The sequence below is a fragment of the Sceloporus occidentalis genome, unplaced genomic scaffold (genome assembly GCF_023333645.1).
Source record: "Sceloporus occidentalis isolate IW3139 unplaced genomic scaffold, rSceOcc1.0.p SCAF_205, whole genome shotgun sequence".
Classification (NCBI taxonomy): domain Eukaryota; kingdom Metazoa; phylum Chordata; class Lepidosauria; order Squamata; family Phrynosomatidae; genus Sceloporus; species Sceloporus occidentalis.
Genome location: NW_028317185.1, coordinates 520,218 through 762,500, shown reverse-complemented (window position 1 = coordinate 762,500; position 242,283 = coordinate 520,218). Strand labels below are relative to the sequence as shown.

Sequence of the window (242,283 nt, the reverse complement as noted above, 5' to 3'; positions counted from 1 at the left end):
CGGGCGAGGGGCCGAGGTTCCAGGGACCGCCTTTCTACTTGCCTTGATCTTCCGGAAGTCCACCGGCTTACGGATCAACTCGTAGTACTCCGGAAGCTCTTTCCGAGACGGCAGCTGGATGAAAACCTCGCTAAGCTGGCGGCCGGAGGTACTGATGACGGGAAAAGTGTTATTCCTACAGGCCAATCAGTCTGAAATATCCCAAAAATACACCCCTCACCCACGAGGCAGGACCCCTCACCTGTCTTTGTACTTGATAACAGCATCCACGATCTTCTTCATCTTCTTGGTCAGGTTTGGAGGGTTGGGGGACAGCTTTTCGGCCGGGGGACGCCCTCTCTTCTTCTGTTTTTTGCCTTCGTCGTCCCGTTCCCTGTTACGGGAACTTGTGGTCGGGGTTCCCACGCTCGGGTCCACATCCCTCTTCCTTTTGCGAGTCGTTTTCTTCTGACGGACTTCCTCTTCGATCTCTTCTAACGTTCCTTCTTCGATGGCCTGGCGGCGAGCATTAACTCAACATCAAGTTTTTGTTTTTTTAAGACGTCGCTCAAAATTACTATATTGGTTCTAGAAAATATAATCTTTAGTGGTCAACATATTTAACGCACCCAAGACCCGAGAAGCCCCTCATTTGTACTCTATACAAATTTACAGCAGAGGAGACCGCCGAGGTCTTCCAAACTGAATACTTCCACTGGGGGGGGGGGGGGGGGGGAAAACAAAAACCAAAAACACATCTTTTGGCCAGCTTAAGCAAGGAACCCAGACTTTAAAAAAAGCAAAGTCCAGAACGTACGATAGCAGCTCCGGCGCTGGGCAGTAAAAAACATATATATATATCTATATATCTATCTATAGTGACTAATGGGTATATACCTTGAGCCACTGTTTTTCCGTGAGGGAGTCGCTGTAATCCACCTCCTTGCGACTTCGGGACCCGCGTCCAAACATCTTCTCCTCTTCCTCTTCACAGGTTAAGCGCTCGACCTCCGCGTCATCTTTAATGATCCAGGAGGGCAGCTCATCCTCTTCCATCAACCGGGGCTTGCGTTTTGGGTTCCGTGCCTCCTCTCTCCGTCTGTCCAAGTCCATACGCTGTAGAGAATAACATTTTTAATAATTTTTTTTTTTACCGGTGCGCCTAATCGTTAAAAACACTGTTTTCAAGTAAACCCTAACAAATAACAGACGGCTTTAAAAGTTTTGTTTAGGTTTAGGGTTTCCAGTATATGGATTTACACCCGCTATAGAAAGGAAACGGGGCGAGTGGAAGCAGCCAGTCGTATGCATGCTTGTAGAATAGTGTTAACTACCGTTACTCACACTAAGTGGGGTCTATTCTGCTGGGTGCGCGACAATTCTTCTGCTCCGGAATCTGTATTTATATGCTTTTTAGGGAGTGCTTCACTTATCGGATTTTTGTGAAACGCAAAAGGCGTTTCAAAAATAAACAGGGCTGGAGCGTACCTTAGAGTGAAGCAGAAGAGGTGGAGATCGTTCCGAAGGGCTCACATGAAAAGAGAAATGCTACAAAGCCATTGTTTGACTCTATCTATCGATATATTCCTCCGAAACCCGATCCAGGATAGGAAATCTCGAATACCTCTGTGTGTCTAAGGCAGGTTCACGGTCCCTTCACTAAAATCACATCCTTCCCGCGAACTCCCCAGGACAGAGAATGAGTGTGTGTGTGATGTGGGATTGCACTCACCATGAACAGATCAAACTCTTCTTCGTTTCTGGCGATCATCTGGTTCACGGTTTCATCGTCCGGCACCTCGTCTTCCTCCTGCAGCAGGAAAAGGGAACGTTACCAGCTAAGCATCGCGCAGGGCTGGCCAAACATGCGCAAGTTGGCTCTTCATAACGAAAAGTCTTAACGGCAGCGGCAACTCCCAATTTAGTGAATAAACCCCCCTTTGTCTCCATTGAGATACTCTCACCACCGGCAGTGGCTCCCATTCACCCCACGCTTCTGCGCTCGGTACAAACCATAGCCAGGTGGTCCCCATTAGCATGACGTAAGCCGCCCACCTCGTCCTGCTCCTCGTGCTCAAGAATCGCCTGCAGGAACGCCTTTCTCTCGTGGCTGGAGGACTTCTGGTCAAACATCCCTGCCTGAATGACCTTCTGGTCCACGTTCAGTTTGTACTTGGCCGCCGCCAGGATCTTCTCCTCCACGCTGTTCACCGTGCACAGGCGCAGCACGCGCACCTCGTTCTGCTGCCCGATGCGGTGAGCGCGGTCCTGAGCCTGAAGATCCTGCGAGGAACAAACAAAAACGAGACAAAACCCAATTAGAAGACCTCTAAACTTAGCCACCAATATCCAAAACTCGCGAACAATCGCGATAAGCCTTACGTTTATTTTTATTAAAACGTATATTTTGTCGGTTTTCCCTGAAAAGGAGATTATAGAGCGAGATTTGGGTATGCCGAGTGAAAAGGCGTTGGTGTGAGCTCTGGAATACCTGGTGCGGGTTCCAGTCGCTATCGAATATGACGACGGTATCCGCAGATTGCAAGTTAAGGCCCAAACCACCGGCGCGGGTGCTGAGGAGGAAGATAAAATACTCCGACGCAGGCTCGTTGAACGTCTTCAGGAGCATCCCACGGTCCTCTGCTTTTGTGGTCCCTGCAGAAGATTATGGAAAACGTGAAACGTCGGTAAAGATGAAGCCACTTAACCCGAATGGCAGGGTATATTTGATCAAGCCTAAAGACTTTTCACTATGGAGTACTGCATAGGAACTGATGAACTCCGCACAACACCGTGGAATCCTGCCCGAAGTTACCGTAAATACAGACCGCGTTCGAGCCGCTCACTTACCATCCAACCTGAGGTATTTAAATCCACGATAAGCAAAATAATCTTCCATTATGGTCATGAGAGTGGTCATCTGGCAGAAGAGCAGGACCTTGTGGTTGGTGGCTCGTAACTTGGGAAGGATCCGGTCGAGAAGTTCAAATTTTCCCGACGCGCGGTAGAGATCCAGCCTGTGTAACATCATAGGAAAAAGCCAGAAAGGCTCGTGAGTCATCATGGGGCAAAAAGCACACTAGTTGGGCCAAATGGTTGTTAGAAGCCATTCATGACTTTTTCTAGGACCTTGGATAAATACAAAGAGCGGTCCGGAAACACAACCAAAAGCTTGGAAATTAATGAGGATAGGGCTCACATACCAAATGCTACATAGTAGCTACAACTTTGTACATAAAAAGTAACAAAAGTTTTACTGGTTCTTACGACTTCCAAACTTTTCAATCTTACGATATGCGGACAAAAGGGAAAACGTACATCGGAAACAGGTCAGGATAAAAAAATATATATATTTATTCTCACCCTTGTACGATGCCTCCACTGTGTCCCAAGTGTTCAGAGAAAGACTCCTGGAAAACAAAACGGGTCATTCAATAACCGAAAACCCACAGAAAAGAGATATCTGGACAGATAAACGCTGCAATTATCCATTTAAATGGGAAAACTTCCCCGAGCGCAAGACATTTTCCGTGCCAGGCAGCAAATCGGATCACTAGTCGACGGCATTAAAGAAAAAACACAAACTGTCGGCCAACCCAGCTGGGCACAAGAACCAAACTGATATAAAAAAACAAACAAAGGGGCAAAAATAGAAATGCAGAGACGTCAAAGCGTTCCGGGCTGTAGGGGAACGGAGGTAACCAATGCGAAGCGGACCGTACAGAATAGGGTGTTTAAACCCAAAACAAAGGCTCGGCGTACGGATCGTATACTCCTGCGAATAAAGCGTTTTCGGAGGATTACATACGTTTTGATCATACTTGTTAACTATGATCGTTGAGAACAAAATGCCATTTGTTTGCACAGACCATGGGGCTTTAGCATGCCTACACACGCGGGTTTGACCTTCTAAACCTAGATATTTGTACACTAAGGGGTCACCGCCAGGCTTTATAACCCCACTCACCTCTATGTGCTGGAACATGTATGGATGGTTGCAGATTTTCCTCAGCTGCATGATAGTGTTCATAAGGGTCTTCGTTCCACCTTTACCCTGTGGGAATAAATGACGGAAGAATTAACAGCACATCCACTACCCTTTAACTCCCCACCGTACTTGGATCAAGGTGCCCTCTGAGACAGAGAAGGCAACAGCACTTCCCAATCCGAGGTCAAAGCCTGAATGTCAAGTTTAAAAGCCGCTTATCAACTCAAATAGAGATTGTCATCAAAACAAAGTCATTATTTTTCTTTGCATTCATGCACTTCGATAAATCATTCCTTTTTTGTTTAGCTTGTACATTCCTTTACACCAGGTTGCCCTTTCCATAAAAACCTGCCACATTTAAAAAAAAAAAAAAAAAAAAGTAAAAGACCTTTTTATCCTTCTCTGAGCCGTCTGTAAGGAGGACCCCCTTGGCTTGCATGTGTCGGTACAAGACTCTCTGTAACGACGACATGTCGCATTTAATGACATATTCCACCTGCGGAACCAAGGAGAGGAAAGGTTGGCGCTCACAGACACATCGTACCGTATTCTTTAAGATATTAGATGCCTTGAACCGTAAGAAGCCTCAGCCATTCACTAAACGTTACCTTCTCCGGCAGCTGAGCCTCCACCTCCTTTTTAAGCCTTCGTAGGAGGAAAGGGCGCAGGACCTTATGGAGACGTCGAATGATCAGAATAGTTTCTTCTTCATTCAGATCCACCTGAAAGAGCAAACCCACAAAGTCACTTTTGTATACGGGAGAGACCCGGCTCAGATTTATAGCAGACCTTTTATCAGATCGACCGCCTTAGTAATCATTCTCAACATCTTCACCCTTTTAGCAGAGATGTTTTCAGCCCATGTACCTTCTCTCCGGTCATCGCGAAGGGGGCGTTGAACCACTGCTCGAAAGTGCTGCAGCTCTTGAAGATCGTCGGAAGCAGAAAGTTGAGCAGGGCCCACAGCTCGGGCAGCTTGTTCTGCAGCGGGGTCCCCGTCAGAAGCAGCCGTCGGGGAGCCACGTAGTGGGTGTTTAGGACTTGCGTGAGCTTGCAGTGATGGTTCTTCATACGATGGCCTTCATCTACGATCATGTATTTCCACCGGATCTGTAAAGGAAAGGGATAGAGCAGCACCAGATGAAATCTTTTGAGATGTTTTTTTAAAAAAAAAAATATCGTTCTGCTTTGTTTTCTTAAACAGTTCTAGTTGTTGCATGTTTTCAGGCAGCCGTATATTTGTATGTACGAGTTCACACTCTGTTATCTTAGTGCAATATACTACTGCCTGAACGGCTCAGTCATGATCACCCAAAGCCTGCCGCTGACTAATACAAGTCTATGGAGGAACAGGCTCCATTAGCATTGCCAGAAAGCATCAGCTCAGTGTGGGAAAGTTATCCGAAATATAAAATGACTGATAACAGCCTCCAGGTCGGCAGATAATAGAAGTTTATTGGCACATGAGGGGAGTTTGAAAAGTTTCAATGGGGCTTCCACTTTAAAAACGCGCTGCCTCTTAGCCAAGACATTACATATTCTATGTAGCAAGTTAACCAAACAGATCGGTCAGTTCGCTCCTTCCTCCAAAGATGTAATTACATAGAACAACATACAATAGAGAAGCTTCATCTTAATCACTCCGTGCCTGCTTTTGGATCACGTAAAGTGTCCCTGAACTGCGCATTTATCGGTTCTGGGAATGATGGGTCTCATGTTGCATTTAGTTATCAGCATAGAAGGTAAAACAACCCTTTTGACATAAAATAATTCCAGGGAGAACGGAGTCTCACGAGGAAACGTTACTTTACCTTGGCGAGGATATGCTTGTCCTTAATAATGTATTCATACGTAGTGAGCAGCACGTTGAACTTTCCACTGCGGAGCTGGGGCACGAAGGCTCGACGGGCCGCTGGAGAGCCCTGCAAGGAACAACGGTCCATATGTAGCAAAAGCATGATAGGCCAGGTACGGTTTAGACTTCGTGTTTATATACGACGCAAAAACCAAAAGGGAACTCCAAGAAGTCTAAGGGCGTCAAAACCAAAGTCCACAGACCACATATCAGCACTTTACCTTGTAAGAAACTTTCACCACCGATGGCCCCCATTTATCGAACTCATAAACCCAGTTGGAAAGAGTCCTGCGAGGGAAACATATCATACAAACCATGTCAATCTATAACACTCGCTTAACGATGAAATATAAGACTCGCGTATGCACGGGTAACTCATATTCCCCAAGGAAAGCAATTAAATTCTTCTTTGCTCAGATTAGCGGGAGGATAAATAAGCCTCTGAACGAAATCCAAATTTAAATGAAATCCATCCAATAACTAAAGGGTGGATGCAGAATTAAGAAATCTGTTTCTTTAAGCTCTCGGTACATACGGCAACATAACCATACCACCCCCTGGGCGTATACGGCACGGTAACTCACGAGAGCGGCACAATGATGAGGAAAGGCCCGTTGATCCGCTTGTGCTCCATGAGGTATGTGATCAGAGCAATGGTCTGAATGGTCTTTCCTAGACCCATTTCGTCTGCCAGGATGCCGTTCAGGTTGTTATTGTAAAGAGACACCAACCATTCCAAGCCTTGAATCTGAGCCCCCGAGAAAAAACAGAGAGGTAAGATTAGGACGCAAGACGTATAACAGACACGCAGCAGCAGGGGCCACACCGGGACCGGTAAAAAAACAAGATAAAAAAAACCCCACCTGGTAATGCTTCAGAATACCATTCACCAGCAAGGAGGACTGCTTCTCAACCTTCTCGCTCACGGCATGCGCCACGGCGTAGTACGACTGGAGACCTCTGGCCGCTGCCTGCGATATGCTATATTCATCATCTACATCCTGCCGGGCATTTCTAGACAGAAAAGGACGGAGTCATGCGCAGCCAGAGCCTTCACCATTGCATACACATCATACGGTTTGCCATTAAAACACAACCAGCTTTTTGTATGGTGCCAACTTCCCAATGTAGCTGCCCATTTGCGTTTGAACTAGAAGAGCCTGGGTGATACACCCCAAAGGTCATTAAAATGGATAATTTACGCAAATAATAAGCAGTGTGTGTGTAGCGCACAAGAGAATAAAATATTATGAGCCCGCTATACTTACTCAATAATTTCCCGAGCATACACTTCAGAGACCTCATCGCTGTCTGGGTCGGGAATCTTCTTCTCCTCCACCGCGGGGAGATTAGCAACCTGCGGCTGCTCTTCTTCTTCTTCCTGGTTCAGAAGACAGAAGGGTAAAGATACTTGCTGGAAGAGGTCTGTCTGGGGTCAAAAATGGGACAACAGGTTAAAATCACCGAACTTTGGAAGAATTGCCAGGAAAGCTTTGGTTTTGACTCTTACTTCACTACTCATTACGAAGGCAAGAGAGAAGTCAACTCGCAATATCTTATGGACAGAGAGAGCTCCAGCAGGAACGGCGGAGAAGACCGCGCATAATACATTGTTTAAAGAGATATCATCATCATCATCTCACTGCAAAAACTATACAGAATGTGTGAAGAAAAAAAAAGCCAGGGGCTATATATTGCCATAGCATTGCTTCTCAGAGCATACAAGAGTATTCAAGAGCCATTACTTATCCCTGTAACGCACACCCTGGTTAATTTGCCCACCGAGATGAATTGGCCATCAGCCTTGGGTGCAGGCTCTATTTAACATGACTGAAGGTCAGAGGGACTCACCTCCTCTTCCTCATCCGATTCACTCTCCTCGCTGTCGGATCTCGGAGCTACTTCATACCTATTAGGAGACAAAACGTTAGTCTACGAACTCATGCGGTTAATATCACAGCTCTCACACGTTTTGCCAACATTTTAAATAAGACAAACGCCTTAATAGATGAACACGGTATAAAAAGGTCAATCCCAGAAATTTCAGCTAAGGAGTAAAAAGATACTTATTTTAATGTTGCCGACACACGACGCGTTTGGTAAAAGCTCTACGAAGGGAGAAGGTACGGGCGAAGTGACTGCGGACGCTTACCCAGGGTTGACCTCCAGCCAGGTTTCTAGCTGCCCAGCCTTTGGCGCATCAGCACCTGTAAGAATCTTCCCACTCTCCACGTGGATGACCTTCACCGGAAGATCGCTCATCTGACTGGTCTCATCCAAAGGCTGAGGACAAAGAAGCGGATCGGAAGTCAGCGTCAATCTTAAGAAGCTCCATGCACCCTTAGGACGGACAACAACCGCCAGCTAAAGCTCACCTCTCCGTCCGGTCCGAGTGAAGGCTGCTGCCCGTCGGCATTGTCTGGCAACTAAAATAAAAATAACGCACTTATAATAAATTGTAAATTAGAGCTGGATATTCTAGAATTACATTGTACATAGGGGTGGCTTGCAATTTGTTTTTAGTAACAGTGGCATATTCTTGTGGTTTGACCTTTAAGCAGTGACAGAGCTTCACTGTGAAGTTCCTCAGTGTTAATCACCCTCACCTTTTTCTTTTTTCGTCTCTTCTTCTCCTTCAGAGCCTGAACGGCTTTGTGTTGCCTAACCAGCTCGGTCAGGTTGGCTACGTACTCGTCCGTCTGCTGCAAGAGGTACGCCAGACGCTTGTCTTTCTTTTGGTCGATGAGCTTCCTGTAGCCTTCCTCATCTTCCGCCTAAAGAAGGAACGAAGAAGAAAGGGGGGAAAAAATGAGAACGTCTCACGACGACAGAATAAAACGGATACAAAAGAGTTATAAACCCCATAATTCGGGAAATGACATGTTTCAGGAGTTTTTTTCCTCAAGTAAGAAGGTTAGATACAAGTTAACGGAGTCACCGATTGTCTTGCGTGGACTGACCATGAGCCTGCGCATTCTCTCCTTCTCAATCCTCTCATTCTCTTTCTTCTGTTCCCGTTCTGTGTTGGCGTGGTACGTGGCCACGGCCTTTGTCAGTTTCTGGATCTTTCCAGTGACCGAACGGTGGAATTCCTTGAAATCCTTGGCGTGCTGGAGAATGCTGTTTAGATATTCCTGAAAGACAGCGGAAGGGAAGGAGGGTTAGCGTAAATGCGTGTAGGTGGCCGTTTTTCTTTCAGGGAGAAGTTTGGTACAGGATGATTGTTTCCAAAGACAGTGGTAGAAGCAACTTTTGGCTTATATGATTCTATAAAAGCTCCACTAGGACTATAGGTCCCCCACACCCACTTCAGCAGCTTTCGGTTCTCCCCGGCAGCTCACCTGGTGCTTCTGGCGTCTCTTGCGTTCTTGCTCCACTTTCTGCTGCTTCTCCAGTTTCTCCGTGATCCGCGCCTCTCTCAAGGACTGCCGCTTGCTGCGCTTGTAGGCCTTGGCGTTCAGCGCAGTCTCCAGAGAGGTGTCTCGTCTCATGCAGACCACCACCTCCTGTCTCAGCTGCGGAACGACCATGCAAAGGAGATTAAACTCTCAGTCATACCAATGCTTAGAACCAGAAGATTTTGAGTGCCGACCATTACGGCAGCTCAGAGCTAAACAGATAACTTTCAGCCGTTTCCGAAAAAGGGGGGAAGGGGGGGGGGCACTCACTTGTCTCTGGAAGTTAAGAAGCCTCAGCGCTTTTAGCTCTATCGTGGCTTTGGTCCTCAGATCTCCAGCCAGAGACCCCGGCAGGTTCTCCAGTTCCTGGATCCGATGTGCAATTCTTGCCTGGAGCCTGAAAAGAGAAAACGGAAGGGTCTGTATAGCACACAGAGTAAAACACGAAAAGCAGGCGACCGGCTTTGCTATACCATGCCACGTCTGGTCGTGAAGAGGATCTCACCTGTATTCCCGTTCCTGCAGCACCTCCACGGGATCCAGTCCACGAGGTTTCTGAATGGGGGTTATTCGGTTGGCCTTGGAGTGGAACTGGACCATTGGAGGAGGCTGTGCTGGCTGGCCGGGGGACTGCGTCTGGGGCGGCATGACCGGAGACGCGGCGGGGGGCACGGCAGGCGGAGCAGGAGAGGGCCGACCCGTAGGCTGCGGAGGAATCAGCTTCTGGGGTGCGGTGGCTGGAGCCGCAGCGTTGGCCATGGGCACTTAAAATAGATACACAAAAGATAAGACACAGAACTCAAAAGCAACTTCATAGTCTCGCTGGAGTCGATAATAGTAATATTTAAAAGAGTTAACACAAAACACCCACGTGAAAAAGTAATTGCCCCCTAAACCTAATAACGGGTTGTGCCCCCCCTTTGCAGCAACAACTGCAAACATGTGAGATAACCGGCAATGAGTCTTTTACATCTCTGCGGAGGGATTCTGGCCGCTCTTCTTGGTAGAATTGTTTTAATTCAGCCACATTGGAGATTTCCGCGCATGAACTGCCGTTTTACGGTCAGACCCCAGCATCTCAATCAGATTCAAGTCAGGACTTTGACTCGGCCTCCGAAACCTTTTGTTTTCTTTCGAGTCGTGCCATTTCTGCACAGCGCCTTGGTTTTGTGGAATGATGAACAGAGGCGTGCGAGTCCTGCAGTTCTTTACGCGTTAGTCTTGGGTTGTTTTGTAGCCCCCTGGACGGGTCGTCGATGTGTATTTTGGAGGAATTCCGGAAGGTCGGCCGCTCCTGGGAAGTTCCAAGTTTTCTCCGTATGTAGAAAGCGGCTCTCATCGCGGGTTGCTGGAGTCCCAGAGCCTTAGAAGCGGCTTCGCGTTCCTTTCCAGAGCGATAGAAGTCAACGACTGCGTTTCTCCTCTTTTACTGAATTTCTTTAGACCGCGGCACCACGAGCTGCTTTTTGAGACCTTTTACCGACTTCACTTTGCTATTTAATTGATGTTTAGGTTCAGCAGGGCCGGCAGTAATTGTACCCGACTGTCTAATCACATTGAACCCAATCATCAATTACATTTGGCTAATTTTTTTATTTAGTAACTAAGGGGACAATTACTTTTTTTCCCCCGTAAAGGGCCGGGGATGGATAGCTTGTCTCCTGGTATACATTAAAAATGATTTAAAATGATTATTTAAAAACTGCATTTTGAGTTTATTTGGGTTATTTTTGTCTAAAACTAAAATTAGTTGGGATGATCCGAAACAATTAAATATGCAGGAAGAGAAGATATGAGGAAGGGGGCAAATACTTTTTCACAGCACTGTAAACGATGCCCCTTACCTTCAGGCCAGGGTTTAGCAGGAGCACCAGGAGGATGACCAGGCATACCAGGAGGAGCGCCAGACGGCCCCGGAGGAGGCATGGCAGGCCCGGCCATACCTAAAGAGGAGATTTACACGTTAAACCAAAACATAGATGATGTCACCAAAATCCCAATGAAGCGTACGCGTGTCTTTCATTCATTTTAGGCAGGTGGGTAATTGTTTTATCGTGCTTTATACAACGGTCACTGGCAGAAGCAGTAAGCTACACGTACCATGAGGTCGGTTGTAATTGGGTGGTGCGGGCCCGGGTCCTTGCCCTGGGGTGGGCACTGTTCCAGCCCCAGAAGCTGCGGGTGGAGGTAGCGTTGGCATCTGCTGCTGCATGCCCGGCATGGGTCTCTTGCCCTGCACAGCCATCTGAAGGTGATCGGGTAAGGGCTGACCTCGGGCCAGCATCTTGTAGGCCATGATCTGCGCCCGTAACTGATGCAGCTGATTCTGATTGAAGGGTGTAGGAGTGCGATTTGCCGGCTGCTGCTGCGGCTGCTGCTGCTGGGGGTCAGAATTCTCCATGTTCACCGGTCCTGATCCAGAAGGAAGCGGGGGTCCAGACGGAGGGCCATTCGAGGGGACAGGGCTCGGCACGTGCTCAGAGCTTCCGAGAGGCGATGGGTAACCTGGAAGATCGGATGAGAGACCTTATCACCCGAGAGCCACAAATTGCAGGTTCAGTAAAATATCACACCGGCCCACAGCTGCCTCCTTATATACAGAGTACGTACGATTTACACCTCATTCACTACAAGACGTACACCTTCCCATTTCAAGCTACGTGAAGAACTCTTCTTACCTTGTGAGTGTTGGTCCATGGGGCTTGGTGGTGGCCCCATTCCAGAGTGGCCCCCAGGTCTCATACCCATCCCCTTCATCTGATTGTAACGAGAGTCTTCAGACATAGCTTTGTCGTGCATGGAATCCATCGGCTGACAAAAGCAAACACATGAAAAGCATTTAGAGACGCTGTGTGGTACAGCGAGGCTGTCTGGGCATCTTGGTTCCCCACCTTCAGAGAATGTCTGAACGAGACAAAAAGCAAGTTCCGTACACAAAAGCAAACTTTATAGCCCAAGGGTTAAATGTGGAAGCCAAGCTTGTGCCCAGTACAACGTCACATTGCTGCAGTCCTCCTAACTAGAATACTAACCTTGTGCATCTGGTGCATGCTTTCAGGTGGGTAACCAGATGGTCCCTGTGGAGGGATGGGTGGTCCAGGGCTCGGTCCCATCATGCTGTGCGCAGATCCTGGTGAAGGCCCTGGGCTGGGACCAAGCATAGAACCAGGGGAAGGTCCCGGCCCGGGAGAGGGGACAGGGCGGGGGGTGCCCCCCATAGGAGGGTCTGGGGTGGACATAGCTTCGAAGGGGAAATCCGATCACTGCCAATCTGCGGGCAAAAAAAAAAAAAGACAGCATTTAGTTAGAACACAATCCCTGTCTGCTGACTTGTAACAGCTTTGGAGATCTTGGGGTGAAATAAGGATGAGGCAGATGCACCCAGTGGAGACCCCAAAAAGCAGACCCCATGCAAAGCAGTGGGGATCCCAGATCATTTCAATACCTTCCAAGCAACGGCCACACGAGTTTGGCATTAACGAGACAATCACATTAGACACGGGCCGCTGAGAAGTATATCGATGGGATACAGGAGCAAAACACGAGCAACGGAACACCGCCACTCATCAAGAACGAAGAACCGATCGCCACCTCCAATGCTACAGGTGGAGAACGTTTTACGTCGTATACCGTATACAACGGAGGATTTGAAATGTACGATGGTGGGTTAGAACGCAGCCCCGCTTTATAAAAGGGTCGGATATTAGACACAGCCCATGCCAGTACTGCCACGCGGTAACAACGCAGAAACAAAAGCTAGCAGATTATAAGTGGGACTGCTGGATTTAATTAACGAACGAGAAGCTGATTAATGGGCCCGCCACACTCTTAATGCGGAATTACACGCACTTTGATGTCTTATCTAAATTATAAGGCCAGCCCTGCTTAGTCGAGGCACCTTAGTGAATAAATTAAATTACAATTGGGGAAAAGTTTTAAAAAAAAAAAAAACAAAAAAAAAAAAACATGATGCCAGATGAAAAGCACAACGGGAGAAAGAAGAAAAAAATAAAAAAGCTTGAAAAGCAAAATGCATTAATTATTGATGTTTTTAAATCGACGGGCCGTCAGACGTACAGCGGAGCCGCGGATAAGAAAATAATTCAGCCGCTGAACCGAGAGGCATCACGGCTCAGAAACCGGCCCAGTCCTGCCGTCGACCGGATGAATGGGAGGAATTAAGGACATCGGGGTGGGGGCTCGCGTTGCTAAAATGCATATTACCAACACTTATTTTATATAGCGCCATCATATTCCACAGCGTTGTATATGGTGAGGCTACTTGAGGCATTTTTTTTGTTTGTGGGGGGGGGGGACAAAAAAAAAAAAAAAGACAGACAGATGGATATTATATGCCCAAAAAGATTGCTTGGCTCCTAAAATCGGCAGAGACTCGGAAACCGTCTACAAAGATTAAATCAAGCTTAAGGCCGAATTTATTCCCGAGAACCCCAACCATTTGATGCCAATCTGCTTTGAACATCACCACGCTGCTTGTAAGCGACATTCACGCCGAGTTACTAGTTGTGAACGCAGACGAAAGGCAACGGGCGATTACATGGGTGGCCAAAACGTACGTCTCCAAGTCGCTGGCAGGACCGGCGCGTTTCGGGGTTAATAAGCAACACTATTCCGAGCTGGTGCATTTTACAGCCTTCTATTGGCATACCCATTGTACAGCGCTGAGGCATATGACGGTGCTATACGAATCAATAATGCCAAGTGCACCTGAATTATTCACCACTCCACGGAGAGATATACAGACGCAGCGGCCGGCGGCGTGTCCTGGCGAGATCCGGGTGACCACGGACCAAGCTCGACAAACGTGGGGCTCGCCGGGACTGTCAAGAGTCAAACCGCAGCCATAACGACGGACGTCAGGGTGCGTATACAGTTTGTCTTACAAGGAGGTTCGAGAACGAGATGCACGGGGCCCCCAGCCGATGCACGGGGCCCCCAGCCGATGCACGGGGCCCCCAGCCGATGCACGGGGCCCCCAGCCGATGCACGGGGCCCCCAGCCGATGCACGGGGCCCCCAGCCAATGCACGGGGCCCCCAGCCAATGCACGGGGCCCCCAGCCAATGCACGGGGCCCCCAGCCAATGCACGGGGCCCCCAGCCAATGCACGGGGCCCCCAGCCAATGCACGGGGCCCCCAGCCAATGCACGGGGCCCCCAGCCAATGCACGGGGCCCCCAGCCAATGCACGGGGCCCCCAGCCAATGCACGGGGCCGACAGCCGATCCGGTTATTCGATACCCACAATTACACCGTACGTTGTATCGTTAGGAGATCGGTAGGGTAAGCAAAGACGGGCACGGCACACTAAATAGTACGCTCCAATCAATACAGCAAAACTGTTGCACGAATACACAGAGGACATTAACCTGGAGACAGGGCCAGTGTAATGTTATTGAACAAAGTACTTTATACGCCACAAAGCCTCTCAATAGAACAAATGCTTCTCACCTTAATCTACCGATTCTGCCCACGTCTGTGCGTTATCCATACGCCCATCAGTTGGCACTATAGATATTTTGCCCTTAGACACTCGGGCATCACATCGCTACGCACACAAAGCGTATCTGCATCCGTCACCTGGCCCAGCATTACACCTTAATCCAACCCCAGTGTACCCGACTGAAGGTCTCTACCTGTTGTCGGACTACGTATCCCATAATCCCCGCCAGCCGCAACATGGTTTTTGTAGCGTCATTAGCTTTATCCCTTTAACTTCTCAAAATATAGCAACGTTCTAATCTTGTTTGTGGACACCAGTCCATGCACTACCCTGGCGCCAACCATGCCACTTCCCCCGCCGGCACTACCCCGCTGGCACCAATCCTGCCCTTGAAAAAAAGTAGGTCCAACAGAAGACAATTTTCCAAGTCATGGCACAGAAATCCCATGTCTCCATGAGTATTATAGGATTCATTTAATGCTCCCCCCTGCAGAAAGCTGGGGAACATGAGGTTTGCAACTCGCGGGTCAAGAGCGGGATAACGCAAGATCCAACAACAAGAGACGATGGTTGGGCGATGGCACAAAATATGGCAAACCTGGGCAGAAAAAGGTAATAACCTGAAACACCGTTCTCTGATGCCATCACCGGCCAATGGATCTTCCAACCCAACCCCGCCGTAGCCAAGGATGTGACGCTGCGCCCCCCATTCAGCCACGGTGTATCAACCAGTGCCTCAGAGCAAGAGACACTTAAAAGCCTACAAAGATACCACCATTTGGGGCAGCTTCCGCTATGTTTACCCCATGGCTCCCCTGCCCATCACACAGCACTAGCTATCGCCTTTGGTTGCCCCAAGTAGCACACATCTTACCCCCTACGGACGTCCTTCCATTGGGGTCTTACCCGGACCCACAGGAAGCTGCTTTAATCTGTGAATGGCTGGCCCTCTATGGATCAGCTTTCATCACCATCATTCCACACCACAAGATCGCCAATTTGCCCCCTATTCATACAACAGCCCCCATTATCCAACAGGGGCCCCTTATGACTGAGCCCTCAGAAATCACACCATCCCCCACTGAGCCCCCGCCAAACAGTTCTGGGCTCACCACCCACTGTGTCCAAACCCAACCCCCCAAAACTTGCCCCCCCGTATGAAACTGCCCCCCACCTACCGGCCTAGTACCCCAATACCTTCCACTCCTCGCTGCTAGCAGGCCCCTTTGTCCCTTGCGCGCCTCCCACTACCCGCCCACTTCATTCAATGCATGCCCAGCCCCCCCCATATGAGACAACCTCACAGTAAAATGCCATACTCGGCGCCCACCTATACCCCGTACCTGACAATCTCTCCCCGCCTCCTGCGACCACCTCTGCCGGGTACTCCGCGAACAGAAACCCACAGTCTTTTCGCTCTACTAACCGGCTCACCCCTCCCCCAACACCATATATATCCCAAGCGCGCCGCGTGCTGCCTGACGTCATCACGTCGACTCGTACTTGCCCTATGGAGCAGAACAGGCCATGGGTTGCCATGGAGACTGCAGAGCGGAAAGATCCATGATAGAAAAGGGCACCTTCCTTGATCACGTGTTCCAGATGTTTTCCAAAATCTTTCCCATCGCGTTATTCCCACGTCTGGAATGTGTTATTTCTATTGGACCGAGGCGGCCGACCCTTCATCCTAAATAGTGGGAACTATAGGAAGGCAGGGTGGAGGAGGGACCAGCCTCATAGAAAGCGTAGAGATCGTTTCATTTGTATATGAATTCTGAAATATAGAAACGCAACTATTTGCAGGCGTTGGTGTTCTATATTATTAAATGGAAGTATTGTATTACCCCCTTAGAGGGGGGGCATTTATGGGAAATCCATTCTGCAGGGCTCATTTGCATTGATTATTGTGCGTGTGTAGCCAGCCTTTTCACCAGTGTAATTCTGGACAATAAAATAACTAAGCTGTATTATATATAACTGTGGATTTACTTAAGGAATGATAACATGGATCACGCTTCTGACATATATTGTTTACCCTGGACGATTTAGGCAGACTATCCCATGTGATATAGAGTGGGAAGGCAGACCACGTCCATGCCCACGAGAACGGCTGCCTAGTCAAAGCTAGAAGTCTTTCCGATGGACTGAAGGGTGTCTATGCCTGAACTTCATCATGGAACCCGCTACAGTGGTACTAGTTTAATTATAATCATAACTAAAAATAAGCATCAATGTCTAACTGGAAAAACACGTAATACCCGCGGTTTTATTAATTAGATTGTTGGTAAAAATATGGCAGTAAATATCTTCGATATCTCTTTTTTATTTGTTTAGCCAGGTTCTTCATGCCTCATCCAAAATGGCGTCGCTAACATCGCTTGCCGGTCACATGGTGCACAAAAGACAAAAGTGGCTTCGAAATGCCGAACTAGTGCAGTTGGAAAGTAGGCGTGGTCTCCCATTCATTCCTCTCAGCCAATCGACTACTGGGAAGCGCGTTTGCTGACGAGGCGAGGCTTGGAGCGCAAAAGCCCACTCTTGGCTACGGCAGGAAAATGGCGCATGCGCAGTGACCCATCCACTGCGGCGGATTTTGGCCACGTGACCGAGCCAATTGCCTCCAGGCAAATAAGAAATATTTATATAATTGGATTTTTTTTATTATTTGTAAGAGAAAAATGTTTAATTTTCCAATAAAAAAACAAAAGTATAAATTGGTTATTATTGAGTCTATCAATAATTTAATCCTCCACTATATTTTAATGTTTCTCAGCTGAGAAAGCATTAAAATATTATCATCACCATTTGTATTTTTTTTTATTCTAACCAATCTTTATAGTAAAATATGGCATAACTGTATTACTTAAAACTGTTTTAATGTTTGTGTATTTTTTTTTTTCACTTGAGCCGCAAGCTATCCTTATCACCCGTTATATCCCTGTATGTTCTTTACTAAAACAAAATCAAAATATATCATATTAAAAAGCATCTAATTGGTAGCAGAGCCTCTGCGGATGGCGAATTAGATATCTTTATTTCAAGTCTGAAGTAAGAGATGAAGTAATGAGTCTGAATGGCTGCAGACCTCAATACGTCTGCTTTTAAACATACACCCCACGATTATTTGTTATAATGGAAGCCACCAATTTAAGTACCAAAAAGTAAAAAAAAAGTGATAGTATTTGGCAAATGTAAATAGAGGTTGCCTTGTAGCGACACCCATCATATATATATATTAAAATGTTATCTATGACATCATAAGACATCATGCATTGGCGATCACACATAACAGAGCAATATACACTATATGGACAAAAGTATTGGGACACCTGACTGTTACACCAACGGGGACTTTGATGACATCACATTCTGAACACATAGACATTAATATGAAGTTGGTCCCCTTTGCAGATATAACGGCTCCCGCTCTTCTGGGAAGGTTTGCCACAAGATTTGGGAGGTTTCCGTGGGAATTTTTGCCATTCATCCAGTAGAGCGTCTGTGAGGTCAGACACTGATCTTGGGCGAGATGCCCAGCTCACAATCTCCGTTCATCCCAAAGGTGTTGGATGGGGTTGAGGTCGGGGCTCTGTGCGGCCGGTCAAGTTCTTCCTCCCCAAACTCATAAATGCGTACGTAGACACAAGAATATCAGTACAAATGAGAGTTTGGGGGTATGAAGACAACAACTGTTACATGTGGGGCATATGGTGCATAAATACCCAATTTGGTTATCCAAGATACCCTAAAAACTGCTTACGTTTTCTAGCTTGGACCAGCACAGGGGAAGCTGTACGTTGTATAAATCTGTATGAATTATTTTATAAATTGCTTCAGTTCCAGTTAGAATGTATAACTTCTATCACACTGAATCAAAGAAACGCTGGAGATGTAAAGGGAATGGAGGCAGAAAACAACATATTTGGTTGGAATGCAACAATCCGCCATAACCCTCCCCCTCCCTGATACTAAAACTCGAAAAGTTACGAATTTTTGGAGTTTATTTTAGAGTGGAAAGTTGGAAACTCATTACCCAAAAACTTTCTTTTCAATAGTAATCTACTTATATCGCCAAAAATAGAAAGAAAATGCTAATAATATTCTCCTACTGACAAAAATATGTTCATCCAGATTCTGGAAAGATATAGATCAACCAGCACAGCATCACAATATTAATTATTAAATAATATATGAACAAAACATGGAAAAAATATTTTTGGGGGGGAATGAAAACTCACACCCCAAAATATGTTTAGCCAGATTCTGGAAAGATATAGATAGACCAGCATGGCATAACATTATTAATCAAATAATAATTAAATAGCAACAAAATCTGGAAAAAAAAAAAGTATTTTCCGTATTGATCTACCTATATCAACATGGAATAACATTATTAAATATTGTACAGCGCTATGGAATTTGATGGCGCTATATAAAACAATAAATAATTATAAAAATTAAATAATATATCAACAAAATATGGGGAAAAATTTGTTTTGAAATGGAAACTCACGCCCCAAATCTTTATTTTTCATATTGATCTACTTACCGTATATTAGGGAAATTAGAAATTAAATTAATTAATAATGTATTAATATTCAGGGAAACTAGAAAAAATAGCTATAGATATTCTCCTAATCACAAGAATATGTTTAGCCAGATTCTGGAACGAAATAGATCGACCAGCACGGCATAACATTATTAATCACAAAATATATATATATAAAGTATTGGGGGAAAAATGGAAAAATCACACCTGAAAACTTATTTTCAATAATAATCTTCCTATATTAGAGAAACTAGAAATAAAATTAGCTATTAATATTCTCCTAACCACAAAAATATGTGGTTAGTAGAATATTAATATATATTAATATATATTAATAGGAGAATATTAATATATATTAATATATATTATATCTTCTGGAAAGATATAGATAGACATGCACGGCATAACATTATTAATCAAATAAAAATATCAACAAAATATGGGAAAAACTGTTTTTATTATTATCAGTAGAAATACTGTACAAAATATGGAATCCTTGGGTAAAAGTAGCAGATCCTTTCCTCCTCCATTTTTTTGTCTACTTTAGTTTACCTTCTTTTAATCTTAGGAAATATTATGATTAATTAAATGTTTATTAAGATAAACCGAGCTATGTAAAACACAAGGAAACATTATCTAATTTCACGAAGCATTCTAATGATTGTGATATCAGCAGATTATATTTGAATTTGTAATTTCTTATGAATTTTTATATATTGTCGATAAATTATATTGGTATATACGGAAAAAATGCATCTAATAAAATATATATATATATTTGTGTATATATATATATATATATATATATATATATATATTTGTGTATATATATATATATATATATATATATATATATATATATAAATTCCAAAATTAGTTACCAGATGTCCTGATGAAAGTCTGAAAATAAAAGACTGAAACGTTGACTTATAACACAGAGTTTTGAGAGATTTATTGAAACCAAGTCCCAGGAGTGCTGGTAACTAATTTTGGAATTTATATACATGACTGCTCCAGTTACCAGGCACCGGGCAGAGAAATTAAGGTTGGTGTGCAATTGTACACTTTGGACTTTATATATATATATATATATATATATATAAAACAACACATATATATATATTTATATATATATATATATAAATAAAACAACAACAAAAATCTCCACTTACTCATTAGGAATCAGTGGGAACCCTATAGCGTGTATGTACGGACAGGGGATAGTGACGTATAGTAAAATCATGGAAGATAACAAAATCACTCAAAGTATACGGCATACACAGACACCACACAAAATAAACTGGAATTTTGGTACACGTGCGCCACGTAGCTGTCAGAATAAGGGTCCCACAGGCACCGGCTGACCACGATAATGTCCTCTTGTTCCCTTTTTCCGAGGTTCACAATGCACAGCGCCTTATACCGAGCTGGCAGCACCCGTTTCACCAGCCCCTTCACCTCCTCGCTGATCTCCTTCGCCAGCGATGGAGCCAGCGCGGTGTCGTAAGCCATCTCCCCTATCTTCCCCGGCAGGTAGCCTTCCAAAATCTGTTTGATGGCTGTGACCTGGACCTTCTCAGAGGGCCGGGAGGCAAATGAAGGTGGCTGAGGGGTAGAAATAAACACTGAGAAGATGATGCCAATGTATTTTGCTTGTTGTTATGAAGACGTGAACCTAGTTTTTTTTTAAGTGGATAATTTTCCCCGAATCCTACGTTTTACTGTTCAGAAAACCCACATAATGATGTTTAAAGAATAAAATTATTATAAATGTATATAATATACTATAATATATTATATTTAGTGAAATACATGCCACATGCCAGTTAAACTGCTGTTGATTTCAATGGGAGCGCCTATTGCGCGGACAGGAAGTATACTTAAGTATGCTTCCTGTTTCAGTAGGAACACCCGCTGGGAGGAGGGAAACGAGACGGACGTCTTGTGTTCTACGTCCGGTAAAATGAGAGCGCGTGCATTACGTGCGGTAAAGTATAGCGAGCATAAATGGGGATTAAAGTATCCGCGAAGACTTTCTGTCACGCTCGCTTGGTCTGCTGACAGAGGTTGAGTGTAAAGCGAGTGGATTCTGTGACCCAGGAGTTGCAGGGATCACGCCTTCTGTATGCCTGTGGATTAGCCCTGTTTACCTCTCAGCGCGGCTCTGTGGTTACCCACACAAACATTAGGCTCATGGGTGGGACGTGATGTACGAAGGGCAGCGATGTTAGGGCAACTGCTGAGGAGGACAAATGCGCCGTATGTCATTGTCGCCGTATGTCATTGCACCGTATGTCATTGCTGGGCAGTACAGGGAGAAGCGCACTGACAGAGGGGCAGTACAGGGAGAAGCACACTGACAGAGGGGCAGTAGAGGGGGAAGTGCATTGTCAGAGGGGCAGCATAGAGACCCTTAGGCTGATCACTCGGCCTTGTGTTATTCAGGGTTACGGGGGACGTGTAAGTCCTGAGCGTGGTTGTGGGTTTTGGGGTCACTGCCTTTGAGTTTGTAGTAAATCCTGGCTGTTTTTACGCACCTGAGGCGTCACAATGTCTATCTTCTTTGTTCCTTTTAATGCCCTTCTTTCCTGAAACGGATGGGAATAAAATTATATGATACCATTCTGTTCCTTGGTTTTGTGGCAGGGGGACTGCCGAGGCTAGAATATGTTGCTGGCTGTTTTTTTTTCCTCCCAGCCATTTGTACGAGTTATCTGAGCTCAATCTACTAGACAAACGCCCTGACTTCTCATCATACTGCCTGTGGGAAACAATAGAATGGCCCAGTCTTAGCACCCAACTGGACACTCTGAATAATTGAAGTCTATTTAAGAAAGGACATTATTAGCATTGCCATAAAGCATCAGCTCAGTGTGGTTATATTACTGTATACAGCGCTGGGGGTATTACTGTATACAGCGCTGGGGGTTATTATTTATTACTGTATACAGCGCTGGGGGTATTACTGTATACAGCGCTGGGGGTATTACTGTATACAGCGCTGGGGGTATTACTGTATACAGCAGTGGGGGTTATTACTGTATACAGCACTGAGGGGTTATATTACTGTATACAGTGCTGGGGGTTATATTACTGTATACAGCCCTGGGGGTATTACTGTATACAGCGCTGGGGGTATTACTGTATACAGCACTGGGGGGGTTATTACTGTATGCAGTGCTGGGAGGTTATATTACTATATACAGCACTGGGGGTTATATTACTGTATACAGCGCTGGGGGTATTACTGTATACAGCGCTGGGGGGTTATATTACTGTATACAGCGCTGGTTACTAGGTACCCTTACTTAAAAATATATATATATAAATAAATACCTATCACCAACAAAAACAGTGGAGGTTCCCCTTTAATGATTGCAGAACTACATACTATTTCTATGAACATTTTACCTACAGGACAGGGAAGCATCCGCCACGTAGACTCCTGCAGTTCATACCTTTAGATTTTTGGTCATTCTCTGAGCTGCTAGAAGTCCCGTGAAACTCCAGGAGGCCTGATTACTGATCGACACGTTACCCAGCTGCAGCTTGGATTTCATCAATGGCTGGAAGTGGGGTACAGACAAACGGCAAGAAGGTCAGATACTCAGCATGCATATTATCAGCGTATAGATACTTGGTATTATTATACAGCGCGGGGCGTTCATTATCAGCGTATAGATACTCGGTATTATTATACAGCGCGGGGAGTCATTATCGGCGTATAGATACTCGGTATTATTATACAGCGCGGGGGGGCATTATCAGTGTATAGATACTCGGTATTATTATACAGCACGGGGGGTTCATTATCAGTGTATAGATACTCGGTATTATTATACAGCGCGGGGCGTTCATTATCAGTGTATAGATACTCGGTATTATTATACAGCGCGGGGTTCATTATCGGTGTATAGATACTCGGTATTATTATACAGCGCGGGGTTCATTATCAGTGTATAGATACTCGGTATTATTATACAGTGCGGGGGGTTCATTATCAGTGTATAGATACTCGGTATTATTATACAGCGCGGGGTTCATTATCAGTGTATAGATACTCGGTATTATTATACAGCGCGGGGCGTTCATTATCAGTGTATAGATACTCGGTATTATTATACAGCGCGGGGGGTTCATTATCAGTGTATAGATACTCGGTATTATTATACAGCGCGGGGTTCATTATCAGTGTATAGATACTCGGTATTATTATACAGCGTGGGGTTCATTATCAGTGTGTAGATACTCGGTATTATTATACAGCGCAGGGGCGCTCATTATCAGTGTATAGATACTCGGTATTATTATACAGCGCGGGGGGGTTCATTATCAGTGTATAGATACTCGGTATTATTATACAGCGCGGGGCGTTCATTATCGGTGTATAGATACTCGGTATTATTATACAGCGCGGGGCGTTCATTATCGGTGTATAGATACTCGCTATTATTATACAGCGCGGGGGTTCATTATCGGTGTATAGATACTCGGTATTATTATACAGCGCGGGGCGTTCATTATCGGTGTATAGATACTCGGTATTATTATACAGCGCGGGGTTCATTATCAGTGTATAGATACTCGGTATTATTATACAGCGCGGGGCATTCATTATCAGTGTGTAGATACTTGGTATTATTATACAGCGCGGGGCATTCATTATCAGTGTATAGATACTCGGTATCATTATACAGCGCGGCATGCATATTATCAGTGTATAGATACTCGGTATTATTATACAGCGCGGCATGCATATTATCAGTGTATAGATACTCTGTAATGAAGTCCTGAGTGACCACTAGGGAATTATTCGAAAAAAGGCGAGTTATAAAAGTTCCGTGAAGGAATGCAGGAATGGGATGTTCTAACCTAAAGAACTGATGAGTAAAAGTAGATGTAAAAAGGCTCCGAGGGCCATCGTGTTATGCAGATCTTGTGCGAATGGTTAACGCCACTAAGTGTTTCGCTGGAATGAAGTGGGCTCTTGCAGCAGGAGTTGTACATTATGAAGCCCCCACCCCAGAGAGCTCCCCCTGCTGTTGGCTTTGTATTTGTATTATTGGCACACAGATACATTTTCACCACTCTGCCCTGCAACATACCATCTTCTGTATGTCCTTGTCCACGGGTTCTCTAACGCTAGCCACGGAGGCTCTCTTCCCCTCCGCCTTTGATGCCATGGCCCTGGCTGGTCCGCTCTCTTTGGGATCGCTGCTGTATGTGGAGAGCAGCAGCGCTGTATACGGAGGGACAGGCTCCAGGTAAATATTTATTTCAACGGCTCAGCCTATTGAGCTTTGTGTATAGCCGGGGAACGAAAATGTTACGTGTCACTCGCAATGTGACAGCTAATCCCCTGGGTCAACACAAGGGACGAAGATTTGTGGCACCAACGTAGGCTTGCGCAATACGCAGGGGGAAATCCCGATTCACGAAGGGAAATATTAAGTTTCAACGATAACAAGTGTGTAATAACTTTGCCCATTATCTGGGTTGGCTCAGGCAGAGACCACGGGGGTTGTAGTCATTATTTACGCCGACAAAAGCTTTAAAAGGTACGGTTCCCTCTTAGCCTGCTGGATTTAATACTTTTATAAAATAAAATGTATTAAAGAAATTCAGCATTACCAACATTATTCCTAGCGCTGTTTGCTGCTCTTTTATTTTAGCGCAGCCTTCTTTAACCCTCTCATGACCGGGTTTTTTTTTTTATGATTTAAGGACCAGAATCTTTTCTTTTTTTGGTTAATCCATGATTCCCCTTTTTCCATATTTGATGAACCCGCACAAATTAAAATAAAAAGATTTAAAAAAAAAAATCCATAGTAAAATGGAAAAAAAAATCAATTTTTTTTTTTTTTTTTTGCTTAGAATTTCTTCTATGCTGCCCAACAATCACCCAATCCTGATTACAGTCGTACCCCACATACATATATTTTTTAATGTTCCAGATGGAACATGACATCCATGCTTTAGATATTATCCTACATTATATTTTTTTAATACTATTGGCTTAAGGATGATTTTTTGAATAATTTTTTTTTACTTATATCTGTAGGACTAAGGGACAAAAGTACATCTATTTTATTTCATTATTTTGCCTTTTTTTTTTTGGCACGGTTCCCCGCGCAGTATAGCGTGAGATCCATTTTTTTATGCCAGTGATGTCATGGTAACATCACTGGTCTTCCAAGAATTTTTTTTTTATTAGGGGAGGTTTTTTTTTTCCTCCCTCTGCTCCTCCTTATCTGTCTGCGCTGATCCCACCATGCTCTGCAAGCAGGGCTCCATAGTTCTGTATGGCTAATCGCAATATGTGTGGTAAGCCAGCAGGGGGAGCAGTTACACAAAATCAGTCAACAGGGGGGAGTTCTGGCTGCAAAAAAGTCAGGATATACTGGGCTTTTTTGGCACAGGTTTCAAGGACGTACCAGCGCGTCCTACAGGGACTGAACAATTTAATTATGGAAACGTCATTTGAGACCAAGGCAGACACTCATAGTTGTTTCCTAATAATTTCATTTTAAAAACATCTTTAAAGTTCGTGGGCTTTTTTCTACAATTAAACATTCGTTGGAAAGAAAAAAATGAGATGCACTGTTGTTTATTAGCTATGGTTTCCCAAAACATGATTTGCTTTGGCAAGCTTCCCTATTAGTCAATATATGCTGATCACACCTATCCAGTATACTTTGGCACACGCCAAATAGGTCCATACATAGTCCGTATTTGTTTTTTATTTATTTTTTGTATAAAGTCAGTAGTGTCCATTGTTCCAAGCAAAAGCAGCATTAGATGCTATTATGTGTTTGATATCTTTGCAACGAAATAAAGACCTTGAATGAATTTCTACATTTGAAGAGGAGCTACTTTAAGTACTACTATGCAGTTGTAAAATACTAATTTGGTGCTGTGTTATATATATATATATATATATATATATATATATATCCACATATATCCATATTAGAACCCCATTTTATGTATATGCTGTTAGACCAGCTCGGTTATTAGGACTGTGCCATTCTACTGTTTACCACAGGCTGTATGATACAGAGCCAGTTTGTTTGTCTAGTAGACTGCGCTAAAATAAAAGAGCGAGAACTCAGACGGCTGATCAGCAACAGCACATTTTTGAAAACAGTTTTAATCTTAACCTGCAAATTACAAGGCCTGGGGGGGCTATATACCTGCTTTGTTGTACCCTATTTATATGGCAGGTCTGGGGCATGTGTTATACATCACTAACACAAAAGGGGCAGGGGAGAGGGAGTTGCCTATATGCACAATGTATACAACCCGGAGCTTTAGAGTTTTTTTAAACGCCATAAAAATACATATAAAATAATTGAATGACCTGTCGTCCATGGCAAGGAAAGTGTTATTGGCGAAGCATAAACCGGGAGCTAAACAGAACAAAGCAATCCTGTCCAGACTTGACCAGGATAAAGAGCCTGAGATTATCAGAGATACCGTTATCTTCAAACCTCCGCAATTACCAGGTCGGACAACAGCAGGACTAAGACTTTTGTGTTTTGTGTATTTAAAATAATTAAAAAAAACGATAAAACAAGCCGCTAAAAACCCTTTAAGGGGATCTGTTGCTTTCACGGCTTTTAATAAAATTTATTAAAACTACTTAGAGCGTGTGCTTTTATTTTGCAATAAATAACTATTTGGATTTCTTATTTTTCTAAAGGGAAAACCTTCTTCTCACCCCTTCCTAACGACTGCCTGATACAATCATCAACTTACCTTTAGGTCCAGCTTCCACAGCACTGAGCGGCTCTCCTATTGAAAAGCGGAGCCCACTCTCTGCATGGAGTCTCTTCTCCTCTTAAAGTATATCTTAACGTGTGGATGCATTTAATGTTATTAATTTTCATTATCCTCTTAAAATAACACTGTATCGCCACTGCCCCCGTGCTCCTAGTTTGAACCATTCTAAACAATGTCAAATAAATAGTTTATATATAAAAATGGATTCTGGTGAAAAGTCTGGAACAATGTATGGTGACTAGACAACCTGTTTCATGCTCAAAGGCCTGGTGCTTATATCAAAGGGAACTGGAAGCACATAGTCATGGGCTCCTGAAACAAGATTGAACCTAAGCCTTGTCACTGGCTAGGCTTAGGTGTCCTGCAGAACACCAGGAACCGGGAGATTTAAATTCAAATCTAAAATAAATAAGAAGAAATGACACGAAGGGTATCTGGTCACTTCTGCAATCCCGGCTTTCAGCAGCGGAACCTATAAACAGCAATTTAGGACAAACTCAAAGCAGCAAAATAATCAATAAACCACATCAGCTACTTCCACAAAGTCATAGATATATTTTCTAGAATTCATGTATAATTTACATATGTGGCTAAACAAGTGCAAGGTCTTCCTATTCTAGTTTTCTGGATTGTCGCCTGGCATTAGAACTGGTTGATACTTGATTTGGAACAGTCTTTCGTTGTCCTGTGAGTGGAGATCATTATGCGAGATTGTTCTCATATGTTCAGGAAGGTGAACAAATTCATCTTCGTTCACATCATAGTCTTTCATCTTGGACTGCAAGAACCACCAGCGTCCAAAAAAGCCAACATCTAGAACCCGGCTGGGGAAATCGAACCAACGAGGTTGAAGGTGAGGGCAGTGTGCCGGGTAGAGGTCAACATCTGGGTCATAAGGCGCTTCATAGACAATAGAAAACAGAAGGAAGTTCAGATGACGCAGGCGGCCATGGTTTGTCAGGGTTATGAGCTTCTGCACGTGCTGGTCGGACTTTCCACTCCGTGTCCAGGGAGAAAGGAGGAGCAGAGAAGAAGAGGCTTCCAGAAGGGAGCACTGGAAGGAATCCTCCGATGGGGCCTTTGAAGAGCAAACTCCAAAGCCTGCTAAAAGGGAGATGTAAAAGGCAGCTTTCCCAGGACGTTCTTTGGCCCCTGTTACAATGTCTTTGCAGGCTTCTCCATAATCATGAATAAGGCCTTTAAACCACACAGCTGGTAAAGAGGGGAAAAAGAAAAGAATTACAAATCAGTATATTAAATACGAGTTGAGCTTCAACCTCTGAAACTTCAGAGTATACAGTTAATTGACTTAAACCGGAGAACATAAGAGGGTGTTGCAAAGGATTGTAGAACCCTGCCTGTTAACACACAACAAGAAGGGTTCTACAATCCTTTGCAACTACACATTATCCTAACAGCCTATCTACTCCACCACAGAGAAGACGACACTGCAGGAATCACCCGGTGACATCTTAGTAAGTATTTCAAACTGTGGATGGAGGGGCAGACCCCGTACCCCATACCCTTCCCCTGTCTGTATCAGCTTAGGGCAATAAAAGGGTGTATCTGCCCCTTGCAGTCACATATATACGATAAGGTGTGTTAAATTAAATACAACATGTTATATATATATATATATATATATATATAAAATTACATATTCAGTCAATGGTGCTCAACTCGACTTTTCAGAGCCACAACTATCATATACCAGCTTAAGCCGAGCCATCTCAATTAAAGCATCGTTATCTTTTTTCCCACCTGCAGCAGCAATTTTGTTTTCTTTTTACGGTAAAAATAGAGATGAGGAATTCACTACAGGATTAGTTATAGCTCGCTGGTGAGGAATCCGAAGCCAATTTGGAGTCAGGAAGTAACGTTCCCTCTTTTTTGAAGCACAAGTGGACATCGCTGTGCAGTTTTTGCCTTCTTCTGGGTTTAATCTGAAATGCTCGTGTATGTGTATAACCCACATTAATATTTATCAGGTAGAGATACACAGAAATCCTGGCCTGGTTGTGGCCTGCAGGGTCTAGGGATGAACTTTAGTAACTTATACCAGCATGAATCGGTAAGACTAGAAGCCTTAACGGGCAGCGGCCAAAACTAATACCCCATTATAGAACATTCCAAAGAGGACTGGGGCAGAAGCATTAAAGTGCAGCCCAGCCAGCAGCCACGATCGCAGCTTCATTTCAGTACCAGGTAGAACACCCTAAAGCTCTCAGCTGTGTTTTATCTATACATCGCTTTTTATAATGTATAGGTAAAACCACGCGCCCTTCAGAGTGCCATTGGTTCACTTCAAGCCCCACGTGTTCTCTTTTGCACCGGCACCTCTCACCCATTTTCCCGGTCCTGATCCGCCCCCACAGCCCGGGCTTTCTTGTCTCTACTACTGGGGGAGACCCGGCGGCTGTCCCGGAACACGACCTCCGGCACAACACCCTAACACAGCGAGCAGCCATGACTTTCCGCAACGATACAGCCACTTCCGGCTTTCACTACATCGTTAGCGCGCACGAATCATCCTCCGGCGGGAAATAGGGATTACCATCATAAAGTTCCTTTTAAATACTAAAAGTCAACCTAAAGAAATGGACAGCGAAATGTCCAATAAAGAATTTCTACAAATATAACCTAAACGTCTACAAAACAAATCAAACTCAATGGTCATGGCAGCATACACAATACACAACCTGACGCACGGATATTCCGGCGTTACCAGACACTGTTTCTAGACGGAACATTTTTGACGCGTCACTGATTATGGAAGGAACCATTGTGAAATTTGGCGCGGGGGGGGACTATCCATCTTGTTTTCCGTGTGTTGCTAATGCAGAGGCGTACAAACTGACAATCTCTAACTGTTCTCACAATTAATGATAAATCGGTTTATTTTTCCTGAAAAAGAACTCCGGTGAACAGAAGCCACGTTTCTCGAATAGTGAGCTCACACCTACTGCCGAGCAGTTGGTACCGGCCGGGTTGCGGTGACGCGGAAGCTCCACGGTGGTACCGGGGTCCGAGAGTGTGTGTGACGAAACTCAGCGTCCCGGGGAAGAAGAGGGATCCCCGACTGGTACCCTGGAGCCAGCCATGGCTTCCACGGACGAGCTCAAGTTCCAAGGTGCGAGAGTGACACGCGTGACTGTCCACAGTAACTGGCAGCGTTAAGTACACTCATGACTGACCCACTATCCACCTACCCGGGGTAGACGGAACACTCAAAACCGCCCACTCACCCTGCCCAGTCTGACACCGCACATTGACGGGTACTCTCTCCCCCTCCACCACCATACCAAATAGGACAGGTACTCTCTCCCCCTCCCCCAATACCATACCAAATAGGACAGGTACTCTCTCCCCCTCCCCCAATACCATACTAAATGGGACAGGTACTCTCTCCCCCTCCCCCAATACCATACTAAATGGGACAGGTACTCTCTCCCCCCTCCCCCAATACCATACTAAATGGGACAGGTACTCTCTCCCCCTCCACCACCATACCAAATGGGACAGGTACTCTCTCCCCCTCCCCCAACACCATACCAAATGGGACAGGTACTCTCTCCCCCAACACCATACTAAGTGGGACAGGTACTCTCTCCCCCTCCACCACCATACCAAAATGGGACATGTAACCCCCCCCTAATAGATTGTAAGCGTGTGAGAACCGGGCGCTCGTCCCTCTCTGTACCTCCTGTTTATTGATGTTGTTCGTTGACTTTCTACCTTGTTTATTTTAATGTCATTGTTTTGAATTCTTCCATCATTCTAATAGCGCTGCCGAACCTGTACAGGCGCTCTCCCCATAACACCTTCGACTTACATTACATTGTGAGTTGTGTGTGCGCAACATTCATGACCAGTACACAGGCCGAGCATGCGTGACAAAGTAATAACATGATGTGTGTAGAACACAGATGGAAGCCTCATTGTTGACACGCACGCACGCACACAGTGCCACAAGGGCAAACTCGATGTCATTCAGAGACTTGGATGTAATGTAAGGGACAGGCATATGGCTCCTGAGTCTAAGACAAGACTGACAACTTTATGTTTAAGTCTTTACAGCAGAGAGAGAATCAGACCAGAGACAGAATGGGTCTGATCTGCCGGCAGGTTCCATGCTCCAGTCTCTTGTCGTTGCAGAGTTTGATGAAGCGGCGGATCTTCTGGCTGCCGATCCAGACGCCAAAACGCAAAGTGTGAACGATGACATCCGGCCGCAGCACGCCACCCTGCACATGGAGGCAGACAGCGAGGACGAGGAGGGCAACACCGACCAGACAGAGGTGAGGAGCGGAGAGTTTATCGCTGCTCTTTTTACTCACTCATATTGTACGCAAGAAGTCTAACTACAGCCTCTTGCTGGCTCAGGATGGTGAGAGTTGTAACCCAGGAGTAGTTGCTGTACCTGCTGCCGGTGCCACCTGCTGTTTAATTTACGGTTTGTTCTTTACTTTTTCTCTCCTTCTTATGTCTTGTTTTTAGCTCCTCTCTTCCCAGAAGAAAGCGTCGAGTTTCTGGACCTTTCAGTATTACCAGGACTTTTTTGACGTAGACACGTATCAGGTAAACGGTGATCCTGGGAGGGGGTGCGGGGGCTACGCGCTTCGAGGGCGAGACTACCTTTCATTGAATGGGAAGCGCCCTTCACGTCGTTTTGTTTTCTAATCTTAGGTCCTCGACCGGATCAAAGCCTCGCTGGTGCCGCTCCCTGGTAAAAACTTTGTACGTCACCACTTAAGGAACAATCCCGACCTGTACGGTGAGTGCGGCGGCGGGGACCGGACAGCCCGACGCTCTGCGCTGTGTTCACATTAACGTTCTGTGACGTCTCATTAAAGGTGCTGTTCTGTTTAGAGGAAAAACAAACATTCATTTGATGATTTATGGTGATTTCATCAGTAACATCACAAGCATTCCCAGAAAGAATTGATCAAAGAATTTATGGGAAGTGCGGTAGAACAGCACCTTTAACTATGCTTTGTCAAGGGCCAACCCCATCATGCATCGATCAATAGGAGAGGGGAAGATTTTAATGTAGAATATGTGGGTGAATAAACTCTTCTGCCAGCTGTGCCTTCATCTCCTGTTATTAAACTACCCTTTGGCCCTCTTCAGGGCCATTTTGGATCTGTGCTACTCTGGTGATCACTGTGTCAGTCATGGGGAATTTGTCAACATTCATCCAGATATACGACCGTTCAGATTACGTCTACAGCCCGCAGTTCCACAAAGGTGAGCTTTTCCGAGTCAAGATCCACAATATTCTGCTAGGCTTACTATGAAGCTGGAACTCCCACCCGTGTCCCATAGCCCCCTCCTGTCTGTGTCACCCTGCAGTGGGAGGGACAGACTCCGTGCCCCATAGCCCCCTCCTGTCTGTGTCACCCTGCAGTGGGAGGGACAGACTCCGTGCCCCATAGCCCCCTCCTGTCTGTGGCACCCTGCGGTGGGAGGGACAGACTCCGTGCCCCATAGCCCCCTCCTGTCTGTGGCACCCTGCGGTGGGAGGGACAGACTCCGTGTCCCATAGCCACCTCCTGTCTGTCACCCTGCAGTGGGAGGGACAGACTTCGTGTCCCATAGCCCCCTCCTGTCTGTGGCACCCTGCAGTGGGAGGGACAGACTCCGTGCCCCATAGCCCCCTCCTGTCTGTGGCACCCTGCGGTGGGAGGGACAGACTCTGTGCCCCATAACCCCCTCCTGTCCGTCACCCATAGCTCCCTCTTCTTTACATAATAACCCCATACCGATCTCTTTCAGTGTCCGTGGCTGGTATAGTGATATACAGTTATGCCTGGCTGGTGCCCCTGGGCCTGTGGGGCTTTCTTCAGTGGCGGAAGGGTGTGAGCCAAACCGTGGGATCTTACAGCTTTATGGAGACCGTGTGCGTGTACGGATACTCTCTTGCCGTATACATCCCAATAACGGTGAGTATCCAGCTTGCTATAGATGAGTTACTTCTATAGCTACGCATTATAACCACCGTGTTAGGGTAACTAAGACACTGGTGGTGAAACCTATGATCTCAATGCCCAGGGACTGGACCTGGTCAGACACCGTCATGTGCACATCACATGCGCAGTAAGGGTCATTGGTTTCCAACACCTCTTCTTGTTGCTTCTACTGCCTATAAACTCTTTAAGTAAAATAACGGGTATTGCTGCTGTTTGCAGATCCTTTGCGTGGTTCCCAATGAATTATTCCGATGGATTTTGATTCTCGTGGCCGCGAGTCTCTCCGGCTTCGTCCTCCTCCTCGCCTTCTGGCCCCACATCAGCAAAGACAACAAAATAGCTTCGCTCGGCATGGTGATCGGGATGGTTTCTCTGCACGTGCTGCTGGCTGTAGGCTGCAAGGTACCGTGAAGCTTTTTCCTTAAGCCAATTCCTTAGTTCACTTTGTATGTGTTTTTTTTTTTTTTTTAATTCTTGGAATCTCTCATCACATTCAATGCCCACAAGTCCGTACGATCACAGAATATAATCGAAAGGCTGCATTTTCTGCCCTGCGCAATACATCCGGATTAAAACATTTCACGAGTAGGAGGAGGTATATCACCGCGGCTCACGCTGATCGCATTCATAACTTATTCCGCCCCTAGGCGCTCTCGCTCGGACCATTCTTTTACCCTGAAGACGCGGTAGGGTCTGTCCAGTAACGATCTGGGATGGTGCGGTGCCAACGGCTCCTGTGCTTTTTTGCAGGTGTGAAAGACGCTCCAGCGCTTTACTTATCGCTGCGGATAAATCCCTCTGCAAGTTCACGTTGCGCCCCCCCCCCCTTACAGACACAGAATCCACCTCTTTCCACAAACCCCAACTACTTGTTTTGCAGCGGTTGTGTTTGATCGATGACCACCCTGCGTCCATGTCGAATACTCACCCCCAGTAGGCTCCAGGTGGTGGTCCTATAAGAGCCCATGCGCAAAAAGCGCCCCCATTGATTTAACAAACGTCTGCTTTTATCCAACAGGTGTATTTCTTCAAGAAGTTCGAAGAGAAGGCAGCAGCGGATGTCGCGACGACGACACTTCAGAAAACCGCACACATCACCACCCACCACGCGTAACGACTGCGGTTACGACCCGAACGAAGCGGGATTTTAACACACGGCGGCAGCTCCGAGACCGCGCAAGCCTGTTCTAGGGCTCTTTAAAGGGACGTCTCACAGAGCGGCAGAAAACTTTAAACGGGAAATAATTTCGGCATGTTTAAGAAAACCAGGGTGGTTTGGTTTTTTGTGCTTATAGCGGAGATTTACTTATTGATCAGAACCAGACTAATATATTTAGCTAAATAAAAGATTTGTTTCTGCTCCAAAGGATCTGGAAATGTTTAATTTAACCCCTTCAGTCCTGAGGCAAGTTTGCCATCTTTGCGCTGTGTTGGTTCAGCGACTATTCTCTTTTCCTGTGAATAAGGAAACTACTTATTGTTTTCTTTCAATGAGAGATAGAGATTTCTTTTGGTACCATAGTTAGATGATTAGCTGAAAATTTAGAATGAGAAATTTAGTAAAAAATTTGACAAACTTTTTTTTTTTTTAAATATTTTCTCTCTTAATCTTCACAAACTTAGGTAAAGTGATGGAAAAACCCCTCCAAGTTTATCAATTCGGGTGTCCTGATCTCAGAAATACCCAGATTATATAGATTTTCCATACTTTCCCAGCACTTAAAGGGAACATACTTTAAAGGTGTACATTATTCGTAGAATTTTTATGCTTATGGCTTAACAGGATTGGGGTTGTGAACGAGGGCAGGAGGCTTATATGCAGTAGATGTTGTGTTAGGGCAATGAGATGTAAGGTTTTTTCCTTTATAGATTTTTTTTTTAAAACGGTAAAAGATCCTCTTAGGGAGCTCTTAAACATGTGAATGCCAGTGATGTCACAATGACATCACTTTTTTGTTTTGTGTTTCAGCATGTGAGAAAAGTGAGAGAGATGGTTTCTCACTCTCCTCCCCGCACCGATCACACTGTGATCTCTATGCAGGTCCCCACAGACTTGCAAAGAGATCACAGCGTCTGTGCCTCATCGAAGTGATCGGATATCCCAGCAGGGGCTATCCTGTCCTCCGATGAGGTCAGCAGTGATGCAACCCAGAAGGCGATGCTGGCTTCCGCTGTCAAGGGGGAGTCCAGGTTGTCAAACGAAGAGCAGGACGTACCGCTACGTCCATAGGGGACAGAAGGTATATTAAAAAAAAAAATATTTACAAAACGCCTTGTGTTAACCAAAAAGCCACTGCCTTCTTGCCCCCGTCCCCCAAATAACGGACAGGAGAATAAAATAAAAAAAGAGAATAACCCTCCCAACTTTATTGAAACACTACAGACAGAAGTGAGTACAGCAACTGCGTTTGCAATGGTTTCCTGCAGTTACCTCCGAAAATCCATCTTATTAACTACAGTCTACTGCCACACTCGGGACAGACAAACACAGACAAGACAGGCGGATATTGGGGTTCTGTGACAAGCATTTTAATACCCTAACGGAGGCAAACAAAAAAAAATGGGGGGGGGGGATCGTCAGGGTCAGAGGGTGTACAAAGTGTTCCAGAGCCATGTCTTCAATAACCCTTCTGGCACTGGGAGGGTTAAAGGTGAGCTCTAGTTACAAGTATACAACCTTTAAAAAAAATAAAGAATTTGGGACGGACGCTCGGGGTTAGTCTGACGCATGCGAGGATCGCTCTCGCCGCAAAAGGTCAGAGGTAGAAAGGGAAAAGGACACGGAGGGGGGGGTAACATAACGGAATCTGAGACAAACACACAGAATCTCGGGGGACAGACCGGCACAGCGGGGGGGGGGGGGGGCGGGGGGACAGGCGGGAAGGCCGCGTTCTGCTCCCCACCTGCAGCCGCCGACAGATGAGCAACGGGATTTGCCTTTTCGCTGATGAGCCTTTAAGAGATCTTCTACCTTTGCCTGTCCCAGAGCTCAAAAAAAATCCATCTTTACCGGGACAGCCGGGAACTCTCGCCTTCAAAAAAGAAAAACGGGGCCCAAAATGCCATTTAATAAAACGCCCCCGATCCGCCGCGCATTCCCTTAAAACCCACGAGGCGCGGCCCACAGGAAACATCAAGAACCCGGCTTTGTATTTCTATTCGCTTGGGGGAGAGCGTGTGTAACGGATCTTACCAATTACACACGTGTAGTGTGTCACTAACCTGCCACTAGCACTCTGTGTGTGAGTGTGAGCGATAGAGGGTTGCCCCCCCCCCACACTGAAGAGTCTATGCATTCAGAAAGTAACCGATGTGACGCTCGATACATTGTTCTAGTAGCGTTTAAGTGTATAAATACATCAAGAGGTTACATGAACATCTAAAACCACCGTATGCCAATTATCTTGTTTATTTTGTATACAGTAACCTTCCGGACCCCCCCCCCCCCCCCCCAAATCTATGTCGTTGTCGTCGTCCCACCCCAAGCAGCAGTAAAGTTTGGTTGCCAATTCATACTAGAATTTCATCAGCGCGGATCAGCCGCCTGCACGGAAACGCATTAAAAACGCAGATTTTCCCAGAACGTCAGGGAAGGCGAGAGCAGCCCGGGCCGTATCGGCCATAAACGGCGACCGTCCGAGAGTTACAGAAACAGAAGCCAGCGTAAGACGAACGTTATACGCCGCTCCGGCGAGTATCAAAAACAAAAAGCCTGGCGTCCGCCCCAGCTAGGGAAGGCTAGAGGGTACCTTAATTCCTTAAAACGCAGCACTTACTGCATGTAGAACATAATGAAGTCAATCAGACCCCCCACCTCGACCCCCTATGCAGTATCCTATTTAACCATAATACTAACGCACAGCAAATGCCCCTAGGGCCACAGAGTCCAATACGCTAATGGCGATGGTCTGAGAAAGCAATACATGATTCTGCAATTAATCAGAGACAGGCGGCACTGATTGAAGGATCCCCCCTCCCCCACTTTCTTCCATTTTTGACACAGTGAGGTTTTTTTAGTATTTTCTTTAAAAAAAAAATTGCACAAGTCCATTTTTTCAGAAAGCAAAGCATTTAGCTTTGTGTGATAGAAATGGTGGTGGTGGGGGGGTGAGGTAAGGAAGGATAAAAAGGGGGTATAGGGGGGCCGGTCAGAGCAGCAAAGGGAGGAAAAATGTCCGTGTAAAAGGTAAGGGGGGGGGGCGAATGGGAGTCTGCACCGTGGCAGGGTGATCTTTGGTGCAGGCGTCTGATGAAGACCCCGCAGCAATCGCAACGGAGGATAAAAAGTAATCACCGCTTTGTTTGGTATCCAGGTGCCGTCCGTTTGGAAAGAGGACGTGGGAGGTCAGAGCCGAGGGATGGGAAGGGGGGGAGAAACGGCCATCTTTAACTCCCATAATGCATTGTGTTGGTGGTGATTGACATGGGAGAGGCCATGGAGATAGCGGGACCACCCATGCTAAACTGGTTGCTGACTGGGTAGTGAGTGGAGTTGGTGGAGCCTGTTTGTCCTCCAGCTGAGCCTATAAGTGGAGAAAAAAGTGAAAAGTCATTGAACGAGGTCTTCATGGGTTCACAACATCTCCTTGCCTTGTACTGTACAGCCGGGAGTAACATTACTTTTTTTTTTTACATTTCTAGCAGTTTAGGGCATAAACCATACTTTGCGATACTTTCCACATCATGGGAAGCTGGAGAACATGCTGTGGGGGTCTTGAACTTCCAGCCCCTAAAGGGGTACCTTGGCTTGACGCAGAACATCGCCCCAGCCACCCCCTCCCAATGACCTGCACAGCCGTCTACCCCGCCGAGTGCCGTTTAGGCACAGTGGTCCATGCTGTATATGGGAAGATCTGACACCCCCCACCAGGTCCAAGGAGAGTAACGAGCCAGCGGAGCCGGATCATACCTCCCAACGGAAACTGCTCAGTCCAGACAAACAGCCCTTGATGAGAGAGAGAGCGACTGGAGCAAATGATATAACAAAACGGATAACCATAAAGGAAGGGGATATGGCGAGCACTCACCTTGTACAATCCCCGTACTCATGATAGATCCCATTCTCGAGTGGGTGTGATTAACGATTCCTGTGTTAGCTGTAAAGAGACGGAGGGCAGGCCGTTACAGGGAGTTCGCACACAGCTAGAGACGGCACACGAGCGCAACATGGCCTTTTAGTGACCATAAGCAGCAGGCTGTGGCAGCATTATATAATCATACATATATATTATATACACACAATTAAAACTACTACTTCAGGTTAATGTACTTGATTGGAAGAAATATGGATTTAATCAAGCCTAAATAAGTTTAGCTTCCTGCAAACTATATATTTCACCCCCCCCCCAATCTGAAAATATTTGCCAATTAAGCTTTTTGCGAGTAGCAAGATTATTGAATTTAGTGAATAAGATTACGCTATTACTGACGGATCCGAGTGTCTGCTCTTGGGGTTCTGGGTGCTGGGACGCAGCATGCAGCTCACCTAGAGGGATGAGGTTATTGTGGGTGATGCCTGAGCTTCCGGCCATAACACTGCTGAGATCATACGCCGCGGGCATTCCTGAAACAGAACCGAGGGATCGGGTCAGAGCACAGAACATGTGAGACAGAAACAACTCTAAAGCTCCTGGTACATCTACACGCTCTGAAACAGACGTTATATTCTCTGCTTTATCAGCGGTTTAAGTCCTGAACCATCCTCGGAGATGGCTTATTTTATAAAGACATGGTTTATAAGAGGTATAAGCCATTTTAACAAGTCTTTGGGAATTCATGCTGGTTTAGCGAGTCCTACTGACCATATTGTCCATCTGGTGATAAGCACGGGATCTGTGTGTATATCTGCTTGATACCCATTTGCTCCATGTACACGCACCGCGAGTATACTGGCTCATTATTTATCCCGTCACGTGCACGCACCTATACTAGCCTGCAAACGCAACAGCTTTGCCCAGATGCCTAGCGCCATCACTTACCTCCCATGCCCATTCCTGTGTTCATACCGTATGCCCCCGCTGTGCTCCACATGTTCTCAGAGGGAGAGGTGTAATGCGAGCCGGGAGGTGGGGACGGCGTGCTGCCCGTGTACCTGAAAAACATAGGAATGTTAAGGGTTAAGATGTGGCAGAATAAGCATAATGCGGATGATAGGGGGGACCTAAAGAAGGGGTTCTTCAGACGTTTAGGCTTACCTAAAGAAGGGGTTCTTCAGATCCAGCAGGTTACTTGATTTGGAACCCGTCTGTTCCACCTGAGCAACAATACTGATATCGTAACTCTGCCTGTAAAACAGAGAGGGTTTGACACAGGGTGAGAGACGGCACATTACGGAACAGATTAGTGAACGGTGAAGACATGTTTAGAATTTGGGAAGAATCACAGCAGAGAAACACAGAAGGAGAAACTGAAATGGGTGAAGAGGTGTTGCAGTGAGACTCGACAGAGGAGGATCCGGGAGCGCACGGACAGGGCTCGGGTGTAGGGACAGCAGGGTATGGATCGAGGCGCAGTGTCGTATCACACCTTTTATTAGCGATAAGCAGCACAGTCCCAGACAGGGTATCTCCAGCTTTGGTAAAGAGGGGAGACTGCAGGAGGCAACGGACCTGGTACCAGTGAGTGAGAGGCTCTGTCGGGGCCGTGGACAGCCAGACTGTCATCCTGAGAGTAGAGGAGAGAAGACGGTTTAACGGGGAGCGGTGTGTAGTAGGCCTTGTACAGCCTACTACACACCATAATAAAACACAGACACTGCAGCCACCACATGCACTTTTCATTTTGTGGTTAGCTATAGATTATATATTATATATATAAATAATCGTCAATCACACTCCCATCATGCCCAGGAAGCCAGTACATGCTGGAACCTGGGCATGATAGGAGTGCGATTACAGCCTCCCTATGCCCCCCCCATTTACACATCCATGCTATCACACACACACACTCGTTCACAAACATTGACTCATATACATTCCCTTAATCACACATACTCACTCATACACCCTCTCCCACCTTTCCTGAACTGAAGATCTCTCACTCGCAGACTTCCGCAGGGGCCCTGCTGCTTTCCTCTGTGCGAACAACTTCTCTTGACCCCCCAGGGGAAGAAGGAACGGAGCAGAGTCATGTGACATGCATTTACGTGACTCCACTGGGTTCCTGCTTCCCCTGGTCGGTACAAGAGAGACGCTGCTCGGACAGAGAAACATGCAGGTAAGCAGCAGGGCCACTGCGTACTATTATTTTAGGAGTTTAAAAATAAGGATAATGCCCTTTTCAGACGATATATTTCGCCCACTGTTATATCGGTGCATCCCTAATACAATGTACCCCAATGCCAAGCAAAGCACACAACCAACTCCCCACTCACATCGATCCGATGAAAGCCACATCAAACCAGAAGGCTAAACCGTGCACCAGGCCGGACTGAAGCATGTGGAAGGAGAAAGGGATCTCTATCCTGAGGAACAGAAAGAAGAGGATATGTCAGCATGCTTTCCATTGGCAGCAAACAGCCTAGAATGAAAATACATTGCATAGCGATGCAGAGCGTGAGTATGAGTGTACAGTTAGCTACCTGTGCAAATCGGCCTCTTTGGCATCCAAGAAATTTACGGTATACTTCACAGATTTGGCCATCAGGATTCGAATATCAAACGTGTCCTGTTAAGAAAGGGACATCTTAGTACATGGGGGGGGCAGTTATGCTATATATACTGTATGTCCTTTGTGAACCCAACATACCACTACAGGCTGTTTGAAATACTCGTCTACAGCTGCCCCACGGAGGGCAGAAAGGTCCACCCCGTGAAATGATGGCTGGTACCTGTGGAAACAAGAGAACTGATTTAAGCTCCAATAAACCAGGCTTATGGTATGGCTAAAATAAGGCCTGTGAGTGGCCTACGTTACCGAGAACGGACGGAGAGCTTGTACTCACCAGAAATTGGCTTTTGTAAACTGTTCCATGTATAGCTGCTCATCTGTGAAGGGGGCCAGGTGAACGTCCCCAATCGTGGGGAACATGTTACCTGCAGAACAAAGACAAACACTCATTCAGGACGGACAATCGCCATCAGAACAACCAAGGAAGGAATCAAAGCGTCCACGAAGGCGGTATACATGGAGAGAGAGAGAGAGATAGGAAAATGCTACCATGAACCAATTCTACTAAGCCAGATCAGTAGCATCTAAGCATAACCAAAGTTGTCCAAACAGCAACATGTAGGAAGAGGTCTAGCGTGCTTACATTTTACTGATGTGGCTTAATAAAACTGGATGACAAGCATCTGTGGTCTTCATGAGTATTCCACTGCAGATTATTTTTTTTGCTTCTTATCTCAACAAGGACGGAACACAATAATATCCTCCGGAGAACCCATCGTGTCTGGAGAGGCAGACTCAAATCATACCGCTCGGCTTGAGAAACTTCTTGGCGTGCAGGTAGCTCTCCAGCATCCTCTCGTTGAACAACATGTATCCCATGGGCTCAGAAATGATGATGTCCACCTGCTCCGGAAGAGTGACCTCCTCCACCTTCCCTGGGATGACCACGATGCGATCACTCAGATTATTGCTCTTCACCAATAGCTGCGGGGTACGAAGGTCAGAGGTCAGAACAAAAACAAAATGACAGGGGTTCACCTACACCTAAAACATGTATGTAGATGACCCTCACCTCAGCGTGCTGGGCCATGGAGCTCGCTTCCACAGCGTACACTTTCCGGGCGCCAGCCTGGACCGCGAAGAAGGAAAGGATTCCAGATCCGCAACCAACATCTAAGATGACCTAATAGTGCGTGGGGAAAAAGTCAAACTCCATGAAGCTGAAGACCGGTGAAGGACCTACTTCTGCACAGAGCATTTCGTTAGGTTCTCACCTTATCTTTGAAGTCTGTGTGATTCTGCAGGATGGCCCTCTGGTATGTGCCTGTCCTCACATAATCCTGCATCATGTTCTGTTGCTGTGACAGGTAACCATAAAACTGGGGGGCGAAAAAAACAAAACGGAAATTAGAAACGTGGACGGTGACCCCCCCCCCCCCCCCCGGCAGCCCATTCGCTGGTGCGCGGCAAAAATGAATACTTTCAACATTCTGCTACCTTTCGGTTACTGTTCTAATATTACTTTGTCCAGTTAAAAAATCCCAGCCCCTTATACTGTGCGGACCATCCGGTCACCTGGAAGTACTGCACAGCAGAGGATTCCTCCGTCCGCTCGCTGAAGACGCTCTTCTCCGTGCTTTGACATCGGCAGCCCTTGATTATGTTGTAAAACGAGCAGAAATCTTGGGGAGAAAGGAAATATTCATTATCTGCTCATAAGAATGTTCATGAGTTTACTTGGTGCGATTCTCCCCGCTATTCGCGCCGCTACCCTGGACTCCCGTCAGCGAAAAAGGAGACGGGGACGTGGATGTGGTTGGCCAAGGAGGAAGGGAGACACCGAGTGTGAGTGAGCCATGGAGTGAATGAGGGTGAGAGAATGAATTTCATCCAAACCAAAAGGGAACATTCACTGTCCGAAAACTAACGGACCGAAAAAGAAAGGAAAAATGTCTATATTTGGTCCGTGTGCACAAGTCTAGTAAACATTTAATACGATTTTATTGTATTCAGGCCCGTCATAACAAGTGCCAGGAAGGGTATTATTGTAGGCACCTACCTGCCGGGGTGGCAAACTGGACCAGGACGCTGTTGCATCCCAGAGTGACTATGAAAGACTGCTTGCCGACGCGGCTGCATTCCGTGTCCTTCGTAACGGTGCATTTAAATACGCAGACATTCTCTGCTGAGAACGAAACGAAGAAAAAAAACAGGAAAATGGTTAACGGACGGCACAATACTCCTAAACTATAAAATATAGCCAGCCCAAAACGCAAACGTCATGCAGGACATAGATAGGTTGTTGTCATAGAAACGAAGAAAGCTTCTTAAAAGGTTCCGTGCTTTGTGGGATTAAACCATTGGAGGAAATAAAACGGCGGATCTGCTACGGATAGTTTTCCCAGCATTCTAGAGCCGAGGATCAAGTGTCACAGCTCTAAAGGATAACGAATGGACCCCTAACCGCCTTAAGATTCATTGCCCCATAGGATCTGGTATTAATCGATATTACCGGAGATCCAGTCCAGAGCTCGACAATCCCCAGAAGCCGTTGATCTCTATAGGTGTAGCTCCTGGATTTGCCCAAAGTAGCCTAAAATAAACTCAACGTGTAACCGGTTTGTCATCAGGCTTCTCAGAACCGAAGATCTACAGGGTACTTTACGGCAAATAGTTACTGAGCTGCCATAAAGTCCACATGGCCCCTCTCCTTCGCTGAGCAGTTCAAAGCCACCCACCTGTGTATTCCAGCAAAGCCATTCGTTTCAATCCCAAAATTAAGTGGGGGACATGTGGGGAGGGGGGGGGGGGGTCATGAACCACAGACAAGGAAGGAAGATGGGTAAACAAACATTACCGGTATCCACAGAAAACTGGGTAGACTCGTATTTTTTCTCCTGTGACTGATAAAGCATGTTCGTTGAAACCCCCCCACACACGCGTGCAGTAAGGCTGCGAACACGCGCTCATGCATATACACAACAGCTACAAACATTACATCCATGACATTCTGACGAGAGGCTAGAATAACATTCTCGCACCCCGCCGGCTCACATCCCTCGCACCCTGCCTTCTGAATCCAAAGACGGCCTTTCATTCATACAGACAGCGACCAGCGGGGACGTTCACACCGCGCGCTACAGAGACTGCTTACGGAATTCAGATATTTATTATTGGGGACCCTGTGGACGCCCCCCCCCCCCTCTCCGATTATCACCAATCTCAGGCGCTTTAATTTCGCCATTTATGCCCCATTATTTATACCAAATATGAACAAGGTCAGAAAGTAGGATAGTAAAGTTTGATATTAGTCATGTACACGCGAAAAGACATCCAATAAGAGGCGCGAGTTACAGCGATATTAAGCAGATGCGTCCCTTACGAGCAAAAAAATACAAAAGAAAATCTCCGCCAATTCTTTCATTGAATAATCTTCTGCATCGTCACTTTAGACTTTAATCAGTCGTTGGTCTCGTCTTAGATTCAGGAGCCATATGTCTATCCCATACATGTTTAAATCCCCTCGCTTTATTACCCTCTACCACTTCTGCTGGTAAACCGCTCCACTTATCTACCACCTGCTCAGTAAAATAAAACTTCCCTACGTTACTTCTGACTCCTTTAGTTCTAAATAATAAAAAATAAACCTCTCTCCTGTACAATAAATAACAGCTGTATATGTTTGCTCTGGCTGGCAGGACTCGTAGGGTTAACACAGCCTTTAAGGGGACGTCCAACGGAAAAAGGTTTTTTTCTGTAAGCAATAAATATGATGTAAGAGTGGAATGTGACAGGACGAGCGCGGGCGGCTCGGCGCTTCTACATCATCGCTTAAAGCGATGTGACATTTATACTGAAAGCCTGCCGCGTGCGGACCCACCCGCCGAAATGTTATACGTTAGGAACAGGTACACGCTACACGCATATCACATGTACACAGCATGTCTTATGTCTACCACCTACTTGTGTGTGTGTGTGTGTGTGTGTATATATATACACACATATATATAAACACACTAACATGTACACAGAGTGTACGTAAGCACAAGGTACCTCCAGCAGCCGATGTCACGATCTGACCCCCGTCGCTACGTTAAAGAGCCCCAATGCTTGTGGTTAGGCTGCTAAGTTTCTAAAAAAAAATAAATGATCTTATCGCCATAGCAACAAAAGGAATTGTTCTACTGACCGGACCTCTTTATAGGTTGCTACGGTGACCGCTTGATCACAATAACCAAGTTCTATATCCTATTCTGGGAGTGAAGTAAATGATTGTTTTAGGGAAGAGGCTGAAGTTCTGGCGTCTCCCGAACGATTGTGCCAGCTGGGGATTCCTGAGATTTACGGGAAGGTAACGGGTCAGGAAACCAGCCAAAATTCACCCGAAATGTACACCTCGAATGCTGGTTTTAGCGTTACGGAACGCCAAATGCACGCGGTTAGAACGCATCCTCTTATTCACGATTTCAGGGAAAAGAAGGCGGGCTATCGGAGCTATCCAGGGACCGGAGTACGTCCCAGTACGTCCCAGTACGTCCCGCGGCAATGGCCTTTCAACTTAACTTGAAAACTTAGTAATTGGCTGGTTATTCTTAGTTAAGTATCTTCTTATACTGTTCTATATGCACATCTCCAAAAATAAACAAGAAATGGTTCAAAGGATACAAACATGATTATATTTCCTTTCACTTAACCCCGAAATTCACTCTTACACCCCAAAGCATCTGCGATTCCCCTATACACGCTATATATTATACACAGTGGACTTGTCCCTCCACCACATGTATGGATGTATAGTCATATTTACACACACACACACACACACACACACACACACACAAAGGGACGTCTTTAAATGACAAGTATTTATCGTTTTCATCCTGCGCGTTCAGGGCTTGGTTACCGAGTGATATCTGCCCCGGGTGCTGATCTCTGTGGGGCAGACACATCGCTCTATCGCTGATCACAAGGAGCTGCGATGAACACAAAGCCCAAATGAAGTGATTGTGCCGGAGACACAGAAGCTTACACTTCTCGGAAAATACAAACGTGTGGTGCAAAAAGTCAGGTTGCAGGGCGCCGGCACACTGTGAAAGCTGCACACAAACTCCCCACGAGCCCCCGCTTCATCCGAATACAGCGACTGGCAAAGATCACAAGTCTAAGTTCCTAGAAGTGTTACTGTTGTAAAGATCCATGTTCTGTACCCGCCCCCTGCCTGCCAGGCACCGTTCTTATTGGCTCCCAGAAAGGAGAGTCACACCTGGTTTTTGCGTACAACAAGCACTGTAAACAAACACTAACGTCCCCAGTCTGTCTGCCTTATTACTTCTACTGACATCCGTTCATCCGCGCTCCCCCCTCCGCGCCCCCGCCACAACAGCCCGCTCCCCCGTTATTCTTCCTGTCTCCCGATATGAACAACGCACTTATCCCATTCCTTTCACCCAAGTTACTCTCTTCCAGCAGACAATACCGCCCCCCCTGCACTACTCATCCCGCGATGCCGCCTCCCCCCACACTACTCATCCCGCGATGCCGCCTCCCCCCGCGCTACTCATCCCGCGATGCCGCCTCCCCCCGCGCTACTCATCCCGCGATGCCGCCTCCCCCCGCGCTACTCATCCCGCGATGCCGCCTCCCCCGCGCTACTCATCACGCGATGCCGCCGCCCCCCGCGCTACTCTCACCCCGCGATGCCGCCTCCCCCCACGCTACTCTCACCCCGCAGACAATGCCTTTTCCCCCCTTTACTCTCATCCAGCAGACAATGCCTTTTCCCCCCTTTACTCTCATCCAGCAGACAATGCCTCCTCTCCCCATTACTCTCATCCAGCAGACAATGCCTCCTCTCCCATTACTCTAATCCAGCAGATAATGCCTCCTCTCCCATTACTCTAATCCAGCAGACAATGCCTCCTCTCCCCTTTACTCTCATCCAGCAGACAATGCCTCCTCACCCCTTTCTCTCATCCAGCAGATAATGCCTCCTCTCCCATTACTCTAATCCATCAGACAATGCCTCCTCTCCCCTTTCTCTAATCCATCAGATAATGCCTCCTCTCCCATTACTCTAATCCAGCAGACAATGCCTCCTCTCCCATTACTCTAATCCAGCAGACAATGCCTCCTCTCCCATTACTCTCATCCAGCAGACAATGCCTCCTCTCCCATTACTCTCATCCAGCAGACAATGCCTCCTCTCCCATTACTCTCATCCAGCAGACAATGCCTCCTCTCCCATTACTCTCATCCAGCAGACAATGCCTCCTCTCCCATTACTCTAATCCAGCAGACAATGCCTCCTCTCCCATTACTCTAATCCAGCAGACAATGCCTCCTCTCCCATTACTCTAATCCAGCAGACAATGCCTCCACTCCCATTTACTCTCATCCAGCAGACAATGCCTCCACTCCCATTTACTCTCATCCAGCAGACAATGCCTCCACTCCCATTTACTCTCATCCAGCAGACAATGCCTCCACTCCCATTTACTCTCATCCAGCAGACAATGCCTCCACTCCCATTTACTCTCATCCAGCAGACAATGCCTCCACTCCCATTACTCTCATCCAGCAGACAATCCCTCCACTCAAATTACTCTCATCCAGCAGACAATGCCTCCTCTCCCATTACTCTAATCCAGCAGATAATGCCTCCTCTCCCATTACTCTAATCCAGCAGACAATGCCTCCTCTCCCCTTTCTCTCATCCAGCAGATAATGCCTCCTATCCCATTACTCTAATCCAGCAGACAATGCCTCCTCTCCCACTACTCTAATCCAGCAGACAATGCCTCCTCTCCCATTACTCTAATCCAGCAGACAATGCCTCCTCTCCCATTACTCTCATCCAGCAGACAATGCCTCCTCTCCCATTACTCTCATCCAGCAGACAATGCCTCCTCTCCCATTACTCTCATCCAGCAGATAATGCCTCCTCTCCCATTACTCTAATCCAGCAGACAATGCCTCCTCTCCCATTACTCTAATCCAGCAGACAATGCCTCCTCTCCCATTACTCTAATCCAGCAGACAATGCCTCCACTCCCATTTACTCTCATCCAGCAGACAATGCCTCCACTCCCATTTACTCTCATCCAGCAGACAATGCCTCCACTCCCATTTACTCTCATCCAGCAGACAATGCCTCCACTCCCATTACTCTCATCCAGCAGACAATCCCTCCACTCCCATTACTCTCATCCAGCAGACAATCCCTCCACTCCCATTACTCTCATCCAGAAGACAATGCCTCCACTCCCATTACTCTCATCCAGAAGACAATGCCTCCACTCCCATTACTCTCATCCAGAAGACAATGCCTCCACTCCCATTACTCTCATCCAGCAGACAATGCCTCTACTCCCATTACTCTAATCCAGCAGACAATGCCTCCACTCCCATTACTCTCATCCAGCAGGCAATGCCTCCACTCCCATTACTCTCATCCAGCAGGCAATGCCTCCACTCCCATTACTCTCATCCAGCAGGCAATGCCTCCACTCCCATTACTCTCATCCAGCAGGCAATGCCTCCACTCCCATTACTCTCATCCAGCAGACAATGCCTCCACTCCCATTACTCTCATCCAGCAGACAATGCCTCCACTCTCATCCAGCAGACAATGCCTCCACTCCCATTACTCTCATCCAGCAGACAATGCCTCCACTCCCATTACTCTCATCCAGCAGACAATGCCTCCACTCCCATTTCTCTCATCCAGCAGACAATGCCTCCACTCCCATTTCTCTCATCCAGCAGACAATGCCTCCACTCCCATTACTCTCATCCAGCAGACAATGCCTCCACTCCCATTACTCCAATCCAGCAGACAATGCCTCCACTCCCATTACTCTAATCCAGCAGACAATGCCCCCTCGTTTCTCTCATCCAGCAGACAATGCCTTCTCCCCTCCATTACTCTCATCCAGCAAACAATGGCTTTTCCCGATTGCGCCACTCCAGGACAATGCATTTACCCCTCAAGCCTTCCGCAGGCCGCCCACAAAGCTCGTCCCCCCGTTTCTCTCCACCCTCACACTCCACTATTGTAAGACTGATAGACTCCCCTCCCTGACGCCATAGCATCGCGCTGCCCTGACGCCCCCAGTGTAATGGAGAGCCCCCCGTCCTCCGCTCCCTCGCACATACCGTTATACAGCGCTATGTCGCCGCCTCGAACCTCCAGCCGCAGCTCTCTCTGCTCCGCATGCCGCTGAATTTCCCCATTCGCGTCCCCGATGCTGAGGAGCCGCACGCCGGGGAACACCGACACAGCCGCCATCTTTCCAGAGGCGGGCACAGCGGGCAGCATGAGGAATTATGGGAAAAAGGCGGAGTCCTGGAGGACAGGAAACAGCGACACCGTGCGGCCGGGAGGAGAATGCAGAGGATGACAGGAGCCCTAGAATACATCTTTGTGGATCCCGTCAGGTGAGATACTGCATGACGTCAGCGGATCACGTGCTCAGATACAGTGTATGACCATAAGTATTGGGACACCTAACCGTTACACCAACAGAGACTTTGGTGACATCACATTCTGAATACACGGGCATTAATATGAAGTTGGCCCCCACTTTGCAGATAACGGCTAGGAAGGATTTCCACCAGATTTTGGAGGTTTCTGTGGAATTTTTGCCCCTTCATCCAGTAGAGCGTCTGTGAGGTCAGGCGCTGATGTTGGACGAGATGCCCGGCTCGCAATATTCGTTCCGGTTCATCCCAAAGGTGTTGGATGGGGTTGAGGTCGGGGCTCTGTGCGGTCGGTCAGGTTCTTCCTCCCCAACCTCATCCATCCATGTCTTTACGGAGCTTGCTTTGTGCCCCGGCGCAGTCACGCTGGAATAGAAAAGGGTTTTCCACAAACTGTCCCCACAAAGCTGGAAGCGGAACATCGTCCAAAATGTCTCGGTACCCTGACCATTAACATTGGGGTGACCCTTTGACGAGTGCATTGCATCAAATGTATGCCTGGGACTGGCGAAGATGTATTTTTCAGTATTTACACAATCACTGGCTACATAAAACGGTCATGCTTCTATACGTGTTACACATCTGTTTTTTATTGTTTCTCAATGAGCAGGAGCTTCAAAAACGTATAAATTACTAAACATATATAATAAACCGCAAAGAAAACGACACATTCCTTAATATATATTCTTGAAAATAAAATACTAACAATAAATTATTAATATAATCCCTCTTCCCAGTGCCAACTTTGTCTTAAAAAACAGCTTCCCAGCGCCAACCTTGTCCCCCAACAACTTCCCATTGCAGCTGCCCAGTGCCAAGATTGTCCCAAAAGACAGCCTCCCAGTGCCACCCTTGTCCCCACCTCAGTTTGCCATTTTACCTGGCTGAGCCTCGCTCGGACCCCCCACACTCCCTGTCATCCTTTTGGTTTTGTGGCTCCCGCTACTTGCACCAGCGCCGCCATAAGGCTAGGTTTCCACTTGGGTTTTTGTCCTGCGTTTGTTTTCTTGATGAAAAACGCCAAGAAAACTGCCACTGCATTTTTCTGCGTTTTGGCGTTTTTTTCTGGAGTTTTTTCTGGCGTTTTAGCCTTTCTGTGGAAATTGCTTTTTTTGACCTTAGGCAGTTTTTCCAGCCTTTACAAGTTAGAAGTTTCACCCAGCTAAAAGGGATTCGGATAAATGGCAAGTATCTGCCCCCTGATGTCATTTACTTGGTAGAGTTCTACTTAAACGCCCCGGCGGACCCTTTTGTCTCTTTTCTGTGGTTTGTAAGGCCTGCTTTATTCCGAATGTCTGCTCCTCTAGGAAGATTGGCCCCAAATGATGGTGCAAATTGTTTGCTGTTGCTTTTGGCGCGCAGGATCCAGTTGATGCGTCGCGTATGTTTGTTTGTAATGGCATGTTTGTTCCAAATGGTGTAGAATTCAATATGAACTTTGTTTTGTGTGAAACTGTTTGTTTCCAGCCTATTTCTCGTAGTTCACACAGATACCGGGTCCATCCTCTGCATTGTAACTGTGGAAAAAACGCCATAAAAAACGCCAAGGCAATAAACCCACATGGGTTTTTCATGGCGTTTTTTCTCTCCCATAGACTTCTATTGGAGAAAAACGCCAAGATTTCCTTGCAAAAAACGCCAGAGCGTCAACATGCTGCGATTCTGAAAAACTGCCACAGAGCCCAAAAAAGCAGAAAAACGCCAAAGAGGACTGAAAAAACGCCAAACAAAAAAACGCCAAGTGGATATGGCATTCTGCGATTTCCTATTGAAGAACAGCTAACATCTGGCCGCAGCGTTTTTTCACTGGCGTTTTTATGGGCGTTTTTAGCAAAAAAAAAAACAAGTGGAAACCTAGCCTAAGGATGATTGAATGGGTGGGACTGTCTGCTCAATAATTTTCAACCAAAAGCCCCGCGCAAGATTGAGGGTCCCCGGGCCGTGAGACATAAAGTCCCATTGCGGGATTGTCCCGAGTAATCCAGGACATGTGATCACCCTAATTAACATTACCCTTCATCGGAAGTAAGGGGCACAAATCCGGAAAAACAGGCCCAGACCATTACCCCTCCTTCACCAAACATTACAGTCGGCGCTATGTATTCCATTAGGTAGAGTTCTCCTGGCATCCGCTAAACCATCAGACTTTCAGATCCAGAGAACACGTTTCCTCTGCTCCAGAGTCCAGTGGCGGTGAGCTTTACACCACTCCAGCTGCCTCTTGGCATTGTGCACAGTGATCTTCAGTTATTGTTTGCCTGCTTGGCCTCAGAAACCCAATATTATTATTACTGTATTACTGTAAACAGCGCTGGGGGTTATTTTACTGTATGCCACCCTGGGGTTTAGGCTTAAGGAGAAAAATATATATATTTTTCCATTTGACATGTTTTGCTCTTTTCTAAGACAAACTGCACCTTCAGAGGTATTTTTAAAGTGATTGATACAAGACAAGAACTGCCCCTTTAGCGAGTCCTAATGAAAAGTCATATTTTATTTTAATAAACAAATTATCACAATGCAGCATAAAAAAGGTTTATTATTTGAAGACAATTTTTAACATTAGAATTACAGAATAGTGCACCAGTTCCTCGTGTAACCACTAGAGGGTGATGGTGTACACACCAGTAGGTACTGGTGCTGCTAATGTGTTTTTCAATGGAAACCCTCACCTTCTGTTTTAATACTGGTATCACCTATTATTATATTATAATTTTCCAATGTTTTACCAGCTGTATATACGTCTTCCTTGATGTGTTTTGGAACTGTAATAATATCCCAATCTACTACACAAACACGTCTTTATCTTGCTGCATTGAAGTAAACAATAGAAAGCCTCAGTCTTAATCTTCTAGTGGGACTCTGGACTCCATATCCACATTCAATTCCAAGGGCAGTTTCAGACATACAGCCGAATAATAAAAAAAATAGATTTGGCAGAAAACATCCAGGGCTGAAAAAAAAGACACATGCACCAACAAACCTATAATAAAGCCACAAAAAGATCACAAAAATGATCCAGTAATAGTGTAAGTGCCCTAGTGCCTAACCTCGGGTATTGCAAGTAAAACCCATTAAAAAACCCACTTCTGGTGACCCAAAAGTAGTTCAAGGCACACAATCCCCCCCACTCAGCCCACCACTGACCGCACACTATATACCACAATATGCTTAATGTCCAAAGAAAAGTAGTATCGTAATAGATGGTGAGGTCACACGAGCAGGGCCCGCATAGCTTCTATAGCCCTGTTAATGTTTTTTTGCTAATTTTGTATACTGTCAATTTTAATGGTTTTGTCCTTTTTCACTCTCCCCATTGGATATCACCTTTAAGGTCACACAATTATCACCAGGAACGCCAGTAAAACCTGCACAGGTATTATTTCTGCTATGTGGACGTGGGGTGTCGGTGGTCATACAGTCACGCGTGAAAAGTGCCGAAAGGTTTTCCAGTCCTCCCCTCTCCAAGGGTGTCTCTGGATGCCATTTGGGATGGAGAGGTCTCGGTGTCTGAAGAATGCCTCTGATGAAAAGCAAAGAACGTCATTAGAGTCCATGCGGCAATATTAACAGGGGATAAACATCCAAAAGATTCCGTACAAACAATCATACACGATCGTCCTGCACAGAATGCATGATTTTTAAAGGGGGATTAAATGATGTAATGCTATTTAATCGCCAAGGTAACCGACAACCGACTTAGTATTTAAAGCAATTTATTTTGCATTGAGGACCTCCGGCCTTAGCCTGTCCTGGCGTTTCGTTGTCCCATTTATTGTGATGGCAATAGCCCAACGATACAGCGGGGTTCAATCTAGAATTGTAGAATTTGAGCACACTGACAGTGCCTGTGCATGCGCGGAAAGGTTCTCGAGATGCCTGGCAAGCAAAAAGGACCTTCTGGACCTACAGAGAAGAGGAGGACATAACTGCCGGCCTCGTTTAATGTCCCATACAGCCTCTCCAAAGAAGAGTGCGTAATAAATTACTTTATTATGCTTATTAATCCCTTATGCATCACTTTGTCAATGGGGACAACGTGGAGATTTAAAGGGACCTCAGCTATCATATGACGGCTGGAGTGTCCCTTTTTTGTGCTACTGGGGGTCTTCTGCGATTGGGGGAGATGACTGCCACGATGTAGCAAGAAGAGTGCGTTATAGCAGCATGAAAGGAGCAGCCTCACGTTTCCCATCTGTAGAAGGACTACAATTCCCACCAGCCGGGAGGCATCTGTTACATTATGAGATGCTGCTTGTTGTTCGGTGTTTGTGTCGGCTCTGGTTTATGTTCTTTTATAGTTACAACTGCAGAGAGTTTCCCGTGGCCAGAGCTTCTGTGACTATTATTCAACCAGAAGGGCGAAGGGAGGCTCAAGGCACCCCGCCATGTCCTTACCCACAGTTATCCCTTGTTTGTGGTGAGGGGGTTTCCATGGGTCGAGGGGTGATCAGGATATTGGCCCATCGAGTCTAAATTAAATTAGGAGCCATATGCCTATCCCTTCCATAATCAGTTATAGAAAATGTGCTATTGTTTTTATTAGAATGCGGCATTCTACTACACTTTCATTACTTACCACGTCGTATACAACATTATCGTATGACCAATCTATAACGAGAAGAGATTATCTTTAGTTTGCTAAATTAGGCATAGGGAGGCGTTTAAAAGGAGCAAGGAGTAATGCGTGTTCGTTTATGGAAATTGAGGTAGAAAATGCCCCTTTTGCCCCGACCTACTACAACCTTGCAGTGATTCGGGGGCATGAGACGTGATAGCATCAGAGGCACAGGAGGGGGATGGAGGGAGGAGAAGCTTATGGTTAAAAAACCTGCGTCCATGTTTCCGGGGATCCAAGCCGACTCTTTTTCCCTGTAAAATAAAAATGCAAAATGTTACACCTGTCTGGCGCTGTCATGCCATAAAAACACGCAATGCCTGAAGGGGGTCTATTCACTAAAGGGAGAGTTTCCAGGGGGAGTCTCCCAGATTAATTTATGCATTGTACAGGGCCAGCTCAGCCCCTCATAATGAATAGTGAAGTGAGGGAGTTGAACCCACAACTTCATTGCGTCCTTTCCTCCATATCTCTCTCTCTGAGACGCAGCACTCACAAGAGAGAATTTCCTCAATTCTTCACTTATTTAGAAGCATATCACATATGACACATATGAGTTTCATTATATACCCTGGAACTCACGTGTGAACCAGCGCTGGGGCTGTCTTGTAGTTAATGTAGTGCATATGTGCGTATGTATGTATGTGTGTATATATGTGTGTCTACATGTGTGTGTATGTATGTGTATGTGTGTGTATATGTGTGTGTATGTATGTATGTGTGTATGTATGTATGTATGTGTGTCTATATGTGTGTGTATGTCTGTGTGTGTATATGTGTGTGTATGTATGTATGTATGTATGTGTGTATGTATGTGTTTATGTATGTACATGTGTGTCTATATGTGTGTGTATGTATGTATGTATGTATGTATATGTGTGTCTATATGTGTGTGTATGTATGTATGTATGTATGTGTGTATGTATGTATATGTGTGTCTATATGTGTGTGTATGTATGTATGTGTGTATGTATGTATATGTGTGTCTATATGTGTGTGTATGTATGTATGTATGTATGTGTGTATGTATGTATATGTGTGTCTATATGTGTGTGTATGTATGTATGTATGTATGTATATGTGTGTCTATATGTGTGTGTATGTATGTATGTATGTATGTGTGTATGTATGTATATGTGTGTCTATATGTGTGTGTATGTATGTATGTGTGTATGTATGTATATGTGTGTCTATATGTGTGTGTATGTATGTATGTATGTATGTATGTGTGTATGTATGTATATGTGTGTCTATATGTGTGTGTATGTATGTATGTGTGTATGTATGTATATGTGTGTCTATATGTGTGTGTATGTATGTATGTATGTATGTGTGTATGTATGTATATGTGTGTCTATATGTGTGTGTATGTATGTATGTGTGTGTACCTGTGTGTGTGGTGGGGGTGTTTCTCCAAAATCCTTCCATGCATTTGCTGGGGGGGGGTCATTTACAGGGGACCCCCAGCTATCATATACCGTATTGGCTCGGATATAGGCTGCACCCTAAAAGTTAGGTGCTTTTTTAAAGAAAAAAATTTCTTAGTAAAAAAAAACCAAAACACTTAGTGGAACAGATATGCTGCCACTTTGCCCTCCCCAGATATGCTGCCGCTCTGCCCCCCCCCGAGATATGTTGCCCCTCTATCCCCCCCTGAGATATGCACTCTGCCCCCGAGATGTGCCCCCCCGAGATATCCTGCCACTCTATCCCCCCCCCTGAGATATGCTGCCACTCTATCCCCCCCCGAGATATGCTGCCACTCTGCCCCCAAGAGGTCCCCCCCCTAGACTTACCGGTGCAGACTCCCCGGGGTCTTGCAGGGCCGGCGGGGGACAGCTACGCAGTACGCGTACTCAACTTCCGGTGCTGGCACTTCCGCCGTGGGAAGTGCCGGCAAGGAAGATTGTTAGCTTACATTGCGCAGACGTTCACCAACTACGGCGATGCGAGCGTAAACAGCCCCCGCTGCCGGCACGTCTGCAGGATGTGCTTTAACCATCTCCTCCCCCCGTGGAAATTCCCGGCAAGGGAGATTGTTAAAGCACATCGAGCAGACGTGCCGGCAGCGGGGGCTGTTTACGCTCGCATCGCCGCTGCCGGTGAACGTCTGCGTGATGCGCTTAGACAACCAACCATTGAAAGTGCTGGCAGGGGAGGCTTTAAAGTGGGGGGAAAAAGTGTGGCCTATATTCGAGCCAATACGGTATGTTATGATATGTATATTTCTGGATAAGCCATCATTAATTAAATTTGGCAGCAGCTTCATAACCTGGGCAGCAGAGGGCGCCAAAGCCTTTGACGTTGGCATTAAATCTTCTTCTTGCCCCCTAGAATTCCCAGATGTAATAATAATAATAAATATTATCGTTATTGTTTTATATAGTGCCATCGTATTCCGTAGCGCTGTACAAATATCGGTCCATCGGTCCATAAGGTGATCTTGCAGAAATGAATACCAAGTGCCACCCCACTTAAGAGCATCTCTCAAAATCATTTGTCATACCTCTGCTCGTGCTTCTTCTTCTCTTTAACTGGAAAAATAGAACGAGGGATTATTGTCAGATGATTAAAATTAAAGGCAAAGGAGGAAACCTGTGCAGAAGAATGTCGTTACTTACAGAACTCACACTGCGACAGAACGACGGGCACAATCTGCGTTTACTGACCCATGACAAGTTTATATATTACAAGAAATCGAAACATTTAAATACTTAAAGGGATTTAACAAAGTACAGGAAGTTTAGAACAAGACGAGAGAGAAAACGTCGGATCCCTTTCCAGCCGTAGTACTCACATTTTCTCACGATGGCGACTGACGCTGTCACTAACAACACGAGGACCACGATGCCAGTCACGGCGCCGGCCATCACCACGATCCAGAATGGAACTGCGCGGGAGAACAGAAAGGACATCAGGACGTCTCTATGTAAAGGGGAAGGCCAAGAAATTTCCTCTTCTCCTTTTTTCGTTTATCTTTCTTCCCCTAAAGTTCTACCTAAACAGTAGGAAACATGAAACTAAAGTGAATTTCAGAAATAAAATACATTATTTGTAGAACATTCTTATGTGTAAATAGCCATCAGCAGGTCACAAAGATTTGGTAAAACACCACCCCTGTCCGCTAAAGCAAAAGTGTCTTTTTTTGGGCGGAATCGCATATGACCTAAGCCTACAGGAAGATTATATATATTTATATATATATATATATACTGTGTATATATATTAATATATTCTGAGGATGTAATTGAATATGATGATGTCATTACCTTGCAAAGTGGTCACTATATCGGGAGCAGGAGTGGTGGAAACAGGGACATCTGTAAAAAGTAAAACAGGAATGAATGTATTCCCATCGCAGCAGAAGTATCTGGAATAGCTGAGTAGATCACTTATACCCGAGATCTACCAGAGAAAGCAGCAAATCCCAGCAGATTCCCAGGTACGATTATATAGGGAGTAGTCTGCTAAGTGATGCCGCATTCCCTGACGTATGAGATTAAGTGGCCCGTTAACACGTGAGATTAGAACATACTTAGTATCCAGTTCTATGCAATGTAAATAGAATCGGTACATATGGAATTCAGCGGCGGGGGAGAGAAGCTGGGGAGGGTATGTTCTCCTCACCTATAACTGTAAGGTATTCCATGTTACTGATGTCTGATGTCTGAAATGCCTCTGACAGCCGGGCCTGGTAAGTGCAGACATAGTTCCCCGAGCTGGAGTCCGTGAGCCCATGGACGGTGAAGATGACAGCGCTGGTGGCCTCTGGAGCGTGTTGTGTTTGGAGGAGCTTCCCGCTGTCCCGCTTGTACAGGTAGAATATGCTCTCCTGGAAGCTGCCCGGCGCGGTGCACTGTAGGCCAGCAGATTGCCCTTTGTAGATGTCCCCTGGGGACAGCAGGGTAAGGCGTGGGGGAGGCAATCGTTCTGTAAAATACAAATGTAAGCAATAAATACCCCTCACCTTCCACAACTGTATCTCAGTACTCTGTATGGGACGCCATTCTCTTATTGTTTTCATAAATGGTGTGGGCTTGGTGGCCCTACCAGGACTATCCTCTTGGCTACGTAAGCAAATGAGATACCTTCTGTCAGACCGACACACACCAATGGATCATGAATACCCCTTCTGCCCGGTCTTTGATCCACCCATGAAAGAAGGTGGCGGATCTCCTGATATGACTGACTAAACATTCTCGGTCTCTTCTATAGCGGTGCTGGGAAGACATTTGTGTCCGTGTTCCATGACGTTACCGTCTGTGTCGTATCATATCCCTGAATATTATGTTTCTCCAGGTATCTATCCAGTTGCAGTTTAAACGTCTGTACAGACTCCGATAAAACTACCTCTGCAGGCAGAGAATTCCACATCCTTATTGTCCTTACTGTAAAAAACCCTTTCCTCGTCCTTAGTCTAAATCTCCTTTCTTCCAGTCTGAACGCATGACCACGTGTCCTATGCATAGTCCTGTTTATGAACAGATTTCCACACAATGGTTTCTATTGTCCCCGAATATATTTATATAATGCTATCATATCCCCTCTGAGGCGACGTTTTTCTAAACTAAACAGATTTAAATTTGTTAACCTTTCTTCATAACTATAGCGCTCCATTCCTTTTACTAATTTTGTGGCCCGCCTCTGCACCCTTTCTAGTGCTATGATATCCTTCTTTAGAATAGGTGCCCAAAATTGCACAGCATATTCAAGGTGCGGCGTTACCATTGATTTATACAGAGGCAAAATTATATCTCTATCCCGCGACTTGATGCCCCTTTTTATACACGACAATACCTTACTGGCCTTAGGAACCGCAGACTGACATTGCACATGGTTGCCTTGACCGGCTTGTTAATAGGGCCTCTCGAGCCCTCCCATAATAAACGTACATATATTTATGATCATAAATGGAGTATGGCGAGCATTTCACTGGAGCAGAACCATCATTCTACCAAATAAAGAAGGACGTAGCCTATTACTTTTGGCGATAATACCCCCTCCTTCTCACCTTGTTTAGTTCCAGCAATGTTCATTCCAATGAGACCTGAAACATAATCATAAAAAAGCTGCCCCAATTAGAACGTTACGTTGATTGACCCAATGACACCATTTTAATAATCGCATAAAGACTTTGATCCAAAGAGACAGCCGTCTCCAGCTTTTCTGGTACGTCTCGAAGAGATGGCATTGACAGTATCAGGATTCAGCGAGGGTATTAGTGCTTTGGTGTCTCAAGGACCTTCATTGAGTCCACTCCTGGAGCTTGACATGGGCACACGGGGCACCTCTAGGGCTATTTCACATACACAGCCAAAATCCCAGTAAGGCAAACCATGGATTTGGTCCATAGTGCCACTCTATGGGTGATGCTAAAAAAGAGGGGATTAATGCCACCCTGCTGGCTCATGGATGTGCCCCATCCATTTGTAACTATGGCCTAACTGCAGCTTGCTTCTCCCAGGGCCAGCCGGAGCTGCCGAGTGGTCTCTGTCCATTCCAGGGACTGGATTTTAAACCGGACCCTGTATGGGTTCCAACCAGCTGGCAGGGCTGGGCCTAAGCATGGAGACCCATGGACTGCACCCAATAACTCTATACCGCTACATGTGTGAAGACAGGGATGTCGGAAGGACACAGAGCCTAGCATCTGTAAAGCTCGACACAGAGCCTAGCATCTGTAAAGCTCGACACAAGGACACAGAGCCTAACATTCATAAAGCTTGATACAGGGGCACCATGCCTGGCACTGGTAAGCCCGGGACAGGGCCACGGGCAGACATGTAGCTTAGGCAAGGCATAGAGAACCAAATCCTGTCATCTGTAAGGCTTGAGACGAGGACACGAAGCCCGGCGGCTGTAAGGCTTGAGATGAGGACACAAAGCCCGGTGGCTGTAAGGCTTGAGACGAGGACACGAAGCCCGGCGGCTGTAAGGCTTGAGACGAGGACACGAAGCCCGGCGGCTGTAAGGCTTGAGACGAGGACACGAAGCCCGGCGGCTGTAAGGCTTGAGACGAGGACACGAAGCCCGGCGGCTGTAAGGCTTGAGACGAGGACACGAAGCCCGGCGGCTGTAAGGCTTGAGACGAGGACACGAAGCCCGGCGGCTGTAAGGCTTGAGACGAGGACACGAAGCCCGGCGGCTGTAAGGCTTGACACATTGACTTTGAGCCCGGGGGCCGAAGGGACACGATACGATCGGCATAACCCCGGACAGGGAATCTCTTACCCAGCAGTAGAACGAACAGTGTCGGCGCCATTCCCACCCCCCGCAGCATCTGATCGCTTCTTTCCAACTGAACATCTAGGAGGAGCCCTTCAGGAAACCACAGCCGAGTACACCGTCAGTGTCACAAGAGTGTGTTTCACAACGCCGAGCCAAAACAAAACAAAATGTAACGATCGCAGAGCAGGAAATCCGAGCTTTTCCAGTAATCATATTTTACATACTTTCCAGATAATATATCACAACACCCGGAGGGGTGCGATGCCCGGCGGGGGGACCCCCATTTCATCTTCTCGTGGCTACTTGCGAGCGGCCGTGTCTCCCACCCTGCTACGTCCAGGGCCGGCCCTGTCCATCCCCAACTCTTGCCCCAGCCCCTCATTTTGGCCGCCTGAAACGTTGGGGTGCATGACCAAAGCCAACAGGGTATTAACTAACTGCCCCATTAAGAGAAAGGAAATGCCCCATTACCGCCGCTGGGGACGTCTGGGAGAAAATACCAAAAAACTATTTTTTCTCTTGGGTTTCTGTCCAAATGCGATGCACTATTATTATGTCCTGCTTACTCCTTGTACAATGCTGCGGTATATGATGGCGCTATAAAAAAACACGTTGCCGGGCCCAGCCTGCGGTGTACCGTTCGGCCAGCAAAGTTTTATGCCCAGCAGGTTGACCACATCAGCCATGTTTTCCAAAACACATATTGCTGACCAGCGGCTGATGCGGTCACCCTAACGCTGGGGCAACCTGGGCATCATGTGGCATATCGGTGGGGTTTGGCTCTATAATCCATAAATCAAACCCCAAACAAGATATATATATATTGTATACAGTGAGACGGGGTCACTTATGGCACTTTTAGGACGCAGGCGCTATACTCGGGCTGTACCCTACAATCTTACAGGCTGCGGACACTCACTTAAAGGTGGGTGGGAAGCGCTAATGGCCCCACTCTCCGGGCATTTACGGTTTTAAAGCAAAATCTTAGGGTATTTGTATTAAATCACTTATTATATAAATTACAGCAGATCACACCCGTCAGCCCATCTAGTCGCCCGTTTTTTTCCTGCAGTAAAGACTCAAATTAATCAGTCGTTGGTCTCGTCAGATTCAGGAGCCGCATGTCTATCCCACGCATGTTTAAATCCCCTCACTGTATTACCCGCTACCACTTCTGCTGGGAGACTGTTCCACTTATCCACCACCCTCCCACTACAACTTTCTTTCATCTTAGTGGAACAGCACCTTTATTACATACCTCCCAGCATTTTAAAATGGTCAAAGAGGGCCCATTTTGTTTTTACGAGGTGTGGTTGGGGGCTTTTACAAGGTACTTTACCTTGTGAACTACGGATAGCTATCTGCATAACTTTATATACTAATTTGGGCCAGTTAGTGCATGGTGGGCTGATAAAGGGTTAATATTTGTAGTCTCGCGGTCAGCTCTTTTGATAAGCCGGATACTGTATTAATTATTCGCTTAACAGGAAACGCAGAATCAGCCAATTTTTTCTCTGAGGTTAAAATAACTTTTTTATTTTGTTTCATTAACCGCCGCGTAACTTTTCGACCAATGCATTAATTGCAAACATTTGCCATCAGGCACGCGGCGGGCAGCTACTTCGGGGGTCCTACGGTTCCAGGGACAGCATTGGTCCAGGTCAGCTTCTTTCCCTTACAAGGCTGGGGATGGTAGGCGGGAATTATGCTCAGATAACCAATGGGAAGGTGTATTCTCAAGTCTGATGTACGGGTTCGCCAATCAGGTGGCGATTAGGTAAATCACGGATTAACCTGGCGTTTACGTCAGCCAATCAGAAGGTGGGTTGTCTCTACGGAAGCGGGCACGGTTTATTTCGGTCTCTTAGCCTCTTCCATGGCCTATCTTCGTGGCCTGGTAGTGCTGCTGCTGCCCTTGGCAGTTTATTCGATCACACAGCCGCAGGACTCCGAGCTCACCTTCCTTCTACCGGCGGGGAGACAAGAATGCTTCTACCAGGGAGCCCTGTTCAATGGCAGCATGGAGGTGGAGTACCAGGTAAGGCAGACTGATCGCAAATCCCATCATGCTCGGCCAAAGTCCAGTCGTTCCCTGCGTCTGTATCTCTGCGTTATGACCTGTACTTCATGCATTGGTCTGTCTCTGTCATGTTTAGCTGAAAATGATACCTCAGCATGGAAAAAGAGTTAAAGTTACAGACGCTTTAGAGATCTCAGAGGTCTCTTCTTCAGATGGAATGTCTTATTGTGTTTGCCAAAGAGCATGCTTTCACTAAAGCATTCTGTAAATTGACAGTGCTGTATAAGCTCATAAACTAAAAAGGCTAGTTAGGGTCCCTGGGCAGAGCATGATGGGACTTGTAGTCTCAGCCATGGGATAGACCGTATACGTACCCCATGCACATTAAAATTCCTTATATTTGCTGCTACCACTTCTGCCGGGAGGCTGCTCCACCTCTTAGTAAAGTAAAGCCTCCTTAATCGTATGTACTCTCTGTCTCGGACAGGTAATAGGCGGGGCTGGACTCGACGTGGATTTTACCGTCACGTCTCCTTCGGGGGTCTTGCTCATCATGGAAAGGCGACGGTCTGACGGGGTCCACACGTGAGTGACCGTATTTATTCACTACTTGGAGTACCCTCCCCCTGCTGCACCCCTTCTTTCCCAGCCTCTCCGCTGAGCCCCCCCGTTCACCCCCTTCATCGTTTCTCTTTTCTCGCCCCAGCTTGGAGCCCACCGAGGCCGGCGACTACATGATCTGCTTCGATAACTCGTTCAGCACCATCTCCGAGAAGCTCGTCTTCTTCGAGATAATATTCGACGGGCAGCAGGGCGACGAGGAGCCCGATAACTGGGCAGACATGGTGGAGCCCGACGAGCTCCTGGACGTAAAGATAGAGGACATCAAGGTGGGTGAGAAAGTGTATGGCCCGCTGGTGACTCGTTATTATCTGTTATACAGCGCCGTCATATTCCATAGCGCTGTACAAAGGGTCATCTCAACTCAATTCATATGAATGAAAAGAAATTGATCGATCTATGTCTCTTAATACCCGTCGTCTTGGTAACCCTCGCGGCTCTCCTCCCCAGGAGTCCATCGAGAACATGAAGTCCAGGCTGGAGCGGAGCATGCAGATGCAGACCGTGCTCCGTGCCTTCGAGGCGCGAGACCGGAACCTGCAGGAGAGCAACCTGCAGCGGGTCAACTTCTGGTCGGCCGTCAACGTGGGAGTCCTGGTGACGGTGGCCTTCGTCCAGGTCTACATGCTGAAGAGCCTGTTTGACGACAAGCGCAAGGTTAGGACGTAATCCCGGAGGAAGGAGCCGGAGCGGAGTCTTCGAAGTCTTCCTCCCACGCACTAGCCGGCTCGGGCTACCACGGCTGGGGATCGACACGTCGTCCTGAAACTCACCCGCACAAAAAGGCACCCGGGATCGGAATCTGCACGGAGCCTGCTGGCCGAATGGCAACCGTTACAGCCTTCCCGCCAGCCACAGACATCCACCCGGTCACGACGGATACGGCCGCTTTAAACATCTCTGCTGAATAGAACGGAAGCAGCGTCTGCTCGGCGGTCAGACATTGGGACGGAGAGGCGCGGGCGGACGCACGGAATCCACAGAGTCCGTTTTATGCTCCCGACGTCGTTAAAACAAACGCCAAACGCAGCAAAAACCGTTCGTGGGGATTTCTCTTCTAATCTATTTCTATGCAACGATGAACTGAAGCACAAACTCTCCTCTCTCCACGAAGCCGCGCCGGCCGCTCTGTCCGTTGGCGGGAGATGCAGATTCTTAATCCCGTGTGCCTTTGTTTGAATATTACTGCCTCTTATGGAGCATCTAAACATTTGGTGCAAATCATAATTTAGTAATTTTCTATTACAAAAGCAAAAATGTATTTAGTTATTAAAATATCTACCCCCTCTTTGTTAAAATGGTATCTATACAATATATATATATTTTTTAATAGTACTATGCAATACGATTCAAACTATATATATATATATATATATATATATATATATATATATATATAATTTTTTATTTTTTTTTTCTTGGAAGGTGTGATTTATTTTTCTGTCTGGCCTTAGTGAAATTTATATATATTTTAATTGCAGAAGGATCTGGTTTTTTTTTTTTTTGTTTCCAGCCCTAGCTGGGGGGGGGATCTTCAGTGCCAATTGAACCCACTTTTAAATACCGTACTGTCTTAACCAATAGAAATTACGTGTTTTATTAAACTTTTTTTATATTTTCTTTGTACTTTTAGGAAGATATGGAGCTTTAGACAACCACATTGCTGCTATTTGCCAATTTTATACCTGTATAAAACGTCGTCGTGCCGGTTTAGCGCGCCTCTTAGTTGACAAACGGCGTCTGAAATGTTTACTTGTTTTTCTGTGCAGTAATTTTTTTAAAAAAAATTGTTTCATACAAAGTAGGATGGTACTTTATTATTAATATTGAGTCAATAAACCATTTTTAACCCAAAATGTAATATTTTGAATATCTTGGCTGTGTTGGAGATGAAAAATTAGCCTATGGCCTACTTAGTTAGTTTCCTTTAAATAAAAGAAATTTAGACCCCCCCCCCCGCATAACTGATTGTATTTAACTTCCATAAATCACAAAAGCCCCCAAAAATGCAGAATTTTCATATTTAACACTTTTTTTTTATTTAATCATTTTTGTTAATTGTAAGGCAAAAAACACCCCCAGGTGTAACAAAGTGTCCATTCAGATCATTAAAAATAAAAATGCGTAAAAACTTTGTTGCGATGCGTCCGATTAATTTCTGATGCAGTTCGTTTCATTCCTGTGTCCTTCCCTCCCCCCCAATGTTTTTAGTTAGGTTTTCTTTTTTTGTTAAAGGTCCCCCCCCCCATATATTTATATAAAGCTTGTTTAAAATTTTATTCAGATTACAGAAATTACCTAATTTATAACCATATTTTACAAAAAAAAGTACAGTTTGAACAAATCTCCAAATGTGTTTTGAAGAAAAAAAATCTTGAGCAATTCTGGTGCAGAGTTTAGAATAGGGAGCAGTCGCCATAGCAACGAGTGGACTGTTCATTAGTTACTACACCACCTTTTACAACTGTGTAATAGTTTCTTTTGTTTCGAGGAACCCATAGGAAGCGAGGATAACATCCAGCCATTGTTTAGTGTTACCTGGGAATTGGCGAATTAACCCCTTGTGGTGCGGATGCCAGTGAATTAACTGGTTCCACCTGCACACAGCGCTCGGTTTACCGCACCATGACTGGAACCATCGTAGGCTGTTTTTTTGTTTTTTTTTTTTGTTCTACATTTATTCGCTAAAACTGGGAAAATCAAACCACGAATGTGATTTAATGCAAAGATATTGTTATAGGTGGCGGAGGTTATGCTTCACCTGTACTTTAAAACACTAGCAGTATGCAAAACATCGTCCACATCTACAGTGATAGCTCCCAAAATATACATAATCCTCAATAATCCAGAATCTTTACAGCCCCCCCCCGCACTAATAATATCCATTGAGTTGCCAGTTTCTTTCCGTCTAGTCCAGTGTATTTCTCAAATCAATAAGAAGCATCCTCAAATTTGCAGCTTGTGATTGGCTACTGTAGCCACCATCATGGTATATTCTCCACCAATCCCAGTCCGATAACTCAAGCAAGACAAGGTTGATTCCAGTGCTTCCGCCAACCGATTAACGCCGCCCCCCCCCCACGCTCAGTAGACTATTGGGTGACACCGATATAACAACTCTGACCCAAAATCGATTAAATCTGGACGAGATCTCCCGTGGAAGGAATCAGCGTTTCCCGGGGTGGAGATGGTCTGGGTTTGGTCGGCGTTACTGGGAAAGGGACCAAAAGGAGGAAGATGGGTTCTCATCACCAAAGCGATGGTTTAGCGGGGGTGGTGGGGGGTGGTCTCCTAAAAATAAAAAGAGAGAATGAACAATAATGAAAAAAATATTTCAACATCGCTCAGTGAATATTTCTTTTATTATATTATTTTAAGATCCTTAAGCATGGAAGTACGCAGTAAAGCACTGGGGCATTTAGGGTGGGATTCAGCCCCTTTTTAATTCAAGACTATACATTAAAAACATATACGCAGCCTCCACTTATAGGTCACATTATTCCACAGGTTCTACTTTAGAACTTTTATCATCAAGTTGAAACTTCATGGGAGGGAACGCGGTGAATTACGACAAGATAAAACTGAAGAAGAGGATCTCGGGAAATAGTCACATAGTAGGGGAAAGAAGATAAGATAAGGATAAGAACCAGTCGGCCCGTCTAGTCTGCCCGTTTTTCCTGATGTAGAGACTCGGACACTTCTGATGAGAGGCTGTTCCGTTTATCTACCACCCTGAAAGCTAAGCCTCATCACCAGGGGCTGTTTGCCCTTCTTGGGTCTCTGGAGTCATGTCCTGGAGATCAGATCTGAGGATGCCCGGCGTGAGGTAGGCCCAGGGGGGTGTTAGAGAGAGCCATCATAAATACACCATGGATTTACGTAACACTTTAAGGCCAGCGGCCGTCAAAAGGCATGTACAGCGTGGGACCCCTCGGGTGCAGCTGGACGCTGCAGGATCCGTTCTCCCTCAGGAGCTGCAGTCCCAGAAGGCATTTGGCCCTATTGGGCCCCGACCCACCCGAAAGAAAAAGGGACACAGGAAACCAACGTAAACGGTGTTGTTTTTGCATTTTGGACAGGACTGGGGTCTCCAAAAAGAATCTATAGCCAGACTAGAATGTTGGTCTCCCTCATATCACTATCCATTGCGAGGGGCCCACACCAGTCATCTTCTCCTGTCAGAGAGGGTCGGAGCTGGCCGTGTATAATGTATAATTAAATGCTCACCCCGAAAGAGGATCATAATACCGATACAGGTTTAAAATGTCTATTGGTGCTGCTGATCACACTTTACTGACTGACGTCCAATAAAATGTCCTGTTCATATACAACATAATCTTTATTAATTACATCAAATATTTATCTTCAGGGCAGGAATGCTCCTAAGAGCCCGTCCCGTCGTCTGAATAGCAGACTTATTTAGCTATACATCCCAACAGTCCCAAATCAATCCCTAAGCTCTTACACTTTGCCTGATGTGCCTAAAAGCTACAATAATTATAAATTAAATCATGTAAATAAAATAAGTTATTCCTTTGAGTGTCTTCACTCGTATAAAGCTGTAAAGAGGTTACAAATGTTGAAGTGCCTGAAATTCGCTTCTTCCTCAATAAAATACCAGCGCAATTTCCCCCGCATTAGGCAACTCCATCCACGCAGTTACCCAGCATTAAGTTGGGCTAACAACCCTGCCGCTGGCTTATAATAAATGGAAGAAACCAGCACGCCTGCGTCACAATCCTGAAGGATAAAACATTTATTAAGAATTTAATCGTTTCGATGAATTCTATTAGATTCCGCGCCAGAATCTCTCACTGCTATCGTTCACGATCCCTTATTGCAACCGGGCCACGAAACCCGCTGGCGTTCTATAACCGGAACGCGGTAACGTCCGTCGTATTATACGAATCAAGAGACCAGGCCAAAGTTATAATAATTATGTTTTATATTTATTATCTTTTTTTATTTCCGTTTAAGGCGTCTTTTTATGTGTTTCTACGATCCAAACAATTCGAGAGAAATTTCAATCCAAAAGCTGGATGCGATGATAGGGCGATACATTGTTTGGTTAGGGTAATACCGGCAGCCGACGTACAGATGGTATTTTTTTGCCAGGGAATTTAAAAATATTCATTCACCTTAATTCACAGCCCTCAACGTGTAAAATGGTCACAGAGGGGCATCTTGGCCTGAGGGGATGCGATGAGAGGCATGATAGGTGTGGGCTTTACTGACACAATGTATTTTGTGATGTTTGTGTGTATAAGAAAGAGGGACATAAGCACAGGGACTGTCCTCCTTACACAGAGACACCTGGGAGGTATGCCTAATTTACCTTCTGGCTCCACTTAATCTCAGACTCAGAATTTCCTGGCACCAGAATTATTTTCTGTGGTTACTTTTTTGGGTTTTGGTTCTTACTTGATGTCAATTCACACCCAAAAAACATTTAAAATATATAAATTATATACATTTTCAATGCGATTTGGGTCCGTAACATCCTCCTGAGATATTCTTCACCAACTGTACTAATTGATCCTCTTGGACCTCCCTACAGCCTGTAGATTAGTTTCTGGAGAAGGGGATAATCTCTTGGATTCCAGTACCACCTCTGCCCTGACAACACTCTGATTCACTTTCCTCCTCCGACCTCTCTTCTCACACATCTTAAATACGGAGATAACTATTATTGCCCCCAACTTCTCCATCCGCAATTGGACATTTCCACCAAAGCATCACACTTGACTCTGCTCTCTCCTTCACATTCACTCGCTTGTGATATCCTCATCAGATTATCGCAAAACCCCCCAACTGCCCTTGCCTCCTGTGTTCTACTAATCCAATTAACCCCAAACATCTCTGCCCGGGGTAATCGTCTTATCCCAATCTTCATCCTCTGTCCCCCTGTGCCAGTCCCTTCACCGAGTCCCCATACCCTCCAGAATAAAATGTAACCTCCTAACTCTTACCTCCAGAGCCCAAAACTCTACGACCCCTATTGCTCTGCTCTTATCGCCACGTTTCACCCTCTTTGCTCTTCCCACAACTTGCTTCTCTCCTCTCCCCTCCGTCACTCTCTGTATCTATTCCGATACAATTTATCCCCCCGATATCTGCATTCTGAAAGAAACCATCTGCTCTTCCAGATCTCCAGCAGCCTTCACGCCAATCACAACATCCTTGCCCAAACAGACACTTGGCTTCTGTCTCGTTCCACCTTCCCCTCCTCCACACCGGCACGTTTTTACCTCCCCTCATGTTATTGTTAATTTAGATTATTCCCCCCCCTTCTGTAACTGTGCTTCGGAATCTCCTGGCACTCTCTAAATATAATGTAATAAGTAGGTATAAGCCTCATTAAACCGACCATTGTAGCTCCCAACGTTCCAAAGGACAATATCTGACCAAGAATGGACGTCGCAGTCACGTCTCGCGTCGCTACCTCCAGTACAGCTTGATGGCTTTACTTACACCAGAAATTCATTATCTTTGACATTCCGTGACATCAACAAGAATCCGACCTTTAGCGCCCACGGGGTAGGAAGAATAAAAAAACCGGGGGTCCAATCCCCAGCTACGAAGCAGACACAACGAAGCTGCGGTGAAGCTTCAAGGGCGTCTGCAAGCTGAGCAGCCAGCGGAGTCTCCATAGAGGTTCAGCGAGGCTTACTAGGAAGACCGCCATGTTTTTCTCCTCTAAGAACAGTTGGGTGGGCCCTTAATATTATAATGTTACGATACATGAAATCCAACCGTTCCAAGAAATCAGTAACTGCGTCGAGCCAACTAAGACGGATGTCAAACTTCTCCATGACCATGCGGGCAGCCAGAATCATCTACAGATCCTCAGCGTGTAAATGATCAATGGGTACCTTACTTGCCCAAAGATGAATTCAGCCATTCCTTAAATGCTTTCGTATTAAACTCGGTTGCCATCTCTACGGTCGGCGCGTTCCGGAGCCTTACAGCGCCATATTGTTTATGTTGTTGTTGTGACTCTCTTATCATAATACATAGGATCTTATACAGATGATGAGGCACCTCGTCTACATAACCGAAATCCTTCATTTCCTTCACTAAGTTTCTGCCTCTTATTTATATTTTTTCCGAAACAATATCTTTCTAACAAGTCGTTGCCGAGCCCCAAACTCAATGTTCTAAGTCGTGTAATGACAAGGTCTGCGTATGGCGAGCGATCTTGGATCCACCTCGTGCCGGCTTCTTCCCCGAGTTACGACTCCCAGCCTTACCGTTTAGCTCATTACTTTGCTTTACACGACGGGGTTATTTGACGGAAGAGGAGCAGACAGAAATAGCTTAGAAGAGAAGGCTGGAGGTCTCATAGGTTCAGCTCAGGAGCCTCCAACAGGCAGCTCGCCTTCATCGATAAATCCTTAATCCCTAAAACGCATCATTAACTCTCAAGCGCTCATTAACCATAAATAAGTCTAATAAGACGTTGGAGACCCCAGCTTGACTTGGTGAGCGGCTGTGTAGAATAATGACATTTTGCGAGTTACTTGGGCTCTAAAGGTGCCGTTCCACTGGGAATAATTGTCATGCAAAATTTAGCCTTCCTCTGAATTCTCCTGGAGATGCTTTATTGCCATATGACAAAAGCAGGCACCGATTGTTGCCACAGACACTGAAAACTATATTGGACTATATGTGTTTTAAGTGATAAAGTAAAAAGGAAGAAATTACAGATCTGCTAAGGTTTGTGTAATATGAGCGAGAGCCCCAGTGGAACAGCATCTTTACAGCAGAAAGAACGAGCGTGCAGCACGTGGAAAGTACTAAAGAGAAGCATTCACCCGAAAGTAACGGACACCCAGAAGTGAAACCAGCAGTCACCAGAAGAATAAAGTTCCCTTTATTTGTTTTAGTTTATTAATAAGGTACAGAGTTTGGGAGGCACTTTGCGCGATACAGGAGAGGCGATTCCCAGACAGGGTAAAAGCTTCAATCATTTCAGCTGCTCCTCTCCTCGTCCAAAGACAATCAAGAGACCGCAATCAACATCACTGCAGAGCATCACCCACTGCCTTTAAGTTCCATACGATCGCCGCAGTAGGAACCGGGCGTAGTTTTACAGCACCGCTACCGTTTTATATGTAATATGTTGCAGGTCCTCCAAGTTGTAGAAGAGCAGGACGGGTCAGGGGCGCAGTTGCTTGTTTGGCCACAAGGACAGTCACTGATCTGGTCCGATAAGGGCTATGGGAATAGGGGGATGGCTCTTCCCCTTACCAAATGCTGATGTGTCGTTGGGGGTCCCCGTGGGTAACTGGAAACATGCAGAGAAGCCCCCTGGAGCCTCTAGTTTATCCTGGTGGAACAGCTTTGTAGGGGGTATGAAACCCCCGGGGCCGCACTCGTTTAGGTGACCCATCGCCTAAAGCGCATTTAAAGGATTGAGGTCAATGGCACGACCAGTAACATTTCTGTAATTCAATAAGTCTCAATGATAAAATCACCACCTGTCCTCCGACTACCACAACCAACCAATCAGCTTTCCCAAAAGCGAGGGGCAACCGTACAGATGCCCCGGCACGCTGTTAAGAAGGCTGCTCCCACTCGCGTAAAAAATTAAAGGTACATTTTCTGATAAATGGGTGTTTAATGAAGTATAAATGCTGGGATTTAGCAAATTTAAAAAAGTCCTGATAAAGTGACTATAGTTTTGTGAACTCGGGAGCAGCGAGTGGCGGTATCTATGCCTTTATAAATGTACGCGTGACGTGGCCATTAAAACGCACACGCGGCCACCGACCATTTATTACCCAGCAGGACTTCTCAGGCAGACCCTCAAACAAATTCTGGGTGTTACTCGAGGAATCCAGCGTCTCATAATACATGGAAAGGTTGGCCAAGAAGCACAACCGAAACCAACAAGTTATTGAGAAACGGCGCTCGGACCCCGTTCTCTAACCCAGAGATATAACGGGAGTTATTAACTGGTCTTCCATGTCCCCGTACCCGGTTACTCCACTGCAAATACCGTCCCCTATCATCCTGCAACCGAGTATGGCTCCCTCCGAGGGCTTACAATTCTTAAAAGGAAGGTTGAGGAGATGAGGAAATTCCCGACAACCTACGAACGGGTCACGGGAATTATAGACCAAGAGCTGGAGACCAACTGGGTTGGTACATATCTCCTCCACCTCGTCGGTGGCATCCGATGGCGACGGGCGAGTGTTAAAAGGACGTCTGCGCTCTTCATCCCAACCAGGAGGACCATGCAACATTATTAACTCTGCGGGTTCCTGAAAAGCGCCGTACGACTTTGTCTTCGGTTCCACTAGCAAACCGCAACGTCCACCCCCTATCATCGGCATAAAGGCACTGATTAAGGAGAAAACCACTAAATCATGGATAGAGGTTTTTTTTGTTCATTGTTAAGTACATCGGAAAACGAATGCAAAGTCTTAAAGATCTCAAAAAAAACAAAATAAAAAACACTGTACATAATTCGATAGGAACAGAAGCGGGATAGTAAATTCTACACAGGTAGAAAGCACTTAAATACTAAAAGGCGGATAAATAGAGGCCCTGCATCTTGTATATTACATACAATTGAATGTTTTTTCTTGCGGAAATTACACATTTTTTTACTCCATTTTTCTTTAACCCTGCATTCTTTTTCTCGTCGGCTTCTGTCAACGTGACCTTTAATGGTATAGAAATAGACTTTAGTGCCGGATTATCTCGACTACATAAAAAAAAAAAAAAAAGAAATCAGTTTCTTCTTATAGGACAGTGGGGGGGGGGATCTGCCATTTCGATAACGCTGAAGAATTGGGAAGCAGCGGACATCCGAGTCGAACATTTATTATATATATATATATATATATATATATATATATATATATATATATATATATATATATATATATATATATATATATATATATATATATATATATATATATATATATATATATCGGCGGGGGGGGGTACGGGAGATCAGATCGGGGGAGCCCTTCTGCAGCTGAAATAATGGATGAAACGTAGCAAAATCTAAGAACAGATTTTTGTATTTTCTTTTTTGCAGAATTGCTTGTTTTTATACGTAACGGACAGTTTTGGATGCGCCATTACTGAATTAAAAGAAGGTAAGAAAGTCTAAGTTTCCTGCAATTTAAGCAAATTTCCGTCCCCTACTATGTCGTCGCTCTACAAAATGGCAGCTTCTTCGGTTCAGTCTAAAAACGTGCTTTTGTCCTCGGAGCGAACGTGCCCCGCGGTTAAACGGCTCTCTGTATTAATAATTATTCTCTCTTTTTTTTTTTTACGGGTTTGACGAATCAAAAAAGTCTATTTCTATGGAAGTGGTCAGGAGCGACGTGTGGCGCAGGGCATCGAGCCGGATGGACACTGTGTCTGTGAGAGGGGAGACAGGAGCGCGCCCCGTGTTTAATCCCGTCTCTCCCTCATCCCACACAGAAAACTGCAGAGCTGTGATCTCTAACGGCCCCCAGTGGCCCCTCTCCGCTCTTAGTCTAACAAAGAGGGCTCCGCCGGTCGGATTATGGTTGGCCTGTTTGGGGCGGCGGGAGGTCTCCGGCTGCAAAAACGAAGAGAGTGGGGGGTGAGACAGCTCAGGTGAAGTGGGCAAAGAAACGGGGTCATCCGCGAGCGCCGCGTACCAGGAGTCAAAGACGCTTAAAGCAATGGCTGGTATCCTACCGCTGATTTACAAAACACTTATTCGGGGCACTGCATTGATTAACAGTCTCATAAAGGCTTGGCAAAAAGCTGTAGCTCACCGGCCATTGCAGAAATACAAGTCACAAGTCACATGACGCCAGTCAGGCACATAGCATCGTGGGAGTCGTAGTTCAAGGCTATCTTAACTCCAATTAGAAATAGGCTACTCGTAGGTCTCACAATTATTAACTGAGACACTAATAATAAATAATAATAAATGGTTTTATAGCCTGCTGAATAAATTATCTGCGTCTTTACACCACTGGCGTCCTACAGCGCGGCAATGTTTCCTATCGGTAGGTTTATTCTCAGGATGACCGTCAGCGCTGTATGTATATTACTTCACAAAGTTTAAAAAGGTGCTTTTATACCAATGGCCTGTTTTCATGGATTGGGAAATTCCACCGATTACTATGCACCAGAGCTGCTTTTATATTATATAGATATTATATTTAAATATATGTATAAAACTCGGCTAAGCAATATACATACAGCATTGTTAGGCTGTTCTAAGAGTAAACGGACCGACTTGGAGATTTAAGCTTTATGGGAATTTTGATATAGGGCGACATGCGGGTTACTAAAGCAGCAGCAGGCGGTACAGTATAGAGACGAGGCGTTACAAAGGGGAAGATGCTGGATATAAGGGTAAAATTAAGCGGTGAAGATGGCACGATTAAACGGGATACAATGTCCATCCCAGCTGTACGGAGATGATGCGTTATTAAAGGGCAGCATGCGTATAACATAATTATAATATTTCCTAGCTGCGTAACGATAACGCGGGATAACGTGCAGATTATCGGCGCCCAGAATTAACTGGACCGTTACATGGCGGCACAGAAGTCCTTACCTGGGCACACCGGGGGGCACGCCGGGTGGAATGCGGGCAGGCCGAGATGGAATCTGTGGGGGTGCAGCGAAAGGGTCATTGTTAGCAGCAAAGGGCCCTTGGGGACCTGGGCGGGAGGGGATAGGTGGGGCCACGAAGCTGGAACCGCCGGCAGGCACTGGAATAAGCGGGGGGCCCGGAGTCGGACCCCGGACTGCAGGGGGGCGGCTGGGGGGGAGGATGGTGGAGACAGGCCTCCGTTGCATGTTTGGGCTGAAAAAGAAAGAAAAAGACCAAAACACCGCTAAATTAAAAATGAACAAAACCCATGTACAAGACAGAAGTTTTTTTTCCTTCTTCAAAAGGCAAATAAATAAAACATTACTTCCTATTTGATATAAAAACGATTAACCCTTCAATGGGGCCGATGACAGAAACTGCTAAAGCTTATGAAGAATTGCAGATCCGCTAAGGTTTATTTGCCTAATAGCAGCGAGAGCGAGGAATGGTTTTGTTTTAGCGGAGCACGTTGGCTTCTCGCACCCACCTGTGTCCGCTGCTGGAGTTGTGCAGCCAGCCGTCATCCACCGGCGGCGGCACCGGAGTGGTTATGGTGCTGGTGCTGATGTCCCCGATGATCTTCAGAGCCTCCTTCAGCGCGTGGTACATCCTCAGCATCTCATCGCGCCGCTGAGCCTGATCCGCGGACTCCTCCATCAGGCTGTTCTGATCGGAAGAGGAGTAGAGGTACGCCAGGAGCTCAGAGTGAATGAAATCTTTTGCCTGCGCATCAAAAATAAAAGTATCAAGAAATGTCCGAGGCATCCTTAACTGCTGCTTAATTAACCAGTTAGAGATTGTACCCAGATAGACAGATCTGTGAGAAAGTGGTCCAATGGCAAGATGCATATTATATATAAAACCCACCTCTGGGACACATTAACCAGGTGATCAGGACTGGTATTTGTATACAAAAACTTATAGAACAGCTCACTTTACTCACACAGATCCATCTTGAATATAAACGCTAATATCAATCATCTCTCGTGGGATGGCCAACGCACGTGCCATCTTCTGCTAAGACTACCTCCATTCCACAGGTCAACAAGGAGCTTACTTAGTGCCGTTCTCATCAAGGAAAGGTCAGGAGGTTCGCTAAGCCAAAGGCCAACTCACGTTATTGATCATCAGGTGCATTATGGTCTTTGGCATGAGGTCACGGATGGACTTGTTGATGATTGTCATGTAGGAATCCACAAGGTTTCGGATGGTCTCCACCTGCCTCTCCAGTTGGGGGTCCATGGAGAATGTGTTTTCCTGGACATCATCATCAGTCTAGGAGGGGGAAAAAAAAGGTTAATTCCGTTATATCTGTCTGATGGGGAGCTCAGAGACTGTGCCAGCATGCTGCAGATACACATTGATGCATTCCCCAAGCAGACCTGACCACTTCACCCCAAACGTACATAATATACACAGCCCTCGCACTCCGATAGATGATAAGGTGCCGATATACATGCATTACAGCAGGAGAGAAAGGCTTAACGCGTTTCGCGCCCAAGATGGGCTCTCTTACTCATCTCAGACGCGAAACGCGTTACGCCGTTTGTGTTCTCTCCATGGTCAAACAGAAGGAGGGTGAAGGTCTCCCCCATTTGATGGTCACCTGGTCTTTTTCGGGGTAGACTCCGGCCCGAAGGAATGATGCTTTCCAGCTGTCTACATCCTCCTGGGAGTCGCAGGCCAGCTCGATCTGCCGCAAATCTTTATACACGTTCCTGAAAGCAGCGGCAGGGAAGGTAGAGGTTAAAACACAAGTCGGGAGGCAACGAGAGGCAAGACCTCATCACACACCAATCTGATCACTCTACTCGGCCTAGAGAAACCCCAACGAAGAGAAATTAGTTTAACAAAAACATAATTTCAACCCCAAGCGCATTCATGGATTTCCTTCGGAGTGAAGAACTTATTGCAAATTTTTTGGGGACAATCCTGGCTGAGGGACTTTTTTTTTGGTCTTCTAGAAGGCTTGAAACTTGACCGACTGTGTGGTTTTGCCTCGTAAACCCTCTTCTACGACCTCTAATGTTAATATCGCATCTGTAAATTAAATCAAGCACAGCTTTCGCGTAAAAGGCCGTCGCTTCTCACTTCTCGTCAAGGACTCGTTCGGCGCTTTGCTGGAGGCCACTTTGGCAGAGAAAGAGTTAACCCCGTACCTTTTTTTTTAGGGAAATAAACACAGTCCTGCGCTCTTGTCCCTGTCACTCAAAGGGTTAAAACGAAACAATGATTTGCCTATCCTGGTTCTTCATGCCCCGCTAGATCCTCACCTCTGTTCTGTGTTGAAGATGCCAAAGATGTGTTTGTTGGACATGAAGCCCTTCTCCACGTCCCGTATCTTCAGGTTGTCTAGCGGCAGCATGTACTTCTTCTCTTTCTCCTGTAGGGGGCGATGACCGGTAGAGTTTAGCGGGATGAAGTCATGTACCGGAGGGGGGCGGGGGGGTTATGGCTACAGACACAGAGGCTTTGTTGTTATCTCCATCATTGTGACTCACAACCAGAACGAGACAGACTTAACGAGGAAACCCAACAAGGTAAAGGATCAGACATTCTAAAAATCACACAAAAAGCGGATATTTGCTTTATTGGCCTCGGAAAACAGTCTAGAAAAGTTATCCAGCGTTCGTCACACCCGGAGACATCAAGGCACAAAGCTTTTGAGGGTCTCCTTCTCTAGAACCGAAGAGCCCCTCTTAATGTGCCATAAGATCTTATAACGTTGCAGAAAAATGCCCACATTAATAATAAATAAATAATAATAATAATACATGAGAATGTATGCCGACCCACTATAATTTATTTCCTAAACTTGGGGTTTGGCGACTCTGGCGAACTACAATGCCTTTGATCCAGGGATGATGGGGTTGCTAGTCTTTCAAGTATATACAACTTATAAAGAATGAGGTCAACAAGCAGAGAAACAGAAACATAACGGGCATATTAGCGAAAAAGCCCCCGAATTCTTACAGTAGACAAAGTATTGCTGCATGTAACGGATGAAATAATGTATTGTAAATGCACAGGATTTTTTATTTTTTTTTGGGGGGGGATCAGACTCATTCACGACCGGATTCTTTGGGCTGCCGTGTTGGCATTTCCCGGCATCCGTGGACGGAGGGAGGGCAAAGGGTTAAAGAAAGAGTGCGAATCCTCGGGACAGGAAGGCAACATCTGGAACAGTTTAAGTGTCTGGGAGGATTTTTGGCCCGAGTCTGCTCTCCTTCCATACGGTGGGCGCTGGACGAGGAGCCCCCCAGGCCTCCTAACCCCTCCTCTCCCACTTCCTGCAAAGTCGCAAATGTGCCGCAGAAGCTCAGACGACTCGATGCCACGTCACCGCAGCCCAGAGACCCCCGGGCCGCGCGCGTGGCTGAGAAGAGAATACTCCCGAGAAGGGGCAGGAGGAGAGGACTCCAGGCGTGGAGGTAACGCACCGGGGGGCGCTCACATTAGGGATAAGGCAGCATTGAGGGCAGTGGATCCCAAAGCCGGACCCCGGGGCGCATCGACGGACCAGGCTTTTTTTTTTTTTTTGTAGTTACTAAACCCTGCCCCCCTGGTTGGGTGCCTTGAGATTTGGGTCGGGAACCACCGGTTTAGGGACGCGAGGGTCACAAAAAGCCACTGGGTAAGAATAAGAACACAGGGAAGGGTATTAGGGCACCATGATGGGGCATTGGTACGCCGGTGGCTTGGAGCACAGGGAGAAATTATAGACGTGATTGTGTTGGGGGCAGAAATTTAACTAAAAAAAAACCAGAATGCCTAGAAGGGGCATCGTTACAAATGATATGAGGGGGAAAATGAAAGAACAAAATTCCTAGCGTATAATTTTTTTCTTTTTTTTTTTTTTTTCTTTTGAAGTTTGGGGAGATTCATGAAAACTAAAAATGAGAAGATTTATGCTTTAAATAGATCTGTAAAGGAAGCCCGGGGTGACGGCGAAGATCCCACAAGGCGGTGAGCCGAGGAAGCTGGAGTCGCGATCCCACAAAGAAAACTCTGGAGGATTTCAAAGACGGCTGTCCCAGTTCCCCCAGTGTTCAGACTACGTGTTCGTTGAACAGAAGCCTGAACAGTAGTCTACACACTGGTTAAACTGGGACGGACAGCGACGGGGACAGACAGATCAACACGATCCAACAATGGTGTGTGTGTGTGTGTGTGTATGTGTATATATATATATATATATATATATATATATATATATATATATTGCGTGGCTATAGAGGGGGCTACGGTCACTAAGGTAAGGGGGAGGGGGAAACAAATTACAATGTTGGCACTCAAATGGGCTAAGTGTAAAAATGCGTGTGTAAAAGTGGCAAACTGTTCTATTTCAGCTAAATTCCTGTACATGCGAGTGCGAAGATCAATAATAAAATAAATAATAAAACACATAATAAAATACATACTTCTTCATCCTTGTACCAGGACAGCGACTCGGCCGTGAGGATAAACCAGTACTCCTTGGAGCCTCCTTTCATTATGCTGATGTTATTAATGGTTAGCCAGCCTCTTCGGATGACCTGTAAAGGGGGGAAAAGAGGGGCAGAAAGGTGGGAGATGGGGGGCGGGGGGGAGACAAGTGGAGGAACATCAAGGCAGGCCGGGTACTACCACATATACCCAAAATATACTTCAAATTATTTTTGTACACCAGAACCGAAAGGGAAGGCACAAGCAGAGCGCGGACACCTCGGCAAGTGTGAAACCCGCAAGAGAATTTGAGAGAACCGATTCAATTGACTATGAAACTCCGATTGGAGGGCATCCGGAGCGCAAAACCAGAGAGAAAACATATACCTTTTGGATTACCATGGCAACCAATTATTGCCCTGGATCTGAATGGGTCATTGAGAGTCAGTAGGGGGGGGGGGGGGGATCTTTAGAAATCAAAGAAATTCACGATACGAGTGACCAAATCGCAAACGCAGCCAGCGGGTAAGTCGCGCTATTCTAGTGAATCGTAGTACAGGACAGCGAGGAAAAGCCAAGGGTTAATGACGCCATGATCTGAACTCCGAGCACCGACAAGACAGTGTTCTAATTTCAGGGGAAGGAAACCACGCTTCGCACACATTCACAAATGAAATATTATATTATATTAATTTAACATTCTATAGTGAAATCCTCACTGGGATGCTTAAAATAAAATTGACTAAAAAAATCAAGTAAAGTCATAAAGCATCAGCTCAGTGCGGTGCCTAAGGTGGGAAAGTCACCCAAAATACCACATGACTGATATCAATGGCCGCCTCCAGGTCTGCAGATAAAGGGAGTTTATTGGAGCAAAACGAGAAAACCAGGTTTCTGTTGATGCCCTCGTTGGGGGTGATTACTGGATACAGCGCTGGAGGGGGGTATATTACTGTATACAGCGCTAGAGGGGGGTATATTACTGTATACAGCGCTAGAGGGGGGTTATTACTGTATACAGCGCTGGAGGGGGGGGGTTATTACTGTATACAGCGCTGTATTTAATGCTCAAAATGTGTATTTTCCATGGGACTACCTCTAACAGGCTAGGGGCGTACAGTTAACATTTTATCTAAGTGGAACAGCACCTTTAATAGGAACCCTCTCATGCAATTATATGGGAGCTGCCATCTTGCTAGAGCATCCCGGGGTTTAAAACGTCACCTCTGTCACAAGAACGGCTTTACAGAAGGCGCTCTCTGGTGCTGGAGGTTCATACGGGGACTGCTAAAAAAAACAGCGCGCAGAATACAGGAAGTAGGCTGCAACTTCCTGCTTGTGCCGCCGGCAGGTTTCCCAAGCAGCCTTGCGCAAGGGATCACGGTAAACAAGGTAACAAGGCTGAGAGGTAGACAAGGACCCTATAATGGAACTTTTATTTTTTATTTTTTCCCTAAAACGTAAAAAATTCATTGAACCAATAAGATGATTCTCTTACCTAGGAATACAAGTCTTAAGCAAATGTAAAAAAAAAAAATTCTTTTTTGGGGTTTTTTTTTTTTTTTTGTTTGAAGTTGGTTTCCTTTCTCTGACTAGCTACGGGGTTATTCACACAGTTAGAGGGTACTTACCAAAATCTCCCCCTGAATACAGAATAAGGAGCCGCAAGATTAGGCAGATATATAGATCGGAAACAGTTTGGGGGTAGGGATGGAAATTTATGACAAAAAAAAAAATAGTAAAGGGAGAAAATTAGGAGAGAGAGTGGGGGGGTAAAGAATAAACAGAGTAAGAGAAGCAAATGAGAAAGAAGGGAGAAAAATTACATGCAATTAATAAGACTGTTAATAATAAATTTCCCATTAACCCCCCGGGTGCCAGCAGGATAACAAAAGCATAAAGATGCACCCTTTTCTTTTAGCACCCCCCCCAAAAAATAAATAAAAAAAAGTAATTTCCAAATTATTCCCAATTCATGCCGATTTCTGTATTAATAATACGCACGTGCATGCTGTGCGAAAAACAGATCGTAGCTTTAACAACGCCTTAGAAAACGTATATAAGAGAAGATCAGTCACGGGAGAGACAGAGAGAGAGGGGGGAAGGTTAGCCTGTGGGCTGGAGGGACTTCTACCGACGCAGGCTTGAGGTATGACATGTATATCGCATCATATGCAATTAATAACATTAAAAGCAGATATTTAAGTAGAACAAGAAGGGCACCTAAACATTAACTATGACTGCGGCACCATGAATCTTAGTACAGAGAGGGGTCTTGAGTGAAGCGGGGGGGGGGGGGGCATCAGGTTGGTGATGGGCCTTCAGGGGCAACAGTGGCAGTAACATCCGGCGACCGCCACGAACAGCATACAAGGTACAACAGTGATGGCATCGGCCCTGGGGAGCTTTACCTGGTTAGGAATCGCCCTCTTTTTGTTAAGCTGGGTGCTCCTCTGTTGTGCGCTGGAAGAGAAGGAAGCAGAAATTGTTAAAAGACCAAACAAACACACACCTGTATACCGCACCCGGCACGAGAAAAGGAGCCACACGCATCGGTTCTGGGGTCTACTCTCTAAAATAACGCTACAGAGCCTGCATGTGCTCAGACAGCAGCTCCAATACTTAAAGTGGAGAATTTATGCGAGTTGCAGGCGAGGTCATGCAAACTGGGACGTTCTATTCAACTCCACACGCTAACTTTACCGCAACTCGCATACATTTTCAATTCAATGAAGGAAATTTTTTTTTAAAAAACCACAACAAAAGCAACCTTTTAATAAAACATTTAAAAAAAAAATGGGTCGGCAGTATTAATCAGAGCTAAACCAGGGAGTGCTCCCCCGCTCCAGCTGGGGGCTGAAATAACAAACCCTGGACCGATCTCTCCTTTCACCGCACCGTGCGGGTAGGAAGTCTTTACTCGCATATCGGGGTTTATTGACTAGAAGCCCGCAGGAGAGTTGCAGTTTGAAGTTGCCGATAACGCTATACATTGGTTGTGACACACACACAGTCGTTCTAACGCAACAAAGTCTACGGTGCGCGACGCGATACAAACGTGTGAATTCCCGCAGCGGTAGGCATCTGCTGGATACGCACCCTGGGATGAGTTGCTCGGTGAAACAGCTGAGATGTGGCAGAATGGGGGGAAGGAGGCGGTGATCGTGAGGACGCACAGAGAGAGAGAGAGGAGTGCGGGTCAGAAGAGACAGCGAGAAGAAAAACAGGAGAGAAGTTACCGAGAGAGGCGCAAACTGCGGAGAGGAACGACGGGGCGGCCCCCAGGGTGCACTGGTGTTAGGCGAGCAGGGTTACACACAAAACATGCAGTGGAACGAGGGACTCACAACAAGCCACACGGGGCAGTTATGCTGTATCAGAGACGGCCACCCCAACAGGGGCAATGAACACCACGGCAGTCAGAGAGCCAACCACCCCCCCCTTGGCCAAACATGGAAGAGCATGCAAAAAACGCACCTCCTTCAGACCCGCGCATGCTTACCACATCTATTTAAAAGGAAAGGGTCACTCTCTCTGCCTTGTCACTAAACTCAAGTGCTAAAACGTTAACCCGTGCCAAAGGGAGACACAACTAGAATATCCTTACAAACACTGCCTGGACCAATCGGCTGCCACCGGAGAGCGACATTAACGTTACCACCCAGATCTGGAAGACAGGAGCTTAAAGGGACAGTTTAATGCCCCTGGGCTTTCCCACTGCAGAAGAATGCATATTAAGCACTCTGCGGACCACAAAACGAAGCACTTATCTTGCACGCCGCTCCCTGCAGCGCTCCCGGAGCTGGCACTGGAGCGGACTGGCGGTAAGTATATCACGCGCAGGTACATGTGTCGGCCAAACGCATCCGCGCGAATTCTGCACAACACCCCCACATGGATTTACAAAAGCGACAGCCAGGACATTTAATGGCACCACGCAGCTTTTATGTGCTTTAAAGTGCATGTGATGGCTGGCGTGTCCCTTTAAGCGGCTGCACCTATGCTATACACGGGTAATTTATACGGGTTTATTTAGTAAACTGAGCTGTACGTTCGGCAGGATTTGGGAAACATCTACTTAATGCCGCAAACTGCACCTATGATTATTTCTCAGCTAGTTTAACAGCGTAACGAATTGCGACGTAAAGCCTTTCGGTACGCGCCGGCCCGTGGAAAGAGAATCTCAAGCTTCAAGCCGTATATAATTTTTTTTCCCCCAAATACACAAATATAACGATTAACTCTTTAATGTAGTGACAGAGTGCAGGGCTTTTAACTTATGTAGGCATGGCTTGGTGCATATGTAAGCCACATGGCATGCGACGTCAACCCCTTACTTTGTAAAGAAATACGTATCCGCTCCAGTTTAAAATACACAATGCGTAACACTACTATATAATAATACTACTATATAATAATATAATCGTAACATGTCCTCGTTCATAATCTTCACCAGAAATAATCGACTCAAAGACGGGCACCGATGGGCAGAGAGCCTGAAAGTGTTTGTGATTAAGCCTTTCTTAGGAAGAATAAAGCTAGATATCGTCAAAAGTTATTCACTTAACATTCTACAGAGTATCTTTTTGTTAACCCTTTACTTTTGCCATCTCATTAAAAAAAAGTGTATAGGTAAAGGACTCTGCCATAAAGCAGACGTCGCCAATACGATCACACGATCATAGACCTGACTTCCTACAACTGTTTATTTTATTATAGGTTAAACGTAAAAATAATAAGATATCCAGCATAACGTATTGAGCTTGAAGTCATGATTTGGCACACGGATACCAGACATGCCCAGAAACATCTCCATGCAAATCGCTCTAGTTGTGTTGAGTTCAGGATGCCGGTCGGACATCACCCAGCAATGCCGTTCACTCTGCGGCCGAAACGCAAAACTTACTTGGCAAACCCAATGAAATCCTCATGGTTTGTGTTGATGTAGGACAACTCGATGTCTATGAGCAGAAGGATCTGAGAAAACAAAAGACAAAGAGTCCGGTCAGGGGGCATTAAGCCGACGATGATAGAAACACCAAATACCTTATTCAGCCTTCCCCCCCCCCCCCCCTTACCTTGTATTTAGGATAGCCTTACTATCCCTTTACTGTATTAACCTCTATTACTTCCGCTGGAAGGTGGGTCCATATAGCTACCATCCACTACATCTAAAACATCTGATTAAACCAATTAAACCAGCGCAGCTTGCCGGCATTACCTGGTCTTTTGTTTTTCCTTCTCTCTCCCGAATGTACGTTGTAATTATTCGCTCGGTCTCTTCTCTGAGTCTTGGGTAAGAAGCAAGCTATATATATATATATAAAAAAAAAAAATAAATAAAATAGCACGATTATTTTTTTGCAGTTACAAATTAAACAGGAATTAAAAGAGGGAACACTTAACGCATTGACAAATGTTTCTGAGCGACGAATGCTGGGAATATGTTACCACGCCATCACCGGCCCATGGGACTGCCAGTCTACTACGGGCAAAGAACATGCGTTAACGCGAATCGAGAATGAGGAGAGACCGCGGAATCCATGACTTTGGAAGAAAACATAAATACAATTCTCTAAAAAGCAGTCTGTATAACTTCGATACAAAACAGGTAGGATGGAGAATCTGTAAACACATTGTGGAAAAAACCTGCAGCTGAGGGTCATAAATGTTACTCTCCAGGGTCTTAAGCACGGCCCTCTGGGGCAATAAACCCCCGGAACACCGAATTTCACTAAACTGTTTTTGTGCAGAAAATAATCCAAAAAATAAAACCTGGCTCCCAATTACAGCCCTCGCCGGCTATACTTAGTGGGCCTTTAGGCTGTCAGCCCAAGTCCACGAAGTAGATCTCCCTGCCAGACCCAGCTAAGCCAGGCTCAGGAAAAACTCTGCAGAGAAAACACTCAGATCCAGGCAGGTAATGCCACGCTTAGCCACGTAATGCCACGCTAAGCTCATGGATCCTCATCCTCGCCCTGGGAGCTCAGAGGAACTTCTCAACCTCCTGCCTCCACACTCTCTTCGGGTTTAAATGCCCAGCACCTGTACCGATACCTGTACCTTCATACAAATACCCTTTTAACGCACGCGAGGAATCAGGTAGTTGACGCTATTAACTACCTCTATACCAGACGCATTTTACAAACAGATCCCGGGTGGAAACAAGTGTAAAGGAACAAAAGAAAACTCTGTGAGTTCTGCTTGGCTTTTGCAGTTGCATTTAGCTTGGACACACAAGCGAATCCTGAGCTGGGGCGAATCTCCTAAGGGACATCTCTAAGTGAGGAGTTACAAGCAAAGAAGGAGTTAAAAAGCAAGAAGGAGGGTAAAGTATAAATCCTTGTGATTGCATATACTATATTTATATATATTTTGCGCCTTACTGTCTGTTTTTGCCAGTTATTGGAGCTATCCCCATTGCCAAGATGTCCTCCATGTTTGACAATGCGGTCAGGTGTACATCTTGCTCAATGTATGCAATCCTTGATCAGCGCTTCGAGGGTGCATATTGCTGTGCGAGATGTGTGCGGGTTGCTCATTTGGAAGCACAAATCCTGAGTCTAGAGGAGCAACTGGCAACACTGAGATCTATTGACAACTTGGAGAGGAGTCTGCTGCTCACTGAGCAAGCTCTCTCGGGGGTAGAGGTGGGGGAGGATAGCGGGATGGAGGTACAGGACAGTCAGGCAGCTAGCTGGGTTACAGTTAGAAGGCGGGGTAGGGGGAAAAGCGCCAGGGAGGCTAGTCCTGATCTAGCACACCCCAACAAGTTTGCCCGGTTGGCAGATGAGGGGGATGTTAGTTCAGAGTTAGCAGTACTGCAGCAAGTCACTGCCTCTGACCACCAGAGGGGTGTCTGCTCCAGTAAGGAGGGAAGGAGGAGCGCAGGGCAGGCCAGACAGGTGCTGGTAGTGGGGGACTCAATTATTAGGGGGACAGACAGGGCGATCTGTCACAAAGACCGGGATCGCCGAACAGCGTGTTGTCTGCCTGGCGCTCGAGTTCGGCACATCGCGGATCGGGTTGACAGATTACTGGGAGGGGCTGGAGAAGACCCAGCAGTCATGGTGCACATTGGCACCAATGACAAAGTGAGAGGGAGGCGGAGTGTCCTTAAAAATGATTTCAGGGACTTAGGTAGCAAGCTTAAGGCAAGGACCTCCAAGGTAGTATTTTCTGAAATATTACCTGTACCACGTGCCACACCAGAGAGGCAGCGGGAGATTAGGGAGCTAAACAAGTGGCTCAGAAGCTGGTGTAGGAAGGAGGGGTTTGGGTTCATGGAGAACTGGGCCGACTTCTCTGTCGGATACAGGCTCTACGGTAGGGACGGGCTGCACCTCAATGGGGAGGGTGCAGCTGTGCTTGGGGAGAAGATGGTCAGAAGGGTGGAGGAGTGTTTAAACTAGGGAAAGGGGGGGAGGGAAACTACAATATAGAAGGGGAAGATAGTGTAGATAGAGAGCTGGGGCTTATAAATGTACCTGGGGGTGGAGCAGAGGGAGGGGTTAGAATAGTTAATAGGGATAGGCTTCATAGGGAAAAAAACCATACACCTCTAAATTGTATGCTTACTAATGCCAGAAGTCTGACCAATAAAACTGACGAACTGGAGTTAATAATGTCTGAAGAAAATTATGACATAGTGGGTATAACAGAGACATGGTTGGATGATAGCTATGACTGGGCGGTTAACATACAGGGGTATAGTCTATTCAGGAAGGATCGGAAAAAACGAAAAGGGGGAGGAGTTTGCCTTTATGTAAAGTCCAGCCTAAAGGCCACACTGCGGGAGAATATATGTGAGGGAAATGATAATGTGGAGTCATTATGGGTAGAAATATATGGAAAGAAAAATAATAAAATACTGATCGGGGTTTGCTATAAGCCACCAAATATAATGGAAGCAGCAGAAGATCAATTATTAAAGCAAATAAACAAGGCAGCAAATCACAATGAGGTGGATATTATGGGGGACTTTAACTATCCCGACATAAACTGGGAAACCGAGACCTGTGAATCTCATAAAGGAAACCGGTTTCTGACTATAAGTAAGGATAATTATCTGTCCCAAATGGTACAGGACCCGACCAGAGGGGGCGCCCTACTGGACTTAATATTAACCAACAGACCTGACAGAGTAACTAATGTGCAGGTCAGGGGGCATCTAGGAAATAGTGATCACAATATGATGCATTATAACTTGTCCTTCAATAAGGGAACTCTTAGAGGAGCCACAAGAACTATGCACTTTAGGAGGGCAAAGTTTGATCAACTAAGAGAAGCCCTTAACACTGTAAATTGGGAAAATGTCCTCAAAAACAAGAGTACAGACGCTCAATGGGAGATTTTTAAGAATATCTTAAATTCTCACTGTGAAAGGTACATACCGTATGGGAATAAAAGATTCAGGAACAAGAGAAAACCAATGTGGATAAATAAAAATGTAAAGGGGGTAATAAATGGCAAAAAAAAGGCATTTAAGCTACTAAAACAGGAAGGCAGTGAGGAAGCACTAAAAAGCTATCGGGAAAAAAATAAAATATGTAAAAATCAGATAAAAGCAGCAAAATTGGAGACAGAAAGACTCATTGCCAAAGAGAGTAAAACAAACCCCAAAATGTTCTTTAACTATATAAATAGTAAAAAGGTTAACAATGAAAGCGTTGGCCCCTTAAAAAGTAATGAGGGAGAAGTTATAGACGGGGATCAGGAAAAAGCTAATCTATTAAATATATTCTTCTGTGCTGTATTCACAGAGGAAAATGAAATGCCAGGTAATATACAGCAGGATGAGATAAATGCCCCAGTACATGTCACCTGTCTAACCCAGGAAGAAGTGCAGTGCCGCCTAAAAAAAATCAAAATAGACAAATCACCAGGTCCAGATGGCATTCACCCCCGCGTTCTAAGGGAGTTAAGTAATGTAATAGACAGACCCCTATTTCTAATATTCAAGGACTCTATAGTGACAGGGTCTGTTCCCCAGGACTGGCGCATAGCAAATGTTGTGCCAATATTCAAAAAGGGGACAAAAAGTGACCCGGGGAATTATAGGCCTGTTAGTTTAACTTCTGTTGTGTGTAAACTGTTTGAGGGTTTCCTAAGAGATGCTATTTTGGAGTATCTCAATGAAAATAAGTGTATGACTCCATATCAGCATGGGTTTACAAGGGATCGGTCCTGTCAAACTAACCTGATCAGCTTTTATGAGGAGGTGAGCTCAAGACTGGATCGGGGTGAATCGCTGGATGTCGTATATCTTGATTTTTCCAAAGCATTTGATACGGTGCCACATAAAAGGCTGGTACATAAAATGAGAATGCTTGGGCTGGGGGAGAATGTGTGTATGTGGGTAAGTAACTGGCTCAGTGATAGGAAACAGAGGGTGGTTATTAATGGTACATACTCTGAGTGGGTGACTGTTGCTAGTGGGGTACCACAGGGGTCAGTTTTGGGTCCTATTCTTTTTAATATATTTATTAATGACCTTGTAGAGGGATTGCATAGTAAAGTATCAATCTTTGCAGACGATACTAAGCTCTGTAACGTGGTTAACACAATAGAGGACAGCGCACGATTACAAATGGATCTGCATAGGTTGGAGGCTTGGGCTGGGATGTGGCAGATGAGGTTCAACACAGATAAATGTAAGGTTATGCACATGGGGAAGAAAAATCCAGGCTGGGAATATGTATTAAATGGGAAAACACTGGGGACGACTGACATGGAAAAGGACTTAGGAGTTTTAGTTAACAGTAAATTTACCTGTAGCGACCAGTGTCAGGCAGCTGCTGCTAAGGCAAATAAAATCATGGGGTGCATCAAAAGGGGCATAGATGCCCACGACAAGGAAATAATTCTACCCCTGTACAAGTCACTAGTCAGACCACACATGGAATACTGTGTACAGTACTGGGCACCAGTGTACAAGAAAGATATAGTGGAGCTGGAGAGGGTTCAAAGACGGGCAACCAGAGTAATAAGGGGAATGGGAGGACTACAGTACCCAGAAAGATTATCAGAATTGGGGTTATTTAGTTTGGAAAAAAGACGGCTTAGGGGGGACTTAATAACTATGTATAAATATATAAGGGGACAGTACAGAGATCACTCCCAGGACCTATTTATACCCAGGACTGTATCTATAACAAGGGGACATCCTCTACGGATGGAGGAAAGAAGGTTTCTACACCAGCACAGACGGGGGTTCTTTACAGTAAGAGCGGTGAGATTATGGAACTCTCTGCCAGAGGAAGTGGTGATGGTAAACTCAATAAAAGAGTTCAAAAGGAGCCTGGACGTGTTTCTTGAAAGCAATAATATTACAAGTTATGGATATTAGATTAATAGGGACAGAACGTTGATCCAGGGATTTATTCTGATTGCCATATTTGGAGTCGGGAAGGAATTTTCCCCCTGGTATGGGGCAATTGGCGTCTGCTTCATAAGGGTTTTTTGCCTTCCTCTGGATCAACACAGTAGGGACACAATATGTATATAGGTTGAACTTGATGGACTTTGGTCTTTTTTCAACCTTATGAACTATGTTACTATGTTACTATGTAATGTTGATGAGAGTAAAGATGTGGAGAGCAGGAGCACAACTGCGGAAGTTCTGAGAATATATACGGATCATTGTAAATCCGAGAACCTAATAAACACACGGGGCGCACATAGCCCGTTATATATATATATATATATATATATATATATATATATATATTTCCCGGACTTGGGTATGCCTGCATGCTCTATAAAATAAAGAAAAACAAATTTACTTTTACCCTTTACTTGGAAGAGGTGATCTCTGACCCAGAGATGTCATAAGTGAGGGCCAAGCAACAAAAACGAAAGGGAAAGCAGAGATTTGAAACAAAGTAAGACACAAGGGCACAGGCAAAAGGGTCAAATCACAGAGGGTATTTGTTTATTGCATTAGCGTCCGACGACTGACAAGACATTGAAAGGGGCAAGCGGGTCGTACCTTGCTGGTGCACTGCCGTATCGTGTTGATCAGCTCCTGAATGACGAGGTCCACGCACTTTATGCAGGGTTCCTTCAGCTTCACAACCTGCTTCTTTACGATGGCCTCAAAAGCCATATCCGGGGTGAACAGGCCCGTCCTGCGTCGGTAGAGAGGTTAGAAGAAGAAGAAAAAAAATGTCCGTCAGACTCAGACTTCATCCCAACGGTACCCAAAATAAAGATACCCCAGAACGCGTGCCTCTGCTGACCTCACACCGTGGATGTTCTTGATGGCGTAGCTAATTTCTCGCCGTAAATCCTTCTCGTCAAACTCCATCTTAACAGCAACAAAGAACACGGAATGAATCGGAGTGTTCTGGTCCCTTGAGTGCACACCGCTAACACGACTCTGAACCTTTTTACGTACGGCGTCAGTCTTTTGGTATGGAATATAGTGAGGGTTCTAGCCACTAGACATGACAGTCTAAAGCAGGAATTTAAATTGGCTCAAAACACTAAAGTTTGGACCCAGAAGGAAGCCGAGGAGATGATGTAGGACGTTTACAGAAGGAACATGATGTCCATGTGAGAAAGGGAGAAATCCTATTGTGACAATGCGGACAGAAGGTAGCTCTACAGCTTATAACTCTCGACTGCGGGACAATAGTACCCTGTTACGCCTATACTTCTGGATAAACAATGTCCTAGACACAGATGATGTGGTACAACAGAGGGACCAAAGAATATAATTAGAGTTAGTCACCTTCACAAGCTCAAAAGGGAACCGCTCATGGAATATTCGATTTATCCTGGCTCCTCCTGATAACTCAAGTGTATCCACCTGATCCCCAGAGCCCTCAATCCTCTTCTCAAAGTCCACCCCAAACTGCTGCACCATCCTGAAAACGTAGATAAGGGAAAGGTTAAGATGGGATCTTTGTCACCTAAAGTAAAGTATATATAAATGAATACGCAAGTAAACATATATATAAAAAAAAAAAAAATCTCTCTATATAGAATAGAACGATTCTGTATTTTGGGTTTCGAAAAAAGTTCTGGATTATATATGGTGGATAAGCAACGGCGATTCCCCTTCACCATAATATAATTGTTACACGCTCAGTCTGGGTGAAGTTCCCTCACATTATGGGAGTAAATGAATGGTAGGCCAGGCGATGATGAGGGTTGCGACAAAGTATCCGTACTGAGCCCTTATGCATTCCCTGCGACAGACAAGCAAACATTTAATCAGAGGTCATAATGTGGTGTCAATGGAAGGAGGGCTTTAAAGGGTCCTGATAACTCCATAGTAGGGCCAACAGGGCTGAGATCCTCTACTTGTTAATCCATTCTACAGAGGCACCGCCACACAGAGTAGCGCTACTTATGACTTTGGCTAAGTAGTTACAAAGTAACCCAGAAGTGTAAGATGAGGGTTCTCCGTCCAGCAGCCATGAATGACTTTGTGGCAGGCGTTCTCTGCGTTGCCCTTAAGTGCGCCCAACATTGCAAGGAGGCAGATTGGAATTATATTGGTAACAGATCGGTAAACCGAGTGCCAAAACAAGGTCTTTCTTATTCCACTTCCGATTCCGCAACCCAGCTGGGCACTCTAAGTAGAACCTGCATGAAGAAGACAACACTCTACGGCCCAGCAGAACCGGCTCATGTACCCTGTTCACTAATGGTAAGTGGGTACACGCCAACAACATCCGCATCTACATATCCTACGCTATACACCTCAGAGTAAAGCAGGAGGAAGGTCGCTCCCGGGCACTTACTGTAACAGGGCTTTGGTCTTCCTTGTTGGGTCGTCAGGCCGGAAATTCTTGTATTCCTCCACCTCCTTCTCCAGGGACAGGAGCTGACTTTGAAGTTTGCTGCGCAGCGCCGGCAGTGTGTCTCGGATGTGGTTCGTTAGTTGCTACATTGACAGGCGAGACAAAAGAATGGCAATTAACCCTTGCATATGCAGTTGAACGCCACCCAAAAAATGGGTAAACGTGTAAATCTACACGCAGATCTCACTCAAGGCGCTAGAAGCACGACTCACGTGGGCTTTTTGATTTGAAGCTAACACTTCTATCATGACCACCACAAGCCGGTGATGTGTTCTCTGGCTGCCGCTTACCTGGTTCAGTGTTTTCTGCAGGTGAGGGGTTCCCATTCGGTCTGCTATGTGTCTGTACGAGGGATGAGAAAGGAAAAACTTCCTCTCTGCCGCGAGAGCCGCTCGGATGTCCTTCTTCCCATCGATGTCCTTCTGGCTCCTGTTCACGACCCCAATATAGCCTGGGGACAAGAAAACAAAAACGGTTGACTTTGATGAAGAAATGCTTGGACGGGTCAAAGACCTTGTACATTTCATGATTGTTTATTATAATGGCTCTGGTGCATTGGTCTATAGTAACCAATGGAATGATGCAATGAGCATGAATATTCCATAGGTTGCTATGGCGATAAGACCACTTTTCAAAAACTTTGCCTAGAACTTATTATAGATCAACTATACGGAAACAAATAGGGAAAAAATCCTCATATCAGTGCAAAAAAATAAAAAGAAAAAAAGAAAACACCAAAAAAAAAAAACAACTTCATACCTCTTCTTAAAGGCAGCAGCTTATTTTCCAAGATGTCTCTCGCATCTGTGCCTTCATCCATTAAATCCAGCTTGGTTATAACACCAATAGTTCTTAGACCTGCACAAAAATACAAACAACATGAAATAACACAAATAGAACAAATATTCAAGTGACTTAATACTTAACAAAAGGCCAAAAATGTATATAAATAATACAAATAATGTAGAGATACAACAAATATTTGGATCCTTTATTTTATTAACAAGGCCCTTTATTATATTTTAAACTTGGAAGCAGGGCCCCTCTATATACACTGCTGTTCAAAAGTTTGGGGTCGCTTAGCAATGTTCTTGTTTTTGAAAGAAAAGCAAGTGTTGTCCATTAAAATAACATGGAATGGATCAGAAATCCAGCGCAGACGGCGTTAATGTTGTAAATGACTATTGTAGCTGGAGACGGCTGATTTATAATGGAATATTTTAATAGGTGTACAGAGGCCTTTTGTCATTCCGATCGCTTTTTAAAACAGTTTTTGCATAATGTTTACAGACAGCTGCATATTAGCCATTTGTACGAGTTCTCGCTCCCCAATCTACTAGACAAACACCCCGACTCCTTATCATACTGCCTGTGGGAAACAATAGAATGGCTCAGTCTTAATACACAGCTGGACACTCTGATTAATAAAAGTCAATGGAGGATCAGACTTCATTAGCATTGCCATAAAGCATCAGGTCAGTGTGGTGTTTGAGGTGGGAAAGGCACCCAAAATATCACAACTGACAACAAAGGCGGTCACAGCGAGGGGTATGTGCCGCTTTCGCCAGGTCTCGCTTACCTTGCGGATCCACCTCTTTTGACATTTTGAGGGCGTCCGAGTTGGCCAGGTCCGTGTTGGCCGGCGTCACAGCTAGGATCAGACAACTGTCTCGGCTAATAAACTGCAGGATCATATCCTTGATCTGGTACTCGATGTCCTGCGGCTGGTCGCCCACGGGGACTTTGGTGATACCCGGAAGGTCAATCAACGTCAGGTTCAGGACTAATTGAGGTAAAATGGATAACGTGAAACATTTGTAATGCGGCTCATAACAAACACTCTTCGCCCTTAAAATGAAACTACAGCAAGCTGTATGATATCTCCATATAGAATACTACGCCAGCAATACAGGAGTAATACCGATTGTGATATTATAATACGATAAATGACTCGCTGACACCGAGTATCTTGGACCGAAATGAGAAGTACCATTCCCACGGGGCATAGAGAGCACTAGGTGTGTACTAGTGATCATTAACAATGTACTGGGGCAGATCACTCATCAGATATGGGATAGGTGTATGTTCCCTTAATCCTTTTTAATGTCTGTAAGACCTCCCCAGGTTTTGGATCAACAGCAAGTAACAGGAAAGGCTGAGATAACAAAAGCTAAGGGTTCTCTTCTTTCTTCGTTAATAGTATTAAGGATTCTATTGTGATTTAACCCTACATTTATCTCTTGGTTTATAATCAGCATTACACATTAACTTAAACCTGTTAAAAAAAAAAAAAAAAAAGATGAAAAATAAAATATCGCAGCACTTTATATAGTGTCAAGTATCCTCTACGCATTGTGCCGACAAATGTAAAGATCAATTAACAACCCCTACTCCAATTCACCGCACCGTACGGCATTCCCACCAATAATGGTTACCGCAGTTTAAAAAAAACAGGATAAAAAAGCACAAAGCGGCCGCCCTCCGTCAGGCCGCAAGACGCCAGCGGTAGCACTCACCATTTGGGGAGTACACCCTCAGATTAATCGGGATCGGTGAGATGCCTTTGTTTGTTCCGGTCGCTCTGTCCGTCTCCGCTTCGATCTCCTGGCGAACTTCATCGAAATCTGTGAATTTCTTGGACTTACAATGCAAGAACTCGGCATATTCTGCAGGGGAGAAATAATAACACTGTCTAAACGGCCAAAATGTTTTCAAGCACGGCTTCCACAGGAGCGGGAATATGTACATGTGGCTCCTGTCTTTGGAAACACAAGAGTCTTGAAAACAGATCTGTATTATGATGGAACATTTACACCACGATATAGCGCAGCTTTATAAACGAGAGAGGGAAAGAAAACAAGAAAAGGGAATTGTGTTGATTTTTTTGTTTAAAATTCTTGATATTTTTTTTCAAATAATGTACTCATTTCTACTGATCCAGCAGCAATGGTTTTATACTTACTTGCACGTAGAAAAAATAATTCTAATACTTACAAAGACAGAATTTACCCGTTGAGTCCCATTAGGATGTACCTGTACGTCCTTGAGTCTTGTGGCAAGAAGCCCATTAGGACGTACAGGTATGTCCTGACTTTGTTGCAGCGTAAGGGACATCATCACAAGCGCTGGTACACCATGATTCAAGCCCTGCTTGCTGTTCACACCGATCAGCACAAACAGATTAGGAGATAAGTTTCACCCCCTTCCAAAAAAAAATGATTGGGAGCCCAGTGAGGTCACCATGACATCACTGGCATAAGAAACGTATGAGAGTTCCCTACAAAGGATCGTAATCTATCCTGCACTGGGAACACTGCAAAAACAAAATAAAATTCACACTTCCACTATAAGCAACTAAAAATAAATCACTACCCCCAAACCCCTAAATCAATAGTATTAAACATACATAGTATGGGGTGATATGTAAAGCATATATGTGACCCTCTGGAACATAAATGTATGTGGGGTATGACTAATCAGGGTCATTGTTCAGCAGTAATATTGCGAAAATGTGATGTCTTTTTTTTTTTTTTTATCTATTTTCACTGATAATAATTATGTTTTATGTATTTCTATTATTTTAAAAGAAGGCCCTACTTCTCATGGCCAAAACAACGTATAATTTAACAAAGACATGGTAAAAATATTTTGGTGCTTTAGTTACGAAAAGGATTCGACCCCCCAGGATTGAAGAGGTTAAAGATTAAGAAGTAAAACAATAAATAAAAGTAATCCAGAAAGGGTGGTTTGCTCTAAAAAGAAATAAAAAAAATATATCTATTTTAATCTTCTAATGTTTTTATTATACCCGGTGGGTAATATAATAAATACATTCTAATGCATTACTGGGAAAGGTTGGGCCAGATGCAGCGATGGGGATTTGCCGTCACTCTGGATGATCAAAGCGCGGATCGAGTAACTAAAGAAACACAAATCTCGGCTTCTTAGCATGAAAGATGACCCCGTGTTACAATACGCTATAGGGGGTCCGCGCTTAGCTCCTAACTCTGTCACGCTACAATGGGAGGGGAAGACCCCATGGGGGTCACGGTATGAAAAGCGATTCTGGGGCACGCACTGAAGTGGCATTATCGCCATAGCAACTAATAGAATGAAATAGACAGGTGAATTTCATCGGTTGCTGTGGCGATGACACTGCTTTCCAAGTGCTCAGTTTCATTCATAAACCTTATATTCCTGATCTCTTCCCCGTGTCACCCTGCGTAGGATGGAAGCACTCCGGGGAGTTGAGTTACCCCCCCCCCCCCCCTTTCGGTACAGTAAACATTCTTTACATTACATCTAACGAATCGCGCCGACTTCCCGCAGCGTCACCGGGGGATCAGCCACTCAATTTAATGGTTACTAAAATTACACGCAAATAAGAACACCGTCAAACAGGTTTTACCTGCGGCGAGCTCTTCTAATTACCTTCCGCAAAGAGTTGCGAGCGGAAAGATAAAAAGATAAAAAACGATTGCCTTTCGGAGTCAAGAAGGAATTTCCCCCCCCCCGATGGCAGAAGTTAAAGTAGCTTAATTAGGGTTGTTTTTTTTTTGCCTTCTTTTGAAGGTTAGGTAGAAGGGTTGAACTTGAATGACTTGGGTCTTTTTTCAACCTTATATACTATGTAACTATGCTGGAGATTTAAGTGTTAAAAGTATAATTGAACCCAGCCAATAATACATGAAATCTTTTGCTCTGTAACACGTGAGTGCCTTCTGACCACGTAAAGCGGCTCGCTGCCTTTACGATCCATCAGAGATGACTCTGTAAACACGGAGGAAGAGGCCAAAGGTCCATGTCAGGCGTATGCGTTACACGGGGCGTTATAAAGGTGGCCGCGTCTTATTTACCGGTCTGGATTGTTCCTTATCTTGGGAAGGAGGAGGCTCTCGGACGTGTCGCCCATTGCGTGGAGACAGGCCAGAAAGGATCGTGAGCAAGGCTCTCTTAAAGCCCCTTTAAACGTACAGCGCTGTGGAAGATGTTGGCGCCATATAAATAAAAGCTAATAATAATAAGAAGAAATGGCTTCGAGCGATAAGCAGAGCGACAAAATCACGAGCGAGCCCCGAAATCGCCCATTTCTAATATGGCAGCCTGCAGGCACCATAAGGTAATTTACCTGTTTTGGAGAATATGAGCTGAAGGATGAGAGGACGTCTTGTGACGATTCCAGATCCACGAGGCAGGAAATCTCTGAATAGGAGAAAAAAAAAAAAAAGCAAAAGGAAAAGGGGGCCGCAATTAGCATAATTCCAAGAAACTCGGGCGTTATCCTGATAACGGGAAATCCAACATCTGCATAAAAAAACCACAAAGTCTAAACACAAGAAGAAACACGTTAAGTTTGCTGAGCCACTACAGGACCTGCTTATGCTTTTTGCCGATGACATCACAAAAAGAAGTTGAGCACATACTCATTTCAAATGACATCATCGGTGGCGCACGCAACACATCCACATATCCAAAAACAATAATGGGCGGTTTGGTAACGTTTATTTTACTTTAAAGTTTTATGAGCCCGTTTCTTAGGACACTTGAACCAAACGTTTCATTTTATTAGTGGTTTTCTCAGAGAAGCCAGAACGGCATTGAGTTACACAGCATTGTGTACAGACGTCACACCCAAGCCTCTAAAATCAAGGCTAAAAAGGTGCCTTTTTACCTACTTATTACCAACTACTACATCAGAAACACCATTACTGGCAATGCCGAACATCCAGAGCTTCCCAAAAATTATATTATATATATACATATATACATACATATATATTATTTCTTATTATTATTATTTATTTATTTTTATTTATTTATTTTTTTTAAATCAGGTTATATTTTGCCCATTTCATACATTTTTTCAGGGAAAGATGGTCAAATCAGATAGATGGCTGCCATGGAAACAAAGCAAGCTTCTGAAAAAGTTAAATGTTTTGGTTTTTTTGTTTTTTTTTAAGTAAACCCTCAGAAGAGACGAACCGCCAGATCTGCAAAGACTTGTTACATTAAAGACATATCACCAGCAAAAATAAGATCCGACTGAATTTACCGGAAATGTAAACGTTAATCTGAAATTATGCCGTCGTATATGGCTACGAGTTTTATTTTGTTTTCAAATACACGAGAAACTTTTTGGGACTGGAAAACCCGATACGTTTATCTTTCAGGACGGAATAAACACATATCCCAAGAATTTCTGATTTCTCTCCTTTTAAAAGGAAAAAAAAAAATATATATAATTATATAAAGAGGAACAAGAATTAAAAATAAATATCCTCTGTCTTCATAAAACGCACAAAAACAGTGATTTGAGTTTAAAAAAGAAAAAAAAAAAAAAGTGTACTAATCTGCAGGATAGAGCGAGAGCGAGAGGCAGGAGGAAGGAAGCCGCGGAGTACAGTGCTGATGTAGGGCTTTTAGGGATTCTTCTACACAGCGTCACCCTGCCCTGTGACGGGGCGGCCATTGTGCAAAACAACCCCGTCACCGCAGGCCGTCCGGAGACACCAGCGGGATCCGACACCGGAACAAATAAACGTTTTATCAATGCCGGAGCAAAGCAAGCCGCCTGCATCCTATATCTGCAGGAATAAGGATATAATATATACCGTATTTGCTCGATTATAAGACAAGGTTTTTTTCAGAGCAAATGCTCTGAAAAATACCCCTCGTCTTCTAATCGGGGTCGTCTTCTAATCAGACCTCAAATAGAGTCTGATTAGGAGACTAAGATCCAGATCCCCCGCACCGCTGCAGGGGACCTGGATCCTCCTGTCTCACCCCCCCCCCCCACACACTTACCGGTGCTTCCTGCTGTATTGCCGGGGCAGCGGGTTGACGTCTACGCGATCCGCGTAGACAACGTCCGCTGCAGCCGGAAGGAGGTGTGGCTAGCAGCGGGGGTTGTCTGCGTCCGTCGCGTAGACCTTCCCCGACTGTCAGAGATCTCTGATCTCTGACAGCCGGGGAAAGTATACGCGACGGACGGATACAAACCCCCGCTGCCAACTCCACCTCCTTCCGGCTGCAGCAGAAGGCGACGTCAACCCGCTGCCCCGGCTGGAAGCACCGGTAAGAGAGGGCTGAGAGGGGAGAGAGGAGAGGGGAGAGGGGAGGGGGGGGAGAGAGTGTGTGTGTGTGTGTTAGTTAAATGGGGGCATAGGGCATTTCTGGAGTGGCGTTAAGGGGGCATTTAATAGAGCACTCTGCCTCCTGAAATGCCTTATACCTCCCTATATGCCACTCTGCCCCATAATATGCCTTTTAACCCCCTAAATGCCAGAGTGGCATATAGGGGTATAAGGCATTTCTGGAGGCAGAGTGCTCTATACAATGCCTTTTAACTCCCTTAATGCCACTCTGCCTCCTGAAATGCCTTATACCTCCCTATATGCCACTCTGCCCCATAATATGCCTTTTAACCCCCTAAATGCCAGAGTGGCATATAGGGGTATAAGGCATTTCTGGAGGCAGAGTGCTCTATACAATGCCTTTTAACTCCCTTAATGCCACTCTGCCTCCTGAAATGCCTTATACCTCCCTATATGCCACTCTGCCCCATAATATGCATTTTAACCCCCTAAATGCCAGAATGGGATATAGGGGTATAAGACATTTCTGGAGGCAGAGTGGCATATAGGGGGTCAAAAGGCATACCATGGGGCACAGTGGCATATAGAGGGTTAAAAGGCATATCATGGGCCACAGTGCCATATTGGTGTGGCAAGCCTGGGGGCAGATGTGCGTAACTGGGGGACAGGCTGGAAAATACAAGAAATAAAAACAAAAAAAATATTTTTCTCAATCATAGCTTTTATTAAAAAAAATAGTTTACATGAATTAACATTTACTGGTAAAACTTTTTTCCTTTAGGGTCGTCTTATATTCAGGCTTTTTCTTTTTTCCTAAGTTAATATTCAGATTTTGGGGGGTCGTCTTATAATCAGGGTCGTCTTATAATCGAGCAAATACGGTATATATATATATATACATACATAAAAGTAATAAGAACAAACAAACAAACAAAAAAAAAAAAAGACGCCCCGATAAACAATCCAATCTCGAAATATCGTCACGGATTCATCGTCACCAATGCGGACCGTTATTGTTAAGTCTAGACAGACGTAAGAGTGATACGAGACAGAGAGAATATATTTAATGCATGGATATGCACACGCTGTTCCAGATTGGTTACCGAATGGTACAAAACGGGAGCACTTTTTAAATAAATAATAAAAAAAACGTATTCCAACTATATCACCCCAAGGGCAAAGAAAGCAGGGCATGAAATAAGATCCCTGCCGAAGCTTCCATTCCAAATTCTTCTCAATCCTGCCTATAATGCGATCATTAATTGAGATGTTTCACTCTTTAATGGAATTAGGGATCCCACCATAAAATCCCCCCCAATGTATTAGCACAGCAGCCCTTTATGAAACGCAGTATTGTTAATATAGGTTAATACTGGCCTTACGTCTTCATGTATCAATTAAACTCATCATGCCTGATGGGACTAACATTATGCCCGGTGTAAGTAATAGAACCCATAGGTCCTAATCGTTAAGGGAACAAATAATCAATAAAAGAAATATAGAAGCACTATTAAAGGGACGGCAGTAATTTAGGCGCAGGGGAGGCGCAGGGGAGGCGCAGGGGATCCTACGGCCAACAAACTGTGCAAAAGGCAAAAAACAAGTATAACAAGCAATAAAAGATGAGTTTTCTTTAAACGCTGGAAGTTTTTATTTGCCTTTCACATTGTTAGTACAGCGGGCGACTAGCAGCCCCGTATCCTCACGAATCGGCCTGTAAGTGGTGGGGGATTCTGGGAGTTGTAGTCCGTGGCGGATTCCCCGGCTTTCCACCTTGCAGGGTGCATGCCGTCCGGACGCCGATCGCTTCTGGGCACGGTCTCGGCTTATCTGTCCGCTGCGAGAGGGAAGTCGCGCTCAAGAGTTTAGCAAACAGAGAATGTTTATAGTCGGTTCCGAGCGGAGCAGAAGTAACTGCCGCTAAATCTATTGCGGTCAAAGGCCACCGAGTGCTTGACATCTCACAGCTTAGAAAACGTTACTGTTTGACAACATTTTCCTTCCTGACTCCACTAAACAAACAGCGGGGGGGGGGGGGGGTCAATTCGTCTGAAACGAAGTGGCGATTTGTCAAAGCAAAGCAAATAATATTACATAGCGACAAAAAAATAACATTTCTTTATATATAATTTTTTTTTTTATTTTCTTGTTTTCATTTTTCTTATGCATAATTAAAGCAGCTCGCTGGAAACTTCTTTATAAACGAGAAAATCGTGAATTTCTGATTGTGGGGACGACGCGGATCGGGGAGAACCTACCGGCACAATACGCTACTTTGATTGACAAAACGCGCAGCCAATAGGATTACAGAGTAACGCACCGTTCCTTCAATTTTCAGGCCAGTAAATGCCATGAGACTCGCTTCCTTTTTATTTAGTGAACCAAGAGCTTGAATATTTTTATGTACCGAGGAATAAAACCGGCCGCTGGGACTATCCAGCCGGTGATCGCACGCTAAAGCAACTCATCTGCAGGAGGAAAGGTAGCGAAGGCAACTATGGGCGCCATCAGCCCGCGGGCCATTTGCTCGGTTTGCCATATGGCCAGCCTGGGCACCGCTCGCCATGCCTTACAAAAACACAAGCCCCAGCGAGCTTCCCCTTATCTTGCCCTGTACCATGTATGAGGGGAGAACCCACAATCCAGCTATACATTATACAACGCCGGCCTTTCTTACCGGGAAAGCTCACCAGGGCCGAGATGTTAAAACCATCGCCAAACTTCCAGTCCATAAAGAGATGGGGAGAAAACATTACATATATATATATATACACACACACACACACACACTTTATTTTCTCGACACAAGCACTGTTCTTCCAGTAACCGGCCCCTGAGATAACGATTAGTTACAGCGAGCGGTGCGTTTTTGTATAATCATTGGGCGGGAAGCAGATCTGTCACCGTGAGATTGCCGACGGCTGAACGCTATCCGGCACGCAGGCGCCTAACGTTCCACGCGGCTTTATTCCGACGGATCCTTGTAATAAAGCGGAGTGGAGCGAGGCGCTAACCGCGTAAAATGATACAATCTCTCCGTCTCAACACCTGCGCGGGTCGGTGGACGCGGCGACAGCGGGTCGCAGCAATCATTCTTTCTTGCAAAAGACAAATCATCGTGGTTTGTTTTCTTCCCTATATATATAAAATATAATAATAATAGCTTGATATTTATCAAACCTTTGGGTGCCATAGCAACAGCCAAAGAACACCGTATCTCCGCCTGTTGTCTCAACAGAAGACGGGACGACAGGTTTGTATAAAACCATCCATGATATCCCCCCTACTTGCAGCCTCGTTGGTCTCACAGCTGCTGTGGCCGGTCGGGGCAGATCAGGGCATCTCCCCCCCACTATTCTCTTGCCTGCCACAATCCTCGTTATGTCCCGTTTACTCGTACAGCGCTGCAGAGTACGGTGGCGCTATACAGTATATATCATTATGTAAATAATATGTACTCCAGCTGTACCATATACCATAAGCCTCGTAGGACTTTTCGCCCATAGCTTTGCTGGGTACTCGTGGGTTAACTCGCTGATAGAGCTGGGTGTATGTTTAGTTTAATGGCCAGGCGTGCTTATCACACAGCGGTAATCCGGATACACCCTCCGGCCCTCGGTATAATACTCCTGCCTGGCGAGGATCTTCACAAGGACATTAAAAAAAAAAAAATAAAAAAAAAAAAAAATCATATTTAAGAAATTGCCTTTTTTTATTTAAAGAGAAATGGCCATATTTACAGTCACTCCGCAAGATATAAAGGAACATCTCTTAAAGAGCGCGTTATCAGGAAGGAACCGTCATGCACGGCCACGTTAACACATCCCTCCAATCGGGCCGCCGCTGTCTCGTGAAAACCAGGACAGTTGGGTGGTATGATTTAACCACGAGGTGCCTTAAGGCCAGGTCTACAGTGTGACGATGGTGTAAGTGCGAATGATTAAATGTAAGCGGCCCCTCTGCTGGTCGGACTGTCCCGGTTCCCGTTCTATTCTCACACCAAGGATTCTATTAGGAAGCAAACGTCCCGGGCGTGATGGGAAGATATTAATTTAATACAAGCGGAAAAACTAGTCAGTGAAGAAAAGGTTAATGAGGCTTTATACATATGCCCCGACGTACAGGGCACCGATGTATGTCCTCGATCCTTTCCGCGTTCCCAGTGGTGTCAGAAGACGGGCTGGACTTTGATTCACTAAACAGCAGGAGCCGTGACTCAGACGTGTGCTGAGATCACCTGCGTGTGACGGCCCGAGCCCTGCCATCAAGGAAAATAATCGTTACCAAACCCATACGTCACATCGGGCTCTTTGTTAATTAGATCCCGGTATTTAAACGGAAGGTCCTCCGGCACAGATATACTGAAAACAGCCGTCTCCGTCGGTCCGGTAACCGGTCCTGTTTCATAATCACGTCATCTCTCTTACTATCTACCGTAATAAATAACTTGCGTACTTTGAGCCGGCCCGCTACCAAGCATAGTCAATGTATGGAGGTTTCTATCTATTCATGACCCGGGGTCGGCATCACGCACAGTAACGCGCACAAATATCCCCGATATAAAGATATGTGGTCTTTAGAAGCCCCCCAAAGGGATCCCCCCCAGACGAATATACCTTAATTAATTTACAGACGGCCGCGCTGGAGTATAAAACGGACGCAGGTTCAGCTAAATCTATCGTAAAGAACAAATAACCGCGCCGTTTACATAAACAGGATGCTCGGCAGACGATATCGGCCCCCGTAACCTATACGGTAATTACATTTCTGCCTCGTTGGCTTTAATTAGTATATAGCAGAACTCGCACGCAAGAGCTTACACAAGTGATTCCGTCACAAAGTTTAAATTATTAATCGCCATAGCAACGGAAGGTTGCTACTCAGTGGACCATTCCAATGGTTGCCATGGTAATAAGACCACTTCTACATAAGTCTCACTAATATATATATATATATATTATATCAGGAAGTGATGCATCGAGGCCTTCACCGTAACAGCGGGACCACGCAGCTCTTCTTAATATTCATTGTCTACTAGAATGAGTAACGCCGAAGTCCGACTATACAGAATGCTTTCAAAAAGAGGGAAATGTCATCGTACAATGAGTGAAAGTAACAAAGGCACGCATTGTCTAGCCAGAATAGAATACTGCGAGCCGCGGACAAAGATTTCTACTCCAACCCCAAACACGTCTTTAAACGACAGACTAACGAGTGTTTACTACGAGCAACATTTCCTCGGTGACACACACACACATACACACACGCACACACACACACACACACACGCTTGTCACCGGGTGCAGCGCCATATTAAATCAGTGATGTCATGTAGCGGAATCTATAGGCATTTCCGACAGGCTGACGGCTCACAAAAGCAATCCCCGAGGGTCTTTCTTACTTATCGACACAGCAGAGCGAGTTATACTAACGATGAACAAACGTGCGGCTCGATAATAAACACCACGACAAAAATCCACAACCCTCTAACATGGGGGGGAAAAACAGCTCTAGTAAGTGATACGGCCTCACTTTTCTGTAATCGAAGGAAGTTTTACTTTACGGATGGGAACAGCCTCTCAGCAGAAGTGGTAGAGGTAATAAAGCGAGGGGATTTAAACATACATGGGACAGGCATACGTCAAGTCTCATAGGGTGGAAAGTAATATTTTTCATATTTAAGCATTTAAAAAGACGTAGATTCAGTGGCACTAAAGCACAAAGTGACACCAGATTCCACTAATAATATAACACCATAGAACAGAACACCTAGTACAGCGGAAACAATTACCATACTTTGCTATGTGACCAAAATACCGAAATCTGGCCACAATAAACAGAAAATCGCCGAAAATACATGCCGACGAGCGCTGACCCCCAGGGATGGGTGCATTTATCAGAACAATCAGTCGCTGGTCTCGTCTTAGATTCAGGAGCCGTATGCCTGTCCCATGTATGTTTAAATCCCCTCATCGGCATAAGCATATTTATATATCACGTTTGATGGCCATATCCTATCGTAACACAATTTATTGATTCTCCAACTCAATTCATTAAAACTATTACTTAATATCAAACATATTAAACAATGCAATTAATGCCCATAATATAGACAAACTATTAGTTTATTGATTCATCCGATAGATCGGATTCTTCTGTACCGGTATGTTTTAACATGTACTAACGTTACATTCAAACATTACACCGTTTTCTTACTGTTCAAATATTTATGTATATAAAAGTTAAATTTTTCGTTAATGTCCGCCCGCGGTGCAGATTATTATTTATTGTTTTGTATAGCGCCATCATATTCCGCAGCGCTGCACAACGGTTATGCTGGTGGTTCTATACACAAAGCTCTGCAGGGTCTTATGCCGGAAGGGAACGCAAACGGAGAGCAATCAGGTGCAAAGGGAGCAAAAGGGCTAAATTTGGTACAAAGGGCTAAATTTGGAGCAATCAGCAGAAACATTTCACTTAAACCGTCGGAAAGAGCGGGCGCCAGCTTTACAGCCATGGAGCCTCAGGATATAGATTTCTATTAGAGGATTGCAAAAAAAAAAAAGTGTGTGCCGCGCACTAATTAGTAATCAAAGAAACAACATAAAGACAATTAAAGGGGGAAACGCTGTAATAATGTATAGTGTTCAACAGATATATATATATATGTATATGTACTACAGGTGCATCAAGGGTCTACCCTTTATATATATATATATATATATATATATATATCCAGGCTTCACCCAGCTCCAGACAAGCTGGTAACACAACTCCCGAGTCCTGACCTACCCATGTCACTAAGAAGAGTTCTACGCCCGTCGCGTTGTGCTGTGACGTCACTCATTGAACAGCCACGGCGAAACTACGGAAAGTGCGTAAAACACTTTGTGCATAGCAACAGCTAAAGTAGGACAAAAAGGCCAAAGGGGAAAAGTTTCAGTCAGAGCGAAGCACAGCTGCGGGTGTCCCTCGGTAAACACTTACCGGCCTACGAAGTTTTCGAGAACAGAGCTTTTGCCAGCGCTCTGTCCTCCCACCACTGCAATCTGCGGTAGGTCGAGGTTGCAGGACTGGCCTATCGAGCTGAAGGCATCCTGGAGTTTGTTGACGAGGGGAATAAGCTCCTCCATCCCCCGGTTCCCCATGTTTGCTGTCGGTCTCTGCTTCTCTCCGTTACCGCTCGGCTTCCTCTCCCATCCACTCAGCCCAACGGCCGCCACCCGCGCTCACGCATTGGCCGGTGGTCACGTCAATCTGTCAATATCACGTTCTGATTGGCTAAGAGGATCCATACGTCAACGATGAGGAAGGGCGGAGAAGCCAGGAGGCGGTCCTAAAAGGGAAGGGCAGTTCCTTCATCAATGATTGCTCGCCAGTGTGATGTCACTCGGCAGTCTGTGCTGCGTATTGGCTGAATTCCTATGTCTGATAAAGTGACGTTTGCTCCCGCCCCTCTGCTCTGAGTGTCTCCTAGACACCCGGAAGTTGCCCGGAGATGCTGTACAATTGTGCACATGATGTAAATGTGATTGTTTACTTTCATGGTTATTTATCACAACTGAATTCCCTGTGTGCAATGGGATTACTTATTCGGTTCCTAAACCATTCATTTAAAACACTATCCAATGGGTTTTGCCAAGAGGGGGGGGGGGGATACATTTCTAGATTAAATTAACCATAGAAAAATCGTTTTTATTGGCCCACTTTTCTTTACAGCGTTGCTTCTGTTCATTGAGGTTTGTGGGCATTTTTTTATGCGCAGCTCTTTTAAGATCTGTCTACAGGATTTCAATGTGGTTGGACTTTGGGCCGTCGCAGCACCTCGATGCCTTTCTTTTTCAGCCATTCTGTTGTGTATTTGCTGGTGTGTTGGGGTCGTTGTCCTGTTGCGTATCCCAATTTAAGCCAAGCTTTAGCTGTTGGACAGATGGCCTCACATTAGACTCTAGGATACAGAGGAGTTTTGGTTGTTGCAAAACAAGCCCAAATCATCACCCCTCCGCCGCCGTGCCTGACAGTTGGTACGAGGTGTTTGTGCTGATATGCTGTGTTTGGTTTCCTCCAAACGGCGCTGCGCATTACGGCCAAACATCTCCACTTTGGTCTCATCTGTACAAAGGACATCGCTCCAGAAGTCTTGAGGTTTGTTGAGATGCAACTTTCCAAACCTAACATGTTCTTTTTAGAGAGAAGAGCCTTTCTCCTGGCAACTCTTCCAAACAAACCATACTCGTTCAGTTTGAATTTTTTCCACTAATGAATAATCTTTCTCATTGTACAATGATCGATAAATTGTTTGGAAATGGCCTTATAACCCTTCCCAGATGGATGGGAAGCAACAATTGCTTCTCTAGAATCATTGCTGATGTCTTTCCTCCTTGGCATTGTGTTACCACACACCTGAATGCTCCAGATCAACAAACTGCTAAAACGTAATCAAAGGCATTTGGCAGCACCTGTTTGATACTTAGCACCTTAATTCCTATGGAAGCAGTAAGGGTGTACTTAGTTTTTCACACATGGCTTCTCCATTTTACCTTTATTTTTGTTGAATAAATTATGACAGTGTAATATGTCATGTGTTTTGTTGTTTTGAAAATGCAAATCAAAATAATAAACCAGTTTCACAAAAGTATCACATGATTTAAATTAAATTAATTTGGATCATATAGTGTATAGGGTATAGATCAAAATACTAGTTATTGAAAATATTTGCCTCTGTAAATATGCAACCACGTTCACATTGATGAAATTACAGTTACCAAAGAGTGGCTAAGAGTCGCGTGCTACTAATGTGACAGATGTAGACAACATTGTATTAATTGTATTTATTTAACAAGTCACCCTAGTCCACCTGCATCAATCAGTTAGATAGTTAAGTATACAGGACCGTGATGTTTCAAATTTACTTTTCCCACATTTTGTGTTTTGCAAATAGCCTTGTTTGAAAAGTATGAAACTCTTGCTCCGCTGTGATTTTGCACAAATAGACGACTTTTCCATGTTTTACTTTCCTGTTGCACTTCCAAAACAAAACACTTAAGCAAAAACCTCCTGTAAAGTGAAATGGTATGCGTGAGAAATGAAGTTGAAGGCACGCAATTGACAGACCTGTATTCTGCACCGACGTACCAGTGGCCCTGGCACTTTAATGCGGGTACAGTAGCTGCATATCGCACATGGAGTGTTCACCTCCAACATATGGAGCGTCACTAGTGCAGCTGGTGTAGGGACATGGGGTGACAGAAGGGTTATACATGTTTTCTCCTCCATGCTGAGGTTATGGATGAGCAGCACATATCATCTCACAATTAGGCAGCTCTTAGGAAGATGCGAATATAGTGGATTGGACCACATGCAGGCACAGAGGTAGAAATGGGTGAAAACGGTTAGGGATGAGGCACATATACTACATCTAGTGGTAAGGGCAGCTATTGAAACTGACGGGCAGTGTAGGCTGTCACCAGGCACTTTCACCGCAGGTTGAAGGCAAGCCAGAAGCTGAAGGCGGAGCAGGAGACGGCAGGTCTACCAGACCACTGTCTAGATTAGGATGTAGTCACCCATTGGAACTTCACCTTGGAGCAAATCCTATAGCAGCAGCTCTTTACTCCATGTCCTCTGAACAGTGGGGGAATGGGCAATAATACGGCAGGTGGTGGCGGTCCTGAAGGCATTCAGGGAGGTGACTGATAATTTAAGCCAGAGCACTGCCACTTTGGGCAAGGTCATCCCCTACTTACCTACCTTTTACGAAAAGTCCATGACTTCCTAGAACAAAACAAGGTCTTTCTGGGCAGATTACACTTGGAGGTTGAAACGATCAGAAGGCTGGTAGAGGAGCTAACAGGACGCATGGAAGCCATCATGGACACCCCAAAGGTCAAGGGCAAGTTTGCCCTTAAAAATAATCTTAAAATTTGCAGCACAAAAGCACATGCTCAGCGAAGGAGAGATGCAGGAGTTGGAGGGTGACGCCACCATATCAGATTCCCATTCCCTTGCACCAATGCAGAGCAGAAGCACTAGATCCACCAGCGCATCAATCAGTTTGGTAGAGGCCCTTGATACTTTGGTGGGTACCGGCCAAGCTTCCCAAAGTCAGACTAGCACCTCTGATATGGTCAAAGCTTATTTTAAAGAGCTGCCACTACCTCCTAATACTGACCCTCTAAGTTATTTGGACCAGGAAGCTACCTGACCAAGCCTCTCCTTAGTTGCCCAGCAGCTGCTTTCAAGCGGCTTTTCTCAGTGACAGACAACAAACCCTCATAGAAAACTGCTCTCCCCACACCTGACGGAGCAGATGGCTTTCTTACAAACTTCAAATGAGGTTACCCAGTGGTCAATTTCCTAGTGCTTCTGCTTTATCTGCTTACTTACTCTGAGGAAACCGTTTCTTTGGTTTTACAAATATTGGGGCAATTCAGTCATGCGCCATGGGGCTGCATGTACCTATCATCTGCTGGTTCCTGCCCAGGCGACATGCCTTATTACTGCTGCCCCCCTGTCTCCTTCCTTAATTCCAGGGGATCATTTACATTTTTTATATATTTTCAAATATTGTACAAAGTGGCTGTAAGTATCTGTCTGCCAGTGTCCAAAAATGGAGATTCCGGCTATGTGCCAGAAGCACGACAGCTAAAGAAAAAGACAACCCTTCTGTGCATCACTGCACAGTAGGCACATTGAAAACTTGCCCCCGGGGCACCTGCCGAGCAGGACTGGGGGAGAGGGAACCAAGGGGCGGTCGTGACAGTCAGAGCTGGGCCATCAAGTGCTGTAATCACTCATTACAAAGTTCTAAACACTATCCGGTGTATCTTGATGGATGAATCTGGTTTGGGGGAACCAGGTGAATATTACATACTGGAATGTATAGTGTCTAGTTTCCAAGAAAAATTCTATCATTAGACTGCACCAGAAGCCTCTCGAACATGTTTTTTTTTAAAATGAAAAATCAATCTGCTCATCATCCTCTGCCATAGTTATGACTTTTGGAGCTTTAAACTACGTACAGTAAGAAAGACAAGCTGCTCATGGTTAAAACCCAGGCCACCAGGGTGAAGTCAAGAAATCCTAACCGCTAGACATTATGGGAACTTGCGTGGAAAGCAGTGCTATGAAGGGGGGCTTTCCGCTTTGCCAATGAAGCGCCATCCTTTCCCTTATGGCGTTGGCACACGAGGAGTTCACATTCTAACCGAAGGCTTTTATTTGGAGAGAAAAAGCGATCAGCTAACGACTTTCCACACAAAATACATAGCATGAGAAGGGTTGTAAATAGCCATGGTGGCTAAAGGCAGTCTCGGCCAAAGTGCCCAAGGATACAATTAGCCTTTAGACTTGTGTCACCTGTCTTCTACCAATGGCCAATGTGCGTCACTCTACTACATAGATGAAGCACCGGTTCTCCGGGTCGAAACCGGAGTCCTCCTGACGCGCCCCACTCTCCGCCCATTTCACCCATTTTTAAGGACAAAATCATTCGGTGCTTGTTTTTGCGCGTACGTTTGGGTGAAACAATACCTTTTCCTTGAAAAAAAAATTTTATTGCATGTTCTTCGGTGTGTACCCTGAAATGACTAAAATTATACTCATACATTCTAAAGCATAGATAAATGGCGGTAAAACAACATTTGCCGAGCCTTGCGCCATCTGAAAATACAATTGCAGGCTTTAGTTACAGTTTGAATAGTATCCTCTAATATGCGCGTTATCGATAAAGTTTTACTAAAAAAAAAGTTCCCTTCGTTATTTGCTGTTGCTATGGAGGTGGAACGCACAGTCACTTCCGTTTGTCAAAGCAAAGATGGCGGCGCCCAAGGGACATGCATTGCTGCACCGGGTTCTGGCGGAGTGCCCAGTGACCAAAGCAAGGGCTTGCGAGTTAAAATTGCCCCATGGGCCGGTTAGCACCCCGGTGTTCATGCCTGTGGGGACCCAGGGCACCATGAAGGGAGTGACATCCGACCAGCTGCGGCATCTGGGCTGTGAGATTTGCTTGGGAAACACCTATCATCTCGGGATGAGGCCGGTGAGGAGGTTGGGGTATAACAAACGAATGATAGTTATTGCGTGTTAGATCTGACGTAATATTATAAGAAAGGAACGAAATTAAAATGCTGAAGACAAGCAAAATAGACATTTTGGGGTAATGGGGTGTAACATGTGTGTGCAGATTAACATCAATGTATGTTATGATTTATATGTGTAGCTTTGGCAAGTCTGTCTTTTACAGCAACCCACCAGGGTTTTTGGGACATAAAATCGTTTGATCTGAAGAAGAAACGTCTGATGTCCCAAAAGCTCCCGTGGCTTTAATTTGTTTTCTCTATGGAGCCCAATGAAAAGTATGAGCTTAAAATAAAGTCTCCATCTTCTCTTGGGTCGGTATATCTATACGCATGCTCCTAATTAGCAGCCAACCTTAAAACATCACCCCATAGATTGTGGGATCTCGGCACCGGAAAAAGCACGCTAGAGGAAATATATAATAGTTGCATGACTGTGGCGTGTCGCAAAGATGTAGATTGTTAATGATAATTTTGTGCTTTATCATAATTACTTAAACATCATGTGTGCAGTAAAGTTATATATTGGTGTTATGGTGCAACCTTCATATCTCTCTGTATGAATGATGATTGAGAAAGTAATTAGAGACAACACAGAAACCCTTCACTGTCCACTATTATTATTATTATTATTATCCTTTATTTATATAGCGCCAACAGTTTACGCAGCGCTTAATACAATACATAAATTCAAGGGATATGACAAGACAAGAATTGACAGACTAAGGCTAGGTTTCCACTTGGGTTTTTGTCCTGCGTTTTTTTTCTTGATGAAAAACGCCAAGAAAACTGCCACTGCATTTTTCTGCGTTTTGGCGTTTTTTTCTGGAGTTTTTTCTGGCGTTTTAGCCTTTCTGTGGAAATTGCTTTTTTTGACCTTAGGCAGTTTTTCCAGCCTTTACAAGTTAGAAGTTTCACCCAGCTAAAAGGGATTAGGATAAATGGCAAGTATCTGCCCCCTGATGTCATTTCCTTGGTAGAGTTCTACTTAAACGCCCCGGCGGACCCTTTTGTCTCTTTTCTGTGGTTTGTAAGGCATGCTTTATTCCGAATGTCTGCTCCTCTAGGAAGATTGGCCCCAAATGATGGTGCAAATTGTTTGCTGTTGCTTTTGGCACGCAGGATCCAGTTGATGCGTCGCGTATGTTTGTTTGTAATGGCATGTTTGTTCCAAATGGTGTAGAATTCAATATGAACTTTGTTTTGTGTGAAACTGTTTGTTTCCAGCCTATTTCTCGTAGGACACACAGATACTGGGTCCATCCTCTGCATTGTAACTGTGGAAAAAACGCCATAAAAAACGCCAAGGCAATAAACCCACATGGCTTTTTCATGGCGTTTTTTCTCTCCCATAGACTTCTATTGGAGAAAAACGCCAAGATTTCCTTGCAAAAAACGCCAGAGCGTCAACATGCTGCGATTCTGAAAAACTGCCACAGAGCCCAAAAAAGCAGAAAAACGGCAAAGAGGACTGAAAAAACGCCGAACAAAAAAACGCCAAGTGGATATGGCATTGTGCGATTTCCTATTGAAGAACAGCTAACATCTGGCTGCTGCGTTTTTTCACTAAAAAAACGCCAGGTGGCGCTATTGGCGTTATTATGGGCGTTTTTAGCTAAAAAAAACCAAGTGGAAACCTAGCCTAAGACAAACCGATACATTTGGTGGAGAGAGCCCTGCTCGCAAGCTTACAATCTATTAGTCTATGTTTGTGGTATAAATAACATACAATATTTGTTCAATACAAATACTAATAAGATGGACTAAACAGATGCAACAAGCTGTTTTAACTGCTTAGGTCTCCAAAGCTCTGTACTAGGACTACATTTTGGTGGGAAGCAGTTGGGGGGTGTATGGGAACAAAAAATTATTTTGCTTAAAGTGAGTATATAATGTAATTGATTAGAATTGTCTCGTGTTTCATAGGGTCCTGCAATTATGAAGAATGCGAATGGCTTGCATGGTTTTATGAACTGGAACAGAAACCTTCTTACTGTAAGTTTGCAGGGGGATACAGAAGCTGAAATTCTGATTAAACACCTAGATGTTGCTATGTATATATAATATAATATATATATATATATATATATTATATTATAATGTGTTTGTTGTGGCCTTTTGAAGATAGATTAGGCTCAGTTACTGTTGGGTTTACATCCAATGTACAAAGACCTCCTGACTGCAGATTTTCAGGTGGTATAAGTATTTATTTATTCCTTTGCAGGATAGTGGTGGGTTTCAGATGGTCTCCCTGGTGGAACTTTCTGAAGTCACAGAGGAAGGGGTACATTTCAAATCCCCGTACGATGGAGAAGAAATCCTTCTTACACCAGAAAAGTCAATTGAGATTCAGAACGCTCTGGGTAAGCAATGCCGCTGTTTGCACAGACACTTTTTTATGACAACATGTTAAATGTGTAGTGTTCAGAGAATCCATTAACAAAGTACATGATAAATTCCTAAACGCAGTTTAAAACACACCTAACAGCTCGATCTATTTAACAGACCAGTCACATGGGAAAAAATTCTCCTTGAACCTAAATTTCTGTGCTGTATACAGTAATGTAGGTTAGTACAGACAAAAAATGTGGTTTAACCTAATTAAAATAAACTACTTCTAGCTGCACAATTGGAGGTCACCATTGCTGTCAGTCATGAGATATTTTGGGTGACTTTCCCTCCTCTAATACCATACTGTTTGTGATACCATGTTAATGGCAATGCTTTATCAAGTTCCTTCCTCCATAGACTTCCATTAGGTCGACTTTCCAGATGGGAGGTTAAAGGTGAACTATTCTACTGTTTATCTAACTCCCTGGTACCCCCAGATCATTTTATTTGTGTAGACGTTTCATTGCTATCGGCTGCCTTGGCTGTAATGCAGTTCTGTTGTTTGTTTTACCCCCTGTAATCCCTTTACAGGTTCTGATATCATGATGCAGCTGGATGATGTGGTGAGCAGTACAATTAGCGGCCCTCGGGTGGAGGAAGCCATGCACAGGTCAGGATCCCTGTTCTCCGTGTGTTGCGATATTCCTAGTCCTCTCTCTTCGGTTTCATGTCTCACTTGACTGTCCTTTTAATTCATGCCATTTCCGTGCCTTCGCTCACTCCTGTCTCCTGTCTTGGGTTAGGTCAGTCCGTTGGTTGGATCGCTGCATTGCAGCAAATAAGAACCCAGAGACGCAAAACCTGTTCGCCATTATTCAGGGGGGACTGGACCCCGAGCTGCGAGAGAAGTGTTTGCAAGGTACGTCAGATGCTTCATGTTCTGTAGAAAAGATAAACGTTACAACAATGCTCATCAAGTATATAAGTAATACATAACTATAAAATAATATTTCACAGAATGAGGAGTTACCTTTTAAAACAGACTCGGGTTCTTTGTCTGCCGAATGGCTTAGCAGCCCTGCTATGTGTGCTGCTGATTTAAAGAAATGCCGGCGCTGGGTGACAGGAGGGCTCGTTAAAAAAATAAATAAATAAATAAAAAATGCAGTTTTGCTTTACTATTTTTGAATATAGGATACAGTCAGCTTGTTGGAGACACAGGATGAATTCGTTGAATAGTTGTACTACTCGGCAGGAAATGAGGAAATGATGTGCTTTAGATGTGTCGATAGATTGATTTGCTTTCGAAATCGATGGCTTAATGTTTTTTTTCCCCTCTCGCTTTTGACATACGTGTTGATTTGTACCGAGTGTTTCTCGCAATCAATTTGGGGCAAGAAAGACAGTTCTAAGATTGGTTTTACTTAAGCTACAACAAATCCTTACAAAAGGAGACGTGCCTTTCCGCATTAGAATTTAGATTGTCTTCCCCGGCGTGGGAATGGAAGGGCCGTTTTATTTACAGAGCGTAAAACAAATTAACCTTCCTGCGTTTCTCATCTGTTGAGCTGTCTTCTGTAGACAACTTCAGTAGAGAAAGCCCTCTGATACTGAACGTGCGCGGAACGTGAGCAGCGAAATGTCAGAAATGTTCAATTTGGCATTTTTAAGAAACACAATGTTTTTGTTTTTAATGAAGTCTGATAGAAGAACAGAGGTTCTCCGAAATTGTTTTTCAACTTTTTTTTTTTTCCTAGCAACTACTGAACACTGAGACCCAAAACGTTGGTTTTTCATTCAGTTATTAGGACCTGTTCTTAATTGATATCTACTTTGCCACTGAGAATCCTTGATGCTTTTGTCTGAAAAAATCATTTTAAGATTCTGCTCCCACAGAGATGACCAAACGGGACGTTGCTGGATTCGCTGTTGGTGGTCTAAGTGGAGGAGAGGAGAAAGACCACTTTTGGAAGATGGTGACCCTCAGCACAGATCACTTACCCCGGGACAAACCTCGTTATCTCATGGGAGTTGGGTAAGGAGAGATTCCACCAAGACATGTCATACACTCTGTGACTCATTTTCATTTCTTTAGGGGGTTTTCATAGCTGGTCTGTATTATAGACATATATATATATATATATATATATATATATATATATATATATATATATATATATACCTATATTAGTACATAACTCTCCTTGCTCATTTTCTCATAGCTTTGTCTTCTTTGTCATCTTATTTTGCCTTACAGATATGCAACAGACCTTGTGGTGTGCGTCGCTCTAGGTTGCGACATGTTTGATTGCGTTTTCCCCACGCGGACAGCTGTAAGTTCATATAAACCCCTGCGCTGCCATCTTATTCGTCTTCTTTCAACCTAGGCTTATCCTCCAAGCTATTATGTTGTAAATGTACATTATATTTAATACGGTCAAGTTTCCTGAGTATATTGTGATCTATCCCTGACTTCGCTTTGCATTATATAAGGGTGGCTCTGGCAAATTTCTCTGCAAAAAAGGGATTAACCGGCATAATGTATAATTCACTAAGGAGACGTTCAAGGAAAGCCGCTGATTTACATATACTTTATACATACAGCCAATCTTTGGAGCAGAACATAGCTGGGGTTGGACCTTAATAAAGTACAGACTGCCTCTTTAGTGAATAATACCCATATATTTCATTGTTATCTGATGACCATAGGCTGGCTGATCTGAGCAAACAGAATTTTTTTCTTTTTTTTTTCTCTAGTTGCTGCTGTTCCATATTAATATTTTTTCAAATTTTTGTAGCGGAAAATATGAGAGGGTTTGCAGGCTCTTAGCGCCACCTGCTGTCGAATGCCCACTGCATTTGTGCGTTTGGCCGGTCTTTTTCCTTTGCCTTGTCTCCCTGGTATGTGGCAAATTAGTTTTTTAATCCTTAATTTTCACATCTGCGTGTTTTTGGTACATTTATATATGTATTCCGTATTATATATATATTCATAGGTTCATATAGGTATTGTGTGCGTTTCTTTTTTGCAACTAAGAGGAAGCCTGCATAATATACAAACATGACATTTTTGTTCATAGTGGTTTTTCGGGTCTCATGTTACATCATCCGTGATACACTGAGTTTTTTTGACTATTGCAACAGAGTGAGTTATTTACTAAACCCTGCTCCGGTAGTCTGCCTTAAGGACAGGGTTGAGAACCATTGACGTAATCACTGCTACCGTTCTTCAATATGGTGACATATTAGAAATACATCTTGTGACGCCAAGGGAGTACACACCTAAACTTAATATTCTTATGATCATGATTATTCCTCCCCATTAAGTTATCGCTCCACTGTTAACTTGTTGATCATAAATCATTAGGATTTAGGACTTTGTAATGGTCAGGGGAGACATGATATTGATTAGATGGACAGGTTTTGTCACCTTATGTGACGGGTCACATGCCATAACAAACTTAGTTATACCAACAGCTGTAAAGGTGACGGATCCCATTTAAACTCTGCTGGCATGAGCTTGTCTAAGTATTGATGATATATATGCTGTTACGCTCAGCAAGAATAGCGAGACTAGCAGCACTAATAGAGACTCAGGGCAATAAAAAACCAAAAACCTATAAATTATCCCTCCCCTATAACTATGGAGCAAAATTTGTCACATGACCGACAACAATGTCGGCCTCCAGTTCTGCAGATAAAATCATTTTATTAAATAAAACACTTAATAAATAAACCTCATCCCTTTTCTGCGGGGGTTAAACGCCGCACCGGCGCAGGTGCCAGATGTCTGGTACCCAGCAGAGATGGCTTTTCCCCCTCTGTGCTCGGCTTGTAGAACGATTCTTGCTCTGCAGGATATTAATCTCTACAGAGCGGCTTGTTCCTCGTCATATTCAAGAGCGCGTCTTCCCAGCGTGGTCCCCGGATGTAAGGTTTTCTGGAGAATTACCGCTGTTCGGAGCGCTTACCTGCGGACGGCCGTGTTAATCCTCCGTTTTGTGTCTATTGCACGGCCGGCGATTCGATCTTCTGCCGTATATTTCGCTTCAGAGGCTATACGACTCCCGTCGCCTTCGTTTTCTGCCGTATATAATTCTGTATGGTTAGTTTTCACCCTACAGCGATGGGAGAACAATTGGAATTATGTGAAAATGTATCTATATTTAATAATACACAAATACCTTTAAACCACATCCGTCTCCCCAAGCAACTTCAGATGCTCCACAAATCTTTCAATATTTTAGTTTTTTGTTTTAATGACCTCGTGACGGAACATTTAGGCTCCAAAAGAACGTTCAGGTTCCCAAAAATTTTATTTTTTAATGAACATTGGGTGTTTTGCATGGATTCAGGTGTATTTTAGTGCATGCAAATTAGACGTTCTTTCGTTATTGGAGTTAGAAAATAAGTCCTCCCCTGGCAGCCTCTCCTGTAATCCGGAAGCATTGCACATGCTCAGTAGCACTGCAATTGAAGTATCTGATTGGCTTCCGATTGGTCTGCATATGATTGGCATGCAGCTGATTGGCTGGTGTTAGTCCCGGATTTCAGTGGCAGCTAAGATTCCATTAGCTGGAATGGGAGTTCTACTTAGCGTGTGGAAGAAGCATACCGCGGTATACTTCCTGCTTCCTGTAGAGGCGACCGGGGGAGGAGTTAAATTAAACAGAAGAATTCCAATAACGAAGGGATGGCTGCACCTATTTGCATGCAGTAAAATGTGTTGGAATTCATTCACATAGGGCTGGAGTGCTCTTTTCCATGCACTCCCCCATACCATAATCTTAACTAGCATGCACCTGGCTTCTTCCTGATTGGTCATTGATTTTTAATCTTTGTAGTTTGCCCCCCCCCAACCCACTTCCTTTGGAGAGAGAGAGAAGTTTGGTTAGATTTAAGACTCGAGCGTAATGAGTTCCAGTCTAGTGCATTGGGAAGTTAATGACAAAATACTTCGTATTAAGTACAGTTGTCATAAAGAAAAACTGGTTTTATTTTAAAGTTCAATAAATAAAATTAAATAACATTTATTAGCAAATATACAAGTGCATTGCCTCTCCCAATCACATGCAACATATTATTAAGAAGGTATCTGCTTGCTGTTGGTAATACGTTCATTAATAATGGCGTCCTTTATTTATCGGTAAATAGCGACGTGACGTAATTCATATCCGCACAGGAGGTGGGCACGCGCCTCACCAGCTAGCACTACATGCCCGGGGTCCTTGGCGCTTGCAGGAATGGACCGTCGATTTATCAAATGCTTGTGTCTTCCCAGAGGTTCGGATCAGCACTGGTCCCGTGGGGCTCCCTACAGCTGAAGAACAAGATGTTCGCAAAAGACTTCCAGCCTATAGACAAGAACTGCAACTGCCCCACATGTCAGCGGTAAGAGAACGTAAGGCCCTGGAGAAGCTACGCAGGGGGTCGTTCGTAAAAAGTGATTCTGGGGAAAAGGTGTTTTAAGTTTTTTTTTAACACCATAGCAACCGTTATAAGAGTGTAGCGAGCAGAAATGTCCCATCGGTTCCTATTGATTGCTTTGAAGCTATCTGCAGTAATCAATGCTAATAGACAACCCTTTTGAATTGGAGCGTTTCTCCACTAAACGGTGATATCGGAGAGTTTGCCAGAAGCGAAATGATTCTTATCCTTTTCTTTCCACAGATATTCCCGTGCCTACCTCAATGCCTTGTTTAAAAATGACACCGCGGGAATGCATCATATTACAATTCATAACATTGCCTATCAGGTAATTAAATACCCACACCCAGTTAAAGGTGTTTGAAAGGAGCCGGATGATGTGTCTGGAATATGGGTGGCATGGTGACGCTTTCGTTACATACACCTCTTAATGAAGCAATGCATGATGCTCACCTGGGTGGAATACAAAGTAGCTATGGGACAGGAGGGAGCTATGGGGCACGGAGTCTGTCCCTCCCACCGCAGGGTGACACCGACAGGAGGGTGCTATGGGACACGGAGTCTGTCCCTCCCACCGCAGGGTGACAGACAGGAGGGGGCTATGGGGCACGGAGTCTGTCCCTCCCACCGCAGGGTGACAGACAGGAGGGGGGCTATAGGACACGCAGTCAGTCCCTCCCACCGCAGGGCGACACCGACGGGAGGGGGCTATGGGACACGGAGTCTGCCCCTCCCACCGCAGGGTGACACAGACAGGAGGGGGGCAATGGGGCACGGAGTCTGCCCCTCCCACCGCAGGGTGACACCGACAGGAGGGGGCTATGGGGCACGGAGTCTGCCCCTCCCACCGCAGGGTGACAGACAGGAGGGAGCTGTGGGACATGGAGTCTGTCCGTCTTATTGATGTTTTTTCACTGCAGAGTAAAACAAAAAAGGACATTTCTGAACAGTTACTTTTGTAATAGTGACACATGCTATCTATTTCTTTCCGTAGCTGAATTTGATGCGATGTGTGAGAGAGAGCATATTACAGGGCCGGTTCCCACAGTTTGTCCAGGACTTCATGAAGACCATGTATGGCAGTAAAGAAAAATACCCCCAGTGGGCGGTGGAAGCTCTGGAGTCCGTTAATATCACGTTGGAGTGACACCCGCTCTTACTGAACACCCGCTAGCAAGCAAGAGACATCTTTCCGAAGTCCTCTCCCGATATCTGAACAAACAGCTCCTCTTCGCATCTCACTGAACTATATCTCTGTATCCACAGGGAGCGTCTCGGGGCATCTTCTCTAATGTCGCATTACGAAATGAAGATGGAAAAATGTACGGCGGCTGTTAATGATATTTTATACTACAACTTTTTAAAAGTATATTATTTCCCATAATTTTCTTAACAATAAAATTGGTGCTTTTATCTTTTTATTTGAAGACTTTGTTACATACTGTGTGCTATTTATAAAATGAATGATCAACGCTAAGTATAGTATGCTAAAATTACAACCTTAGCGTGCGGAGCTTTGTATAGCTGAGAACTGGTGCCCACCTACAGCCCTGCTGGCTCCTGGCATATCTGGTTTTAAAGTGATGTTTGTAGCAATGTGTATTTTTATATCTGTCTCTTTTGCCCCGGGGGGTAAATGTATCACATCATCCCAGGTCGTTGGTCTTCTCTTTTATAGCGGACAGCCTTATGCCTATTCCAAGCAAGTTTAAATTCCCTCACTGAGTTACTATGTACTGCTTCTGCTGGAAGGCCTTTTCATTTAACTACTACCCTCTCACTGAAGCAATACGTCTCTCATTAACTAAGGCTCCAATCCTCAGAGTTACAGCATTATGGAAAACATAACATAACATGCTACAAGGTGCCAATGGTTACTATAAACTATTAAATGGCTGATAAAAAAGCCCATCTGCTGTGACATTACGGCGAGGTCACGTAACAACCCGTCACTGCTGCTTATCTGGCGGGTTGACAGACTCTGCAAAGAAGCGCTTGGCAGCCTACCCTAACTCCTTATCATAGTGCCCTCTGGTACAATAGAATGCCTCAGTGTTAATCGCTCAGCTGGGCAGGTTGACTAATGAAAGTCCGTAAAGAAACAGATTTAATGACTATGTCCTTAAAGAATCAGCTCAGTGAGGTGTTTGAGCATGAAAGTCGCTCAAAATATCACATGACTGACATTATCTGCAGATAAAGGCAGTTTATTAGGGCAACATTAGATAATTTAGTCAGTACTAATATGCATTACTGTATACTGCACCATATATCATGCTCAAGGAGAAAAAAAATATATATATTACTTCCATGGAACATTCCCTTTAGTGTCCCATTATTGTCTCTGTCCTCATGCATGATGGAACTGTCCATGGTACTTATCCTTCGCAGTCCTGGTAATACTTTTGTCTTTGTCTGATAAGTTTTCATTTAAGTCGTCCACCTCTGCAGTCCTTTCCCTGGTTTCTCGCTTCTCCCTACAAACCCATATGAAGGACAATTCCCAACGCTCATCTACAAATGGGTTAGAAAGTATCTCTCCGTATAAAGGCTCTATATAATATAATATAATTCTGTATCAACTGGATGTGATCACCAATACTCAATTCCATTCATAGGTGGCTATAGTCAGGGGTATTAGTAGCCATATCTCCATTCGGTAAATCGGACCAGGGCTCACCATTTGAAGGCGGAAAGGATTGTCCTCGGACATAACAACAGATTGATGCCCCCCCCCTATTGACAGCTCGAGAGCTTCTTAAGATAAGTCGCTTTGGTATGCGTTGTTCATTGGTGGGGCTGTATGGGATATTTTACAATGTATTCTATACATTTACTTATATGATCGCGCTATATGATGAGGTGCCCTGGTCACTTTAAGGCCAGCGGCTGCCTGATGACATAAGTACGAGTGACGGCTGGCCATGCGCGGCCACACACTACGTTTTTATGCTCACATACCGTATCCAGCCAGTGGCCGTGTGCGAGAATATGGACACGTGTTATGACATACTGGCACAGAAGAAGACGTAGAAGAGGGCCCGGGTCTCGCAAGCTTACAATTTAATTGGATTTTGAAACGGAAGACAATTTTCTTTAATATTACCTTATGGGGCCGTACAGTCCACGGTATTTAAAGAAAGAAAAAATTTATTTTTCCCTTAGGCTTTCCCCCCTTTGAAGCTTTTTTCGGAGCCCCCCTCAGCTACATCAGCCCTGCCTCCACCTTTTTTTTTTGCTGCAGTGCCAGTGAGACATTAATAATACATTTCCGTGTATATGTCGCAGTGTGAAATCTGTACGTCTGCCTCAGGCGGTACACGGGGTCATCAACCCGTTAGCCGCAACAAAGCCCTTTTTGACTTTTTTTCAGCTTCAATAAAGCCGTTAATAAAATAAGCGAACGTGTTTTTTTGTGGCATAACAGGAAGAGGGCGCCTGGAACGCTCCCTTTCCAAGAAGCCTTCTGCAGATGTCTGTAGCTGCTGCGGAACGCAGGAACGGCAAACATAGCTATGCATGCAGCAGGTTCCAGATCCATAAGGAGAACCCGGAACATGTATACTGGTAGATACTGGTAGTGTGGCCTCCTCCAACCCCCAGCATGAACCCTGTGTCTGCATAACCTACCTTCACCTGTTGCTTTCCACATTGGAAAGCAAAGTGCGCTCTCGGCTTGACTATACAGTTTGATCTATAGAAATAATCTCTCTCTATACAATGTATAGTATCTATATCTGTTTTTTCTATCTATAGGAGTGAGGGGTAGCCTTACCTCTCGCTATACACAGTATAGAATATTTATATCTCTCTGTTTTTACCCCCCCCTCCATCCAGAGACCCCCCTGTCTGCAATCTCGGAATTAGAAGCGGGGAGCTGCCTGCTGTCTGTGATTCCTGCTCATGATCAGAGCTCCGTGGCAAGCCGGCTACTCTCTCTTACAGGAACAGTCTCTTATAGAAGTTATCTCTGCGAGAAGCATTATTATACGCGAGCGAGCAGTCTCTGTAGGAACCGGGTTCTGTTAGAAGCAGTATCTCTCTTGGAAGCAAGGTTCTAACAATCTTTGGGTAAAACAGGTCGGATGAGAAGAAGTCCTTCTTGAAACAAGGTTCGATGGAAAGCAGTCTTTGAGAGTAGATTGTAATTGAAGCCGTCTCGCTGGGAATCATACTGTCATAAAAGCAGTCTCTCTGGGAAGCATACTGTCAAAGAAGCCGTCTCTCCAGCAAGCATACCATCATATAAGCAGTCTCATCAGCAAGCATACCTTCATAGAAGCAGTCTCTCTAGCAAGCATACTGTCATAGAAGCGGTCTCTCTGGCTTGTACACTGTCATGAAACAGAGAGAAATGTCTTTTTTTAGTAGCAGTCTCTAAGTAAACCACTTGTGATGCACTCAGGAAGTTGGACCGTAATTGAAGCAGTCTCTCGTGGTTATTGCACACTAATGGACACCGTCTCTCTGATTACTGATCTCTATTCACCGCAATCTCTTTTGGCTGTTGCACTCTAATGGATGCAGTCTCTTCAGGAAGCTGTCTTCCTTTGAAATTGTTTTCTCCCTGTGGCTGTTTCTGGCTGGAGCCCGGAGGTGTATCCAGTCCGTAAAACGCAGTCTCTTTTCCGCGCTGTTTCTGGCAGGTATACCTGGCACCGGCTAACAGCTCGTGCCCCTCTCTTCACTCTGATAGCCTGGCAGGACTCACTTGGAATTCTAATCTCTCTCTCTCTCTCTCTCTCTCTCAAACCCCCCCCTCTCTCAGCTGTAAACTCTCATAACTCCCAGCTATTGCAGTTCTTTCCCCTCATCTCTGGTCTCTCATGCCATCTCCACCAGGGCGCCCTCTTGATATTTTCATTCAATTCTCTTTCCATTTCCCCCACTCAACTCTCTCATCTCCCCCCCACCTCTCTTCTCCCATCCCCCTTTCCATTTCACTTGTTTTCTTCTTTTTTTCTCTCTCTGTGCCTTTTTTCCCCTGAAGTATCCCAGAATAAAAAGCATCCTTCACTCTTCTCTCTTCCCCCTCCACTGACTGCACTATATATAGAAAGAACACAATGCTCTAGAAGAGGAATTTACCTGATCTTCCCAATTATCTGCCCCCACCCCAAGAGTATCACGCTCACCCTTACCCAATAAAGAAGAAAGAAGAAGAGATCTTCCCTCAGAACCTGGGTCCACTCTGAGAAGACTTATTCATGGAACGATGGTCCAAACACATTCTAACCTGAGTTCATGAATGGGACGCGGGCTCAGAAACTGTAATCTGTCAGAATATGTGGAATTCTCCTTATTTCCGAATTAACCCATAAACCACTCAGTGTTCGGGAATATGCAAGTTCCCAGTCTACATACCTCCGGCAGCGTAATATCCCAGTGATCTCTCCATAAGCACCTGAAGCCAAGCAGGATAGGACTAAATGTCTAATTCAGGTGGGTGCTTTTTCCTCCTGAGAATACCCGCTGAAGAGATTTAGCACCCGAGACGGAAACGTTGGATGTCCAGAACAGATCCCTTACCGGTTGCCGGTGGCAGAGACACAGGTTTCACCATGGAGTTGGAAAAGGATGTCCAACCGTTACCACCACGTTACAGATTCCGGGATTTACTGATGGGGGAATGGCAGCAGGAGGACAGGTATGTAGTGCGTATGAATGAGAATTGGGACACGGTGATAAATGTTACGGACAGGACATGTATAATAACGTTCTACACTAAATTCAATGTTACTTTACACAAAGGGGTTTTATTTCAGGAGAATAACGTTTCCCAAAGAATTGGGGTGGAGAAGTCCGGAATTTTACTTCAATTTAACTTCTTGTAATGTAAGGAAGTTATACTTTACTTAGATGGTGGTAGATAAGTGGAACAGCCTCCCAGTAAAACTGGTAAGGTTAATATAATAAGGGAATTTAAACATGCATATGGTTCCTGAATCAAAGATGAAACCAAGGACGGATTATGGTTTGAGTCTTTATACCAAATAACAGACACACTGGATGGGCTGTATGGGTCTGATCTACAATCAAATTCTATGTTTCTATGTGGGGTTAGGATTGGTTGATGTCAAAATTTGTGGTTCCTACGTTTGAGTTTGAATTGTTAAAGGTATTACTGGGATCCACCCCAGAGGGGCCCTGCACTGTGTATAATGTAACAGAAAGGCGCTGTATAAATACAGATATTACTGGGATCCACTCCAGAGGAGCCCTGCACTGTGTATAATGTAACAGAAAGGAGCTGTATGAAAACAGATATTACTGGGATTCACCCCAGAGGAGCCCCGCACTTTGTATAATGTAACAGAAAGGAGCTGTATGAAAACAGATATTACTGGGATCCACCCCAGAGGAGCCCCGCACTGTGTATAATCTAACAGAAAGGAGCTGTATAAATACACATATTACTGGGATCCACCCCAGAGGAGGCCGCACTGTGTATAATGTAACAGAAAGGAGCTTTATAAATACAAATATTACTGGGATCCACCCCAGAGGAGCCCCGCACTGTGTATAACGTAACAGAAAGGAGCTGTATAAATACAGATATTACCGGGATCCACCCCAGAGGGGAGCGGCACTGTGTATAATGTAACAGAAAGGAGCTGTGTAAATACAGATATTACTGTGATCCACCCCAGAGGAGGCCGCACTGTGTATAATGTAACAGAAAGGAGCAGTATAAATACAGATATTACTGGGATCCACCCCAGAGGGACCCCACATTGTGTATAATGTAACAGAAAGGAGCTGTATAAATACATATATTACTGGGATCCACCCCAGAGGGGCCGCACTGTGTATAATGTAACAGAAAGGAGCTGTATAAATACAGATATTACCGGGATCCACCCCAGAGGGGAGCGGCACTGTGTATAATGTAACAGAAAGGAGCTGTGTAAATACAGATATTACTGTGATCCACCCCAGAGGAGGCCGCACTGTGTATAATGTAACAGAAAGGAGCAGTATAAATACAGATATTACTGGGATCCACCCCAGAGGGACCCCACATTGTGTATAATGTAACAGAAAGGAGCTGTATAAATACATATATTACTGGGATCCACCCCAGAGGGGCCCTGCACTGTGTATAATGTAACAGAAAGGAGTTGTATAAATACAGATATTACTGGGATCCACCCCAGAGGGGCTGCACCGTGTGTTGTGTAACAGAAAGGAGCTGTATAAATACAGATATTACTGGGATCCCACCCCAGAGGAGCCCCGCACTTTGTATAATGTAACAGAAAGCAGCTGTATAAATACAGATGTTACTGGGCAGGGGCCGCCCGGATGGGCGGCAGACGGATATTCAACGCAGCCGCTTAGTTTGCGGCTGGATTGAATGCGACCGTCGTGCCGGTAGCGTACCTGGCGGGGGGCGGCCCGCCCCGGCTGCTGCTCATCTGAGGGGTGCCGGCGCGGCAACTGTGGCTGTGCGTCAGGACTTGTGCAACGGGATTTGAGAAAAACACTGAAGCCACGCCCACCGCACCGGAAGGACAGGACACAGAAGAAGAGGAAGAACGAAGAGGAGGAGGAAAAGTGACAGTGACAGAAGAAAGGTAGGACAAGATTCAGGGAGAGTGGATAGTGTGTGAGAGTGATGGGTGTTATGCTGAATGTTTGTGAATGAGGGTTTCAGATAGCATGGATGTGTAAGTGTTGGCATAGGGAGGCTGTAATCACATTCCTTTCATGCCCAGATTCCAGCATATACTGGCTGCCTAGGCATGATAGGAGTGTGGTTGCTGTTATCAAATTTTTTTTTGGTCCAACTTTGGTGTGTTAACAACACTTTTATTGGACAGAATAATTATATATATATATATATATATATATATATAGCAAACAGCAATCACACTCCTATCATGCTAAGTCAGCCAGCACATGCTAGAACTGGGCATGATAGGATTGCGATTGCTGTTAATTATATATATATATATATATATATATATATATATATATAAATTAATATTGTTGTTGATTTTTTTTAAGTCTAATTTTGGTGAGTTAATTTTAATAAAGTATTTTAAAGTTTTTGGGGTTTTTTTTTTTGGTTTTGGCCAAGTGAATGCTGAATTTTCAGTTTAGGTCCAGAATTTTCATTTCGGTGCATCCCTACTATATACTAAGCCAGTCACTGACGTGGTAGGCCTACACCACATCAATGTTTGGCTTAGTATATAGTGATAGGGGTTGTAGTGCAGTATTGTCAGTGTCTGGCTCAATGTATAGTGATAGGCACGCATTGACGTCAATGTGTGCCTCAGTATATAATAGTTATGCTGTACCCCTGTCAATGTGTGCCTCAGTATGTAATAGTTATGCTGTACCCCTGTCAATGTTTGCCTAACCATAGAAACTATGCAGTTTTAAAGTGTGTGTGGGGGGGTGCCACATACAGTATATGCCACAGGTGCCAAATACTCTCGGTACGCCCCTGCATCATGCAGCAGTCAGACCCAACGGCCATGCCTCAGCTCTTTGTCCTACGTCTTAAAAGGGGTGGGATGAAGAGCTGAGGCACGGCCATTGGGCGGTGCGGTGCGTGCACGCCGGCCGCTTTGATTTCATTAGGCGCCGGTGGAGTGACTGCCGCACGACAGCCGCTTTCAATGTCGCTCGCAGCCGCTTTGGTGGCGCAATGGGCCAGTTAACTAGAATTGCCCCCCAGGCCTTGGGCTGCCAGCCCTCCCCTGTTACTGGGATCCACCCCAGAGGGACCCCACACTGTGTATAATGTAACAGAAAGGAGCTTTTTAAATACAGATATTACTGGGATCCACCCCAGAGGAGCCCCGCACTGTGTATAATGTAACAGAAAGGAGCTGTATAAATACAGATATTACTGGGATCCACCCCAGAGGGGCCGCACTGTGTATAATGTAACAGAAAGGAGCTGTATAAATACAGATATTACCGGGATCCACCCCAGAGGGGCCGCACTGTGTATAATGTAACAGAAAGGAGCTGTATAAATACAGATATTACCGGGATCCACCCCAGAGGGGCCGCACTGTGTATAATGTAACAGAAAGGAGCTGTATAAATACAGATATTACCGGGATCCACCCCAGAGGAGCCCCGCACTGTGTATAATGTAACAGAAAGGAGCTGTATAAATACATATATTACTGGGATCCACCCCAGAGGGGCCCTGCACTGTGTATAATGTAACAGAAAGGGGTTTTAATGAATGCTGAGATAACCAGTATTAGATCTAAAAATGTATATTTTTCTGATCTGTCATTTTGTGCTTCCAGATTTCAGTCAGGCAGATAATAAACAAATATCCTGCTATTAATCCGCTACAAATCTCCGGATATTTACGGATTGCCATTGGTGTGTGACTTTGCATGCAGAAGTAAAGATATAGCTAAGCTGCGCATGGCCTCACCCAGACTTTAAATGAGATGCAGCGGTTAACGCTTTCAGTGATTGACAGGTGCCTGGCTATTGTAAAAGTGAAAGGTTTTGTGAACTCCGTCTTTGTCTGCAATGCTTTGACAGCCAAGTGTTACTAGAGAGGTTTAAATATTCCTCCCCGTCTACCTTCCATCAAGAGATTGCATTTCAAAAGAGAATTATACCGCAAACACATATAGATATGTCTGGTTTGTTGGTAAACCAAAGACGTTCATTGTGTTCCGGTTCTATATATTCTTGTTGCGGGGTACAGTACCCAAGATTTGGATAGGGTGGTAATTACTACTTGGGCAAATACCCAACAAGTATTTATACCAGAGATGATCCACTTTTATGCCATAACTATGTACTTTTTTTTGTTCACGGATCAAGTTCTTGGAATGATCATCATATTCCTCGAAAAGTTTGTTAATCATTCTCAGGAACTTCCCAAGGTCGGATTCCCTTGCGGGTGTGGCTTGGGGTAGGGGGAAGGAAAGGGGCTGGAGGTGGGTGGAGATTACTTATGAGTGGGTAGAGAGTAGGTAGAACCTGGGTGGAGAGAGGGTCAAACTACACTGCCCTGCTCTGTGATTTAAGATACCCAGATTCCCTGGGGACAGCAGGAGAGAAGTTACCACCACATCTTTAGAAATCATACCCATCCTGTGCCATATACTGCAGGGAGTATTTTTTCTTCACATGTTTTCATGTGAAATGTATTTAAAACAAATAAACAAAATATAAATTGTGGGGGTACACCAAAAAAAAAAGATCATAAATAAATATGGTATGGTAAGCATATGGTAATAATGGCAGAAAGGCTACAGGTTTTATGGACCCTGGGTAGAGAAGGGGTTAAAGATGGAGAGTGCCTGGTATTGAATGATGCAGCCGCCATGTGAAAGGCAGTCGGATGCATTAAGTAACGCTGCAGAAAGCCAGCTTGCTAATGAATGAAAGATACAGTGTATCTGCCTCTGGATGTCTAATAATTGAGACTGTCTTCCAATGAGAGATGATGAGACCCCGGCTTGCTATGATTTATTTGCGGTCCTCTCCACGTCACTCTCCACAGTGAAACACCGCTCCCATCATGTTCATCCTGGAAGATCCACCACTCCTGCCTATGTCCCGTATACACCGGCCAATCACATCTCCTGCTGTGTGGTTTACTTACCCCCAGTCAGCTTCGGGGAGGGGGAGTAACAAGACCTTGCACTCGCAATAAGTGATTCTTTGTTGTTAAGTAGCCATATACCCACCCCTTGTTTACCCCCCCCCCCCCACTGTATTAACCTCTACCACTTGGGCTGGGAGACTATTCCACTTGTGTACTACCCTTTCAGTAAAGTAAAACTTCCTTACATTACATCTAAAATGACACTGATTTTGCTTTTGCCTCACTTATTTCCCAACCAGCAGTGTGTTGTTTTATATTTATCTTTAAAGGATGAATGATATTTCAATTAAAGTAACAAAACACGTATATGTGAGAAGCTCCGTAGAGCTGATAAGCCCCCACTTGCCATGCACAGTACCCTGTCTAGCACGGTTTGTTGCTGAAAATGCATTGGGAGTGCCCATATACCACATCCCAATTAGCCTGCCTTTTAATAACCTCTGCTTTGCTATGGATGCATTACGGTTAATGAATGGAATCAGACATGAAATGTTTCCTGGAGACGGTTGCCCGCAGCCCGTGTGGTTGGCAGGAACACTCTTCTGGTGTCGGTGAGCCCTGACTCCTGGCTGCAGTCCCTGCATCCCCGTCATTATCTCTTATCAGAATGCGGAGCGGAAATCAATATTAACACCCCGTTGCCAGCTAGGTAGCCAGCACGGGGATGATCCAGGAGAGTTTCCATGGAAATCCTGGGTTCAGCATCCCAGCGAGACCCTGACTCCCATTATTATTCCGTTTTACACTCAAAGTATAAAACACGCAGCTTGCGCTTACTGGAAACACAACCCTGTTGGAAAATGCCGTGTTTGACCCTTTAAGTGTAATTGCTCTACAACATTCTGAAAGCATAATGCAGCTTAAAGACCCGTGGTGGCATATTTCACCGCGGCCCTCTATTCAATCTGCAATCTCTCCAAACGCTTTAGTGCCTATTCATAGCCTGAATGTAGATATGGAACGCGGGTGCAAGCCTTCTGTGACCTCCCATCGGAATTTAGCTGAGAATTTAGTTATTGCTATAGTTCAGGGGGGGGGGATGAGGTTCTTTGCTATAGTTTGAGGGTTAGGCGAGGGCTTGAGTCGGGTTCCCGGTGGTAGGAGATGGAGTAAAGCCCTCTAGGAGTGGGTCCCATTAGGAGGGCGATGGGGCAGCTCAGTTCTTGTGCTGGCTCCAGAGACCGTATCATTGTCCGGCTCAGCTTGGGCCATCGTCTGGCCACTTCTCCCATCTCTATTCTGTTGCAGAACTCAATTCTTGAAGCTCTGAAGCAAGTTGGTCTGCGCAGGAGAGGTGCCACCATACAAGCAGATTAAGCGGTTGCTTAAGGTCCCAATTGGCGTGAGTAATAATAACGTTGGAGACCTACTGTATATTAGTGTTCCACCAATTCCTCTTTAAATTCCTCCTTGCATTCTTAAATATTGTCTTTCTTAGTTAATGTATAATAATTATTCGTATTATTATTCTTGTTAAAGGGACACTCCAGTACCCCATGTAGCCCCACCAATAAAGAATGTAGCTGCAGAGCTACTCACCCCATGCGTATGATAGCTGGAGTGCCCCAATAAAGACGGGGTCCCTTTAAATCATTTGATTAGGCTCGTAATGTCTGGCTCAGAAATGGTGAGATTCTATCAAATTTCTATAAAAAATAATTTAATGGCTCTATATGTTTGCTAGAGGTCTGTGTTCAGCTTATCCAGATGGTGTCTGCAAAGGGGCTCGTCAAAACCACTGAACTGTACAGTTAGCATACTGGAAAACATATTGCGAGTTCACCTATGCAGCTGTTAACCGTAGGGCCTGCCATGCCATATGTTATCTCCTCGCCATAGGGAGTCGGAACTTACATAACGGAACAGAGAGCAGAGGCAAGCCGTGTCGGCTAACATTTGAAAGTGTTTCCAGGTATATCTTGCCATTAGGTCGTTACATCATACTGGGCTCAATGCAATGAGGTGTGCCTCGATTAAAAAAGACCCTTATTGCTAGACATATTGCTTCAGAAGTGAGGTCTCATCTTGGCTTTATGAAAGTGATTTAATAATGCATGGTGGGGATGCAGTTCCTGTTCTGATGAGTAGCTGGGATCCTCAAGAGAAAGTCTGAATTAAGGCCACTTCAATGTAAATTCCAGTGTCACAGCTGTCCAGATTTCACAGGGACTGTTCCAGGTAATTTTCCCGGATTTACCTCTTCATGACCAGGCAAAGGTTGGGAGAGATGCCATGTTCTGCAGAGGTGAAACTGGGCAGCCTATGAGCAGGTGCAACGAGACCCCAACCAACATGTGGAACAAGAACTCAACCAACAGGTGCAACGAGACCCCAACAGGTGCAACAAGACCCCAACAGGTGAAACGAGACCCCAACCAACAGGTGCAACAAGAACTCAACCAACAGGTGCAACGAGACCTCAACAGGTACAACGAGACCCCAACAGGTGCAACAAGACCCCAACAGGTGAAACGAGACCCCAACCAACAGGTGCAACAAGATCTCAATCAACAGGTGCAAAAAGACCCCAACAGGTGCAACAAGACCCCAACCAACAGGTGCAACAAGACCCCAACAGGTGCAACAAGACCCCAACCAACAGGTGCAACAAGACCTCAACCAACAGGTGCAACAAGACCCCAACAGGTGCAACAAGACCCCAACCAACAGGTGCAACAAGACCCCAACCAACAGGTGCAATGAGACTCCAACCAATAGATGCAGTAAGGCCCCAACAGGTGCAATGAGACTCCAACCAATAGGTGCAATGAGACTCCAACCAATAGGTGCAATTAGACTCCAAACAATAGGTTCAATGAGACCCCAACCAACAGATGCAATGGGACCCCAACCAACAGGTGCAATGAGACCCTAAACAACCACAGCTTTCTGTAGCACAGCGGCCCAAGACATTAAGGTCACTGGCGCTGTGCTTAAAAATTAACAGAAAACGGATGGTGTAGGAGAATAAGATTGGACAAAACTGGCAGAGATTTGGTTATAGTAGCCGAGACTGGATTTAAACCACCTGTTTTTTTCCTGAAGAAGCTTCTCTAGAAAACATGTCTTATGTCCAGTCTAGCTCCGGTTACAATAGTTGACACTGCTCCGGTGTGATAAAAATCAACCATAGATTGAAATCCACCCCCTGCTTTTAGATTTGGCCAAACCGATTCCACAGTTCTGGGGATTATGTATATTTTTTGATAAAATATTCAGTGAACCACTGGTTGGCCGTGGTTGGCCATGGTCCTCTTATCAAATTGACATTCCTTTTTAGTTTACGTGTGGCTCTTCAGCAACGATGCGAATGGCTTTATCTTTTTTTTTGCTTTATTTCCTTTTGCTAAATCTATCGCTATATTCCGTATCTTATAGATTGTAAAACAGTTGGAACCGGCCGTGTCAGATGTGTGTTTTGGCCCCTGTTTAATTCCATATTTGTTTAATACCGCACAATACATGAAAAGCGGCTTTGTCTGTGTATCAAACATCTGTGCTGTGTTTACTTAGGCGTGTTATCAAAGATTAACTGCAAACCGCTTTTATTATAAAAAAAATTGGCCTGTGGAGACTTAACAGGTTTCTGATAACTTTATATTAATAAAAATGAAACCTGCCGCTATTGACTAATTTTCAGAGGAGGCTGTAAACTAAAGTTAATGGTGGAGATATATATTTATATATTATTATTATCTTTTAGTTATATAGCGCCAACAATTTACGCAGCGCTTAATACAATACATATATTCAAGGGGTCTGACAAGACGAGAACTGACAGACTAAGACAAACCGATACATTAGGTGGAGAGACTCGGCTCGCAGGCTCACAATCTTGAGGGAATGGGGTGATAAACATAAGGCGCAGAGAAAGGGTGAGAGGTAGTGTGGGGGTATCAGTGACAGGTGAGAGGTAGTGCGGGGGGTATCAGTGACGGGTGAGAGGTAGTGCGGTGGTTGTATCGGTGACAAGGAAGTTCTAGCGGCTAAGATGGTGCGGCTTCTCTGAAGAAGTGGGTTTTGAGATGTTTCTTGAATGTCGGGAGGGAGGGTGAAAGCTGAAGCTTCGGTGGAAGCAGAAGTGGCACAGGCAAGTTGTTTAGGTGGCAGAGGTGGCACAAGCAGGCTGTTTGGGGGCAGATATGGCACAGGCAGGCTGTTTAGGTGGCAGAGGTGGCACAGGCAGGCTGTGTAAGGCGGATGTGTGGCACAGGTAGGCTGTTTAGGTGGCAGAGGAGGCACAGGCAGGCTGTTTAAGGGGCAGAGATGGCATGGGCAGGCTGTTTAGAGAGCAGAGATGGCAAAGGCAGACTGCTTAGAGGGCAGAGATGGCACAGACAAGCTGTTTGGGGACAAAGATGGCACAGCCATGTTTGGGGGAAACAGCGCAGACCAGCTGTTTGAGGGTAAATGTCTCACAGACAAGCTGTTTGGCGACACAGGTGGCACTATGGAACATGTTGCTTGTAAAGTTGGAGTGCCTGGGTTTCCTGTGGTTTCTAGTTACGCTGGGGTGGAGTGTGGGCACATAAACTCGACTACGCAATAAAATGTATGGGCCTGATGTCCAAATATTTCCAGGGCTGCTTTCCATTCCCAGTCCCGCCCTGCTCATACCCAGCAAACACTCTGAGCTCCTAGAAAAAGAGGGCGAGCAGGGCTTGAAAGTGGGACTGTTCCCCTTACACAGGGGCACTTGGGGGTGATGCTTTACCCATTAAACCTGCCACAGTTATTACTTAATTCTCACTACCCAGCATCACATTTAACCCATTAAGCACATCCCTGGCTTCAGGTCAACGTGCTTTTTAGGAGTATTAACCCTTTAGCTTAGAGTTAAAATGTCATGTGACATTTAACCTATAAGATCAGCCCACGTGTCTCCTATACGGCCTTTTAATGTATTCCTTACAAGACTCGTCATTCTCTGTGATACTTTTCTAATTAAGTATAGGCGATGTAACAGGGCAGGCCTCCTGAACATCAGAAGGCCCTTATTACCATGGCAACCCCCTCCAGCATAAGTGTCCCTGGTACGCTCAGTCATTCTAACGAGGTGACATCGTTAGGAGGCAAAAAAAAAGAGGGGATTTAAACCTATTACACAATGTGGGAGGGAATGAAACGGGAGCCAATTTGCTAACGAGCTGCTAATTTTTTCTCTTTCATTTGCTTGTTGTGGCCTATGGAAATTTTGTTGTTTGTTTTTTTTCGCGTTTGAAACCCTGGATACTTTTAATTAATATTGTTCTACCCTACCAAAAAAAGGTTTCTCTTTTGAAATTTTTGTTACTTTTTTTCCCTCTGGGCCCAAGAGCTGGCAATTACGTTGCACAAGTCTGAGTTTTTATCTGGAGCAGCACCAGTCGCTTTTACTTCGAGGGGTTGTTTTTCTTAGGTTTAAGAAGACAAGAAACAGGGACTTCTTCCATAGGCCTCAAGGCCTAACTTCCAAAACTAACCATTGTAAGGGAAAGAAAGCGAAGTTGCGGGGCAGCTTACGTCGGGGGGGCCTAATGGCTGATTTGCGTTTTTTCGGCAAATCCAATAGCGCTGGAGGAGCCGTGGATTATGGGTAAGTATTGACGTGTTTATCTATTGCTATGATAGATTGGTGTATCCAACTTGGAATTAGATGTAGATGTTTTGTTTGTTGTCTGCTCATTTCTCCTGCTGTAAAGACTTAAACCTTAATCAGTTGTTGGTCTCGTCTTAGATTCAGGAGCCATATGCTTATCCCATGCCTCTACCACTTCTGCTTGGAGGCTGTTCTACTTATCTACCACCAACACAATAATATAAAACCTCTTACATTACACCTAAATATATAGATGTATAGAATATTGAGCTCGTAGCAATATTCTGTGGGAAAAAAGATTGAAACACTAAAAAAAGTTAATAACAGCTCTCATTCCTGCACAGATCAAGCATCTGTTGAAGAGTTAATGGCGATGGATATCAAGGAGAGGGACTGATTTATTTAAAAGAAATAAAAATATAAAAAGTTTGGGGGGGGGGGGGAACATACAGACAGAGTCTGTACATTCAGAGTCTGTACATCTCCCGCTGCCGTAAAATGTCACGTTTTGATGTGAGCCCCAAGCCCAGGGTTTTTACTCCAGTCTCGAGGTGAAGGGACAGATTCTCAGACTCAAGCAGTCTGGAGTTGACTTTGTTTTCAGTGATATAGCACTGCTCAAAGCTGCCTGCTTTTGTGTCACATGACAATTAAGTGTTCCCAGCTAAAAAAATAAATACAAATGATGGCAACATTTTACATGATGGATAAAAAAAAAACTTCTAGGAAGGTTTTTGGTGTTCAGCGGTTTAGTTATAACAATGTCTATAAAATTATATACAGAATAACGACAAAGGAGAGAGGCATGTCTTCTTTACTGTCACATACTGTCACTGATCCGACTCCCGGCGTTGGCGGGCAGACTGCCGCTCGCAGATGTCGGGCGCCCGATAACCCGGCACCCGGCTCCGGCGGGCGGATCGCCGCTCGCGGATGTCGGGTTCTCGACCCCTCGGTTCCCGGTACCGGAGGACGGGCTACCGTCCGCGGTAACCGGGAGCTCGAGATCCCTCCCCGGAGCTCCGTTGCCGGCAGCCGTAATATCCGCCGCCGACACGGAACTCAAGGGATTGAGTCTGAGGTCTCCCCGCCCTCCATACTTACCTCCTCTTCTGGCGGCTACTGCAGGAACTCTGGGGCATCGGGGTGGTGATGGACGGCTGAGGGCTCGGAGGTGGGGTTTTAGGTTGGCGCCGGCTTTTAAAAGCCGGAAATCCGTTTCTTATGCACCCTGTTGTGGTCCTATACCTCGTATATTGCGGAACTCCTGATCTTCATTATTTTGACCCACTGCCTGCCTGATTACTCTTTTGGATTGCGTTTCTGTACCTCTGCTCGGTGATTTGTGTACCAGTTTGGCTCGTCTGACTACCCGCTCTGTGTCTCGACTCCTGGCTTGTTCGACCACCTGCTCCGTGTACCAGTTTGGCTCGTCTGACTACCCGCTCCGTGTCTCGACCCCCTGGCTTGTGTGACTACCTGCTCTGTGTACCAGTTTGGCTCGTCTGGAGATTCCTTCACCTGTCTACTCAGTACCTATATCTACCTGCCCGTACTAGGCCTCCTTACTGTTGGGATCCTCTAAGTCCTGGCTCTCTGTTACTTGGGGCTTCTCCCTTTGTATCAGGGGACTGGGCAGAATAACTCCTGCAGTAAGTGCCATTGTACGGGTAGTCCTGACATTACAACAGGGTCATGGATCCTTCTGAGTTGAACAAGGTGCTGTCTTCCCATGATCAGCTTTTGGAAGCTCATGAAGTTCGCTTTCGGAACATTCAAGATACTCTTGATCAACTGGCTCGGGCCATGCAAGTCTTAGTCGCCAGGTCTGACTCTGGTCCGGGAGCTGCGGCTTCCATTCAACCTTCCTCCACCACGTTCGGTTCCTGTAAAACTTCCGGCTCCTATGCGCTACAATGGTGAACCCGAGTCCTGCCAGGGATTTCTTAATCAATGCTCGATCCAATTTGAACTCGTTCCCCAGATGTTTTCTTCTGAGAAGGCCAAGGTCGGATATTTGATTTCTTTATTGTCTGGCAAGGCCCTGGCCTGGGCTTCTCCACGGTGGGAAAAGGACTCTCCTTTGATCTACAATTATGCTTCATTTGTTACTGCATTTCGTAAGACCTTCGATGTTCCTGGTAAAGCTGCTACTGCTTCCCTAACCTTGTTACACACCACTCAAGGAACTCGTTCTGTAGCAGATTACGCTATCGAATTTAAGACTGTTGCCGCGGAGGTCAGCTGGACCAGTGAGGCCCTGATTGCTGCCTTCTATGATGGACTGTCTGAACGTTTAAAAGATGAACTTTCTACTCGTGATCAGCCTTCGGATTTAGAAGAATTTATTTCTTTGGCCTTGAAACTCGACAACCGCATCCGTGAACGACAGTTGCAGAGAGCCAAAAGATTTGACAGAATTTTTTTTCGATCTACTTCTCCTGGTGCTCCCTCTGGATTTTCTGCCTCTCCCGTGGTTCCTACTGAGGAACCTATGCAGCTGGGGGTTACCAAGTTATCTCCTGCTGAGAGCAACCGTCGTAGGTCTGAAGGTTTATGCTTCTATTGCGGTTTGAATGGTCATTTTGTGCGCTCATGTCCTAAAAGATCGGGAAACTACCGCACCCAGCCCAAGTGAAGGAGCCTTGTCTGGGTGAAGCGTCCACTGCTCCTAAACTCATGAATTGTTTTCAAGTCCCCGTTTCCTTGGAATGGTCTGGGATGAAGGTTTCTACTTCCGCCATGATAGATTCAGGGGCCGCAGGCTCCTTCATTGACTGTTCATTTGCCGTTCAACATCGAATTCCTCTTTTCAAGTTGTTCCCTCCTATTGCTATTTCCGCTATATTCCATCCTTCCTACATCACTCAGCAGTCGTCGCCTTTGTTATTGTCTGTGGGAATCCTGCATCAAGAATCTATTTCCTTCCATGTGATATCGTCTCCTTCTTGCCCTATCGTCTTAGGACTTCTATCAACTGGCTTTCGGGAGACATCCTGGGATGGGGTTCTACGTGTCATAATCGTTGTCTTTCTAATTTTTCTACGTGCACCTCCATTTCTTCAGTATCTCCTCCACTTGTACCTTGGGCTTACCATGAGTTTCGGGACGTTTTCAACAAAAAACACACGGAGGCCCTGCCTCCCCACAGACCTTATGATTGCCCGATCGATCTCCTGCCTGGTACTATGCCTCCTAGAGGTAGAGTATATCCTTTGTCGATTCCTGAATCCCGAGCATTAGAGGATTACATCAAAGACAATCTAAATAAAGGCTTTATTAGCAAGTCCTCCTCTCCTGCTGGCGCTTGATTTTTTTTTGTTGCCAAAAAAGATGGCGATTTACGACCTTGTATTGATTGTCGTGGATTAAATGCTATCACCATCAAGAATAAGTATCCACTACCTTTGTTTCCTGAGTTGTTCGATCGTCTACGAGGTTCTTCTATTTTTACTAAATTGGACTTACGTGGTGCCTACAATTTAGTTCGTATGCGTAAGGGTGACGAGTAGAAGACTGCCTACAACACGCGTATGGGACACTGTGAGTACACTGTCATGCCTTTTGGACTGTGCAATGCTCCTGCTGTTTTTCAAGAATTTATTAATGACGTTTTTCGTGATATTTCACTCCAGTTTGTAATAGTCTACTTGGATGATATCCTAATTCATTCTTCCGATCTCCAGTCCCATCGTCAACACGTTTGTATTGTCCTTCAACGTCTTTGTCAAAATCATCTTTACGCTAAATTGGAAAAGTGTCTGTTTGAAGTTTCCCAAGTGTTGTTTCTTGGTTACATTATCTCGGCTCAAGGATTTGAGATGGATCCCAAGAAACTCTCGGCTATCTCTGATTGGCCTCAACCGTGTGCTTTAAAACCCCTTCAAAGATTCCTTGGTTTTGCCAATTATTATAGGAAATTTATTAAAGATTTTTCTAAAATTGTTGTACCTCTCACCCAAATGACCAAGAAAGGTTCAGACTGTAAAAACTGGTCTCAAGACGCTATTCATGCTTTCGTTCTCCTTAAACAAGCTTTTGCTTCAGCCCCTGTGCTGCGTCATCCGGACATTTCCAAGCCTTTTATCATCGAAGTCGATGCCTCTGAGGTTGGGGTTGGCGCAGTACTTTCACAAAGAAAAGAATTCCGAGACAAGCTCCATCCTTGTGCGTATTTTTCTAAAAAATTTTCTCCTTCTGAAATCAGCTACGACGTTGGCAATCGTGAACTTCTCGTTGTTATCATGGCTCATGCAGGAATGGAGGCATCTCTTGGAAGGTGCTAGGAACCCGGTTACCATCCTCACTGATCATAAAAACTTGGAGTATCTCAGTAAGGCCAAGAGACTTAATCCCAGGCAGGCTAGATGGGCTCTATTTCTCTCAAGGTTCCAGTTTTTCATCTCCTTCCGTCCTGGTTCTAAAAATGTCAAGGCCGATGCTCTTTTTCGTCAATTTGTCTCAGAATCCGATGACAAAGCTCCTCCTCAACCCATTGTGCCGCCTTCACAGATCATTGCTGCGGTTACTACCCATCTGCACTCTTATTTGTTCTCTCGCATCCTAGCTGCCCAGTCTACGGTTTGCGTAAATAGTCGCTGGCCTATCGGTTCCCTGTTTGTTCCTGAATCTGACCGTCCCGACGTTTTAGCTTGGGCCCATGCGTCTCTGCCTGCTGGTCACCCTTGTTCTCGCCGTACCTGCGATATTTTGCGTAGACACTTCTGGTGGCCTACTATGGTCCGTGACTGTGATGACTTTGTTGCTGCCTGTGTTCCGTGTGCTGTGTCCAAATCCTCCCATTCTAAACCTGTAGGTCTACTGCTTCCTTTGCCTATTCCCTCCCGTCCATGGACTCATCTGGCCATGGACTTCAATCGAACTTCCTCCTTTGCGCGGCTTCACTGTTATTTTTGTCGTTGTTGATAGATTTTCTAAAATGGCTCATTTTGTCCCCTTGCCTAAATTACCCTCCGCTCTGCATTTGGTCCCTGTGTTCGTTAGGGAGATCATTCGTCTCCATGGTGTTCCCGAACAGATTGTCTCTGACCGTGGGGTTCAATTTACTGGGCTGTTTTGGAAATCTTTCGGTGTTTCTCTTAATTTTTCCTCCGCATATCATCCCCAATCTAATGGTATCTCAGAGAGGACTAATCAGTCTTTGGAACAATACCTACGTTTGTTTGTGAATGATCACCAGGATGATTGGTCGTCGCTTTTGCCCAGGGCTGAATTTGCCCGCAATAACGCTACCCACGACACCTCCAAGTCTTCTCCTTTTTTTTTTTAATTATGGGTTTCATCCTTCTGCGGTCCTCTAAGTCCTGGCTCTCTGTTACTTGGGGCTTCTCCCTTTGTATCAGGGGACTGGGCAGAATAACTCCTGCGGTAAGTGCCATTGTACGGGTAGTCCTGACACATACATTCTCTCCAGGCTAGTATTAGCTACATCTCTGTATTGTGAACTCAGGCCTATTTCTGTATTGTCAGATTTTCCTCCCCTATCTTTTTACTGGGCCCTCACTTTTTTCACCCCTTTTGCTTCATTGGACCCTCACATTTTCCTCCCCTATCTCTGTACCGGACCCTCACATTTTCCTCCCCTACCACTGCACTGCACCCAGGGGCATAACTAGAAACCACAGGGACCTGGTGCAAATATTGCCCCGGGGCCCCAAATTCAACAGCAGGTGTGTGCCATCATTGCCCCCAAACAACTTGTCCGTGCCATCTTTGCCCCTTGACCCACCTTCCAACATACACTCTGGGACACATATGTAAACAAACACAAATCACACACACACCTAATTATACTCACTAACACACATGTATACATTCATTATAACACACACTCCATCTCACCCCACTTACACATCCATGCACATACACACAACTACACCTCCATGCTCACACACACACAATTATACACCCATGCTCCCTCACAGTTTAGGTAGACCACGTGGCGTCTTACGTATGTTGTGGGGATGCGGTATAACCCGGCTTCCCTGTCTTGGAATCAGACTCCCCACATTGTCCCCCCTTCTCTTTTCTGCTCACATAATATTCCACTTACTGTAAAATTGGACTTCTCTCTATGCTAAAGGAAAAGCCATTTTTTTCATTTTTTTTACATAACTTTTCCTTCTATATAACTAACGGCTCCTTCAGCCTCCGGATGTAAGCATTTAAGGAGCTCATACCTCCAACCCCAAACATGCGCAGCAGCACTCTAGCACATGCAATAAACCGAGCTGGCGCATTGCATGTTCACAGGAATGAAAGGTTTCCCATCTCTCTTCTCTGCTACATGTTGAATTGTTATTTTCTCTCTCTGTTCTTCTCTGGCTCTCTCTCTCCTTTTGTACCACCCCCCACAGTAGCAGCCTCTCTCTCTTTCTCTGTCTACTCTCTGATACTTTGTGTTCCTTCTCCTCTCAAGCGTGAAATCCCAGCCTAACCTGCCGGAAAGAACAGATTGCAGAATTCATTTTAAAACGGGTATTTCTTTTTTTTTTAACATGTGCTCGATTGCCTGCTAAACCAACAGGCGACCCATCTTCCGCCAATTAGCCAGAACATCCTGCGGTAGCTCCTTCCCAGATAGAAGCAATTAATAAAGCGCTCCATGTCACACCTCCTCCAGCATCAATAAAGCAGACCGCTGATCTACAACTCCTATGATTCTGAGCTAGCCAAATAAAGTCTAGGGATTATCAAACAAGAGTTTATACTTTATGGTGTCATCATGAGACTTGTGATTTCAACTCTATGACATCACTATAATTATGAAGGTTCAACCCCTTAGTGAGTTTCATGTATTATGTAGGGTCAACTTTCTAGTGTTTGCCCTTCATAATGGAGTTTCTTCACTAAAGGAAACTTTCAACCCCACTTTCTCTTGCAAAAGGCTTAGTTGGCACCGCATAATGCATAAATCAATGGGTGAAGAAATCTCATGATTTAACTATACATTCTCCAGGACCAGCCAAGCTTATCTTGCAGTAGACCCATTTAGGCTCACTTGGTCTCACTCAATAATGTATAGTGAATAGACCCAATCGAATAATGAAGTAGGCAAGTTGAAAACACACCTCCCAGTCCCTTGCAACCCCCCCTGTGTATAGATTATAAATTAATTTGAGGAGGGCCCTCCTTACCTTGTGTTTCTGTAAGCGAAAAGTTTGTTATTCACTATTTGTTATGTCCTGTTCACTCATTGTACAGCGCTGCGGAATATGATTCCGCTTTATAAATCAATCAATATATAAAACCTATATATATATATATATATATATATATATATATCCAAAAACATCATATTTCCGCTGGGCAGCTTTTTCAAACATAGTAGTAACTTCAAATACCAAAATAGCCTAAATTCAGACCAAAGCACCCCTATTTAGGAGTATAGGAGTCAGGCTTAGCCAAAACCTAGCTTCAAACACCAGTCCTCCATAGACATTACGGTAAAAGATACAGCAAGTTTAAAGTTCTCCGGTAAAAAAAAACAAAAAACAAATTTGTGGTTGTACAATCTAGATTGTGACCGCAAAAAACAAAGCTACATAGAAATCAATAGGAAACAACCTTTTTTAATCAATTTAATAGGGTATGCAGGGTATAAGTACATCATTTTACACGTACATTCTAGACAATAAAAAACAATGTCAACAATGATAAGACAGGTCTAAGCGTATTCTCATACACAGTGGAAAGAAACACTCAGTTCATGCACAGAAGAGCTTAAAGACAGCGTAACACGGACAATTAAACTGTAATAAATTCATAAAATGTATGTACCAGCGCTGAAAGGGTTATATTTTAAAACATTTTGCTGTCAGAATGTTTTTTCTTGAGACGCTTGATGCATATCTGAGCTTTTTGCCCGCAGATAAGCATCATCCCTCAATTAAAATAACCAGATCAAAATTATTTAATTGATCTGCTTGATACAAATGTATCAATGTTATGCATATTGGCATAAGTCCACTTTTCAAAGTGTGGGGGGGTTCACTTGATATATTTCTTTACTTGTCTGGGCTTTATGACGTGAAATGTATCAATCGGAATCAGTAAAAGGGACCCCGAAGAATGCCTATTAGAGTGCTCTGTTAATATTAAAATGTAGTACTAATAATTAGTATGCATTCTTCCAAAACGAACAAAATAAATAGATAAAACACTCATCTAACACAAGATTTGCGGCCGTTCAGCAAAATCTTCCTTCTTCATTCATGACCTGAAATTTCGTGCCGCCCATCGGCTGCTTAAGCTGTCAATCAGTGGCAGGAAAATACTTCCAGTGAAATCAATGGGAAGACATTACACATGCGCGCTGGGGTCTAAACATACCCCAGTACACAGCGTTCAGCAGAATCAGTGCTGGAGCGGACTGGAGTTTAGTACATCACATGCATGGAGATGCATTCGCCCAAATGGGTGGTAGATAAATAGAACAACCTCCCATCAGAAATGGTAAAGCTTAATTCAGTAAGGGAATTTAAACATGTATGACAAGATCAAGGACTGATTAAAAAAGTCTTACATCAAGAAAAATGGGCAGACTAGATATTCTGAAAGGTTTTCATCTGGCGTCAAATTCTATGTACAGTGGCATGGAAAAAAAGTAAGTGAACTCTTTGCAATTACCAGCATTATGTTTAAATTTGTCTTGACATTTGATATGATCTGGATCTAAGTTACAATAATGAAAAAACACAATCTGTTTTAACTAATAACACAAACTATTGTATTGTTCTTGTCCATATTGAATACATCATTCAAACATTCACAGTGTGGGTTGGAAAAAGTATGTCAACTTCTAGGCTAATGACTTCAACAAAAGCTAATTGGAGTCAGGAGTTAGCAAACCTGGAGCCCAATCAATGAAACAGGATTGGAGAAGAGTTTTGGAGCTAATTTGACATAAAGAAATTGCTCAAACATTTTGAATTTCCTAATCTCAAGAAGCATCTGCTGATGTCAACCATTCCTCATAAAAAAAAAAAGTGATCTCAGAAGACCTTCAATCAGAATTGTTGTCAGGATAATGTCAGGATGACTGCCAGCTGAAGCAATGCAGAAGGACAATGACCCTAAACATTAACCCCTTAAGGACAATGGGTGGTCCCAAAACACATTGAACACAATGCATTTTGTGCCCATACATGTACGGGCTTTGTCATTAAGGGGATATAGTAAATCTACTAAGGAATAGTTTAAAAAAAAGAAGCAAATCCGCCTTTTTTAACGGCCAAATCAGAGCCCAGACCTTAACCCATTAGAGATGCCGTGGAATGACCTCAAGACAGCCGTTAACCCCAGACATCCTGGGAATATGGCTGGGCTTAAGCAGTCGTTGATCTGTATTAAAGGGACAGACACTTCAATTTTCTACACAACTGTTTCTTGAAATTTATACTATTATTTTTAATTTAAAATTATTAAATAAACATTTATTTATATAGCGCCAGCAGGGTCTGTAGCGCTGTTGAAATAGGGAGCAGCTAAAATATTCAACAAATAACAATAACCTTCATACACGTTAAAACCTAGAAGAAGGCCCTGTTCTCGGGAGCTTAACATCTATAGCAGACTGCGCTGCAGCAAGGGCTTGGCATCTGTTAAATAATGCAAGTTTATAACAAATTGGAGAAATCGAAACAGAATTAAACCGAAAAGCATGTAAAGCAGCATTTAAAGCGGGAAGCCTTTTTGGTGGAAAAGGGGTTAACACATTCTACGCAGCCTCTGAGCGCTAATGCGCCGCCGGCACGATGGTTCTGTTTTTAGCATCGGATCAGAGTTTGGCTGTTAACCCTTTAAGTGACAAAAGAGCTGGCTTATATTGAGTACCCAGCAGCACGCTACTGGTAAGCAATCTGTGTTCTGGTAAGAACACGGCACCCTGAGGAATGACTGATACTTTTCGAACAAAGTTACAGAACGGCTGTGTTTTATTGTGACATTCCGGCAGTATTTAACACCAAAGAAGAACTGTCACTGTAACGGCGTCTAGCATAATTACATTCGTTCATTACAAATACCCGTAGATTGTGGGCTTTGTTTTGCAATAGATTTAGCGGTTTTGGAGAAATTCGGGCAAGGGTCTAATTTATATCAGGGAAGCTGAGATTTGTGACATAAGGTGGCGATACTGGAATAGTAATTAAATTACAGTTTGAAAAGTCCCTCTGTTATGCGCCCTTTAAAAGGTATTTTAATATCTACCTTGTACTTTCTTTCTACATGGGGTGTTCAAAGTACATAAAATGCATCGCGGGAAGTGCAATTGCGCCCCTGCACGTTCTCTTATGCGGCCCCTCGCGCTGCATGAAGAAAATAAAAAAAAAAGCTTCCAATGTTCCCCAATCTGCAAGGAGAGTCATTACATTACTTTTATTTAGATAAGGGCCAGCAGATTCCATAGTTAGAAATAGGAAAATAAGGCACATTTTGGGAATATTAAGTTCCAAACACATATATAATGTATATAGAAATGAAATAATCAAGTTCATTAAAATGACTTATACCTAGTTTCCCGTTTTAAATTGTTATATTATATACTACCGATGTCCTGTTTACCCGTTGTACAGCGCTGCGGAATATGATGGTGCTATATAAAACAATACATAATAAAAATGATATTCATTAAAAATCGGTGCGTGTGATTGATAGCAGACACCCCTTTGTGTGTTCTCATTAATAAAAATCTGTGTTCGCCCAGGACGATCTGGTAATTTTCATCTTTTATAACAGAAGTGCTGTCAATTAGAGCTAACGAGTAAAACTCGAGATGTAAATTACTCTTCGTTTAGAAACACACCAGAGTATTTTTATTTACATTCGCTGTAATTTACTGAAAATGAATTAGCAATTATTTGGCAAGTAATTCAACAACAGCTGAAGAGACGCAGGTTAGCAGAGCTTTTTACAAAGGTATATACGCATGTAAGATAAATATAACGGGTAAATCTTTATAGAAAGTAACAATATCCACAACCCTTACACAATACGAACTCTCTAAGCGGGTGTCTCGGGCACACAAGGGTTTTACGGCTGTGTTTCTGTCTGCTTTTAGGGTTCAAGTGGAATTTTATGTGAATGAAAATTCATTCAAGGAACGGCTGAAATTGTTTTTTATAAAGAATCAAAGATCAAGTAAGTATAACATTCCACCCGCTCCCTGTTCACTGGGATATTTTAGCTGGGCACGGAGTCTGTCCCTCCCACCGCAGGGTGACACAGACAGGAGGAGGCTATGGGGCACGGAGTCTGTTCCTCCCACCTCAGGGTGACACAGACAGGAGGGGGCTATGGGGCACAAAGTCTGTCCCTCCCACCTCAGGGTGACACAGACAGGAGGGGGCTATGGGGCACAAAGTCTGTCCCTCCCACCGCAGGGTGACACAGACAGGAGGAGGCTATGGGGCACGGAGTCTGTTCCTCCCACCTCAGGGTGACACAGACAGGAGGGGGCTATGGGGCACAAAGTCTGTCCCTCCCACCGCAGGGTGACACAGACAGGAGGAGGCTATGGGGCATGGAGTCTGTTCCTCCCACCTCAGGGTGACACAGACAGGAGGGGGCTATGGGGCACAAAGTCTGTCCCTCCCACCGCAGGGTGACACAGACAGGAGGAGACTATGGGGCACGGAGTCTGTTCCTCCCACCTCAGGGTGACACAGACAGGAGGGGGCTATGGGGCACGGAGTCTGTCCCTCCCACCGCAGGGTGAGAGACAGGAGGGAGCTATGGGGCACGAAGTCTGTTCCTCCCACCTCAGGGTAACACAGACAGGAGGGGCTAAGGGGCACGGAGTCTGTTCCTCCCACCGCAGGGTGACACAGACAGGAGGGGCTAAGGGGCACGGAGTCTGTTCCTCCCACCGCAGGGTGACACAGACAGGAGGGGGCTAAGGGGCACAGGGTTTGTCTGTTCATACCACAGTGGATGGAAGGGCGGTATATCTATGTCTGTTCTTCTCACCATTCCTGTGTGTTTTCCAGGTTTAAGGGTCAGACTGTTTAATTTCTCGCTGAAGTTGCTGAGTTGTCTTCTGTACATTGTAAGGGTCCTCCTAGATGACCCAGCAGAGAGCAGGGGGGGATGGTGAGTCTCTTCACTCCCCCACCATGCCTCTTCCCCATATGTTGTTGCCTGCTCCTGCGTGTATCCCACACCATTCACATCCATCATCATCCTTTAATTCATTTTCATCCTTTTCAAATCTTAACTTTTTCTCAAAATCATTTTCAATCTCGTACTTTTCACCCACCATCTGTCGCCGCTCTGATTCCTTTTTCACTTTAACGCTCCCCGCGCATTTTGCATTCTATCCGGACTCTCTGTCCCTCTGCGCCTGTAGCCTCTACTTACACGTCTCACATGCCTTTTTCTTATTACAGTTGGGAATGTTCCAAACAGAATTATTCTGCACAACACAAATTTGACTGGTAAGAAACAAACACCTGTTTATTAAGAATGTTGTGACACCAACACGTTAGAGGGGGGTCTCTCTCACCACAAGGTTTATAGGGAACATATATCTCTGTATTCTTAACACTAGACCGTTTTACATGGAGCTCAGAATGTATGGGGCACGGAGTCTGTCCCTCCCACCGCAGGGTGACACAGACAGGAGGGGGCTATGGGGCACGGAGTCTGTCCCTCCCACCGCAGGGTGACACAGACAGGAGGGGGCTATGGGGCACGGAGTCTGTCCCTCCCACCGCAGGGGGACACAGAGAGGAGGGGGCTATATGGGGCACTGAGTCTGTTCCTCCCACCGCAGGGTGACACAGACAGGAGGGGGCTATGGGGCATGGAGTCTGTCCCTCCCACCGCAGGGTGACACAGACAGGAGGGGGCTATGGGGCATAGAGTCTGTTCCTGTTTATTAATACTTGCTTGTTTTTTGCCAGGACTCCAATCATTTGGGTGAACAGGCCGCTACCATTGTGGGGACTCCAGGTAAGCTCGGTGGAGGCACATAGGATTTAACACCCATTGTACATGCGCTAAACATTTGGATACTTTTGTTAATTTGCTAGTTTCAAAACCACTTTGGCTTCTCAAATTAATTATCAGCTGCAATGTTTGCCATAAAGCAATCTCTGTGTGGTTTCTGAGTTGGGGGTGGCACTCGAAAATCACATGGCTAACCACAATGGCCACCTCCATATCTGCAAATAAAATAACATTAAAAAGACCAACTTTTCTTTAGCGTTATACTCTCATTGTATCCCACACTGATTACGAAACTCAAGAAAAGGATATGTAGTTATTTTTTTTAAATAAAAAGCCTCTCTCTCAATCTTACAATCACACTGGGGTTAATTTAATGAAATCTGGGTTCGCATGCTTTTATTTTATTTTTTTAATTTTTCTGGCCTTTTGTATGCTTTAAGTACATTCTCATTTTCCGCTCCCTCTTATTCATCTTGTATGTCTTATTTCTCCTTTCCTTAGGTTCTCGTGGCTTTAATTAGTTTTCTGGAGACAATGCTGCTCACTTATCTGGGATACAAGGTGAGTCGCTATGTGACATGATCTATTTTGGAAGAACCTTCCAATAATTGCTTTCTAAATGTTGGCTTAATTATTCTAGTTTCTTCTGTAACCCATGTTACCCACTTTAGAGTCCCTGTCTCATTTCTCGCAGCTCTGTTTCTTCTCTTGCCTCTTCTTGTTCTCCTTTCTTCTTTCATTTCTCTCCGTGTCTTCTTTCTTCATGTCTTCTTTCTTCATCCGCTTCTCTAAGTACTATTTATACCATAGCTAGAATTGCGTAAATTGTTGGCGCTATATACGTAAACTATAATAATAATCTTTTTTTTGTTTTTTAATATAGACAACGCGCAAACATATTGCCTATCCTAGGTCTTTTATCATAGTCCACATTACTAGTCAAACGTACTGATTTGTAGTTAAAGAATAGAATGTCTCAGTCTTAATCACCCAGCCGCACATTCTGACTAATGACAGCCTCCAGGGTTTTTTTTTGTCAATTCCGACCAACATTACCTCATACAGCACTTGGGTTTATCCTCAAGGAAAAAAAATATAATAATAATAATAATAAAAATAATAATATTAAAAAAATATATATTATTATAATATATATATTTTTTTTCCAAATTTTTCTCCTCTCTAACATCTACTCGAAACCAGGTTTTTTTTCAAAGCGATTTTCTTTAATTAACACAAAAATGTTGCAGAAATGAATGATTATAAGCATGGCTGTATATCAGAAACTCTAATTATACTTCTAAAAATATAATTTAATCTATTATTATAATTAACTGCTAAATCACTAGAAAAAATTTAACACGGAGATCGTTTTTAAATCCCATCAATGAATGCATTAATGAACGTACATTAGTCTTTTTTTTCGGCTTAGAGACACATTGAAACAGAGTGAAATTGCATCTCTAATGGCAGGGAAGGCTGTAGGTTTTTTAGATTAATTGAGTTTATGGTTTTCTTGGAGAGTAATCGCATTTCTTGTATAGAACTCTTGTGACTTTATCTTGACTTGTTCATTTTCTCTTTCTTTTGCGGTAAGAAATGCATTCGTTTTCCCTTTACGCTGCTCGTTAACAAAGGTTTTAGGCTAATTCTGTAGAGAAGTCGAGCCTGGACTAGATCGCCGGGGGAATTATAATCCGGTCCGTAGAGGATATTAAGACGTTGGCGCCAAGCTTCTGTCTTTGCCTCTATCTAATGCCTGGGGTAAAAATTGTCCCAGCTATGTAGACTCTCATACTTGGGCTCATGACTATATGAAAAATGCAGGGCCGCACGCTACATGAACATAAACGTTTGGCACATCGTCTATATCCACACGTTGGCCGCACCTAGACCATCAGACGGACGCTGGCCTTAAAGTGCCACGTCCCTGGATGGGCAAAATAGATCTTGGGCTGTAGTACGTAGTTATATTCCTGATCTATACTTTGTTTGTTCCAGGGAAATATTTGGGAGCAGCTTCTCAGGATCCAGTTCATTCTGGAAATGCTGAACACTCTGCCATTTTTCATCACTGTGAGTAAAGTTTTTTTGGCATGTTTTACTATTACTTGTCTTATTGCGTCTTCTTGTCTTCTTTGTCTCAAAGTAGTAAAGGTCAGGGGGGGGCCTTCTTAGTGGCAAATAAATCAAAGGGGGCTCTCAATGGAGCATGGCACACATGGAATAACCCCATGAGGTCCTAGTGGGATGGAGGCGTGGTACCATAGTTTGTCGTTTGTAATTTAATGACTTTCTTTAACCTTTTTTTGGACCAGGGTTAACAAAAATATGGAGTCTCATAAACTTTTTGGGGCCTCGGAGGATTTTTCTTCAAATGAAAAGATTCTTCCTGAAGAAGCAACCTCTGAGGTCACAAAAGTCAGTTCAGAAGTGACTCAATTTATGTAATTTCTCCCCGTTTAATGAAAAGGGAGTGCAGAATTAAATGTACTATCAGTGGCCCACATGTTTCTTTTAGGGACAGTGAAGCCTCAAAAGGTCCCTTTAAAAGGCGGAATTATCATCATATTTATTACAAACTTTAAAATTAAGCCAAACCTTCGATAATCATGATACGGCTTCCCTTTTTTCTAACACATGGATAAACTGGAAGCCCAGAATGTGACGGGACGCCCTGTACCCCGACTGGGTACACCCGGCAAATTGCCCTTCCTTCTGCCGAGACACCAGTGGTTAACCCTTTCGGAGCTGGACGGGACTAGCGCTGGCGAGACGAAGCGGGACAGCAATCTAATGGAGCCACACTGGCACTGTGGCTACCCGGAGCTTAGCTATACAGTGTTAATATGTACAATAAGTTGTCATAGCCGCCCACCCCATTATCCGATAGAACTAATGGTGAGGTGGAATAACACAAACTTTATTGGAACAGTTTATTTGGAACAAGCACAGCTATTTATACAAACATAATTGGATCAGAAATATAATCCCATCACTACCAGACTGGCAGGCGCCGCCATACAGATCTATGGCCAGCAATGCCCACACGACAAAAAGTCACTATTTCGGGGGGTGGTCGCGTCAATCTCGGGGTACCAATGGAGAGCTCAGGGTCCGAGGATGTTAAGTTCCAAAAAGAGACCCTGAGCGATAGTGGCGGAAACATTAAGGCAGACCAGACAAGGTTTTCCGCCCCCCCCATGAGCACAGGGTGACCTAGACATAAGAGGGGACTGGGGAGACATGCAAAGAGTCTCCCCAGGAATCCATTCGTGCCCCCTCCCAAACTCAGAACTACCCCCATGTGTCCTCGGCCTTGGAGGGGTTACCGTGACACAGCAGTATTTTGGATTTTTGTTTGGACCGTTTAAGTACCCTGAAAAAAGTGACGTAGCTCAACATCCGCTCTCAACGTGCGACCCCACAATGTAAAAATATTCTACTGGGGGGCCCATGACTTTTTTCCCAGGAGCCAAGGATGACATCATCGTAACCCCGGTATTTGTTTGTAGGTTGAAGAGTGCGAGCCTGAAGGACAACAAACAAATAAATATAATAGTTTAAGGTCAGCAGGAAATTATTTCATCCAAATGCCCATTTGATCCTTATTTTCCATCTAAATTTCTAATTGTAATATGACTGTAAAAAAATAAACATTTGCCATTATTCTTGTTGAAGAAATGTTGGTTTTAGTGAAATTAAATATAAGTCCCCGGGTGCAAGATTTAAAACTCTAGAAAAAAAAAAGCTTCACCTGACTCTTAAATGTGTTATTATACTGAACTACGTGACACTTTAAGTCCCCTGTAGTTGCTGCGGCTTTAATTGCCCATTACCGGCATGGAATAGGAACGGGGTTGTGTGGGTGTCGTCTAATTCCTCCGGTGGGGATATAAAAACACAAATTGTCGTCAAAGCCGACTGGCACCATGCAAATGTTCTTGTAACACCGCAAATGTATTTTGCTTTTATTCGCTGCAATTGACAGGGCTGGGTCGTAACAAGTTAAAGTGAATCTGTCATATATCGCAAAACACAGTTCTAAAGTTTAATATATTAAATAAACCTGTGCAATGATCAGATTAACCAAGATGTGTGTGTATGTATATATATATACATACACTAGAAACCCACTTGGTGCATAAACTGTGGGGACAGCCATCCTTAAACGTTTGCACACAGGCTTTGGCAGAAACAACTTTCACATACACACTCATACTAACACACATACACTTTCACATACACATCATACTAACACACATACACTTTCACATACACACTCATACTAACACACATACACTTTCACATACACATCATACTAACACACATACACTTTCACATACACATCATACTAACATACATACACTTTCACATACACATCATACTAACACACATACACTTTCACATACACATCATACTAACACACATACACTTTCACATACACATCATACTAACACACATACACTTTCACATACACACTCATACTAACAGACATACACTTTCACATACACACTCATACTAACATACATACACTTTCACATACACATCATACTAACACACATACACTTTCACATACGCATCATACTAACACACATACACTTTCACATACACACTCATACTAACATACATACACTTTCACATACACATCATACTAACACACATACACTTTCACATACACATCATACTAACACACATACACTTTCACATACACACTCATACTAACAGACATACACTTTCACATACACACTCATACTAACATACATACACTTTCACATACACATCATACTAACATACATACACTTTCACATACACACTCATACTAACACACATACACTTTCACATACGCATCATACTAACACACATACACTTTCACATACGCATCATACTAACACACAAATACACTTGTATGAGCAGCCTCGCTTTTAACATGCATTCCTGCTTCCTCAAGTGGCCCAGTCCAGGATGGCCCTTTGTGAATTTTGGACTGGCCCGGGAGGCATTTGTAGGTTCCTCCTCTGGCATCAACCAATTAGTTGAAATGGCAACAAGATAATGTGTAAAATTTTGCATGGGAACTCCTTTTTATAAATAACTTCCTTGTCTCTTTTTTCCAATGATCTCTCCCCATCTTTTGGTCTGTCGCAGCTCCCATCATCTTGTTTCCCTGTTTACTTTCTAATTTACTTTATTTACTCCGATCATAATGTTCACACTTCCACATTCTTCCCTGGTATGTTTGTAATCTCTCTCCTTTTACATCTCTTTCTCTCTCTCTCTCTCTCTCTCTCTCTCTCTTTTCTATTCTTTTGTTTTTCTTCCCTCCTACGCTCCCTGTATCTTTCTACCTAACAAGCACCTGCCACACACAGTGATTTCCAATTTTCTCCCGGCCCATTGTGGTAGTCACAATCGCTGCCGAGTTTGGAGACAGCTGACACTCACATCCCACAGACCTGCCTTTCACCTTACAAAGTGTGTTCTGCCTTTTACTACACCCAATTTATTTACGCAACACCACCTTATTCCGTTTAGACTTTACGGTATATTTCACTAATAAAATATTTATTTTAAAGCACCATGTTCCAAAATACCTCTATAGTTCAGTAATGTGGATAGAAACATTTGTGGCTCAGGGTTCACACGAATGTTTTTGTTCTATACAGTACATCCAGAGGGTGAAAGACACTTGGCTCAGGGATAAGAAGAAACATCATGGATTAAGATGGCTTCCCTGTGTTTGTTTCCCATAAAAGATTAGTTAGCGCAAGATAATTCTGTAATTAATAAAGGTCCGAGAGACAGAATCGGCTTTACCCGCCTGCCCTTAGCTGAGCTTTGTTAGTATCCATGTACTGTTCAAAAAGTCTGATTTATAGGACAAGATGGAACGGGCCATCAAAGTAGCACAAGAGCACTGAGCAGTCAGGAATCCCACATAAAGAAATGCAATGCCTTGGTTAGGACGCCTTCGTGGAAGATAATATGGCTTTGGCGCAGATACACAACAGCACCCCCACCCCCCCACCAAGAAGGAAAAAAGCGTGGCAATGGCGCTAGTCCAAGCTGTCTTGCACCTAATGAAAAAAACATGGCTGGGTTCCACCTACAAGCTTCTGATTCACAAATGAAGCTTTAACAATTGCAGCAAGGTCCCTGAAAACCCTACACAGATATATCTCACCTAATTCAGCCAGAGCCTTTGTATATAACAAAAGAAAGCATTGGTGGACTTATTCTATCACAGATAGCCTTGTTTATCACAGTTTAGCCTTGGCCTCCTACACTTGACCATGGAGGTTAGGTTATCTTCTCTCCTGGAAACCTGAATATCCTTCACATGAGACACAATAGGCTGCTATCTGGAGTATTATCTGCTTACCTTCTAATCTAACGTTACAGGCATCTATTCTTCTATTCTTCTCCTTCTCTACCTCTATGTCTTAATTTGTGTTAATCATATTGCCAAATTGTATCTTGGGAATTGTAATGTTATTTTGACTGTCCCTCTGCATGAGCGCTGCGGAATCTGCTGGCGCTCTTTAAAGTAACGCAATGTTCTGTAATTAAAGCGCCCTTTCCACTTTTCGCAAAGTGCCGAAATGTCAAGTAGGTGCTCCTTGAGGTCGATGTCATCATATGTATGACATCACTGACCTTGGGAACTCCAAGCACCATTTTCTGGGGCAGGAAAAGTGGCATTTTCTGCCATTTTTATAATATGGATGAAATATATTCCTACCACTACTGTTGTCTTTGCTATTATTTTAGCAGGGATACTGCGAGTTGAATGTAGGGACCCAGTTTTTCTGTCCTACCAACCTACACTTTTTTTCCTGAAAGCTGCGGAGGTGTCTTTTTACTGCCTGCCTGGAGTAGAAAATAGACCCTGTCCCAGTATTCATACTCTCTCTGTAACCCCTTCTACGCTACCTATCAACGTAATATCATTAACTCTTGTTTCTTCCATTAAGGGAAAAGTAGGTATCTACCTAATGCCCACCAATAAAGAGGATCCAACTAGTGGTATGTGTTACTGCAGGGTCGGCCCTGGGCCTACTGCCCTAGCAGATCTTATTTTATATATATATATATATATATATATATATATATATATATATATATATATATATATATATATATATATATATATATACAAAAAAAAAAAGAGACAGCGCTAAAAATTACGCAATGCCACAATATAGTTATATATTAATAAATAATAAATAATACATTTATTCAATACATATATAATAAATAAATCAAGATTAATAAACACAATGGAGGTATATACCAGAAACAATATATTAATCCTTTTAGGGTATTGTTAGTGCATAAGCACCAATATACACATATAGTAAGTAGATGCGTCCTTTATTTATGTCTATTTGTCCCGGCCAGGTGGACAACAATTTATTCTATTTATTCTAATTTCTCCTGATATTTATTGTGTTTTTTATATACTATATTGTATATTATATAGAATATTGTGGTGATTTTTATAATATATGAAGTACCTTAATATATGTATATATGGGTGCTTATGGGACACTAACAGTATCCTAATAGGATTAATATATTGTATTTATTTCTGGTATATACCTCCATTGTGTTTATTGATCTTGATTGATTTATTATATATGCATTGAATAAAATGTTTTTTTTATATAAATATATTGTGGCATTGAATAATTTTAGCGCTGCCTTTTTTTGTATATTTCATTTCCTGTGCAGGGACTAGCAGTTTAATTACCCTATTTATTACATCTGGAGGATCCGCTTTGTTTATTTTTCTTTAACCGTTTGGGCTTTGCGTTCAATATTCTTTATTTTGTTGGCGGTGTGCGTACTTTAGCGCTGTGTATTTATAGAGTTTTCTATATCACGAATTTGATGTGTCTTTCATACCAACAGCCTAGGTAGCCAATTAGATCGTCAGCGTGTTAGGTCCGACCCTGGTTATTAGACGTAAAAAACTTGATCAAGTTCAAGCCTTGGTTGAACCAGATGACCCAAACCAACCCTCCTCCATTGACCGTCTCCTTACTCTCCCTGTCTTCTCGTTCCAGGTTTTCTGGCCGCCCTTAAGGAATGTTTTTATTCCCGTCTTCCTCAACTGCTGGTTGGCTAAACATGCGCTGGAGAACATGATCGTACGTATTTCCCATCTGTCTGCTACTAAAACACCACCAAGATTCCAACTCTGCATCTGCTCTCCTTCCGCGTGATCCGTTCTCGGGGTTTTGTCGTCTATATTTTTGCCGTCTGTGTCTTGTGTACTGTTGCGATGGGATTGATGAGATTAGGATTACCGTGTGTCGGAAGTCTCAGAATCCCAGCCGATAACGCTAGTGACACTGGGCATTGTCGTAGCCGTTGCCCCGGTTCTTTTTTGGAATTTTTGTTGAGCCCTAAAGCTACTTAAGGAAATAGCCAGCAGTGCATTCATCCACAGCACGGAGTGTTTAATAGATTGTAAGCTCATAGGAGCAGGGCTCTCTTCTACTTCTCTACCAGTAGTTCCCAAGTCAATTTGGTATAATTATTTTTACATTATTGCTAATTTTCATTCTCCCCTTAATGTAATAAGAAATCCGCTTGCACTTTATGAATAAATGATAGATGTCTAAAAATACTCGCCGGTTATAAGTAAGATCAATGATTTCAGAACAGCCTCGTTTATTTTGTATTCTCGGCTATTCTGTCACCTTTGTTTCTCATCCCTTCTGTCTCCCAGAATGATTTGCATCGAGCCATCCAGAGGACCCACTCCGCCATGTTTAACCAAGTCTTCATACTGATTTGCACCCTCATCTGCCTTATGTTCACCTGGTAAGGACATGCGCGAGCCGTGTGCCAGTTGCATACTTAAAAATTGTCTCACCTCTTTCATCCAAGCTATACACATATATACAAATATCCCTCATATTTTATCTTGCAATATATATATATATATATATATATATATATATATACACACACACATACACTACTGTTCAAAAGTTTGGGGTCACTTAGCTTTTTTACTAACAATCAATTAGCCTTTTAAACTTAAACTTGGATCAGTGAACACAACGTGGCATTGGAACACAGGAGTGATGGGAGTGATAAAGGGCCATTGGAACAAAGGAGTGATGGGAGTGATAAAGGGCCATTGGAACACAGGAGTGATGGGAGTGATAAAGGGCCATTGGAACACAGGAGTGATGGGAGTGATAAAGGGCTTCTGTACACCTATGAAGATATTCCATTAAAAATCATCCTTTTCCAATCACAAAAGTAATTTACAATATTAACACCGTCTTCGCTGCATTTTTGAGCCACTTTATTTTAATGGACAAAATTTGGCTTTCTTCCAAAAACAAGGAAATTTCTAAGTGAGACGGACATTTCGAACTGTAATATATATATAAGCTTCTGTTTTTTAAGACCTTTTTTTTTAGATAATAATTCCTCCGCATTGGGTTATCTCTCCCCTATCACTGAGTTGCTGATTGTTGTTCATTGGTTCAGGCAGCCTTTATAAGGGTGTGGGAAAGAGTAATGGAGTGGACAGGAAAATGAATATATAATGCTGGTTGTGCCACATTTATATAGCAATCTCTTACCTTTAAACTAAATATTTCCAAAAACAACAGACCGAAAAAAAAAAAAAAGCACAATTTACTTAATATAAAAGCTGGGACTTTGCCAGTTCTACTTTAAGTTGTTGGAGGTTCTGAAAATCTTTACACTCCTTGATGCACCAACGACATACATAGATGAAACAGGAAAAACAGAACGAACAGGGAAAATACGATGACGGATGAATATGTTTGTGTTTCTTGGCAGTCGCGTTCATGCATCCTCTGTAGTCTGGTGGCATTTGTTATCATTATGTAAAATTGATTGAAAAAGCCTAATAATTGCATAAAATTGATTTTACCGGGCAAAGTTCATTGCTTCCAGAAAAAACAATTTGAGGAGCATTGTCACGCCAACGGCACACAACCACACAAATGCCGTTGTGATCAAATACATTTTGTAAATAGGAGATTTCAATCATCGTCAACAGAATTCAACCTTTTTGTGGAATAATTACCCATAAAGACAATTTCCCCCAATTATGACAGCGAGGAAATGTAATCATGTATGGGGTAGGTGTAAAGCTATCCTGGATATAAAACAAGACCAAGGACCGCATAAGGGGTTTTTACAGCAGGTTTTTACTTTCTGTTCTATGTCGCTTGGAAGCGGAGTTTCTTCACCGTCTCTCTTTCACTCTTTCCTAATTGACATGTTCTCCACGTTGCCCCCCGTTTCTCTCCCTCTCTGTCTCTATTCCAAGTATTTGTGGGATTCAGCACCTGGAGAGAGCCGGAAACAATCTCACCCTCTTCGACTCGCTCTACTTCTGCATTGTCACATTCTCCACCGTTGGCTTTGGAGACGTTACCCCGAAGATCTGGCCATCTCAGCTCCTGGTGGTCATCATGATCTGCGTAGCCCTGATTGTACTGCCCATCCAGGTGTGTATATATATATATATATATAAGTCTAGATTCATCTCAATTCTGCTTCTTTTTCTCTAATTTCTTAGAATTCCCTTTTCTCTCTTTTATTATTTTGTTTCTTTACACCTTTTTTTTTCTCAATCTCTGTCTCCTGCTCTCTTTCTTCTCCCTCCTCCCTTTCTCCTTCTCCCTCCCCCTCCCTTTTCTCCTTCTCCCTCCCTCCATGGGACACACATTGAGCTTCTGAGAGAGTAGCTGATCAACAGATGATGGCACTTGTCATAAAATGAGATGACAGATGTGGGAGATGTATGAGAATAACAAGGGTACAAGCTGTTTAACCCGTTCACTTCCAAATAAATCCATCGATAATATATACCATTGACGTCTGTATATACAGTTGGGAAGAAATGTTTATCGCTGGCATTAGGCCTCTTGGCTCACCAGGGGAACTGACACTTTAACCCACTTACTGTTGTTTTGGTCATTCTGCTCCCCTTTTAACCCACTAAGCACGTCAGAAGGTTCCTTTGCCCCATAGTTATCCTGACATTTGATTTCTGGTATGAAGACCAGGAAAGTGAAAATAACATAGGCAGTGACCTCTAAACAGACATAGATAAAATGTCTAGTCCCCAAAAATACATTTATATTTTTTAATGTCTCTTGGAATCTGTCTTGCATGAAGTCCAATGCGTTTTTGTTGCATGCAAATTGAAGCATGCCTTGTCTCGTTATTTGACTTATTTGGGCGCAATAAAATGCGTCGGAATCCATACAAAAATGGACTCCAACCTGCGTTAGAGGGAATCTCTAGATGGGCTGTAGGTTAAGATACTGATGCTCTTCAAATACAACCCTTGCCAGGTTGTCCCTTAAAGGAAAAGGGATGCCCCAACCTGTGATTATATTGAGAATCAGCCAAAGTCCCACGTGATATGGATGGCTTGCTTGTCTCACCCGGTGTCTGTGTCTCAGTTTGAGCAGCTGGCCTTCCTATGGATGGAGAGACAGAAGTCTGGAGGGAATTACAGCCGTTATCGCGCCCAGACGGAGAAACACGTGGTCCTTTGCGTCAGTTCTTTAAAGATTGACTTGCTCATGGATTTCCTGAATGAATTCTATGCTCATCCCAGGCTACAGGTGAGCTCTTTCAAGAAAGAGGAGAGGTTAAGCTAAACCATGTACAAGGCGCCTACTTAAAATGTACAATTGGCCCATAAGCTAACATGAACGTTGTCTATCCTGCTTTGGATCCCCCGCTATCTAATGCGTGGTTACGTTTAGATCGATATGATTTTAGAGGACCTCTTCCTAGTTCTTCTAGAGACAAGCTGGCTAAAAGTGCCAGGTGGCATCTGCCAAATGGGCAGCTGTTATTTCAAGATTTGGGGTCATCATCAGGTGTTTGTTTTATAATTTATTCAAGTATTTCACCCCCAAAAATACGCAGAAAGTGGTACTTTTCTGCCAGGAAAATTGCATGGGAGATACCTTGATCTCACATCTTACTTTCATCTGACCGACCATGATGATTGCCAAGCAATGTTTTAAGGTGTCTTGTTGTGGTGTGAGGTCAGCGAATGTCATCACTTCCATGGGAACTGCCGCAGAGGCTATCTGTTTGTCCATCGTACGCGGTTTTCAATATTTCACAGTTATATCTTTTAGTTTTATTGCTTTCTTTAGGATCATTATGTGGTTCTCCTCTGCCCTACCGAGATGGACCTGCCTGTGAGGAGGGTCCTACAAATTCCTCTGTGGTCCCAGCGTGTTATCTACCTACAGGGCTCAGCACTGAAAGACCAGGACCTAATGAGAGCCAAGTAAGTAACTAATGTGATAAGAGAACAAACTTCTCAAGATACACGGCATGTAATCTATCAACCACTCCGCATTCTACACATCTAGCACTTTTCATTCTATTCACATCATGCTACATTCTGTATTTCAATCATTCCACATACTGTTCAAGAATCAGTCCACATTCCATTTTGTTTAACTGTCCCTCTATGTATCCATCACTCCACATTCATCCATTAATCCATATTCTATCAGCTAATCATTTTCAACCATCATTCAACATTGTATTCAATGATCATTCCACGTTCTATTTAACAATGACATCATACTGTATTCAATCACAAATCACAATCTATTCAATCATCAATCCACATTCAACCACAGTCTATTGAATCATCTCTCTATAGCACGTCTTTGTTTCATTCATATTCCTATCTCTGTCGCTCTATCTTTCATTCACTTCTGCATGTTTCCACCGCCATGTAACTCTTTTCCATCCGCCTGCCCTTTTGCAAGGTATGCTTAGAGTGTAAATCTAGCCCTCTCCCCAGGGTTTTTTTAAATGTCTATACTCTGTATAATTCCTCAGCTTTTTATTCTTGCCGTGTCTTTATTCTTGCTGTTTTTTTTCCCATAGAATTGATGATGCGGAAGCCTGTTTTATTCTCAGCAATCGCTTTGAAACGGACAGAATCGCAGCTGTACGTCTAAAAACATTTGTGAGAGGAGGGTGGCAACTGCAATAGTGGTTAATATTGATGACTTAAACAAAGAAGAACAAAAACGGGTTATTGGACTTCCATGGAGTCTGTCCGTCCCACCGCAGGGTGACACAGACAGGAGGGGGCTATGGGGCACGGAGTCTGTCCCTCCCACCGCAGAGTGACACAGACAGGAGGGGGCTATGGGGCACGGAGTCTGTCCCTCCCACCGCAGGGTGACACAGACAGGAGGGGGCTATTGGACATGGAGTCTGTCCGTCCCACCGCAGGGTGACACAGACAGGAGGGGGCTATGGGACATGGAGTCTGTCCGTCCCACCGCAGGGTGACACAGACAGGAGGGGGCTATGGGGCACGGAGTCTGTCCCTCCCACCGCAGGGTGACACAGACAGGAGGGTGCTATGGGGCACAGAGTTTGTCCCTCCCACCGCAGGGTGACACAGACAGGAGGGTGCTATGGGGCACAGAGTTTGTCCCTCCCACCGCAGGGTGACACAGACAGGAGGGGGCTATGGGGCACGGAGTCTGTCCCTCCCACCGCAGGGTGACACAGACAGGAGGGGGCTATGGGGCACGGAGTTTGAAATGTTTGATTGAAAATAATTCTCATTCTCTTATTTTAGGATCATCAGACAATCTTACGTGCTTGGGCAGTGAAAGATTTTGCACCCAATTGTCCGTTGTATGTTCAGATATTGAAACCAGAAAATAAGTTTCATATTAAATTTGCAGGTACAGTAACCGGAGGTCGGTTCATTGCTTTGGAGCAGCAGGAGTTAAAGGGACATAACAGGTGGCATTATAGGGAGTGTTTGTGTAGAGTAGTAAGATGTATAAAGTGGTTATAGCTAACAACAAAAGTAGTTATCCAGGGGTTTATATGATCAGTTGCATGTGTCATAGTAATTTCCGCTCTGTAAATATATATAAGATATGTAAATATATATGAGATATATGTTTGAATAAAGAAAGCCGTCGTTAAACTTATGTTTCCTTCCTCCTGCACCGCCTCTCATGGCTTTAGATCACGTGGTTTGTGAAGAGGAATTTAAGTATGCCATGTTGGCTCTGAACTGTGTTTGCCCGGCTACCTCAACTCTCATCACTCTGCTTATACACACCTCCAGAGGACAGTAAGTGGCGTCTTTCACCGGGCATGTTGTGCGTCGTTTGGCAGCGCTTCATTCTGATCTGAGCTCTGATTCTGCTCATGCAGCGTTCTCTGCTATTTCCAGCTCCAAAGCTAAAAATGCCATTCCTTGCTAATTCCAAATGTGTTCCTGTGCGAGAAACGGCTGAGCAGTCCAATTCATTTAAGGGAATTCTAGCCATTTTTTTCTTTATATTGTTAACTATGTCAAATAAATAATCGGTACTATGTCAGTCTAATGAATATTAGAATTTTTTTTAATTTTAATACACTCTTGGCTCAACATTCTAAAGTGTAAATGGGTCAGTTGAGGAGATCAGAGATCCATTTGGCCCATTGAGAAGCAGCACACCGAGGGGCCCAAGTGACTTCGACTAGGCTTTTTTTTCTCTGCATATATGCCACGTTGCTGGTATCTGGTGGATATCGTCGCTGATTATTTGTTCCTGGGGAAAAGTAGGGGCAGGAAAGGTGGCCCCCTTGAGCATCTATCTGTGACTGGTGTCCTCCAGAAGCTTCAAGGACTCTAGACAATGTCCTGGATTGTTTATATGCTTGCCCATGTGTCACCAATAATGTATATGTCCACATACGTAGGCTTCTTTTTAAGTCTGATGTACTGATCAGTTATTGCTTGGTTATAGTAGCCCCTGTACTGTTTCCTGGCATTCCTGATTTCTGTGTTTGACCATGGCTTGATCTTCTGGACTCCTATTGCCCGTGACCCTTACCCTTGGCTTGTGAGTCGGTGTTGTACTTGGACCCTTTGGCTCCTGAACCTTGCATTCTGGGTTCCACGGCTGGTCATCCTGACAACAGATTGTATCTTTTGCTAAGTTCACTTGCTCTCTTATGACCTCCTCTTAATTTACTTCCGGGATGCTTTTACCAACAGGTCCATCTAGCCATCTGCCCATAACGCTAATCATTTACTTACTTTTACTCTTTTTCTCAGGACAGCGCCCGTGGACCCCTTTCGGCAGCGTGCAAGTCCCTGGCAGGCTCTATCCAGGTAACTACAGTTTAACACAATTTCCTAATATTTGTATTTCCTTTTAAACTTTCCCTTTATTTATTACTTTTTTGTCCTTCCAATCCAGAGACAACTCCAGCTCTCCCGACCAGTGGCAGAAAACCTACAGCCGATGTTCCGCCAACGAAGTCTACCACATTCGGCTGAGCGAGAGCAAATTCTTTGGGGAATACGAGGGAAAGAGCTTCACGTACTCATCCTTCCACGCTCACAAAAAGTAGGTCTTTTGCGCCTGACGCCTATTTCTTTTCGTTTCGGAGTTAATGCGATCCTCTCGTAGGAAGATTCTTGTAGGAATTCTTTTCCACAGAAGCTGACGTAGTTTTCTAACTATTTCTAAATATGAAATATCCCAAATGGAACACGAACAAGTATAACCTTTCAGATTATTACTGTAGAAGCCTTCTTCCCGGAGTCATATGTATAGTATTACAACATTAGCTGGTGACAATCAAGGGAAAGAGGGATTTAGGGATAAGGTATCATACAGAGAAACCCTTTGGGGGTATGTAATGTATTTTATCCATATAATTTATCAGAATCTTCTTATCGCCATCTCTAGGTACGGGGTCTGCCTGATTGGTGTCTGCCGGGAGGAAAAAGCCAACATCCTTTTAAATCCAGGGCCATGTCATATTATGTCGCCGACCGACACCTGCTTCTATATCAACATTTCAAAAGAAGAGAATTCCGCCTTCAGCTTCAAGGAACAGGAACAGTTCCAGAGATCAGGGATCCCAAAATCTGCTTACCATGGGCTAACTAGGCTTCCGGTCCATAGCATCATAGCCAGCATGGGTGAGTGGGCCAAGAGATCTTCGGGGGACAACAAAAACATACTATACTGAGCACAAAGACTGTTTTTTCCCCATAAATATGATTCATAGTAATTATATACATTTTAGATTAAAGCTTTAGATAGTAAGATTTAATCAGAGGTTCAAATAAAATCTTACTATATAAATATTCCCAATCCTTTTTTTGCTAGGTACGGTGGCCATGGATCTCCAGGGGTCTAGGAGCCCAGAGAGTGTGGACATTAACATGTTGAGTCCGCCTGCTGACCCCAACCAAAAACGGAAGCATAGCATTGACCCTGTGCCTGATGTTGTGGATGGTGGCACTGGTGCAACTTTTGACCTCATGAGTGACCAGTCAGAGGATGAGATCAGCCAATCAGATGATGAGTTGGACATTTCTCATGAGTAGGTGATGGCAACAGGATAGGGAGAACGTCACATCTTGTCCTGGTGGTGATGCTGTTCATAAGAAAGAAACAGTTTGCCTATAGGTGCTCTGTCCATATATCTTAACGGCTACTCAGCGCCAAAGAAGTCTCTAACTTTTAGAAGTTTGTAAATTTAAGTATGAAATTCTTAACTAAAATTCTAAGATTTTTCTTCTTTAAGTTTTATGTATTCACGTTTGATTGGCTAGGATTTTTGTTCAATCTTGTAGTATGTTAGTAATCAATAATCAGGGACGTGGACGTCCAACAACAAAATTGTTTAAGAATCACTATCAATTTAGGTAGTCGGACTTAGATTGCCCTCTTTTTTCTCTCTGAACAGCTGGGTGAAAGGGTACCCCTCCAACACCCCCTACATTGGCAGCTCTCCTACCCTATGCCACCTTCTGAAGCAGAAGAGCCCCTACTGCTGCCTGCGTCTGGATAAGGTAACATGAATCTGCCTCACATAATTTGCACCCTTAACGCACCATTTAGTTATGTGTCCCACGCCATATTAAGGGAAAGTCTAGTCCAAATTTTTCTTTTTCTTTTTTAGTGCATTTTGGAATCTATTTTAAACGAACGTTGGTGCATTTTACCACATGCAATTCGGTGCAGACATTATATACTTAGAAAATGAGACTTCTGTGTCATTTAATTCCTCCCCTAGCTGTCTCTAGTGAAAGCAGGAAGGGTAGTTAAGTAAGCAACCCAAACATTCGCACTACCACTATATTCTTTCATGTTCAATATTTCATCTTTGCGGAGGTAATGGGTGGTGTCATGGTGGTAGATGATAAAACAGCGTAAGCATGGATGATGCTAAACATTTGGTATTTGACTCTCAATTGCATGACACAAGATCCTGCTAAAATTCTTCATGTGCCCTGTGAAGTCCCCATGTCTGTCCTGTGGAGGTCCAAATATACCCCTTTTCCGTAATTTCCTACCTAAAATGTTCACGCTCTTTGCCCTCTCCGCAGAGCTGCCACCACTACCCATACGAGGACGCACGGGCGTACGGATTTCGGAATGCCTTGGTGATTGTATCGGCAGAGCGTGCGGGAAACGGGCTTTATAACTTCATAGTACCCCTGAGAGCGTATTACAGGGCAAAGAAAGAGCTGAGCCCTATTATCCTGCTACTCGAGAACACGTGAGGACCAGAACCCGATTAACATAGAAGATCTATAAAAAGGGACTATAGGGTTTTATATAGACTCATAGAATGGTTTATATGGAGTAATAGGGGAAGGGATATAGCGGGGTTATATAGAGGGATCAGAGGGAAAGGCTATACATTACAGGAGGGTCTGTAAGGAAAGGTCAAATGCAATGGTAGGATGGTGATATGGAGTAAAAGGGGGCGTTATACGGAGGGTTTATATGGAGTAATAAAAGACAATAAAGGGAGGAGTTATATGTTCAATGGGAGGGGCTATATGGAGAGGTCATATGGAGAAATAGGTGTTATAAGGAGTTATAGGGAGGGGTTATATGGAGTAATAGTAAGGGTTATAGGGAGCGTTATATGGAGTAATAGTAAGGGTTATAGGGAGCGTTATATGGAGTAATAGTAAGGGTTATAGGAGCGTTATATGGAGTAATGTAAAGAGTTATAGGGAGAGGTTATATGAAGTAATGTAAATAGTTATAGGGAGAGGTTATATGGAGTAATAGTAAGAGTTATGGGGAGCGTTATATCGAGTAAGGTAAGGAGTTATAGGGAGCGTTATATAGAATAATGTAAGGCGTTATAGCGAGCGTTATATAGAATAATGTAAGGCGTTATAGCGAGCGTTATATAGAGTAATGTAAGGAGTTATAGCGAGCGTTATATAGAGTAATGTAAGGAGTTATAGGGAGCGTTATATAGAGTAATGTAAGGAGTTATAGGGAAGGGTTATATGGGGTAGTGGAGTTATAATGAGGGGTTATATGACTGTGAATCTCCACCCTGTCCATGCTCAGGTGACACAGCATCTTACATTATGCTATTTTTGCTACTCTAGGCCGGACACACAGTTTTTGGAGGCTATTTGCTGGTTCCCTCTTGTATATTACATGGTTGGATCCATAGATAAGTAAGTAACTCAGAGGCAGATAGCTCTGTGCCAGGTGTGATACAGATAGGTTCGTGTATAATGCTGACAAATAGCCATGTATGCAGTGTTGAGAGATGCGTAAAGCTGACAAATAACCCTGTTCTCTCCCCTTAGTCTTGACGACATGCTGCGCTGTGGGGTGAGTTACGCGGCTCACATGGTCGTGGTGGGAGAAGAGAGCTCCATGATAGCAGAGGAAGACTATATGGCCGATGCACGAACCATTGTCAATGTGCAGACTCTGTTTAGGTAATAACATTACTCTCTAGTGGAACAGACCATTTAACCCACTTGACCTGTGCCTTTGAAGGGAACAGCAAGTAGGCCAAAACAGAGCTGGTGCAGCTCAGCCTAAGTGGAGAAGTACAAGATGGAGCCAATCCATCGTTGGTGAGTCCATCTTGGCTTTTGCATGGCCAAGGTGAGCTATGTTTTGGCCTGGCTCAGCCCAGGCTTGCCTACTTCTAGCTTCAAAACTACTGTTATATAATAACACAGCATTTTTATTAGTCTATTTGGCAGCTGAATGACATGTATATCTGTGTCTAATCATGGCGTCTCCTTCTGCGCCCTGCAGGCTGTTTCCAGGTCTGAACATCATCACTGAATTAACACACCCTGCCAATATGAGGTTCATGCAGTTCAAAGCCAAGGATAAATACTCTGTGGTCCTCTCTAAACTTGAGAAGGTAAGAGCTCTAATACTTCTCACGTACCGCCTGTCTCTCTTTCTCTCTCTTTTTTTTCTCTATCTCTCTCTGCCTATCATCCCTTCCTTAAAGCTCTGTCCTCTCACAGAGGGAACGTGAGCGTGGTTCTAACCTGGTCTTCATGTTCAGATTGCCCTTTGCTGCTGGAAAAGTCTTCAGTGTTAGCATGTTGGACACTCTACTATACCAGGTAATTTACACCTGAAAGAGGCATCATCAGACTCCCCGGAAATGCATTGTGTTAGTTCAGGCTCTCTCCCTCATTATAACACCTTCTATTACTCCATATAACACCCCTCCTAACTCCTCAAATAACTCCATATAACCCTCTCTATAACTCCGCATATAACTCCAAATAGCCTCTTCCTATAATGCCTCCTATAACCCCATATACCCCCCGCCTTTAACTCATCCTATTATTCTATATAATCCCTCCCTATAACTACTCCTATAACTCACATAACCCCTTCCCATTACTCCATATAACCGCTCCCAATCTCTCCTATGTCTCCCTGTAACGCTTCCCGCTGATGACTCTTTGCACGGTTTGGCGCAGTCCTTTGTTAAGGATTACATGATCTCCATCACTCGTCTACTACTGGGTCTGGATTCAATGCCTGGCTCTGGATTCCTCTGTCCTGTAAGTCTTCCGTTACATTTATTCTTGTTTTTCTTCCAAACGTTCTGATAAGGATTCACTAAAAGACAGTAAATGGGAAAGAAGTTCCACTTTAATATGCAGAGAATGTGTCTTCATCTTCATTGTATCCTTTACCTGTCTGAACCAAGTGGGATATCCAGGAACAGAAATTTTCCTGACTTAAGGAATAGAATAATAGAATTTTGGTGCCAGGTAGGACATTTTAGGAGCCAATTTATTCTTTTTTTGAAGAAAGGTGAAGCAGCATATCCTGGACTAAGCCTCGGACAGCAGGTCTCCATGGGCCACCTTGGCACAACACATCCTTAATAGGCAGAGCATTCGGCAGAACATATCTCCTGCAAGCCAAGGAGCTTGGGGTGAGGGTAAATTCCTAGGGGGGATTCTGTACACCTCTAAAATTATTTTCCAGCCTGACCTCCAGAGGCCTCGATTGAATGGGCCGTTTTGTAGCGGTCAGGGTGGGATGTCACAACCTTATGGTAGTTTTGCCCTTGCCTAGGAAGGCTCTAAATGTTTAAACCCTGAGACACCGCAAACATTAACTTGAATATTTGTACTGACTCACTATAGTTTTGACCAAATTGTTCTAATAACAGAAGTTAATGCATTTATGAAGTCACCAGTATTCAAGCAGGTCATTCACCATGAGAGCGGGGTAAAAACTAGGGGTGGTGCATATGTACAGTAGATCCATACATAAAAATGCGGAGGTACCTTTGGTTTAGAACCTAGAACATATGTTGCGTGTATGGTTTGACCTTGTTTATCTCCATTTTTAGGATTTAGAGGTCAGAAATCCTTTTTCTTCTTTCTTTAGATCATCCCAAAACTCACTCGCTCGCTTTACATTATTAAACTGTCATTCTATATCTAGAAGTGAGGCATTGACGTTCTTTTTCTTAGTATGTCCCTGAAGGCAACTTTTAAATTACAGACTTCAAACGAGCACATTTAAAATCGATTCTCCTAATTTAAATACATGAGTCACGTCATAAAAGTTCCATCTTCGGGCTCAATGGATTAATGAAAATAACATCACTCCGTAGAGTGCTTTTTTTTTTTATATCACTTTGAAGGGCAGCACTTTCAACGCGCTGGTCGGTAATACGCAAAATTGTTTTTGTGTCCTGGAAAAAAATATCCAATATGATTACCCTTACGGAAAATAGTTTTAGATCCTTTTGCCCCGGAGCAAAGGAAGATGTTATGGGGGGGGGGGTACCACAAGGAATATTGGAACTAAAAATATCAGGTGTCATTTTATTATATTCCATGGAGGACTCAACTTGAGTCGGTTGTCCAAACCCACAAAGAGAGGTTACTTTGCCAGTAGAGGGGCCAGGACGTTAATTGTATTTAACCTTTTATTCCATCCCAGCTACGGGTGACAGAGGAGGATCTATGGATCCGTAGTTATGGGAGGCTTTATCAGAAGCTATGCTCAACTACCGGCGACATTCCAATTGGCATTTATCGAACCGAAACACACATGTTTCCAGCATCTGAGGTATCCCAAAAAACACAAATGCTGTTGCCCCTTCAATAAAGCCACCGACGGGGTTGTACTATACATGTATACGTTTGTATAAGTAACTTGATCCTGCAGTAAAAAGGGATTTAACAGAAGTGGATGCAGGGGGACAATGTTTACGACATGTGATCGACTCAAGAACCTTATGACGTTCTATCACTTGGCTTCTCTATAATCATCGCCTTACTTTTAGTTGTTGATTTCTGTCTAGTAGTTGAGGAATATGTAAAATCGAATGCCCATGATTAGGGCAAAGCTGATGTTTTCTCTGTAACTTCCATGTGGGAAAACCACCAGCTTGAAGGTTCTTCTACCATCCAATTGATTTAGAACATGAAAAAGGCTCGATGACCCAGAGAATTTGAATTTTCCCCCTGCAAATCCATAACTGTTTTGAATTCAACCCCAGGCTCAGTTTTCCCTTAAACTTTCTTTTCTCCTTCATACTCTTAAATGTACTTTTCTAACCAAGTCACAGGTCTCCATCAGTGTGGAGGATTACGAGGACACGCGCGAGACGCGGTGGGGGGATTCTACCCACAGCCGCCCCACACACCGTAATTCTACGTCGAGCGACCAGTCCGAGCACCCACTTCTGCGTAGGAAAAGCATGCAGTGGGCAAGGAGACTAAGCCGCAAGGGGGCCAGGCAACCGGGAAAGTCGACTTCCGAGAGGATAAGCCAACAGCGGATGAGCCTGTACAGACGATCAGAGCGTCAGGAACTAAATGCCCTGGTGAAGACCAGGATGAAGCACCTGGGTCTTTCCACCGCAGAATACAGTATGAGACATTGGGGCACTAGTGGGTGAATCAGTCTTTACACATAAAGGTTTATTTTCTTAATGAGGGAATCTGCAAACCATTAGGTCCCTTCACGGGTTACCAAGAAGCAGCTCTCAAGTGTTTCATTGAAATGATATTACCATGTTCTTGGCCAATCTCTAGTGACGCAGGAGAACTACAGACTGACCATGTAAGATTTTAAACTAGCTGTTCAATCATATAATAGATGCCCTTCGTTCTTTCCCCACAGTTTAATGATGGCTCTTTGGTCTCCAGGACAGAGAGTTGGAACTCTATGTTTCAATAAATTATTCTGACGTAAATACTAAAATCCAGGATAATAAATGCTTACTAACCTTGAAGATGTGGATCATCTTCTTTCAAAGGCAATAAAATGTATGCTTCAATAGCTACCTAAAATAAAATATACTTATCCTATCTACACAAGGCTAAAGGGTATTCTTCAGACATGAAGTCTGCCATTGCAATAGACAATCATATAGGAAACAGCTAGGTCCCTCCCACCGCAGGGTGACAGACAGGAGGGGGCTATGGGGCACGGTGTCTGTCCCTCCCACCGCAGGGTGACACAGACAGGAGGGGGCTATGGGGCACGGAGTCTGCCCCTCCCACCGCAGGGTGACACAGACAGGAAGGGGCTATGGGGCACGGAGTCTGTCCCTCACACCGCAGGGTGACACAGACAGGAGGGGGCTATGGGGCACGGAGTCTGTCCCTCCCACCGCAGGGTGACACAGACAGGAGGGGGCTATGGGGCACGGAGTCTGTCCCTCCCGCCGCAGGGCGACACAGACAGGAGGGAGCTGTGGGGCACGGAGTCTGTCCCTCCCACCGCAGGGTGACACAGACAGGAGGGGGCTATGGGGCACGGGGTCTGCTCCTCCCACCGCAGGGTGACACAGGCAGGAGGGGGCTATGGGGCACGGAGTCTGTCCCTCCCACCGCAGGGTGACACAGACAGGAGGGGGCTATGGGGCATGGAGTCTGTCCCTCCCACCGCAGGGTGACACAGACAGGTATCTTACATGATGTTTCTCTCTCTTGCAGTGGACATTATGGATACAGATAATACATTATCTTATATCCTCATAAATCCTCCTCCAGACACTAAGCTGGAGCTCAATGATGTAGTGTAAGTTTAATTGTGACGTTGTATTCATTGCTTCCTTACTGTCTAGCTTTAGGTGTCTCATTATCCAGGACTGGGTATCTCATTGCCCTCCTCTTGTCGGCTCTCTTTGTGTCTTATTATCATTTATTGTAGTTGCATTGTCTCTCTCTTGGTGTCCTATTTTCCCGGTCTTGAAGTCTTATTATCCTTTCATCCAATTTTGGAACTCGTGTTACCTACCTCTCTGTGTGTAATCCTGATCTTGTTTTATTGTCAAGTTGCCTGTGTCTCGTCCTTGGTGCCATTTTGTCCACGTCATGGTGTCTTATTGTCCACATACCAATGTCTTATAATCCTCATCTTGTTCTGTTTTTGTCAAGTTCGTAGTGTCACATAGTCCTTCCATTCTCTTTGTCCTCTTCTAATATGGAGCGAATTAAATCTCCTCATTTTATTGTATTAGTGGTTCTCCATTCCTTATATCTCTCAAATGCCTATTTTCTCCTGAGGACATCTTCAAGCTCTTCTTCCTTTTGATTCATATAAGTGTATCTTCTAGCTGTCATTTCATCATTGTGTGTTTCTTATTATTCTCATTTTTCCTATTATACTGTATTCTCTCGAGTTGAAGTATCGCTGTCTTTTATATCTGAAGCCTCCTCATTCCATTTCTCGCATTCCACCTCAATGCCTTCTAGCACACATTTCAGCTGTGGTATTAAACATCCGTAACCAGCAATATCTTCCCATTCGCCAAATTATTTCAATCAGCTCTTGTTGTCTTTAACATGCAAATATATAAAGTTCTCTAAATGACATTTATCTCCCCAACAGTTACCTCATCCGTCCAGATCCTTTAACGCTTGTCTCCAATAACAACCGCAAACCCAGTGTCACTCACTCGGAAGGACACGCTCATGACACCAAAGACAGCACCCATCTATGATCCTTAAGATTTCTGATGGGTGACAAAGAAAGAGACTGAAGGGAAAAAAAGCAAGAGGAAGACACGGTGAGGGAGCATCGTCTCCCACGGACAGAGGACTGGACCAACATCATAGATCTTTGCTGTGTCCTTCTTTTGGGAAGTTAGCAACCTTACCTTACATGCTTCTGATATCAGTTGGTTGTTTAAATTCCTATTTCTGTCCCATTGTACATCTTCTCCTTCACCTACGGTGTCCTAAGCTCATTGTGTACCTGGACGCTCGGCTTGACGATCCCTTGTGGATTGTTAAGGGTTTCCCGATGAAAGGACACCATATTTAAAGATGTGGAGGTATGCGAGAGGACCTTTCAGAATCTGTCAGCCAATATATAGTCATAGCAATACCAAGCGCCGAGTCCTCTGTCTAGCTGTAAGTTCTTGTGTTCCTTCTCAGCAGTACTTACTCTTTTTTCAGGAGACACCAAGCTTATGTAACATTGTCTAATGATACCACCCTGTGTATCTTCCCTCTTGGCTTGTTTTAACCTGTGTTAAGAGGCAATAGGCTTGGTTCTATACCAGCCATACATATAGGCCAAGTTCTTCATTAACATGGTGTGTTGGCCTTGTCTTTGGTTTTAACATACTGTTGTAAACATATTGTCCAGCCATGATGCCAGGTCATAGATTTTAATTGTGATCAGTGCTTGTGGAGTCTGGTTCGGTATCCACAGAATCCATCCAAAATGGCGCCAGGCTCCAAGGGTTACAATGTCCATCCGTGGTCTTTTTCTCCCACTTTATTTAGTGTCCATATCCAGCACCTATATGTTCCTCCTATGAATACACATTTTAGTTTTACTTTACTGAGAAGAACAGCCAGAGGTTAATCCGTTAAGGGAATTAAAATAGGATAGGCATATGGCTCCTGAATCTAAGACGAGACCAATGGCCGATAAAGATTTGAGCAGGAAAGACATGGGCAGGCAAGATGGACCGCATGGTTTCTATGTTTACAGGGTATCGTTTGTGCCACGACAAGAAGAATGTTGTGCATTTTGCCTTCTGTTTAGATATTTTACCTGAACTCATCCGGGGCTCTGTCCTGGTACCATATATAGCATAATAAGGAAAATGTTATGCAATAAATAAAAGAAGGCAATATATGCTCTGCATTTAAAGAAATTAGCATTTTTTGCAGACCGTCAGAATGAATGTTTATTTTTTTCCTTTTTAATGAATTTTTCAATTGAGCCTTAGGTGGCGCCAGCTGTCCAAGTTGTGGTCTCTGTTTCCACTGCCGGGGTTGTCGTGTATCTGCCGGGTTCCACCAGGCCTAAGAACTGTGTATTACTGTCTCAAATCAATGTTTTCCCCTATTCTGTGTCAGAATGTACTTCTAGCTGTGCAGACTTAATACTCTATAGATGTTAGACTCCCCCCCCGTGTCTTGCACTAGAGGGGGGTACCAGGCTCCTGTGTTTGCCCGTGTATCCCATGCCAATCCCACATGTTGTAGTCCGTGTACCCAGCGTCCTGGTCTCATCCGTAGATGTTCCAGGTAGTTTTGTATCTGAGTCTCTGTGTTATAAAGAACAGGAAGGGCAATTCTTAAAAAAACTACTGACAACCGCTACTAGTTCTGTCGACTAACACTGTGATAAAGACTAAAATAAATAAACTACTATATGAGTGATCACTGACCGGCTCCGTTTCTTACGTTCTTTTTCTCTATCTGTATCGTCAGATGTCTCGGCAAAGTTATTTAACATTTGTGCTGCAATTGATGGGTAGAATTGAGTAAACTTCTACTGCCATCATCCTTAGCCAGCCAGGCGCACAAAGGGATTAGAGAGAGATACAGTATGTATAGATTGGCGAGAAGATTGAATTTGTGCCGAACCCCACCAATATCTTCTGAGAGGGCCCTAGGCAGCTGCTTAATCTCCTTATATTGCGCTGAGTCCATGTGTATACAGCATTCAATGCAAGCAGGCAAGGTGAATGAATGAATGCCATCTGTTAGAAGAAAAAGCTTGGATCTCTCATAAATATGGACATTGACGGGCACGTCTGCCCTTTAAGTGGGTGGTGATGGGAGTTCTTGTCTACATAACAGCTGTAGGTCTGTAATTGTTTCGCCTGATTCAGCGGGGCCGGTAAAGATACCATGCGCTCTCATCAACAATGTAAATGAATGTTTCGTTATTTCTACCAGCTCATCAGGAAATGAGCAAACATAATTTATCTGTAATTACTCCAGGGGCACAGCAATGTTGCTTTACTGAATAACAAGTACAGCTGAACAATTATTAAGAGGTTTTAAGGCGTTAGCTACTTAGCACCATCTATATCCTAACACGTAGACGTTCCCAGGTTATTAATTGGGACACTCTTAAGGGCGAAGCAGTTACTATTAAATAATTATACATCGGACATTTAATTTGTTTCTAAATTAATATTGATATATTACAGCTTGCCATATATTTTGTTTATTTTACAGGTGGTATTATAATTATTATAGATGCTTTTATAATGAATTTGTTAGCTTAGCTCAAATGCATTTCCGTTATATATATTTATATATATATATATATATATTTTTTTTTTTTTTTTTTGACGTCGGGCATATATGTTTGTTTAATGAGTCAGGTATGGTTAATAGACTGCTTTGAGAGTATGCTCGGAACACAATGTGATTTCCCAAAGCTGATCTGAGGACTCAAACAAAAAGAGTTATTAGAATTCCATCAGAAGAACAAAATGTGGGTCCTTACCTATACCTCCCAAGTGTCCCTGTTAGGGGGACAGTCCTTCTATGGGACCCACATTCTTCTATCTCTTTCACCCCCCCTCCCCTCTTGATTTAGGAACACAACATTTGCTGGGTTTCAGTATATCTCAACATTTCTAACTGTGTAAACAAAATACAGTATTCTCCTTCTAAATGCCTTGTTCAATCACATAGATAATTATCACGAAAACACAGGGTTACATGAATAGTTTTGGTAAAAGTTCTCTAAATACCTCCTATCAGACCCCTTAGGAAAAAAGTGCTGGGTGGTATGTTGACTCCTGGGCTTCTCTATGTTGAAGAAATTTGTGCTATTGGTATATGCTGCTGCAATTCCACCAATCGCCACACGGTGGAGACTCTAGATTAGGAAAACATACAGGGATATGGACATTTATTAATTACTCCGTTATGGACCAGGGACCGATTTGGGCCCTTTTTATGGAAATAAATAAAATAGAATCTTAACTCATCGGCCTCCATGTGTGTTGGAGAAAGATGACATCATACATGCAATGCTTGAAGCCACAATTTAGTACCACTTATCCTTTTTATTAAGATATGCAGAATGAAACAGAGTAAAAAACACACAACCTTTATTTTTTCTCACACTGATTTCTGGGCCTATAAAGTTTTGTGCTTTGAAGTCACTACAAATTCAGGCTGGCATTTTATCTCTGGATAAATAAAAATTAAATAGTTCAATTTATTCCTACAGTAAGTAAAGTGTCAGGAAATAGATGACCAAATACACACCAGGACAGGCTCTGCCACACTGACACCCAGACACGCACACACCCACACACACCAGGACAGGCTCTCCCACACTGACACCCAAACATACACCCACCAGGACAAACTCTGCCACACCAACACCCAAGCACACACACCAGGCTCTGACACACCAACACCCAAACACACATACACCAGGACAGGCTCTGCCACACTGACACCCAAAAACATGTGTGTTTGTGTGGATAATGTCTAATCCCATACCTCTAGACAGTTTGGACACATTAGAAACGGGAGAGTGGATGCTAAACAATGAAACCTATACCTTTATTTGTGGCTTAGAAGACTAAGCGCAAAATTTAGTTGATTCAGTTTCCGGTTTCATTTATTTTTAGTTTATGGGAAGAATGTAGAAATGTACATTAACGCAACCTACTACATTCCTAGAAAAACAAAGGTGAACTTCAATACAATAGCCTGAGTGACACGATTGGCAACACATAGTATGTGTTGTTTTTTTTCTTTTCTTCATTGATATTATTATTTGTCAACAAGGTATGATCTGCACTTTAACTTCTTGTGGCCGCTTTCTAAGTAAAAAGAAAAGAATGTTAAGCCCTCCTGGAAGGAAGAATACCAACAGTACAAATCACATAAACTTATAGTAAATTTAGAGGGGTGGGGTAAATACCTAGAACATCTAACCTGTGGGCATAGTATGGGGAAAGTTGTTAAAAAATAATAATAATATACCTACCTAATCAATAAAAAATGTAAGATTGTTGAGCTAGTACTGGAGTAATGTCACCCTCTAGACCTGCCGTCCTAGGCCTAGTCCAGTATACACTGCTAGCTAAAACAGTATAATTGTTCAATATTATAGAATATAAATCATTCAACTAGGCAGCCTTTGGGGGAACACACCTCCAGGATCGGGATACACCACTGCCTCTTTCAAAAAAATCTGAATTAAGTCTCCTGTATTCAAGCAGGAAGAGAGAGGCACAGAATTATAACCCTGCCTAATCAGTAATGTTTAACCAATGTTTTGATGACACAATAACATTGCGTCAGTGAAAAAGGTGTTGACGACCAGAATGCCAGCCATAAAATAATAAATACAGTTGTACGATGTAAATGGAGACTGCCCAAATCTGTACACCTGCCAACGTGTTCCAGTGTAGCACCTTTGCGCCAATTTGATTTCGGTTTTAAAATGAATTTTACAAAAAAAAATAAAAAAATCCTCTGTATCCAAAATTCTAAGGTATTACAAGACTTTGTTAATGCGTCGGAACTCTCATTATCTTTTTATATTTAAACAAACAATACCAACTTCCTCAAAGTACAAACCTGTAGAACACCTGCTTTCCCAGGAATTCAAAAGGAAACATTAATTCCAAGCAACAACCATCTCTAAACTTGTGCAATATCTAAGAAATAGAACAAACACATGATTGTTCTATGAGTGCCCACTAACTCATTAAGTGCACTCCCACCAAATATATTTTGGGGTTTTTTTCAGCACAGGTAGGACTTTCATTTGAAATAATAATTATAAATATAAACCATCATTTAGTACTTTTTTTCTCATAGTTTCACCTATAAGAACTATATAAAACCAGTTCAAATATTCTCCAAAAAACGTATTTAGGTATTTGTCCTGTTTTTGGAAACACCTCGTATGCATGGTATTTTCATTTATTTTGGCGCTTACTGGGTTAAGTATGAATGGATCGCTGTTTCTAAACAAGATTATTTTTTAAATGTGGTATGCTGGGAGTTGTGCCCCAATATCGTCCAGAAAAAGAAAAAAACGCTGAACAAAAATATATATTTTTTGAAAGTTGACATCCCGAAGTATTTTACTAGGGGCATTTTAACACTTTTTATTTAACTATTTTAGCACCAGTCTGTCCTAAACAGTCCTAATTTTGGCAGATCACTTAACTGGGCCCATGTCTCATTTGATCCATAGTAAAGGTCCCAAATATCAATTTAACCCCATAAAACTATAAAACTATATATTCCCTGAACGTTGTATAAACTGCCTCCTTCCGGTGCAGCAGGTGCTAGAGCGGCAAACCTTGTGAAACCTTCTCAGATTGCTCTACAGGGTGTGGAATGGTTTCATCATTCAAGGTATTGACTTTACTCTAGAATACGGAAATATCCTGGTTGCTTTAGGCACCTGCAGGAATAAAACGTTCCCACAATCCCTCACGCCAATTTTCCTTTTAATGGGCAAACTCCAATGTTACGGAAAGTTTTTATAAAATAGTGCAAAAAAATGTACAAATGAGAAGTCTAACAACTGCCCTCTCTCTTCTCCCACCACCAACCCACCTACTCTCCTACCCCATGTAGAGTGGGCTTAGGATAATTAAATGTAATATAATTAATCCTGACCAAGCCTATCTGGAACAGCAGGCCATTGCCGGGTGAGTCGCTGGCTAACAGCGCTCCATACTTACCCTACCTGCCTTAAGCATAGAGAAGTAACATGCGGTCATCCCCAGTCCGGCCCTGGCCCTGACAGATGCGCCGCCCAAACCCATCTACCTCCATGGCCATTTGCCGGAGTGGTGGGGGTCTATTATCTCATAGTGGTCCAGAATTTCCACAATATCCTAAATATCCATAAACATCCCTAGGCCAATTATTCATTCTCCTGGGTTAATAGGGTCTCTACTCCCCCCTGAAATATAGAAGTACGTAGATATAAAGAGGCACAATTTAGTGACACGCCAACTGGGAAAACATAGTGAAATTTTCTTAGATTCCTCTACCCCCAGGGGTGGAATAGTTTCGTCATCCAGCATATTGACATTACTCTAGGGCATGAAAGTATCCTGATGCCCCAGCACCCTGCGTCCTTCTTTACTTCAAAACCCCGCACCTCAGCGCAAGTAGATTGGGCTAATAACCTGCTGGTTGTAACGCTTCACCATGCGCTGGCTGGACTTGTTTATACTTTGCCTTATTCATTTCACGTTTCCTGCCACTAGTGGCCGCCCTTGCCATTCAGGACCTCTCAGACTAATTATCAGGTCCAGCTGCAGTGGCTTACCTGATCATGTCAGCCTTTATAAACCTGCCCAGCCCTGCAGTCTGGGCCTTGACAATAATGTTTGAGGACTACCTGTTTGGTACCTGCCTTGTTCCAGTACCTGCCTTGTTCCAGTACCTGCCTTGTTCCAGTACCTGCCGTGTGCCCTGCAAGTGGGCTTCCTGCCGTGTGCCCCGCAAGTGGGCTTCCTGCCGTGTGCCCCGCAAGTGGGCTTCCTGCCGTGTGCCCCGCAAGTGGGCTTCCTGCCGAGTGACTTTCTTTGTAAATATTGTTGTACCACCATATTACAATACAACTCTTAAATCCTGATCTTCTGTCTGTGGATTATTCCTACGCCTGTCTGTAACAACCCCCAGGCCATCATGCATCGTGGGGTACAGACAGAGCCCCTCGTATCCCCTGCACCTGGGCTCCTTATCAACCTGTGTTCTCAGCTCGTGACACTGGTTGGCTTGAATACTTCATTGTATCCAGGGTCAGCTCAGCCCTTTTTCTCCCTGGGGTTGGTTTTTACCCAAGTCAGCATGTAGGGATCTTTAACAAAATGGATTAGTTCTAGCAAACAACCATTTAGCGAATACACCAGACGAGAAAAGAATAGATGTTTGTGTAGTATCAAAATAGAGGCCAGATTCCGAGTTGACCTATGATAATTCAACTCAACCTACTTTTAGTTTACGAGCGACTGGTGAATTAATTGATCTCCGGACACAGTACCTTTCTCCCTTCACTGTTTGAAAAGTCAACAGTACTAATCGTTCCTTTGTTAAACTTCAATGATTACCGTGTATTAAGCTCCATGACCGTTCATTTAATGACATACATTGTTGCTCCAAAAAAAAAATAGCCGGGGGTAGTGTCAATCACTATACATTGACAATAGTGCAGCATAACTCCTATCACTATATACTAAGCCAAACATTGATGTGGTGTAGGCCTACCACTTCATTAGTAGTAGGGATGCACCGAAACTAATTCTGGACTGAAACCGAAAATGCAGCATTTACCTGGCCGAAACCGAATATGGCCCCCCCCACACCGCACCAAAAAAAATCTAACACTTTTATTTCAAGTAAGTAACACAGCACTGCTGAAGATAAATTGACAAAAAAAAAATAATACCATAAGATGCTAGTGCTCACATGCAGTGATGAATATAGGGATGGGAATGTATATGTCTACACATGTTATCATATATACAGGTACATATAGATGAACATGGTGCACTTAAAAATACAGTACACATAGCAGGTGGGGGGTTATGTAAAACCTGTGTAGTGGGATAGGAAACCCAAATCGACATTGAGTCCTCTATTCTTGCTGTTGAATCATTCTGACTTACAACATCTCACCCTCTCTTATCAGATCTGGGTAGTAAGCCCCCCCTCCCCTGCCACACAACATTGAATTCTGTGTGTCGTTTTGCTCCGAAATGATTTAGTCTCTCTCTCTCTCTCTCTCTCTCTCTCTCTCTCTCTCTCTCATGCCCAGGCATACCCAGATTCCAGGATGTACTCCCAGACTTGGCATGATAGGAGTATGATTGCCCTATCTACCCCTTCTCACTCCCTTCTCCCTATCTACCCCCTATCCCCCCGTCTCACTCCCTTCTCCCTATCTACCCCCTCCTAACTATCTACCCTCTCCCACTTTGAAGTTCACCTACCTTTCAGGAGTCCTGCGGTGGGGGTGCAAGGCCTCTGTCTCCCAGCTCTGCCACTGTATGGAACAGTATAGAGTGATGGGAGTTATGATGTACTAGAGCATAATTATATAATAAAAAATACATTGGAAATGGAACAGCATAACACCCATCACTCTCACACACTTACCAATCCGCACACACTTACCAATCCGCACACACTTACCAATCCACACATATACCAATCAACTCTCACTCACTGAATGCTTTCCTACCTTTCCTCTTTTCTCCTTACAGCTTCTTTTCCTCCTCTTCGCTCCTCTTCTTCAGTTCTTCTGTCTTCTTCCGGGTCAGAGGGCACGCACGGCAGTGGGGGCGGCTTCAGTGTTGTGCGCCGGGATCTGACAACAAATCCCGGCGCACAGCAGCTGTTGCCGCGCGGATCGCAAGGGAGCGATATCAGAGGTCTTTAACAGACCTCCGGCTCCCTTGAGTGGTTTTAAGCCGGGCTTAAAATCACTCAAGGGAGCCGGAGGTCTGCTAAAGACCTCCGATACCGCTCCCTTGCGAGCCTGCTCCTCCAGCGGCGGACATTACTGTCGTCTCTGGAGGGGTGCCGGGTGCCGGCAAGTTGGCACCCCCCTGATGAGCGGTACCCAGTGCGGACCCCCCCCCCCTGCCCCCCGCTAGGTACGCTACTGCATACATTATTTTACTGAGTATTTGTGATCAACCTGCATGGGGAACTCAGAGGTCTCAGGAGGATCTGGAAAGACCCTCTTGCAGCCATTTTATTTTGTTTCCAGAAGCATAAGAGTGCTGCCATCTTTTGATTGCTCTGGAGAGCACTCCTACTTAGTTCAATGGGACTGCTTTCCTGACACTGACTGGCTGCTTTAAGTGAATCATATCTAAATTGGGCCATATTCACAAATCTTATCACCATTGCAATTATCAGATTGCAGAGATCTGGAGACGAAGATTAGGGACCCAACTGTCTACTGAGTGGCCTTACCACTTTTGGAGCACCTCACCTTCTAATTATACAGGATAAAGCCCTTCACGCTCCTGAGAATAAGGAACTCTTATTATATGGAACTTATTGCATTTCCTTGAAATTTCAGGGACAGGGATGAGACCCCGAGTATCTCAAAAGGTCATGCTGATGTCTACAGCAGGATCATTATGTTCAATATTATATTACCAGTGGTGGTCCTTTTTAGTCTTGATTTATGACCATTCCTGGGAACCATTAGCCTCCGGTGTGACGTGTTTGTGTATTTATATAAATATATATATATATAAAATGTGTGATATAGGGACAGGGCCATTGGAGGGTCATTGGGTGGGACAGGGGAGGGGGCCCTGTACTATGTTTATGCTGGGCCCCAAGATTTCTCCTCAATGTTGTTGGGCATTGAAAGAGTTCAATGGTCAATGGTGGGAGCCACAAGTAAAGCAATTAAAGACATTTTAGTGTTTACACTGTTTACCACAAGGCAGTGTGAAAAGGGAGAATGTGTTTGACTAGTAGATAGGGTCAAGATACCAGAGGTGGAACACATACACATGATGTACACATAGCTGTCAAAAAAACTCCATTATATTATATGAAAAATCTTATAAGACAATCCGTCTAAAAAACACACAGACCTGTTTTTAAATGGGATAAGTATGGTACGTAATATTCATAGAAATAGAATAAATAAAGACAAATAGTAATAATGAAAAGGGAATGCATAATAATTTAACCCCTTCATGTCCGGTGACGTACCAGGTACGTCATGCCCAAGTGTGATCATTGGTTCTGTGACGTACCTGGTACAATCGCGGTGATCGCAGGGGCACTGTTGCTTAGGGTGACCACATTTTATTTGTGCCACTCTTTGAAATAAAGACCGTGATTGAAATATGATTTCAAAATAACAGCTGAACTGGCAGTTAGTTTTTATTCTTTAATATTAGCCCCTGCTGCCGATATATATTAATATTAGCCCCTGCTGCCAATATATATTAATATTACACCCTGCTACCAATATATATTAATATTAGCCAGCTCTGTCATCCACAGTGCCCACATAGAACCTGACCAGCACACATAGGACTTGCCATCTTTGTCACCAAACAGCCCAGCATTAGTCAACTTTGTCCCCAAACAGCTAGTCCTATGCCATCTTTGTCCCATAAACACCATGCCTGTGCCATCTTGGTCCCCAAGGCTTAAACACCCTGATTGTCCTATGGTTGCCTTTCTACAAATCAATTACACATCTATGATACATACAAATATTTTTACAGTCACTCACTAATTCACACTTTCATTCACATAATTCATTCACACAATCATTTATTCTCTCACTCATTCACACAAATCATTTACATTTATTCATTAATGTATTCTCATAAATTCACCCACACATGAATTCATACTCTCGCTCATTCACACAATTTATCCACACATTAATTCATACTCTCACTCATTCACACAATTCATCCACACATTAATTCATTAATATTCTCACTCATTCTCACTATTTATTTTAATACTCTTACTACCCCCTGTCCCTCCCTTCTCACTATCTACCCCCCTTTGTAGTTCACTTACCTTGTAGAGGTCCTGCAGTGGGAGTGCGAGGTCTCTGCCTCACTGCTCTGCCGTGCCTCTGACGCACACCTGGAGGTGCAGCTATGATGGAGGTTGGGGGCTTGAGCTGGCATCGGATTTAAAAATCTGGAAATGCTATCTGTCAGCACCCTGGTGTTGCTTTGTTACTGACTATCCAGTTCGCCTTAATCCTTGTTTTTTTGAGATACTCTTTGTGATACCTGTCCTTTGTTCCATAGGTTCGCTGTCAGGGGTTACAAAGGCCGTGTGAGTGAGCCTATTGGTCATCTGCAATTGGTTGATGCCAGAGGAGGTCCCTGTAGGCGACCAACAGGCTCATTCGCACTGCCCTGTAACCCCTGACGGCGAACCTACGGATTTCCACTTCCGTGAACTGCCGCGATGCCGCGAAGATAAGGTAAGTTAGATGGGGAAGGGACCGGGGAGATTAGTAGGCGAAGACGAAGACGATCACGAACATCTTCATGGTGTGTGTCTTCGTCTTCGCCTACGGTTTACCGCCGCTGTCTTCTCTTCGGTGTCTCTTCGTAACGAACACGAAAACGCACTCTTTGTGTTCGTTTTCATGTTCGCCCGAAGACGAATGCACAAGTCTAAAAATAACATAAAATCTAACTTAATACAAGTTGGTGAGGAGAACATAGAGTCGGTTTGGGTTACAGTACAATTTGGAAAAAGTAAAGTAACTCGCATAGGTGTGATTTATAGACCCCCAGGACAAGTAGAAGAACTAGATAATCTACTAGTGGAGGAAATAGCTAGAATGACAGTGAAGGGGGATGTTATAATCATGGGTGACTTTAATCTCCCTGATGTGAACTGGAAAATGAAAGTAGCAGGTTGTACCCGGAGTTTGGATATTCTAAACTCCTTACTGGGATTATCTTTAAAACAGGTAGTTGAGGAACCAATTTGTAAGGAGGCCATATTGGATTTAGTGTTCACAGATGGAGATTTGTTAACAGATATTTCTGTAGGTGAAAGTTTGGGATCTAGGGACCATCAGTCTGTGTGGTTTAATATACGAACAGTGACTCAGTCACACCACACAAAAACAAAAGTTTTAGATTTTAGAAAAGATGACTTTTCTAAAATGAGAAAATGTATAGAGGAGTCATTATCAGACTGGGACAATCTAAATGGCGTTCAGGAGAAATGGGATTTTGTAAAAGCTGTTTTATTGAAGATAACAGAAAATTGTATTAGGCTGGTCAGTAAGAGTAAAAAATTAAAGAAACCGCTGTGGTACTCTGCAGAAGTGGCCAAAATCGTAATGAACAAGAAGTTAGCCTTTAGTAGATACAAAAATATCCAAAGTGAGGAAGATAAACAGATCTATAAAATTAGGCAGAAAGAGGCAAAGAAAGATATAAGATCTGCCAAATCACATGCAGAAGAGCGAATTGCCCTCTCAGTAAAAAATTGAGATAAAACATGTTTTAGATATATAAATGAGAAAAGTAAAGCTAAACAAGGATTAGTTAGATTAAAAACAAAACGAATGTATGTAGAAGAGGATAAAGGTTTAGCTGACTGCCTCAATGAATATTTCTGTTCAGTTTTTACAGAGGAAAATGAGGGAATGGGACCTCAGTTGGGAAAAAAGTCTGAATCATTTGAAATATGTGAGTTTATCGAGGAGGAGGTTCTACTTCAGTTGTCTAAAGTAAATACAAATAAGTCGATGGGACCTGATGGGATACACCCCAAGTTATAAAAGCTTGGGGGTGTACTAGCAAAACCGTTAACTGATATATTTAACGAATCATTGGTAATGGGAGTTGTCCCTGGGGATTGGAAATTAGCGAATGTTGTGCCCATTCACAAAAAAAGGCAGTAGGGAAGAGTCGGGCAACTACAGGCCGGTGAGTCTTACATCTGTAGTGGGGGAATTAATGGAAACCATGTTAAAGGAAAGGATTGTTGAACATCTGATGTCACATGGGTTTCAAGATCAAAAACAACATGGGTTTTCCTCAAGAAGATCATGCCAAATGAATCTTACTGATTTTTTTCATTGGGTGACTAAAGTAATTGCAAGATCAAAAACAACATTGGTTTTCCTCAGGAAGATCTTGCCAAACAAATCTTATAGATTTTTTTGATTGAGTGACTAAAGTAATTGATCAAGGTGGTGCAGAAGACATTGCGTATCTGGATTTCAGTAAGGCCTTTGACTCCCACATAGAAGACATAAATTAACTGCAATCTCTGGGTTTAGATCCCAATGTTGTTGAATGGATTAGGCAGCGGCTGAGTGACAGAGGGTTGTAGTCAATGGCGTATATTCAGAACAAGGTCCTGTTACCAGTGGGATACCCCAGGGATCTGTACTTGGACCCATTCTCTTTAATATTTTTATTAGTGATATTGCAGATGGTCTTGATGGAGAGGTATGTTTATTTGCTGACGATACAAAAATTTGCAACAGGGTTGATGTTCCTGGAGGAAGAAGCCAAATGGCAAACGATCTAGGTAAACTGGAAAAATGGTCAGAGCTGTGGCAATTGGCATTTAATGTAGATAAATGCAAAGTAATGCACCTGGGGCATAAAAACCCAAGGGAAGAGTATAGAATATTTGGTGCTGTCCTAACCTCAACGTGCGAGGAAAGGGATTTAGGGGTGATTATTTCTGAGGATTTAAAGGTAGGCAGACAATGCAGTAGAGCAGCAGGTAATGCTAGCAGAATGCTTGGTTGTATAGCGAGAGGTATTAGCAGTAGGAAGAGGGAAGAGCTCATGCCGTTGTACAGATCACTGGTGAGACCTCACTTGGAGTATTGTGTAGAGCACTGGAGACCGGATCTCCAGAAGGATATAGAAATGTTGGAGAAAGTTCAGAGAAGGGCTACTAAAATGGTTTATGGATTACAGGATAAACCTTACCAGGACAGGTTAAAGGATCTTAACAAATATATAGCCTAGAAGAAAGACGTGACAGGGGGGATATGATAGAAACATTTAAATACTTAAAGGGAATCAACAAGATAAAAGGAAGATAATTTATTTAAAAGGAGAAATACTACCACAACAAGAGGACACAACCATAAACTAGAGGGGCAAAGGTTTAATGGTAACATCAGAAAATATTACTTTACAGAAAGAGTAGTGGATGTATGGAATAGCCTTCAAGCAGAAGTGGTAGATGTTAATACAGTAAAGGCATTTAAGCAAGCATGGGATAGGCATAAAGCCAAGCTAGATATAGGATAAGGGCAGGTACTAAAGGAAAGTACTCAGAGGTCGGGCAGACTGGATGGGCCTACTGGTTCTTATCTGCCGTCACTTTCTATGTTTCTAAGAGGTCGGCAGAGAAGGTAGGGAAACGTTTAGAGATCGTGAGAGAGTGATCGGGAATGAAAGTGTGAGTGAGAGTGAAGGAGCATGAATGTGGGCACCGGGCAACTGACCGTGCAAACATGTGCAATACATTTTTTCCACGCAAAGATCCCTAACAGGGTACATACATGGAGAGTAGGGTCAGCGTTTTGTGTGATGCCGCTGGTTCAATCGACAGTTACAAAGCAAGAACTCAGCCCATGCTCAGAGAATACCATTTAATAAACACCTTTCTAAGGCGTAAATATTGGCGTTTCCGTCACACTATATGGCCATATATTGCTTAGCCGGCCCCTATGTCAAAGTACCCCAAGTTAAGCAAATACACTGTAACGGATTTGTAATTTTAGTTTTCTCTGAAGTTTCAATCACTTAAAAAAAAAACACATTGGGGCTTCTAAACTTTGTTTCTATGGCAACAAACTACCACTGTCTGCTTATGTATTACATGACAATTAAATGTTCCCTGAAAAATTATGAATGAGGCCACATTTTACAGAATTAAAAATGCTTGGCCATTCAGCGGTATTAGGAATGAATGCCTTATTTTGTTAAAAAATTATTAAATTCAGCAGAAAATGTGAAGCATCCCCTGTAAGTTTACTTGGTGGATTGCCATTGTTACATGTATGCGTGTTCTCATACGTGTTTATGCTAATACCTTTGTCTCCACCCTGAGTTTACACGCCTAGATCCTCTGACTCATTGTGTTTTCCATAGTGTTTTTCACTAGTGGACTCCCAAGTCGAGTGCCCTGCATTTGGGCTCCCTGGTTGAGTGCCCTGCGAGTGGGCAACCTGCCGTGTGCCCTGCAAATGGGCTTCTTGCCGTGTGTGCCCCAACCAGAGGGCCTTCTGCCGTGTGTGCCCCAACCAGAGGGCTTTCTGCTGTGTGTGCCCCATCCCGAGGGCTTCCAGTCAAGAGACTTTCCTGGTTTATATGTTGTTGTACCATCATCTGAAATACAACCATTATCCGCATCTTCTGTCTGTGATTTATTTCCTGCGCCTGTCTGTACCAACCCCAAGCCATCATGCATCGTGGGGTACAGAAGGAGCCCCTCGTATCCCCTGCACCTGGGCTCCTATCAGACCTGCTCACCCGGTCCGTGACAACCTCTAGTGTTCGCAGCACTGTTCTAAACACTTTTTCACTATATATTTTGTCTGTATTAACCGATATATATACTTTTTAGCCCCTGATCATCACTTTAATTTTTATTATTAGCAGGCCTGGACTGGCCATCGGTGGGCCGGGCCGGATTGTCCTAGGGGCTGATGGAGCTGCAGCTCCAGGCCCCTACCTTAAAATAGGCCCAGTCAAGACCGAACTGACTGGGCCTATGCGAAATCTATGGCCGCATTAACGCAGGGCATAAGGGGCACCTGCCCCTTAAGCCCACCGCAACTGCGACCGGGTCCGCCACTCTAAGGGGTCGGGAAGGCCCCACCAGGGCCGGCCTTACGGGTGTACGGCCGCACAGGGTTTAAATTAAAACATCGGGGGTTTGTTTTTTTTACTTTATTTAACATCCTCCATGTTAAATAAAGTTAACAAAAACTTTATTTAACATGGAGGATGTTAAATAAAGTTAACCCCCCCCCCCCGATGTTTTAATGTAAGCCCTGGTGGGGGCTTCCCGACCCCTTAGAGTGGCGGACCCGGTCGCAGTTGCGGCGGGCTTAAGGGGCAGGTGTCCCTTATGCCCTGCGTAAATATTGGCGTTTCCGTCACACTATATGGCCATATATTGCTTAGCCGGCCCCTATGTCAAAGTACCCCAAGTTAAGCAAATACACTGTAACGGATTTGTAATTTTAGTTTTCTCTGAAGTTTCAATCACTTAAAAAAAAAAAACATTGGGGCTTCTAAACTTTGTTTCTATGGCAACAAACTACCACTGTCTGCTTATGTATTACATGACAATTAAATGTTCCCTGAAAAATTATGAATGAGGCCACATTTTACAGAATTAAAAATGCTTGGCCATTCAGCGGTATTAGGAATGAATGCCTTATTTTGTTAAATTATTAAATTCAGCTGAAAATGTGAAGCATCCCCTGTAAGTTTACTTGGTGGATTGCCATTGTTACATGTATGCGTGTTCTCATACGTGTTTATGCTAATACCTTTGTCTCCACCCTGAGTTTACACGCCTAGATCCTCTGACCCATTGTGTTTTCTTCTTTCTGTTCCAGTAGCTGCAGGATTCCTGAGAGGTAAGACTCCACTACAAAGGATAAAATGCCGATCTCCTTTTTTTCTCTGTATCTTTTCCCTTCTATATTATTGGTCAAAAACTTTTTGGTGTTTTTTGTTACTATACCTTTCCCAAAATTTTTAATGTCGTTATTCTGATCCATTTTCTTAATCGTATTGTTACTCTTAATCATTTATGGCCCATTCATAAATCTTTGCATTTGCTTTATACACTAGTTGAAGTAGTTTCTCCAGAGGAGTCTTGGACCCAAAGGTTTGGAAAAAGTTTTAGAAAAATATAGTATAGTACATAAAAGAGCTTTTCTTAGCAGCTATTACTAAGGAGCGGTACATGACCACCATCGAAGCTAGAGGGAGGTGAAGCACCTTTTAATTTAATTTGATGGAAATCTATTGCTGTAATGAATATTTGCTGGGAAAAAAACCTTGATATTTAAAGGACGGAAATTGATAATTGGACAAACTTTAGGTGTCACTGCTGCTTTGAAATCTTTCTTATGACCTGAAGTTCAGGGTATCCCTGGTTATCACCAGAAGGCAGAATTGACCTAGAAGTTTGTTCTATCAGAGGCATTTCCATATCAGAGAACTTTCAAGTTTGCTTTCAAGTCTTAAAGAGTTTTCCCCGAATCTCAGGGTGAATGGGCAGATTCTCACACCGTCTGGGGCAGACTGCTTCATAATTTACACGATTATATCCCAAACGGTGCTTTTCTCACGGCTGAAATTCAAAATACCTTTTACCTCTAACAAGTCATTGTTTTCTGGGAGATGGAATTTTCTTTTTCTATACTAAGTCAAGAGAAAATGGACTTCATAGAAAAAGATGTGACATCACATAAGCTTTCAGGTCTCTTTTTGTTCCATCTGGAGGAGAGATCTCCGATGTCCTGAAAGCTTATATTACATATTATTCTGTGTAGTCATTTTTTTCTTGACCTAGTGTGGGGAAAAGAGCATCGTCAGAATGGTTTAGAATGGCAGAGAAACCTCTGAAGTGTTTGTCAGCAGCCCGTTGTGTCGGAGACAGGTAGTGTGTCCGAACAAGTCCGAGCAACCTGCGAGTGCGTTACTATCTATTCACATCTGACATCTATTCACCTAAAGACGGAAAGCACTATGATCTCTGTCCGTTTTTTTTATTTTTCACACGCTAATATGTTCCCGTGACACCACGGATGGATGTCCTGTTTAACAATTAAGAGAAATATGATAAGTATTGCTCAAATTTATTTTCTGTGGGATACACTTTTTGTTGTTTTTGGTGGAATTCAATTTATTGTCACTTCATAAGTTCAATATATATATATTTTTTTTTGTTTTTGCTTTTCATTGAATATTGCTTGTGGTATAGGGGGCTGTACCTCTGTAACGTCCACCGTTTGCTGATAGGAATTATCCTCACTCTGTGCTGCTCGTTTCCCGTTTCCAACCTCTAGTGGCCGCTCTTGTCACTCTGAACCACTCAGAGTGATTATCATGTCCAGCTGCAGTTTATTACCTGATCAAGCCAGCCTATATAAACCTGCCCAGCCCTTCAGCCTGGGCCTTGACATTGACGTTTAGGACTACCCGTTTTGGTTCCTGATCTGCTCCTGTTTTGTTCCTGAGTTGCGGCCAGCGCCCCACTAGTGGACTCCCAAGTCGAGTGCCCTGCATTTGGGCTCCCTGGTTGAGTGCCCTGCGAGTGGGCAACCTGCCGTGTGCCCTGCAAATGGGCTTCTTGCCGTGTGTGCCCCAACCAGAGGGCTTTCTGCCGTGTGTGCCCCAACCCGAGGGCTTCCAGCCAAGAGACTTTCCTGGTTTATATGTTGTTGTACCATCATCTGAAATACAACCATTATCCGCATCTTCTGTCTGTGATTTATTTCCTGCGCCTGTCTGTACCAACCCCAAGCCATCATGCATCGTGGGGTACAGAAGGAGCCCCTCGTATCCCCTGCACCTGGGCTCCTATCAGACCTGCTCACCCGGTCCGTGACAACCTCTAGTGTTCGCAGCACTGTTCTAAACACTTTTTCACTATATATTTTGTCTGTATTAACCGATATATATACTTTTTAGCCCCTGATCATCACTTTAATTATTATTATTAGCAGGCCTGGTTTGGCCATCGGTGGGCCGGGCCGGATTGTCCTAGGGGCTGATGGAGCTGCAGCTCCAGGCCCCTACCTTAAAATAGGCCCAGTCAGTTCGGTCCTATGCGGAATCTATGGCCGCATTAACGCAGGGCATAAGGGGCACCTGCCCCTTAAGCCCGCCGCAACTGCGACCGGGTCCGCCACTCTAAGGGGTCGGGAAGCCCCCACCAGGGCCGGCCTTACGGGTGTACGGCCGCACAGGGTTTAAATTAAAACATCGGGGTTTTTTTTTTTTTTACTTTATTTAACATCCTCCATGTTAAATAAAGTTAACAAAAACTTTATTTAACATGGAGGATGTTAAATAAAGTTAACCCCCCCCCCCGATGTTTTAATGTAAGCCCTGTGCGGCCGCAGACCCTTAAGGCTGGCCCTGGTGGGGGCTTCCCGACCCCTTAGAGTGGCGGACCCGGTCGCAGTTGCCCTGCGTTAATGCGGCCGTAGAGGCCGCATAGGCCCAGTCAGTCCGGTCCTGCTGCGGGCCCGGCCGCAGTTGCTGCTTGCTCCGGCAACAAGGTAAGTAGGGTGAGGGAGGGGGGTGCAGTGAGAAGGGGCAGAGGGGGGTTAGATAGTGAGAAATGGAGAGAGGGGGTACATAGTGAAAAGGGGGAACATAGTGAGAAGGGGCAGATAAGATGGGGAGAGGGGGTAGTGTGAATGCGTATGAGAATGAATGAATGAAGAAATGTGTGGATGAATTGTGTGAATGCGTATGACAATTAATGAATTCATGTGTGGATGAATTGCTTGAATGATTTGTGAGACTGCATTAATGAATGTGTTAATGATTTGTGTGAATGAGTAAATGCAAAGATGGCACATGAAGGGTGGGCTTTAACAATAAATAAATATGGGCTGCTCGGGCTTAAATGCCCGGGCCTATTTTTTGTCCCAGTCCGGGCCTGATTATTTGTCTAGCCCACCACCGTCTGCGTCTCTTCTTTCTCTTTATCTTTCCCCTTTGCCCTCTGTGCGCTGGAGCAAATCCCGAAGGCGCAATCTGGGTGCTGGGGCAAGTCCAATTATTCATATTAATATTATAAAAATTAAATGTCTAAAGCAGAAATATTTGCAAATATGCGTGTCTATATGTGGACAATATTTGGTATGTTTTGTTTGGCTAGAACATGCGTCTACTATATGTCTCATCTGATTTTTTTCCCCCCCGATTGCATTTATTTTTTCTAAACGCACAGCTCTTAGAACTGGGTTAAGTTTGGCCCTTTAATATTGTCGTTCCTAATCATACTATTTGTTTCTCTGCCTTTCCTAGGACTACAGGAGGTGGACATGGGTAAAGAACAGTGTTTCAGAAGTTACTACTTGAAGATTTCTATCTTTATTCTAATTTCTGCCTCTGGACTACTTTTCTTCTTTGAAATGGAAACCAATATTTTTGGAAGTCAACTAAAACTGATTACGCATAAAACGGAAAAACCTGTCAATAAGACACCTCCGTTTAGACATCCCTTAGCACCGCCATACCCATACCCCTACCAGTTCCTGATCAACCCACGCGATAAATGCTCACAGCGGAATCCCTTCCTCGTTCTCTTGGTGATTGGCCAGTGCCATGACGTGATGACACGGAACGCCATTCGAGAAACATGGGGGAGTGAAAGTAACTATGAGGACGTGGTGACGGTTTTTCTGGTCGGGTTGTCCACCGTCGCATCGGATGCTGTACAGCAACTTCTGTACGAGGAAAGTCGTACCTACGGTGATATTATACAGCAGGATTTTCTTGATACTTATTATAACTTGACTCTTAAAACCCTTATGGGAATGGAATGGTTAATGAAATTCTGCCCCACCGCCAGTTACGCAATAAAAATAGACAACGATATGTTTCTCAACGTGAATTATCTCGTCCATCAACTCCTGCGCCCCGGGCTGCCAGTCCGTACAAACTATTTTACAGGGTACATTGTCAGAAACACAGGACCTTTAAGGGATAAAGCATACAAGTGGTATGTTCCTGCGGAAGTCTATCCCAATAACACTTACCCTCCCTACTGCTCTGGGCCGGGGTATGTATTTTCCGTTGATATGGCAAAAAAGATCTATGACGTAGCGCAAGTTATTAGGGTCATTCCCATGGAAGATTCCTTTATGGGGATTTGCTTATACGAGCTACAAATCCCCCCAACCCCTCCGCCAGCAAATATATTCAATGGACACCGGATCAATTACAACCGATGTGCCTTCCACAAACTTGTCACCGTCCACCATTACGGGAAGGATGAACTTCGGAGTGTTTGGAAAGACTTTTGGGGAAATAAGACGTTGGACTGTTAAACATATCGAGTCAAAAATATACGACCATTTATCTGATGGAAGAAAGGAGTACAAACCACATAAAATTTAGAAGGGGGGTTTTTCGACCAAAGTAATCCGGCTTCAAATAAAAGATTCCAATAAAGGAGGTATAAATAAAGGCTGTGTAGAGGGTAGAGGAGGGTTATATGGAGGTCGTATATACGAGGAGTTATTGAGAGGGGCTATATGCAGCGATAGGATGAGTAATATGGAGGGGTTATAGGAGTTATAAGCGTTATATGGAGGGGTTATATAGGTCAGTAGGGTAGCACGGGTTTAAGTGGTTACCAGTATTTAACCATGATTTAATTGATTAGAAGTAAACCACGCACTTCATCAGACTCTACTAGAAGAATTACAGTTTTTCGGCACACAGCCGTTCCAACAATTCTGTTTTTAGCTCCACAGTCCCAACGAATAATGTCTGACGGGTACCACGAATCACGCCGGCAGCGTCTCTGTCTTCCTGACAAACTTCCCTTTCTGAGTCAGAAAAAGCAAATTATTTTATTAGCGATTTGTCCTCCTCCCCTAAACACAGCTACCAAAACTATGGTTCCCTTACGACTGGGATTATACGTAATGCTGATTTATCTATAATTTAAAGGGAAATTTATTACTAGTATCAGATTAAAAATTATTCTTAAAAAGGTTCCGCGCTTTTCTTTTTTTTAATATAATATGATGTTAACCTACCTTACTGTATACAGCAATGTATTTTAAAGTGAAGGAGGAAATGTCCTCCTTTATTGTCCTTGTGCTGTCAGGAAATATATAGTTTTATGAGCTTAAATACATAACCGACATGGGCTCAGTAAAGTGATCTGTCAAAATTCCAAGTTTGAAAAAGGTGATGCGCATGTTCCAATTTTTAACACGCAGTGCCTAAAAGACATGCTCTACCCATGTAGGGTGAACTTCGAAGTGTTTGGAAAGACTTTTGGGGAAATAAGACTTTGGGCTGTTAAACGTTCCAATAAAGGAGGTATAAAGAACAGCTGTAGAGAGTATTAAGAGGCATTATTATTTCCTACTTGAGCAGCAAAAAACCCAATATATATTTTGTGGGGTGCACTAAATGAGTTAATGGGCAACAGTGGAGTCTAGAGTTTACATATTTAGAGGGGGCACATGGGGGACAGGGACCAAAGTAGGAGGGCAATTATAAAACACACTATATGTATATATATATATATATGCGTTAGACATGCATTTTTAACTACATAATATGTACTTATCACTTTGAACTGGCAGTTAGTTTACATTCTTTAATATTAGCCCCTGCTGCCGATCTATATAAATATTAGCCCCTGCTGCCGATATATATTAATATTAGCCCCTGCTGCCGATATATATTAATATTATCCCCTGCTGCCAATATGTATTAATATTAGCCCCTGCTGCCAATATATAAATATTAGACCCTGCTGCCGATATGTATTAATATTAGCCCCTGCTGCCAATATATATAAAAATTAGACCCCTAGGAAAGCATTTCCTTGGGCCCCACTCCACAGCATGCAATCACTCGCTCTGCTACCACAGCAAAAAAAAAATATTTGCCACACTGACCGTAGATTAGGGGAAGACTGAGAGTCTATGTAATTAGAAACTTCATAGCATATTTGCGCAAATGTAGTTCCATCAACAAACAATGGAATCGTTCATCCAGCAGGAACATTGAATTGCTTGCTACGGCAAAAAGACAACTTTGCAAACTTAGCACCGGTAAAACTGTTTATATACGGTATTAACCCTATAGTGTAATTGCAATTGCCAGACGTCACCTGCCACGGGCTGGTAATCTTATAAATTTTCAGCTGTATGCGTTCCCGGTCACTAGCTTTCAGATTTCCTAGTACCTACAATTGTGTACACAGGTGCCTGATCACCAAGCTGGCACGAACTTTAACCACAGAAAAACAAGAGGCTTATTTGTATGATTAAAGCATCATTTGCGGCTTTAACCAACCTCCCGTAAAAAGGAACTAACAAAAGCCTAAGGCACCAGTTCAAAGTATCAAGGATCCAGGTAGGAAAGTGTGACCGAGACCGAGTATCTCCGCCGTGTAGGTCTTCCATGGCGAGATTTCCCGAGGCGGCTCAGTATTTATAGCCCTTATTTAACCAGTCACTGGCGGCGACACAGTGTAGGGAGCGAAAACAGACTCTCTATACTGGAAAGGACACAGATACGTATACACATAGAACTAGGTGAAATACAATATCATCCAGATGTTGTGAAATGTCCGGATGTACAGAAAGCTGCCCATAATCAGGCGGCCCCGAACCCCATACATATATATGGACCTGGACGCCTCTGAGAATTGCCTCCGACAGATGCTCCAATTTTAGCGGTTCATAACGTATTCACACTCTACCCGAGAGTTCCAGGGAATCCTGCTGTCCTCCGGTCGGTTTTGTTCTGTAATTCCCACCGCCGCCAGCAGGTGGAGCTGGAGTTACAGGAAAAAGGGAATAAGGATAAGGACAGGGCCAGAGATAACAGGAAACACAGAACGTCGACTACAGTCCTTTGGGTGGCTGTAACCTCTTTCAGGACCAGGGTCCATAGTCTGTGGAGAGGAGGCTGTCCATCAGGCCCCTCCAGGAGCCCCAGTGACAGAGGGTTCCATCGCAGAAAGCGAAAGTAAAAAAAAAAGAAAGTAGCAGAATGCTGTGAACGTCCTCACATTCGTGGAGGTGGAATTACTCTTCTGCTAATTATTTTTGAGTTGCAAGGAGGCTAAAGAAAAAAACTCTTGCACATTTTTAATTGAAGGCCTAGTGAACCAGCAGCCAATCACATGCATAACTCCCAACATTTCAAAATGTGAAACAGGGACACTTTTTTTTTTTTTTTCTCGCGGAACTCACCAATACAAGCTATTGCACTTTACAATGGCGCGCTTGCATCGCCGCTTAACACATGCTTCGTTTTTGTCAGCACAGTCATGCATATTAAAAATAACCAACACATTGAATTGAATTCCCATAAGGCTCAGCCAGACATACTACATCCATGATGCTGGCTGAGCGTCATGGGAAGTGCAGCAACAGTAAAGCTACAGATGCTAGCTATGAACTCAAATTCCCATGATTCCCAGCCAGCCAGCTGTCCACCATAATGCTGGCTGATCATCATTGGAAGAGTAGTCCACAGCAGCAGAGATTTTTTTTAATTAAAAAATGCTAATGCCTCCCTCCGAGGACCTTTACACGCACCTGCCCAAAAACACACATATACGCATACACTGCCCTTACACACCCACATATACACGTACACTGCCCTTACACACACAAATATATGTACACTGCCCTTACACACACACACACACACATATATGTACACTGCCCTTACACACACACGCATACATGTACATTGCCCCCCCCCCCCCGCAGCTGCACCTGAGGTGAGAACGGATCTCACCTCACCCTTCCTCTGCCCCTGCAATTGTATAAATCAATTTTGGGCACCTATTCTAAAGAAGGATATCATAGCCAGGGGCGTGCTGCCCCCCGGCAGACGAACATTCATGGCAGCCGCAAAGTTAAAAACTAAGCGGCTGCCACCGGGACTTTCCGCCGTGCCGGTAGCGTACCTGGCGGGGGGGCGGTCCGCCTGGAGTGCCGCTCACTGAGGGGTGCCGGCATGCCTCCAAAAACGATGCGCGCGGCAGCTGTGGCTGTGCGTCAGGACTTGATGTCAAATCCCGACGCACAACACTGAAGCCACGCCCACCGTCTTCCGCGCTCTCTGCACCGGAAGGACGGGACACAGAAGAGGAAGAAGAAGAGGAAGAATGAAGAGGAGGAGGAAAAGTAACAGTGCCAGAGGAAAGGTAGGAAAATATTAGTAAGTGTGTGAGAGTGATGGGTGTTATGCTATACTTTATGATGAATGTGAATGAGGGTTTGAGATTGCAAGTGTGGGGGGATAGCATGGCATAGGGAGGCTGTCTAGGCATGATAGGAGTATGATTGCTGTTATCAATTTTTTTTTGGTCCAACTGTGGTGTGTTAACAACACTTTTATTAAAAGTAAATTACATACCAAAATTGGACAGAAAAATTCAATAACAGTATTAATAGATATATGCAAACAGCAATCACACGCCTATCATGCTAAGTCAGCCAGTACATGCTAGAACCTGGGCATGATAGGATTGTGATTGCTGTTAATTATATATATGTATATATATATTAATATTGTTATTGATTATTTTTTTTTGTCTAATTTTGGTTTAAAAGTGTTTTTTTTTTTCGTTTTTGGCCAAATGAATGCAGAATTTTCAGTTTTGGTCCAGAATTTTCATTTCGGTGCATCCCTATATGTACTAAGCCAGTCACTGAAGTGGTAGGCCTACACCACATCAATGTTTGGCTTAGTATATAGTGATAGGGGTTGTACTGCAGTATTGTCAGTGTCTGGCTCAAAGTATAGGGACACATTGACGGTGGTACAGCGTAATCCTTAAGTATATAATGATAACAGTTATGCTGTACCACCGTCAATGTGTGCCTCAGTATATAATGATAACAATTTTGCTGTACCCCTGTCAATGTTTGCCTAACCATAGAAACTATGCAGTTTTAAAGTGTGTGTGGGTGGGGGTGCCACATACAGGATCTGCCACAGGTGCCAAATTGCATCATGCAGCAGTCAGACCCAATGGCCATTCCTCAGCTCTTCGTCCCACGTCTTAAAAGGGGTGGGATAAAGAGCTGAGGCACGGCTATTGGGCGGTGCGGTGCGTGCACGCTGGCCGCTTTAATTTCATTAGGCGCCGGTGGAGTGACTGCCGCACGACAGCTGCTTTCAATGTCGCTCGCAGCCGCTTTGGTGGCGCAATGGCCCACTTGACTAGACTTGCCCCCCAGGCCTTAGGCTGCCAGCCCTCCCCTGATCATAGCACTAGAAAGGGTGCAGAGGTGGCCTACAAAATTAGTAAAAGGAATGGAGCGCTATAGTTATGAAGAAAGGTTAACTAATTTAAATCTGTTTAGTTTAGAAAAACGTCGCCTCAGAGGGGATATGATAACATTATATAAATATATTCGGGGCCAATAGAAACCATTGTGTGGAAATCTGTTCATAAACAGGACTATGCATAGGACACGTGGTCATGCGTTCAGACTGGAAGAAAGGAGATTTAGACTAAAGCAGAGGAAAGGGTTTTTTACAGTAAGGACAATAAGGATGTGGAATTCTCTGCCTGCAGAGGTAGTTTTATCGGAGTCTGTACAGACGTTTAAACTGCAACTGGATGGATACCTGGAAAAACATAATATTCAGGGGTATATTCTTTAATTATGGGGAAACAGCTTATTGATCCAAGCAGAAATCTGACTGCCATTTTGGGGTCAAGAAGGATTTTTTTTTTCCCTGGTTAGTGCAAAATTGGAAAGAGCGAAACTGGGTTTTGTTTTTTTTTTGCCTTCTTTTGGATCAACAGCAACAAATTAACCGATATAGGAAAGGCTGAACTTGATGGACGCATGTCTTTTTTCAGCCTATATAACTATGTAACTATGTAACTGGGGGTGGAGTTAAATAAGACAGAAGAATTCCATTAATTAAGGGATGCCTACAAATATTTGCACGCGGTACAATGCACTGGCGTCCATGTGTATAACGTGGAAATAGCGCTTCTTCAACCCTTTTCATTGCCAACCACGTATGTGATACATGATTGGGAAAGTGGACCACGGGAGCCAACCATATATTTCGTACGTGGTGGGAGCGTAGGGTCCCCTGACTGGCAGCAATTTTACACGCTTCGAGAGGTAATCTTGCACGTTTACCAGTAAGTAAAAAATACAGACATGCCCCAAATAGGTGATTTAAAATAATATTCTCTGGGTCTGCACCAACTTTTTTAGTTGCATGTACATGTTGGCATACTTGCCAACTGTCCCAATTTTGCCAGGACACAATTTTTGAGGTATTGTCCTGACAACATTTTGTCCAGGCACGTGTCCCACCTTATGTGCCTGTTGCCCCTTAGCAGCGGCAGCAGGGCCGGCCTTAGGGGTGTGCGACCTGTGCGACCGCACAGGGCGCCATGGTAGCAGGGGCGCCTGCCCGGGACTTGGCTTAAAACATCGTTTTGTTTTTGTTTTGTTTTTGTCTTTATTTAACATCATTCATGGGACGGGGGGGTAGTTTGAAGGGGCAGAGGGGAGGGGTAGTTTGAAGGGGCAGAGAGGGGGGGTAGTGAGGGGGGGGCGACAGAGTAGTCCGCACAGGGCGCCACAACGCCTAAGGCCGGCTCTGAGCGGCAGTGGTCCTACCGCAAGCTTTACTGAGTCTCCGTGGCTCAGTGAAGCTGTATCTGAAATGCGCACAGTCATCTTCTTTCTCCTGACCAGGCATACAGGAGTGTTTCCTCAAAGGGGTGATGCCTCCGCGCGCATCCTTTTTGGCTCTTTTGAAGAGGTGCTCTGTGAGGCCTTGGTAAGCAAAGCTGGCACAAGGGTGAATTTTATCACCTTTACAGAGGCTATTTTGAGGAAAGCAGATAAATAAATAACAAGGAAATTAATGATACTGAGCTGCAGAGAAATAATAGATAATAGTAAAACAAGTTTTGAGAGTGTGTGAGTGGGAGAGAATGCGAGAGTGTGAGAACGTGATAAGAATGAGTGACAGGGTCCATGACAGTGCGAGATAGTGAGTGAGCATGAGTAAGTTAGGATGTGAGAGAGCGTGAATAAGAGTGAAAAAGCAACTGAATTAAAATGATTATGGTGGCAGACTGGAGTTACGGTGTACCACTGTCAATGTCTGGCTCAGAATATATTGATGGGAGTTATAGTGTACCACCATCTGTGTCTAGTCCGGTTCAGTCCAGGTCGCAAGGGCCCTTTCTGAACAATTTCAAAGCAGCATGGAGAGACAGGCACAAGAAGAGAAGGAGTAGTTGCAGGGGTTGCTCGGGCCCCCATTGCATTTGCGACAGCTACGACCACTGTAGTTACACCACTGCACACAGGTGCCTCATTAATGGTGTCCAGAGTAAAATCATTATGTTTCAATCACTGCTAGCTGAAATCAGCCATGAGAGAGAGGCGAGGGGAGGAAGGAGATTCCCAAAAATGTTTTTATTGAAGAGCATATATGTCCTCTATAACAAATTGCTACCGACGCAAGGTGACCATTAGAGAAAGGCGAATGGGGGGCCATGTCTTCCATTCTGCCCGCGTATGTGCCCCTCCTTGGCTCATTCCACCGCCGCATGTCCCTATTTGGAGACTTGAAATGTCAGGTGGTAGGGTTTATGATATCTTTATTCTCGGAGGCTGAACAGCATTTACGTGAATAAGAAAACACATGTCGGTTATAGAGCTGGAGCCACAATATCTACAGCTGGCGGCCATCCATGGTTTTGGTGTTTATCTGAATTGTTTTTTTTGGTGAAATATTAACATAGGTGGAGTTAGTTAAGAGCTGAGGACGCAGATATGCTGTAAAGCTACTAATTAAAAATCCTCAGGCACACCAGTGCTCTGCTTTTATATGTTTGGTGAAGAAACGCAAGGATTCTAAACCATCAACTCAAGCCGCTCTTGACCCGAACACAACTTAGAGGTAACAGCAGACCTGAGGATGGGACTGTCATTCACCATGACTAACAGGTAATTCGTGTGTGAAAACCGACCATTCGCTATGAGAATATATTCCTGATATCAGTCAGAAAAGGTTCATGGTGGAGGTAGAAGACTTGGTGTTTTACTGTTACTCAGTGATACAGACAGGCAAGGCCGGACCAGGAATGAAAAGCAGCCCTGAAAATATTTGGACACCAGCCCCATATATTTTATTGTGTGGTCGAGCTCATGTGCCCTCTTGCCACACGAGGGCCGTAACTAGAACACAGGGCCCCATGCGAAAATTGCCGTGGGGCACCCCAGCTTTTCAGTGCCAAGTTTACCCCCAAACAGCTTAACTGTGCCACCTTTCCCTGAGCTTTTCTGTGCCATCTTTGCACCCAGATATCTTGTCCACAAACAGCTTGTCTCTGCCCCCAAACAGCCTACTAGTGCCATCTCTGCCCCCTACACAGCCTGCTTGTACCATTTCTGCTCCTAAACAGCCTGCACTGGAGAGTCCCTTTAAATTAGTGAGATTTTGAAGAACTCTCCCAAGTTACCTTTGCATTACGCTCTGCTAAATCAGAACAACTCTTTCTTTTATATCAGGTGGTATCAGTAGGGTTGCCATTTGCCAAGTGGCCGGTATTTGACCGCTTGCGGGTGGAGTACTCTGACACGCTCTACAGAGAGCAGGTTTTTGTAGGGAAAGGGCTGTTTTGGCAGTAGAAGTGTAGACCTGATGCACCGTAGCAGATATACAGGTACTCGTAGCTAACTCTCCCAGCACAGCTAATCAACCAGGGCCTTCTCTGCCTGTTCATTGTGTCCCGTTGTTAGTAGTTAGTGGTGTAAAAACTTACATATGCTCGTAGATACCAAATGCAATGCTGAAGCGCAATTTTAACATGTTTGTTTGTGTGTGTGTACTTTAATGTCCCCGACAGTCTTGTCAAAGAAGAATTCACGTTAAAGCACTTTATGAGTATTTAAAATTCATTCTTTAAAACAAATTAGTTACTTAGGAAGAAGCTGCAGCACCTATCTTCCTCAGTGGTCAGATGATTCTCGCCACTGATTTGCTGCTTAATATCATCTGTGAAGAGAGGGTGCAAGGTCAAAGAAAGGGTCAAAGTGATTGATGCAGCCAGTAGGCGGTCTCGCTAAAATCTTTTTTTTTTTATGAATTATGAATTTTTGTTCATAATAAATATTCCTTTATTAAGTTCTGCCTTTGTCTGGTAAAGACGTTACCTGGTGAAACCATTTTATTGGTAATTTGAAATCACATAATTATTGTGTTAAAATATATTGTGTGGGTTTATAGTCTAATTCGCTTGGGGGACTAAGGCACCCCATTTATAAATTGTCTTGGTGGTGGCAACGTTATGATATTAGTTATATCATTATAGTTAATTGCGGGTGGTATTAAGGGTGGATATTTGTATTACTTTTTCTGGACTAGGGCAGACAGATAGTGAATTTAAACCCTTTTACCACCAGAACCAAGTCACACGCACACTTGGAGTAGAGTGCGTTCATGACAGAATTAGCCAAACAGGTTACGGCTGTGACAGTATTAGTGTTGACAAGAGTATTGGGACACCTGACCATTACACCAATGGGACTTTGATGACATCACATTCTAAATACATAGACATTAATATGTAGTTGCCCCCCCCTTTGCAGATATAACGGCTTCCACTCTTCTGGGAAGGATTTCCACAGGATTTTGGAGGTTTTTGTGGAATTTTTGCCCGTTCATCCAGTAGAGCGTATGTGACTTTCGACACTGATGTTGGGCGAGACGCCCGGCTCACAATCTCCGTTCCGGTTCATCCAAAGGTGTTGGATGGGGTTGAGGTCGGGGCTCTGTGCTGTCGGTCAGGTTCTTCCTCCACAAACCCATCCAACCATGTCTTTATGGAGCTTGCTTTGTGGGCTGGAGCGCAGTCACGCTGGAATAGAAAAGGGCCTTCCCCAAAGTTGGAAGCAGAGCATTGTCCAAGGTGTCTTGGTACACTGCAGCGCCGTCCTAGCTGTGTGCATGCGTGGGGAGGTTTGGTGGAGCTGGTGTTGAGTCCTGCACGAGCCTCCCTGTAGAGTCCTGTACAATCCTGTTCAATCTGGATCTGTGTGTCTGGCAGTACCTGCCCTGCCCTGCGTCACAATGACCTTCCTTCGTTTCTGGAACCAATTCTTGTTCTTTTTTCTAATATGGTTGGATTGAATCTTGTGGCTGGATGTGTCTGTCTGCCTGTGCCTGCCCTGTGCCCTGTCCTGCCTCTGGGACTGGGGGGGGGGGGCAAAGAAATGGGGCAAATACATAGGGGTTCTGAATTCCCTCCATGCATTTGCAGGGGGACAAAAATGTAAAATCTAAAGGGGAAACTCAACTGTCGTATGCATTTAAGTTAATATGATGGCTTGAGTGCTCCATTTATCACATTGGAAATGAACCTCCCTTGGCAAATTAAACTAGAGAGATAAAGTGCTTAACACTCACACTACAGATAACTTAATTATACAGCTTTGACCTGGATTCGGGCCAAAGTACAAAAGTTCTCTTATAACATATTTCCCTTTACATTATTTGTCTAGCAGGAGGGGGGTCACGGCACTTTTATGCATATCCAACAAGTGAGTATACACCATACCTTCCAACAGCCCCAGTTTTAGCAGGCACTGTGCCATTTTATGTGGACAGCGAGGATCATAGGCTGGTTAGGGAGTCTAAACTGACTGGCCCCGGGAGCTATAAAACCAGTGGGTGGGGGGCTGTATTATTGGAACATAGACCTTAATTACAATCCCCACCTGGCCACCTCACCAAAGCTAAGACCCACAAGGAGGCTCCTTATTTAAGGTGAGCTGGCACCCTCACCCCAGGCCGATTTCAAAGCCACCCACTTCTGATGTCGGCGATATTCTCCTTGCGTCTTGCGACAAACCCTGACACAGGTGTCTTTTTTCAGCTACCTGGCATGTTAGGGGGTATGATACACCAGGGTATTAAAAACAGGGGCACGAGTACCTAATAAAAGTACATGAGGTGCCATCAGGCTCATACCCAGCAGTCTTTTGCCCAATAGCCAGTCCCAGCAAGAGATCCATATAGTGGGGGCACACTATACATTGCATCCATTTAAAGGGGAAATCACAGTAAATTGGTTTGCACATAACTAAGTTTGTGTATTGTACTTTAAATTGGGCTAAATCTCTCGTTTGAATCATTTTTCATGAGTTTTTCTTTTTTTCCACTCTTTGCTTTTCCATCGCACTGCGTTTGGTTGTAATATTCTTTCTTTCTGCTTTGGTCCATTGCTAGCATTTGCTTAGGTCACAGGTGTACATTTTCCGGGTTATGATGAAAATAGCAGGTCATTTCATCGCGTGTTTACTCTCCATTGTGACACAAAAGACCGAAAGTTGAAATGCGCTGGAAAATAACACAGTAGAGTTTCCAGAGTAGTTTCACCGCAGGTTGGTTACGGATTTGAAACAACTACAACTTAGGGTGACATCATCAGTCATTTTTTGCAGGGCTCCTATACATTTCATATTAACGGCCAACAGAATGCTGCCCCCTACAGTATGTGGGACGTATTAACTCTTAGTTTCTTGGTAATGCATCTGATATACTGGTTCAAAACCTGACAAATGGCTGATGATGTGCTTGCCTTTAACATATTTTCAAAAGAGAGAGATAATTTTGGAACATCGAGACCACGGGGAAGCCAGAGGCTCCAGCTAGTTTAGGAAGAGGGACAATACACTTCCCAAGTGTCCCTTTTTTGGAGAGACAGAGCCTCTTTTGGGATCCAAATCCCTGTGTCTCTTTCGCCCCCTTATGATCCTCTTTCCCGTGTGCTTAGAATGTTTGCTGGTTATGAGTGTATCAGTGTTCTATAGTCTTAAAATATACAATAACCTGTACAGAACCAGCAGGGATTAGGATTACAAATTAAATGATTTTAGTAAAATACATTTTTCTAAATGCTTTACGTTAATCGTTATACAAACACGGAGTGTCCATGCGGGGGGGGGGCAACAAAGGGACTTTTTGCTTGGGGCCCTGTTTGGTCGAGGTATATTTATTTTCTTTTCTTTTTTCTTTCTGGTTCATCTAAATTAATTTATAACTGGGGCAGGACTCAAAGTATACAACCTTCTATGTGAAAAGCTAAGTAAATATATGTCAGAGCATGGAAACTTTGTTTTTAGGATCACAAACAGTAATTCTCAATGCTAATTATGTGATTGCATGTAAATTAGAGATATTGTAATATTCAGGCAACCCCCCAAAAAACACTAACCAAAGAGTATATATATATATATATATATATATATATATATATATATATATATATATATACACACTCACTGACCACTTTATTAGGTACACCTTGCTAGTACTGGTTGTACTACTTCATGAATGAAGTAGCGTCCAGTTTTCGGTACCTCTTACAAATAAGACAGAGACACTTCTTTATTTCAAAAACTTTATTAACCGTCAGATATGGAATTTATCTGAACTCAACCTTTATTAATGTTTTACAAAGTGTCAAAGATTATTAACACAACACATTTTGACACAGTATATCAATATTTATCGTCAAAATGAAAGCAATCATATAACCAATTGTAACCAATTAATAACCAAATAAGTAACCTGCTGGTATGGGCGTAACCACCTGTATCCCTGCTGGAACTGCCGGCGTCCCCTAGCGCGGCAGTCACATGACCATACGATTCACTTATATGTGAATAAGTTACAAGAATGACACCTAAATATGTGAACTCACCAGCCCTGACGAAGAATGATAGACGAAACGCGTTGGTGGTTTTATGGATTTTGTGACCTGTGACACTTTTTTGTGTTATTTATACCTTGTTTACGATGTAAGTGGGCGCGGTGGCGTTCAGAAAGGAGCTGTGCGCACCGGCTACACATCGGAGGGGAGAAAGAGATCTTTACCCACCCAGCCCATACTCCTTACAAATATATATATATATATATATATATATATATATATATATATATATATATATGCTTCTTAAGGAAAAATGTTAACTCTCTGCCTCTCATCTGCTCCTTGTGTAGCCGTTCGTTCTCCATTGTGCGCCTTTACACGCAGCTCCACGTTCAGATTGGAGATTGTGAGTGCCATACATATTTACTTATTTCTAGTATGCATTTATTTTAATGGTTTTTTTAGCACATTTCTGGATGTTTATTAACATCTTGCATTTTTGAGACATTTCTGTAAGTTTATTTATTTATTTTTTATGGTGAGTTCACTTATTCGGGTGTCATTCTTGCGCGGGGTGATTTGTATAACCACCAAAACGCTCAAGCCTTAAAAATGTATAAGAAAAACATATGTTTGCCTCTGGATCTCGTACTAAAACATGTAAAGGCGGCAAAATGCCTTTAAAAAGGTACCAGCTCTTTGGGTTTTCGTTGAAGCTATTTTTAATTTTCAGGAATTATATATTCTCCTGTACCCCATCTCATCTGCTGGCTGTGGGAGTTGTGTTTTTTTCCCCATGGCTACTATGTAATTATGTAACAATGTATAGAATAATTATATATACCATATAATATATATTTGAAAAGGAACGCTGTTTTCTTAGGATAACGGAAACTCTTAAAAATACAGATTTTTGTCGAGACATGGGGTCTGTTCCCCAGGACTGGCGCATAGCAAATGTTGTGCCAATATTCAAAAAGGGGACAAAAAGTGACCCGGGGAATTATAGGCCTGTTAGTTTAACTTCTGTTGTGTGTAAACTGTTTGAGGGTTTCCTAAGAGATGCTATTTTGGAGTATCTCAATGAAAATAAGTGTATGACTCCATATCAGCATGGGTTTACAAGGGATCGGTCCTGTCAAACTAACCTGATCAGCTTTTATGAGGAGGTGAGCTCAGGACTGGATCGGGGTGAATCACTGGATGTCGTATATCTTGATTTTTCCAAAGCATTTGATACGGTGCCACATAAAAGGCTGGTACATAAAATGAGAATGCTTGGGCTGGGGGAGAATGTGTGTATGTGGGTAAGTAACTGGCTCAGTCATAGGAAACAGAGGGTGGTTATTAATGGTACATACTCTGAGTGGGTGACTGTTGCTAGTGGGGTACCACAGGGGTCAGTTTTGGGTCCTATTCTTTTTAATATATTTATTAATGACCTTGTAGAGGGATTGTATAGTAAAGTATCAATCTTTGCAGACGATACTAAACTCTGTAACGTGGTTAACACAATAGAGGACAGTGCACGATTACAAATGGATCTGCATAGGTTGGAGGCTTGGGCTGGGATGTGGCAGATGAGGTTCAACACAGATAAATGTAAGGTTATGCACATGGGGAAGAAAAATCCAGGCTGGGAATATGTATTAAATGGGAAAACACTGGGGACGACTGACATGGAAAAGGACTTAGGAGTTTTAGTTAACAGTAAATTTACCTGTAGCGACCAGTGTCAGGCAGCTGCTGCTAAGGCAAATAAAATCATGGGGTGCATCAAAAGGGGCATAGATGCCCACGACAAGGAAATAATTCTACAACTGTACAAGTCACTAGTCAGACCACACATGGAATACTGTGTACAGTACTGGGCACCAGTGTACAAGAAAGATATAGTGGAGCTGGAGAGGGTTCAAAGACGGGCAACCAGAGTAATAAGGGGAATGGGAGGACTACAGTACCCAGAAAGATTATCAGAATTGGGGTTATTTAGTTTGGAAAAAAGACGGCTTAGGGGGGACTTAATAACTATGTATAAATATATAAGGGGGCAGTACAGAGATTACTCCCAGGACCTATTTATACCCAGGACTGTATCTATAACAAGGGGACATCCTCTACGGATGGAGGAAAGAAGGTTTCTACACCAGCACAGACGGGGGTTCTTTACAGTAAGAGCGGTGAGATTATTGAACTCTCTGCCAGAGGAAGTGGTTATGGCAAACTCAATAAAAGAGTTCAAAAGGAGCCTGGACGTGTTTCTTGAAAGCAATAATATTACAAGTTATGGATATTAGATTAATAGGGACAGAACGTTGATCCAGGGATTTATTCTGATTGCCATATTTGGAGTCGGGAAGGAATTTTCCCCCTGGTATGGGGCAATTGGCATCTGCTTCATAAGGGTTTTTTGCCTTCCTCTGGATCAACACAGTAGGCACACAATATGTATATAGGTTGAACTTGATGGACTTTGGTCTTTTTTCAACCTTATGAACTATGTTACTATGTATGATGACACCTTGTGGGCAAAAAGGAAATTTCAAGGGATCATTTTATCAAAAAAGGTATAGGCGATGATAATCGTATACAGAGGTTTTATTAAAAGGTGGTTAATTAGGAGACCTCAAATTTATTAAGGTGAAAAACTTCAAGTTAGGAAGATCAGGGACATGATCAATGGTGGACTTTCCTACAAGCCGGACATATTGGGATCCCTCAGTCTTTTTATCTAGTTAGTATCCCTTCTCTGAACTCACTCTAGACTTGTGATGTCTTTTATAAATAACTTTTTTTTGTCGGTTTTTTTTTTTTTAGAGATTTGATTATGAACAATCCACCAACCTCAAGTTTATTAAGATGCCAAGGAAAATTAAAGAGCATGCTGTTCGGGATTTACTTGCTTACAGTCCTCTTTATCGGGTACCAGAGCAATACCTACTATAGAAAGATAAATATTACTGTTCCGGTGACAGACCGTATTACCCTACCACCTCCTTTATACCCTTATCTCATAGAAGAAAGGACAAAGTGTATAAGAGCTCCTCCATTGCTGTTGTTACTTATCCCATCACCGCCCCAGGATTCCTCCGTCAGAGATGCCTTAAGGAAGACCTGGGCCAACGAGAGCTTGGTCACCGGCATATCGACCATGAGGCTTTTCCTTTTGGGACGTACGTTGGACGAAAGCGCTCAAGAGAAGGTGGAGAGAGAGAGTGAAATCTACCACGATATCGTTCAGCAGGACTTCGTCGACTCCTATGGCAATTTGACGCTCAAGACGTTGATGGGCTTCGAGTGGGTTTATCGCCTTTGTCCAAACGTCAGTTACGTCATGAAGGTCGACAGCGACATGTTCTTCAATCCTTGGTTCCTGGTACGGCGTATTTTAGAGCCAGAGAAACCCGTCAAGGTGAGATTTTTCACAGGGTTGGTGCTGGTGGGAAGCACACCATTCAGGGACAAACAAAGCAAATGGTAAATTCCACCATCGGTCTACCCCAAAAACTATTACCCGCCATACTGTTCTGGCACAGGCTACGTGTTCTCTGGAGATATAGCAGCAAGCGTATACAAGAGCATAAGGACCGTACCAATATTCCCATTAGAGGACGTCTTTGTTGGGATGTGTTTGGAGGCGAGCGGGATAAAGATCTCCAGGACGTCGGGGAATCTTTTTACATTAGAGAGGTTAGATTATAACAGGTGTAAGTTTGCCAGGATGGTTACAGTTCACCATTACAAACCAAACGACTTACTGAGTCTCTGGCCGGACTTCGTAGATGCTGTGAAGAGCTGCTCCTGATCCGCAGAGGTTCTCCTCGTAAAGCTTTGTGGCCTCCCGGTAAACGTCGGCATCTTTTGGTTAAATAAAATAAAAAAAATGGTTAACTCTTTCGGAAGAAATGCGTTTGTAATGGTAGGCTCATCATGTACATACTCTACTTAGAAGACATTAAAGGAACAGGCTTTACGACTGTCCCTGACAAGATTGTAAGCTTGCGAGCCGGGCTCTCTCTCCACCTAATGTCTTAGTCTCTCAATTCTAGTCTCCATGAATATTTATATATGTATTTTAAGAAGCGCTGCATAAATTGTTGGCGAATTATTGAAATAATTCAGAAAAAATATTAATAATTAATGGAGATGTTCCTCATGGGAGTTTCTGTGCCCTCCAGTGTTTCTATGAGAAACCATGCACAGGGAAAAAGATTAAGGTGAAAAGAGAATGGAAAGGGTGGGCAAGGACCCAAAGGATATAGGAATGGGAGAAATTAGTTGAGTATTAAATACCTCCTAAATACCCTAGCATTGTGCCCCCACCTGGAGAAAAGGGGGAACTGCGATAGGACAGGGGAAGTAAGGGATTTTCCCTTAGTTTTTGGTTATGGAATATTAGGAACGTGCGGGGCCGGGGAGCGGTGTGCTATGGAGGCTACGATGGCAAGGCACAGTTCTCTATAGTGTGATTCATCGGATGTATAGATCAGAGAACTCCAGTGCAATGAGCTACGGTGCACCAGTTAAGTCGGTCTGCATCCAGGCTCAGTGGAGCTAAAGTGATACCAGAACCTGGCCCGGTATACGAGCTGAACAAAAGGTTCCTCTTATAAAACATTACATTTATTTATAAAGCGCCGGCCGATTCCGCAGCGCTATTACAGTCAGTAGAACAATTTATAAAGACATACAATAACAAAGTGGTGCAAAGGAGAAGAGGGTCATGCTCTTGGGAGTTTACAATCTAGTTGGTGGTTGAGGGGGGAGTGAGACAATAGGAGAGGACTGCTTGAATGGGGATGAGTTGATCTGGTTCCGATGATGTGTTGAAGCTGTTGATTGTTCAGATGGTTTGATTATGATGGTTGGGAGTAATGGGAAGGAATGTTGTTGGCTTCCCTGAATAGGTGGGTTTTCAGAGGTTTTGAAGGTTGTGTACGAGGTAGAAAGTGTGTACGAGGTAGAAAGGTAGAAAGTACGAGGGAATGGGGAAGAGGATTCCACAGGAGGGGAGCGGCGCAGGTAAAATCCTGACTACTGGAGTGGGAAGAGGTAACAACAGTAGAAGAAAGCCGCAGGTTGTGAAAGGAGTGAAGAGGGCAGGTAGGGGTGTATTTGGATAGGAGGATAGAGATGTAAGGGGGGGCCGAGTTGTTGAGGGCTCTATAGGCCAGGGTTAGAAGTTTAAATTTGATTCTGGAGGGTATGGGGAGCCAATGTGATTGGCATAGTGGAGCAGCGGCAGAGAAAGATTAATCTAGCTGCAGTGTTGAGGATGGATTGAAGCGGTGAAAGGTGGGAGAGGGGGGAGACCGGTTAGTAGGGAGTTGCAATAATCCAGGCGGGATATCACAAGCGAGTGGATTAGTAATTTGGTGGTATTTTGTGTGAGGAAAGGGCGGATTCGGGAGATGTTTCTCAGGTGGGGGCGGCAGGATTTGGTGAGGGACTGGATGTGAGGGGTGAAGGAGAGAGCAGAGTCGAGGGTGACACCAAGGCAGCGAACCTGGTCCGTTGGTTGGCTATTGGAGTTGTCAACAGTAATAGAGATGTCAGGAAAAGTGGACATAGCAGATGGCGGGATTACCATGAGTTCGGTCTTCGAGATGTTAACCTTTAGGTAACCGGACGCCATACATGATGCAATTCCTGATAGACAGTCGGTGAGGCGAGTTAGAAGAGAGGGGGAAAGGTCAGGAGCAGAAATATAGATCAGGGTATCATCTGCATATAGATGGTGCTGGAAGCCAAAGGAAGAAATAAGTTGTCCGAGGGAAGAAGTGCAGATGGAGAATAGCAGAGGCCCAAGAACTGAGCCTTGAGGAACACCAATAGATAGCGGTAGGGGAGAGGAGCAAGTTCCAGTGAATGAGACACTAAAAGTACGGTTAGAAAGGTAAGATTTAAGCCATGAAAGAGCCGTGTCACGGATGCCATGGAGGGTTTGTAGGAGGATGGGATGGTTGCAGAGAGGTCCAAGAGAATAACCAGTGAGAAATGGCCTTTTGTTTTAGCTGCGAGGAGGTCATTAGTAATTTTAGTCAGTGCAGTCTCTGTTGAATGCTGTGGACGGAAATCGGATTGTAGAGGGTCAAGTAAGAGAGTTTGAAGAGAGAAAGTTTGTCAGTTGATTGTAAAGTTACTCGTTCCAGCAGTTTGGAAGCTAGGGGGAGAAGTTAAACTGGATGGTAGTTTGATGGGGATGTGGGATCAAGGGAAGGTTTCTTTAGGATGGGGGAGATGATGGCATGTTTGAATGAGGATGGGAATACACCAGAGAAAAAAAGAGAGATTAAAAATGTGGGTTGGGGTAAGGACACTAGAGAGGGGTGGTAGGAGATGTGAAGGTGCAGGGTCGAGGGTGGGACAACAGGACCTCACAAACCTCAATAGGTGTAACTGGGCTGAAGCAGGTGAGGATGATTGAGGTGAGGAGGATGGTCGAGGTACCATATGATTGACATTATGGCGGAAGATATTATACCTCATGGTGTCAATTTTATTTTTGAAGTAGGTGGCAAGCTCCTTGGCAGAGAAGTTGGAGGACAAGGAATGTGCTGTGGGACAGAGAAGAGTGCTAAAAGTGCAAAATATACGTTTAGGGTTATGGGAAAGAGGTAATCAATGAAACGTTTGCTTAGAGAGATGGAGGTCTGATGTATAGGAACCGGTGAACAAGACTTCCTCCATAGGCACTCAGCGGTACATGAACTTCTTTGGAGGAGGCGTGTCTGTGTGGAATGCCATGGCTGAGGTGGACAGCATGGGGGATTGCGTACAGATATATGGGGGGGGGGGTGAGCAAACGTGGGAGAACACTAGATCAATTTGATGACCGCCACGGGGTGTCTGTGAGGTAGTCCATTGTGAGAATCGAAGAGTGAAAGTAGTTTGGAAGCAGCAGGTGAGGATGGTAGAGGAAAGAAAATGGGAGATCCAAGCGGCAAAGTGATGTGAGGTGGGGCCAGGAGGCCGGTAGACCACAACACGAAGTGCAATCAGGGAGAAGAGAACAATTGGTGGCAGACATTGAAAGGTGTGGCGAGGCGAGAGGAGAATGTTTGTCTCCTGGTCTGGGAGTGTGGCTGAAGTGAAGGCCACTGTAAGAGAGGTAGCAGGAGAGGGAGTGTCTGAGGATGTCAACCGTGTTTCAGTGAGTGCAAGAAGACTAAGGTGGTTAGAGATGAAAAGGTTATGATTTGTGGGCATTGGATGCCTTTACTTGAGAATGGTTAGTGGTGTTGGGGTATGAAGAAAACAGAATGGCATATGAGCTAAGGTGGCACCAGGGATTGATATGTGGACTGTAGGAGTTGTCAAGGGGTGCAGAGGATGCAATAAGTTTAACCCTTTAAGGACAATGTGATTGCCAGAGGAGTAAATGGATGAGAGCATGAAGACCAGAGATGGATCTATGGATAGTCCAGTATAACTCTTAACTGTCCATTTATAAGGAGTCCACCAGAAGTGACATTGTCCTCTTGCAATGTCAGAAAAGAGTAAGCTTACAAATTATGTTCTCTAGATCTCGGTATTTTTCCTTCTGAGTATCCTTAACCCTCCAGGGTTCCAGAGAACTTCAGGATGGGGAAACTCAAGTTAGGCAAAGTTATATCACCAAATCCCAGCCTCCCAAGAAAAACATTTAAATGATGCATTACTGATATAATTGTATCAACACAAACCCCACAAGCTATAAGTAGTTTAACTACAGAAATTTTAGTTATCAAAGAAGCCACAAGGATCTCTTTCTAATCTATTTACTAAATTGCATACAATAAGAGAATCATATCCAGAAGTCCAATTTGTTGGGGAGACAGGTGGAGGGGGGAAAAAAATCTTCTGCCGTCAAGCTTCACAAAGGAGAGAGTCTTAACAAGCTTCCTGAAGAGGGTCACAGCATGCTCGCCTAGAATCAGAAACTAGACGGTGGTGGGATATATACAGGATGGGAAGAGGAGCAGTTGGCGACGTTATACCTTCATAGATGATCAAGGATCCTCCAGACCTGCAATGACTACGCTGCTAGAGAAAATATTGTCACCATGTATGCAATAGAGTATTGCACAGGGGGACACGGCTATCTTTGGTATCCAGCGTAGCAAACATCTTAACCACATGTAGCAACAGCTGATAAAGCTGCAAACTGGTGCTCCATCATACTTGAGATCGCAGAACGCTTCCCTGCGTAAATCCTGAACAGGAGACTTTAGTGGCTACCTGTATTGTACAGCGAAGTCTTAACATACATGCATTACCCCACGCATGTCTGCTGCAAACCCCCCTCCCCCATTAAGGCTAATCATTACTCATGTGTTTTAACAATCAAAAAACAGTTACAGGTAAGAATTATACAGCGTACACCTTTCTCCGATGTGGGTTACTGTGGGGGGGGGGGGGGGGGCCCACTGTGTCACAATCACAAGAACAGCACGAAGCTGAATTATACAGAAATGCCCTTCAGTGGTAGACAATGAGGTCTATCCATCTACACAATAAGAGCAGACCCCCCCTAACTGCATCATGCTAAAGGAAAGAGGACTAAAGACATAATACAGACCGTGGACCGCTTTAAATGGAAGCACAGCTTATAAACTGGTATTACAAGACATTTAGCGAACACAGCGGCCCAATAAAATAAATAAAAAATAAAAAAAAGACAGCCAAGGCTTCTGTTTACAGTTTTATTTGTCTATGTTTCGGTTCACTCCAGATACTGTCTGAATGATACGAGACATAAAAAAAAAAAAAAAAAATTCCCCAGAAATACCCTTTTGATGTATCCCACTTCAAATAAAATCATTATTTCACTTATAAAACAAGAAAAAAAAAAAAAGAAAAAAAAAAAAGGGAACAAAAATTCAAAAAACACTAAACGCATTAAAATACATAAAGCTTGTTAAGTCACTTCACAGAATTATTTTAACGATAAGGAAAACTAGGAGGGGGTGCATCAAAGTGAGACATTCTGCTGCGGACAGCAACTTCCCTTAAGTGATCACAGGCCCGTCCCGTGGTGAAAGTGTGGCAATAAAAGGGGTCCGACTCGCGGTGGGTGCTTGGAACATTCACAATGGACAGTGTTAAATAACGCAGATTACTTAATACCCAAACAGCGGGGAGATCCTCTGCACTCCCATAACATTCTTCACGGGGTGAACAAAGATCTACCGTTTTACTGCCAGACTAACACCATAATTATTAGGAGGTGATTACAACGAAAATGCTGGAGGCGGAAATCTGTTAGACACAAAGAACAACCACATTACATTTTCTTTTCTTCTTCAATCAAGATTCTTCCCACAGCTCTCATCTGATGTCAGCCGCATTTTAAATAAACAGAAGACAAAAAAAGGCTGGGAGAAGGAGAGAGACTTTACAGTATATGCACAAAAGGCCTTCTGGCATGGTCGGCGGATTAAAAAAAATAAAAAAAAAAAAAGCAAAAAAACAGACCTATGCAAAGATCAGGATGGAATTACAGAGATGTCACGTGGAAGGAACCAGAGTAAAATCACTGCAACGCGGGGAACAGAGAATCCTTTTCCATGGATGCCATAAATCCAGAAGTGGTAACAAAAAAAAAAAAAAAAAAAAAAAAAAGAGAAGAGGCGCCCTACCCAAAAGGGAGAAGGCAAAAAAAGGGGCCAGGGATAAAAGGGAATAGAGTTTATCTGTATTGATAGCTCATGCTGTGATCTGTGTTTCTGCCGAATCCACCGGGTCCACCTTGAGGGGGCTGAAATGAACTTGGAGGGCCACCGTAGCTTTGTCCAGGACCTTGATTGTAATTGGATTGTGTGTAGCCTAGAATACAAGAGACGCATGTCAAGCAACTGCGGTCGTATTGTGTATACAGAGTGAAATGAGTACAAATCTGTAAGAAACCCTCCTTATGTGTATTAGGTTAGAACATGCATTTGGTGCCTTTGTGTTGGGGGGGTGGAGACCTGATGCTAGTTATGCACCTCAAAACCATCAACACTAAGTTATATATATTCAAAACATTGATACACGCACAGACACACGCTTTTGTACATTAAATGCTTTAGCACTTTTAATTTTTTAAACAAAAGTTGTTTGTTTGAAAAGGAACCTTTAATCCATGTCTTACATCAAAGCCCACCCTCTTCATCGCTGACACCACAGCCTGTCAGGCCAGCAATCTGCTGGGTACATTAGTCACTCAACCAGACCAAAAGCCCCAAGACTCTAAAGCCTCAGTTTACTTTTGTTACAGTGAGCTAGGGACAAGGTATTACCTTGGTATGATGAGGTATTGCTTGGTCCGCCGTAGCCAGCGTGTGAACCTGCATTGTAACCAGAGCCAGGCGTGTACGAGCTGCCACCTCGGCCAACGGCACCTTCTCCTCCACCGTACCCTAGAGGAGCAGTAAGACAGGACAGATTAAGAAACAAGCAAAAGGAAAGACGAGAAACAAGCAAGCCATAAGACTGCATAAAATATATGGAGCATGAAATCATTAACAGGAAAAAAAAAAAACTATTGCATTCCTCAACTGACCTGAGGAAGCTCCCCCCGAGTAGGAGTTTGAGTAGGAGTAGGACCCACCACTTCCACCGCCCTGAGGTGCCTGGCCATAGCCTCCCTTCTGTTTCTGCGGAGGGCCATAGTTGCCGTACTGGCTTTGGTTGTAGGATTGTGCGGCTGGTGTTTGGTGTGACTGGTAGCCCTGGCTGTAGGGCTGTTTAGGTGGTGCACCCATGTGTGGGGGTTGCTGAGAGGAAGGCGGTTGCTGCTGGGGTGCCTGAGGTGGTGGTTTCTTGTTCACAAACGGCTTGGGTGGCGTTGGCGCAGAGTAGCTATCGCCCTGGTAGTAGCTGCTGTAGCCTCCAGAGCCAGCACCGCCACCTTGGTTGCCTGAAGCTCCTCCGTTACTGTAGAACTGACCTGTAGCGGAGACAAGCGTGGTTTATTCAGTAACTATATAGGCTGCTATAGCAAAACGTATGTGGACATGAAATGCAAGTCGCACCACGAAAACACAAGCGGTAAAAGTCATCAGTACATCAGGAAACGCATTTGCCCAGAAGACCCCATCTGCATCCAGCATGACCCTCGTCAACAGCCGTCTACATGAAGACGGACAGCACATTGTTACTCCTGACACGGGCTGAAATTTTATGTACCATTCGATTCCAAGTACACCGACAGCGGTGTTCTGGATATATGCTCGGTTTATAGGATGGAGAGATATAGATAGAGAGATATATATATATCTCTCTATCTATGTGCAGCTCTCTAGGCTTAGTTTCTTAATTGAGGATGCACTGATGATTTAGGTTGGGGCAATTATAGCACCCTTCGCTATGGAGAAAAATAACCAAAGACAACCGATAACCCAAAGAAAGCCCATTTAGATCGTGCTGCCGGGATAAGCGTTAGCCAGATGGTGCGGGCTTCCCATGGACCCGGTGAGGATTTTTATTAAAGACTTGGCAAATATTTGGAAAAGATTTTTTGGCGCCTCAGGATAAAACGTAAGATGTATTCGCATCACTGTTATTTTGTGGGGTCACAGGACTGAAGTAAGAAATATTTTGGGTCATATAATTGATAAGCAAGGAATCCATCGGTAAATGGGCTACTTAAACTTTGATTTAACTAGATTCCATTTTCTGCCCTCATAGCCTATTCATAGACCAGGGTTAACTGCCCTATATAGGTTAACTGTCCTATATCTTTATATCTGCTTTCTGTACAATCTGGTGGCTAAAAACATGAGAATTCCATAGGAAATGGACAATTGCTGAAGGGCAGCACGACACCCAGACTGCTTCGGTCCAACTTTTCAAGGTTTTTTTTTTTTTTTTTTTTTTAACGCGTTTTTCTGGAGGCTAAATGCTTGTATAACCCAGTCTTGAAGAACAACGAGGCGGTTGGTGTATCAACAAACAGTAGTTTTAGAGAGTGTTTAATACGAGAGAAAATGTTTAGTCCCAGTGTCAAGAGTTAAACAGACTGCGTGCATTAACCCAAGGGGTTCCTTCGCACGGCAAATCTCAAAGACCTTTCAGGCTATGTAAAGTCAAGCTTCACCAAAAACTCCTGAAAGGCCCAAAAGATGTCAAAAGATTTGATACACATGCCGACCAGCCTGTGCTTTACAACAGCTCCAGGAAAGCTGGTGGCCCAGTTTTAGGGGTCAGCGGACCAAAGGCAAGGAGAGTTGCAAACAGCATAAGAGGGGGCAGTCATGGCTGGCGGGTAAAGATTTGCGGCTTTTGACTTTGCAAGTGCTGTGACTTAACCTGCACCCTCCAAGACGAAGCCCCTCAAAACACGTGTAGGCAGGAAATTTACAATCGCTGTATTACTTGCCTCCATTGAGTGCAGCATTGGCATACATGAAGATTACAGCGTGTGTTCTCAGCATACCCCATACAACGAGCAAAGGTTTATCATCAGGACTCAAACGACGTTGAGCTCACGTCAAGGATACTCTGAAAAGCCACACCGCTTGGGTACATGAGGGTAGAGGACAATCTTCATAAGCAATGCCCCTTCTAACGGTGTTTGGGTTGTGTAGACGCACCAGAGCTTAGAAGGGACGTGGCTTATAAACGGCCACCGCCAAACCCATCGGCCCATTTAACAATAACGTGCACAGAGTTTTTGCGGTATGTCATTTTTACGAGGTTTATTAAAACATCACCACGCCAAAAGCCAAACAATGGTTGCAAGTTTAAGACAATAAAATCACTTAAAATGAACAAAAAAAAAAAACCCTTAAAATTGTCCTTGGTTGCGCTACAAGCGCCGCACGGCAGGTGCAATGTACAGTGGAACGGAAGGAGTAAACGACTGGCCATGCCACACTTGTCACGTCAACCGCTGGCAAGAGGGGGAGGGGGGGAAAAAAAGGGACAAGTTCCATTTTCACATAAAAGTTAAGATGTCCCGGGGAAGGATGAAACCGCCCCGTTTTTGCGCACTGCTGCTGATCTACAGTCCGAACGCTTGAAGTGAGCAGTCCGAAAATTCAGCGATGAGCAAATAAAAAGAGCAGCAGAATTTTCGTCTTTTATGGAGTTCAAGATAAGACTGGAGTAAAGAGCTTGTGGATTTTGAATGTTTGGTTAGAGTACGCTACAGATGGTCTAGGCAGACGCAAAATCATGATAACCGTAGCAGTCTGTGAAAAAGTCACCTACAAAAAGGGGGAGACAGCAGAGAAAAAAAGAATTAGAATTCTTTTGTAAAACGGGCCTACGTGCCACAGTTTTTGTACAAAGTTTTAGATTTCTCTGCTCCCGTCTCCCCCCCAAACAACGCAGATGCTTCTCCAGAAAGGGGACAAAAACTTAGTGGGGTGTGATGGGGGGGGGGTAACGCGTAATAGAAAAAGGTTACAGAAACAGAGCGTTTGCCTGCAGTGCTTAAAACCAAAGAGAAAAAACAGTCGCTTTAGGGTCCTCTGATAAAGTAACAAAACATTCACTTTTATGGAGGGCCAGCCATTTACCCCGTGCATATATTAACACGACCAAAATACATTTTGGGAAGAATCGGACACCAAAAGGGGAGGAAAAAATAAATCAAAATACACAATCACATTAACTAGTCCTAGATTTCATTCATCTCTCTCTCTGTAGTTTTTAATAAAATATATATATTCCACCTCCTGTCATGACTTTCTCCACATCCCTCACCCACTAAGGCCACTGGAAACAAACTAGCAATTTAGGAATAATCAAGTATTGAGGAAAACAGGACGTTCACAACACGTTTCTGCATGAACATTATTGCTCGGTTTCATTTAGTGTACTCGGCATGTACATTTTGGAAAGCTTTGCAGATCTGCCTGTAAGCAAAAGTAGCCTGCGGGAAAGGACACCACCAAGGCACGGAGGGGAAGGATCGTACGATAACCTCTTATGACGTTTCGCTAGAGGCGCGTGATATACATTAGAATTTGTCCTGTGCCTAAAGAGATTGCCACTCAAAAGGTTGCCATATACACTTTAGGAAGACAAATGCTTCAAACATTCACGAGTTCTGTAGCTGTAGGGGGAAAAACGGTTTCAAAATAAATAAATAAATAAAAAGGTCTCATTTGTGGGCGACACTCAGTGGCTATTCTCATTTCTAAAAGGGACAGAATACGGGCGAAAAAAACAAGATATAAAACATGCCAGTTCACTTACTGTATCCAGCCGTGGCAGAGTTCTGATAGTTGTAGCCTCCACCATAGCCTGAACCGTATCCTCCACCGTATCCGCCTAGAGGCAGAGAACAGTAAATTGTTGACAGGGATACACTTCAGATTTAGCTAATATTCCCCAGGGAAGCACACATTGTATTAAAGACCACGAAGGCTCCACCGACATTGCGTTACATCGGGTCATTTACCTGAATTCATGTAGCCTCCTCCAAAGCCGCCGCGGCCCCGACCTCTGCCGCGATTCATTCCTCCTCCTCTCCCGCCACGTCCACGCATTTGAGGCGGTGGGACTTCGTTGTACATCATGCCAAATCCTTGGTTATGCTGCGGACAATACATCGATTTAGATTTAAAAAGGCTGTCCGTGTCCTCGCAGCTCAACTTCTACGGCAAATCGAGAAAACCAGGGAGATCACTATAAGCAGTCTCAATAACCAAATAGGCCAAGAAAGATCGTGCCCACGTAAACAGATGTTTCTAAAAGCGCCGGCTCAGTTGACTCACCTTTCCTGCAAACTTGGGGCCACCCCTGGGCATCATGGGAGGCCTCTTCTTTTTAGGTGCCTCCGTGTATGTGGTGTAGTTTGGGAAAAGTTTTTCAAGAGCAGCAAGTGCAGCATAAGCTTTTGCTACTTTCTTGTTCGACCCGGATCCTTGGAACTTAACATTATCGACTTCAACCTGGAGAAGAGAAAGAGCGTTACACACTAGAGCAAAGCAAGCCTACGTTTGAGTAATTTGCTGTTCAAAGGACAAGAGGACAAAGTTTATGTAGAACATGGCAGGTGAACATAAAGCAGACAAGAGGAAGATTGACGACGACACCGTAATAAAATCTGGAGGAAAACAAACGGAAATGGCTGCTCACCTCCATCACAAACTTCTTGTCGTGGCTGCCTCCAGTTTCCGAGATTAGCTCATACTTTAAGCCACGTCTTTTCTCATTCAGCTCCATAACCGGATTCTTTCCATGCTTTGTAAGTATAGGCCCCTGCTGCTTTGAGCCCTTTTTGTAAAGGAGAGCGGGGGGGGGGGAATAAAAAAGCCCATTAACTACCAGTTACTGCACATTTCCAGCACAAGGAAACAAACTTGGCACGGCTCTACAGGAGATCAATGCGGTCTGAATATTTAATGTTAGAGACAGAACGTATGTCCTATTCCCATAAAGGGAATAATATTGTGTTGGTGAAGAGCTACCAATATTTTACCTCTGCCTGCTCAGAGGGGGATCCAGTCTCAGCCTGGGAAGAGTCGGCTTGTTGAGCCGAAGCTTGGGCTGCTGCTTTCTGGTCCGCTTCATCAGCTGCCGATGCTTCTTCTTCTTTCTCTTCGAGCCCAGTGGGAAGACCCATGTCCTGCAACACCTACAGGGAACAATTGCAGCTTTATCATAAATCTGCTTAATACGCCTTTACCATCAACCTAGAGTCATCTGGCCAACTTAGAGGCACCAATAATAAACTGTAAAGCATTAGACCAAGCGGCAAAAGTACAAGAAAAAAAAAAAAAAAGTTGATAAAGCCTAGACAGGGCCTTACCTTCACAGCAACACGCAGCTTGGCGGTCTTCTTTGAAGGTCCAGTGGCTTCAAATGTTTTGTCATCTACTTCTACTGACATTGTGAAAATGGGAGCATGCACTGGGCCTGTCTGGGACAGGAGTTTGTACTGCAGACCTGGCTTCAACTGGTTCAGCCTCATCAGGGCATTCATGGCTTGCGGGGGCTCGCTCTTCTCATCTGAAAATGTGTGTGTGTGTGTGATTAGAGGTTTAAAGAAGAGCAAGAACATTGTCAGCTGTCCAGCAATAAACATCTGCAAGAGAAGCTAGAGTTTCTATTCTTCCAAGGATAACCTGCACTCTGCGACAGCGATTTCAGGAACTGCTGCAATAATTCCAGTTGCATACATATATAATGTACTGTTTTGGACACCGAGTGTACTTTCCACATGAGAATTGGCGTTACAAGAATGCATCAACATGGGCTATGCAGAGCTCACGTTCTAAAGTGAGAAACGCTACCCTGGCTAACCTCCAATCCTTAATACCTTTCTTTTGAATCTTCTTTTTCTTCTTACTTGGCGATTTGTCTTCTCCGTCCTCGTCAATGGGGCGCTTCAGGGCTGGCATTACGTACGTTGTGCTGGGAGGGATTTGGACTGCAGGAGACAGTAAGGATTAGATACACGCAGAAGCCCTGGGATTTGGGGGAGGCAACTACTTGAGTCAGAAGACTGGATAACAAAGGCCTACCTGTGTAGTCTATGGTTGGCTCAGGAACTGGTTTCTTTGCAGGTAGCTTTGTAGGCAGAGGGTCCATCCCAAGGACTTTGTGCAGCTGACCAAAAGCAGCCAGTCTCAGTGCATGCTGTCAACGATGGGGGAGAAAACCCAAGAGGTCAGAAGAGCATGAACAAAGTCTGGAGCCATTACATTCATTTCAGGTAATCTTAATGGGTAGTTCATAAAAAGCCACAGCATTACCACACTAGCAGCAATCGACACATCAGATGCAGAAAGTTTTTAAAGTTGGCTACTAAGCCTCAAGGCAGAATTTCCCAATTAAATCAAGCAGGTGGGCGAAGACTGAATTTAGAGAGATTCCTACTAAGACTATGATTGCTAAATAGAGTTCAGAGGTGTCCAGAATACTCACTTGTGCGCTCTGTGTGATGTCCTCTCTTTGCTGTCTCTCAAGGTGTCCAAGTGCATCAGTTGCTTCTTTTTCACACGGGTCATAGAGGCCAGGCCCATCTAGAAAAAAATTATATAATCCAGATGTCAGAATGTATATAGTCCTCGGTTAACACTTATGTAGAAAGAATAAAAAAGGAAGAATTCAAAACTAACCTGGCATAAGAATTCCGGAGCTAAGGCATTCGAGAACTCTCCTGAGGGCTTCGCCGGCCCCCATTGGTCTATTTGCTGTTCCAATGGCCTTTTCACAAAGGAGCTCAAGAGGCTAAGAATTGAACATTGACTAAATCAGCAAATCAGTCTACACAACATGAAGATGTAATATATATTCTGTAAACCAAGTTGTTATCTTGATAGTTTCCTAAATCAAGCCAATTTAACAGACCAATATTATCAAACTAAAAAAAAAAAAAAAAAAAAGTATGTTATCTTACCCATCCACGTAGCGGCTCCCACGTTGGTACACGTGTGCAGAGATCCCGAAGCACACGGATGACAATAACACAGGATTTTAACCCATTTGCCCTAGCCTGAGACAATAAGAGAAACGGGTCAATATTCAATGTTACAGACACAAGCCGGAAAAAAAAAAAAAAAAAAAATTTACACACAAAAACAAAATAAACCTGTTGTAGTGCTACTTTGTCAAGGGTAAAATATATATATATAATAAGCCTTATGTATGGTATGTTAGCAATTACAGTGTACAAAAATTAAAATTACTCTTAAAACAAAGCAGCAACTATGCTCAAGGCATTACATTTTCATGTGAAAGGAGTTATAATCCACTGTATATATACCCAGCAGCCTGAAGAGCGACAGGTGCTAAGTTATCACAGCTACTGCTCAGGTGTTTTCATAAAGCTTATATTATGCATTATTTAAGATAAAAAAAATTAAACACAAAAGTAAATTAATTGCTTTTACTACTTGTAGACGTAAATAATAAAATGCAAACCTGGAACCACTTGGCGTGTCGGAGTGACGCCAATGCAGCAAGGCATTTGTGCCTGTCCAGAACGTCCGGAGGATCGCTGACTGATATCGTTTCTATTCATGGATAAGAAGACAAGGCACGGTTTGACCAAGGGGTTGTCTGTCAGGTGGACAGGGGATGAGGCAGCTTCCAGAGGGCAGTGGGGCTCCTTACATAAAAAAAACTCAGCTAACACTAACCTAAACTACTTGACCTGAGCTATTGGGGAACAGGAGGTCCTTAACTTATTCTTCACCAAAACCCAGAGAGAAAGAAAGGGGACAAAAAAAAATAAAAATTATCTTCTGAGGCGCCTGTTGCTTTTGCTATTTGTGCCTACACTAACATATCTAGCAAGCAATAAAGTAGCAGTCTGCCCAAGATAGAATGTTTCATATAATCACAAGAAGCCCCTATATTCTGGACTGCAGTCACGGAATTCTTTAGAAAGAAAAGAACACTTTTGCGATGTGATACACTACCAGAATACAAGAGTATGAATGGTTACAGACAGATGATATCTCTGCACCATACGACTGGCAGACTGCTTCTTTAAAGAGCAGAGTCTAGAGATTTAAAGTAAACTTGACTAGATGCTAAATTATGAACGCATAACCCTCCCTCCAGCTCGACTGCCCTGGCCACAGCCCATGACAGAGAGAGTCCTGTTGGTCAAAGGTCCAGCGTCCCTAAAAATTGACAAACTAGAAGTCTTGATACGAGATCAGATGTCAGAACCATATTGCAAAATATATATATTCATATAAAAAACAACAACATGCTGGGATCAAGTTTGTGCTGCAGCAAGGTAATGTCTGACTACCAGGGTTGGAGAGAAAGCTAGCCAGATTGACAGGAGGGAGGCTAGAGCACAAAAAGAACGGGAAAACCAGCCCTTGCCACCAACATCCCTCGCGTGAAGGATGCAATTTAAATGTACAAAAAAAAAAAATATGCATTTTCTGGGAACTCAAGATGCTGGTTGACCCCTTTTCAACAATGTATGTCAGACATCTTTGCAGCAACACACACCGCCCGGTATCACATATATGCAAAACACATTGGCTAAAACGACATTCAGTGCCAGAAGGGCTTGAGAAAATTCAGAGGAAAAAAATATAAAAAAAATAGTCGTCTCTGGTCCCTCTGGCCCTGTATATGGGCAACTAATATCCACACATAGGGCCATTGGGTATTAAACCACAGGTGGCAACAAGGCCCCCCAAAAAGGGGGGTATTACAGCATAATATGTCACTAAACTACGGTTCTTAGACATTAGGTAGACTAGTCATATGAATTCAGGACGAGCAATAAAGAAATGTTAAGATTAAAACTCGGATATAAATTTGTCCGCTGTCTTCCTTCCATACCTCCAGCATTTATCTTCTCTATCTCCTCGCGAACCAGGGGGGATGTCAGGCGAATATTAAGTGTTAGAGCAGGCTCTTTTGTGTTTTTGATTACAATTGAGGCTTCTCTGATATTCTGGATGACATCGTACTTCTCTTCAGAAACAGACTACACGTGAAACAGAAGAAATATAAGAATAGTGAGCAGATGTTCCGTGTCCAGTCTGGAATCTTGCAAACCAAGACTCGTTTTTGCCTGGCTTGTACAGCATAACGTTAGCAAATTATACTTTTCTGCTGGAATATAAACTAAGATTTACAATACGCAACTATGAAAAAATAAAAAGCGAGCATACCGCAAACTGTACAATTAGATTTTCTGCTACTTTCTTCAGGAGAGAGATGGTGGGTTTATCCTTGCACAAGAGAACCAGCTCCAAATCCAAGTCGCCCTTGAGAAGAAGACCTTTTGCAACAAGACCAACTCTCATCACTCCACGTAGAGTCCTGGTTGGGTTTTCCCCAGTTTTGGCCTCACTTGATAAAAAAAAAGGAAAGACGACACAAAACAGGATAATTAACAAACCATTAAGAAGGTTTAAGTCAAAGCAAATAGGATCTAGCGGGGCATTAGCGCTCACCTATCCTTGCTGTCTTCTGTAGAATCCTCTGTAACTTCTGCTACTGGTTGCGCTGCTTCCGTGACAAGAACCTTTTCCTGCTGATCAATCCAGTCGGACACGGCTTTCAGGGCCCTCTCCGTGTGAGACACCATGTTCTGAACAGCTTCTAGCTCCTCTTGGGTTGGATACACTACCGAGTGTTTTGCCATCACATGGCGGTCATCATTCAAGAAGATGCGCATGGGACGCTGCAAGTTACAGGGCTTATTAATACAAAGCAAACATCAATATGGGGGGGCGCTGTCAATACACGCAGAAACTCACCATTGTTGCAAAGTATTGTCTTGATGCTTAAGGTGGAAAGAGTTTTCCGGTAGCTGCCACAGACCTACAAAGGAAGCATTCGATTAATTGTAAATAAGGTTATAGGATTCTAAGAAAACAGCCATCATCCGGTAGACAGAACGGCCGACTCAAGAGCCCAGAATGCTATCGCTTCCTTCCCCACAAAATTACTTCATTGCAACCCTTAAAGAAAAAAGGTATAAGCAAAAACTTATAGTAAATTATGGGGCGTTTACAATAATGACCTAAAAAGGAACAGAAAGAAATACTAAAGCTTATGATGGTCACAGATAGGGAGTTCTTCTAGTGCTGAGGCGTAGGGGTAAGAAGGCTGACAAAACATCCCAAAACAAAGAACAAACGCCAACACGTTGAGAATGAGCTGCGTTTATATCCAGGGTGCGCCGGGATTCATTTTCACACGCGCCGTTACTGAATTCACGTATGTACAGTAAGAAAAGCCGAGCGAGAAGCTGACGCTTTATAAATAAAAGCAGAAGACGCGATCGCCCTCCTGTAACCGAAGCAGCGCCGGGAATCGCTCACCGCCGCAGACTGAGTTTTACGAGAATATACACATTCGCAGAGTGAAAGCGGAACTTCGTACATTCTTTACGGTAACCGATTCCTAGGAGACAAGCGATGAACGAAATACAAGAAGCCGTGCCGGGTACCCACACGCCCAACACCGAAACGCCCGTAACGAGGAGCACGACGGCCGCACAAAGCAACCAGATCATAGACCGATCTACACGATTATTGGGACGCATCTCTTAATGAATTCAGGCGTTTCAATCAAACCCTTTGAACAGGTGTATAAAACCTCGTACCGAGCCACGCAGTCTGCATTCACAAAAATTTGTGGAAAAAAAAATATGGGGCGTTCTCAAGAGCTCCATGAATTCATCGTGGGCCCCGAGACAAAAAGACCACGTAAAGTAACAGAGCGGGTCACACGCGTGTCGAGGCGCACGGAGCGTAAAAGTCGCTAACTTTACTGGCTTTAATATCAGCACAAAAACTGAAAGGCCCTTTTCTATTCCAGCCCAGCACACAAAGCGAGCTCCATAAAACACATGGCTGGATGAGTTTGGGGAGGAAAAACTTGACCGGCCGCACAGAGCCCTGACCTCAACACCATCCAAAGCTTTGGGATAAACTGTAAGAGATTGTACGCCTGACCTCACAGGCGCTCTACTGGGCGAAAGGGCAAAAATGCCCACGGAAATTCATATAAACTTCATATTAATGTCTATGTGTTTAGAATGCAATGTCGTCAAAGCCCCTGTTGGTGTAATGGTCGGGTGTCCCAATACTTTTGTCTATATCGCGTATCATGCACCTTTTATGGGGTTGTCACCCAAACTGCTACAGCTGTACTGAAGTAAAGAGAGGGTGGAAAGGCCACCCAGCAGAAGTGGTAGATATTATTACAGTGATGGCTTTTAAGCACACAGCTCCTGAATCCAAGACGAGACCAACGGATGATTTAGGTCTTTGCAGAAAGGGGGGGGGGGTCGTGTTTATACAAAAATACAAATTTGCACAATTGACCTTGTTTCACGTTAATAACCAAAGGTTGTTTTTGTCCCCCCTACTCCGTGAGATGAGGAGCTGCGGCTCGCCGGTGACTGCCCCCACTCACTACAGAAACCATATACTTATGGTAAAGAGAGAGCTATATTGTTTATTTGGGGCCCAAGTTGGTTTCCATGACAACCGTAGCAGCGGGACCCTAAAACAGGGTTTTACGCAAACTAGCTGGAGGACACGACCCGTCTTCTGCCCTCCGGCGATCGGAGAACGCGTATATATCGGTATACCATCATAAGGCCGATAGAGTAAGCGTGACAATGTTTACATCATTAACGCGCCAGGAAAACACGTTCAGGACGGGGGTGCAAAGTAACCATAAAGAATATAAGAGCCCCGACCCCTGGGAGCCCCAGCTCCAGCAGACGGGCACACATACAAAGCCAGGAGACCTAATCGCAGGCGATATCTTTTACCGAGCCATAAGAAGAAAGATGTAGCTCAAGGCTTTTCGGACCTCAGAGGTCTTTTTTTTTTTAAGATATTAGAGCAGGGCTGTAACCCGGGTGTTTACACCGATGCCAACCAACATGCTTCTTCCTGTTTGGTAAATGCAGCACCGGGTTCACGGTCTGCGGCCGGGTCCTGCATACACACAGGGGAGAGGTAAGAGAACCATGGGCCGCGGTATCTGTTGCCCGGTTACCACGCGCACACACAGGGCAGACAAAGGCCTCAGTGAAGCCCGTGCACCGCTGGCCGGAAACCCCGCGCGTGGGCCGCCATCTTGAAGGAAACACAGAGCACAAAGGGCGGAGGGGTTAACAGCGTGTGGAATATATCTAACACTGCGCGACCGGCTCGTAACGCAGTAAAGGAAAGCGGCCTGAGGTAAAATGCCGCACAGAGGGTAACGGGGTCAGAAAGACAATCAAAATGTCTCCCGGCGGGTGATAAAATGGCGGCGGCGGCGGCGGCTCATGGAAACACGAACCACTTGTAAGCGGAGTCCGCATAGCGTACCTGAATATCCCTAGATAAACCCACTCCGTTTGAAGGCCGGTAAAACACTTCAATAACGTTGGTGGTATCTTACCTTGTGTCCACTCGGCGATGTAACGGCCTCACTGCGACACTGGAGAAATGGGAGGGACAGTAGCGTGCCGATTGGCCGGGCGCGGTCACGTGACGAAAAGAAAAGGGCGCGCAAATCACATACAGCGCCCGGCAAACGGGGTAAAACACAATTGCCCTTGCGTCGAGTTTATATAGTCCGTGCGTGCCACGCCTACTAGCAAACGCGTCGCAAGCCTCCGACTGGTTTACGCGACGAGCGAGGAAGAACGAGATTTGGAACGCAAAGCGGCGTTGATTGGTCGGCGCACTCGGCGACAGTAGCGGGAGGGAATTAAAAGAAGATGGCGCTTCTATCGAACACGTAACAATGAAGCGGGGTTTACGATGTTGAATAATAACGGGAGTGAATTCGTTTTTGGCGGAATGATTCGCTGCGAGAATATCCCCAGACTCGAGATCTATACGTGGTGGTTGTATAAGATTAATAAAATCTAGCACCATTAATCGTATTGGTCGGTAACAACCCCTTACATCATTCGCTAGGTACCTGTAAAGTGTCTGCGGGTGCCCGGTTTGCGTTTGAAGGAAACCCCGGTGTTCTACACGGCCCTTTGAAAACCGAATGCATATGGAAGTTCCTTCAGGTGCTTAACGTAAACGGAAGCTGCAGCTCCAAAACCTCCACTCCATGGGTCTATTCACTTCAGGAAGGACCATTATACGTCATGTTTTCAAGGACGGATAGGGTTTTCTTTTGAAGCCGCTTTTAGATATATAGCCCAACATTTAGTATGAATATATTTTTTAAAAAAATAATTTTTATATGGTTTAGCTATGGTAATGATCACTAAAGTTACGTTAACTTTATATTTACATTTTATTTAAATATTTTAGTTTAAATGCTGTTGAGTCATGAACGACCTAATGTGTAGGAATAACTTTAGCTTTTGTGGCAGTTTTAGGGCAAATATTAGGCGTAATTTGTTGTATTTACTTGCGATTAACTCCACAAACTTTATAATATACGCATATTATAACGTTTGTAGAGTTAATCGCAAATAAATACAACAAATTACGCTGTCGTTATACAACCATTTGCCCCCCCAGTCTTTGCCAAAGCTGGCCGTTATTTCCCCCCCCCAAAACTGCTTTTACGCCGGTTACCGTTATTTTGCTCAGGTTATGAAATCAGCCCCAGATTACAGAAATACCCCACATGTATCATTTTTTATGTACATGGTGCATGCCCCTCAGGCCCGGCCCGGGGAGGCAGGAACGCGGTACAAGTGAGGTAAAAGCATGCAAGTGTTTGTGTATGAGCGTGGATGTATATGTGTGTCAGTGTGAGAGTGTAAGTGGCTGTTTGAAGTAGAGGACCGCCATACCTCCCAACATTTCAAAATGTGAAAGAGGGACGCTTTTTTAAAAAATCTCGCGGAACTCACCAATACAAGCAATTGCACTTTAAAATTTCGCGCACCGCCGCTTAAAACACACTTCGTATTTGTCAGCACAGTCATGCATATTAAAAATAACACATTGAATTCAATTCCCATCAGGCTCAGCCATACATACTACTTCCATAATGCTGTCTGAGCCTCATGGGAAGTGCAGCAATGGTGAAGCTACAGATGCTAGCTGTGAACTAAAGTTCCTATGATTCTCCGCAAACCAGGTGTCCACCATAATGCTGGCTGAGCATCATTGGAAGAGTAGTCCACAGCAGCAGAGATTTTGTTTTTAATTAAAAAAGGCCTCCCTCCCAGGACTCCTGCACACTGCCTTTACACACACCTGCCCATAAACACACATATACAATACACTGCCTTTACACGCACACGTGCCCATAAACACACATACACTGCCTTTACACACACCTGCCCATAAATAAATGTATACTGCCCTTACACGCCATATACACAGTGGCGGAACTACAGGGGTCGCGACTGCGGCAGGGGGCCCAAGCCAAGGGGCCGCCCGAAATCTTTTTTCCGTTTTTTTTTAAATAAGGCAGGGGCGTCCAACATGCGGCCCGCGAGACCTCAAGCCCTGCTACTTACTTGTGGGAGGGTCTTCTGGACTGCACAGAGGAAGTGGAGTTCACGTGACATCCTACTTCCTCTGTGCTTTAGCAGAGAAGGCAGAGGGAGGCCGCGCCCCCTGCTGAAGTCTGTGAGCGGCATCGAGGAGCTGCAGTGCAGGTAAGGGGGTTGGGAGGGTGTTTGAATGAGTGTGTGATTGAGGGAATGAATCTGTGAATGAATGATTATGAGTGTGTGTGATGTGTGTGTGATAGCATGGATGTGTAAGTGCTGGAACCTAGGCATGATGGGACTGTGATTGCTGTTAGCAATCACACTCCTATCATGCCAAGTCAGCCAGTACATGCTGAAACCTGGCCAGCTGCCCCCCTTGCGTAGTGATGCTGCCAGCAGTATGGGGTCTGCACTTACAGCCACCCTGTACCAGCATGTACTGGCTGACTTGGCATGATAGGAGTGTGATTGCTAACAGCAATCACAGTCCCATCATGCCTAGGTTCCAGCATTTACTGGATGGATGTGTAAGTGCTGGAACCTAGGCATAATGGGACTGTGACTACTGTTAGCTATCACACTCCTATCATGCCAAGTCAGCCAGTACATGCTGAAACCTAGCTAGCTGCCCCCCTTGTGTAGTGATGCTGCCAGCAGTATGGGGTCTGCACATCACTTACAGCCAGCCTGTACCAGCATGTACTGGCTGACTTGGCATGATAGGAGTGTGATTGCTCACAGCAAGCACAGTCCCATCATGCCTAGGTACCAGCATTTACTGGTTGCCTGGGTATGATAGGAGTGTGATTGCTGTTAGCAATCACACTCCTATCATGCCAAGTCATATTGCTAATTTTGTCCAATTGTGTGTTATTTTTTATTAAACATGTGAGTTTTTATTATTATTTTTAAAGGTGGGGGTCATTTTCGGTTTTGGCTAAGTGAACCCTGAATGTTTTGGTCCAGAATTTTCATTTTAGTTCATCCCTAGAATAAATCTAGGGAATCCTGAATTTGTAGTCGCAAAACTTTCAAGGCCCAGAAATCAGTGAGAGGAAGAGTAAAGGTTTTGTGTCATTTTACTTTATTTTAATCTGCATATTTTATTAAAGGCCATATTTTTTGTCACAGTGAAAAATGAGTGCGGCCCGCGCACGTATACAATTCTGATGAAGTGGTCCACTGCAGAAAAAACTTGGACACCCCTGGATTATGCCCTTTGTACATGCGCCCCTTTTTCTTTGATTTTTTTACAGATATGATTCAATATGTAAATTGAATTTGTTGAAAAAAAATTGTTGGGTAAAAATCATGTTTTTTGGGGGGGGGGTGGGGGGGCCCTTAACAGATTCTCGCACCCGGGCCCTGAGGTCGTCTAGTTACGCCCCTGCATATACATGTACACTGCCTTTATACACACATATACATGTACACTGCCCTTACACACCAGCTAACAAATAACTATACTGCTCTTACACACCGGCCCATACACAAGCTTACGTACACATACACTGCCCTTTCTCCTCATCTCTTACCTCTTTCTCCATCCACCATCCTTCTGCCTCCATCCTGCATACTGCTCCCTCATCACTACTCGCCGCCTATCGCTGCAGACTAGACTTGTGCATTCGTCTTCGGGTGAACATGAAAACGAACACGAAGAGTGCGTTTTCGTGTTCGTTCCGAAGACATGAAGAAGAGAAGACAGTGCAGGTAAAACGTAGGCGAAGACGAAGACTCACACACGAAGAATCTTCGCCTTCGTCTACTAATCTACCCGGTCCCTCCCCCATCTAATTTACCTTATCTTCACAGCATCGCGGGAGTTGACTGAAGTGGAAATCAGAAGGTTCGTCGTCAGGGGTTACAGGGCAGTGTGAGTGAGCCTATTGGTCACCTGCAGGGTCTTCCTCTGGCATCAAACAATTGGTTGATGCCAGAGGAAGACCCTGCAGGTGACCAATAGGCTCACTTGCACAGCCTTTTTAATTCCTGATTTCCGCTCCCGTTAACCCCTGCAATGCTGCGTTGGATAATGGGAGCAGAAATCTGTAGGGTAAAGGGCTGTGCAAGCGACCAATAGGCTCACTCGCACGGCCCCTTACCACTAGTTGCTAGGCAGAAAAAAAAAGCAACCTGGGACCCTGCTGCACCAGTTAACTTAAAAGTCCGTGCCAGTGACCAACAAAGTCACTGGTACGGACATTTAACTGACACAGCAGGGACACCAGTGGTCTCCCCGCTGTGTCAGTTAAATGTCAGTGCCAGCGACCAACAAAGTCGCCGGTACGGACATTTAACTTAGTATAAATAGCTTACTATAACTTCGGACAGAATGCTGCCCTCTGTTGGTTTTACATTAAGTAGCATATGCTTGAAATCCAAAGTTATTCTGCTACTCAACGTAAAACCAACAGAGGGCAGCATTCTGTCCGAAGATATATTAGCCATATGTGGCAGTGTGTTCATTTTCATTTATTAATTATTTAAATAAAATATATTTCCATGATCCGCTGGTCTCCCCGCTGCAACAGTTAAATGTCCGCACTCGCGGACATTAATTTTGTCGAACTTCCAAACTCTTTTTTTCTATTTATTTTGGGGTTTTTTTGTATTAAACTGTTAGACGAAAGGATCATGGGAATAAATGCAAATGAGCACACGGCCCCATATGGCTTATATATCTTTGGACAGAATGCTGCCCTCTGTTGGTTTTACATTAAGTAGCATATGTTTGAAATCCAAAGTTATTCTGCTACTCGACGTAAAACCAACAGAGGGCAGCATTCTGTCCAAAGATATATTAGCCATAGTCTAACAGTTTAATACAAAAAAACCCCTAAATAAATAGAAAAAAAGAGTTTGGAAGTTCGACAAAATTAATGTCCGCGAGTGCGGACATTTAACTGTTGCAGCGGGGAGACCAGCGGATCATGGAAATATATTTTATTTAAATAATTAATAAATGAAAATGAACACATTGCCACATATGGCTAATATATCTTCGGACAGAATGCTGCCCTCTGTTGGTTTTACGTTGAGTAGCAGAATAACTTTGGATTTCAAACATATGCTACTTAATGTAAAACCAACAGAGGGCAGCATTCTGTCCAAAGATATATAAGCCATATGGGGCCGTGTGCTCATTTGCATTTATTCCCATGATCCTTTCGTCTAACAGTTTAATACAAAAAAAACCAAAATAAATAGAAAAAAAGAGTTTGTAAATTCGACAAAATTAATGTCCGTGAGTGCGGACATTTAACTGTTGCAGTGGGGAGACCAGCGGATCATGGAAATATATTTTATTTAAATAATTAATAAATGAAAATTAACACACTGCCACATATGGCTAATATATCATCGGACAGAATGCTGCCCTCTGTTGGTTTTACACTGAGTAGCAGAATATTCTGCCCGAGAATATATTAGCTATATATGGTACTGTGATCATTGGTCGACAGCAGGAGGCCCCCTGCTGGCGACCAATGGAGTTGCTGATACACACATTTAAAGTACTGGCGCCAGAGCTGCGTTAACCCCGTATTAACCCCTTAACCGGAAAAAACGAAGAAAAAAACGAATATTCGCCCGAAGAGAAGACAGGAACGGGCGAATATTCGCGGAATACGAAGATTTTTTTCCCCGAAGACGAGCACGAAGACGAACACGAAGAGCCCCCTGGTGCCCAAGTCTACTGCAGACCTCGTGCTCCCTAATGTTGAGCCGACTAGAGGGAGATCGTGATCTCCCAGCTCGTCTGGAGGCTGCAGCTTCTGATCGGGCGTCTGTGCGCCCCCCTGCAGCTGCACCTGCAAAGCAGGATAGGCGGGACAGAGACCCAAAATCGGGACTGTAAAAATAAATTCTTAATATATTTATATCTCTTAAAACATTTAAGTAGCTTATATTAAATAAATAATATCTCCTGCAGAGACGGTTTTGCTCCAAGTTTTACCATATGACGTATTTAGTAGTATTTTGCAGGGTGTATTTCTTTTCTTTCTGTTTCTGCCAGCGTCTAGCAGCTGCAAGATGGGTTAGAAACACAGAATCTGCCGGCAGATCAGACCCCGTCGCCCGTTTCTCCTGCTGTAAAGACTCTGACCTTAATCAGTCCTTGGTATCAGAGTCCCGCGTAGATAATGACGCTGTAATGATTACTATGGTGTGTATATACTGCATTGTGCTTTTTAGATACGTTCCCTGACCCTTTGTTCTGTACTGTGGCTCCTGCAAACACTGGCAAGTCGCCTCCATTTTCCAACTGAAAGCCAGAGGCCGCATATTGTCAATCGATTGTTCTTCACTGATCCCTGATCAAAAATTCTTTAAAAAAATGGTCATAACTCCCCTTTAACCTTACATTTATGACATTTTTAAGGTAAATTACTCTCTTTACCTCTCTAGTCTAATACATAAAACCTTTATTATGTAATAGAACGCCTCAAGAGACACTCCATCCATTATTTGCATTTTAATGCTTATCATGGCTGGGTGGTCCCTTTGGGGTTCCTCCTTACAAACGCACAGAGAGATGTTGCCTTTTTCCCTCTGGCTCAGTAAGATTCCAGGGATGGTCTAGCGACACCCCCCCCCCTCCTGTGTGCATGCGCAGAAAGCACTTGTGTATATATTTAAACGGGATTGCTTTCCTACCACTGACTGGCTGTTCTGAGTCTCTGGGGCAGCAGCTTCTCCTAACGGGTTAAAGGTTCTTTCGTGAGGCTACGTAGTCACAAGGCTGACTCTGTAAACTGCATTTGTGACTACTGAATAAAAACACCTGCATCTAACTACATAATAGTTGTAATGTAGTTTAAGTGTAATGCACACATAGTCACACTAGGGGGCAGCACAACACTTGTCACAAACTGCTTATTTACAGCAGAGCTGTCATTTTTTTCCAAGTAAATGCGCAAACCTATATTTTATGTACGTCTATTAGAATTTTTAATAGGAGTTGGAAACTTGGTGCTCCATTTAAACCAATAGACCAATAAACATGTCTATATATTGACATAGAGGGGCAATTACATGCCCCAGGCAGCCACATGAAAGACTACTATGCATTCTTTCAAATGTTAAAAAAAAATAAAGTATGTGGCATCAGGAGAAGCTGCAGCTCCCCGCCTTCTCTTTGGGCTAAAGATTAATTTGCTCGAGGTAGCCAGTCAGTGGCCGGACAATGCTCTCATTGACAAAAATGGTAGCGGTTATCGTGTACACAAAGAGATGGCCCCTGAGCGGATTGGTGGTAAATATAACACATCAGCCAAAAACATGTCCTGCGTGCTATTCGCAAGGGGTGCGCGTCACGTACATTTAAGGGTTAAGGGCATGTGACAGCTGGAGAAGCCCTTCAGGTGTATTTGAGTTATCTTGACACATGGTGGACGGCTTTTGTCCGTCTTACCCCTCACCAAAAGCATACAGATGTATATAAACCGTTTCAGTGAGTGTCATGTATTTTTACCAAACCAAGAAACCTAATTCACATGAACATCCCATTAGTTGCAATGGTGACCGCTTTTTAAAATTTGCCCTGGAATAGCATTTTTTATAAGTAACTTTCTGACATTTCAGCTATTTATCTAACAGGGAGCCACGTGCCTGTCTCAAGTATGTTTAAATTCCCTCACAGTATTAGCTTCTACCACTTCAGCTTGGAGGCTGTTCCAGTTATCTACCACCCTCAACAATGTATAGTATTTGGATGATTTAATGTATAGACCAATAGACTTAATTGTGCCACCCAGGGCTGCAGAAGCTGCGATACCTTCATAACCATTCTGAGCTCCTAGAAAAGAGAACATTGTTAGATTAATATCTTCGCATTGCATTGGCATTCAGCTTCGCATCCTGACCCCACCAGCAATGCTACTTGTACAAACAGCGCAAAGCGGCTCAGGCACGTCTTTTAAGCTGGAGTTTTTCGCGAGGTGATGATTCAGCCAGGTATACTCATCCCTTCCAGCAGAGCAGGTGTGGCGCTGCGACCGCTGGCACTCAAAGGGTTATGCATTTGGAAAATAGCTTCACATGACTTATTTGGCAGTGCTGTATAGCGCATTCAAATGTCCCTTTAACTCCTTGAGTGACAAGGTTTGGGGCACCTGTTTGTGAGGGCTACAACTCCCATCACCCTTGTCATCAACCCTAAAAGTGGATGATGGGAGTTGTAGTCCACAAAAACTCATTGCCCTAAACAACAACTACATCTAATGTCGCTGATATTTTATTAAGGGTGGGTTGGTCATTGCCTAGAGTATTTGCCTGTAATGATATTTAATGCCAAGCAGCTTTTGAATGTAAGCTCATGCGCGGGGCCCTCATAAGCTCACCAGTCCTGCCAGGAACTTTGTATAAGGCTAGATCGTAAGCTCACGGGCCCCGGATCTGTTATAACCACCTCATATTTAAACTGTACAGGGCTGCAGCATGTTAGCGCTTAAAAAAATAATGATAATAAATAAATAATTTGCCTTTTGGACTTGAGAGGGTTCCAAGGGACGGAAGTCTGAAATAAAGGTCATGCATGCAGGGATGATATTGACCCTGTTCGCATGCAGCGTTAATTATGTACCACCATGACATGCCTAAAGCCTGTATGTGTAATTTAACCCCGCCATCTCCCAGACACACCCTAGTTCCAAACCCCTAGGAATGGCCCATGGAAAATCACTCAAAGCAAACTTTATTACTCCAAACATAAATATCTGAACGCGTATGAGTGTTGCCCCTTTAAGAAGAAGACCCCACCTTGGCAGAGCACCAAATAGCGGATCACATTCCAACAGGGCGCTGCCCATCTTAGCCACGCCTCATATGCGCTTATTGGCCAATGAGTTACAATGTGTACGGAGTTAATGAAGGATGTGGGCGTGGTTGCGGCTCAGACATCTGGTGCAGAGGCAGCTGGAGATGCAGAGTGTGGTGGAGGGGAAGGGAGAAGTTTAATGCAGGAGGGAAGTGGAGAAGCAGAGCCGGGAGACTTTGGGCTTGTGGAATAATAACAGGGACTGCTGGAAAGAGGACAGAAGGCATTGAATGTGGCGATAGAATACAGAGGGAATCTAGAAGAGCGGCAGGGTCTGGTACAAGAGCAGCCCACTGGATCTAGTAACTCTAGAGCAGGAACGGCATCTGGAATCCAGAGATACAAAGGGGAATAAAGAGCTGCAACGGAATTCCATCTGGAACACAGAGAGATCCTGAACAACAGAGACCCGGAATAGGTTAGAAATGGAGGAAGAGGAGGGGAAGACCCCTCCAGATGGAGCTTATGGTAAGACTGGGAGAATGCTGCGGGAACACGAATCGCAGAGCCGGTCTGTAGGCTTTAATGCATCAATTGCATGAGGTATAGATCCCCTCCAGATACTACAGGAAACCCCTCCCTATAACTTCTCATATTACTCCATATAACCCTTCCTATAACTCCTCCTATTACTCCACACAACCCCTCCCTATAACCCCTCCTATTACTCCACACAACCCCTCCTATTACTCCACACAACCCCTCCCTATAACTCCTCCTATTACTCCACACAACCCCTCCCTATAACCCCTCCTATTACTCCACACAACCCCTCCCTATAACTCCTCCTATTACTCCACACAACCCCTCCCTATAACTCCATATAACCCCTATCACTCCATATAACCCCTATCACTCCATATAACCCCTATCACTCCCACTATTACTTCATATAACCCCTTTCACTTCATATAACCCCTATCACTCCATATAACCCCTATCACTCCCCCTATCGCTCCATATAACCCCTATCACTCCCCCTATCTCTCCATATAACCCCAGTAACTCCTTTTACTACTCCATACATCACAGTGCAGTCTGGCAGGGATTAAGATTAAATAAAAGGATGTGCGCCAGCCATAGATCACACAGAATTAACGGTTTGCGTATTCCCATACTTGGGGTAACGGTGTCTGGGCGATGACAGGCGGATTAAGGTTTACGGCTCTGATCTCCGGCTGTGCATTGTATGAAGAGATGCTCGAGTCTTTGTCGATTATTATCATCCTTTATGATATGAAGCGCTAACATATTCCACAGCGCTGTACAATTTAAATATGGGGTGATTAACATATACATAACAAATATACATTTACGCAGACAGCAGGCGTTGGGGACCCTCCCCATGAGTTTACCATCTAGCCATATGGCCCATTCGTACAAAGTTCCGGCTAACAATGGTGGGTTTGTGAGCTTTCAATCTAACAGGCCCTTTGTACCTGTGTTCTTTTATTGATATGTCATCCCAAACCCTTGCCTCTTGTGTTTAGTCCTAGAGGTAAATGTGTTTTGGATGATGTCATCCCAGCAATGCCAGGCAGTGGACAGTAGGACACTGCTGCCACCCAGTGGTCATTAAAGGTACAGTTTTTCACCATATTTAGAATCCTAGATGCTGTTAAAGGGACAGTATTAATATCGCCATCCTATTCAGTAGTGCTGTACATAAATTATCTGATTATAATGCTTAATTAGCCTGAATTATAGTGAAATAATTGTTTTTCGCAGGATAGATGCTACATTTGAAACATTTTTGGAAAATTTTGGGTTAGCGCTTTTATTTTGCACTCGGTAGGGGGTTGCCCAGACTCTTCCCATAACGCTACAAGGTGAAAGCATGAATGGTTGTGTCAAACTAAGATGAAAAAAAGCCTAGAATTTTTAGCAAAAGTGACAGATCTGCTTAAATACCCCGAGGCTGACTTGAAATGAGTCACCTGGTCCACCAACCATTTCCAGATACCTGCAGGCCTAGCTCACCCATTACTCACGTGATCCGGTGTTCTAGAACTTGGCCAAAGTGTCTCAAGAAGCCGGTATCATAAATAGTGAAGGATTAAGACTTTTTAAGGGCCCCTTCAAGCATGGACTGTTGAGACACGTCTGTTTCTCAGTAGAGGTGGCCCTGCATATTTTCTGTGCATATTAAATAAAGATCCCTTTTCCTCTTTGTTCTTCAGTTACATATAAATGATGTATGATACGTTCATTTTACACAAACGTTAATCTAAAGTTTACGTTTCATAGACAGGTCTCCATCAAAGCTCATTTGATAAACGGCATACTGTCACTTAACACGGCCAATGATTTTTGCCCTAATCAGGCAATGTGCATACACCTAGTGACATCACACCACCGTTCATGTAATGTGATGTCATATGTGCTCCAGTGCCCTGCTGTGGGATAATGGAACGCTGGTAGGTATGCGAGTCATTTCACAGTTATTACTGAACTGCCACACCCAGCAGATGTGGTAGATGTTAATACAGTGAGAGGAATAAAACACGCATGGGACAGGCATATGGCTCCTGAATCTAAGACGAGACCAACGACCGATTAAGGTCTTACTGCGGACAGTTGGCACAATGGCTTTGGTGGCCAGTAGCCCGGTTGTCACATGAAATCTAAAATTGCTGTGTTTTCCGTTCGTTGGTCCATTTTAATGTCACTGGGCAAAGCAAGGGCCCGGCCGAGCCCCGCGGTGCCACCGGCATTCCTTTCCGAATAGAAAAAGGATAGGGGCTTAGCGGCTCTGCTGATTTGCTTAGAGAGGCTGACAGTAAATCGTGCCAGCGCCACAAACCATCGAATACAAATTATGTTTGTGGGTTTTTTTCTTTTTTTTTTTTCTTTATTATATTATAATATATGTGTTAAGTTTGTATATTGTATAAATAATAATAATAAAAAATAATATATATATCGATTGACATTACTGCCCTTTTTTGGTAGTTTGTGCCTCTTTCTGTTCGAAGACAGGGGTTATTTTAAATCGTGGATCCAATGGAATTTTGGTATTCTTACTATGTCTTTGTAGAACCATAATTACCTTTCCTAATTTAGCATCCCCTCGCAAATTATATACTGCTCTTATCCAAACACAACTAGGGCACTGCTTCAACGACGTGTACGGATATAACCCACAGTCTGAATATTATATTAAAAAAATGGGCGAAAAGACACAAATTTTCACAGTTTTATGATAGTGGAACAGAAGAGAATACTCGGGAATATAGCTCCTCGCTATATACTACAAACTATAACCAGGATTATCATTCTGGCAGGGAAGGGGTTACCCAAAGACGTTGGCAAGATCTTTTATAGTCTAAAAAGGGAGAGAAGTTCGGATCAAGTTCCAGGTTTCCGTCTTGAGAAAGCCAGCAATGGCTGCCAACACCAAAACCAATCTCGACCGTTTCGTAGGAAACAGATGCTGGGAGATTAAGCGTAAAACGGGGAAAAAGAAAGGAAAACCCTTTCCTGTTATGATTAAAGTCTTTATTTTAAGACATTTGGAAGTTGGGTACCTGCACTCTGGGTCATACAGCAGGTATATGAAAAGAATTATCAAGAAGTTTGACCCTCATGGGCATCCTGAATGTCTGGGGTGATGATTTTCTTTAGAGAAGCTACCAAATGTAGAGGACAACGGAAACTTTATGGGGGCTTTTCTTGAGTATCAGTCAAAGGGAAAGATCAAGACAGACTAACCAATAGTATAGAATAATAAATGAGTGCTGGGGGGGGGTGTAAATGTAACCCCCATCAATCCCAGGACAAGCATAAGCACCTACTTCAAAAGTGACCAATGAGAGGGGCGCCCACCAGCTGCATATTATTCTGTAGGCATCGTCATCTGGGATGTCTCTTTCCTCAACCAGGTGGTCCCACATAATGCCTCTCATACGCATTGGATGAACTCTAATTAGGCGGAGGGTTAATGACTAATGAGATTAAACACATTATGTTCAATTAGTTTTGGCGAGCATGATCCTGTAGTTGCTTGATTTTTATGAGTCTATGGTGTGAATCATGTTGGTTAGCAGAATCCATATTCCAGTAATGAAATGATAAAGGACCTAACACGTCAATGTCTGGCTTAGTACATAGTGATGGGGTTACGCTGTACCACCGTCAATATCTGGCTCAGTATATAGTGATAGGAGTTATGCTGTACTACCGTCAATATCTGGCTCAGTATAGAGTGATAGGAGTTATGCTGTACCATATCTGTTCAGTAAATGTTATTTATTTAATTTATGTTTTCTATTATTTTTTTACATTTACAAATTTGTACAATAAACATACCTTTTTTGTGTCTTTCCATTTCTAAGTGTGTGTGGGGGGCACATGCAGGATCTGCCCTGGGTGCCAAATACTCTAGGTACCTCCCTGCATATATTCATGTTTATGTGCTGGTCCTACGGAATAGGTATTTATGCCTTTCCTACCCTGCCTCTACTCTGTGCGTGTTCAATCCAGCAGAGTAGGTGGAACGGCACCTTTAAATTGGGGATAATCTCTTCCCTATGTAATCAAGCTCCATTGCTTTGTCTGTTGGTGGTCATCCTCCTGTTTATATGGCACGCCAATTCATACAGTCCTTAAGAATCTGGGCAGTCGTTTGCTATACATCTCTGTCCTGCTTATCTTTCACTGCCTGTTATCTGGAACCTCTTGCACTCAGCATTCATTCTATACTAAACATGCGATTAGATTACGTAATTCCAATATATGGCTGTATACCGCACATAAAGTAGAGCTTGTGGAAGCTCCCTGATCTGTTTGAAGACGTTGTTGCATTACTGAGGTTAATATAGAAACATAGAATTTGCCTGCATATTTTTACTATTTATTGTTTCATATGGCACCATCATATGCCGCAGCGCTGTACAATAGGATCAGACCATAATCAGTCGTTGGTGAGATTGTGGCTGTGACATCATAACCCTGCGCCTTTAGTCCTGCGCGGGAGAGGGTGCAAGACGAGCCCTAAGCTTTCTATCACCATAGACGGACTAACACCGGAAAGAACCTCAACACTCCCAGCCATCCCAGTGGTGTATGGCAACTGCCCCGTTTGCTTATATGGTAGTACTGGCCCATAGAGGGCACCAAGGCCAGACTCTGGGGCATTTCCGATCACCCAGGGCAGCACTTTACATACGTCGCCCCCTTTGAGATCAGAAACACGTTTCCATTCCAAGCGGCGTTTCGAGATGAAGATGAAAGCGCAGGCGGTGATATGTCTGGGCGGCGCTTCCATTCGCTAACACCTTAAAAATAACTATGGCTTCTTCTAAAGATAACGGCTTTATTATTATTATTCCACCCCGACGGCTGGTTTCCTCTCTATATGCACAGCAGGCCACCGAGAGCCCCAAAATCCCTCGTATTGTTGCGACTCTCGCGTCAGAATTAATTTAAAGCGAGCGTCAGTAAAACCACTTACCTAAGATAGAAGCTGCAGCGGGTCAGACAAATCTTGCCTCTGATTGGTCGCTTGAAACAGCCATTCAGTGGCAGGAATGCGCTTCCATTAACATGAATGGGAGCACTTTCTGTGCATGCGCCCGCAGGTCTGGAAACGACCCTCAGCTTTCACTGAGAGTTGGGTTGTGGGGGAGGGGCAGACATGTTGGGG

At 44.2% G+C, this 242,283-nt stretch overlaps 9 protein-coding genes and 1 pseudogene across 12 annotated transcripts in view; 5 read left to right on the top strand and 5 right to left on the bottom strand.

The window, feature by feature from the left end:
• The window catches only part of LOC149277932 (SWI/SNF-related matrix-associated actin-dependent regulator of chromatin subfamily A member 4-like), a 14,031-nt gene extending 1,572 nt beyond the window's left edge, over window positions 1-12,459 (bottom strand). Inside the window, exons 1-29 of the mRNA XM_089502589.1 lie at window positions 12,253-12,459; window positions 11,899-12,031; window positions 11,321-11,725; window positions 11,065-11,163; window positions 9,726-9,984; window positions 9,491-9,617; window positions 9,164-9,337; window positions 8,783-8,956; window positions 8,429-8,596; window positions 8,198-8,248; window positions 7,975-8,105; window positions 7,674-7,731; window positions 7,091-7,203; window positions 6,686-6,836; window positions 6,407-6,570; window positions 6,044-6,110; window positions 5,779-5,889; window positions 4,835-5,077; window positions 4,576-4,689; window positions 4,356-4,463; window positions 3,947-4,033; window positions 3,343-3,389; window positions 2,830-2,996; window positions 2,471-2,634; window positions 2,035-2,262; window positions 1,712-1,789; window positions 877-1,095; window positions 242-495; window positions 43-151 (exon numbers count right to left, since the gene is read on the bottom strand). Of these exons, the coding sequence (XP_089358715.1) occupies window positions 43-151; window positions 242-495; window positions 877-1,095; window positions 1,712-1,789; window positions 2,035-2,262; window positions 2,471-2,634; window positions 2,830-2,996; window positions 3,343-3,389; window positions 3,947-4,033; window positions 4,356-4,463; window positions 4,576-4,689; window positions 4,835-5,077; window positions 5,779-5,889; window positions 6,044-6,110; window positions 6,407-6,570; window positions 6,686-6,836; window positions 7,091-7,203; window positions 7,674-7,731; window positions 7,975-8,105; window positions 8,198-8,248; window positions 8,429-8,596; window positions 8,783-8,956; window positions 9,164-9,337; window positions 9,491-9,617; window positions 9,726-9,984; window positions 11,065-11,163; window positions 11,321-11,725; window positions 11,899-12,031; window positions 12,253-12,459 (4,410 nt within the window). The remainder of the gene's footprint in view (window positions 1-42; window positions 152-241; window positions 496-876; window positions 1,096-1,711; window positions 1,790-2,034; window positions 2,263-2,470; window positions 2,635-2,829; window positions 2,997-3,342; window positions 3,390-3,946; window positions 4,034-4,355; window positions 4,464-4,575; window positions 4,690-4,834; window positions 5,078-5,778; window positions 5,890-6,043; window positions 6,111-6,406; window positions 6,571-6,685; window positions 6,837-7,090; window positions 7,204-7,673; window positions 7,732-7,974; window positions 8,106-8,197; window positions 8,249-8,428; window positions 8,597-8,782; window positions 8,957-9,163; window positions 9,338-9,490; window positions 9,618-9,725; window positions 9,985-11,064; window positions 11,164-11,320; window positions 11,726-11,898; window positions 12,032-12,252) is intronic.
• Window positions 12,460-27,629: 15,170 nt separating this feature from the next.
• On the bottom strand, window positions 27,630-29,481 carry LOC149277931 (mitochondrial import inner membrane translocase subunit Tim29 pseudogene; annotated as a pseudogene).
• A 631-nt stretch (window positions 29,482-30,112) lies between these two features.
• LOC149277930 (protein YIPF1-like) lies at window positions 30,113-34,096 on the top strand. Its single transcript, XM_089502564.1, has 8 exons — window positions 30,113-30,143; window positions 31,169-31,311; window positions 31,511-31,591; window positions 31,700-31,787; window positions 32,144-32,260; window positions 32,789-32,955; window positions 33,202-33,384; window positions 34,001-34,096. The coding sequence occupies exons 1-8, from the start codon at window positions 30,113-30,115 to the stop codon at window positions 34,094-34,096; spliced, it is 906 nt and encodes a 301-aa protein (XP_089358690.1).
• Window positions 34,097-37,368: 3,272 nt separating this feature from the next.
• On the bottom strand, window positions 37,369-48,877 carry LOC149277929 (histone-arginine methyltransferase CARM1). Of its 2 annotated transcripts, XM_089502549.1 has the most exons (17): window positions 48,753-48,877; window positions 44,238-44,262; window positions 42,650-42,770; window positions 42,166-42,272; window positions 41,865-41,969; window positions 41,663-41,773; window positions 41,397-41,574; window positions 40,925-41,015; window positions 40,729-40,810; window positions 40,562-40,647; window positions 40,355-40,444; window positions 39,508-39,645; window positions 39,177-39,266; window positions 38,961-39,073; window positions 38,468-38,545; window positions 38,010-38,078; window positions 37,369-37,505 (listed from the first exon to the last, which is right to left on the bottom strand). In XM_089502549.1, exons 1-17 carry the CDS (start codon window positions 48,875-48,877, stop codon window positions 37,369-37,371), a joined length of 1,746 nt encoding a protein of 581 aa, XP_089358675.1. The 2 variants fall into 2 exon arrangements, with proteins under 2 accessions (XP_089358675.1, XP_089358676.1); XM_089502550.1 differs by lacking the exon at window positions 44,238-44,262 and having other exon boundaries at window positions 42,650-42,775; window positions 48,745-48,877.
• A 12,913-nt stretch (window positions 48,878-61,790) lies between these two features.
• On the top strand, window positions 61,791-63,224 carry LOC149277928 (transmembrane emp24 domain-containing protein 1). Its single transcript, XM_089502563.1, has 4 exons — window positions 61,791-61,952; window positions 62,422-62,519; window positions 62,641-62,824; window positions 63,006-63,224. The coding sequence occupies exons 1-4, from the start codon at window positions 61,791-61,793 to the stop codon at window positions 63,222-63,224; spliced, it is 663 nt and encodes a 220-aa protein (XP_089358689.1).
• A 9,828-nt stretch (window positions 63,225-73,052) lies between these two features.
• LOC149277927 (dynamin-2-like) lies at window positions 73,053-105,636 on the bottom strand. Of its 3 annotated transcripts, XM_089502596.1 has the most exons (22): window positions 105,476-105,636; window positions 96,523-96,596; window positions 93,911-94,060; window positions 92,974-93,177; window positions 92,154-92,252; window positions 91,685-91,845; window positions 91,335-91,477; window positions 90,317-90,452; window positions 89,823-89,890; window positions 89,573-89,711; window positions 83,804-83,890; window positions 83,489-83,559; window positions 81,682-81,708; window positions 80,994-81,045; window positions 80,214-80,225; window positions 78,579-78,692; window positions 76,431-76,540; window positions 75,753-75,875; window positions 75,274-75,430; window positions 74,645-74,880; window positions 74,119-74,370; window positions 73,053-73,122 (listed from the first exon to the last, which is right to left on the bottom strand). In XM_089502596.1, exons 1-22 carry the CDS (start codon window positions 105,634-105,636, stop codon window positions 73,053-73,055), a joined length of 2,646 nt encoding a protein of 881 aa, XP_089358722.1. The 3 variants fall into 3 exon arrangements, with proteins under 3 accessions (XP_089358722.1, XP_089358723.1, XP_089358724.1); XM_089502597.1 differs by lacking the exon at window positions 81,682-81,708 and having other exon boundaries at window positions 75,274-75,432; window positions 75,764-75,875; XM_089502598.1 differs by lacking the exons at window positions 80,214-80,225; window positions 81,682-81,708 and having other exon boundaries at window positions 75,274-75,432; window positions 75,764-75,875.
• Window positions 105,637-110,303: 4,667 nt separating this feature from the next.
• On the top strand, window positions 110,304-119,470 carry LOC149277926 (queuine tRNA-ribosyltransferase catalytic subunit 1). Its single transcript, XM_089502592.1, has 10 exons — window positions 110,304-110,528; window positions 112,492-112,560; window positions 112,790-112,928; window positions 113,488-113,566; window positions 113,700-113,815; window positions 114,793-114,931; window positions 115,154-115,229; window positions 118,178-118,287; window positions 118,567-118,651; window positions 119,318-119,470. Exons 1-10 carry the CDS (start codon window positions 110,304-110,306, stop codon window positions 119,468-119,470), a joined length of 1,191 nt encoding a protein of 396 aa, XP_089358718.1.
• A 4,414-nt stretch (window positions 119,471-123,884) lies between these two features.
• Window positions 123,885-171,779, top strand: LOC149277925 (potassium channel subfamily T member 2-like). The gene is made up of 29 exons (XM_089502561.1): window positions 123,885-123,970; window positions 145,585-145,664; window positions 146,513-146,615; window positions 146,912-146,959; window positions 147,428-147,476; window positions 147,975-148,034; window positions 149,475-149,549; window positions 155,543-155,626; window positions 156,211-156,305; window positions 157,801-157,981; window positions 158,945-159,109; window positions 159,656-159,792; window positions 160,407-160,470; window positions 161,116-161,224; window positions 161,517-161,625; window positions 162,743-162,892; window positions 163,238-163,473; window positions 163,664-163,880; window positions 164,247-164,352; window positions 164,890-165,062; window positions 165,919-165,990; window positions 166,126-166,260; window positions 166,589-166,700; window positions 166,810-166,911; window positions 167,278-167,361; window positions 168,764-168,892; window positions 169,389-169,698; window positions 170,770-170,854; window positions 171,668-171,779. The coding sequence occupies exons 1-29, from the start codon at window positions 123,885-123,887 to the stop codon at window positions 171,777-171,779; spliced, it is 3,468 nt and encodes a 1,155-aa protein (XP_089358687.1).
• A 19,928-nt stretch (window positions 171,780-191,707) lies between these two features.
• LOC149277924 (beta-1,3-galactosyltransferase 2-like) lies at window positions 191,708-192,625 on the top strand. Its single transcript, XM_089502560.1, has one exon. It carries the CDS (start codon window positions 191,708-191,710, stop codon window positions 192,623-192,625), a length of 918 nt encoding a protein of 305 aa, XP_089358686.1.
• A 22,038-nt stretch (window positions 192,626-214,663) lies between these two features.
• LOC149277923 (interleukin enhancer-binding factor 3-like) lies at window positions 214,664-225,070 on the bottom strand. The gene is made up of 18 exons (XM_089502544.1): window positions 224,847-225,070; window positions 224,562-224,742; window positions 224,227-224,374; window positions 222,838-222,929; window positions 222,314-222,409; window positions 222,033-222,144; window positions 221,839-221,936; window positions 221,436-221,550; window positions 221,231-221,341; window positions 220,721-220,920; window positions 220,391-220,546; window positions 220,048-220,185; window positions 219,684-219,860; window positions 219,368-219,503; window positions 219,163-219,237; window positions 215,519-215,905; window positions 215,256-215,375; window positions 214,664-214,800 (listed from the first exon to the last, which is right to left on the bottom strand). The coding sequence occupies exons 1-18, from the start codon at window positions 225,068-225,070 to the stop codon at window positions 214,664-214,666; spliced, it is 2,703 nt and encodes a 900-aa protein (XP_089358670.1).
• Window positions 225,071-242,283: the final 17,213 nt, after the last annotated feature.

What these genes read in the sequence shown, in the direction of transcription:
- LOC149277929 (XM_089502549.1), bottom strand. Translation starts at nt 48,877, where the DNA reads ATGGCGGCTGTGTCGGTGTTCCCCGGCGTGCGGCTCCTCAGCATCGGG. An exon ending in CCAGTTTGCCACCCCGGCAG is followed by an intron (nt 42,273 to 42,649) that starts GTAGGTGCCTAC and finishes TTTCTCCCCAAG; the next exon opens with ATTTCTGCTCGTTTTACAAC. An exon ending in ATTTCAAACAGCCTGTAGTG is followed by an intron (nt 40,648 to 40,728) that starts GTATGTTGGGTT and finishes CTTTCTTAACAG; the next exon opens with GACACGTTTGATATTCGAAT.
- LOC149277924 (XM_089502560.1), top strand. Translation starts at nt 191,708, where the DNA reads ATGGAAACCAATATTTTTGGAAGTCAACTAAAACTGATTACGCATAAA.
- LOC149277930 (XM_089502564.1), top strand. Translation starts at nt 30,113, where the DNA reads ATGGCTTCCACGGACGAGCTCAAGTTCCAAG. An exon ending in GCAACACCGACCAGACAGAG is followed by an intron (nt 31,312 to 31,510) that starts GTGAGGAGCGGA and finishes TCTTGTTTTTAG; the next exon opens with CTCCTCTCTTCCCAGAAGAA. An exon ending in TTGACGTAGACACGTATCAG is followed by an intron (nt 31,592 to 31,699) that starts GTAAACGGTGAT and finishes TTCTAATCTTAG; the next exon opens with GTCCTCGACCGGATCAAAGC.
- LOC149277925 (XM_089502561.1), top strand. Translation starts at nt 123,885, where the DNA reads ATGGAGTTGGAAAAGGATGTCCAACCGTTACCACCACGTTACAGATTC. An exon ending in AAACGGACAGAATCGCAGCT is followed by an intron (nt 160,471 to 161,115) that starts GTACGTCTAAAA and finishes CTCTTATTTTAG; the next exon opens with GATCATCAGACAATCTTACG. An exon ending in TAGCATCATAGCCAGCATGG is followed by an intron (nt 163,474 to 163,663) that starts GTGAGTGGGCCA and finishes TTTTTTTGCTAG; the next exon opens with GTACGGTGGCCATGGATCTC.
- LOC149277926 (XM_089502592.1), top strand. Translation starts at nt 110,304, where the DNA reads ATGGCGGCGCCCAAGGGACATGCATTGCTGCACCGGGTTCTGGCGGAG. An exon ending in ATCATCTCGGGATGAGGCCG is followed by an intron (nt 110,529 to 112,491) that starts GTGAGGAGGTTG and finishes CGTGTTTCATAG; the next exon opens with GGTCCTGCAATTATGAAGAA. An exon ending in GTGGAGGAAGCCATGCACAG is followed by an intron (nt 113,567 to 113,699) that starts GTCAGGATCCCT and finishes GTCTTGGGTTAG; the next exon opens with GTCAGTCCGTTGGTTGGATC.
- LOC149277923 (XM_089502544.1), bottom strand. Translation starts at nt 225,070, where the DNA reads ATGCGCATCTTCTTGAATGATGACCGCCATGTGATGGCAAAACACTCG. An exon ending in CTCCGGAATTCTTATGCCAG is followed by an intron (nt 221,937 to 222,032) that starts GTTAGTTTTGAA and finishes ATTTTTTTCTAG; the next exon opens with ATGGGCCTGGCCTCTATGAC. An exon ending in GCCCCAAGTTTGCAGGAAAG is followed by an intron (nt 219,504 to 219,683) that starts GTGAGTCAACTG and finishes TATTGTCCGCAG; the next exon opens with CATAACCAAGGATTTGGCAT.
- LOC149277927 (XM_089502596.1), bottom strand. Translation starts at nt 105,636, where the DNA reads ATGGGGAACCGGGGGATGGAGGAGCTTATTCCCCTCGTCAACAAACTC. An exon ending in GCTCATATTCTCCAAAACAG is followed by an intron (nt 94,061 to 96,522) that starts GTAAATTACCTT and finishes TCTCCCCTGCAG; the next exon opens with AATATGCCGAGTTCTTGCAT. An exon ending in AAGGAAAAACAAAAGACCAG is followed by an intron (nt 83,560 to 83,803) that starts GTAATGCCGGCA and finishes TTGTTTTCTCAG; the next exon opens with ATCCTTCTGCTCATAGACAT.
- LOC149277928 (XM_089502563.1), top strand. Translation starts at nt 61,791, where the DNA reads ATGGCCTATCTTCGTGGCCTGGTAGTGCTGCTGCTGCCCTTGGCAGTT. An exon ending in CGGTCTGACGGGGTCCACAC is followed by an intron (nt 62,520 to 62,640) that starts GTGAGTGACCGT and finishes TTCTCGCCCCAG; the next exon opens with CTTGGAGCCCACCGAGGCCG. An exon ending in TAAAGATAGAGGACATCAAG is followed by an intron (nt 62,825 to 63,005) that starts GTGGGTGAGAAA and finishes TCTCCTCCCCAG; the next exon opens with GAGTCCATCGAGAACATGAA.